At 35.4% G+C, this 267907-nt stretch overlaps 2 protein-coding genes and 1 pseudogene across 9 annotated transcripts; 2 read left to right on the top strand and 1 right to left on the bottom strand.

The window, feature by feature from the left end:
* The first annotated feature begins 56145 nt into the window (after positions 1–56145).
* On the top strand, positions 56146–86770 carry LOC141506530 (potassium-transporting ATPase alpha chain 2-like; annotated as a pseudogene).
* Positions 86771–110915: 24145 nt separating this feature from the next.
* On the top strand, positions 110916–220627 carry RNF17 (ring finger protein 17). 4 transcript variants are annotated; one of them, XM_074216257.1, is made up of 37 exons: positions 110916–111177; positions 112822–112916; positions 118888–118979; positions 125713–125824; positions 127001–127081; positions 131497–131597; positions 132811–132982; positions 133232–133308; positions 133585–133659; positions 140051–140355; positions 142851–142937; positions 144332–144490; positions 155679–155868; positions 156645–156816; positions 158837–159027; positions 160029–160170; positions 179738–179891; positions 182970–183085; positions 183624–183744; positions 185629–185749; positions 189619–189846; positions 190034–190184; positions 190338–190456; positions 192526–192616; positions 193353–193468; positions 195095–195381; positions 200359–200522; positions 203056–203175; positions 204075–204155; positions 205722–205847; positions 209230–209286; positions 210391–210507; positions 213977–214136; positions 218165–218300; positions 218448–218637; positions 219458–219557; positions 220452–220627. In XM_074216257.1, exons 1-36 carry the CDS (start codon positions 110982–110984, stop codon positions 219554–219556), a joined length of 5001 nt encoding a protein of 1666 aa, XP_074072358.1. In that variant the 5' UTR covers positions 110916–110981; the 3' UTR covers position 219557; positions 220452–220627. The 4 variants fall into 4 exon arrangements, with proteins under 4 accessions (XP_074072358.1, XP_074072357.1, XP_074072359.1 ...); XM_074216256.1 differs by having other exon boundaries at positions 112819–112916; XM_074216258.1 differs by lacking the exon at positions 133585–133659 and having other exon boundaries at positions 112819–112916.
* A 271-nt stretch (positions 220628–220898) lies between these two features.
* Positions 220899–265934, bottom strand: CPAP (centrosome assembly and centriole elongation protein). Of its 5 annotated transcripts, XM_074216262.1 has the most exons (18): positions 265770–265934; positions 265077–265285; positions 261433–261946; positions 259829–259952; positions 258107–258412; positions 256943–257084; positions 252377–252479; positions 250619–252239; positions 249484–249619; positions 246647–246812; positions 243331–243573; positions 242755–242839; positions 238659–238723; positions 233350–233451; positions 224499–224639; positions 224325–224409; positions 223812–223932; positions 220899–222841 (listed from the first exon to the last, which is right to left on the bottom strand). In XM_074216262.1, the coding sequence occupies exons 3-18, from the start codon at positions 261847–261849 to the stop codon at positions 222649–222651; spliced, it is 4050 nt and encodes a 1349-aa protein (XP_074072363.1). In that variant the 5' UTR covers positions 261850–261946; positions 265077–265285; positions 265770–265934; the 3' UTR covers positions 220899–222648. The 5 variants fall into 5 exon arrangements, with proteins under 5 accessions (XP_074072363.1, XP_074072365.1, XP_074072361.1 ...); XM_074216264.1 differs by lacking the exon at positions 265077–265285; XM_074216260.1 differs by lacking the exons at positions 265077–265285; positions 265770–265934 and adding an exon at positions 265489–265634.
* Positions 265935–267907: the final 1973 nt, after the last annotated feature.

The following is a 267907-nucleotide window of genomic DNA, read 5'->3' as shown; positions in this document are numbered from 1 at the left end:
CCTAATTAGCTTTTAAAACCCTTCACAGCCCAGTCCCTATAGATATTTCCAGATTCATTGAGTATTACTATTCCTCCCACATTCTGTGATGTACTCTTAGCTTTCTCTGTTTCTCAAATTTGGTATTACAATTCCCACAACTGTACTTTTGCCTTGACTGCCAACCATATCTGGAATGCACTCCCTCCTCATCTCTGCTTCTAGTATGCCTCTCTTTCCTTAAGATGCAGCTTAAGTACTTCCTTCTATATGACATCTTTTCTGACTGTCTGCCCCCTCCCCCCATACTACAGCCCTCCTTTTCAAAATACTTATATTGGATTACATTTTATTTATTCTCTTCATTATTCATTCTATGTATACTTTTACAGAAAAACAGCATGTAGAGTGCTTGCCTCCAAGTCAGAGACTAGAACAATAGGTTTCTAGTCCTTTCTCTGACACATATAGACTACGTGGCCAATCATTTAACTTCCGAATGTTCTAAGCACATCTCTAGAAATAAAAGCTGTAGATAACCTTCATTGGTAGAGTAAATTTCTCATCTGGAAGTTTCCAATATGGTTCAGTTTCTTAAGTAGCACTGCTTATTTACAAAAATCTCATACTTAGGGCATCAACAGTTTAATTTTACATTTATAAGTGGTCCAAAAATTATGTAATTCTTAGTATCCTTTAATTACTTTGTCACCACTCTAACAGTATCACAGCAGCAGCCAAGGGGAAACACCAAAACTTATGATTATTCTCTATTGGTCTTTCTTTCACAGTTTCCTATGTCCAAAGAATTTATTGCCAAATGATCACTCTATTAGAGATGAATCTTTCCTAAGCTAAGCTGGCACCAAAAAGGAGACAATCTGTTACCAGAATCATATTCAAAGACTTTCCAGATTGGTAGAAACTTTCTAGGCTTCCTTTTGATTGATACAGTTTTTAAGAATCCAGGGTGATGACTTCTAGTCAACATGAATACCTAAACAGGTGAGAGACCTCCCAGTTCTCACATATGTCCCCCAGAAAAACCCTAAAGTTCATAACATACTAAATGATGATTGAGTTATTCAATAATAACCATGGGAAGTATCTTATACCATTTCAGAACTGCCCAAAAAGTCTAACATAGTATAGCATGACTGACCAGCAGGACATCTCATTACAGGATCCCATAAAAACATCATGAGATATCTGAGAAAGACCTGAAGATCAGGTCTTTTGGTATTCTGAATCTTCAAGGTTCAGTATGAGGGGAGAAGGGGTCAAATCCTTGGAGGTGGAGATAAGAAAAGGAATCTATGAAATAGAAGACAAGACTAAGCAAGATTGACCACCCCACCCAAATGCACAATCAAGCCCTGGAACAAAGCCCTCTACTGTATTTAAGGAAATATTATCTCCCCCCCACCCTCCCACCCCCAAGTTCCTTTTTTTTTTGGTGTTTAGTCTAAAATTTCTATTTAAAAATTTTAATTTTTAAAAAAGAATGCAGGATGATCTCAATATCTCCACTGTGACAGTATATCCTGACTTCTTCAGGAAGAGATATTTGGAGGCTGGTTGGAAATCTTGGGACTTGTAATTTATTCATACTGAGAAGAACTAATGACAATTCTCATGCTTACTCTGAAGAAAGAATACTGAGCATGCCAAAGCTCTAGATTTGGTTTAAGTAGAGAGAGGAACAGTACTCTAGTGATAACACTAGTAGAAGTGACTGCAGAAGATATGACCAAAATGATGGAGGACTAGATACTTTATCAGACTCTCAAAACTTCCCAAAATTCCCCTAAATAAGATTTCTGCACAAAAAAAGCAAAAGCATTTTCAATTATCTGCATGGAATAAAACACCAAGAACCTTAATGAAGAAATAACTCAAGGAACTAATAGTAGAGAAGGCTAATCCCTAAGACCTGATATACTTCCATTACACCTCTTCTTTCCTAGACAACCAACTTGGTAGTGATGCATAAACCAACACACAAGCTTGCAAAGGAACTCAATTCTTCCTCCAATTTTTCCTCCTCGCTTTTCTCATGCTATGGAGAACCACAAAGCAAAAGCTTGCTTTGGCTAGCACTTCAGTATGGTAGCCCTCTGTGCAGCAAAATTAAGAACTGCAAAACAGAGGAAACTAGGGAAGGATGTCAGGGTGTACATCCATCATATCCAAAACAAAGGGAACTGATATCCAACCCAAACCAGTTTTGCCTCCCCGCCCCCCAGAAATCATTTGGAACAGAGACCAAAGCATGAATTGCTCAAGGCAAGAGGTACAGACAGCTTTGAGATTCAACACCCAGGAAAATCACCATAGAGGTACTCAGAAAGTGAGCTTTAGGATAATGTAAGGTAAAAAAAGACTAAAATTACTGATAATTTGAGAAGGGAGAAATTTCAGCTAAAGTCCTTGAATACAAACAAACAAATGTCATTAAGAGAAAGGAAGATGGCCTCCAAATTATCTAAATGAATCCAGACATAGATGACTAAATATTGTAAGAGAAAAAAACAATGAGACAGGACACAATCTGTGTGATAAAGCAAAGAAGCCCATGAATTCCCAAGAGATCATGAAATTACAGCAAGGTATTACTGAATAGTTTAAAAGAAATCAGAATTGATAGAGCAAAATTGATGGCCTGAACAATAGACATAATTGGTAGAATAGAACACTTTGAATACAAGGTGACAAATATCATCATAGAAACTATAAAGAGAAAAATGTATTGAGAGTATAAATATAAAGAAATGAATGACAATCTGGAAGAGAAACATTAAAAGAAAATATAATCTCCTCTCAGAACATAGGTCAAAAAATCCTAATACCATCTTGAAAGAAATAATATAAGAAAATTGTTTAGAACTTCTGAACACAGAAAATAAAAGTGCTAATCAAAAGAATACAGATTGTTTCCAGAAAAAAAAATTTCTATGCTGTCAACCCCAAAGTACATAGTGGTTGCTTAATAATTCCAATGACAAGGCACAAATTATTTTTTTTTTGCAAGGGAAATGGGGTTAAGTGGCTTGCCCAAGGCCACACAGCTAGGTAATTACTAAGTGACTGAAGCCAGATTTGAAGTCAGGTACTCCTGACTCCAGGGCTGGTGCTCTATCCACTGTACCACCTAGCCACCCCAGACAAGCCACAAATTCTACAAGTGACCAGTAGAAAGACTTTCTATAAAGTAAAGAAAATTTGAATAACAGAAGACTAATCTGTAACCACAGGAAACTGTACGAAGAAGTATAATAATAGGTTCTAAAGACCAAAGGACCTTAAGATACCACCCAAACTGATATACCCTGCAAACTTGACTAATCATTAATGAGAAAAAAAGTAGATATGCAATATCAATAGAGTATTTGATGTATTACAATGAAAATTAGATCTGAATAAATTATATACTTTGTAAATAATGCAATAGGAATAGAAAATATAAAATAGAAATACAAAAACGTAAGCAAATACAGCAACAAAGCAAGACATGGGAACAAAATAATAGAAAAAAGAAAAACTAATAAAAGTTGCAAATGGAAAAAAGAATCATGGAAAAAACAAAGGGTAGTAGGGTAGTAAAAAACTGCAAGGTCACTCAGGAAAATTCCTAACATGAGGCAATATTTTTATTCTCTATCACTAGCAGAAATTGGTTTTTCCAAGAGTGGGGAACAATAGGGGAAAAGTATTGGGGCAATAGCATAGAAATTAGATTTTTTTTGTTTGTTTTTGCAAGGCAGTGAGGTTAAGTGACTTGCCCAGGGTTACATGGCTAAGTAAATATCAAGTGACTGAGGCTGGATTTGAACTCAGGTCCTTCTGCTTCCAGGACCTGTGTCTCCAAGCTGCTCCTATAGAAATTCTTTTGAGTTTTAGAAGTTTTAGAAATTTTAACTAAATACTAATGAAATAAATAATAGTAAGGGCCATGCTTTAGAGTAGAAGTCTAAAATAGACATGAATGGGATAAAGTCTGATATTTCTTCAGAAGAATAATATAGAGTAGAATAAGCTGAGCTATGGGTTATGTCCCTTCTGCCCCTTCTCCCCTGACAAACAACTTCTGGGATGTCAGCTAATGTTATCATGACTGTAATGTAAAGAGCAAACTGACTTTGCTCCTTATCTACTGAGTCAGGATATCCATATATTCCTCAGGGCTTGAGAAGAAACATGTCTCTGTTTGAATTATATGCTTTTCTTTAAACTAGCATATGTGCTTAGATTGTGAAGACCACATTCTTAACTAATGAGGATGGGTCAGTAGGGGGATCATGTTAGGAACCATATATATTGTTCCCATTGTTAATGTCTTGTTGCCTCACTCTCCTGTTGATGCTCGCTTCTCAAGAATTGAATAAAGACTTTTTTCCCTTCATACCTTGAGAAATCTCTGAAATTTATTTAAAAGGGGGTTACATAGCACACAGTAGAAAGGGAAGAAAATAGTGAAGAGAATGAGAGAAAGATATCTTGTGGTTTTTTTTAATAAAAAGGCACAGAAATTGAAAAAGAAACTAACAAAAAAAAGTTGAATGGGAAGAGAGGAAGAGAGATTTTAATTGACTACTTAGAGAAAAAAGAAAGGAAGAATTGGAAAAACTTTATAAAGAGAAGATATAAAAAAAGAATTGAAAATAAAAGAAAAATTCCTACCCAAAAGTCTCAATCAAAAAAAGAACATAAAAGATAATTTTTAGGAAATTATCATGAAAAACTGTCCTAATATACTAGATCAAGAAGACAAAATTGAAAGAAATTGAAAGTCCTTGAAAAAATCCACAGAATATCTACAGAAAAAGACCCCAGAATAAAAATTTCAAGGAATATTGTAGCCAAATTCCAGAAATCTCAACTAAAGAATAAAATATTTCAAACCACTAAAAAGATGCAATTTAAGAACCAAGGAAGTCCAATCAGAATTACACAGGACTTAAAATCAGTTTCATTATTGAAATGTAGAGCCTGGAATATGATATTTTGGAGGGCAAAAGACCTTGAATTACAATCAAGAATTAACTACCCTGCAAAGTTCAGCATATTCTTTCAGGGGGAAAAGTTAAACTTTGAATGAAATAGATGACTTCCAAAATTTTCTGATAAAAAGACCAGAACTGAACAGAAAAGTTGATCTTAGAATACAAGACTCAAGAGATGCATTAAAAAGGTAATTGGAGGGGCGGCTAGGTGGCTCAGTGGATAAAGCACTGGCCCTGGAGTCAGGAGTACCTGGGTTCAAATCCGGTCTCAGACACTTAATAATTACCTAGCTGTATGGCCTTGGGCAAGCCACTTAGCCCCATTTGCCTTGCAAAAACCTAAAAAAAAAAAAAAGTAATTGGAAGGGGAAAATAATGCTAGTCAAACACATTAAATTGTATATATCCCTGCAAAAATAGATAATGCTTATAACTCTTGAAAATTGTATCTCTCTTAAGGTAGTTAGGTATGGGCAAATGATGACTATGAAAATTTTGAGTCTTTAACCAATACCTTAGCTAATGAAGGTTAAATATAGTTGCAGGGATTGTATTAAAGGGAAATGGATATGAATAAGTCATGAAGTGAATTTGACTACTAGGATTAGGATTATACTTAGAGGCTATGGGTATATATTGAGCCATGGACTGATTTGATTACAAGGGTTGTATTTTCTATTGGGACAGAGAGAAGAAGAGTTTTTAGAGGGTCTATACATAATAAAATCACAAAGCCTTTACTAGATATTTAAGTTAAGGAGGGTTATTATACAATAGAGAGAGAGAAAATGAACTTAGAAAGGCTGGACATAAATTGATCATGAAGTGATCTAGCTTTATTCCACACTCCAGTTAACAAGGATTTTAGTGCTATAATTGGAATACTATAGGAACAGAGGGAAGGGATGTGCCCAATATTTTAGTTAAGGAGGTTTGGAGTGTTATGGTTCAAATGCTATAGGGATAGGAGAGAGTATACTTAGAGGAACTGGACATGTGTAGATCATGTCTTTTCTTGATGCTTTAGCTACAATTTCACTCTTTGCAGATGATAGGATAGTATACTTAGAGAAACCAAGAAAATCAACCAAAAAAACTACTTGAAACAACCACTTCAGCAAAGTATCAAGATATAAAACAAATCCACATAAATCATCAACATTTCTACATATTAATAATAAAACCCAAAGTCAAGAAATAGAAAGAGAAATTCCATTTAAAATAACTGTAGAAAACATAGAATATTTGGGAATCTAACTCTTAAGACAAACCTAGAAATTATATGAACACAATCACAAAATTTTTTCACACAAAGTCACATCTAAACAATTTGAAAAACATCAATGGCTCATGGTAGGTCAATTTAATATAATAAAAATGACAATTCTACCCAAATTAAATTACTTACTCAGTGCCATTCAAGTCAAACTACCAAAAAAACTATTTTACAAAGCAAGAAAAAAAAATAACAAAATTCCTCTGGAGCAACAAAAGGTCAAGAATTTCAAGGAAACTGAAGAAAAAAATGAAAGGAAGGTGGATTACCTTTACCCAGATCTAAAACTATATTATAAAGCAACATCAAAACTGCCTAGTACTGGTCAAAAAATAGAGTAATGGAAATAGTCAACTTCCAGCCAAGATGGCAGAGAGAAGACAGAACTGTGTGAAGTGCACCTGGTTCCCCTCAAAAATAACATGAAAGAAACCTCTTAACAGAAATTTGATGATTGACAAAACCCAGAAAGAAAAGCTAGAAGAACACCTACCAACAAGGTCTGTCTCAGGGGACTGAGGGTGAACTGAGAGCAAAGATCAGAGGAACAGTGCAGGGACAGCAACTGGGGGAAGCCAGAGGACTGGCTCAGCCCCAGAGACTTTGGTGAGTGGCCATCAGAGAACCAACTTTAGCCATGGAATTTTTTTTTGGGGGGGGGGGTGGGGAGCTCAGGTGAACCCCAGTCTACAGAAGGATAAATTCTACCACAGAGAATCACAGAGCACGCCTGGAAAATGACCAGCTGGGTAAGGGACCTGAGCCCCATACTTTCGGTAGAACCCTCTTCCCAGAACAAATGGTAACTACCCCCCACCCCCTCAGGCTCAGGCATGGGTAACAGAGTTCACTCAGCTGAAAAGTAGATTAACTCCCTCCCCCAGGGCCCAAACCATTGTTCAAGGTCAACTCAGATCCTGCTGCTAAGGGTCTCAAACGCTACCCCCTACAGGTCATCCCTTGGAATTATAAAGCCAAGTGAACAAAGCCCCTAGGGTTTTCAAAAGCAAACCTCTGAGAGCCAGCCCCCCAACACAAGATCCTAGGAAGATGAAGAAAGGCCAGCAAAAAAAGGGGGGCCCATGGAGAAATATTTAGAAGAAATAGATGGAAACCTAGAGAGATCTAGCACTTCTGAGGAGAATATGAAAGACTTCCTTGAAGAAATCAAGGAGTGTAAAAATCAATTGGAAAAATTTCCAATTCTTTGCCACTACAAAAAAAAGAGCTGTTTTAAATATTTTTATACATGTGGGTCTTTTCCCCTTTTTTTATGTTCTCTTTGGGATACAGATATAGGAATGGTATTGTTGAATCACAGAGTATGCACAGTTTTAAATTCCTTTGGTCATAGTTCCAAATTGCTCTCCAGAATAGTTGGCTCAGTTCACAATTCCACCAACAATGCATTAGTATTCAAATATTCCCATATCTTCTCCAATATTTATCATTTCCCTTTTTCTGTCATATTAACTAATCTGATAAGTGTGAGCTGGTACCTCAGAGTTGTTTTAATTTGTATTTCTCTAATATTTTGTCTTCTAAATGGGATTACTAAAGAATACTAATACTTCTAAGTACCATTTGGAACCTTGACAAACGTTGACCACGTATTAGTGCACAGAGATATATCAAATGAATATCTTAAAAGTAGTTATAAATATATAATTTACATATCAAAATAAAAAATACAGTAATTGATTCAGGGATTGGTTCAAGAAATACAAAAAGAGGGTAAAGAACCAAATGGAACCTTAACAATGAAATTCTATATAGTGATTCAATAATCATAGAAAAAAATAATTATGTGAAATTGTGTGATAATGATGATGAAACAATATACCAAAACTTCTAGGATACAGTTTAAGTAGTTTTCAAAGGAAAAAAAATATATATCCCTAAAAACATACATTAACAAAAAAGGAAAGGAAAGGACTGATAAAGTGAATGTGAATTTTTATAATTAGAAAGTCAGCAGATGATGAAACCTAGTTTAAGCACAAAAGAGGAAATGTTAAAAATTAAAAGAGAAATAAACTGAAAATCAAAAACTTTTGTACAAATAATAAATATAACTAAATGTTAGCTCCTTGAAAGCAGTAATAAAATGGTAAAACAATCTGATTAAAGAGAGCAGAAAATCAAATTGATAAAATAATAAATGAACAAATAAAATCACAACAAAACTAGAACAAATAAAAAGAATTAGCAAAACATACTATGTAGAGATAAAGGTTAATAAAACACAAAAGAAAAAAAGAGGAATGCCTTAAAAAAAATAAACTACTAAAAACTAACAGAAGACCAAATAAATATCTTAAATACTCCAATTAGAATTAACTGCAAAGGAGCTACACAAAATAAACAGAAGCAAACATGTAAGTGTCTACTATATACAAGTTACTGTGCTGAATGCTTTACAAAAATTATATTATTTGATTCTCATAATAATACTGGAAGACAGGTGTTATTATTATCTCTATTTTATAGGTGAAAAAAACTAAGGCAGTCAAAGATTACATAATTTTCCCATGGTCACACAAATATTAAGTGTTTGAAGTCAAATTTGCAATTAGATCATCCTGACCACTGTGTCACCTAATTGTCTGGGGTGGGGGAGAATTCCTTTTCTTAATGTATTTACAGTTGAATTTTATTAAACTTTCAAAAGGGTATTTAAAACTATTATCATATAAATTATTTGCAAAATTTTTTTTAAAGTACCAGATTTCTTTTTTCAGACAAGTATTGTTCTATATCAAAACCAAAGAGGGATAAAGTAGAAGAGGGGAAAAAAAACTATAGATCTATATGATTAACTTCAATTCAATAATTCTAAATGAAATCCTGTTAATCAGAATAAAGTGATCCATGTAAGAAATGACTGATCATGACCAAGTTGGATATTTACCAGGAATGCAAAAACAGTTAAATATTTGGAAAGCAATCATGCTAAAAACAATAATATCATAAACCTCATAATTGATCAAGAGGATGGGAAAAACCTTTGACAAAGTACAATATTCATTTATGCTAAAAACACTACAATATAAAAAAAGCAGCAATGGACCTCATTTTAATATTATAAAAAGCATCTATCTCATATTAAAAGAATGTATCATTAATGTAGAAATCTGGCTAATAAATGCAAGAGTAAAGTAAGAAAAGTAAAGAATAGAAAAAAAGGGAAATGTAAAGGGAGGAAGAAAAAGGAGAGGGGGAATAGGCCAAGATATTTCATATAATAAGATTTTTGTTTATTACAATGAGCAATTGCAATGATATCGAAGGGGGGGGAGGCAAGGGGAATGAGGGAATCTTCATTCTCATCAGAGGTGGCTAAGAGAGGAAACAGCATATATACTCAATGGGGTATAGACATCTGGAGTAAGAAGGGGGGGCAGGGGGAAAGAGTGGGTATGTGAATGAAGGAGGAGAGGATGGACCATGGGGGGAGAGTGGTCAGATATAACACATTTTCCTTTTTACTTCTTGCAAGGGGCTGGGATTGGATGGCTTGTCTGGGACCAGATGCCTGGTGGATGCTGGGACTAAGGGGTGGTAGGGGGGCTCAGGCCCCTTCCCTGAACAAACAACTGCAGACTAATTCTGCCTCAGGCCCAGGTATGTGAGCAGAAGAACCAGCCCAGCTAACAATCCAGAGGGAATGACCTCAGGCCAGGGTAAAAAGCACCATTGATTGAAGGCAAAAGAATTCAATAGCTCCAATTCCTCCCTCCACGCAAAAGGAGAAGGCCTCAATCAAAGTCATAGACATTCCAGAGAAACAACCAACACCTCCTACTGGCCAGCCAGAGAAATTGCACTCAGTGAGTAAAGCCTCTAGTGATCCCAAGGCCCTGTGACAGCCCCTCCCCAACTCAAGGTCTTAGCAAAATGAAGAAGGGTCAGTGGAAAGGTGAATCCATTGAAAAATTCTTGGAAGGGAAAGACAGTAACTCAGAAAGACCTAGAACCTCTGAGGAGAATATGATCTGGTCTTCAGCACGGAAAGACTTCCTTGAAGAAATAAGGAAGGAGCTCAAAAATCAACTGGAAAATTTGCGAGAGTCAATTAATACCTGGCAACAAGAAAACAAATCCTTAGAAAGTACAATTGGACAAATACAAAAGGAGAATAAATCTCTCAGATCGTCAATTAGACAATTACAAAATGAGAAAAAATCTCTCAGATCCTCAAATGGACAAATGCAAAAAGAAAAGAATTCTCTCAAAACCTCATTTGGTAAAATAGAAAGCTCTTTCAAAAGTAGAATTGACAAATTGGAAAAGGAGTTGCTAAAGGTTAATGAAGAAAAATTCTCCCCCCAAAAGAGAATGGAGTCTACAGAAACTAATGATTCCATGAGACAGCAAGAGTCAGTTAAACATAATCAAAAAATAGAAAAAATAGAAGAAAAATGTAAAATACCTCATCAACAAAACCACTGACCTCAAGAATAAATCGAGGAGGGGCAACCTGCGAATTATAGGACTTCCTAAAAACATTGAAAAGAAAAAAAGCCTGGACTTAAAATTGCAGGATCTAGTGATGGAAAACTGTCCTGATATCATGAAATTGGAGGGCAAAGTAGTTATTGAAAGAATACATCGATCCCCTCCAGAAAAAGATCCTAAAATGAAAACACCAAGGAATGTTGTGGCCAAATTCCAAAACTATCAGATAAAAGAGAAAATCCTGCAAGCAGCCAGAAAGAAACAATTTAAATATCAAGGAGCCACAGTAAGGATCATGCAGGACCTGGCTGCATCAATATTAAAGGATCAAAGGGCCTGGAAAGAGATACTTTGAAGAGCAAGGGATCTTGAAATGCAGCCAAGAATCTACTTTCCCACAAAGCTGAACCTTCTCTTCCAGGAAAAAAGATGGACATTTAATGAAATGGAAGAGTTCCAAAAATTCCTAATGAAAATACTAAATAGAAAATTTGGACATCAAACAGGAGGTTCAAGAGACACATGAAAAGGTAAAAAAAAAAGGGGGGGCGGTAAAAGGAAAAAAAACTGCTATCCAGTAAGTTGAAACTGGCTATATCCCAGCATGGGGAAAAAGATTCTCATAAATCTTGAGAACTGTAACTCTAACAGAGAAAATATACCTAGCCAGAAATGATGGACCTTCATGATTTATCCATGAGACTGCTATCTAAAGAGATGTAACTGCCTTTAACCCCACTTGGAAGAAAGACTCTAATAACTCTCAAGAATTTTAACTCTATTAGATAGGATATACTGAACTAGAAGTGACAGACACTCAGAATTTTCTATGACTCAGATAGAATGATCTAAAAAACACTACCTCCTTAAAAAGGGGGACAGTAAAGAGACAGAAGCAGATTGAATGGGGTAAATCTCATTACATTAAGAGGTACAAAAAAACCTATGGCAATAGAGGGGAAGAAGGGAGCAGATGAGAAACACCTGAATCTTCTTCTCATCAAACTTGGCTTAAAGTCAACCTACACATACTCACTTAACTTATAAAACATCTAACCTTTTAAGTATTAAAAGCAGAAAAGGGGGAGGGGAGACTGAGAAAGGGAAGGGGAATGGGGGGGGAAAGGGGAAATAACAAAAGGAAGGGAAGGGAAAAGGTTAAAAGGGAAAGGGGAAAGAAAGGGGAGGGGGTGATATAGGAGGACAAACACACTGAAGGGGGTGGTATTCAGAAACAAAATACTGGGGAATATGGATAAGGGGGGAAGGGGAAAAATACAAACAGAGGGAGGAGAGCATGGAGGGCAATAAAGAATTAGTAATCATAACTTTGAATGTAAAATGTAATGTAAAATGTAAGCAAATAGCAAAGTGGATTAAAAACCAGAATCCTAAAATATGCTGCTTACAAGAAACTCATTTGAAGCAGAGAGATACATACAGAGTAAATGTAAAAGGTTGGAGCAAAATATATTTTGCTTCAGCTGAAGTAAAAAAAGCAGGGGTAGCAATCCTTATCTCAGACAAAGCTGCAGCAAAAATAAATAGTGTTAAAAGGGATAAGGAAGGAAACTTTATCCTCCTAAAAGGTACCATAGACAATAAAGTCATTTCAATACTGAATATATATGCAACCAGTGGGACAGCACCCAAATTCTTAGAGGAGATGCTGAAAGAACTACAGGAAGACATAGACAGCAAAACTCTACTAGTGGGAGACCTCAACCTCCCACTCTCAGATGCGGATAAATCGAATCATAAAATAAACAAGAAAGAAGTTAAGGAGGTAAATAGAGTGTTAGAAAAATTAGATATGGTAGACTTATGGAAGAAACTGAATGGGGATAGAAAGGAATATACATTTTTCTCTGCAGTACATGGAACTTATACAAAAACTGACCATGTACTAGGACATAAAAACCTAATGATCAACTGCAGAAAGGCAGAGATAGTGAATACATCTTTCTCAGATCACAATGCAATAAAAGTCATATGCAATATTGGGCCAAGGAGATATAGACCCAGAACAAATTGGAAACTGAATAACATCATTTTAAAAAGTGAGTGGACCAAAAAACAAATTCTAGAAAGCATTAACCATTTTATCCTAGATAATGATAATAATGAAAGAACATGCCAAAACCTATAGGATTCATTCAAAGAGACTCTCAGGGGATATATTATAGCTCTAAATGCTTACATGAATAAATTGGAGAAAGAGGAAATCAATGAACTAAACATGCAACTAAAAAAATTAGAGAAAGAACAAATTAAAAATCCACAATTAAATACCAAATTAGAAATTCTAACAATTAAAGGAGAAATTAATAAAATCAGAAGCAAAAAAAGCTATTGAATTAATAAATAAAACCAAAAGTTGGTATTATGAAAAACCAATAAAATTGATAAACCTCTGGTCAATTTGATTAAAAAAAAGAAAGAAGAAAACCAAATTTCTAGTATCATAAATGAAAAAGGTGAACTCACCACCAATGAGGAGGAAATTAAAGTAATAATTCGAAATTATTTTGCCCAACTCTATGCCAATAAATTTGATAATCTAAGTGAAATGGATGAATATCTCAGAAAAAGAAATTCAACAAGCCATCATTGAACTCCCTAAGAAAAAATCTCCAGGGCCTGATGGATTCACAAATGAATTCTACCAAACATTTAAGGAACAATTAGGTCCAATTCTATATAAACTCTTTGGAAAAATAGGAAAAGATGGAACTCTGCCTAACTCTTTCTATGAAACCAATATGGCACTGTTACCTAAACTAGGAAGAGTTAAAACAGAGAAAGAAAATTATAGACCTATTTCCCTGATGAATATAGATGCAAAAATCTTAAATAAAATCTTAGCAAAACGATTACAAGTTATCACTAGGATAATACATTATGATCAAGTAGGATTTATTCCAGGAATGCAAGGTTGGTTCAATATTAGGAAAACTGTTAGTATAATCAATTATATCAACAACAAACCTATCAGAAATTATATTATCATATCAATAGATGCTGAGAAAGCTTTTGACAAAATACAGCATCCATTCCTACTAAAAACACTAGAGAGTGTAGGAATAAATGGACTGTTCCTTAAAATAATTAGCAGTAACTATCTGAAACCATCAACAAGCATTACATTCAATGGGGAGAGGCTAGAGGCATTCCCAATAAGATCAGGGGTGAAACAAGGGTGCCAATTATCACCACTACTATTCAATATTGTATTAGAAATATTAGTGTCAGCAATTAGAGAAGAAAAAGAAATTGAAGGAATTAGCATTGGAATGAAGAGACAAAATTCTCACTCTTTACAGGTGATATGATGGTCTACCTAGAGAATCCCAAGAAATTATCCAAAAAACTACTGGAAACAATGAGCAATTTTAGCAAATTTGCAGGTTATAAAATAAACCCACACAAATCCTCAACTTTTCTATATATGTCTAGCAAGATACAGCAGGAAGAGCTAGAAAGAGAAATCCCATTCAAAGTAACCTCAGACAATATAAAATACTTGGGAGTCGATTTGCCAAGACAGACTCAGACTCTTTTTGAAAACAATTATAAAACACTTCTCACACAAATTAAATCAGATTTAAATAACTGGGCAAAAATCAACTGCTCATGGATAGTTAGAACTAATAAAATAAATATGACAATTCTACCAAAACTAAACTATCTGTTTAGTGCCCTACCAATCAAAATTCCACAAATTACTTTAATGAGTTAGAAAAAATTGCAAGTAAATTCATATGGAGAAATAAAAAGTCAAGAATTGCCAGGAGATTAATGAAAAAAGTGCAAAAGAAGGTGGTTTATCCCTATTTGATCTAAAATTATATTATAGAGCATCAGTCATCAAAACTGTTTGGTATTGGCTAAGAAATAGAGTGGTGGACCAGTGGAATAGACTAGGTGTAAAAGCAGGAGATGATTATAGTAATCTGCTGTTTGATAAACCCAAAGAGTCCAGCCATTGGGATAAAAACTCCCTCTTTGATAAAAACTGCTGGGATAATTGGAAGTTAGTATGGAAGAAACTTAGATTAGACCAACACCTAACACCTTTTACCAAGATAAGATCCAAATGGTTACAGGACATAGACATAAAAAAACAATACTATAAGCTAATTAGAAGATCAAGGACTAGTTTACCTGTCAGATCCATAGAAAGGGGAGCAGTTTATGACTAAGGAAGAGTTGGACAACATCACCAAAAACCAATTAGATGATTTCGATTACATTAAATTAAAAAGCTTTTGCACAGATAAAACCACTGTAACCAAGATCAAAAGTAATGTAGTAAATTGGGAAACAATCTTTATAACTAATGATTCTGACAAAGGACTGACTCATTTCTAAAATATACAGAGAACTGAGTCATATTTTTAAAACAAAAAGCCATTCCCCAATTGACAAATGGTCCAAGGATATGCAAAGGCAATTTACAGATGAGGAGATCAAAGCAATCCATAGCCATATGAAAAAATGCTCTAAATCATTAATTATTAGAGAAATGCAAATCAAAGCTTCTCTGAAGTACCACCTCACACCTCTCAGATTGGCCAATATGACCAGAAAGGATATTGATCATTGTTGGAAGGGATGTGGGAAATCTGGGACACTATTACACTATTGGTGGAGCTGTGAACTCATCCAACCCTTCTGGAGAGCTATTTGGAACTACCCTGAAAGGGCAACAAAAATGTGCATAGTCTTTGACTTAGCAATATCACTACTGGGTCTATACCCGAAGAGATGATGAAAAAGGGTAAAAACATCACTTGTACAAAAATATTTATAGCAGCCCTGTTTGTGGTGGCAAAGAATTGGAAATCAAGTAAATGTCCTTCAGTTGGGGAATGGCTTAATAAACTGTGGTATATGTATGTCATAGAACACTATTGTTCTATTAGAAACCAGGATGGATGGGATTTCAGGGAAGCCTGGAGGGATTTGCATGAACCGATGCTGAATGAGATGAGCAGAACCAGAAAAACACTGTATACCCTAACAGCAACATGGGAGAGATGATCAACCTTGAAGGACCAGCTCATTCCATCAGTGCAACAATCAGGAACAATTCTGGGCTGTCTGCAAAGTAGAGTGCCATCTGTATCCAGATAAGGAGCTGTGGAGTTTGAACAAAGTTCAAGCATATGCCCTTTAATTTAGAAAAAAACAGATATCTTATTGTGTGATCTTGTTACCTCTTAGACTTCTTTAAGCATATGATTTCTCTCTCATCACACCCAATTTTGATCAAGGTACAACATGGAAACAAAGTAAAGACTGACAGATTGCTTTCTGTGTGGGGGGAAGTAAGATTGGGGGGAAAATTGTAAAACTCAAATAATATCTTTATTAAAAATAAATTTTTAAAAAACAAATAAATAAATTGCAGAACTTTCCAAAGAATCAAGGTATCCCACCTGTTCTGGGTTTGGATATGGAATTTGAGTAAAACAGGATGGAGATATCTTTGTCAGTATTTTTATGGTTGTGCAAATGATCTTCATAACTGTTAAACAAGTAGTGAACATTAAAGTTTGAGGTCCATAATAAAGGTCAACTATAAAAAGCTTATCTAATTATCCCTTGTATAATTTATGTAAGATAATAAAATGATTCATACTGATTGATATAGAGATGGGATGCAAATGAATTATTTCTCATAGTTTCATTTCATGATTGAGACATATGATAACACAATGGAGAATGTTTTAAACAAGTCACATTGATGACTTCTGACATTTTGGAGAACAACCTCAGAATTGGCTTTTTGCTTCTGTTTTGAGATTAGGTTTCCCTTACCATACCCTCACTAACAGTATAATAGCCATTCATAGGCCTGATATCAAAGCTAATCAACATTGAAGTTTTGACCTGCTAAATTTCTGATCTGGGCCTTTCTGCCCCTCTTTAGACATCTAGATGAGCCTCCCCCAACTCCCAGGGGCTCATCACATTGAGCATAGATAGTGAAGACACCAAATTGGCTTAGCTCACTACAACTCAGAATTACTAAGTTAAAGAAATGCACTAGGGGCAGCTAGGTGGCACAGTACATGGAGCACAGGCCTTGGAATTAGGGCTGAGTTCAAATCTGACCTCAGATACTTAATGTTTCTCTAACTGTGTGACCTTGGACAAGTCACTTAACTCCATTGCCTTGGAAAGAAAGAAAGAAAGAAAGAAAGAAAGAAAGAAAGAAAGAAAGAAAGAAAGAAAGAAAGAAAGAAAGAAAGGAAGGAAGGAAGGAAGGAAGGAAGGAAGGAAGGAAGGAAGGAAGGAAGGAAGGAAGGAAGGAAGGAAGGAAGGAAGGAAGGAAGGAAGGAAAAAAGAAAGAAAGAAAGAAAGAAAGAAAGAAAGAAAGAAAGAAAGAAAGAAAGAAACACACTACTTCAATCTACCTCAATAGGTAGCACCATTTAGAGCTAGAAATAATGCTTTTTGCAGACATAGAGGATCACAAAAAAAATAGATGTTACACATAGATATTATGATAAATGATGAATGAATAAATATATAAATAAGCAAATGAATGAATGGCAAAATTTTTAAAATACTAAACTGGAACAAATTTGGAATTAAATTATTAGAGTTTCTAGACAAAAACTGAACCACTGCAATATTTCATTCAGTTTGAATCTGATTTAAGAAGAATCTAGATGGTGCTGTGGTTAGTGTTGACAGAATCAGGAAGATCTGATCCTGCCTCAGACTCTAGCAGCTTGACCCTGTACAAATCACTTCAACACTCTGTGATTCAATTTCCTTAACTTTAATATAGATAGTAATAGTATCTAACTCTCAAGCAATTTGAGGATCAAATAAGATAATATTTATAAAGCACTTTACAAACCTAGCTGTTGTTGTTATTAATATTACATACTCTTTATAGGTCACAGTTTTCTATCTATAAAATGACAAGAATAGTCCTAGTTATGAATCTGACTTGAGACTATTTGGATAAACCCAAAAGAGTAAGCAAACATTCACCAAGCTAGAAGGAAGAATCAAAGCTATTGATTCTATTCCCCTGGTTCATAGTGATAAAGTGATTACTTAGCAGAGCAGGCTGATCAGGATATTGTGTATTGTTGTGTAGGTATTTTTTTTTACCATTTGATGCTTTGGCCTTAGAGAAGAGATATTTTCCTCTGAAGGGATGATCACTGTGACTTTCAAAGCTTTTAGGCTTTGAAAGGTTTGATAATGTAAGTACCCTGCCCATTCTGGTCTGAGCTCCCTGTATTTTCTCTGGAGCTACCCTAAGCTTGCAGAAAACTTCAATTCTTCAATGTCTGAGGAACAATCAAAACCTGAGATGACCAAGAGATAAAGTTCTTCTGGCTCTGAAAGGAAAAGTAAGTGTTTAACTAGGGATTCCAGTTGGCCTATCCCTTTTCCTGATATTAACACAAGACAAATCTGCCTTTGTTTTTGTTTCAGGCAAACTGGGAACCTCCCCAAGGAGCAACAGAAGACAGCTGTACTGGATTCAGAGTTGAAGGACATGAGTTCAAATCCTGACCCTGCCACATATGACCTTTGTTACCTTGACCAAATCCCTTCACCCTTTCTGGGTCTGTTTCCTCATCTATAAAATAAGGGTATTGTACAAAAGATCTCTAAGATCCCATCAGGCTTTAATTATATGAAACTAGAGCAGAATCATGCCCCTATCATGTCTTCTATGTGGGATGAGAAGATATTATATAACAAACTTCTACTTTAGCTACTAGTAAAACAGTTCTATAATTTGTAATAAATATAAATAAGTATACTGAGCTAGAAATATATCTCCACTGTCACTCATATATTATTGATACATGCATTGTCTACTTTTTGGCTTAGTGGTAGCATATTGTTAATCCCAGGTTGTTTTACCACTGCACTCTTGTCCACCATCTCCAAACCAGTTCAACTTCTTGGTCCCAATTGTACACTGAGGGAATACTAGTGATATGGATATTATTTCAAAAGATCTTTGATTTCAACTGCATAATTAAAATCAACAAATATTTATTAAGTATCTAGCATGGTACTAATATGGAAATTGTTGAACATATTGTAAAGATTGTACATGTCACATCTATACCAGATTACTCACTATCATGGAGAGGGAGGGAGGGAGGGAAGAGAGAGAGAGAGAGAGGGGAGGCAGAAAATATCTAACTCAAAAGCTTACACTAACGGGCAGCTAGGTGGCGCAGTGAATAGAGCACCGGCCCTGGAGTCAGGAGTTCAAATCCAGCCTCAAACACTTAATAATTACCTAGCTGTGTGGCCTTGAGCAAGCCACTTAACCCCATTTGCCTTGCAAAAACCTAAAAAAAAAAAAAAAAAAAAAAGCTTACACTAAGATGAATGTTGAAAATTATCTTTGCACATAATTAAAAGATAAAGTAACATTCAAAAAAATTTTAGTCATCTAGCATGATACAATAAAATAATCTCTGTTTTCAAGGTGTGTATATTCTCTTGGAAGGACACAGCATTGATGTAAGAAAGTTTACACAAAGAAATACAAAGTAAATTTAAAAGGGTGAGAGTGATAAAAACTGAAAAAATCAGGAAAGGCCTCCTAATGAAGCAGGGAGCTCTCCTTTTGAAGGAAGCTAAATATTCTACCTGTGAGTGATGAGGAGTGCATTTCAGACTTGGGAGAACTATATGAATATTTGTTTCTTTAATGGAGATCACAATTTCTCATTATCTTTATACAGAGTTCCATATCAATCAGTCATCACTTATTAAGCATCTACTGTGTATAGACACTGTGATAAGCACTGGGGATATAAACAAAGGCAAAAGACAATTGCTGCCCTAAGGAGCAAGGACACCTCTTCTTCTTCCTCCTCTTCTTCCTTTTCTTCTTCTTCTTTCTTCTTCTTCTTCTTCCTTCTTCTTCTCTTCCTTCTCCTCCTCTTCTTCTTCCTTCTTCTTCTTCTCTTCCTCCTCCTCTTCTTTCTCTTCTTCTTCCTCTCCTTCCTTCTCCTCTTCCTCCTCTTCTTCCTCTTCTTCTTCCTCCTCTTCTTCCTTTTCTTCTCCTTCTCATTATTATTATTTATTATTATTATTATTATTATTATTATTATTTCTTCTTCTACTTCTACTTCATTTTCTTCCTTTTCCTTCTTTGTCTTCTTCTACTTCTACTTCTACTCCTTCTTCATCTTCTTTTTCCTTCTTCTACTTCTACTTCTTTGTTTTCTTCTTCTTCTTCTTCTTCTTCTTCTTCTTCTTCAAAATGGATTTTATTGTGGATAGATTGAATAATAAGGTCAATTCCAAAATCTACATGGCTGATATATTACACATATGTTATAAGATTTCACAATGGATCTATCAAATGAGGGAGACAATATGCAAACAAAAAAGCAAGTTATATAAATAAGAAATAAGAAATAATTACAGGAAAGAAAGCACTAGAATTAAGAGAAATTAGAGAAAGCTTCCTGTAGAAGGTCAGATTCTAGACAGAACTTAAAGAAAACCAAGGAGATCAATAACTGGAGAGGAGGAGAGAGAACATTGCAGACCTAGGAAACATTGCAGCCAGAGAAAATACGCAGAGATAAGAAATGAAGCATCTTGTTCATGGAAGAGTCAGGAAACCAGTAAGCCTGTATGGTAGAGTATGTACTAGGGAGAAAGGTATAAGAGGACTTGAAATTATGAGAAGGGAGAGTTATGAAGGACTTTGAATGTCAAAAAAAAGCATTTTTGTATTTGCTTATGGAGTTAGTGGGGAACCATAGGCATTTTTTTTTATTTTAAAGATTTTATTTATTTTGAGTTTTACAATTTTCCCCCTCATCTTACTTCCCTCCCCCCACTCCCCAAAGAAGTCAATTTGTCAGTCTTTACATTGTTTCCATGGTATATATTGATCCATTGCAGAGAGCCCCAAATTGTCCCTGATTGATGCACTGATAGAATGAGCAAGTCCATCTAGATTGATCATTGCCCCCATGTTGCTGTTAGGGTTGTACAGTGTTTTTCTGGTTCTGCTCATCTCACTCAGCATCAGTTCATGCAAATCCCTCCAGGTTTCCCTGAAATCCCAACCCTCCTGGTTTCTAATAGAACAATAGTGTTCTATGACATACATATACCACAGTTTGTTAAGCCATTCCCCAACTGAAGGACATTTACTTGATTTCCAATTCTTTGCCACCACAAGCAGGGCTGCTATGAATACTTTTGTACAAGTGATGTTTTTACCCCTTTCCATCATCTCTTCAGGGTATAGACCCAGTAACCACAGGCATTTATTGAGTAGGGGTGTGACATGATCAGACCTGTGTTTTAGGAAAATCACACTGGTGGGTGAATGAAGAATGGATTGGAGTGGATAGAAATTTGAGACAGGCAGACCACTAGCAGGTTATTGTAATAATCCAGGAATGAGGTGATGGGAGCCTGCCCAAGAGGTGGCAGTGTCAGAGAAGAGAAGGGGGCATATTCGAGAGATGTTACAAAGGTGAAATTAGCAGCTTAGATATAAGGAGTAGAGTGTAAAACAAGGATTGAGAGATAGTGAGGAATCCAGTATGACACCTAGGTTGTAAGCCTGAGGGACTGGGAGAATGGTTTTGCTTTCTACAGTAATAAGGAAAGAAGGCAGTGGGGAGGGTTAAGGGGAAAAGATAATGGGTTTTTATGGCAAAAAAAAATAAAATAAAATCGTGAGTGGGAATCTCTAGAAGGGAGAATCTTAGGGCTTCTGTGTCTGAAGTCACATTTGAACTCAGGTCCTCCTGACTCCAGGGCAGTGCTCTATCAACCATGCCACCTAGCTACCCCTTGTCCTTAATTTTCTTTCTTTGTGACTCTGGATTCAACACTATTCATCATCCCATAGTGGCCACAACAGAAGCTCCAGGGCTTCTCTCAACCTTCTGGAATTCCATTTCTATCTTTGGATCTCCTCTGAATCTTTAGGAGGATGGGTGTGATCCTTACTTCTTTGAAGTAATTTGATATCTTTTGTTCTTGGAAAGGTTAATGCCCTGGAGGCTTTAGCCAAGAAAAAATCTGCCATAAAAATGGATGGTTGACCTTCTGGAAACTTTCCAGGGTTTCACTTTGGCCTTTCTTTCCTAAATACAAGTCTTAATATTCTGACTGAATTTTTCCCATTAGCATACAAATTATAACCATGGAAACTTGGAAAATTCCCTTTACATTAGTCAACTCTACCTAGTACTGACTCTTTTTTGATCATTTTGATCTTTATCTCATTCCAGCACACATGAGGCATGACTCAGAATAATAAACAAACAAAACTAGGGTCTGTAGAATCAATGTCTCATAAATATATGTGTATTGTATTTTTAAAATATAAAGTATATGTAGGCATTGTTTTGATTACCAAAATACATGAGTATTTTGAAGTTTTATAAAAGTCATTGTTCAGGGACTGATGGAGTAGCTAGGTGGATAGAGAGCTGGAGCTAGAATCACAAAGACTCATAAGTTCAAATCTGACCTCAACCCTGGGCAAGTCACTTTACACTATTTGCCTCAATTTTCTCATTTTAAACTGAGCTGGAGAAGGAAATGGCAAACCACTCCAATATCTTTGTCAAGAAAACCACAAATGGAGTCACAAAGAATTGAACATAATGAAAGGACTCAACAACAACAACCACAAAGACTTATGATAAAACATGCTGTCCACCTCCAGATAGAGAGCTGATGGAATCAAAGTGCATCTTTCATGATGGTTAATATAGGGAATTTATTTTGTTTGATTTTACATACTCATAAAAGGTTTTGGATTTCTTGACTTCTCAGTGGGTGTGAGAGAGAGGAAGATAGGAGGACAAGAATTTGAGGATGAGAATTCAGAACTGAAAATAAAATTGAATTTTAGAAATCAAGACATGATAATTTTTTTGGATCTGTCCTTTGTAACTCCTTGAAAAGGCCATATACTGCAGTGTCCACTTTCTCCCCTCTCATTGTCTTGAATCCCTTGAAAATCTGATATCATTCCCCTGAAACTACTCTCTCCAAAGTTATTAATAAACTCTTAGTGGCCAAATCAAATTTTTTTCCCAGCACTCATTTTCTTTGATCTCCCTTCAGACTTTGCTGATCCCTTCTTTCTCCCTGATATTCTCTTTTTCTGGTTTTCCTCCTTCCTATCTGACCACTTCTCTAACAGTCTCCTTTGCTGTATGTATGTATGTATTATATGAGGGTCCTCCAGATCATGACCTCTATCTGGAACTGTCTCTCAGGGTTCTGGACTGGGACCTCTTTTCTTTTCCCTCTGCACTACTTCTCTAGATGATCTCAGCAGCTCCATTGGATTTAATCACCATCTTTGTGCTGATGATTCTCAGATCTACCTTTCCTGCCCAGTCTCTCTTCTGACCTCCAATCTCCTATCTCCAACTTCATTTCAGACATCTCCACTTGGATATCCAATAGATATCTTAAACTAAACACATACAAAACAAAACTCACCATCTTTCCCCTAAATCTTTATTTCTCCTCCTCGTGGTCCCTTCTCTCTTACCAGAGAGGGCAGCACTATTCTTCCAGTCCCTTAGGCTCACACTCTGATTCAGTTCTTCCTGGATTCCTCACTTTCTCTCAATCACACACACACACACACACACACAGACACACACACAAACACACACACACACACACACACACACACACACACACATACACACACACACATACACCCAGCCCCTGTCCCATACCTAAGCTGTTGCCAAATTTCAGTTTTGCCTTCTCTAGGTCTCTAGAACATACAGTCTTCTCTTCTATGATACTTCCCCCACCCCCTGTAGTGCTAGCCCCCATCACCTCCTACCTGGGCTATTGTAGAGAGTCTGTCTTTCTCAAATCTCTTCTTACTCATATCCATCCTATTCAGTGTTTAAAGTAACTGTGTCTCCTAAAACACAACTCTATCACACACACCCCACTCAATAAACTCCAGTGGCTCCCTCTTACCTCCCTGAGATAATATATAATGTCTATTTGATATTCAAAGCCTTCCATCACCCAGCACCCTCTCTCCAGTCTTCTTACATCTTGCTCCCCAAAAACGTATTCTTTGTTCCAAAGACACTGGCCTTCTGGCTATTCTGTGAATAAGACATTCCACTTCTTGGCTCCAAGCAATTTTTTCTGGCTATCCCCCAAGACTAAACACACTCCCTTTCCACCCAGACTAGGACTTTATGTCCCAACTGAAATTCCTTCTTCTACAGGAAAACTTCCTCAACCTCTCTTAATTCTAGTGCCTTCCCTCTTTTAATTACTTTCTATTTATCCTGTATACAAATATCGATTGATTGATTGATTTCTGAAAGGGATTTGTTCTTCTTGATCTAGAAACAAAAGTGGGAATTATAAAGACGCAAAGTGTATATCATGTGACCTTGAATTCACTTTTCCTTGACTTGGTCTTCCCAGGACCTGAGTTTGAATCCTGTGATCTATTACTTACTACCTTTGTCCCCTTGAGACACTCACTTAACTCCATTGGGCTACAATTTTCTCATGTAAATGAGTGAGTAGGACTAGATGTCTTCTTAAGTTCCTTTACAACTAGAGATCTATGATTATAAATAGACTCCTATTAAATAGATCTACTAGTGATACTTTGAAGAGAAATTAAATTTCAAAAAAATATATGACCACTCCTTCAAGATGGGAATTATATTACTTTTTTCGTTCTCTCTCCTTTAGACTTGTGATTTCATAAATTTGAGTAATTCCATGTATAAAGAATTTCCACCCCTATTCATCAAAATACTAATCAACATTAAGAAATTAAATGATTTGCCCAAGTTCTACATGTATCAGAAGCCTGAGGTCTTCTTATCTCCAAGGTATTTCTCTCCAATCACATTGTTTTTTATTCTGTTAATATATAAAGTATATAAAACATATAAAACATGAATAAAATCTGCTTTTTTGTAAGTTCACCCCTTGTGACAATTCTTTAGTAGCCTGAAAGAAATTGTAAAAAAATCTCAAATCTGGTTTCTTACATAATGAAGGGCCAAGACCTTGTACTATTATAAAGTTGATAATAATTAGCCTAGGTTTTCTCCATGATAGTGAAGGAGACACTAGATGGCACTACATAGATGTAGAGGGGGATCAATATGTGGAAGGGCAAAGCACTTTGTAAGCCAACTTTTACAATGACCCTTTTGAAATATCCTCATGATACTTGTGGTATATGAATGATGGCGTACTACTGTTTTGTAAGAAATCATGAAGATGGATTCCAGAAAATGCTGGAAAGATTTGCATGAACTGATGCTAAATGAAGTAAGCAAAAACAAGAGAACATTGTACACATTAACAGCAATATTATATGATGATCAACTATGATAGACTTAGCTCTTTTCAGCAGTACCATTATCAAAGACAATTCCAAAGGATTTATGATGTGGATATTCTATCCACATCCAGAAAAAGAATTATGGAGTCTGAGTATAAACCAAAAGCATGCTGTTTTCTGTTTTAAAGTTTGTTTTATGTTTTTTCCCCTCTCAGGCATCCCCCCCTCACCCTTTGTTCATATTCTTGTTTCACAATATGTGCAATGTGGAAATATATTTAAGATAGTTATAATGTATAACATATTACTTATTGTCAAGGTGAGGGGAAGGGAAGGGAGGGAGGGAGAAAAATGTGGAACTCCAACTCTTACAAAAAATGAATATTGAAAACTATTTTTTCATATATTTGGAAGAATACATAAATATTTTTTTAAAAATAACCTTATGATACATTCAGTTTTAGATAAGAGACCACTTGCACTGGCTTTATCACAAATGCTATCTTCACTCATCTCCTTGAAAATGGTCTGAAGTGCATCAGTAGCTTGAAGGAACACTTTCAGTATTCTAATACAGGTGACTGTCCCAGTGGTTGATGATTTCTATCTCTTGTTCTAAAATATCTCTTCCTGTATCCAGGATCTCAGTTTCAGGTAAGCATAATCTATTTCTTAATACTCATTCTTTTGTTCTTCAGGATCATCCATCACTATAAAATCTAATTGCCTCCGCTAAGGTTTTTTTCTCTACTACATAAAAAAAGAGAAACTTCCTTCTGCCTCTGTGTTTCACTGGGTTCAACTCTGTCACTTTATTGAAATGAAAGTGGATATGTGAAAAATTACAAGGCAACCCTATCTGTGGAAAATATGGGACACCTCTGTTTGAAGAAAATTATGAGGCACCCTCTAAACTACAAAAAATTATGATGATGCAAATCTGTAGAAGATTATAATTAGGCAAATTTATCTATAGAAAGTTGCAAGGCAAATATGTATATAAAAAATTAGCAGAAAAACCTGCCTATGGAAAATTACAGTGAAGTAAATCCATCCATAGAAAATAATGATGAGGCAAATTCATCTATAGAAAACTGCAATGAGACAAAATAGTGTATAGAACATTACAATGAGATGCCCCTGTTAGTTGAACCTATAGCACTTATAAAAATAAAATTTTTAAAATTGAGAAATCTATAGAGATTCCAATTGAAGAAGAAATTATTTTCACTTTCAGGTGAACAAGATGAATTTGTCAACTGTTATTGATAATACCAAAAAAAAGTGCCAAATGAAGAAAGTTGCCCAGAAGCAAAGGAACAAAAGTATTCCATCTTCTCACACTACTAATAGACCTTCCAACAAGCTGATGAAGTCAGTAAATACAGACAATAGACAGAGATGATATCATATCATAAGACAAATTCAGACAAGAACATTGAAACTGTGTCCCTGGCCTTTGAGGAGAGCATCCAGTAGGGGGAATATGGAGTACAAATTTCCTAATCTGTCCTTGCCAGGGCAGGGGAAGATATTCATCTATGTAATTTTAAAAATCATTTCCCTATTAGATTGTTAGCTCCTCCTGGGTAGGGTCTGTCTCTTGCCTTTCTCTGTATTACCAACACTTATCATAGAGCCTGATACATGATGAAACTTAATAAATGATTTCTGATTTAATAATAGATTAATAAATAAGCTTAATTAATTAATTAATTTTGATTAATAAATAAGCTTAATTAATTAATAAGCTAAAAATAAGCCCTCATGACTGACAGTATCAGTGATCTTGGTCATATCTACAAATGCTGCATACAGACCTTTATTCTGTTCCTGGCATTTTTTCCAGGAGTTATCAGAGAGTAAACACCATATTGATTGTTCCTCTACCCTTTCTGAAGCCCCACTGGCTCTCAGGGAGATGACTAGGTAAAGGATCAGCCTATTGAGAAGGACTCTGGCAAGAATCTTACCAGCAATAACTAAAAGAGAAATACAGGCCAATCTATTCCCTTTACCCTTATAGAACTGGACTGGAAAATTTCACTCAGTTTTTGTATGAGCAATGGACCCTTCCTCAGCTGGAATAAAATCAGCATCAGGTACTTTGCCTTTTGAAAGGAACCTAATGGCATTCAAAACCTCTTCTTTTGTTGGAACTTCAGCTAAGAACTGATTGACTTCAACTTGAGGTTAATGGTCAAAGGCTTCTGCACTGATTGATGATTAGAACACTAATTTTGATCTGACAATATGGAAGTGTTCAGCCCATCTCTCTAGGTTCTTGTCTCTATTGTTAATCAATGTGGATCCATCAGCATTGAGTAGTTGAGATGCACCATATGTCTTTGGCTCATAAATAGCCTTCAGGGCATCATAAAAGCATTTGGTTTGTTTCTGTTTACATACAATTGAATTTCATCTGCCTTCTTGCTGGGCCAAAAGTCCTGCATCTCTCTAAACTTTGAGCATACTTTACTTTTGATGGAATTAAATTCTGTCTTCTCAGAAATGGATGATCCTGCTGGTAAACTCTATGGAGTTCTCAGTTTTTCATTTAGCAGTTTCGGTATTTCCCCATCATTTTCATCAAACCAGTCTTGGTGTTTGTGAGTGTTCTGGTCCAGATGAGTAAATTCAGTTCAGTAAACAAGATCTCTGAAAATTGTCCACTCTTTTTCTGCTCCACTGTTGCCAACTGCGTGTTGGTTCAGTTTTCCCTCCAAGTTAGCAGAAAGGTGGCACAGTGGATAGAGAACTAGCCTTGAAATGGTGGTAGAGGGGGAAAAAAAGGACCATATTTGAGAGATGTCATAAAGAAAAAATTGACAGACTTTGGCAATTGATTGGGTATTAAAGAGGGAGGATTTAACAATGACATCTAGGTTTTGAGATAGGAGGATTGAGATGTTAATTGTGCCCTCCATAGTAGTAGGGAAATTTGGAAAATGGGAAGGTTTGGGATGGGGGAAAAGATGAGTTCAGTTTAAACATGTTCAATTAACAGTGTCTATAGAACATCCAGTTTGAGTTGTCCAATAGGAAGCTGAATTCATAAGACTGTAAGTCAACAGAGACATTAAGGCTAGGTAAGTAGATTTTAAAATCATAAGCACAGAGATGATGTATTGAATCATGGGAGTTGATGAGATCTCCAAGAGAAACAGCATAGAGAGAAAAGAAAAGACGACCCATAAACAGAGCCATGCAGGATACTGGAGGATAGTAGGCACCTGAATACAGAAAAGGAGGCCAAGAAAGAGCATTCAGATAGATAGGAGGAGACTACTGAGAAAGTAGTGTTATGTAAATGGAGAGAAAAAAGTAACAAGGAGAAGAGGGTATTCAAAACTTAAAATCTGCAAAGATCAAAAAAAAGCAGATTGAAAAAAGGTCATAAAATTTGGCAATTAAGAGTTCTTCTTGTTTTTACTATTAATAGAAGACAAGTTCCTTGAGAAAGGAGACTCTTCCTTTTCTATTTATAGCTTTAGTGTTTTGCACAAAGAAAGGGATCTATAAATACTTTTTTTCATTCATTAGGTATAATCCAGTGATGCTTACAACAAGTTTATTAAATGACTTGCCCATAGTCACAAAACTATTAAGAGTCAAAGATGAGGGGCAGTTAGGTGGTGCAGTGGATAGATCACGGGCCCTGGAGTTAGGAGTACCTGAGTTCAAATCTGACCTCAGACACTTAATAATTACCTAGCTGTGTGGCCTTGGGCAAGCCACTTAACCCCATTGTCTTGCAAAAAACCTAAAATAAATAAACAAACAAATGAATGAATGAATAGATAAATAGATGAATGAATGAATAAGCAAGTAAGTAAATGAATGGATAGATAGATAGATAGATAGATAGATAGATAGATAGATAGATAGAGAGTCAAAGATGAGATTTGAATCTAGGTCTTCTGATTTCTAGACCAACACTCCAGCTACCATCCCCAAAGCTGCATCTCATTGATTATTATATTGATCAGAAAAAAAAATTTGTCTTCTTGGAACTTTTATCAGTTGCATCTGGGTCAGTCTCCTGGGACCAATCATAATAAGTCTAAGCCTTATTTTACATATTAACCTTTCAAATACCTATAAAAAGCAATCTCTTAGCTAAATCTTTCATAATGCAAAATATTCACTGTTCCTTCCATCAAGTCTCACAAAGTATCCTACCTATCATAATAGAAGGAATTTCTTCATTTTGTTAACATTCCTCAGAAAACAGAATATAGGAAAAGTGGATTATCATTTACTCTTCTCCACCTCATAACTCATTACCTCTATTTGCTCTTTGAGATGTTCTAACCTTGTATTACAAGCCCTGTAGTGACCCTATTTACCACAAGAGGGAGAAGACATGTCAGTAAGGAGAACGTGAAGGAGAAAACATCACATTCCTTGGACTGCTTCAAGGGAAAAATGACAAATAAGCTAAGTTCCCTGAAATGGAGCTCAATGAAATAAAGGGATGACTTTTAAGTATAATGCGATAAGCAGAAATTATCAAATATGCAGCTTAGTCTATATAAGATATGCTTCTTACTCTCTAAGAGATTACAATCTAGCTGGAGAGAAAGAACTAGCACACATGAAACATTTGGGGGAAAATGAAGGGGAAAAATCTATTCTGTGGTGCCCTCAGAGAGAGGTGATATGTCAATGAGGACTGGAGTAACTATGGAAGGTTAAGTGCACCCAGGATTTAAATTGAGTCTTAAAGGATGAGAGAAAGTCTGATAGGTAAAATGAGAGAGCCACTAGGTGGCACAATGGATAGAGTACTAGGGTTGAGATCAGGAAGATTTATCTTTCTTGCTGTGTGATCCTGGACAAGTAACTTAATTCTGTTTGCTTTTGTTTACTTATCTGTAAAATGAACTGAAAACGAGACACTCTACTGTCTTTGCCAAGAAAATTTCAAAAGGGGTTATGGAGGGTCAGACATGACTAGAATGACTGAACAAAAATATAAATATAAAATAAAATCTATATTTAATATGTATGTGCTTATCAATCTCTCTGATTCTCTGTCTCTTTGTCTCTTTATCTGAATAGGCACTATCTACTGGATAATGAGGAGGACACTAAATTTGTATGGTTGTAGGTATGTGTATGCATTATATATAGACACACATACACTTGATATCTTCATCAGAATATATATATATATATATATATATATATATATATATATATTCTTTAAGAGTAAAGATTGCTTTTTATTCATTTTATTCATAATCACAGTGCCTATCCTAATACCGGGCAAATAGTTTGTCCTTAATAAGTGTTTATTGTTTCATTGATTAGTTATTCATAAAAGTTCTCTTCCTCTTTAAATATGCAAGGGATTTTGCATATAAGTTGCAATTGTCTTTGTGATGGTCTTATTATTTTTATACTTTTTAGAACTTGTGAACCATCCTTACGTTTCTGGTTTCATCTCCATTGGATATGTCAATATTTCTACGGTTTGGGTACTTTAGTAGTGCATCAGTTGATGTACTACAAAAATTTCCCCCTCAGATACTAGCAATTAAGTTAACAGTTATAAATAGTCCAAAACTATGTAATTCTTAGAATCCTAAATTTCTTTGCCACCACTTCACCACTGTCATTGCAGAAGACAAGGGAGTCACTAAAAACTGATTTACTCTCTACTTTCATTTTTTTCAAAGCTTCCTATATCCAAAAAAATTTATTACCAAAAGGTCATTCTATTAGAGATGAATCTCTCCTTTCTAAACTAGCTCCAGAAAGAAGACAGTTTGTTATCAGAATCATACTGAGAGACTTTCCAGATTGATAGAACCCATCTAAGCTTCTACTTGGTTAACACAGCTTTTAAGAACCCAGAGAAATGACTTCTGGCAAGTTAGTACCTAAACTGGAAACACATTGCCCAACTCTCAGACCTAACCCAGAAGGACCCTGAACTACACACAGATCAAGAAATCCAATGAATAACCACATTAAATGACTTCTAACTCTGAACTGTACCAAGATGTCACCCAGAAACCCACGGGCAATAGAAAAGGGAATGCCAGCAAAGCCAGTACCAGTCCATGGTAGCCCATGGTACATTCAGATAGAGGCCAAAGAATATGTATACTGCAAGGCTCTGTGTCCAGAGAGAACATGAGTACAGGAATTCCCTGATATATACCAAAGAGGTGGGAAAGTCTCAGAATAAGACCATAGAAACCATAAACTGCAGCAGCACACCATAGCATGACTAAGGCTGGAAGACATCTCTGATCCAGAGATTTCAAGATCTAAAAAGCTATAATAAGACACCAGAGAAGGACCTGAAGATCCAATATTCTGAATTTCAAGGAGAAGAGGTCAAAACCTGGAAGGCCAAAGTCAGAACAGGAACCTATGGGACCCAGGGCAAGATGAAGTGAGATTGAGCACCCCCACCCAAAAGTGCAACAAAAAGCAGAAAATAGTGTTGGTCCAAAGTCCAAGTTCAGGAACTGAAATAAGATAGGTGAATAAAAAGAAAACATCAATCACCATCAAACCATTGTAAATGTAGAGGTCAGTGAAAAGAAGAAAGTTGCAATTTCTTAATTATAAGCAGAAGTTTAAAGGAAAAAAATGAGGATTTTCCCCAAGGATCACATGAATACTTAGAAGAAATGAGGCAAAAAATAAAAAGTGAAATGAGAGTAGCTAGGTGGTGCAATGGATAGAGCACTGGCCCTAGAGTCAGGAGGACCTTAGTTCAAATCTGATCTCAGACACTTACCTAGCTGTGTGGGCAAGTCACTTAACCCCATTGCCTTGCAAAAAACAAAACAAAAAAAGTGAAATGAAATCTCTGGAAGAAAGAATTAGAAGGAGAATAAGTAGCTTAGATGATAAAATGATAAACCTCACTCCAGGAATCTACTACCTCAAAATTAAAATATAACAAAAAGAAATCAGTAACTCTAAAAGAGAGCAAAAATATGGAACAAAATCAAAAGATTGAAAAAGTAGGGCAGGGCAAATGAAATTGCAATCTTTTTAAAAATTTATTTAAGGCAATAGGGTTAAGTGACTTGCCCAAGGTCACACAGCTAGGCAATTTTTAAGTGTCTGAGGTCACATTTGAACTCAGGTCCTCCTGACTCCAGAGCCTATCCACTGTACCACCTAGCTTCCCCTGAAATTGTATTCTTAACCAAAAAGCTTACAAAAGATAAAGTAGATAACTTTGATTAGATGAAACTGAAAAGCTTCTGTACAAAGAAAATTAATGCAACTAAGATAAGAAAAACAATGAAATCTCTAATCTCTAATGAGATTTTGATATATAAGATACATGAACAATAGATATAAATATAAATAAGAAACATGAATAATAAAGATAGGTAGGTAGATAGTTAGATAGATATTTAAACCCAAAGGTTATTGATTTTCATCACTGAAAATTGGTCAAAGGCTATGAACAAGCTGTTCTGCAAAGCAGAAATTCAAACTATTAACAAACATATGAAAGACAATTCCAAAACACTAATAATATGGAAAGTGAAAATCACAGCAACCCTGAGATTTTACCTTTATACACTCAAAATATAATAATGTTTGAAGGAGGGAGAAAATAAATATTTATATAACTTGCTATGTACCAGGTACTATACTAGATGTTTTTGCAAATATAATCTCATTTGTTTCTCAGAACAATTCTTCAAGGTATAGATTTTTTTTTTTTTTTTAGTTTTTGCGAGGCAGTGGGGTTAAGTGGCTTGCCTAAGGCCACACAGCTAGGTAATTATTAAGTGTTGGAGGTCAGATTTGAACTCAGGTACTCCTGACTCCAGGGCCAGTGCTCTATCCACTGCACCACCTAGCTGCCCCTATAGATTTATTTTTAACAAATAACTGTTATTCCTCTTCCCCCCCTCTCCCCAAGAAAAGAAGCAAGTGTAACAGATAGAAATTGTAACACAAATGTACAGATTGCATGCAATAGAGACAAAGGAGAATGATGTTTAGCATACCAGGCTCCACCAGGCCAATCAGCATCTTCATCCACTACGGTTAGGGGCAGATGAGAGATCTGAGACTGAAATGTGATTAGTTTTCCCCTGACCAAGAATCCAGGTCACTGGTTAAATGCCTCCTACCTCTTTCTTCTTCCCACTTTCTTGCTTCCTAAAAGGCAGAAGATTAATTAAGGATGTTTAAATATTAAACCTCCATTTCATTTTATAAGCAGGACTGAGGAACTGCACATTTATTCAGAGAGCCAAAATGTTTATCTTAGTCTGAGGGCTCAAGAATTATTATGCTTTTATTAACCATTTAATAAACTTCCCAAAAGAAAGAGCTTAAACTAGATTTCCTCCTTTCCTTTTGTCCAAGGCAAAGCAATTCATTTCCTATAGCCAGATCCAGGTTTTTTTGAATGATGGACACCCAGTCAGTCTCCTCTTAGGTGGGGAGGAGGAGGAATGTGTATCTAGAGGAAGAGCCATAGAGAAAATCATCCCAAAGTCAATCCTGAAAGAAGCAAAGGGAGGCCTTGGAAAGACTTGGAATTAGAAGTGATAGTATAGTTCTCAGTCAAACTTTGCCTTCCATAGCATCACCTACTGGCTATATTATGATGAAGCATCAGAGGAATACTTGTGAAGAGGGCTATTTCATTGTCAATTATTATAACGTTTCTTGAAAACCAAATAAAGAAGGTTGTGATTTATATAATTATACCTATGGAAGCTTCTTTAGCAAGGTCGTAAAATTATAGAAAAAAAGCAGAAAAGTCCCAAAGGAAAAGTCTCTAAGCCATCCACAAATGATATTTTTTTAAATTATAATTTTTTATATATGATATTGGAGAAGGGAATAATAATATCCACTGTGTAACAAGAACTGGTCTAAGTACTTTATAAATATCTCATTTGATCCTCACGATAAACTAGCAAGGGAAGTGCTGCTATTATCTTTAATTTGCTGTTGAAGAAACAAGTAAACTGAGGTTAAGTGACTTGCCTAGAGTCACAGTTATCTAGAGTACTTCTGGAGAACTTGAGAAATAATCATTTATGTTCTCAATGGGAACCCACCCATTCCTACCCCAGTCATAAAGATTTTTTCTTCTATACAAAAATGAGAGGAAAGGGTAAAGGTGAGAAGGAGGAGGAGGGAAGGTTTGGGGAAAATATGAGTGTTTAAGCAAAAAGAGTAGTAAAAGGGAGGTTGAAAAGAAAGGAGAGAGTCCTACTTCTCTAGCTCTATAGATTCTTAGGGGCAGCTAGCTGAAGCAGTGAATAGAGCAGGACCTGGAGTCTGAAAGATTCTTCCACCTCAGATACAAACTAGCTTAGTGACCTTGGGCAAGTCATTTAACTCTGCTTCAGTTTCTTCACATATAGAATGATCTGGAGATGGAAATGGCAAGCTATTCTAGTGTCTTTGCCAAGAAAACCACAAATGTAGTCACAAAGAGTCTGACATGAATAAACAGCAACAAAAATGAGTTCTTAGCTCTTAATTGAGGTGTCGTAAAACTCTCCATGGAGTCAATCTGCATTGGTAGAATCAACTCTCCAGGAATTCCATAAGCCAGTGAAATCGAAGGATCAGCTTCAGCCTCCATTCCCATGGAGCTACCTAGCCTGTGAATTTCTATGAATTTTGGATACACCTATTTTTCTTCAGTTTATTAAGGAGACCAGGTGCTTCTGAGTACCTTGAAAAACAATCGATATCAGTAGACAGTATTGGTTTTAGAATCAGGGAATCTGGGTTTAAAGTTCAGGCTTGTTTCTTTATCTGGGTGACCCAGGATAAAATACTTCACCTTTCTGACTCTCTTTTTATCTATGTAGTGAGGAGGCTGAACTCAATGACCTCAAAGTTCCCTTCCAATTCAAAATTTATTATCTTGGACTCCTCCAAAAATGTAGTTTTTCTTGTTATTTTCCTGCAGTTGGGTCTCTGAAATTTGTACAAAATCTCCAAGGTGAATTTGAAGCCTGAAATTGTTCATTGTATTATTTTTAATAGGAGAACGTAAAGCCTTCTCCAATGATCACCTAGGAAATCAGAAGAAATGGAGCATCTGTGGAGAGTAGGAAGAGCTGATTCCAAGTCATGAACATAAATAAACATGTCACAGTTTTCTACCTGTAAAATGGGCATAGGGATTTTGATATTATGGAGCAAGTTTCTTTAAAGCTACAGAGGAGAGGTTAGAAAGAATAACTGTCCTCTTACATGCAAGACCCTGATTGCCTCACATCCAGGGCTATCAGTTGTACTGATTCATAATCTTTCTTTTTATATGTATTTTTTTAGGGGTTTTTTTTTTTTTTTGCAAGGCAATGGGGTTAAGTGGCTTTCCCAAGGCCACACAGCTAGGTAATTAGTAAGTGTCTGAGGCCAGATTTGAACTCAGGTACTCCTGACTCCAAGGTTGGTGCTCTATCCACTGCACCACCTAACTGCCCCTCACATGTATTTTTTAAACTGTTTTTGGAATTTTACAATTTTTCCCCCAATCTCACTTCCCTCCCCCCACCACCCACAGAAGGCAGTCTGATAGTCTTTACATTGTTTCCAAGCCTGATTGATCAAAATTGAATGTGTTGAGAGAAATCATATCCTTAAGGAAAAAATAAAATAAAAGAGATAGCAAAATTACATAATAAGATAACATTTTTTAAATTTAAGGTAGTAGTCATTGGTCTTTGTTTAAACTCCACAATTTTTCCTTTGGATACAGGTGGTATTCTCCATCACAGATACCCTAAAATTGTCCCTGATTGTTGCACTGATGATATGAGCGAGTCCATTTTAGGACTGACCCTGATTCATAATGTAGTCCTTGGACCCAGATGGCTCTGGAGGAGAAAATTAAGCTAGTGACTTAGCACAGTACTCCTCTCACTCAAATGCAATTTGTCCTTGATATCATGGTCTTTGAAAACAAAGGTCAAACATCATTATAATAATTGTCATCATGAGATTTCATGGTCATAAGAATTTTAGCCATGAAAAAAATCCATATAGGCTAAAATTATTTGTCCACACAAGTAGGTAAGCAGTAAAACTACAATTGGAACTCAGACCCTGACTCCAAAACCAATAATCTTCACATTGAGTCATACTACTTTAAGAGGTTCTAATATATGTCATAACTTTGTGGAAAAGCACCAAGAAAGATAAGAAATCATATTCATTATCATTCTTCCATCTACCCCACTCTACCCTGACATTCCCTTCCTGGTTCCTCTGATTCCTATTCAGTCACCACTATGAAATGAATTATTGCATCTAACTCTTAAGTCTGGAGTTTTGGGTCCATGAATTTCTAGGACAACTAGACGATGGCACAATAAATAGAATACTGAGCACAGAAAGTTCCTTAATTCACATCTGGTTTCAGACATTTACTAGCTGGGCTAGTCACTTAACCCTGTTTGCCTCAGTTTCCTCATCTGTAAAATGAGCTGGAAAAAAAATGGCAAACCATTTTAATATCTTTACCAAGAAAACTTCAAATGGGTCAAGAAGAGTTGGAAACAACTGAACAACAACCATGAATCTCTACATAGATTCCAGAATAACCACAAACTTAGATAATATATATAATATATATTCATATATATATTTATCATTAATTTACTAATCTTTAAATAAAAATTAGCATTTCCTTTACAAAAGGGTTTTTAAAAATTATTCTGTGGAAGGTTTTATAATTTCTCCTGACTACTAAATGTACCCAAAATAAAAAGGGTTAAAAATTCTCTAAATTATGGAGAAAGGAGAAAAATGAACCTATCAGAGGATTTTCTTGGCTTGCCACATAGACCTCATTTTCTCTGAAACAAAGGCATCCAGGACATCAAATGGCTGTTGAAATAATCAGGCATGAAAATAAGCAGAGACTGAAAGGATCATAGGATTTAAAGCTAGAAGGAAATTAAGAAATAATCTAAACAAAGCTTTTATTTTATAAATGGAGAAACTGAGGCCCAGAAACTTGGGGTGATTTGTCCAAGATCACATGGAAGTAGAAGAGTAAGAATTTGAACCCAATTTTAGTAGTCTAGAAATAAGTATGTGATTAAGAAAATTGGGTCTGAGAATGTAATTTGGAATTTTGAATCATAACTTAAAATATAAAAATGAGGAACTTCTGTCCAGGGATGGAATGTATCTAAGAAGGATAATCAGAAACTTTTTACTTTTAATCTTTCAAAGCTAATCAAAAAGGTCTTAAACTGAAAAGGAAGTGGGAAGGAGGAAACTGTCTACACCAAACCAAATATTTTAGAAAGCAACTCTAATATTGGATGAAGGGAACCAGTTAAAACATTAGAGGGAAACAGTAAAGAAAAACCAATATACTGGGTTAACTGACTAACCAAGAGAAAACTGATTTCTAGAACAGAAATTTTCCACTTCATCTTAGAAACTGTGATAGAAAAAGAGAGGAAAACTGATCATATACTCCCATATGCCCTAGGTTCTGGAAGAAGTGACTATTAAGGGTTCACAGGAAAAATCAGGTGAGAACCCATGGATTAAAATCAGGCAAAATGGAAAACTCCCAAGAACAGAGTTCTAAAGGCATAAAGAAGTAATCCGATAAAGAAGAAAAGGTAAAGAGAAAAGTTTATGCAGAGGGAACCCATCAATCAACTTAGACTTTAAAAAGACAAACAAAAGGTGAAAATAATGGAGCTCACTTGCAAAGGTATGCCTTGATTCAACAGTCCCACTTTATTTATTTTTTTTTTTTCGTTTTTGCAAGGCAAATGGAGTTAAGTGGCTTGCCCAAGGCCACACAGCTAGGTGATTATTAAGTGTATGAGACCGGATTTGAACCGAGGTACTCCTGACTCCAGGGCGGGTGCTTTATCCACTACACCACCTAGCCACCCCCTTAGCAGTCCCACTTTCAATCCAGTTTTCACATCTATCATCCAGGAAAGAAATTTCTATGGAGAAAGGGTCAGACATTCCCACCAATTGCAAAAAAGGCAGGAAGGCACCCTTAGGTAGAGAAAAGAGGCAGCATGTGCCAGGCAAGTCAAACTGCCTCCACCACATTGACTCCTACGACCCTTATGGAGGACAGTCTAGGACCCTGAACACAAGAACTTTGGATATGGTAGTGTTTCCAATCCAGTAATCAGAGACATCATTTTGAGAAGTAACTCTTGTGGAGTTGTAGGCTGACAAACTTTCTGCAGGTGTTATGGACACAGATAATGAAGGTTAAAAAGAAAATTCTTGTGTAGACACAAGGGAAGATGATCAGAGGAATGGATTTCAGAAGAAAGAAAATGAATTTTGTTTTGTGGGATTCATTTCTGAATCCCATTGTCCAACTCTTTATGACGAAGATACTGAACTGATTTTCTATTTCCTTTTCCAGTTCATTTTACAAATGAAGAAACTAAGGCAAACAAGGTTAAATGATTTACCCAGCTAGTAAATTATTTACACAGCTAGTAAGAGTCCCACTATCTCATTTATATAGTTTTATCTAATCTTAAAATATCTTAAATCACTTGAGGGGAGAAATTATCCAATCTATCACACTTTTTTTCCTCTTCCGTTGATATTGAAATGCTACTTAAGGTTTTTATGCAAAGTAGAGAGGAAACAAGTAAACACCTGACTAATTTATATTAAGGATACTTGTGAACCAGCTTCCCTGAGGGTCATTCCACCCAAGCCCAGATTATAAATCACTGAGCACAGATGACTTAATGCCATATGATCAGTGGGTTCTAGTTCTGGTTCATCTTCTGACTAGTTGTGTGACCTTGAGCAAGTGAATTTACCTCTTTAGCCTTTGTTTATAAAATGAGGGAGTTGGAGTTGATTCTTAATGTCTTTTTCATCTTTATAAGTCTATTATTTTTGGCACTAACAGTTTATATAAATAGGTGTTAGTCACCTGCTCGGTATTAAAATAGAGGTGAGTAACTCTCTTTTTTTGGGGGGGAGGGGTTGCAAAGCAATGGGATTAAGTGACTTGTCCAAAATCACATAACTAGGTAATTATTAAGTGTCTGATCTTGGATTTGAACTCAGGTCCTCCTGACTCCAGGACTAGGGCTCTATCCACTATGCCAACCAGTTGTCCCAGGTGAGTAACTCTGAAGCAAGGGGTTAAAGAACTGATGACAAGCCAAATGGGACTTTCATGTCAAACAAGTTCTTGGAACCCACACAAAAAGTTAATCAATAAGGGCTTCCACTCAGCAGCCAGTCAGTCAATATACATTTATTAAGCTCCTTGCCAGACACTATTCTAAGTACTAAGTAGGTTCTCACTGCTGTGGAGCTAGTATGGACCACTGAATGGTATCTGATTTTGAATTGGTCAGTAAACAGGATATCAGTCATCGCCTTAAGAAGGATGATTAAACTTTTTCATTCTGATAATGGAAGGATGAGTTTTAGTGAGAACTTTTCTTCCTCCTGAACTTGATCTGACAAGAATATGAAATTTTCAGGTTGAAAAAAATTGAAAAATTTGCTGTCTTTCTATGAGGACCTTTGACATTATTTCTATAGGGATAATTAATCCTCCTGAAACATGCTGGTTACATGGATATTGAGTCACACAACTATCACCATATATTGTTTTATGCCAGATTTTACTACAACATACAGAATTTTTTTTTAAATAACTAGTTACCAAAAGATATTTAATGCTATCTTCAATTTTTTTTCTCTTTTATGTAGTCACTGCTTGTTTTCTTTGGTCAAAGACTCTAAATAGTCAGTGGTCTAGTTTCACTTATTAGATTCTGAAGTGGCCTGCATTAGAACCTAGTCATTTCTCTGCCTAAATTAGGCTACTTATTTAGTGCCTTACCAATCAAACTTCCAAAAAATTACTTTAATGAGATAGAAAAAATTGTAATTAAATTAATATGGAGAAACAAAAAGTCAAGAATATCCAAGGATTTAATGAAAAAATGCAAAAGGAGGCGACTTAGCCTTACTAGATCTTAAATTATACTATAAAGTAGTATTGGCTAAGAAATAGAGAAGTGGATCAGTGGAATAGATTAGGTGCAAAAGAGACGACAATTATAGTAATCTGCTGTTTGATAAACCCAGAGCCCAGCTTCTGAGATAAAAACCCTCTCCCATAAAAACTGTTGGGAAAATTGGAAGTTAGTATGGCAGAAATTTGGATTAGACCAACATCTCACACCCATACCAAGATAAGATCAAAATGGATACAGGATTTAGATAATATTATAAGCAAACTAGGAGATCAAGGAATAGTTTACTTGTCAGATCTATGGAAAGGGAAACAGTTTATGACCAAGGAAGAGATGGAGAACATCATTAATAACAAATTAGATAATTTTGATTACATTAAATTAAAAAGCTTTTACACAAACTAAACCTCTGTAAACAAGATCAAAAGAAATGTAGTAAATTGGGAAACAATTTTTACAACTAGTATTTCTGACAAAGGAATCATTTCTAAAATATATAGAGAACTGAGTTAAATTCATAAAAAAATGCCATTCCCCAATTGACAAATGGTCAAAGGATATGCAAAGGCAATTTATAGATGAAGAAATCAAAGATATCCATAGTCATGTGAAAAATTACTCTAAATCATTACTGATTAGAGAATTGCAAATTAAAGAAGCTCTGAGGTACCATCTCACACCTATCTGATTGGTCAATATGACCAGAAAGGGCAATGATCAATGTTGGAAGGGATGTGGGAAATCTGGGACACTATTACACTGTTGGTGGAGCTGTGAACTCATCCAGCCTTTGTGGAGAAAAATTTGGAATTACCCAAAGGGCAATAAAATGTGCATACCCTTTGATCCAGCAATACCACTACTAGGTCTATACCATGAAGAGATCATGAAAAAAGGATAAAAATATCACTTGTACAAAAATATTCATAGCAGCCCTGTTTGTGGTAGCAAAGAATTGGAAATCAAGTGAATATCCATCAATTGGGGAATGGCTGAACAAAATGTGGTACATGTAGGTTATAGAACACTATTGTTCTATTAGAAACCAAGAGGGATGGGAATTCAGAGAAGCCTGAAAAGACTTGCATGAACTGATGTTGAGCAAGATGAGCAGAACCAGAAGAACATTGTACACCCTAAGAGTAACATGGGGGTGATGATCAACCTTAATGGCATCAATCCAACAATCAGGGACAATTTTAGAGCATCTGGATGGAGAATACCATCTGTACCCGGAGAAAGAATGGTGGAGTTTAAACAAAGATCAAAGTCTATTACCTTCAATTTTTTTTTTTAAAAGTGTCTTATGTACTACATAATTTTGATATCTCTAATATTTTATTTTCTCCTCAAGGATATGATTTCCATCCCAACACATTCGATTAGATTAATGTATAGCATGGAAACAATGTAAAGATTATCAGATTGCCTTCGGGGGGGGGGGGGGATGGGGAGGGAAGGGACGATGGAGGAAAAATTGTAAAATTCAAAACCTTACAGAAAATGATAGGTAGAAACTACTATTGTGTGTAATTGGAAAACATAAAATATTAATAAAAAAGAAACTAGTCATTTCCTTTCTATTAAGATCTAATTAATTTCACTTTTTTTCTGATGTTATTTGGTTTTCATTGTATTGAGTGCCTTCCAAAACTCTTTTTGAAGAAAGTATTCATGATATACAGGAGTGAAGTTTTTGAATATTCTATCATTCTTTGATCTCTTATATACAATATACAATAATTTTTTTCCTTTTAATTTATTTAAGGCAATGGGATTAAGTAACTTGCCCAAGGTTACACAGCTAGGTAATTATAATGTCTAAGGTTGGATTTGAACCCAGGCCCTCTTGACTCCAGGGCCAGTGCTCTGTCCAGTGTGCCACCTAGCTGCCCCCATTCTTCGATGTCTTAAATATCACTATAAGATCTGAAATGCATGATAACTGAGTATTACATCAAATAAATGTGTCTCATTGACTCATTCATTTGCCCAAATGCCATGTTCCCATATCACCGCCATATCAATAAAAATCACATGGCAGGTTTCCTACAGTAAAATAGGCTGGCTCCAGAATATGTGATTTCACCTGTGAAGAGGTACTTGGTATATGAGTTAGTTGCAGCATAGAGTTAAAAGATGTAAATGAATGGATTGTTTCCATGAATTTGAGGGGTAAAATATATGAGGTATTCTTTTTTTCTGGGTGATGAGAAACACTTTAGTGATATATGATGGTTTTTTTCTATATAGTTGCAAACATAGGAAAAACTAAATGTTATAAAGAACTATGAGTGGCTCAGCAGCAAAAGCTTTACAGGAATCGGGAGGGTTCCGGAAGGGATAAAACCGATATTGGAATATAAACTGAAAAGAAAATCCCCCAATGGATCAATCCCAAATTAACACAGGTTCTGATATCAATAACACACTCAACTAGGTACCATGAAGTAGACTCCAGACAGTCAAAGGAATATGAGGATCAATTTAGAACTGGATAAATTTTGAGGTTAGAAATATAAAGTACTATGCAGTCTGGAATATAGCAGTTTCCTTTTTAAAATAATTTAATTTGTGGTTTCATCTGTATAGGTATTTTTTGTAGAGAAATTCCCCTACTAATGCCAGTTGGCACACTCTCCACCACTGACAATGATTTGTCTAGGGCATTGCAAATAGAGAAACTTCTTGTTTCTCACATAACGAGTATGTGAAAGACAGAACTTGAACAGTTCTGCCTGGCTGCAAGACCTCTTCTCTATCTTGTACATCCTGCCACACCTTTTTTTTTTTTTTGGACACATCTAATTACCACACCCTTTGGTATCTATATCTTTTTAAATATCCTTGCTTAAAATCAAGAGAACTGATATGTGATAAATGAAAAATAAGATTAATTACAGGATTCAAGCACCAAGATACAGTAGCTGTAATCTTTTATTCTTTTAAGGTTTTTGCAAGGCAAAGGGGTTAAGTGGCTTGACCAAGGCCACACAGCTAGGTAATTATTAAGTATCTGAGGTCACCTTTGAACTCAGGTCCTCCTGACTCCAGGGCAGGTGCTCTATGCACTGCACCACCTAGCCAGTCTTGATGGTTATATATTTAGGAATTAAACTGCACCTGGATCTCTGAAATCACTAAGTTAAATAGTTTCAAATAGCAAGAAGGCTATGTGTGGGACTGGAGGAAAGGCCTTTCCCATTCTCTGATCACTCATGAATGGAATATTCCCAATAAAACCCTTACAGGGTTACTAATACTAAAGAAGTCCTCTCAGGATTAAGAAATATTAAGAAAAACAAACAATTATTCTTAGAAGAAAGAACTTGCATTCCCAATGAGTCTTGTCACCTGTTTTCTCCATAAGGATATTTTTACTAACTGGGAGGATAGTAGACTTTCCTAGAAAGATCTTGCATTCCAAGACAAGTTCATAACTTTATGATAAACCTATTTTTACTAGAATTAGACATTACTTCATTAAGATAGTTATAATCCTGTAGCTAGATGGTGAGATAATATTTTATGAAAACCTTTCATTCTTTTCTTTGTTGCTGGGGTAGATTTACTCGAGTAGAATGTAACTAAAGACTCACCAATGAATGGACAGAGGGAGAGGATAGGGAGGAGGAGGAGAGGATTCTATTAGGCCATATAATCAGTCAATTTGGGGCAATTCCTTGATCTTCACTACCTTTGTGAGACTTGGAGTGTGCCCTACCCTTGAGAAAAGTAAATAAACTTTTTTTTTCTGTTTGCTCAGAGGAGTCTCTCAATATATTTTTAAGTGGATTTTTTTTATCCCAAACACTCACAAATCACTGAAAATAGCTCAGCAATTACATCAACCAGTTCTTTAAATTTTCTTAAAAGAGAGCTGTGGGTAGGAAGAGCAATTAAGTTATCTGGACTGAGTAACTTCATCTCCTTAAGGGTAGTTATTATCTCCCTATTTATTCATATTATGTTCCTTCTAATACAATGGTCATTCTCCTAATCAGAGATATTGCTAGTCATTCACTCTCAAAGAGGATCCTGACTAAGTAGGGCTGGACCTGGGACCTACTATTAGCAGAGATAGTCCTATCTCTAAAATTGATCACTGACCTCTTTTACCTAGTCAAAAAAAAAAAAAAAAAATCAATCTGGGTGGGGAAGAAACAATTGTTATTTATATTCACTCTGAGTCACTGAATTTTAGATTTAAAAGGACATTCAGGGCCAACTCAAACCTCCAAAAGAATCCCAACTGTAACATTCTTAACAACTTGTCAGTTGAGGATCTCATGTGAAAAATGAGGGATCTCTCATTATCTCCAGAGTCAACCCATTTGATGAAGATAATCAAGTGACTAGCCACACCTCCTTTAGCTCATTTTATAGATGAGGAGACTGAGGCAAATAGGGATTCTGTGCCTTTGCCCAGAGTCATATGGCTAGTAAGAGTCTGTTCTCAAATATTCCCGACTCTAGGTCTGATCTTCTATTCACTGTAAAAATAGAAAAATAAAATTGAGAATTATGGCTTGGGGAATGAGAGAAATTAGTTGCAGCTAGAAATCTAGAAAAATCAGGGCATCATATTCTTATAGGTAACCCAGTGGAGAATGTTCTGGCAAGACTATCTGAGTCTGAATCCTGCTTAGACAATTACTAGCTGTGGGGCCTAGGCAAATCCCTTAATTTCTCTCTGTATGGGCTTCTTCAGTAAAATGGGCAGATAAAAATAGTCCAATCTCACAAATAAGATAAAAGTAGAGATAATCAAAGGAGGAAAAACTCTAGCATTAAGAAGAAGGAAAAACTAGAATTTTATTTGGGACTTGAATGAAGTCTGAGAAGAATAGGCTTGAAGTCTAGTGAGTGAAAATACCCTGAGACAAGAGTCTTCGACAAGGAATAGCAAAGGGCTACATCTTTAGAATGCAAGGTTAAGGTTGGGAGAGGGAGAGTAGAATGTAAGAAAATTGGAAAAGCAAAAATGGATCAAGTCATAGAGGGCTATGCATTCCAAATGTCATATTTCATATTTGATCATAGAGGTGATAAGGGAATCACTGGAGTTCACTGAGTGGGAAGTAGGGTAGTTAACAAGGTCTCAACTGTGCCTAAGGAAGATTAATTTGACTAGTTGAAGATGAACAGGAGTAGGGAGAGATGAAGCAGGATTAGAACAATTTTCTGACAAAAGTTTTGATCCAATCTTAGCTCACCATTCAGAGCCTTCCTAAATTTTTTGTTTTATTTTTTTAGTATAAAAATTTAGAATAAAAATTTTTCATGAAAATACTTTCCAAAAAAATTGATGGAAACTAGCTCAGCTCCAACAATGAAATTTGCAGTAAAGATGACTAGATTTGAAGGTAGAATTCAAATCCTAACAATACCACAATTTAGTACCAGTATTGTCTTTAAAGTCTCTGGTCTCAGTTTCTTCATTTGTAAAAGTAGAGGGTTAAACCAGAAGATGAACTTCAATTATACCACCCTCTATTCCAGAGATTTGTCATAAACTCTGCTAAGAGTGATTTATTTCAGAACTTCCTACTTTATATACCATGTATACAATGCATTGGGAGATACAAAGAGGAAAAAAAAGGAATAGTTTCTCCCCCCACCCCTTCACTATCATTGCCATCCCTCTTGAGAATCCCTCCATTTACCCTTAGAAATTTTGTATATCCTTAGTAGCTTGTCAGTCTTTTCCATGATAATTTGAGTTCCTGAGTACAGAGACTTTGCTTTTGCCTTTCTTTATATCTCTATACATACTTTTTTTTTTTAGGTTTTTGCAAGGCAAATGGGGTTAAGTGGCTTGCCCAAGTCCACACAGCTAGGTAATTATTAAGTGTCTGAGGCCAGATTTGAATTCAGGTACTCCTGACTCCAGGGTGGGTGCTCTATCCACTTCACCACCTAGCCACCCCCTTCACATATACTTCTAACATACCCCCAGTTCCTGGGAGATTTGTTGTTCAATTATTTCAGTGATGTCTGACTCTCCAAGTTTCCATTTCGGATTTTCTTGGCAGAGATACTGGAGTGAGTTGCCATTTACTTCTCCAGGTGAAAAAAAAAATGAGATAAATAGGGTTAAGATAGAAGTCTACCCAAATTAAATTACTTATTCAATCCCATACCAATCAAACTACCAAATAACTACTTTACCAAGCTAGGGAAAATAGTAACAGAATTCATCTGGAGAAACAAAAGGGCAAGAATAGCAAGGGAACTGTTGAAAAAAAATGTAAAGGAAGGTGGCCTAGCTCTACCAGATCTAAAACTATACTATAAAGCAGCAGTTATTAAAGCTGCCTGGTACTGGTTAAGAAACAAGAGTAATGGATCAGTGAATTGGATAGTTTCTTTTTTTTTTTTTGCAAGGCAAACGGGGTTAAAGTGGCTTGCCCAAGGCCACACAGCTAGGTAATTATTAAGTGTCTGAGACCGGATTTGAACCCACACACTCCTGACTCCAGGGCCAGTGCCTTATCCGCTATGCCACCTAGCTGCCCCAGAATTGGATAGTTTCAAAAAAAAAACCTGCAGTAAATGACTATAATAATCTACTCTTTGACAAACCCAAAGATAATCAGTCTCTGGGATAAGAACTCACTATTTGACAAAAATTGTTGGGAAAACTTGAAAACAGTATGGAAAAAACTAGTAAAAAATAGTATGGCAAAAATTTTATAAAATCCACATCTAACACCCTATACCAAAATAAGGTCAAAATGATTGTAGGATTTACATATAAAGAGTGATACCATACGTAAATTAATAGGATAAAAAATATTCTGATCTATAGAAAAGAGATTAAATTTATGCACATTATAAACTGCAAAATGAATGATTTTGAATATATTAACAATTTTTGCACTAAACAAATCAATGCTGCCAAATTAGAAGAAAAGCAGGAAGCTGGGAAAACAATCTTCATAACTAGGAGTTCTGATAAAATCTCATTTCTAAATTGCATCAAATTTATAAGATCACAAGTCATTCCCCAATTGATAAATGGTCAAAGGATATGAACAGTTTTCCCCTTCACTTTTTTTAAAATTTTTTTGCAAAGCAAATGGGGTTAAGTGGCTTGCCCAAGGCCACACAGCTAGGTAATTATTAAATGTCTGAGGCTGGACCTGAACTTGGGTACTCTTGACTCCAGGGCTGGTGCTCTATCCACTGCACTACCTAGCTGCTCCTTACCACCTAGCTGCCCCAACAGTTTTCAAATGAAGAAATTAAAGCTATATATATATATATATATATATATATATATATATATATATATATATATATATATATATAAAACATGAAAAAAATGCTCCAAATCACTATTGATTAGAGAAATGTAAATTAAAACAACAATGAGGTATCTCACCCCTATTAGATTAGCTAGGATGTGAAAAAGGGAAGATCAATGCTGAAGAGGTTGTTGGAGGATTGGGACATTGATGCATTGCTGGTGGAGTTGTGAATGGATCCAACCTTTCTGAAGAGCAATAAAACTGTTCATATACTTTGATCCAGCAATTCCAATTATGGGTCTATATTCAGAAGAAATTATGTTCTGTAGCTGCTAGATACTTGGGTTCGATTCTGCCTATGAGGCATCATTATTCAGATTGGGAAAGCATGGGTGGAAATAAAACAAAAATTTATATAAGAAGTTACAAGACATAGGAAGGGCAAGAGAGAGAGAGAGAGAGAGAGAGAGAGAGAGAGAGAGAGAGAGAGAGAGAGAGAGAGACAGAGAGAGACAGAGAGAGACAGAGAGAGAGACAGAGAGAGAGACAGAGAGAAAGGAGAGATAAAAGAATAGGCAAGCAGCCTTGGCTGGGCCATGGTCAGAGAAGACTGCCTGCCCTGAACTAGGATCCAACCCAGGTTTTTATGTCTTGCCTCTCACCCAGAGGGCACAAGGTGAACTCCCTTCCCCCATACTGGACCCAGAATTAAGTAGAGGGTAAAGTCCAAGAAGATCAAGATACAATTTTACTTTAAACAATGGTACTTTAAGAATGGGGAGGGTCCTCACCCAAGTCTCTACTTCAACTCAATTTTTGGGTTAATTTACATCTCCACCCAAATTCTTTCCATTACATTCAAATTCTCTTCATCTTCCCCTGCATCATTTCCAAAAGATTCAAAGCAGCTCTTTTTTATAGTGGCAAAGAACTGGAAATTGAGGGGATGACCATCAATTGGGGAATGGCTAAACAAGTTATGGTACATGAATACTATGGAATACTATTGTTCTATTAAGAAACCATAAAGGGTTGGACTCTAGAGAAGAATGGAATGAATTACAGAATCTGATGCTGAGCTGAAGGGAGTGGAACCAAGAGAGCAATGTATATATTACCAAGAACATTATGAGATGAACAACCTTGATGGAAGCAGCTCCTCTCAGCAGTCCAGAGAGCTAGGATAACTGTATTTGACTGGTTATGGACTATATTATCTCCAACCAGTGGAAGAAAAGCAAAAGCAAAACAAAACACATAGAAAAAAAAATAACCCTTCTGAATCTTTATAAAAATATCTCTTATGTATCTCTTTCCCTTTATCCTAATTCCTCATGTCAAAAGTTACTAATTTGTAAACATGTTTATCAAAATATATAAGTACAATGCTAACTAGACTGTTTCCTGCTGAGGGGAAGGAGGTAGGAAGGGAGGGTAGAAGAAAATTTTGTATTTTGGAAATATGCATATACATATCGATGAAAATGAATAAATAATTTTTTTAAACCTAATTGAGAGAGAGAGAGCGAGAGGGACTTGTCCAGGGTAACATAGCTAGTTAAGAGTCTGAGATTACATTTGAACTCAAGTCTTCCTGACTCTAGCTCAATACTCTATCCACCTAGCTGCCTGGTAAGGCCTTAATAAATAATTATTCACTGGCTGTCTGATTTCCCTTAAAGAAACTTCAAATCTCTTGAAATGTCCTCAGAAGGTTAGGCAATGAGATCAGAGATAAAAGGTTATGTTCCTCCAAAGCTTTCACACACCACACACACACACACACACACACACAAACAAACAGGAACACAAGTGGTGAGTATATTAGCCTTTGCTACATGTCAAAATCTAGGGCAGAGATGCTCATAAGGAAAACTGACTTGTAAAAGTTTAAGAGTCAGAACTAAGTGTCTGAACACCAGAGATTTCAGATAGTATCAAGTCCACATCCACATGTTCACACTCACCTTCTTCCTGGCGCCTTTCCACCTGGACTGAGATAACTCAGTGTTTTGATGGTACAAAGGGGAACATTGGTCATAGGACTGATCCCCATATGAGCCAATCAATTATTCCACAGTCATGGACTATGTTCCCATGGACTATGCTCTGCATCTCTACAAATGAGGATTTCTAGGACTCAGAATGAGTCCATTATTATTCTTAGAAAAATAACACAAGGCACAAATTCTTCCAGTGGCCAGAAAGTAACAGAATCTTAGTGAAAGGTCAAAAGGTGGGGTTAGAAAGCCTGCAGTTTAAGGATAGAAATGGAGGCAAATGGAATGTAAAGCTGTTTATTGAAGGAAGGAGTGGCGACTGAGTTAGAACAGACTCCAGCAGGGGGTAGTGGGGAGAGCATAGGGAAAGTGGGGAGAGCATCCCATGTCTGAATCTAACACTTAGGACTGTAGAATCATATATCTGAAAGGACCATTAGAGATTATTTAATTCAAAGAGTTGCAACTTTCTTTCACTTCAATGTTCCTCAAGTGAGAGAAAGTTCATTGCTTCCAAAAATAGTCAGTCATTCCATTGTGGGGGGGTAGTACTAATTGTTAGAGAATATTCTTCCTTCTACTGAACCGGAATTAACCTCCTTGTAATTTAAGATTATCCTACCAATGTTCTCTTGAGCTAAGTAGAATAATTAGAATTATTCTTTAGAAGCAACATGGTAAAGTGAAAAGATTACTGAATTCGAAATCAAAGAAACTGGAAGAAAATTCCGGCTCTACCTTACTACCTAAGAAACTTCAGACAAGTCACATAGCTTCTCTAGGATCTAGTTCTTCACCAGTTCCCCATGTTTTTAAATGACCATCTCTATACTGATGATTCTTAGATTTATCTTTCCTGCCTTACTCTCTGCTGATCTTCTATCTCCCCTCTTCAATTGCCTTTCTGACATCTCAAATTGGATGTCTTTTGTTGTTGTTGTTTAGTTGTGGTTTGCCATTTCCTTTTCTAGCTCATTTTTACACATGAGAAATTGAGGGAAATAGGGTAACACTGTCACACACCTAATCGAGTGTGTGAAGTTATATTTGAACTCACAATGTCATGATATCAAACTGGATGTCCACATGTCTTGTTCAATTCATTGAGTCTAAAGCAGAATTTATCTTTCCATCCACAAAATCCAATAGCAAGAGATAGAAAGAGAAATTCCAATTATAATAACTGTAAACAATATAAATTTGGGAATCTACCTGCCAAGGCAAACTTAGAAACTATATGAACACAATTGCAAAACACATTTCACACACATAAAGTCAGATCTAAACAACTAGGAAAATATCAATTGCTCATGGGTAGACTGAATCAATATAATGAAAATGACATATCAATCAAACTAACAAAACTTATTTTATAAATCAAGGAAAAATAATAATAACAAAATTCATCTGGAAATACAAGATATCAAGAGAATCAAGGCATTTAATGAAAAAAAAAGAGCTAAGGAAGGTGGCCCAGCTATACCAGACTCCAATTTTATTATAAAGCAGTAATCATCAAGACTATCTGGTACTGGCTACAAAATAAAGTGATGAATCTGTGGAACATAAAACATTAATGTTTGATAAACCCAAAGAACCCATCCTCTGAGATTTGACACCATTTAACAAAAACTGCTGGGAAAACTGGAAAATGATCTGATATAAAGACCAACATCTTAAAGTCATATACCAATATAAGGTCAAATGGGTACATGTTTTAGACTTAAAGAATGATAACATAAGCAAATTAGAAGAGTAAGCAATAAATAGTCTACTTGTCAAGTCTATGAAGAAGGGAAGGATTTATGATCAAAAAGAGATAGAGAGGACAATGAAATGTAAAATAGAAAACTCTGAATATATTAAATTAAAAAGATTTTGCACAAATTAAACCAAGATTAAAAGGAAAACAGAGCTAGGAAATAATCTTTTTTTTAACAAGGCAATGGGGTTGAGTGACTTGCCCAAGGTCACACAGGTAGGGCAATATTATGTGTCTGAGGCCACATTTGAACTAAGGTCCTCCTGACTCCAGGGCTGGTGCTCTATCTACTTCACCATCTAGCTTTCCTGGAAATAATCTTTATAGAAAGTATTTGTGATAAAACCCCTTATTTCTCAAATATATAAAGAATAGTCAAATTTAGTCAAATTTATAAGAATACAAGTCATTCCCTGATTTATAAATGATCAAAGCCAGCAGTTTTCAGATGAAGAAATCAAAGCTATCTATAATCATATGAAGTGCTCTAAATTACTTTTGATTCTAGAGAGTTGTTCATTGAACAACAAGGAGGCTAGTGTTTTGGATCCAAGAGCATATGGGTGTGTGTAAGATAGGGGAAGTTTGAAAAGATAGAGGAGGAAGGCTAGATTGTGAAGGGCTTGAAAAACAAACAGAAGACTTTATATTTGATCCTGGAGAAGATAGGGAATACTTGTACTTTATTAGACTAGAGAGAGATAACATGATCAAAACTGATCTTTAAGAAGATCACTGTGACAACTGAGTAGAAGATGAACTGGAGTGGGAAGAGATATGTGGCAACAAGAATAACCAGCCTGTGATTACAATAGTCCAGGTATGAGGTGATGAGGAAATGACTCAGGGAAGTGGCAGGTCCAGGGAGAGAAGAGGGCAGATTGAGAAGTGTTGCCAAGGTAAATCAAAAGGTGATATTCAGAGGGAAATTTAAAGAGTTCATCATCTTCCTTGTGCTTCAGGACACCGTGGAATACCCAGTAGTTAAGGTAGGAGGAATTTTTGAACCTAGAGAAAGATAATATTTATTCTCCCTGGGACATGTCAGCACCACATACCCATAGGATATCTGAGAATTGGCCATCCAGAAGGTGGCACAAAGTTGCCACACAGTATTGACTGAACTTGGATCCCTGGAAAAGTTCAAGGTAAATGTCAGGCAAAGGGACACGTGGCATCAGAAGAATAGGAGCTGATGGTGGAAACCTGTATGTTCAGATAGGCAGGGAAACCCTTTCTAAAAATTAATGAAAAAGAGAAGAACTAGGTATATTCTCCCATGGTCAGTTTTTAAATTGTACTAAAATCTATGAACTTTCCTTCCCTTTCACTTATTCTGCCCCTTTCTCCCCACTATCAAATGGAAATTAATAATTCTGGTTTTTCTTCTTTCCTTTCTCCTTTACTTCTTTCCTTCCTTCCTTTTCCTTCCCTTTATCCTTTCCTTTCCCTTCCTCCCTCTTTCCCTTCCTTCCTTTTTTCTTCCTTTCTTCCTTCTTCCCTCCATCCCTTTTCCCCACTACAAATAGAAATTAATAATTCAAGTTTTCCTTCCTCCATTCCTTCTTTTCTTTCTTCCTTCCTTGTTCCCTCCCTCCATTTCTTCCTTTTCTCCTTCCTTCTTTTCTTTTTCTTGCTTTCTCTTTCCTTCTTTTTCTTTTTTTCCTTCTTTCTTCCTATCTTTCTTCCACCTCAACTACACCTGAGTAAAGTGACATTAGCTTCTCTGTTCCATAATTATTGTTGAAAATGTTGGTAGTGATCAAAGTAGCAGATTATAACTTCTATAGTTGTGATTGGCTGTAAAACCTGTGCTTCCTTTCTTTTTTCCTTTTTTTTAGATTTTTCAAAGCAATGGGGTTAAGTGGCTTGCCCAAGGCCACATGGCTAGGTAATTATTATTAAGTGTCTGAGGTCGGATTTGAACCCAGGTACTCCTGACTCCAAGGCCGGTGCTCTATCCACTGCGCCACCTAGCCGCTCACCTGTGCTTCCTTTCTAACAATCACCAAAATGTCAGCATTATGCTCATGGCAAATTGTCTGTCTTCTGACTTGGAGAAAAGGAAGATGCTTCTTAATTTAATAGACATCACTTTAAAGGGAAAATATCTTCCCAACAGGGGTTGAATATACATATATATGTATACATATTTGTGTATGCATTCCTCTTATTTTTTAATGTTAATTCATGCAAAACATATTTCCATATTGATCATGTTGCAAAACAGGCATAAAAAACAAGACATGTTTCAATCTATACTCAGAGTTCATCATTTCTCTCTTGGGAGTTGGATAACATTTTTCATTATGAGTCTTTTGATATTTGATCACTTCACTTTGCAACAGTTTATATAAATCTGTTCAGGTTTTTCTGAAGTCATTCTGCTTATCGTTTCTTATATCATAATAGTATTCTATCATAAACATAATAGGACAGCTTATTTTGCCATTCACCAATTGATGGGCATCTCCTACATTTCCAGTTTTTTGTCACCACAAAAAAGAGCTGCTATAAATATTTTTGTACAAATGGGTTCCTTTCTCTATTCTTTGATTTCTTTGGGATATAGACCTAGTGGTAGTATTGATGGGTCACAGTTTTACAGCCCTTTGGGCATAGTTCCAAATTGTACTCTGAAATGGTTGGTCTAGTTCTTAACTCTACCAATAATGCATTAGTATTTCAATTTTTACATATCCTTTGTAACATTTTTCTGACATATTAGCAATTAGGATAGGTGTGGGGTAGTATCTCAGAGGTCGCATTTCTTTAATCAGTAGTAATTTAGAGCATTTTTCATGTGACTACAATAGCTGTCCAAGGTCACACAGCTAGAAAATTATTAAGTATCTTAGGTCACTTTTGAACTCAGGTCCTCTTGACTCTAGGACTAGTGCTCTATCTACTGTGCTACCTAGCTGCCCCTCTTATTTTTTATATATTTTATATATATTATATAATATATAATATATATTATATATGTATATTTTATAAATTTGGATCGGTTCCCTATACTTTTGAGAAATTAGACCTTAAGCAACCCTTAGAGTCCAAGTGAAGATGTCAACATGTGAAAGGATGAGTGTGTATACAAGTAGGGACTTTATTTCCACTATACACAAAAGGGAGGGACATCTTTCATTATGTATAGATGTACCATCTAGGGATTCATTCTCATATGACAGATAAAAGTGACAGAGAGAAAAGAGAATTTATAAAAATACAAATAAATGAAAGATGTCAATTAGAGCTACCTATTTCTCTAGGGGCTAATTAGCCATTGAATGAACAAGAAATTGTGGCTCATATCTTAGTATCTCATAGACATCAAGCCCTACCCAACAGCATTTCCCTTCTCAGTTTTCTATATGTTCTAAATTAAGGCTAGAAAATAGTGTACTTCTTTCTTATTACTTGTTTCTATAAGGAGGAGAAAATTAAAGAACAATCTAAAAGGGAGCTCCTACCTTCCTCTCTGTCTTTCTTCAATCCAATCGCTAGAAGTCCTAGAGTCTGGGGTTCAGATTCTGCATTCCTTGCCCAAGAGGTTCACCTACCTGAGGAATTATTCCACTACCTCCCTAGAGAAGGCAGAGACCAGTTATATCAATCTCAGAAGTAAGAGTAGGAGGGAACCAGATATGGATTCAAAAGGAGGAGAGCAGGGGCTAAATTCCCTACAGGGATCAGTACCCCGAACCTGTCAGCATGATTGCAGATGGAGAAACCCACAGCTGAGTGCTAGAACCTGTTTACTGCCCTTCTGGGACCTATGAGCTCCTGTTACCTGATTGCTGGACTCCTGAGTTTTCTGGCTTGTGGTCAATTCCTTCCTCTGCTCCACCTGCTCTCTCTGCTCAGGACCCCACCGCTTCATCTCAGACCCTCCTTACACCATTTGCATTCATGGGCAAGGTGTGTGCTGTGATCCCCATCCTTTGGTCTTGGGTAGGTAGAGGGGAGAAAGGGACTAATGTGGCAAAAAAAAAAAAGTGTTTACATAGATGTCCTCCTTAAGGACATTTGCCTGCCTTTTCTTGGAAAGACCTGACTAGTCCCAGGGACTGGGAAAGGAAGGGGGGAAAATGGGGTTTGGGAGAGATTCTACAGAGTAGAGAAAGCAAGGAATAAGGGATTGAAATCTGTTCAACAGGATCCCTCTGCTCTCAGGTTTTATTAATTTCTAAAGAGGCAAAATAGCCTTTTCTCAATGTCTCCAATTCAACTGTCTACAAAAATTTATAAAAATACCAGGCTGAGTGTGAATATCTGAGCCCAGATCTATTGTGGGAAGAAGAGGAAAAGAATAAATTTGTCTTGGGGAACAGCAGGGAAGAACTGAAAGAGAGAAGTGGAATCATGGTCCTGAGGTGTTTCCTTCTGTTTTAGCTTTTTTCAGTTCATGTCATTCAGACCTAAATCTCTTTCCACTAGAAAGGGGACTTATCCCTTGGGCTGAGAATGGGAGGTAAATAAAGTCTTGGCTTTTAGGCTGGGACTTGTTTTTAGCCAAAGGAAAGTAACTGAGGGATCTTAGTCTTGAGCAAATGAGATATTTAGATGATTTTTAAATGCTTATTCCCTTTCTCTTCATTGGAATGTCTGGTCTAGGATGGGGGGGGGACAATATTCCTTCTGGCTACATTGAGACTGCATCACATTAAATCATTATCTTAGGTGGTAGTGATTGTTGTTTGTTCTTTCTTAAAGATGATCATGACATCAGGGAGGTAATGACATGCAAGTGAATTGGATTTAAGTGGTGGGGGATAGTGGAGGGGAAGGGGTGGGGAAGGTCTGGTCACAATTATTCATTTAAAAGAAGTTTTGTTTAGCATTCCTAGCTTTGTTGCTCCAGTGTCTTTCTAAAGGAATAAAGCTCTTTCCTAGGAAGTTATCTTTGAGGTTGAGGGAAAATGATTACTTTTTCATCCACACTAGATATCATACCTACTCCACTTATTCTTCCCTCTCTTTAAGGTGGTAGAGATGAGAGAAAGGGAATGAAGAGACTTTCACAGACCTGTCACCTTGACCTTAAAGACCCCACAAAAGATCAATTTTCAGCTGACACTCAATCTTTCCATTTCAGAAAAAATCAGAAATTTATTCTATTGAGATAATGGAACAAAAGACATTGAAACATCAGAAGAGGGTGATGAAGCATCAGTAAAGGATGACAGCAAAGGAAAATGGAAGGAATGCCTGCAACACCACAAGAAAGACCTCCAGAAAGAACTCAAGAAAGACCTTGAACTGGTCAGATACCCTAAGTAGACTTAGAAGCAATCTGGCTAGGTTTTCCAGTATTTTTTCATAGCACTTTTGCTCTGCCAAGGGAACAGATGACTGAGAGCTGAAAATGATTTTTAACAATCTAGTCCAACGCTATTTTGCAGATAAGGAAACTGAGGCACAAAAACTATCACACTATTATTAATTAGAAGAACCAAAATTCAAATCCACATCCAGTCTAATAAAAGCCAGTGTCATTTCTAATTAATTATGGTATGTTATCCATAGGACCCAAGACCTACTTGGATCTTCTTCCCCTTTTAGCTACTTCTTGCAAAAGAAAAATCCATCCTCTGATGTTCTTTAAAAAGGTACCCCTATAGGATTAGTAGACAGAGCATCAGCCCTGAAGTCAGGAGGACCTAAATTCAAACCAGGCCTCAGACACTTACTAGCTATATAACCCTGGGCAAATCATTTAATTCCAATTGCCTCCCCTCCCCAAGCAAAAATGCACTCAGTAACTATTAGTGAGTGGTCAAATTTGAACTCAAATCTTCCATACCCAGCACTATATCTCTTTGACTCTAGTAAGCAAGTCATTTAACCTGTGTTTGCCTCAGTTTCCTCATTAGCAAAATAAGGATATTAGCATCAACTTCCAGGGTTGTTGTGAGGATCAAATAAGATAATTGTATAATATTTAGCACAGTTATATTAAGTATAATAACACAATAAGCCCATAATGTGGGTTTTTATAAATGGTGGCTATTGCTAATGTTGGCTGTTATTAAATTTGCTACATGTTAAAATTAGGCTATATAATCTTTGTCTGGAGATCATCTTTACTAGAAGGTTTCTGCTTGAAGACACTAATATAAAATTCTAAGATTGTCTTATTCTAATCAGAAAGATCATTGGCACATAGTTTTTACTCTAATTCTACAAGAGACCAATACTTAATTCTTTTTTTAAATAGTAATAATCCTGAGAATAGGATGAGGAAGGCTGTAAATAAATCTGTGTGGAGAATTACCAGTGTGGCAATATTTCTAATCCTTGCTAGTGAGTTCTATACTTTATATTAAACTTTAAGCTGCCTGGGGCAATGAGAGCATAAACAATTCAAACCAAGGTCAAATTATCTAACCTTTAGGTGTCTGAAGCAAGACTTGTACCTCCATCATTCATGACTTCAAAGCCCCTTCCTAATCTGGGATTCTATGGCCTGAAATTTCATCCTGTTCTTATGGCTGATGAGAAATACAATCACTTAATTTAAACTGCTTCTCCTTCACATAGTTCTCTCTCTCTCTCTCTCTCTCTCTCTCTCTCTCTCGTTTTGCTCTTGAATTTTTAGGATGACCACAAACTCAGCCCTAAGGAATTAGAAGAAAAGTACAGAACAAACATCATCCAAGTAAGTGACTGAGGATGAAGGACCAACTTCAGTATCTTGCTCCTCTCTCTGTTAGGGAGTGAGGAAAGATGCGAAATGACTTTAGTCAATTCATTGTTAAAATATAGAGGAAAATTAGTGTCCCAGGTGGGTTTGCTTAGCTGCCTGATAAGAAAGTTTACCTGTTCCCCCTGATGTCCTTTGACTGAAAGAGAGAATTAGTCATCAGTAACTTTGGAAGGGATTCCCTGAATGACAGGAAGGATGTAAGATACCTGTAAAGAACTAAACTTTCTTAGTTCCCTAAACAGGTTTAAATATATTTAAAGGGTTTGCTAAGAGGAAATAAATATATGAGTTCTTTCTGCTTGACTAGAAGACTAACTTCATCATTAAGTATAGTATTATGGAACAAGACTTGCAACCTTTTCAGTGCATTGCTCCCTTAGCTCTGAACCAAGCAAGTTTCTTCCTTTATGGCACTTAGAATCTAAGACTGGTTATATAACTAAAAATTAGAATAAGCAGATCTATCTTGGTGGACAAACAAACCCCTTCCAAAAGTACAAAAGTACTTTCTATTAAGGATCTCAAATAAGATGGAACTTTATAACATGTAATGTCTTGACATGAGGGGGAGATTGGGCTTTTGGGTTTTTTTTGTCTTTATTTTTATTTTAGTAACATACAGATTCTTGCTCCTGAGCAATCATTCCAGTTAGATAATATTGAGTTTGTTACTCATCCAACATTCACTTATTAAACACCTAGGTTAGGTATAGAAGGAAATTTAAAGGTGAATAAATTATATAATTCCTCTCCTTAGAGTGTTTACATTCTAGCAAGAGAGATGTCAACTATGTACATAACTACATAAAATACAAGGCAGATATATTAAGCGCAACAACAGCATAATTAAAATTGTTTGGATAGGCCATGACAGTGTTATACCCAAAGAGCAAGACGGAAACCAGAATTTGATAAAGTTGGAGATCTTTATTCCCGGGGACTATCTGGGGATTGAGTACCCAAATCAGACAGTACCTGAGTGTTCAGGGGATAGGGTTTTTAATAGTGGTTTTTTTTTGGGGGGGTACTGAAAGCAAGTAAAATACAGAAAAGCAAAGACAGCAGTTAGATATATTATCTTGACATATACATATGTAAACATAGGGTTCCATATAGATAGGGGTAAGAAGGGATCAGGGTCTTTACGTAATGACTGAACATATTTTCTGATATGGAGGGAGTCAGGAATTTACTATCTTATGGTTCCAGCCACATCTGGGGAGGGGGGAGGCAGTCCTGAAATTTAACAGATACAGCAAGACAATTAGGCTAAGCAAGGGTGCTTTGTAAATCTTTAGACAATTTTATGGTATATTCATGACCCCTTGTTTCCTATCAGACTATTTTCAGACCCAAAGGCGCCTAGCCAAAGTTATATTTCTAAGGAATTTCTCAGGTCCCAGAAGGATGTCAGGGACCCCTTTCTATACAGGAATTTCACAAACATTGATATTGTACTTCATTAAAAACAAATTTCCTACAGTTCACATTTAGGTAGCATGACAAGACAGTGTTTCACAGAGTAGGTGAAATATGAGTGAGATCTTAAAAAATGGAGAGAATTTCATAACTCAGTAATATACTATCTAGGTAATAAAGAACCAGCTTAGCAACATCAATTATTCAGAGGTTGCATAATAATATTTTTCCCTAAATAAGAACTGTTTTGATTTTAACCCTAGTTATCATTTGAAAGATCATTGATCTAGAGTTAGAAAAGACCTCAGAGGCCTTCTAGCCCAACCTGCTAATTTTGAAGATTAAAACATGCCCAAGGTGACAAGATAGTATCAAAGACAAGTTTTGAAGACATCTATATATCATGATCTCTTCTCTGTAAATAATCACTCCACCCAAGAAAACATATTTCCTCCTCTTTATACAGGCATGGAGGATAGATAGCTCTTTGGGAAATCTAAACTGGTCTTTTTTCTTACTCTGAAAAAAAATACGTAAAAGGCATAAGATTACCTGGAAACTCTACAAAACCAAGATTTTTCACTACAAACACAAGGAACTACCCTGTGATTTTTCTTAGATTGTTCAGCAATTCTTTAACAACTATTTTTCCTGGCTTTGTCTTTTGTAGGATCTTACTAACACAAGAACTGCAGAGATTTTGGCTCAGGAAGGTCCCAATATGCTTTCTCCACCCAAAGAAACTCCAGAAATCATCAAATTCCTCAAACAAATGGTGGGTGGATTCTCCAGTCTCTTGTGGGCAGGAGCTGTCCTCTGTTTCATTGCCTATCCAATTGAGTTTTCAAAAGATAAGTCAGCTTCCATGGACAATGTAAGTACCTAAAAGTTTTCCTGCAATGGTTTTTTTCATTGACTTCTCTTATCATATAAGGGATAGAGGTTAAAGGCTCTTAAAGCCTGAGCTTTAGGAAATCAGGAATCAGGAATTCCAATCTTGATCCTGCCATAGAATCATTCTTTTTTTTTTTTAGGTTTTTGCAAGGCAAATGGGGTTAAGTGGCCACACAGCTAGGTAATTATTAAGTGTCTGAGGTCGGATTTGAACTCAGGTACTCCTGACTCCAGGGCCAGTGCTCTGTCCACTGCACCATCTAGCCACCCCCATGGAATCATTCTTGAGGAGGGTTAAATTGCTAGATCTCTCCAGGCTGCAGGAGATAGGAGATAGGGGTAGAGATGGTGCTGATAGCAGTTGTTTCTATGCCAAAGAGAGGAAAAAGGAAAGCATCACAAGTTCCTAAGGAACAAAGGTCCTGTATCAATATGCAGCATCCTTGGGCTCTAAATTCATCCTCCGAAGGTCTTAGTTTAGGAAGTGAAACATTTAGGGAAGCCTTAAGGTCAGATTCACAGGACTTGAAATCCAAAATGTATGAAATTATTCTCCATTGACCTATATAACAAAGACAAGGACATCTAACTTGTGTGATGGTAGAATCTCACACTAAGAGGCAGTTGGTTCATTTTGTAATATGTCCCCTTTCCTGTTCTTGCAGCTCTATTTAGGTGTTGTACTTATTGTGGTGGTCATTCTCACTGGGATGTTTGCTTATTATCAAGAGGCAAAAAGCACCAACATCATTGCCAGTTTCACTAAGATGATTCCTTGGGTAAGTAGCTCAAAACTCCCTTGACCTATGTCATGTTGCTTGTTGCTGCTTCTAAATCTTCACATAGTTCTGCCTGGTTTGTTCTTCATTCACTCAAAGTGCCATCTAAGAAGTTCAAATAGTAACTTTTTTAGAATAGAGAGCAACTATCCCCCTGGTAAGATAAATATACTCATTTTTTTTCTCTCCCCAAATTATTTGCCTGCATGTATTGATGTTGCCGGCAGAATGATTTAAGCTACTGCCCTTTTTATTGCATAGAATGGTCTTCCTCTGGCCAAAGGAACTGCCAAATTTAATTAGGGAGGGGAAAGGGAGTCGGATCCCTTCTTTGCAAAAAGAAGGGGAAGAATCCAGCTCATCACTGCTACAATTATGACTTACCACACAAAGAGAGAGGGCATTAAGGATAGGGCACTGGACTGGGGAGTCAGGAAGACTTGACTACCTTGGAGACTTCTCAGTTGCATTATCTTAAGACAGTCACTTAACTTTCTCTGTGCCTCTGTGTTCTTAGCTTTGTAAGGTGAAAGCATTCAACTTGTTGGTCCTAACTGTAGAAGTGTAAATCTAAATCGAACATCCTGGATTTTGACTTACATGGTCACTGTTCAATCATTCTAGCATCAAGTCTTGCAAGAATCTGTTGTTTCAGTCAAGTGACCCAAGACAAATTACTTAATCTGTCTTGGCCTCAGCTTCCTGATTGAAAAGGGTGAATAATTCTATCAACTACCTCTTAGAATTGTTAGCATCAAATAGATAACATGAGTAAAGTACTTTGAAGGTTTTAAAGCATTATCTAAATGATATCTATTAGTCTTGCTACAACTATAGCTGCAATTTCCTCTGAAATTGAACATGCAGATCAGGGACAGATGAACAAAATGCCATATCAGGTGTCTGAAGTTTCTTTTTCACTTTCATTTCCCAGAATGCCTTTGTCATCGGAGATGGAGAAAAGAGGGAGATCCCTGAAGAGCAGCTGGTTATAGGAGATATTGTAGAGATTAAAGGTGGAGACCAGATCCTGCTGATCTCAGGATCCTGACATCGCAGGGATGCAAGGTAAGCATCAATGTAGTATTACCTCTAGGGAATATTGGATCCAGTCCCAGTATTTGCAGCCTACAGTCCCACTCAATATTTCTTGATTAAACTAAAAGGGCAAGTCAACCAAAGTTCCTAAAACTAGACCTTTCTCAAATCTGCCTTCATGAAATCACTTTGTGTTATTCAGTATAAATTTTGTGTTAACTTAAAATGTATATACTGTTTCTTTTGCCTTCCCCCCACCGAATATAAAGGAAAGTCCTTCAAGGAAGAGATTCATTTTTTCTATTTTTGATGGATTTGTTTTTATGGGGGGCAATGGGGTTAGGTGCCCAATGTCACACAACCAGCAAGTAATCAAGTATCTGAGGGCCAAATTTGAACTCAGGCCCTCCTACCTCTAAGACCAGCTTCCAGTTGCCCCTCCTTTTTTTATTTAGAACTCTAGTACTTTGCACTGTATCTTGCATATATAGGTAGTTGAAAAATGTTTGTTAAATTAAATTGAATTTATTTACAGGTAGATAATTCATCACTTAGTAGGGAATCAGAACCCCAGTCTCGCTCATGTGATCTCACTCATGAGAATCCCTTGGAGACAAAGAACATTGCCTTTTACTCTACAACCTGCCTAGAAGGTATGTCTAGTGGAATATATAGAGCAAACATTCCATTTAAAATTAAGAATTTCAGGTGGCTGGGTGGTGCAGTGGATAGAGCACCAGCCTTGGAGTCAGGAGTACCTGAATTCAAATCCAGCCTCAGACACTTAATAATGACCTAGCTGTGTGGCCTTGGGTAAGCCACTTAACCCCATTGCCTTGCAAAAAAAAAAAATATAAAATAAAAACTCTAAAATTAAGAATTTCTCTGCTCTGTCTCTACTTCTTGATCTCCTTTTCACCACTTCATAAGATTTTCTTTCCCCTAAGTAAAACCAAAACAACAAAATAGTACCCAATATGCCAACATCAGAGCCATGCCTACTAGGTGGTCATGTTTGACCAGTAGATGAAGAAGGAAGCCCAAGCAGTCTGTACACCTTTTAGGCAAGGCCTCCTGGAACACCTTCTATATATTTTCCTTCCAGGCACAGCAACTGGAATGGTCATCAATACAGGTGACCGTACCATTATTAGAAGAATTTGTCTTTCTGACTTCATCTCTTAGACAGAAAAAAGACACCAATTGCCATTGAAATCAAATACTTTGTCCATATTGTAGCAGGGGTAGCTGTTTCTATTGGTATTGTATTCTTCATCATTTCAATATACATGAAATACTGGGTCCTAGATGCTGTCATCTTCCTTATTGGCATCATTTTGGACAATATACCAGAGGGTCTGGTGGCTGCTGTCACTGTAAGTCCATGATATAATGCAAGCTCTCTGACTTTATATTTCTATGTTGATCTCTTAAGCTGAGCCCAACCTGAAAACTGAGGTGTAGAAAATATTGAATCCTAGAAGTGTATTTTTAAAAGTAAATAATGGATCCTTGAAGACACAGAGTATGAGATGAACGTTTTAGGATGTCTTCTTTGGTACAAGTATTACAATCTTTCTGGAGGAGACATAATTGCTCAAATGGTGATTTTCATTCATATAGTATAGATTTGATCCCAATGCAAACATTGTAGATCACTTTTATTCAATACAGGAAAGAACCAAAGTTACAGTTTTCTTTCTTTTTTTTTAAAGACTTGCATGAGGTGATACTGAGTGAAGTTTGTTGCTTTAAAAACAGAAATATTGGCATCATTTAGCCAACAATATACCCAAAATTTCTATATAAACACCACAACTAAACAGTTACTTTCAAATTCATCTACCTGCAAATATTGAACAAAGTCATTCATAAAAGGTCAGCATGTGGTCTCTAAAGAAATGGTTAAACAATGGTTATTCTGACCCAGTAGAGTTTATATTTCAACAGCAAAAACGATGGCTGAGAAAAACTGTCTGATGAAGAATCTTGAAGCAGTGAAAACTCTGAGTTCTACCTCCATCATCTGCTCTGACAAGACTGGAACATTAACACAAAACCGAATGACTGTGGCCCATCTTTTGTTTGACAACCAGATCTATCAGACTGATACAAGTGAAGATCAGAAAGGTGAGGTTTTGAAAACAAACTCAAGGATGTGGGATTGAACATGGGAAGTTCATGTTAACCCTGATAGAGTGAGCAGACTGGTTGTGAAATCTATTTGGACTCTGCAGATATACAAACCCTCTTTTCTCCTCGAGTAGTCCTCTATGTATTACATCATTTTTTCTCTTTCTTTGCAGATCAGATCTTTGACCAAAGTTCTCCAACCTGGGCATCCTTTTTCAAGACTGTAACATTGTGCAACCAAGCTGAGTTTAATCCAAGACAGGAAAGTGTCCCCCTCATGAAGGTAGGGCTTCTGCTCCTCTGGTTGTTACATGAAAGCCAATCTAAATCTAATGTTGTTTTCATCCTCTTTTGTGGTACTACTTAATGAGAGGGGAAGAAGTTGCTATTTAAGAGTAAGTTTGAATTGCCAACTTATTATCTAGCCAAATAATAAAGTAGTCCCTTAGCTTCATTTCACTTTGCTCTGTAGAGTCATAGAAAAAACTGGAGGTCTCACAATACTGACATCAGATAGTGTGTTGTAGTAATTTGAACGAGGCTACAGTTCATTGTGGTTTGTACCAAATCCAACATGATGATGAAGGAAATTTCATTGCTTTCTAGTGTTGAAGATATTAATTTAATCATATGTGTTCCTCTAAGACTCAACTCATGTAAGGCATTGAATTCAGCATTTATTAAGCCCTTACTACATGCAAGATACTAGGACAGCTAGATACACACAGTCCCTGTCTTTTGGGGGTTCACATTCTACTAGGGGAAATTATAAGCACAAAGATAAATGTGAAAAGTAATTGAATGAGAAACACTAGTAACTGGAGGAATAGGAAAGGTCTCTTGTTATGAGTCACCTATGGGTTAAAATTGTAGGTAACAAAGGTAGAGTTGAGGAAAACATGGGTCTCAGGTTTGACAGACAGATGGTCTGTGCACAGGTGAGAACATGGGAGATAGAAGACTGCTTGAGGGGAGCACTACAATTTGTCTATAGTGATTGCTAAAGATAGAATGTTTAACAAGCCAGAAATAGGAGGTTACAGAGACAGATTTTGAAAGGCTTTAAATAGGAGAGTTTGTAATTGATCCTGGAATGCAACAGGTCTCCAATAAAGCTTCCTGAGTAGAAGAATAATTGAATCATAAATATATATGGTTTTATTACTTGCCTTCTGCCTACCAAAGTAGATGTAATAAGGGATATTTCTTTCTTCTATCATTTAGAATTTGAGATCCTAAATTGAATAAAATGCCTAAGTAATTTTCTAAGACTTAGTCTTAGAAACATACTGCTTTGTTATACATTGGTAAATGGGAGCTGCCAATAAAATCACAGGTCCAAAAACAAAATAAAGATATCAGTTAATTATAGAATTCTTCTCATTCAGGGAATAGGTGGAGCTGTGAACAGTGAAGTGCTAGCATTCTCTCTTCACTCTCACCAGAGATGCTGCCTTGAAACTGTTTTGGTTTCTTTTGTTTTTCTTCCATTCTGCTTTCTTCTATTGTACAGTCTTTTAATTATGGGTATTTTTCCAAACCTTAGTTACTGTATTTTTTTTTACTTTTTTCTTCTGCTCAGTTCATTCATCTAATCTCTTAGTTACAATTCTCAAATCTCTGCTTATTCCATCCAAATCCCTACATCCAACCTGATCCAAGCTCCAGTCTTATTTTTATCATTCAAATGAATGGTCAATAGACATAGCCAATGGGTTGAATCATTGGCACCTACCCTGAAAACAACATGGCTAACATCAAGCTGTTTTTTTTCTTTTTCCTCAGTTTTAAGAACTTAAAGATCACTTAGTTTAATTCCCTTTTATTATGAAAGAAAATTGAGTTCAGAAAGGTTAAACCTTGCCCAGAGACACAGAACTAGTCACTGATATGAGATGAGTAAAAACTCAGGTTTGCTGATGTCTAGTTTAGTTCTCTTTTTATATTTTAAAAAAACCAATCTTAAAACTCTACCCTTTGATCCAAGAATACCATTACTAGGTCTGTATCCCAAAGAGATCACAAAAAGGGGGGAAAGACTTAAATGTAAAAAAATTTATAGCAGCTCTTTTTGTACAATCGGGGAATAACTGAATAAGATATGTGAATGTGATGGAGTACTATTGTTTTCTAAGAAATCATGAACAGGTGGACTTCAGAAAAGTCTGGAAAGACTTGTATGAACTAATACTAAGTGAAGTGAGCAGAACCAGGAGAACATTGTACAAATTAAATAACATTAATTCCTCTCAGCAGTTCAGTGATCAAGGACATATTAAGACTTGCGATAGAAAATGCCATCCAAATCCATAGGAAAAACTATGGAGTCTTAAAGCAGGCCAAAACTTGGTATTTTCACTTTTTAAAGCTTATTTTATGTTTCTTTTCATTTTGTCATTGTTTTTCTTCCCTTTAATTCTGATTCTTTTTCATAGCATGATTATCATGGAAGTATGTTAAGCATGATTGTACATGTATAACCTATATCAGATTACTTTCTGCCATGGGAAGGAAGGAGGGAAGGGATGGAGGTAGAAAAATGTGGAACTCTAAAAACTTACAAAAATGAATGTCAAAAACTATCTTTGTATGTAATTGAAAAAAATGAAATTAACGTGTTTTTTTTTTTTAAAAAGTCCTATGGAAATGTTAGCTGCATTTTCATCTTGTTTTTTCCAAACATTCCAAGTCAGGGTTCACTCTCAACTTCATAGCCTATCATTGTCATGTTCTTTCTCTTACCCAAGTCCAAAACATGAATTGTTTTTGAGTCCTTCATTTTTCTATATCCACAGTATGACTACAAATACAAAATATTATGTTAATGCATATATAATGCATTATACTATCAAATAATAGTATTATTTATAATTATAATGCTAAAAATAAATTTCTCTCTCTAAAATATCACTCATCTCTAATTTCTTGGGTTATATACTCATCACCTTTTACCCAGATGGCTATTGCAGTCACCTAACCTGGGCTGCTGGACCTTAGCTTCTTGTTCTAATCCTTCTTACATGCTACTGACAGACTTACTCCCATAAGTATTTTTTTCATCCTGCCCTTCTGTTTACTCTTCAATGACTCATTAATTAATCTATTATTTTTCTCTATTCTGTTGGGTTTTCAAGTCCCTGTGCAACACGTTACTGTGTCCAAACTGATTTCTTCTCTATTTCCTAAGTTTAATCAGGTATGTTTCCTTACTATCTTAATTGACAATATGCCAAACTTTTTTTTCTTTACCTCACATTTATGTTTTTGCCCTTTTTTTCTATTTCTCCATTTATCCTTGGTATTTCTGGGCCTTGCTCAAATGAGCCATGAAAGAAAACTGTCCCCACCCTGCTGCTTTGACCCTTAGTGATCTTACCTTTCTACAAATTTATCTATTGCCTAGACAACACATTAATTATGTACAACACAATTCCTCCCTTGATACTCTAATAGTTAGAATTGAATGCCTTTGGCAGGCATTCAATAAATACATGTGTTAATCTTAAATATCATGGAATAGCCTGATCTGATTAACCTAATTTTTTTTGTTTTTAATCTCTAGGAAATGGTGATGGGAGATGCCTCAGAAACTGCCCTCCTAAATTTCTCAGAGATCATTATGGGTGATGTGATGGAAAGAAGAAAAAGAAACAGAAAAGTGGCTGAAATCCCTTTTAACTTCATCAGCAAATTGCAGGTAGATTTTTCAACATGACCAGGGATTTGATTTCTTAGCCAAGCAGCACTCTTATCTGCAAGTATAAAATGTCTCCACAAATATAGACCCTGGGCTATTTTGGGCTGTTATTTTCCCAGAAGCATAGTAAATGAAGAAGGATAAATCTAGCAAAGTTAGGATGTGAATCTCCCTGAAAAATTCTATTCTCGTGGCTTTTTTTCTGGGGTTGAAGGATTTGCCATCTAGGATTTTCTTTCCTCTATTGACAGTATGTGGGCAAAACAAGGAGGTTCTAGATTTCATTCATTCTGTAGGATTGAGGTGGGGATCTGTGAGTTCTTTTAGTAAATATGAAATCAGTGTAGCAGCAGTTGGTGCTTTTGCTTTCAGAGTCTCTGAAGGCTGACTTCCTTAACCTCCTTCATGGCCATAGCAATGAATTGAGAAGGGAATGGAAATCACTATTCAGAGCCCAAAGTGTTGGGGGAGCTGGTAGTGTGAAAGAAAAGTATAGTCAGTATTTGAAATTCTGATGCTGGCTTTCTTGCTCAGAATGGAGTCAAGTGGAATTGAGCCTTAAAATAAAAATTCCTTTATCCATCCCCTATCTTCAACTCTCCCTTGGAAGCTAAGTGGTGAATGGCCTGAAGTCAAGAAGGCTCATCTTCCTGAGTTTAAATCCAATCTCAGACACTAACTGGATCATCCTGCAAGCCACTTAACCTTGTTTGCCTCAGTTCTTTATCTCTAACATGAGCTGGAGATGGAAATGCCAAAGCACTCCACTGATTTGCCAAGAAAACCCCAAATATATCATGAAGGGTCAGTTGAAATGACAACAATAACAATCTTCCCCTCACATAGACATACTTTTTCTCCAAATATATTTTTGAAAATGAGGTTTTGATGATTATCATGGTGGTACCATTTTCCTGATTCCTGATTCCAGAGAATACCTATATTTAAGATCCTTTGCATTAATAATGGGTGACAAGAAAGAGCTCCAGATGAATGTAACTATTACTAAAAACTAATGCAATTTAAATTTTTGGTTCCCTAAGATTTCTTTTTTCTTAAATGTCACATTTCTTGAAAGGACCCTGTAATTTGTTTAATATTTAAGAGGCCCTGATGGAATATCAGTGTAAATATATGTATGCAGGTCATTTCACATGGGAAGAAGCAGAAGGAAAATTTGCAGGTCTCAGTTCTCCGTATTACCAAGAAACCCTGTTCAATTCCAGCATTGGAAGTATGAACCTACTACCCAGTCTCTCTCTAGCCACAAATTATAACAATAGACTGAAACCTGGAAGTGGGGGAAAGAAACACAGAAGTCATTGATTCCTGCTGCTTTGAAACCTGCAGTAGATAATCCTGCAAATCAAATTAAATAGAATCTATGTTAACACCTAAAAGATCTTCTCTTCCTCTTTAGAGAGAGGTCCTGCTTCAGTTTGGGTCTATTGATTTTTCAAATGAAAGCCCAGACTGCAGTTTTAGATTGGGGCCAAGTTCGAATCTCCTTTTCCTAGTGGGGGGCACCAAGGGATCTTGGAAATCCCTGGGTTTGAATAGTACATCACAATAGAAAGAATATTGACTATGAAGGGAGAAATCTTAGATTCAAATCATACTTCTTCCTATATGGCGTGAGATGCAAATTATTTAACCACTCTGGGCTTCAGGTATTTCAGTTCTAATCCATAAAATAAGGAACCTGGACTCTATGGTCTCTAGATCCCTTCCAGTTCTAGCTCTTGATCCCATTAATGGAGGAGTTTGGAATGCACACCAAGGGCATCAATATGCTTCCTGTTCCACTACAAAATGAAAAGATTATTTTCCTTCTCTGGGTACATGGTTAATTGTGGAGGATCTCTTCTGCCTTGTTGGAAGTGACAATTATATGGCAAGTCCCATTTAAACCATTCATTTAATTTCCTCCCAGCTCTCCATCCATGAAACAGATGACCCCAATGACAAATGCTTTCTCTTGGTGATGAAAGGGGCCCTGAGAGAATCCTGGAGAAATGCAGCACCATCATGATCAATGGCCAAGAGCAACCCCTCGATGAAAGTTCAGCAGTGGCCTTCCAAACTGCTTACATGGATCTGGGAGACTTAGGAGAGAGAGTTCTGAGTGAATTGGCCTGGGATGGTGACAGAGAAGAAGGGGCCACCTAGCCACTACTGAATAAAGGATTTAAGCTGAGAAAATGATGACAAATTTGTTTTTAAAAAATGGAAGATAATACCAAAGGAAGGAAATGAATAGATGGAACATGTGTTTCTAAAGGACATTAAAATTTGTGTGGGGAAAGGGAAGCATGTTTGTTGCTTAAACATACTCAAAGAAATGCTTCAAGGATGCCTGACTTTATTATTAATTTTATTATTATTCCCTAATGCAGAAACTATCAGTGAAATCATGGAAACTTGACTGAATGTTCTATGCTTTTTTAAAAATCTTTTTTAATAGTTGGAAATTAATTTTCTTAGCTTAGAGTTTCTCTACTGGGACAGAATTTCCCATTTTTCTGCCTGATGAAATTTTAATACCTTTGAACTCATGAGATGTACCAGGCAGATTCAATCTGGCAACATAAGATTTCCCAATTAGGAGCTTGAGGAATGAAGACATGATAGTGAGTTTCAAAGAAATTGAAAAAAAAAACTGGAACTGCTGAATGACTAATGGAAATGTTTAACATGATTGTACATGTACAATCTATTTCAAATTGCTTGCTGCCTTGAGGAGGGGGAAGGAAGGGAGGGATGGAAGAAATTTTACCAAAATGAATGTTAAACTAACATAAAAATGTTAACTAGAAAAATATTAACAATCATGGCTTAAAAAAAGAAAAGAATTGTAGCTGCTGGAAAATAGAAAGATGCTTAAGCTTCAGCTCTATTTAATCCAACTAGGATGGCTTTTAGGAACTTTCCTAGCTGAACTTTCAAGTTCAAGCCTCAGTTTCCTGATAAGGAACAATGAGGAGGTTGAACTACTTGCCTAGGAAGACCTTTTACTAATTAAATATCTGCAATTCTTTGACCTAAATCTGAATTTGATTCAGGAATAGTTTTTACAACATGCTATATAGCTAGACACCTAATTCTTGTCATAAACAGAGGACTTTATCCACTTCCCAATTATAGCCTGAGACCAACTTCTATATTTCTTGGAGTCTTTAGATGCAGAAGCTTGGAATTTCTCATCTTCAAAATGAATATTTTGGTCCTGCATGGGGCCAAAGTAGTTGTCTATGGTCAGGTTCCTTTTTTTTTCTGTTTACTCCCAACTTGTGTCTGGTTTGGGAGTGCTTCCTGAGCTTTTGAGTATTATTGGGACACCCCAACAAGGACCTCAGTGTGTGAGGCTCTGAGTGCTCTACTGGTCTGTGAATGACCACAAGCTCACCCCTCTGCCATGGGGCTGTGGTGGTGGTGGTGGGGAGGTCCCTGCCCTATAGAGGACCTAGACTGCAACTAGGGTCTGAATGTGGTCAGAGCCCAAGAGTCCTGTTCCAAGGACAGAGGATAGAGCTCCACAGTCTCTCTCTACTCCTTAACCTTCAGTGGGCTGAGCACTCAGGGTACAGCTGCTTGGAGGCTCCTGCTGGGTGACTCCCCTGCTTCCCAATTATAGTACTTTCCCCAAAATATCTTTTGCATCTTTCCTGAGGAAGGTGCAAGGAAAGGTCTTCTAAAGTTTTTGGTCTAAGAAAAAGAATTTTGATACTTTAAGTTTGTTTGATATGGAAAGTCTCTTATTTCTTATGTTGTTCTTATTGATGCCTTCCCTGCTTGTTCCCCATTCATTCCATTATAGGTTTCTGTCATCTCTACCTACCAGAAGATGAGTTTCCAGAAACCTATTCCTTTGATGTAGAGATCATGAACTTTCCCACCTCTGGTCTCTGCTTTGTCAGTCTGATATCATTGATTGATCCCCCTTGATCCACTGTCCCTGATGCAGTTATCAAATGCTGCAGTGTTAGCATCACAGTAGAGGTTTGGGTTTGGATTTATTTTTACCACTTCTTGGAGTCCTTCACAGATGAGAAAGATCCTTTGAGGAAGTTTCACTTCATAATCAAGGACTCTATCAATTTTCCTTTCTGTTTTTCAAATGAGAGGCATTATGTCAGGTGGGGTTCTAGTCCTTCAGACATGATAGACTCAATTTTCCCCCCTGACACATGCTGGATAAGTGGCCTCAGACAGGTCACTGATAATCTAGTGCTCTACACAACAGTAAAAGGGCATTTCCTCATCAATGAAATTACTGGTCCAGTCTCAACCCCTATTCCTTTTATGTTTACAATGTTAGGGGTTTTTTTTTATTTATTTAAGGCAGTGGGGTTAAAATTCACACAGCTAGGTAGTTAATTATTAAGGGTCTGAGTCTGGATTTGAACTCAGGTCCTCCTGACTCCAGGGCAGTGCTCAATGTTAGATTTCTATTGGTAATTGAATATTGGCTTATTGGAACTCTATAGAGAAGTTTCTTGTTAGTACAGTTACTGATTAGTCTAACACCCTAATATCTGAGTCTGGTACAATGGAAAGAGGCAATATATAGAACACTTACATGTTTTGAAAAGTCTCTACATATATTATTTTATTTAATCTCATTTTCCCCAGAAACCATGAAAGACAATGAAAAGACAAATAAAAAACTTTTTAAAAAATCAATGTTTGGGGTGGCTAGGTGGCACAGGGCATAGAGTACTGGCCCTGGAGTCTGGAGGACCTGGGTTCAAATCTGGTCTCAGACACTTAATAATTACCTAGCTGTGTGGCCTTGGGCAAGCCACTTAACCCCATTGCCTTGCAAAAAAAAAAATCAATGTTTAAGGGGAATCTAGGTGGCACAGTGGATAAAGAACTGTCTCTGGAGTCAGGAGGAACTGAGTTCAAATCTAACCTCAGACACTTAATAATTGCCTATCTGTATGAACTTGGGCAAGTCATTTAATCCAATTTCCTTAAATAAATAAAATTTTTAAAAAAATCAATGTTTACTTTCCACATTAAGGCATAGAACTCTATTTCCAGTTCTTCAATATACTAGCTACATATAAGTACCACAAAGAATAAAAGGATGTATAATCCCGTGTGTGTGTGTATGCATGTGTATGCATATGTGTTTTAAATAAATAAATTTAAATTTAAATAAATAAATTAAATAAATAAATTCTTTTTCTTGGAAAAGCTATTAGAAATTGCACCAAAGAATAAAGGGTTCCCTTCTATGGAGTAGGCAAAGAATCAAGGAACAATTGGACAAGTAGACATAAGAAAAATGTATTGGTCTTTTTCCAGAGGGAGAAAAGATATACATCATAACTAATGCTCCCCCAAAGGACAATTTTGTTACTAACACTGATGATAGCTTTTGCTTCAGTCTTGAGCAGTCATATTCATTGACCCCTCTGCTTTTTGTTGGGTCTATTTCTCATTATTTATATTTCTTTCTTCTCACTTCAGGTTATTATGGTGATAGGTGATCATCCAATCACAGCCAAAGCTATTGTCAGAAGTGTGGGCATCATTTCAGACAATAGTGAGACTGTAGAAGATATAGCAAAACATCTTAACATTCCTGTGGAGCATGTTAACTAAAGGTAAAAGAAGTAATAACCAGTTGTAACCTGACTTTGAGGGTGGGCTTGCCTCCTTTTTTCCAAAGCTGCAATGTTTAGGACTCATCATCTTTGTCCCACAATCTCTTAGACTGCTGCTAATAGAATATTTATTTATGTAAACATACACAACTGCCTTTCTTCTAGAGTTAAGGAAAGTCACCACAAAATGGTTATCTTTGATCCAATGTTAGGTCTACATTAGAATTGAAAAGGTTAGGATTAGAAGAGACCTTAGGGACAGATCACAACCCATGGTTCATGAATTTTTTAAAAAATATTTTATAGCTAAATTTCAATATACTTGATTTCCTTTGTAACTCTAGTTTTATTCATACATGACTTTCCTATGTGCCACAGAGGTCAATGGCAAAAAAGGTTAAAAATCCTTTGTATAATATATGCCACCACCATCCCATTTTATTGATAGAAAACTGTTCTAATACCTAGAGAGGGACCTGATAACTAGAGGGGGAGAAATAAACTCAAGATTCTTAGGAAGAAATGAACAAAACTAAATTCAAATCCAGTAACTCTGACTAAGACTCAGAAACCCTTTCCTCAAAAGCAACACCTGGGAAAACTGAAGTGAAAGGCATTTAAATGAGATCCTGTCCAACCCATTCCCACTTTAATTTGTGATATACTTTATAATATTAAAAATCAAATATTTGTCAAATATTTGTTAAAGCGATGGTTAGTTAGCACAGTTTTCAAAAAAAAAGTTGCCAAGTCTTCTGCTCCTCTTTATGATGGTAAACTAGGAATCTCTCCACAATTGCTAAATCTTATTAAGACACAGCAAGGACCTGTGCCATTGGTTACTTAAAAATCTTCAGTGACCTATAGCATAAAGTACATATTCTTCCCTTGGAATTTAAAGTCCTCCCCAGTCTGTCCCCCACTTCTTTCTCCTATGTTACCTTCTACTTCTTCCTTCATAGATGCTCTATTACAGGCCTATTAGCTTATCCTCTGTTCATTTCTGCCTTTATATAAATGATCTCCCATACCTAAAATGTCCTGCCTTCTCACCTATGCTTCTTTGAATTCCTAACTCTATTCAAGATTCAGTTCAGGCGGGGCAGAGCCAAGATGGCTACAAGAAGGGATCCAGTCTTAGGCGCTCTCTGATAAAACTTGAAACTAAGGACTCTAACTAAACTTTCGAGAGACAGAACCCACAAAGGGACCCAGTGAGGCAGTTCTCCTACTCAAGGTAACCTGGAAAAGAGCAGAAAGGCTCTACTCCCGGGGGTCGGAGGGGCGGCCTGCCACAGGGGTGGCCCACCAGAGCGAAAGCCGGAGGCAGCCCCAGGGTACTGGGAGTCGTGGCTCATAGCAGCAGGGGAAGTCTCCTAAGCTGCACCCCAGGGAGCACCAGGCACAAAGTGGGGGAAAAGCGAGGGACCTCTGCCAGAGTGAGCACGTGGAGCCCAGACCTCAGGGCACACAGCTAGCAGCTTGGTCTTTTGGCTGCCCAGATCGGGAAACAGAAGCAGGCAGAGCTGGTAAGCAGGAGCCTCCAGGGCATGAGCCCATTGAGCTGAGGGAGGGGAGTGAAGAGAGACTGCAGAGCTCTGTCCTCTGCCTCTGGAACAGGACTCTGGGGCTCTGACCACATTCAGATCCTGATCGCAATCTACGCCCCACCATAGAACAGCAGGGCCCCCTCCCACCTCAGCCCCGTGGCAGAGGGGGGTGCTTATGGTCATTCACAGACCAGGAGGGAGGACAGAGCCTCACACACTAAGACCCTTGTGGGAGTGTTGCAAAAGCTCAGGAAGAACCCCCAAAACAGGCCCAGGCTGGGAAAATGAGCAAGCAGAGAAACAAGAGAAAGACCATTGAGAAATATTTTGCATATGAGTCCAAGAAGGATCAAAATACTCAGTCTGAAGATGAGGAAGCACAAGCTCCTGCAATCTAAAGACTCCAAGAAAAAACAGAAATTGGGTTCATGCTATGACAGAGCTCAAAAAAGACTTTGAAAATCAAATGAGGGAGTTAGAAGAAAAACTGGGAAAAGAAAGGAGAGAGATGAAGGAAACACATGAAAATGAAGTCAGCAGCTTAGTCAAGGAAATCTAAAAAAATGCTGAAGAAAATAGCATGCTAAAAATCAGCTTAGGTCAAATGGATAAAATAGTTCAAAAAGTTATTGAGGAAAAGAATGCCTTAAAAAGCAAAATTGGCCAGATGGAAAAAGAGATAAGAAAACTCTCTGAGGAGAACAAATCCTTCAAAGAATAGAATTCAGGGAGATTGATGAATTTACCAGAAATCAGGAATCAATACTTCAAAACCAAAAAAAATGAAAAATTAGAAGAAAATGTGAAATATCTCATTGAAAAAACAACTAATATGGAAAACAGACTTAGGAAAGATAATTTAAAATTTATTGGAATACCTGAAAGTCATGATCAGGAAAAGAGCCTTGACATCATTTTCAAAGAATTACTACAGGAAAATTGCCCTGATATTCTAGAAGCAGAGGGCAAAATAGAAATGGAGAGAATCCACCGATCCCCCCGAGAAAGAAATCCCAAAAAACCAACCCCTAGGAATATTATAGCCAAGTTCCAGAACTCCCAAGTCAAAGAGAAAATATTACAAGCAGCCAGAAGGACACAGTTCCAATATCATGGAGCTGCAGTCAGGATCACACAGGACTTAGCAGCAAATACATTGGAAGCTGGTAGGGCTTGGAATATAATATACCGGAAGGCAAAAGAGCTTAGAATGCAGCCAAGAATGAACTACCCAGCAAGGCTGAATGTCCTCTTCCAGGGAAAAAGATGGACTTTCAGTGAACCAGGGGAATTTCAAATGTTCCTCTTGGAATGGCCAGAGCTGAAGAGAAGGTTTGGTCTTCAAATACAGGACTCAGGTGAAGCATGGAGATTGGAGGAGAGGGGGAAAATATGAGGGACTTAATGATGATGAACTGCATGTATTCCTGCATAGAAAAATGACACTGATAATACTCATATGAATCTTCTCAGTTAATAGAGCAGATAGAGGGAGCTTTTATAGTTGAAGCACAGGAGAAAGCTGAATTCAAAGATAAAATATGGTGTAAAAATGGAGTCAATAGAAAAAAAAGGAAATGTAATGGGAGAAAGAAAAAGGAGAGGGGGAATAGGCCAAGATATTTCATATAATAAGAATTTTTTTATTACAATGAGCTATTGTAATGATATGGAAGGGGGGAGGCAAGGGGGAATGAGGGAACCTTTGCTCTCATCAGAGGTGGCTAGGAGAGGAAACAGCATATATACTCAATGGGGTATAGGCATCTGGAGTAAGAAGGAGGGGGGAGCAGGGGGAAGGGGTGGGGATGTGAATAAAGGAGGAGAGGATGGACCATGGGGGAAGAGTGGTCAGATATAACACATTTTCTTTTTTACTTCTTGCAAGGAGCTGGGATTGGAAGGCCTGTCCAGGACCATAGGGCCAGGGGGATTCTGGGCCTAAGGGGTGGTATGGGGGCTCAGGGCTTCTTGGCCCCAGGACCAGGGATCTGTCTGCTGTGCCACTCAGCAACCCTACAGCAGAGTCAGAGTGAAAGGAGAGAGAAAATATAATACATGGTAGTGGAGAAATAAGAAAGGAGGGAGTTGCGATCATCAATGGCAACGTTGGAAAAATATGGAAGTAACTTTTGCAATGTACTTACCATAAAGAATGCGATCCACCCATGACAGAGTTATTGGTGTTGGAACAAAGACTGAAGCACATTTTTTATTATTATTATTTGGGGGAGGGTGCAGGGCAAATGGGGCTGGGTGGCCTGCCTGGGGCCACATAACAGGGTGATCTTTGGGTGTCTGAGGCTGGATTTGGACCCGGGTGCTCCTGGCTCAAGGGCCAATGCTCTGTCTGCCACCCAGCCACCCCTACTATTATTACTATTTTATTTTATTTTGGATCTTTTTTTTTTCTTCTTTTTGGTTTTTGCAGGGCAGTGGGGATCGGGTGGCTTGCATGTCACACAGCTGGGTGATTGTTGGGTCTACGGGGCTGGATGTGGGCTCGGGTGCTCGTGGCTCCAGGGATGGTGCTTCGTCCATTGAGCCACCTGGCCATACTTACAATTATTACTATTTTTTTTATTTTAATTTTTTTTCTCTCCCCTTTACTTTATCGCCCAAGCAAGTCTATATTCATGGGGGGAGGGGTATTTTGTTTACTCTTAAACAAGAATATTTTATTAATGTAAAAAAATTTGTACAAAATGAGAATTAAAAAATAAAATACAATCACAAAAAAAGATTCAGTTCAGGGACCTCCTGAGAATCCTTTGCTGGTCTCCCTAGTTGTATTCTCTTCCTCCTCTAAAATGACTATGTATTTTGGGGGGGGGGGGGTGTTGCCTCTCCTATTAGAATGTAAATGCTTTCTATTTTGAGATCAGAGTTCATTTTGCCTTCTTGTCCCCAGTACCAAGCAGAGAGCCTTACATGCAGTACACACTGAATAAACATTTATTTATTGAATTGATTACAAAATAATACATACATACTTAACTGAGAAGCTAGCAAAGTGCTAGGTATCCCAAAAGAGGAAACAATTGTTACCAGCTGGGAGAAGTAGAGAAGGTTTCATTTAAGAAGAAAAATGTTGAGTTGGGTTTTAAAGGCCAAATAGGAATTCAAAAGTCAGAGAATGATGCTAAGGGACTGCATTCCAGATACAGGAAACCACTACCATTGCTTTCATTACCAGGCCTTTCGGGGTCACCTCTATAAGGGAAGGAGATTTGGTAGCTATCAAATTCCAATTGCTCCCCTGCTAAACTCTGCTTCCCATCTTGAATGAATTGCTGAGCTAGATTCTTCAATTTTGCATCAGAATTAGAAAGAATTAGTAAAGAAGGCTAGTCACCTTCAGAGTCTTGTTACCTATTGAACTCTCTGGATCAAGGAGAGTTCCTTAGCCAACCTTTTTCCTTAATAGATTTTGTTTTGGTCCTTCTAGGGAAGCCAAGGCAGTTGTGGTCAACAGAATGGAGCTGAAGGAAATGAACCCAGAGGACCTGGATGAGCTTCTGACCAACCACAACAAAACTGTCTTTGCAAGGACATCACCCCAGCAGAAACTAATCATTGTGGAGGGCATCAGAGACAGGTGAGTCATGGGGGTGGGGGGTGGGGAGGGGGGAGAGTTCAATACTGTAGTGGCATATAGTTAATGTTTAATAAAAGTTTATTGACTGAATGACTGACCGGTGTCCAAGTGAGCCCAAGTCAGATATCCTCAGACTGCCGATGAGCCTGAGGGGAAGATTTGTCCTAATAGAAAGTTCTTTCCCAAAACACTATTGCAGTTCCTTCACAAGGCTCAGAAAAAGAAATGTCTAGTTCTTTCAGGGAAATTCATTTCCACAGACATTCATTATTTATTTTGTTAATAGGCACTGTGCCAGGTTTTGGAAATACAAGGCAACCCCTTAAAGAGGTTATATTCTGTGTGGCCTTGGGCAAGCCACTTAATTCCATTTGCCTTGCAAAAACCTAAAAAAAAGAGCTTATATTCTACTTATACTTATCTACTTATACTTCTCCCCATCACCCACACATTGGGGAGGAAAAAGCAAAAGAGGAAAACAATGTTTATAAATATTTCTTATTAAACAAAGCAGATTTACTCACTGATCATATCCAAAAAATGTCTCATTCTGGTCCTTGACTCCATCCTGTCAGGAAGGGGCCAATATGCTTCATCATCATTCCACTAGAAAAGAGGTTGATCATTGTGTTAATGACTTTGTGATCATTTCTCAGTGTTGTTTGTCTTTATAATATTATTATTGTGTAAATCATTCAGATTCTACTTTCTTCACTCTGCATCATAAAAATCTTTACAGGAGTCTCTGGTCCTTTTCACATGTAAGTCATACTGTAAAACAAGAATCAGTACTAAAACAGAAAAAAAATTAAACAATTTTAAAAAGTAAAAATTGTATGCTTTGGTCTGAATCCAGATTCTATAGTTTTTTCCTATGAAGAAAGGGCATGACAATTTCAATCACAAGAACTCATTACTCTTGTTCTTTACATCAAGAAGCAAAATAATCCTTTTTTCCAAAAAGGGACTCGTAGAACATGGAGTGTTCCTAATTTCTGAAGCCAGAGGGAGGCTTCCTTATTCCTTGAAGTTTCTGGATTTAAAGTTTTGAATCCCTCTTTGTTCTTCTAGGATTCTGTTGCAGTGACAGGGGATGGTGTTAATGATTCCCCAGCCTTGAAAAAGGCTGACATTGGGATTGCTATGGGTTGCGCAGCAAAAAATGCAGCAGGCATGGTCTTATTAGATGACAGCTTTGACAGGTATAGAGGAAGGTAAGTAAGGTTCCAATACTCATACAAAGGGTAAGTTAAAGACTGTTTTTCTGACTAGACAACCCTCCTCCTAGGTCACCTAATCTTTGACAATCTGAAGAAAATCATTGCATTCACCCTGACCAAAAATGTTGTAGAGCTTACCCCTTTCTTGATCTTCATTATTGCTAGAATCCCTCTCCCCATCAGTTCTATTGTCATCTTATTTTTCCCCCTTCTGAGTTTCATTCCTTCTGAAGAGATATAGAATTGACCTAATAAGAGGTTGAGGTAGTACTTGGACCAACCCAAGCTCTCTAAATCCACAATAGACATTTCATGACTAGAAAAATAACTGAAGAATAGCCAACATTGTTGAGGGTAAATTATTCGTGTGACTTTAGAAAATAAGAATAAAGTAGATAACAAAACAAAAAACTTAGAGATACCAGTCTGACAGCCTCCCCCCCCTTTTTTTAAGGTTTTTTGGGGGGGGTTTTTTACAAGGCAATGGGGTTAAGTGGCTTGCCCAAGGCCACACAGCTAGGTAATTATTAAGTATCTGAGACCAGATTTGAACCCAGGTACTCCTGACTCCAGGGCGGGTGCTTTATCCACTGCACCACCTAGCTGCCCCTTTCCCCTTCTTTTTTACAGGTATTACTATACCACATTGCTCACATATTGTGATGTTGTTAAAGATCTGTATGTTGTGAAACTAATAGAAATGGTTCTTGTTGCTTGAAGGTTTGAAAATGTTCTGGTCAGGCTACTTCCTAAGCCTTCAGATTAATTTATTATTATTAATATAACATTAATAATAATAAATTATTAATTTATTCTATTCATATTAATTCATCTAATTCATATTAATTGACTGCATTCCAGATACAATGGTTGGGGGAAAATTGGAAAGAGAATATCCCAAAATCATCTGTTACTAAATTCTTTGTCCTGTAGGAATCTTGCAATCTATGGGAGGTTTCTTTGCCTACTTCACTGTCTATTCAGTCCAGGGATTCAAACCTGATCTACTTCTTTACTTACAACCAATATGGGAAAATGATAGTATTGATGAGCTTGAAGATAGATATGGACAAGAGTGGGTAAGGGAGGGCAAAGTATTAGCCCCATTTATTCTCTGTTGTTCATTGGACCCTACTGATGCTGACAAGCCAGGCTCTAGACCAGGGCTGTCCAAAATGTGTCCCACAGGGTGATTTTATGCCACCCACCTATGAATTTACTATATGCTTTAGTAACTAAAGCTGAGTTACCTCAGAGTTCTCACTAAAATGGCAAATCAAAATATATTGTCTATTGTTTTAATAAAAACTTTTAAAAGTAAGGTAGGGCAGTCCTGTTCTAGACCACCCTAATGATGCTACCTTATTAGAATCAATGAGTGAATAAAAACGTCAACAATCATTCTATGATTACTATGCACTGGACAGTATACTAAGGGTGTGGAATACAAATATGATAAATGAAAAACAATTTATTGTAGACACATTAGAATCTACTCCTACCCTCAAGGTTCTTATATTCTAATGGTGGTAGACAATACAGCAAGTATATTTTGGTCCCTTTTTACCCTGGGTCTAAGTTTATAAGGGTGAATTCACACACACACACACACACACACACACACACACACACAGAGCAGAGTCAGGAACAATGGTAGAGGTGGCTGGCCCTTCCACCAGATTAGACCTGCGAAAACCATTTATTTAGTCTGTTGCTGCCAAAACAACTGAAGGTGGGACTCCAAATTTAATAAATAAAGGAGCTTTTTAGGGGTGAATTAGTTAAATGTTTGATCAAATATAGCAGGCAAAATTTTAAATTGATAATTTGGTCCTTGGCAAAAAAAAAAAAAAAGAGGTTCCCAACTTCTGTTTTAAAGGCAGAGGAAGCTTTCAGGGAGGAGAAAAGGGTACCATCTTAGAAGCAAATCTCAGAGATGGCCACTTCTAAAGAATGGTCTCTAATGAGGAAATAGATTTCTGTCTTCTCACTTGAAAGGCAGTGAACAATTGGAGGAGAATGTCAAATGGCCAGTGTACCAGTTTTCTCCATTTACTATTTTCTTTTTTTTTTTAAGATTTTATTTGAGTTTTGAATTTTACAATTTTTCTCCCAATCTTACTTCCCTCTCCCCACCCCACCCCCATGGAAAGCAATCTGTCAGTCTTTATTTTGTTTCCATGTTGTACATTGATCCAAATTGAGTGTGATGAGAGAGAAATCACATCCTTAAGGAAGAAACAAAAAGTATAAGAGATAACAAGATCAGACAATAAGATACCTGTTTTTTTTTCCTAAATTAAAGGGAATAGTCCTTGAAATTTGTTCAAACTCCACAGCTCTTTATCTGGATGGTATTCTCCATCGCAGACAGCCCAAAATTGTCCTGGGTTGTTGCACTGATGGAACAAGCAAATCCATCAAGGTTGAACATCACCCCCATATTGCTGTTAGGGTGTACAGTGTTTTTCTGGTTCTGCTCATCTCATTCAGCATCAGTTCATGCAAATCTCTCCAGGCTTCCCTGAATTCCTGTCCCTCTTTGTTTCTAATAAAACAATAGTGTTCCATGACATACATATGCCACAGTTTGCTAAGCCATTCCCCAATTGAAGGACATTTATTTGATTTCCAATTCTTTGCCACCACTGCCACTGCTGCTATGAATATTTTTGTACAAGTGATGTTTTTACCCTTTTTTCATCATTGCTTCAGGATATAGACCCAGTAATGGTATTGCTGGATCAAAGGGTATGCTCATTTTTGTTGCCCTTTGGGCGTAGTTCCAAATTTCTCTCCAGAAAGGTAGGATGAGTTCACAGCTCCACCAACAGTGTAATAGTGTCCCAGATTTCCCACAACCCTTCCAACAATGATCATTATCCTTTCTGGTCATATTGACCAGTCTGAGAAGTGTGAGATGGTACCTCAGAGAAGCTTTGATTTGCAATTCTCTAATAATTAATGATTTAGAGCAATTTTTCATATGGCTATGGATTGTTTTGATCTCCTCATCTATAAATTGTCTTTGCATATCCTTTGACCATTTGTCAATTGGGGAATGGCTTTTTTTTTTAAATATGACTCAGTTCTCTGTATATTTTAGAAATGAGTCCTTTGTCAGAATCATTAGTTGTAAAGATTGTTCCCAATTTACTACATTTCTTTGATCTTGGTTACAAAAGCTTTTTAATTGAATGTAATCAAAATCATCTAGATTTTTTTTGGTGATGTTCCCCATCTCTTCCTTAGTCATAAACTGCTCCCCTTTCCATAGATGTGACAGGTATACTAGTCTTTGATCTTCTAATTTGCTTATAGTATTGTTTTTTATGTCTAAATCCTGTAACCATTTGGATCTTATCTTGGTAAAGGGCCTTGGGTGTTGGTCTAATCTAAGTTTCTTCCATACTAACTTCCAATTTTCCCAGCAGTTTTTATCAAAGAGAGAGTTTTTATCCCAATGGCTGGACTCTTTGGGTTTATCAAACACCAGATTACTATAATCGTCTCCTGCTTTTGCACCTAGTCTATTCCACTGGTCCACCACTCTATTTCTTAGCCAATACCAAACAGTTTCGATAACTGATGCTTTATAATTTTAGATCAGGTAGGGCTAAGCCCCCTTCTTTTGCACTTTTTTTCATTGAATTCCTGGAAATTCTTGACTTTTTATTTCTCCATATGAATTTACTTACATTTTTTTCTAATTCATTAAAGTAATTTTTTGGAATTTTGATTGGTAGGGCACTAAACAGGTAGTTTGGCTTTGGTAGAATTGTCATTTTTATTATATTAGCTCTACCTATCATGAGCAGTTGCTATTTGCTCAGTTATTTAAATCTGATTTAATTTGTGTGAGAAGTGTTTTATAATTGTTTTCAAAAAGTTTCTGAGTCTGTCTTGGCAAATAGACTCCCAGGTATTTTATATTGTCTGAGGTTACTTTGAATGGAATTTCTTTTTCTAGCTCTTCCTGCTGTATCTTGCTAGACATATATAGAAAAGTTGAGGATTTGTGAGGGTTTATTTTATAACCTACAACTTTGCTAAAATTGCTAATTGTTTCCAGTAGTTTTTTGGATGATTTCTTGGGATTCTCTAGGTAGACCATCATGTCATCTGCAAAGAGTAAGAGTTTTGTCTCTTCCTTCCCAATTCTAATTCCTTCAATTTCTTTTTCTTCTCTAATTGCTGAAGGTAACATTTCTAATACGATATTGAATAGTATTGGTGATAGTGAGCATCCTTGTTTCACCCTTGATTTTATTGGGAATGCCTCTAGCCTCTCCCCATTGAATATAATGCTTGTTGATGGTTTCAGATAGATACTGCTAATTATTCTAAGGAACAGTCCATTTATTCCTACACTCTCTAGTGTTTTTAGTAGGAATGGATGCTGTATTTTGTCAAAAGCTTTCTCAGCATCTATTGATATGATAATATAATTTCTGATAGGTTTGTTGTTGATATAATTGATTATACTAACAGTTTTCCTAATATTGAACCAACCCTGCATTCCTGGGATAAATCCTACTTGATCATAATGTATTATCCCAGTGATAACTTCTTGTAATTGTTTTAGGATTTTATTTAAGATTTTTGCATCTATATTCATTAGGGAGATAGGTCTATAATTTACTATTTTCTTTTTTAGAAAGGTTGGGCAAGGGAATAGGACACAGTTATGGAAAATGATTAATGGGGGGAAAAAATAAAATATTTCAAAAAATAAAGCAAAAATAATAAATTCAAAAAATAAAATGAAGAAAACAATGAAAATATTCTCATTGCCCTGAGCTATTTAAATGAAGACTTCAATAAATAGCACTAGTCCTCAGGTTAAATATTGTCAATAGTGTTGATTACTTCATTATTAGCTGTTTTTGGAGTTTGGTAGCCAAAGTGGTTAGAATTCTGGGCTAGGAGTTAGAAGATCTGAATTAAAATCTTTCCTACTAGCAATTTACTTTATTTCTGTGAACACTTAGTTTCCTCACTCATAAAATGGGAATGATAATGCCTACATGACTGGATTGTTATGTGAACCAAATGACATAACATTTAAAATATTATATAAATGCTTGCTCTTACTGTTAGACTTCATTTTTTTTAAGGTTTTTGCAAGGAAATGGGATTAAGTGGCTTGCCCAAGGCCACACAGCTAGGTGATTATTAAGTGTCTGAGGACAGATTTGAACTCAGGTACTCCTGACTCCAGGGCCGGTGCTCTAATCACTGCACCACCTAGCTGCCCTAAAATTCATTTTTAACTTCGTTTTTATTAAAACAATATATTAGCTAAAAAAAATACATAATTTGGAGTCTCATGAAGGGAATCTTTGATTCTGGATGAGAATTAACCTTTGGGAGTACAATTTCTCACAAGAAAAAGATGAGGTTTGACTTTTTATCAGAACTTATCCTTGCCTTAATAGTTTTCTAGAGCTGACACACATCAGCTTTTGTAACAGACACAAAAGTACAACTAGGGTACAGGTACACATGTGGGGATAAGTAGAATAAATTTTACCATCCCTTCTTTCTCATTCAACAGTTATCTTCTCTGGAAAACTGGGTAACCATCTGTTTCCAAACTTATCCCCCTTCTTGATCATTTGCAGACAAAATATCAGAGGAACTACTTGGAATGGACTGGATACACTGCTTACTTTGTTGCAGTCATGGTCCAGCAAATTGCAGATGTAATCATCAGAAAAACACAGATAAACTCAATTTTCCAACAAGGTCTTTTCATGTATCTACTATATTTCTCATAGATTTATCAAGCAAAGAATATAGCATTCTATTGACTCGGAGGAACTGATGTTAGGAAACCAGCATAAAAGATTTATTTGATATAACTTTTGTCATAATAGTCTGGTGGACTTCTGTCAGTCAATAAACATGTATTAAGTGGTCTATTATGTGTTGTCACAGCTAAACATTGGAATACACAAAAAAGACAAATATGTTTCTACTTTTAAGGAACTCATATCTAATGGGGGAGACAATATGCAACGAATTGTCCAAATCAGAATAATGGCAATCTCAGGAAAGAAGGATGATGCCACAAGGATGAATTCAGCAAGCCTTGGCAGCTGATTGGATAGTCAAGGGTTGTGGGGGGAGAGAGTTGGTAAGGAGTCTAATATGACTAATAATTTGGGAGCCTGAGGAACTAGGAATTTGTTGAAATTCCCTACTTTAACAGGGAAGCTAAATAGAGGAAAGGAAAATCAAGTGGGCTGAAAAATCTGTTCATGTTTATTTCACACAGAAATAAAACCATCTGGGTAGGCATTGCATCTCAAATTACATCAGTAGCAATCCTCTCTTGTGGATTTGGTAGTATTCCATTCCTGAGTATCACCATGCTCCTGTAAGTTATCTACCCTACTGTGAGAAGGGAAAGCACTGGTCTCCATTCTGAGGAGAGTCTTAAGTTAGGGGACCATATTAGGATGAGGGCATTTAGATCTGAAATAAGGAGATAGGGATTGGAGACCAATTCTCTTCTGGAGAAATGCCCACATCTAGTTAAAGAACTGAGTGAAATGACCACAGATTCAAATCCACGTTTCCTTTGGAAAGGTTTTAAAGAAAAAGCTCACTTTATATCCTCATCTTTGAGGTATGCCTTCAAAGAAACGAACTGATTTTGATTATTTTAGAAAAAGTCTTCCCTACTTTGTAACCACCTGAATATGCTGCAGTTGCCAGGAAGGCAGTGAAATTAATAGTCCCCACCACTTTGGCTGAAAAGCTGTTTCTTGACTGCTGCTAACACTTTGACTCTTGGATTTGGCTCCATTTTTATTTCCAGGATTCAGTATTGGTTTGTGGCAGTACCATATGCCTTTGTCATCTGGCTCTATGATGAGTTCCGAAAACTCCTGATTAGGCACTACCCAGGAAGTAAGTAATAAAGGATAAGGATTTGGGTCCAGATTCAGAAGACTCTGCTGGGGGTTATTGAACATTTGCCTTGTTATATTTCCCAAGGGCCGCATAGTTATTGATTCTCTTTCTCCCCCTACAGGCTGGTGGAATAAGAACATGTATTACTGAAATTGCTTTTGTCTCTAAAGACTCTTAATTTTTCCTGGATGAGGTTTAATATCCTCCAATCACTTCTGTTGGTAAGTCTCCTGTGCAATAAGTGCCTCATCAAAATCCACACACTAGAAGAAATTTGTATAAAAGATTCTCATTTAACAGACTGTAAGAATGAGATTTGCCTTTGTCACATTGGCTGCTTTCCTTCTGCACCTTGTCCCTCTTAATTTGTTTAAAATGTATAAACTTTAAAGAAGATGTAAAGAAAAAACCAATTATTCTACATAAGTTTCCACAATTTGTGATAAAATTGCAAAACATGAACTTGTACTATGTTTGAAACTATTGAATTTTATAAACACAACCTGGGCATGATCATGTGTAGAACAAACTCCAATGATAGGCCACATTTTAAATAGTTTATTTTGTAAAATAAAGTCATAACTGTTGTTCTCAGACTCCTTGAGAAGGTGCTTTAGTTCAACTAGGAAAGTATTCAAAAGCTACTTACTGAATTTCTTTGTACTCTGGGTGTAATGGAAGGAATAACATATCAATAAATTATGTTTGGGGTCGTATCATTCCATTCTTTCACTCCTCCCCCAGCCACAACTTATACAGTGTATATGGTAGAAATGGGTTGCAGAGCAAGGAAAGCTGAGTAGGCTGACATACAATTTGTTGAAATGGAAAAACTCAAAGAAAGATATGATTGGACTAAGACTATAATCAGAACAATCCAACCACTTCCAAATTGGGACAGAAAATCCTAATAACAGAATTCCTAGGACTCTATTCTCAGAATGAGAACTAAACTAGATAAAGCATTTCCTATCACCCTTTCTGTGATTTCTGGTCATTGCATAATGAATCTAATCCAAATATATAATAACCTAAGCGCTTCTGGTTTAAATTTTGGCATAAAAGACCTACCCTATTGGCTTTCTCCCTTCATCATTATTTGGACCACTTTGAAGCTTTTTAGATTGATTGTTTAGGAAATCTAGGTGAGGGAATTTGCAATAGAATTTCATGATATAGTGCAATCTAGGAGTCTAGTTGTAGGATATCACAAATGCTTAGATTATATATTGTTAAGAACATTCATCACAAATTACTATACTCTAATAAAATCTGAATGTGGCACATCGCAACATCAGTTGTTAGAAATGTGTATCGATCATAATGTGGTCAGTAGTATTTATGCTTTACATGGAGAAAAAAGGGAAGAAAAGATGACCTCTCCTCAAAGCATTCTTGCGAAGGAGAAATTATTGTACATCATTAGCCAAAGGAGATAGAAAAGGGATGCGTTCTTGTTAGCATAGCTAAGGGAAATGACTCATCAGGCTAGATAAGAGAGGGGGGCATTCCAAGGACTGCTGAAGTTGAATTCACTTTCAAAACTAAGTTTGCACCTATGATCCTATGATATGAAATCCCTGGAGCAGCTTGGATAAGAAAGTCACGTCACAATGCATTTAGTGAATTTGCAGTCCAGAGGAAGTAGTGGGAACCTAAAGGATTAGCTTTTGAATCTGAAAGTTGAAATAACCTTTCCCAAGTTCCAGAGCTGCCAATTAAATTTTATTTGAACCATAAAAACAACAATGATTAACACCAATATCAAATAATTTACTGTTTATAATAATAGTATTTTTTTCCAGCTCTATGTAAAGTTATTTTTTAACATTCATTTAAAAAAATTTTGAGGTCCAAATTTTTTCCATCACTATTCCTTTCATATAATGCTAACTAATTTGATATAGGTTATGTATGTACAATCATGTAAAACTTATTTCTATATTAATCATGCTGTGGAAGAATAAACAGGCTAAAAGAAAAGAACCATGATAAAAACAGTGAAAAATCGTTTGCTTTGATAAACATTCAGTCCCCATCAGCAGCATTTTCCATCATGAGTCCTTTGGAGTTGTCTTGGATCATTGTATTAGAGCTAGATTGTTCATAGATGACCCTAGCACAGTTTTGTTGATGTTCTCCTAGTTCTGTTCACTTCACTCAGCAGTTCAGGCAAGTCTTTACAGATTTTTCTGATAATCTGTCTGCATGTCAGTATTTATAGAACAATAATATTTCATTACATTTCTATACCATTATTCTGTACCATTCTGTACAATTCTATGCCATTATTTGTTCATGTCATTCCCCAATTGAGGGGATTCCTTCAATTTCCAATTCTTCACCATCACAAAAAGAGCTGCTATAAATAATTTTGTACATAATAGTTATTTTTTATCTTAATAACATTTTTTTAATTACAGGTAGAGATAGTTTTCGACCTTCATTTTTGTAAATTTTTCTCCCTTTCTCCCTTTCACCTTTCCCAAGACAACAATCTGATAAAGGTTATAAATGTAAATCATGCTAAACATATTTCCATATTAGTCATGTTGTGAAAGAAGAATCAAGAGAAAAACCATGGGAAAGAAAAATAAAACATAAAACAAATTTAAAAAGTGAAAATATGCTTTGATTTGCATTCAGACTTCATAGGTTTTTTCTCTGAATGTAGATGACATCCATCACAAGTGTAGATGACATCCATCACAAGTCTTTTAGATTAGTCTTTGATCACTGTATTACTGAGAAGAGTCTATCATAATTGATCATCACACAATGCTGCTTCTAGTGTGAAGAATATTCTCCTGGTTCTGCTCACTTTACCCAGTATATTCATATAAGTTCATATAAATCTTTCTAAGATTTTCTGAAACCATCCTTCCCATCATTTTTTATAGAACGTTAGTATTCCATTACATTCATATACCATGATTTGTTCAGCCATTTACCAATTGAGGGGCATCTTCTAAATTTCCAATTCTTTGCCATCACAAATATATATATATATATATTTTTGTACATGTAGCTTTTGGGTTAAAGGTATATGCAATAGCTAATTATTCTAAACTATTTTAAAATTGCAACAGTGTTCTTACCTATTAGGTAATATGATTCATTAAAAAAGTCCCAAGGTTGAGAATTAGAATTAGGAAACCCAACCAAATATGTGTTCTGCCATGTGCCAGTGGCCCTTGACTCAAAAATTACTGCAGATGTCAACTGTAGTCATGAAATTAAAAGTCACTGCTATTTAGAAGGAAAGATACGGCCAAACTGTAAAGCATATTAAAAAGCAAAGACATCATCCTTGTCGACAAAGGTCCTTATAGTGAAAGCTATTGTTTTTCTAATAGTTACATATGGCTGTGAAAGTTGGACTAGAAGGAAGGCTGAGTGTACTGCAGAATCAATGCTTTTGATTTGTGTTTGCTGGAGAAGACTTTTGAAAATGCATTGGGGGGGCGGCTAGGTGGCATAGTGGATAAAGCACCGGCCCTGGAGTAAGGATTACCTGGGTTCAAATCTGATCTCAGACACTTAATAATGACCTAGCTGTGTGGCCTTGGGTAAGCCACTTAACCCCGTTTGCCTTGCAAAAAAAAAAAAAAAACCTAAAAAAAATTCATTGGACAGGAGGTCAAATCAGTCAATATTTAAAGAAATTAATTCACATCATCTGGAGATGAAGCTCAGAATTCATTGGAAAAGATCCTGATACTGGGAAAGATTGAAGGCAAAAAGAAAAGGGGACAGCAAAAGATGAGATGGATAGATAGTATCATAGAAACAAGAACATGAGCTTGGAGAGATTCCCAGAGAAAGGGAAGGATATCACAGAGACTGAGACAATGACTGAACAACAACAATAAATTAGAGATCTTAGACTTAGCCACTCTGAATTTTTGTAAAATTGGTGTTGGGAGGGGGAAAGATTGAAGAGGTAATGATCCCCAAGGTCCTTTCACAGGTGTGACATTTTATAGCTATTGAATTCAATAAAGTTAGTGCCTAATAGATACAAAGATGTCATTTTTTTTAAGTTTCTCTATGATCCCATTTGGAGTTTTCTTGGAAAAAATATTAGAGAGGTTTGCCATTTCCTTCTCCAGCTCATTTTATAGATGAGGAACTGAGGCAAACAGGGTCAAGGGACTTACTCAAGGTCACATAGCTAGTGTCTGAGACTAGATTAAAATTCAGGAAGATGAATCTTCTTGACTCTTCCGTCCACTGACCCACCTAGTTGCTTCACAAAGAATTGTTCTAGGTACTAAATGATCATCTCTGCCATCTAGTGGGGGAGGGGGGAAGGTTATGAGACTTGTACATAAGACTTGTACTTATGTACAGTTGAACATAACTGCAATACATATTGTAATTAAGTTAAGTGATTAGGATAGAAGCAAAGTATAAGGACAGATTAGAAAAAGATTGAAAACTTCTATGGAATATGTAGAGAAAGGGGCATATCTGGGGGCTGAGAAAATATGATGATAATCACATTTACTATTATTCTATACTTGCCCTTTCCAACTCAAAAGGTTGATATGAGGAGAAAATAACAAGGAAAGTTTCTTCAAAAGTTAAAATACTATAAAATGTAATTATGGTTATTTCTGCTCTTCTTTTCATTTTTCTTTCTGGTCCATTGATCTAATTTGATTTGTGTTAACTTATACTACGCATCACCATGTTGCCACATCAATTTTCATGAAGTGATTTTTAGCATTTATTATGGAGATTTTGACAATTTTGAGTCTTCATTAACACCTGAAAAATCTCTCTTCAGAAGTTCCCTCTTACCCCTATCTAATCGTTCCTCCTAACTCTCAGTAAATTATTCACTCTTCTCACTGAAATTGACTAAAAACAAACGGTTTTCAATGGAAAACTGATGAATTCAAATATGACTTCAGAAACTTAGAAGCTGTGTGACCCTGGGCAAGTCACTTAACCTTATTGTCTCCCAAAAAGCAAATTAAAAAGTTATTTATTCTAGTTTATAGAATATAGGCTTCTAGGCATTAACCTCTCCAGGACAAAGGGATGTCATATAACATCTAAGAAGTATAGACCACCTCCCCCTTTAAAGGTAGAGAGGAGATAAAAGGATAGAAATAGAATTCCAAAGGATTGGGAGGAGCCCCTGAGCTTCTGGTATGAGCACAGTGAGATAATGAATTAAGTCCTAGAACTGGAGTCACAAAGACCTGGATTGGAATTCCACACTCCTCTCTCCCCCTTATATTTACTAGCTATGGCAAATCCACTTAACTTCTCTGCCTCAGTTTCCTCATTTGTACTATGGTGTCAATAACACATTAAAGGCCTACTTGTTACACATCTATTCTGGTCTTCATACAATTTGTCCTCCATATATGTCATTTCATCTCCTACCTTTGGGTTTTCCATGGCCATTCCCTAAACTCAGAGCATTCTTTCCTCACCTATTCACCCTACTAATTCCACCAGCTGCTAGTTCTTCCCAACCTTGCCCCCCAAATTAACATTTATTTTGCATATAATTATATGTGTACATGTTGTGTCCCTAAATAGAATGTCTTTTGTGGGCAAAGACTTTTTGTTTTTTTCCTATCTTTGTATTTGTCTGAACAGGAAAAAGGGTAGTGGGTACTAAGTTATAACCTTTCTGAAGGTCCAACGAAAGAACTTACAACATTTGATCTTAGAGGTAATAGGGAGTCACTGGAGTTTATTGAGAAGGGAAGTGGCCTAGTCAGACCTGTGCTTTAGAAACGTCACTCTGGCATATCATAATTACTATTATCACTAGCATCAACCAGGCTCAATGATACCACAGACTGAGTACCTCTGAAGCCCTTCTTTAAGTAACCCTAAATTAACAAACTGAGGGGTTTGCCAGATGTGATTTCCCAGAGTCATCATTCTAATTATGCATTTGTTCTTGTTGTTCCTTCATCTCAGTGGTGTTCAACTCTTGATGACACCATTTGAGGTTTTCTTGGCAAAGATATTGAGTGATTTGCCATTTTCTTCTCCAGCTCATATTTTACAGTTGAATCTTCCTGACTCCAGGCACCACCTAATGACCCAATTGTTCATTACAAATGTATAACATTTGCTCCCATTACTAACACCTAGATCAGGGCAATGTGGTCAGTATAAAATGTCACAGCCAAGGTTCCAATAATGTGCATGGAACCTCTGAAGGACTATCAATCAATAGGCAAGAATTTATTAAACACTTACAATGTTTCAAGCATATCCTAAGTGCTAGGGGGAAAAAAAGATAAAAACAGTCCTGATTTTCAAGGAGGTGCCATTCTTATGAAGAAGACAACATATAGATGAGTATTCACACTGAAGGGCACTGGATTAAATAGTGTTAATTAGTGATGGCAGGACCAACACAAGAAAGTAGATAGAAAATAGCCTAGGAGTCAGATAGACCTGGGTTAAAGTCCTTCCAGGAACTCTAGGAGGCTATAAGCTACAGTTGAATAGCTGGTCCTTACTGATAATCACAGAATCAGACAAAAACAAACAAACAAAAAAAAAAGGTTGTAAGAGTGGATGAAGACTGGTGACTTTGGGGACCTGTAATGGAGTTTTTACCCTAAGTACAAGCATACCTACTTTACCTTGAGCAAGACTCTAGAAGCAAAACGCATCCAGGGTGTGAATCCCTCTGTGGGATATGAGCCTTTTCCTCCACAGGTCTGCTCATACATTTTCCAGGATCCAGGTACATATGTATTCCAGGACAATGGACTGCCTGAAAGCATTCTCATGATGTTGGTGAAAAAGGAAGGTATGGCCTGTGACCCTGGTGCATCCTCCATACAAACCTCCTCCCATATCAATTAGCCAGATGTGAGATTCTTAAACATTAACCACAGCACTAAGTTCCTAAATGGACAACAATTACAGGTATGTAATTGAAGAATGGTCAAGTAGACCACAGACAAGTTTCTAGGGTTTTTGAGACTGGGTTTCCTTACCTATCTCCTTCAAACTGAAAGTACAATGGCCCCTCATGAACCCAGTCATTACTGATTAATGTAGATTTTCTAATCTGTTTCTTTTCTAGAGTGGGATGGTTTTCCCCTTATGTAATTTGGTGGTTCCCTGCCTCCAAAGTCTCATCATATTGATGCCAGACTTGGTGGAGAAATCCCCCAAACTAAAACAAGCCATTAATATAATATTTCTCACCTGTCAAACTGGCTATGAGCCAGGCTATATTCCCTGCCAGTGAGATGACTAAGGTTGTTGAATTGTTTCAGTTTAGGAGTTCAGATCAGATGTCTCCAGTAAGTCTGGTATCAATATGATGAGACTTTGGAGGCAGAGGACTACCAGATTACATAACAAGGGACAAATCATTTCATTCTAGAAAAGAGATTGGGTGATCTCAAGTTCTCCTGAAGTATGGGTAGATCCCCCAACTTTCATCCTCTCCAGAGTCAAGTCTTATACTACATTTGTGCCACACATACTATCTTTTCCTTCACCCGTATCTCATATGAAGTCCCCTCTATGTGCACCATTGATCCCATCTCCTCTAGTGTTTTTAGCAGATTTCCATCATTATTTAATTTGAGAATAAATTTTAAGAAATAAAATAAGCATTTCCATAACAATAGAATAGAAAAAATATTATTGCACATGAAACTGCAGATTTATTATGTACAACTTGCCATTACCTTTAAATATATAATAGTTAACATGTAATTTTCTTTTTTGCCTTTTCTTTCCTCCCCAACTCTATTCTAGTAATGGTTACCTTTGATGTTTTATCCTTCATTCTCAAAGAAGACCATGACACCAGAGAGGTGATGCCATGACAAGAAATTGATTTTTATTTGAGTGGGGGGGGGGGGGGCCTGTGCTAAGTCACCAGCCTCACTTTCTCCTTCAGAGCCATCTGGGTCCAATGGCCATGGAAGTGAGGCCATCAGGGTAAAGTGACTTGTCCATGGTCACACACAATGATCAAGGAAAACTGCTCTGATATTCAAGAATTAGAGGGTAAAATAGGAATTGAAAGAATTCACTGATCACTTTCTGAAAGAGATGCCGAAATGAAAGCTCGAAGGAATATTATAGCCATATTCCAGAGCTCCCTAGCCAAGAAGAAAATACTGCAAGCAGCTAGAAAGAAGAAATTCAGATATCATGGAACCATAGTCAGGATAACACAGGCTTTAGCAGTTTCTATATTAAAGGACTGGAGGGCTTAGAAAATAATATTCTAGAGTGCAAAAGAACAAGTATAGCAACCAAGAATGACCTATCCAGGAAATCATTAGGGTGGGAGGGATGGATCTTTAATGAAATAGAGAACTTTCAAGTATTCCTGATGGAAGACCAGAACTACATAGAAAATTTCAAATAGAAGACTCAAAAGAAACATAAAAAAGGAAAATAGGAAAGAGAAATCATAAGGGATTCCATAAGCTTAAACTTTACATTCATACAGAGGAAAAAGACATTTGTAACTCCTGAAAAACTTTCTCATTATTAGAGCAATTAGGAAGAATATACATAGAAAGCACAGACATGAGTTGAATGATGAGATCAATATCTAAAAATAAAATAAAATTAAAGGGTGAGAATGAAAAATGCACTGGGAGAAGGGGAAAGGGAGGGGTAGAATGAGAAAAAATATATGACATAAAAGAGACTTATGGAGGGGAAGATAGAAGGGGATAGGGAAGTTCATGAACCTTCAGCAAAGTATGAAAGAAAGGGAAGAAGAGGAGGGGGCTCATAGAAGGAGTTCATATTAGTAGAGATATGTATGTATTCTTGCTCATTAAATGAAGATTTGTTGGCTATTCAGTGAACCCTGAACTGGGACAATCTGTGGCTCTGGAGGTGGTTGTAAAAGGCTTTTCTGATAAAGAAGTACGCAGATTTTTTTTTTTTTTAGATTTTTGCAAGGCAATGGAGTTAAGTGGCTTGCCCAAGGCCACACAGCTAGGTAATTATTAAGTGTCTGAAATCGGATTTGAACTCAGGTACTCCTGACTCCAGGGCCAGTGCTCTATCTACTGCGCCACCTAGCTGCCCCAAAGTATGCAGATTTCTAAGAATAAATAATGAAAATTTACCCAGGAAATTACGAAACTGGGTCTCTTCTAACCGGTCATTCCTGAGATAAGTTTTTCTTATAAAAGGTCTGAGTTTCCAAAAATAAACCAGTAGATTTGTATCACGACCTTGCTTGTACATTTCTATTCGACCTTACTCTCGTTCAATGTTTGGACACACACACACCAGAGCTATTATGGGTGATATTTGAGCATAGTTCCAGATTTCTCTTTGGAATGGATGGATCAATTCACAACTCCACCAATGGTGAATTAATGTCCCAGTCCTCCCACATCCTCTCCAACAATGATCATTTTCTTTTTTTCTCATCTTAGCCAATCTAATAGGTATAAGGTGGTAACTCATTGTTTTAATTTGCATTTCTCTAATCAATGATGATTTGAAGCGTTTTTTTATATGACTCCATTCAGCTCTAATTTCTTCATCTGAAAACTGCCTGTTCATATTCCTTGACCATTTATAAATTGGGGAATGGCTTGTAATCTAAATGTTTTAATGATTTTAAGAGAAGAAATGAAGTAGAGGTAAAGAACACATTAGATGAGAGAAAGGGAAAGGAAAGCTGGGGAAATTATCTCACATAGTTGGTGTGCTTAAATATAAATCTAAACAAACAATGAGGAAGGTATTAAGGGGGTGATATATACTTGAACCTCACTCTCATCAGATCTGGTCAAAGAAAGGAAGAATACACTCAAAATTTGATAGAAATTCATTTTTTTTCCCAAGAAAAGGAAGATAAGGAGAAAAGGAAAAAGAAGAATAAAAAAGAGGGAGGGATTAGTCTTAAGAAAACAAACCCTAACCAAAGATGGTAAATTTCATAAAGAGGCTTTTTTAAAAAAAAAATCTATTATTGGACTCTGGAAAAAAAAAAGAATCAAGGGAACAGATGCAGATTAAATCAAACACAGACCACTGGGGCTAAGTTCTCTCCTATTTTGTTTTCACCACTCTCTATTTTAGAAAGATTAGGCAGGAATAAAAGAAAAGGGAAAGCATGAAAGAATGTAACAGTGATACATAGATAATTAATAATTGCAACTGTGAAGGGGATGAACTCATCAACAAAACTGAAAAGTACGGAAGAATATATTAAAAACAAGAACCCACAAGAAACACATTTGACACAGAAGGATGCATAAAAAGTTAAAATCTGCTATGGTTCAGCTGAAGTAATAAATAGTTTGTGTGAACTCACACAAACAACTTAATTTTAAAAAGAAAAATGCAGAAACTACCTTTTACAAAAAGGTATCATAATTAGTATCAATATTATATATATATATACATATATATATATACATATATATTCTCCAAATGACATAGCACCTAAATTCTTCAAAGAAACATAAGTGAGTCACAGGGAAAAATAAACAGTAAAATATAATAGTTGGGGAACTCAATTTATCCTATCTTAGACCTATCAATCAAAAATTAGAAAAAATAAATCAAAAACATGAAAAGAATTTTTAAAAAGTTAAACAATGGCCTTTTGGAGATTGTTGAATGGTAATAGAAAGAAACAATTATTTCTCAACAAAGCACGACACTTTTACAAAAATTGACCATGATTACAGTATAAAAACTTCATAGAGAAAAGTAGGAAAGTAGATTTATTCAATGCATCTTTTATGAACCATAATGAAATAATAATTATATTCAATGAAATGGTTGCTGAGGAAATGATTAAAAATAAAATAGAAACAGCAACTCAATTCTAAAAAATAGAACAAATTATAGAAACAATCAAATAATTCCCTTAAAGATAATAATAAAAAGAGACAATTTACTAAAAATTTGCAAATGTAAACAATATAGTTCTTAAAGACAAAGTGTTCTCTAAATACATTAATCAACAAAAGAGAAAGAGAACATCAACAAATTGAAAAATGTAACAAAAAACTAGAAAATCAACAAATTAAAGACCCTCAATCACCAAAAAAGAAATTCTGAAAATCAAAAAAGAAACTAAAAAACTAAATGCAAAAATTGAATTAAATAAGACTCTGATGAAACACTTATTTCTAAAATTTTTTAAAAATTAATCTTTAGCTAATTTTATTTTTTAGTGTAGAAAAGCAAATAACAATATTATAAAATAAAAAAGCAAATTCTCAACCAATGAAAAAAGAAATAAAAGGCATTATTAGGAGCAATTTTAGTTAACTGTATGCTAATAAAATCGATCATTTGAATGAAATGGATAAATTTTAAAAATAACAAACCATTCCTGAACTCCCAGGGGAGAAGTCCCCAGGATCAGATGCATTTACTAGTGAACTCTATAAAACAATTAAAGAATAATTAGTTCTAATACTACATAAGCTGTTTGAAAGCATAGGAAAAGAAGTACCTTCTATGATATTAATGTAACAATACATCACAAATATCATATACCCATGACCAGGTTGAATTTCTACCAGAAACAGAGGACTTTTTCAAAATCAGGTAAACTATAATAATAATAATTGACCATATTAATAATAACAACAAAAATTGAATATGTATGTCAACAGATTCAGGAAAAGATATTGACAAGGTTCAACATTTATTCCCATTAAAACATGAGATGCATAAGGGTATTATTTTTCTTTGTATGATAAATTATATCCATATAAAACCAAGAGTCAGCATTATCTCTAATGGAAATAAAATAGAGATCTTTCCAATAAAATCAAGAGAAAAGTAAGGATGTATATTATCATCATTGCTATTTAATATGCTGCTAAAATTGCTAACTATAACAATAAAAAAGTAAATAGTATAAAGGCAAAAAGGAAACAAAATTATGATTTTTCATAAATTATTTGATGGTTCACTTTAGAAAGTCAACTAAAAAACTAAATGAAGCAATTAACAATTTTATTAAAATTTCAGGATACAAAATAAACCTCCACAAAATATGTCTGTTTTCTCACCCACAAAATTCAGCAGGAAGAAATAAGAAGAAAAAATCTATTTTAAAGAGTATAAAATACTTAAGAGTTTCCTACTTTGACTACTGGAAAACCGCTCAGCATTGTGAAAGAAAGTAGGTATAGACCAAATCTCACATCGTATATAATATAAATAAATACATATATGTATGTATATATATATATTATATAAACATAAAGGCATCATAGAGGATCATGGAAGAAATTATTTGTTATTTCCAAGGATAGGGGAAGAGTTTTTAATCAAATGGGATATAAAATGGAGCCCAAAAAGTAAATTGAAAAATTCTGATTAAAAAGTTTTGTATTAATAGAGCAAATCAAGCTAAAATTAAAATAGTATCTAGTTAATGGTAAAAAAAACCTTTATCTGTAAAATAGGGATAATACTAACATTCCAGAGTTGTTGGGAGGACCAAATGGGATAATATTTGTAAAACACTTTATAAACCTTAAAATAACATAACAAATGATTTTCCAAGGTAGGAAGGGAACAAGAATTTACTAAACATTTACTATCTGTTGGACACTGTGAAAATTTATATTTTACAAATATTATCTCATTTGTGCCATTATTATCTTCACTTTACTGTTGAGGAAACTGAGGCAGGTAGCAGGTAAGTGACTTGCTTGTGATCACATAGCTAGAAATTGAGGCTATACTTGACTTCAAGTCAGCTAGCTGCCATAATTCATAGGAAGGTTTTTCCTTACTTCAAACCTAAACTTGGTTTTTTGCAGTTTTCTTGGTTTGGTGGTGGGTCTTCTGGGGCCCATTCCCTCTTCCATATGATAGCTGTCCAGACACTTAAACACAGCTGTATGGACCCCTGAGTATACTTTCAGCTCAGCACCCTCGCTTCCCTCAATTAATCTTCATATGGGAAGAAGCTGAGGTCCTTCACCATCCTGTTTGTCTTCCTCTGGAAACTTTTAGCATTACCAGTGTTCTTTCTGAACTGTAATATTTTAATTACTCCAGCTATGGTTTATTAGCACAGAAGGCTCTTAATGACTGATGAGAACAAATTGTAGAAAGATTATCACCTCCCTATTCCTGAAAGCTATAGGTTTTTATATAGTACAAGATTGCATTAGGGGGGTTTTGTTTGTAAAGGGCTAAAACTCTTTTTTTTAGACAAATCATAGAATCAGAAAGTTGGAAGGGACCTCAGTAGCCATCTAGTCCAAGACATATTCCCTCTGCTGATTATCTCTAATTTGTTCCAGATATATCTTGCTTTTTCATTATTGTTTATATTCTGTCTCCCCCATTACACTGTCACTCATTAAGGGCAGGGACTGTCTTTTGCTTTTCTTTATAATCCTTCCCTTAGCACAATGCCCACCAGAGAGTAGGCATTCAGTAAATATTTACCAGCCAACTGACTGAAAATAGCCCTCACTAAAGTATATCCAAGAGGTGACCATAGGCAGTAGAAGGGTTGAACAACTGGTCAGAAAAAGATTACAGGGGACCCCACTGGTATTGGGTACGTTCAGCACTGAGTGGAAACTCTCTTGCCCATAGTCAGTTCTGGATTGTATTTTCATGGTGCAGATACTATATTGGGGTTCTGTTCACAGTACCAAAGCAGAAAGGAATGCCAGCATATAAAGTTACAAATGACAGTGGGCCCTTCCTGGGTAAAGACCAGAGTACAGAGAAGGAGAGCCAAGATCACACCTCTCCCAGAATCACCACTTTAGAAGCACCAAAAACTTGTAGCCTCCCCAGAAATAACTCTGAAAACAGCAGCATCAAAAAGACTGAAGTTTGGGACAGTACCTCTCTATTTCCAGGTACAAAGAGTCCAACCTTAACATTAATTTCAAAGTCAAGAAATAGGCTGGGAAAATGAGTAAACAACATAAACCAATTTGATCATAAAAGGCTATTAAAGTGACAGTTAAGACCAAGACATAAACTCAAAAGAAGACAACAAGGTGAAAATAGCTATAAACAAAGCCTCAAAGAAAAATACTAATTGGACTCAAGCCCAACAAATTCCTGGAAGAGTTAAAGAGATAAGATGGGTAAAGAAAAAATTGGGAAAAGAAATGAAAACAATGCAAAAAATGTGAAAAGAGAATTAACAGTTTGATAAAAGAAACAAAGAAAAAATCTGAATATTTAACCATATATTCCATGGTCAAAGTCTATCAAGATCTTTTTGAATCTTAAATCTATCATCCTGTCGATTAGCCATCCCTCTGAGCTTTGTAACATTTATTTATTTGATAAAGATATTATTATCTATTGATCTCCATTCAAACCACTGAAAAATAGGTTAAACTGAACAGGGTCCATCACATATCCATGAAACAATATACAAGAGACCCCCCTTATAAATTGACACCAAAAAATTTCCATTCTTTGGGTCTAGACATTCAACTCGTACTGAATCTATCTTAAATGTACAATTGTCTCCATATATTTCCCTTTTTTCCTACAAGAATATGATGAGATACTTTATGAAAGGTTTTGTTAAAATAGAGACTTTATTTACAGTAATTCTTTGATCCATCAGTAACCCTGTTCAAAAGAAGTGTGATGCCCTCTCAGAGCTTACCTGGTGAATTTGCATATCACAGATTGGTTGGATTTCCAGAGGGGTGGCTGTCACTACTTTTGGATACTAGGGATAACCCTGTGAATGTCAATTCTCCTAAGTACTAGCTCACCAGTTCTTACCTATTTTCTTCTTATCAATCAATCAGAAGTCTCAGAAGTTTAGCAAAGACATTTATTCAAATAGCAAGAAGAATTGGAGATCATGATGAGAACAAGAAGTGTTTGAAGTTGCAAAGCCGAAGGAAAAGTAGAATGACAACAGATTACAGTCAAATAAAATGAATTTCAGTTTATGAAAGTGGAAGTGAACCACTTGAGAGTGATGTCAAGATCAAGGTTAAGACCAGATCTCTATCCTTTTAAAAAAACCCTTCATTTGATCTGATCTCACCTTCATCCTCTCTCTTTCTTTTTATTACTAAATTCCTTGAGGCTCATCTATAATTGGTATCCCCATGACCGGGTTCCTGTCACTCTCTCCTTAATTCTCGGTAGTCTGGCTTCTGATCTCACCATTCAACTGAAACTGTTTTCTCTCTCTAAAGTTAACGATGATGTCTTCATCTAATTACATTTTCTTAATCCTCATCCTTCTTCACTTTTCACTGCCCTCATCTCCCCAGAATTTTGAGTTCTTGTTCCTCCTGGCTTTCTTCCTAGTGTCAACCATAATTTTCTTAAGCTAAAAATGAAATAACAAAAGTTGGTTTTATAAATGAAGTTTTATTCGCCAGGATCTTACCAGAACCCATGGGAGGATGGCATCATTACAGATACCAACCCAGAACTTAATGAATAAATAATGATTATAGAGATTTAACAAAGGATCATAAAATTTTGGTGACCAACCAATCAGGCTACACATTTGTGCTTTTCATCTCAGACTTTTAACTAATCTGTATAAATCTTATATGGAGTTATTTGCATGTTTTTCTCTTCCATTAGAATGTGATCTCTTTGAGGGTAAAGACTATTTTTGCCTTTCTTTGTAACCCTTATAACTTAGTGCCAGACCCATAGTAAGGCCTTAGTAATGCTCATTGACTGATGGTTTTAGGACACCATGGTCTTTGATATCCTTTCTGATTCAGATTCTGTGTGAACACACCAGATGGCGCCAGATTCTCACAAAACATCTGCCTGCTGGTTATTTTTCAGTTTGAATTTTTGGACCTTGCATCTTTCATCTACCTGAAGTATCAAAAATTAAACTAAACTAAAGAAGGATTAAAAAAAATTCTCCTTGATCAAAGATTCTTAACCAGGAGTCTGTTTTTAAATTTTCATTTTAACAAAAACTTTGACAACTATTTCAGTATAACTTGTTTCCTTTACATTCCTAAGTGTTTTATTTTATACATTTAAATGTTGTTCTGAGGAGGGGTCAATAGGCTTCACCAGACTGCCAAAGGAGCCATTGCACAAAATGCATTGAACATTATGCTATAGACTAATTAGATGAGAGGGTTTGAGAAGGATAAGATACCATTGGGGAATCCCTCTGTAGTGTATTCCTGGATTCCCTCACTCACCATCTGCTCTATTTCATATTACGTGTAAATGCTCTCATTATTACAGTTGCTCACAAATGCCCAGAAGGTGCGCTTAGCTGAGAGTCCCAGTAATATATTTTAGATAGAACCTAGACCTGGTTGCTCAATTACCTCGACACAGGTTTAAAGAATTAGTCGATTCCCATTCTCTCGGGGCCTCCTGCCACAGGATGGTGGGTTAATTCTCCTTCATTGCTGGACCACCCTTGCTCTCATATTTTCTTCTCAGGCCTCCTCTACCCTTTGAAGCTACTCAAGACTTCACTCCAAGCTTCAGGTTCATGTTAAAACTATTCTCACAAACTTTCAGACACCCCATCCATTCTAAGATAAACTTGGCATTTAAAGCTCTTCCCAATCTGACTCCATTTCCAAGCTAATTACACAGCGCCTCCTTCTATTTTCCGCCTAATCGTCTATGCCTCCCCTTCATTCCCTCCACACTGCATGCATACTCATTGACTTGCTATTCCTTGCATACAAAATTCCATCTTCTGCCTACATGATTGTACCCAAGTTCTCCACCTTCTAAAGCGCCAAGCTCCTTTCAAAGGTAGCCTTGGCCTACAGAAGGATTTTGGAGCTTTCTCTCCTTATAGTAGTGATTCCCCCCACACTTAAAACTGATCTGCATTTGTTTTGCACATGTATTTGAGAGACAACTGGGAACAAAGGATGGGAATGGAAACCCTGGAATCAAGAAGACCTCCTTCAAGTTCTGTCTCTAATAAATAGAGCCTGTGTGATCACTAGCCGAGGACAATCTCTCAGTGTTCCAGCAACTATTACTATTATTAAGTGTAGAGAATGTGCTTTAGGAGGACGAATTTTCTCACTAAGAGTTCCTTAAACCAATAAAATCTCATGTAGGTCCAATAATTTTTTTTTAATTTACTGTTATATACTGCTTTACTCTTATAGAATAGAAGCTTCTTAATTCAATAAAAAGAACTCCACATAATAATGTTAATGTTTAAAAGGAGAGTTGCTGGTTGAGGTGGACTCTGCTCTCCCTCCACTGTGTCTGGTCAGAAGAGAATTCAGTCAGGTCTGAGCAGCGTTGACTTTTTTTTTAAATTTTATTTATTTAAGGCAATGGGCTTAAGTGACTTGCCTAAGGTCATACAGCCAGGTAAGTATCTGAGGTCAAATTTGAACTCAGATCCTCCTGACACCAGGGCTGGTGCTCTATCCACTGTGCCACCTAGCTGCCCTCAGCACTGACTCTTGAGAATATTTTTATTATATTCTCTGCACCTACTACAGTACCTATAGTCTATTGTTGTTTACTCATGCATGATTCTTCCTGACCCCATTTTGGGGTTTGCTTGGCAAAGATTTTGGAGTAGTTTGCCATTTCCTTTTCTAGTTTATTTTACAGATGAGGAAACAGAGGTAAACAAGGTTAAGTGACTTTCCAACAGTCACACAGATAGTGTCTGAGACTGAATCTTAACTCAGTCTTCCTGACTCCAAGTCCAGACTCTATAACACTGTGCCTAGCAATCTCATAACAGAACTTTACCAAGGATTAAAGGAAAGATCAAAATGGCCAGGCCCAGCAGCCATATAAAAGGCCAACCTGTTTACAGGAACATGCAGTGTTCTCTCCCTTCACCAAACAAATCAAAGTTCTTGATCATTTATTCTACAGTAATCCTTCATGCAAAGACTAATTTGTTTACTTAGAAAAGAAAGTAGAAAATCTATAATATACCAGGTTTTTTTTTTTAAAAAAAACCTCTAATAACAAAGAAATTGTGAATAAGGAGACTTGTAAAAATGTGTAAATACTTAGCAAAGAAAGGCAACCCCCCCTTTAAAATAATTAGTCAGAAGGATGGACAAAATCAGAAAGAAACAAAAACTATGATTATGTAGGCCAGGTAAGAGAGAGCAGAAGTGCCAATTTGTGAGGCAATGGCAACAAGGAGTTAGAAGATCTGTATCAGAACTGTGGTTTAATGGGAAAAGTGTTGAACTTTCAGTCAATAAAAGTTCAGATCCTGGCTCTGAGAAATAACAATTAAAACAACTTTGAGGTACTATCTCACACCCATAAGGCTGGATTATATGACAGAAAAGGAACATGATAAATGTTAGAAAAGATGTGGGAAAATTGGGACCCTAATGAACAGTTGTTAACTATTCCAACCATACTTTGGAGCTCAAAGAGTAATTAATATAACATGTAATTAATGTAATTAATTAATAAAATAATTACTCAAAGAGTAATTAATGTAATATGCTCAAAGAGTAATTAAACTGTGCATACCCTTTGACCTAGCAATACTACTGCTAGGTTTGTATTTGAAAAAGATTTTTAAAAAATATTTTTTTAATGGCCTATTTTAACAAAAATATTTATAGTAGCTCTTTTTGTGGTGGCAAAGAATCAGAAAAGTAGGGGATGCCCTCAAATGAGGAATGGCTGACAAAGTTGTAGTATAGGATGGTGGTGCAATATTAGTGTGTCATAAGAAATAATTTGTATGATTTCAGAAAACCTGGAAAGATTTAAATGAGAAGATACAGAGTGAAGTGAACAAAACCAGGAGAAAATTGTACACAATAACAGCAATACTGTACGATATTAGCTATGAATGATTTTGCTATTCTCAGCAATATAATGATCCAAGACGACTCCAAAGGACTCATGATGAAAAGTGCTATACACATTCAGAAAGAGAACTAATGATGTCTGAATGCAGATTGAAGTATACTATTTTTCACTTTCTCTGTGATTTTTTTCTTTCAGTTTGTTTCTTCTTCTTTCATAACATGACTAATAAGAAAATATTTTAGATAATTTACACATATATAACCTTTATCACATTGTTTACCATCTTAGGAAAGGTGCAGCTGAGGAAGTGAGGGAGAAAATTTGGAATTCAAAATTTTTTAAAATGTTAAAAATTGTCTTTATCTGTAGTTGGGGAAAAGTAAAATAATATTAAAATCTTTTAATATAAAAAATCCTGGGTCTGACACTTTCCACCTGTATTACCTGAGAGAAATCATTTGAACTCTTTTAATCCCCAATTTCCACATCTATGAAATAAGAACTGGTATAAAGATCTATCCTGCACTAATTATGTCAACTGTAGGGTGGCATACCATCTAAGAGAATACTGAGATACAAAGAGAGAAGGACTTATACTAGTTTAGTTATTAATAATTTGTTTTGGGGTCAAATGGGTTAATTGGAGGAGTTTACTCATAGGGCATCAGCCATTCAGGGCAGCAGCAGGGCAAAGTAACAATGGATTCCCCACGCCAACCCCAGGCCAGATCAGTTATCATAGAAACAGAACAAGGACATCAGAGTACTAGGATGGCCCAGAGTCACATGCAAGTTTTCCCAAGGAATAGTTGGAACTTCTTTTGCTGTTTACCTTTACCCAAGATAATTTGCACTTTTCTGTGGTGTCAGGTCACATTCCCACTCTGGCCTACCCTTTAAGACCTCTCCATACATCTTAGGATCCTATGAAAATTATGGTTGTGTTACTGCAATTTGTGAAATGTTGGGCAATTGGTTTAAGTTTTTCAGTCTGTTTTCTTATCTGTAAAATGAAATCATTATAGCTGATAATCTCTAAGATCTTACAACACTAGCCCTATAAATCTCACAAATGTGATAGTTTTTAAAAGGTCCACATGACCTAAGTTCACCCTGGTTGGTATTGAGGGATCTGTTAAATGAGGAAGTCACTGGCAGGATGCTGTCTCAGAATTGAATCGGCTTGCTTTTCTTTTCCACGAAAAGCAGTGATGAGTGAGAGGGATCAGATACTGAAACTCTCCAAAGAAAGGCTCCCAAACCTCAAAGTCTAGGGAAAGGCTGTGCAAAATGTGGCCCTCCTGTGGTTTTACTAAATAAATGCTTTAGTAAACAAAGCCAAGTTACCCCAGAGCTCTCACTAAAACAGCAAATCAAAATGTATTGTCTATTGTTTCAATAAAAACTTTTATAAGTAAGGTTGAACAACCCTGGTCTAGGGTATAGAGACTCAGGTATTAGAAACAGACCCCTGGCTGAAGATAAAGTTCATTAAAAAAGTCATTCTTTCCCTCTGGGAATTTGTTTAAACTCAAAAATAGATAAATAAGAATTATCCATCTCAAGGGCAGCTAGGTGGCACAGTGGATAGAGCACCAGTCCTGGAGGCAAAAAAAAAAAAAAGGAATGAAGGACAAATATTATTTTAATGATCTGGGAATAGGGAAACTTGTTATAGGAAAGTGTATACGAGGTATAGGACAACTTTAGAGGAGTACCTTTCACTGGCACAAACAAAAAACCACAAGTGACATCATAGAACAAAGAGCCTGGACTAAAAATTATTTTACACAAGTAGAATTAAATGATATGTTTGAAGGAAAGCATGGAAATTTATGGAAATCATAGAAATATTTTGTAGGGAAATTTAAAAATTTTAAAAAGCTGCTACTAGGAAACAATGACTTGGGACTCACTGGAGTTTCAGCATGGGGATTCATTCAGATAATACTAAAATTAAAGATAATAATATCTAGTCATATATAGAACCTGTTAACCTAAACTAATATGTGCCAGGCACTATGTAAGTGCTTTACAATTATTATCTCATTTGATCCTACAACAGATCTAGTGAGGTCAGTGCTATTATTATCCCCATTTTATAGAGGAGGAAACTGAGACAAGCAGAGGTTAAGTGACTTGCTCAGGGTCACACAGCTACTAGGGATGTAAGGCTAAATTTGAATTCAGATCTTTTCAACTCTAGGCCCAGGGTTCATCTACTTGTTTCAGGCTCAACTGGGGTTCCCCAAGAGAATTCAAAACAAAGTCAATAACTGCCTTATAACACCGAACAACAATAAAGATACCTCTTCAGCATGATGAGGCAATAAGGGCTTTTAATAAGTCAAGGAAAAACATACATTGCAAAGACAACATCCCTGATTTGCAGTATGATCTTTTGTCAAAAGTCAGAAATACCCAAGAGGAGGTAGGAATCCTACTTTAGCAGAGGAACCCAATAATAATAATGCCCATGCCAAGAGCTAACCAAAAAGCCCAAACAAAAATTGGTTATGATAGACAAACTTAAAGAGTTCAACCTATAGAGTAGTATGAATTGTGTGCTATATACCACTGTAAAATTCAGAGCCAAATAGGGTATCTTCTGGGAAAGACAAAAGAAATAACTTAAAAGTCAACATGAAATTAGTCCATGGCTCAAAAATCTACTGACTGACATAGACCCAGGATGACTTTTGAAAGCTTCTCAATAATCATAATTTTTTGGTTTTTACCTCTCCCAGGGTTTCCTCTATATAAGACTTTTGTTCTTCCACAGATGTATTTAATTCCCTTTCAAGCAACTGAGGCTACCAAAGCATGTAGAATAAAATTTGATATTCATAGCAAAGAACACTATACCGTAGGAGTATTCAATTCCCTTGTAAAAAGCTGGTTACCATCAAAGCATGAAACAAAAAACAGATTAGATATTATCTATAGCAAAGAATACTAAAAAAAAAAAAACCTCTAGATAATCTGCAACATTTGACCCTCTAATGTTCTCTCACTCCACACTTCTAGGGACCCCTTGAAACTGAACTCCTCTATCCTAAGTACTCCCTAACTCCACACTTCTAGGGACCCCTTGAAACTGAACTCCCCGATCCTAAGTATTTCATAGGGACCTACCCCCCTCTCCCTGGGTGAGGAAAAAACTCAGGGCTCCTAAAAATCAAAGATATAAATCTCTCTATACTCCACTGTGGAATGGAATTCAACCCTTCTTAAGCTGAAGAAAACTAAGGATCATTAAAGAATCAACCTCTACTCTCTAGACCTGCAAAGTCCTATGATTGTTTAATAGCAGCAGTGAAGGGTAAGTCAAGGTTTTTTCCTCCTGACCATGTTCAGCTGCAGCCTGCCCCTTAGTCTTTGGTTCTCAAGTTCCCTGCCCCAGCTTCCTTTATACATGTCCACAAATAACTCAGGAATATTCAATGACTCATTACAGGATCATCTATACTCCTTAGCCATATATTTCAAATACTTTTATAGTTTGACCTCAACCTACTTTTATAACTTTATATTTCCCAATCCTTCATCAACTAATCTTGGTCACTTATCCCTAAACAAGTCTATTACATTTTCACCGTTATCAATTCTAAATAGCATGCTTTCACCTCTTCTTTAACATCTAATGAAATACTTCCTAAGCCTCATATCAGTGGCTCAAGTAACTCTTTTGTGAAACTTTCCTTGATACTACAGTTGTCAGTTTTCTTCTCTACTCTTAAGTCCTATATCAGGAGCTTAATTATTCTATTAATTATGACACCATCACACTTATTTACTTTTTCTTTAATATATACTTATAAAAATTTACATATCTTATGTAATTATATGCTGCAAGATATAATTATGTACTATAACAATATATACTAATTATTTATAAATTTGTTTCTCAATAACATGTAGAATATTTTTAAACAATAAATAATAATTCATTAATATATTTCTACATATATATCTATATAATACATAAATATAATACATATATTCATACATAAATATAACACATATATATATTCCTCGACTCATTTGCCTTTTGGCATATCATAAAATTTAAAACTAGAAGGGCCTTAGAAATTATCTAGTTTATTAACCCCTCCTTTTACAGATGAGGAAATTGAGGCCTGGATTATTTGCCAAGATTCCAGTGGCAGCATTAGATTTCAACCAAAAGTCATTGCACTAGGCCTAAGGGAGGGGAAAATAAAAAAAATTCATGTATAACATCACCTTGCCCCTTATAACAGGTGCAATCATTTTGAACTTTTTTTTAGATTTCAAGTTTTCTTTCACCTGGTAATAGAATGATGGCTGTGATCAATCAGTCAGTGATCACAGGAAGCACTAGGCTAGTCTCTGGAGGTAAATACAAAGTATAAACAAAACCTTCTGCCTCTATCTCTAATTTAGTCTGTTTAAAACTGAAGAAAATCGTGAGCTCCCTGAGAGCAGGGGCCATCTGCTGCCTTCCTTTGTGTCTGTGCCAGGCTAAGTACAGTTGTGGCCCATGGCTGGTAATTAATGAACACCAGCTGGTTGACTCAAGCATCTTGTATGCTCTACATACACTTCTAAATCTAGACAAAAGAAACACCAGGGCATTTTAGAGCTGCTGGATTAGGAAAGAACTCATGTGGGATTGTAGGGGTCATCCGTCGGGTTCTGAAGGACGAAGAGCATCGCAGACAGGCAAGCAATTTTCCCCAAAGCTTCCACATTTGGCCGGGGTTACCAGCACTTCCCTCAGCTCAGTGCTCCAGCACATTCACCGGCCTTTCTCTGGCAGTTTGTCTCTGAGGCCCCTCTGAACCTCCAGACTCTAGGGCAGGCTTCGTGGATGGGGGAATCCAAGTCCCCTGCCCGTGGTCACCCGGCAGCAGAGGGGCCGGGCCGGATTTGAGAGTCGAGTGAGCCCTGGGGGAGGGGGGCATTGCTCCCTGCCCAGCTGAGGCAGGTGAGTGAGCCCTGGGGGAGGGGGGCACTGCTCCCTGCCCAGCTGAGGCAGGTGAGTGTGCCCTGGGGGAGGGGGGCACTGCCTCTCTGCCCAGCCGGGCAGGTGAGTGAGCCCTGGGGGAGGGGGGCACTGCCTCTCTGCCCAGCCGGGCAGGTGAGTGAGCCCTGGGGGAGGGGGGCACTGCCTCTCTGCCCAGCCGGGCAGGTGAGTGAGCCCTGGGGGAGGGGGGCACTGCCTCTCTGCCCAGCCGGGCAGGTGAGTGTGCCCTGGGGGAGGGGGGCACTGCCTCCCTGCCCAGCCGGGCAGGTGAGTGTGCCCTGGGGGAGGGGCCGCTGCTCCCTGCCCAGCCGGGCAGGTGAGTGTGCCCTGGGGGAGGGGCCGCTGCTCCCTGCCCAGCCGGGCAGGTGAGTGTGCCCTGGGGGAGGGGCCGCTGCTCCCTGCCAGCTGAGGCCGAGGCCTCCGACCCCTCACTCACAGCCTGGCAGCTCTCGAGACCAAGTGAATTTAATAAGGAGCTGCCACTCATCACAACGACTAATTTCCTTCCGCCTCCGATGATTGGCCGAGCGGAAAAGCCTCCCCGTGCCCTGATTGGCCCGCGGGCCAGGGGGCTGCACGAGGGCCGCGAGGCGGCACGTGCTGCGGTGCTGCGTGGAGAAGATGGCGGCGGCGGTGGCGCCGACGGGAGTCGCGGCGGGGACGATGGCGGGCGTGGGCGCCTCGACGGCTCGGCTCCCCGCGGCCGCTTCCTCGTCGTCTCCGCCCCCTCAGCGGCTTCCCAGGAGGAAGAGCCGGCCCTGGGGGCCCGCGGAGGTTCTGTGCAGCGGGTGTGGAAGGAGCTCCGTGGCCGCGGCGGGTATGGAGCCCCGGCCCACAGACCCGCTTTGGCCTCCGAGGCCCGACCGCGGCGGGAGGCGGGGGGAAGGCCGAGTGGCCGCCACCCCAGGGGGAGCCCCGCCCCCACGCGATGCCCGCCGCAGGACTTCGTTGGGGCCCTTCCTTCTCCTCCCCCACGGGTCCCTCCTCCCCTGCCCCTCGGCCCTGAGGCGGCGCTGAAGCCCGGACCCGTGCTGGGCGGCGGCCTGCCCCCCGCTGACCCCGCGGCCCCATTTCGTGGCCCCTTTTACTCCGACTCTCGAAGCAGGATTTGCTTCACCCCAATAACACGCCATTAGCGAGTGCTCAGTTTCCCACCGACGCCCGACCAGGGGAGCATTGTTTGTGTGCCTCTGCAGAGGCCTGGTTGTATTTGGAGCACGGCGCTGCTTTTGTGATGTTTTTCAGTTGCTTGGCTTTAAAAAAATAAAAAGATTTGAGAGGTGAGGTGTTGAGGAGGAATGCCCCCGGGAGGACAAATTCCTAGTTTTACCTCAGGCTTCTTGAATCAGTTAGGTTATTTACTTTGGCACTTTGAAGTGAATTAGGGCTACCTAGACTCTTGGATTTAAGTGTCACGGCTTTGGTAGCTTCTTCCCTGGGGGAAGATTTTTAATTTATTAAGGTGTTTGTTTTTTCATTGGAGCCTAAATGAGATGTTAAAAATAAATTTAAAATTTTCTGGGGCGGCCAGATGGCGCAGTGGCAAGAGCGCCGGCGCCAGAGTCAGGAGGACCTGAGTTCAAATGCGACCTCAGACACTTAATAATTACTTAGCAAAGTGGCCTTGCAAAAAACAAAACAGAAAAAAACCTTTCTCACTGACTTGCTTTAAATCTTATTGATGAAATCATGCACTTACTGTGGTATTTTTTTACAGTAGGATGCATAAAACTTTCAGAATTATATATAAGAAGTGGCCAGATTTTCTTTTTTTTTAGGGGTTTTTTTTTTTTTTTGCAAGGCAAACGGGGTTAAGTGGCTTGCCCAAGGCCACACAGCTAGGTAATTATTAAGTGTCTGAGACCGGATTTGAACCCAGGTACTCCAGACTCCAAGGCTGGTGCTTTATCCACCTATGCGCCCCCAGATTTTCTTTTCTCTGTGACCTACCTAAAACTTTACAAAGTTTACCTATATATATTTTAGCTAATAATTTTAAATTATGAAACTGATGCCATTTTGTTAAGCAGTTTGTTATTTCCAATATTTAAATTTGATGTTGCTGTTTTATCTTGAGCTAGGTTAAAATACAAGATTTTAGTAGGATTAGGATTATAGACTGAATTTGTGAATTCATTGATTGATATAGAGAACTCTCCCTTTTTCCTGCAAGACTGTAGAGTCTTACCTAGAGCATTGACAGATTAGGTACCTTGCTCAGGGTCACAGGTAAGTCTTCTGTCTCTGTAGTACCATACAAGTGTCTCTTACTAAAACTTAGTTTACAAATAAGAAAATTTATTCAGTAGTGAAACTTTACACTTGATAATTTGCCTGTTTTACACAATAATAGGTGTTTATTGAGTACTTATTGAATCAATGATTTTTATGTTAGAAGAAAAACAAAAAATTACATTATACAATTATAGTTCATTCATAGTAGAATTAATTTCATCAGCAGGTCACCACCATGAGCTTCAGTGTGGACATGCTTATTGTGAATTGTGCTTGTTGGTAACTGAAGAATATAGCACAGTTGTATGCCCTGATTGTGAGGTAAGGTTTTGTGGTTGCTGTCGTGGTGGTTCTAGAGATCCTAAATCTTTTACAAAGTACACATTAGTTTGTTACATTAAAGTAAAAAAGTAAAACAAAACAGCATACTTTGCTTTGGGTAGACTAAGAGGATAGAAACCAGAACCATGATTTTTTTCTTTGGCATAGGGACATTCAGACTGAGGAAACTTTAAACAATTCAGGTTAGCAGCTTCAATGCAACTGATTTTTATACAACATTTGAATTTTTATTTCTTTTCATCACCCAAATTGCACCTTCCTTTCTCTCAGAAAGCCAACCTATTCATTAACTAAGCCAATATTTCAATTGAAGCTTATCTTGGCTTATGGGGTAAACTTATTTCCACCAGACTACTCTCTAATAATGACTCCTAGGTTAAGGACATTGTTTCTGTGTTCAGCACCAAATTGTTTTGATGATTAATGCTGTATGATATAATTCGAGAATCTGGTATTGCTATCTTCCCCCTTTTACATTTCCCTTGAGATTTTTGACCTTTTATTTCTCCAAATAAATTTGTCATTTTTTTTCTAGTTCTATAAAGTGCTCTTTGGGTAGTTCAGTATGGCATTAAATTATTAAATTAATTTGGTTGATTGTATTGTCATTTTTTAACTTGACTGACGAGCAATAAATATTTCTATTTATTTCAGTCAATTTCTGCAAAAGGTCTTTTAATATTTGTATTTATATAGTTCTGGTATCTATTTTGATGTTTAGTTTCCCAAGTATTTTGTACTTCTGGAGTCATTTTAAGTGAAATTTCTCTGTCTCTTCCTGCTGGGTTATGATATCATAACAGAAATACTGATGATTTATGTGGTTTCTTTTAATCTGTGATTTTGCTAAACTTATTTCAGTGAGGGTTCTCTACACAGTATTTGCACAAAAGGATAATTTTGTTTTGTCTTCACTTATATATATTCCTTAAATTCTTTCTCATGTTATTGCCATAGCTTGCATTTTTAGTACTTGTCAAAAAGAAGTGATTACAATCGTTCACCTTTGCTTTACTTGTGATTTTATTAGAATGTACTTGAGTTTATCCTTCTTGGGGCTCTTATTTTTAAATATAGAATATAGAGAAATAGAAGAATTATATGAGGGTTGGCATCTCTGCAACTACCATTTATAAAACATAAATTAAAAATTTTTTAAATAGATATTTTTTTGTTTTTCGCCTTTCCAAATTGTATCCTTTCCCTTCTCAGAGAATCAACCCATTTAACAAAGAATTTTTTTTATCTTAGTTTTTGCGAGGCAAATGGGGTTAAGTGGCTTACCCAAGGCCACACAGCTAGGTAATTATGTCTGAGGTCAGATTTGAACTCAAGTACTTCTGACTCCAGGGCTGGTGCTCTATCCACTGTGCCACCTAGCCACCCCTACAAAGAATTTTTTTAAGCAAAAATAAGCAAAACTGATAAATATATTTTTTAAAAATTTTATTTGTATAACGTTGCACACCTCCCACCCCCTTTGCAAAAGAGTTGGGGAGGTATCTTTTATGTGGAGCCAAACTTTTCTTTGGAATTTTGTAACATTCTTTAAAAAAATTATTTTTGTGGTGAATATTTGAATTTTTATGAAATTTTGAGTCTTTACAGACAATACCTACATTTAAAAATGTTTTCCCCATCAATTTCACAAGTTATTGGCAATTATTAGTACAAAATACTGATATGGTGATGAAAATAAGTAGTAGATTGCAGGGGGTGTACATCTTGGTTCAGAGTTGACTTAGGTATGAGGAAGTGGCATAAAGATAATTAAAGATAATTGATCAACCTATAGTCTTTCCCTGTTACATATAAAATATGAAATAATAGCTGAATTAGCACACCAGTATAGAAAGATAGTAAAATAAAAATGTCTCTAATTAATTGGGAAAGTCTTCTCTGAAAGACTTAAGGTCAAAATTGGTAAGAATGTTATCAGATATAGAAATCTGGAAACGATCTCTTCTTTATCATTGGAAAGAACACTCATAGGTAAAATGACAACCAAAATGAAGGGAGAAAGGTATGTGTCACAAACTTTACTTTGCTAAAATAATGCTTAATATTTCACAACTCATAGATATTGATGCTTTCAAGATCTCATTTGAGTTGTGAACTGAGCATCACAAACTCTTCTACACTTTTTCAAACCTTGTTTCTTATTCTTTTTCCTATCTGATCTTCCCATTCTCTTCTGTCTCTTTCCAATCTTTGTCAAATACTGCCATTCAAAGTTCTGTTTTTCTCACAAATACTTTTATACTAAAGAGTTTCTTTTTCCCCCCTTTCCAGTACACAATATACTATGAAAACCATAGGTAAGGAATGATAAAAGAAGTATAGAAATGATTAGTGATTGGAAGTAAAATGAAACTGAAAGAAACCAGATGATCCTAAGTCTAAAAGGCAGTTAAATAAGGAAATATCTCAACTTATAAACATGTACGAAAAGTTAGTTTAAGCAGATGATAGTTTTCTCATACTTTTCTTATGGAAAATATGGAGAGAGCATATAGCACATCTATGTGGTACTACAAGTAAAAATATTTTAAACTCGTTGAATGGTTAAATTCAAAGTACAGTTATTAATGGTTTGATATCTACTTGGAATGAGGAATTTGACCCTGCTTATTCAGTGACACAAAATTAAGCCATATTGCTAAGATATTAGATGATAGGATCCTAAACTTGAGAAACAGAATTAAATAAGATAAACTGTAAATGTCAAGTTGGGTTTTGCAGTTGGGTTCAGATGATAATCTGGTATTTATGTAGCACTTAAAGGTTTTCCAACAGCTTTATGTATGATTATCTCATTAGTTTAAATGATGGTGGAAGACTAGATAAACAGCATTTGCTCTCAAAAAGATCTAGAGATTTTAGTGTACTGCAAATTTGATAAGTTGACATCATTGATGAGTGGGAGCCCAGAGTCTTAGGTTATATTTAGAGGTATAGCTTTAAGAAAATAAGGAGGTCTAGCCTAGGAATAAGACACTGCTGTTCCATAAGTTACAGCTAGGGTAGTGTCTTAGTTTTAGAATACCAGAGGAGGAAGCTAGGGTGATGAAGGGTCTTTAGTTAGATTCTGTCAAAGAAATAAGAGTGTTTAGCTTGTAGAAGAGAAGTACTGCCCAGAAGGCAGAACTAAGAGAAGTAGATGGAAGATACAAACAGACATTTCTTTTAAGTTTAAATTTTTAAAATTCTGAACTTAAATCACTAAATCACATCAGTGTTTCCACATAATAGTGAAAGGAACTGAATGAATAGACTCAGTTTGTTTTCCACCTGGAACTGTGAGTCTATTTTGTAAAGCTTGTAAGTCTGTTCTATAATAACCTGCTTTTCTTTTTTGAACTAAATAGATTCTACATATAATTTTCAAAACTATCTTTCTAATCTAATTCTTTGTAACTTTCCTTCTGTTCTCTTCTTTGCATTCTTTTGTAAAAAGACCCTCTTTCCTTCTTTTTGGGAGGCTATCCTAGTGTTCTTTCCATCCCTAACATTGAGAAGGCAAATAACCTTTGTGACAAATATTCCTAAGTAAAGCACATTACCACATTTGCTGAGTTCCAAGATATGTGTATGTGTATATTTATGCATATGTGTATGTATATGTCTATATACACAGGTACACACACATATGTGTACATATTCTTCATCTTTAGTCCTTCACTTTTAGGAGAAGATAGCATTTTTCAGTATTGGAATCATGGTTGCAAATTAAGTTTTTCAGGTTTGTTTTTGTTTTTTAACAATGTTATTATATAAATCATTTTCTTAGTTCTTTTCACTTCATTTTTTCGTCATTCCATGAAAAGTATTTTCATTCATATTAATTCATTATTCATCCTTTTTTATTTTTTATCTGTCTGATAATATTCATATACCTTAATTTGTTCATCTGTTTACTAATTGATGAGTGCCTCCTTAGTTTCTGATTCTTTTCTTCTACCAAAAAAACTGATACAAGAATTTTTGTATGAGTACTTTTCCTCTTTCTTTGATCTGAGAGACAAATTTAGACTTGATTGTATGGAAAACTACTGAAAAAATCAGAACTGTCCAAAAGTGGAATGGATTGCCTGAGGAAGCTATAGATTTCCCTCTTCGTGTAGGTTTGCATGCAGACTGAATGACCAATAGGGTTTTTGTGGAAGGGATTTATTTTTTAGGTATGAGTTGAAATCAGATGATCTTTGAGTTCAACTCTGAAATTATGATTTTAATATTTTAAAATTTTCCTCTGATACATTAGCTGATTGGTTGTAATCAAGGAAACCAAGTGCTATCCATTTCAATTTTATTTTAGAGTATTAGAAGTTCCAAAATTGATTACTTATTTAATGTTTAAGCTTACAATAATCTTATTTGTAGATTTACAGAAATGTATGCTGTCTTTAAGATTTTTGAAGAATTTAATCATATCTATTGTTCTTTTCTTATATGAAAGGCCACTTACTTAATTTGATCAGTCTCTAGAGTTTCTGCTTTATTCATATCTTTCTTGCAGATAATGCGATTTTTCAAAATGTGTGTGTGTGTGTGTGTAATAAGTGACAAAATCAGGTACTAGAGATTGTTAATCAGAAGTCACAATTCCACAAGATATATATGGGTGGTAACTTGATTTATTACAAAAGAAAGGTGCTCTTGCATATCAGAGGTCACATGGCAGGAATAGAGGGTAATTTCTTCCCAAGTAGGGGTGGCATAAGAGGAGGAAAGGGAAAAGGAGGGCTTGGAAATATGGGGTCATGAAGAAGGATGTTCTGCTTATTTGACTGTGTCTCAGTTACACGGTTTATCAGTCTGGGTTAGGCTGACAGGAGCTAGGATTGTAGCTATGTGACTTGAAGGGCATTAGAGTGCCCTTACAAAGAGATCTCTGGAAAATAAATACAGTAGGTCCTTGATTGGCATCTCAGATTATCCTTGTAAAGTAGAACCAAGAGAGAGAAAAAATTGTGGATCCTTAAGAAACAATGTTCTTGAAGTATGTAGGAAAATTATAAAGGAGATGCTATAGACTTATGGTATGGAAGATGAACTGGATAGTCAATATGTATTAAGACAGTATGAGTTCTGTGGATCTCTATAGATTGTGTAGTAGAATATTCCTTTAAAAATTTTCTTTTCCTGGGGTGGCTAGGCGGCGTAGTGGATAAAGCACCTGCCCTGGAGTCAGGAGTACCTGGGTTCAAATCCAGTCTCAGACACTTAATAATTACCTAGCTGTGTGGCCTTGGGCAAGCCACTTAAACCCATTTGCCTTGCAAAAACCTAAAAAAAAGACCAAAAAAAACTTTCTTTTCCCGAGAGCTAAAAATTTCTGTATTCTGGAACATATGACCCATATTTAATGGAACTTTTTGTTTCCAATTATTCTAGTTTTAGTATTCTCCTGACCTTTTAAACTGTTGTCAGTATTCAAATATCTGCTGGAGCTGGTGATGCAATCAAATTAGATGGGGGCTAAGCCTCATGTTGAGAAGTCTTGAGTTCCAATCCATCTTTAGATACTTATGAGTCGTATGATTCTGGACAAGTCGCATAACATTTGTTTGTCTTAGTTTCCTCAAGTGTAAAATGGGAATAATAGTATCTGCTTTGCAGTGTGATGAAGATTAAATGAGATATTTCTCTGATTTACATTTTTCCTATATTCCAGATCAGCATTTGTGGGTTCATTGTGTTAAATAACAGAGGAACACTGTTTGTACAAATTCAATATGTTTTAATTCTTTGAAAATTGTAGACACATGTCATTATATATTCATTGCAGTTTTTTAATCTTGGATTCAATATTGTAATTTATTTCTATTTCCTGATTTTTTTCTAGACTCTTATTTAGGATTGAAAATTTATTGTATGATTTTTGGTGTTATTAAAGAGGAAAGAGTGTATTTGCTGCAACTAAAAACTTTCTTTTCCTTTTTAAAAGGCGGTTACAACTATCAACAGAAGACAAGTTTATTACCCTTTAGATGGGTATGTTGAAGAAGATGCTTATGAAGAAAAATTTCAACCCAAAAAGTATGCTTCGAATTTGTATAGAATTATATTTATTTGTTTGTGTGTGTATACATATTATATATAGTTTATATATTCATTTCTATTTTATATAAAATATATATTTACATATTGTTTATATACTTATTTTTATATAAAAATAAATATTTATTTATTTATTTGAGCAATTGGATTTATAAAGCTATACTTTCTTTCAAAACTGTTAAGCCAGAAAGTGTTCTTAAATTATTGTGGACTTTATTATAGACTGCTCTTTCTTAGTCTCATTCTCAGCTGGTGATTGTTGTCATTGATAATAAAGGGAGCAAAGCTAACTCTTCATTTGTAGGGAATAATAAAGTACACAGCTTTCCAGAAAAATAAAGGAAAATCTGAGGTTAAACAGACCCCAGTCCTAAGAAAAGAATGAAGGAAATGGCAGAACCTATAGGTAAAGCAAGATTATCTGGTTATTTTTTTCATTCTGGCTCTATGGAGTTTAGAATAGTAGTAGGAATTAGGATTTTAAAAAAGGAATGGAAGAATAGGAAACAATGAGAAGTGATTTGAACATATTATAAGCATTGTTTATGTACAAGAAGAGTGACATAGAACACAACTGTGTTAGAATCCAACTAGATTCATGCCATCTTTGTTATTTTATTGGCTACTATAGTTATACCAAGTTTTTAATTTGATCCTTTTCTAAATTCCCATAGTTGTAGAGAGGTGGAATTTAGTTTTCTTGAAGTTTTTCCATTTTAAGTACCCAAAAAGAGCAGCTTGCAAAAGTTTCTCCATCATTCTTACTCACTTTTCATCTTATAAGACCTTATAAATTTGTATAAAACCTAACTTTTCTTTTTAAAACACTAATTCTTTAGAAAGTTATGAAGAAATGGGAAATGTGAGAAGGTTGAATCCAAAGCGAGTCTAGAAGGATCAGAATTGGAAGAGTTGGAAAGAAAGGACACTTGAGATGAGAGAGCATACATCATGATGACCCCAGGCAGGAAATGAGTTAATATTTTGAAACTTAGGCTACATTTGGCATAGTTTGCAGATTCCCCTTGCTGTACAAGGGACTCTCAAAAGTTTTTTCCAGCATCACAATTAGAAAGCACCAATTCTGCAGTACTCAGCTTTCCTTAAAGTCTAGCTCTGACAGTCATCCATTGCTACTGAAAAAACACATCTTTGACTATATAGATCTTTTGGGGCAATAAGATGTTTCTACTTTTTGTTAACTTTACAAATTTGTCATAGCTTTTCTTCCAAGGATAAGTGTCTTTTAATTTCATGGTTGTAGTCACCATTCTACAATGATCTTTGAGCCCAAGAAAATGTAAAATCTGACACTGCTTCTATTTTTTTCCATGTATTTGACAGAAAGTCATGGGACCAGGATCTTAATTATTTCAAGCTTCAAGCCAGTTTTTGCACTCTCCTTGTTCACCCTCATCAGTTGGTTTCTTAATTGCTGTTTACTTTTCTCAGCATGCCATAATCAACATATCTGATATCCTAATTCCTGCAATTTGATTCATCCAATCTGGAATTTCATATGATATACTCTGCATATAAGTTACATAAATAATGTGATAGTATACAGACTTGTCATACTCCTTTTCCAATTTTACTTCAGTCAGATCTTCCACATTCACTTGTAACTCTTGCTTCTTGGCCTGCACACAGGTTCCTCAGGAAACAAGAAAAATGATGTGATATTTTCACTTTTTTGGAGACCTTGCTCATTTTGTTTTCATTCACATGTTCAAAGACTTCAGTATAGGGGCAGCTAGGTGGCGCACCAGCCCTGGAGTCAGGAGGACCTGAGTACAAATCCAGCCTCTGACACTTAATAATTACCTAGCTGTGTGACTTTGGGCAAGTTACTTAACCCCACTGCCTTTCAAAAAAACCACAACAACAAAAAAGACTTCAGTGTAGCCGATGAAGCAGAAGTGGGTGTTTTTCTGGGATTCCCTTACTTTCTCCACAATACAGTGAATGTTGTTAGGTTGGTTTCTAGCTCTTCTGCCTCTTTGAAAACCAGTCTACTGTCCTAGTTATCCTTGGTTCATATATTGCTGAAGTCTAGCTTGTAGAATCTTAAGCATAACCTTGCTGGAATGTAAAATGACCATGGTTGTTCAGTAATTTAAACATTCCTTGGCATTGACCTTCTTTAAGATTGAGTTGTAAATTGATCTTTTCCAATCCAGTGGTCTTTGTTGCATTTTCCAAATTTTCTGGGATATTGAATACAGCACTTTATCAGCATCTTTTAGGGTTTTAAATGACTGAACTGGAATTCCATTTTCTTCACTACTGTTATTCTTAGCAGTGCTTTCTGAGGCCCGCTTGACTTAATTCTTAAGAAGTCTAGCTCTAGATCAGTAATCAAACCATTCTGGTTATTGGTGATACATAGTTCTTTATGTATTCTTGCCACCTCTTCTTCATTTTTTTTGGCAAGGCAATGGGGTTAAAGTGGCTTGCCCAAGGTCACCCAGCCAGGGAATTTTTAAATGTCTGAGACCGGATTTGAACCCAGGTACTCCTGACTCCAGGGCCGGTGCTCTATCCACTACGCCACCTAGCCGCCCCTTGCCACCTTTTCTTAATCTCTTCTGTTCCTATAGTTTTTGCCTTTTACCATGCCCATTCTTGCATTAAACATCTTATTTTCTTGAAGAGATCTCTCCTTTCCCTTTTATTGTTATACTCTTTCTTTTCATTGCTCCTTTAGGAAAACTTTCTTCTCTCCTGGAATTCTGCATTCAGATGGTATATATCTTTCTTTCTCATCTTATGTTTTCTATCTTTCCTTAGATACTTGTGAAGCCTTATTAGATAACCCATTTTGCTTTTATGCTCTTCTTTTTCCTTTGGAATGTTTTTGTTTCTGCCTCTTGTAGATCATGTCTATATGGTCTGATGGTTTTCCCTAACTCAGTTTGTCTGAATTTTGCATTAAGTTCATGATTGGGGCAGCTAGGTGGCACAGTGGATAGAGCACCGGCCCTGGAGTCAGGAGTACCTGGGTTCAAATCTGGCCACAGACACTTAATAATTACTTAGCTGTGTGGCCTTGGGCAAGCCATTTAACCCCAGTGCCTTGCAAAAACCTAAAAAGAAAAAAAAAGTTCATGATCTAATCCAGTCAGCTCCTGGATTTCTTTACATTTGTCTGCAAAGTACATTGATCTAGTAATGTCCATGAGTCCTGTTTTGGGTGATTGAAAAAGAATGTTATAACCAGTAAATTATCTTGACAAATTTCCATTAGTCTCTGCCCTGCTCCATTTAGTATTAAAAAACCAAACCTGCCTGTTGTTCCAATTGTCTTTTGGTTTCCTGCCTTAGCATTCCAATCCTGTATGATAGATGTGACGCTTTTTTTTTTTTTTGGTGTTCTGTTTAGAGGATGTCAGTCTTCATAGAATTGATCAATTTTTGGCCTCTTAAGGAACAGTGGTTGGAGCATAGACTTTTACTACTCTGATACCAAATGATTTGCCTTGTATTTGAATAGATGACATCCAGTCATTTGTGAGCTCTTATCCCAGTACTACTTTTCTCACCTTTTTATTAACTAAAAGAGCTATTCCATTTCTTCTAAAGAGATTCTTGCCCATAGTAGATAATCATTGGAACTACACTCACCCATTCCCATCCATATAAATTCACTGACAACTAATTTATCAATATTTCTTTCTATATCTTATCTTGATTTATAGATCTTACATTCCAATCTATTCAATATTGATCTTTACAGCATTGAACTTTGCATACACCCCAAGCTTCCTTTTGGCTTTAGTTCCAGCCACTAATTATCACTGGAGCTACTTGTAGTTCTCTTCTGCCCTCCCCCTGTAGTGTTCTGGACGTTTCCAATCTGAAGAGCTCATCTAATGTCACCTCTTAAGATTATTCATGGAGGTTTCTTAGCAGATACTGGAGTTGTGTGTGTGTGTGTGTGTGTGTGTGTGTGTGTGTGTGTATAGATAGATAGATATAGATATATAGATAGATAGATTTTGCCATTTCTTTCTGTAGCGGATCACTTTTTGTCCCTCCTATATATCAGTAATATCATCAGATTATATAGTTTAATTATCATCCCTACATAGATGACATACATCTGTATCTAACCCTGTTCTCTCTCTTTAGCTTCAGACCTGCATCACCTGTCATTTATTTGCCATCTTTAACTCAACATGTTTAAAATTGAATTCATCTTTCTCCCTAAACCTTCCTCTCTTTCAAATGTTTTATTTCTGCAAATACACTATGGCCCTTTCCGGTCTCTGAGTTTTGTAATCTGGATATTCTGTACTCTTTCTTCATTCTCCTTCATTTCACATATCTAATCAGATGTGAGATCTTGTTTCCTACCTTAATTCTATTTCCTTCACCCAGTTCTTCTCTCTACTTGTACAGCTATTACTGTAGATCAGACCTTTATCACCTCTTGACTAGATTATTGCCTCCTGATTGGTCTTCCTATCTCAAGTCTCCTTTTACTCTAATGTATCTCCACACTGCTGCTCAAGTAGTTTTCCTTAAGCCTAGATCTGTTTACTCAGCCAACTCCAGTAGCTTCCTGTTGCCTCAAGGATCCAATATAAATTCTTCCATTTAGCTTTTAAAACTATACATAACCTGACCCCAACCTATCTTTCCTGCTTCATTAGAAATTCTCCTTTTTGCACCCTGCAGTCTAGATGAATTGGACTCTTCTGTTCCATACTCATGGCACTCCAGGCCTTCCTCTTTACCTTCATTTGTGGCCATTTCAAATGCCTGGAATTCATTCCTTCCTTACCTCAGATTGAAATACCATCTTCTACATGCTGCTTTTTCTGATCTGTCATCTTCAACTGCTAGTGCTCTCCCCTCCCACATTACTTTACATACTTTATATTTTGTATTCATGAACATGTTTGTGCTTTACATATTTTTATGCTATTTCCACATTAGAAGGTAAACTCCACGAACACAGGGATTATTTGTATTCTCAGCACCTATCATAGGCATTAAAAAATAACTTGATTAATTGGTTACCTAACTTGTAAATAATTGACATGTGATAATTTGCCTAAGAAAATTTAATGAAAGAGGCAGCATGATATGATTGAAAGAATATGGTCTGAAGGACTCAAGAGAACGAGATTTCATCCCAGTTCTCCTCATATAAGGAAGGAAACTTGAACAAATTGATGTACTCTTTGCACAGAGTATTGCTGTTTAAATTCCTTTAAACGTACTTGAGAGACAGGTTGTCATAGTTTAAAAGTGTACTGGACTTAGAATTTTATAGGTTGCATTGGGTTGGGTTTTTCCTTTGACTTCTGTTTCTCCATCTGCAAAATGGGGGCAATACTTATAGTAATAATACTAAAGTCCTTTTCCATTTTAATATTTGATTTACTGGTTTTTACATGTAGGTTTCCTTATGAAACATATAACATTAGATCACATTGCACATGCGTAATACACATTCTGTAGCTATAGGTGTACTGTGACCCTTCACTATTTGAAATTGACTTATTTTTATAAGATTCATTATCTGGATATTTTTGACTTTTTACTTCTCAAGAATATGTCATTATTGAACATATATATTCTCTTTTATAGAAGATAATTATGTTTATAACCAAGATTCATAATATATAGATATAAATTGGAAGAGGAGAGACTAAAAGAAATAAGCCCATTTTTTAAATCACTTTTTGTTAGTTGCCTTCTTCTAGAAAGTATATTTTTTTCTCTTGGTTTTTTTTTTTAAGTTTTGTTTGATTTTTTTTGGGTTTTTTTTGCAAGGCAAATGGGGTTAAGTGCTTTGCCCAAGGCCACACAACTAGATAATTATTAAGTGTCTGAGACCGGATTTGAACCCAGGTACTCCTGACTCCAGGGCTGGTGCTTTATCCACTATGCCACCTAGCCACTCGGAAAGTATATTTTTTAAGTATTTTTCCATGGTAATCTGTACTTCTTTCTGTACAGTATCATTAGCAAGGAGAAGTAATAATTTAATTATTTGTGTCCTTTGCCATGTTTAGTATGTCTATAGTGAATCAGCTAAGTGGTGCTGTGGATAGAGTACTGGATCTGGAGTCTTCCAACAGTCCTGTGATCCTGGGCAAGTCACTTTAACTTCTGTTTGCCTGTTTCTTCATCTGTAAAATGGCAATAAAAACAGCACCTACCTCCCAGGATGCTTGTGAGGATCATGAGATATTTATTTTATTTTTAGGATTTTGCAAGGCAAATTGGGTTAAGTGGCTTGCCCAAGGCCACATAGCTAGGTAATTATTAAGTGTCTGAGGTCATATTTGAACTCAGGTACTCCTGACTCCAGGGCCGGTGCTCTATTCACTCTGCCACCTTAGCCGCCCCAATCATGAGATATTTAAAAAGCACTTATCATGATAGACACTCTGAACAACAGTTAGCCCAATTTTGATTTTTTTCCAGTTCCAATAAACTTGATTTAACCATTAAAATTAAATCTTTATGTGGAAAGAGATTTAGTTTCTCATATTCTGTTTGCCTTCAATTAGCACAATTGTGTATGAGTCATATATATCCTTAAAAGCCACATCAAGGACTATTTAAAATGGAAAATGTAGAAGTCAATGAATAGTCTTAGAATATTGCAGTTGTTGTTTTAAAGAAATATTTATATGCACACGCACACACACAAACATAAATATGTTAATAAATTTCTTTCTTTACTCTTTTCCAGGATAAGGAATTATTCTCAGGATTTCAAGAAGATGACTGGTCAGCAGACTGTTGGTTTAGAACACTCATCCACTCTTCATAGGCCTATTCTGAATCCATCAGCAGATGTGACAGTATGAAAAATGCGATTTTTCTTGGAGTAGATAGAGGCAAATGTTTTCAGTCTAACCTTTTCAACTCATTTCATCTCTTGTTTTACCTTTGTAATACATAGATGTTTTTATTTTTTAAAATTGATGTTTTTCTATTTCTCTATATTCAAGTCCCCCCATGTCTTTATGATTTTTTCCCCACTAACCTGACTTTACAATTTGCCCTTTTAAAGGTTTTTTAACTTGATCCTCTCCTAACTTCTTTAAATTCATTTCTCTCTCATTTTCTTCTCTATATCTCTACATAAGCCATATTCTCCAGAATATAGATGTTAAAGTATAAATTTCTAAAACCGAAGTAGATTTTTCTTATTCTTTACGTTTGATTTTTTAAAATCTACCTGCATTTTTGAAAATGTAGGAAGTTTAATTTTTAATTCAAATAATCTTAAATATTGTGTTACAGTTCTGGGTTTTTTAATTTTTTTTTGTTTTTGCAGGGCACGGGTTAAGTGACTTGCCCAAGGTCACACAGCTAGGTAATTAAGTGTCTAGGGTCAAATTTGAACTCAGGTCCTCCTGACTGCAGGGCTGGTGCTGTATCCACTGTGCCACCCAGCTGCCCCATGGGTTTTGTTTTTTTTTTTAAGAAATAAAATCCCCGGGGTGGCTAGGTGGTGTAGTGGATAAAGCACCAGCCCTGGATTCAGGAGTACCTGGGTTCAAATCCGGTCTCAGACATTTAATAATTACCTAGCTGTGTGGCCTTGGGCAAGCCACTTAACCCTATTTGCCTTGCAAAAAAAAACAAAACACCTAAAAAAAGAAATAAAATCCCTAGCTGTATAATATTGGACAAAAACCAACTTTTCTGGGCCTCAATTTCCTGTGAAAGGAATTATGATTATTACTGAATATATCTAATGATAGATGATCCTCAAAATTTCTTCTGATCCTCATCCTATAAAGCTGTAAAATCTATTTTAGTTTAGTTTCACCAATAACCAACCCCCAACCCCCTGTTGAGTGATGTCATTATATGTTAGGGCAAACTTAGCTTCTCTATTTCTGTCCTTTATTATCATATTTTGATAACTGAAATTATGAATTTTTAACCCTCTTTTTAGGGGAATATGATGTTATAATGTCATTTAATTTGCTGCTTTTTACTATTCGGAAGTTATTTTTTTCCCTTAGGAAACTAAAATGACTCAAGAAATCGAAGAAGCTTTGAAGATAGCTGGTTATAATTTTGAACAATTAAGTGCCACAGAAAAGGTAAGCTAAATATAATGTGGTTTATTGTCCTTGCCATCGAAAGTGTTCTGTTTTTATGGATTAATAAAGGGAATATATGTATCTATAGCTATATCATCTATATCTATATATATCTTCCTTTTACCTCTCCATTTTGATGTGACAATGGTCAGATTAGAGGTGATGTAATTTCATACTGTTGAACTTCACCTCAGCCATTATTAATTCTTGACTGAGATTTTGCATTAAATCACTAGTTTCTCTGTAAATGCAAATACTTTATAGGAAATACTTTCCTCCCAAGAACTTGCCTTTCTGATTACTAGAATATTACTGATACCCAGAAAGAAATAAACATTTCTTAAAAAGCTTTTTGAGGCTTTAATACTTACAGATTTCATAATATTAATTTAATATTTTATAAACATGCTTGAAACTCATAAAAATGATTTATAATTTGATTTTTGTTATGTAATGCTTGAGATAACATTGAACATTCCTAATGATTTATACCTAGCATATTGTGATGTGATAAATCATTGCACAGAAAGAACAAATGCTGTTGATGATATTTTCTGTCTATAAAATCCATTCTTTTTCTGTGAATGTCAGGCAGAAGCAGCAAGAGGAAATAGAAATGAAGAAATGGAGGGAATAAATAGAAACCAACTGCAATGGTGGTCATAAATGCTTATAGGGACAATGAATAATTGAGCAAAGAAGTCAGCCAGTAAACAAATTAAAAAAAAGAAAAGATTCTCCACCTTTGGGGATAAAAAAGCCTTCTGATTCCTAACATAGCATCTTTTAAATTAATTTAGACATAGAAAAATTTTAGTATGAAATTTGCTAACATTGCCCATGAATAAAGGAAATTTTGTTGCAAAATGCAAAAAATTTTAAGTCTATAATACTGAAAATTGCTCTCGATATATTTTTTAACATAATTTAATATTTTAAAGGAGAAAATACACAAAAACCATGTTCATAATATGTAGTCACTTAGGAACCAGTACTTTACAAGTCTTACTGCTACACTGGAAGAGTGTTAAAGAACAGCTCTTTGATATAGAGAAGCAGAGAAAGATTTAGGCTCAATAGGGATTGAAATCCAGCTTCAGATACTATTTACCTCAAGTTTAGCATACTGACTACAATAGGTCCTACATAAATGTTAGCTATTAATTATCATTATTAGCTTCTAAGAGAATCAGTGGCTTTGAGTTAAAGTTAAATAGTAAGGAGACCAGATAAATAATCCTAAATGCTAGCAGAACTAAATTTGAGCAAATTTAATGTCTAGCATTTTTATTATATATATCTCTCTGCCTACCAATGTCTACTTAGTATCTGTATTGAATTTGAATTAGTACCAATTAGATTTTTATAAAAATAGTGTTTTAAGTCTTTAGTTTTCTTTCAGAGTTGGAAGGAAGCTCAAAGGTCTGGTCAGAGACAAATAGTGATCACTTCTCAGCATCCTTCCCAACATGTCTCCACTTGAAGATCTCCAGCAATGGAAAATTCACAACCTCACAGGGTCTTCATTTTATATCTTGACAGCTCTCAATATTAGAAAGTTATTTTCTGTTTTTTTAATGTGGAGATGAAATCTGACTCTCAAGTTGGAACAAGCAAAAAAAGTCTAATTCTACTCTTCATACCTACCCTTTAGATCATTATCTGTCTTGTGAATATTTTTATTCAGGCTAAACGTCATTAATTTTTCAAATACATCTTTATTTGATTATATAACTTCAAGTAATAAATATCCTTTCTTAAATTTCTTTTCTAGAACTGAACATGTTCTTATCAGGTCAGAATGCAGAAGAATTGTTAATGCCTTTGTTCTAAACATTCTGCTTTATTAATGCACCTTAGACTGCATTAACTTTTTTGGCTACTATATGTCACACCAGCTTATGCTGCTTGCCAGTGTTTTCCACAACAGTCTCCCCTATTATGTGGCAGAGTGGTTACAGTGGAAAGCATACTGAATTTGGAACCTAGGGATTTGGGTTCATATCTTGTCTCACTACCAGCATAACATTGGGCAAATCATTTAACCTTTCTGAGCCTTAGCTTTCCCATCTGTAAAGTGAGGAATTGTACTAGACAGCCTTGAAGGTTCCTTCAAGTTTTTAAACCTGTGATCCTGTATTACAGTTGTATTTTAACATGTACAGAACTTTTCATCTATTATTAATTTTTGTCTTTTTCCATTGGAACATTTCTCTCACAAAGATCTTTTTAGGTAATGATTCAGTTTATTATTTTATCTTTCCTTTTTTTTATATTAGTGCCTTTTGTACCTCCTGCAAGCCCTTGTTTATCTATATTTGAAACCACTTGTATTTGACAAATTATCAAAAAGCAATTTAATAGGGTTTTTGGTTTAGTTTTGTTTTTGTTGTTTTTTCAAGAAAGAAAACTAAGGTTGGTACCAAATCAGTCTTAAATCCCACACCATCAAAATTTGTAACATAACATTTATTGATGTTCATAATAGCAATTGTAAATGGTAGGCTTTTTTAAAGTTTTAACATGCCAATATAGTGTATTAAGGAAAGTAAACACTACTTTTTAAAATTTAAAGAATTTCTGAACTCCAAAGGATCTCCATTAGTGATCTGGAAAAAAAAATGATTTCCAGAACAATCATTCCTTGAGGTATTCCACTAGAAATGATTTACTCTGATCTTAAGCAGGAGATAGAAGATCTTGATAAAAAGTACTGAATTTTGATTGTTCTCTTTCACCAGATTGATTAGTACATGTCAAGTATTCAAGTTATTGAATCTAGAAAATTAGCACCAGATTTGGAAAAATAATCTTGGTTAGAGTTTTAGACTGCTTGAAATTTCATGTTATTTTCTCTACCCCATCCAGCCTATTTTTTGTCTGGCTTATTAATTCTTTTCTTTGTTCATTTTCTACCTGCAGTACTTTTTCCTGAATTATGTGTCCTGATTAACTCAGTGTGCTATACTTTCAATTCTCTGGGTCATAGGCATTCTTTATCTGCCTGTTTTTTTCTTCCTTTCTTCCTTTCTTTTTTTTCTTTTTTCTTTTTTTCTTTTTTTTTAGATTTTGCAAGGCAATGGGGTTAAGTGGCTTTCCCAAGGCCACACAGCTAGGTAATTATTAAGTGTCTGAGGCCAGATTTGAACCCAGGTACTCCTGACTCCAAGGCCAGTGCTCTATTCACTGCGCCACCTAGCTGCCCCCTGCCTGTTTTTTCTTATGAGGATCTCCAGGTTTTGGTCATCTGAATAGTCATGCATCTCATTGAGAAGCCTTTCTAAAACTCTAGGGCACAATGTCAATGAATACAGTACAAGTAGGAGCATCTGGAGAACTTCTTCAGCTAAATAGGGAAGCCTCTTGAATATGTCACAATGGTCAGGAGACTTTTGTTGCTTCAGATTTCAGAATATACTCATCTCAAAATTGTAAATGAGCCAGAGGGCAATGGAAAAGATTGTTTTTTTTGTTTTTTGTTTTTTTTTTTAGGGTTTTTTTGCAAGGCAATGGGGTTAAATGGCTTGCCCAAGGCCACACAGCTAGGTAATTATAAAGTGTCTGAGACCAGACCTGAACCCAGGTACTCCTGACTCCAGGACCGGTGCTTTTATCCACTATGCCACCTAGCCACCCCAGAAAAGATTGTTAATAGACACGAGTCCCATTCAGTGTAGAGATGTGACTTTGTACAGCACCTGGCACTTAAAAAACTTCCAAATGCTTTTGGACTTGGGTTCTTATCGTAGCACTCAGTCACAACTTGGGCCTTTATCAAGTCAGTCCTCCTTCCCAGACTGTAGGCTCCTGCTTATAAAATGGGCTAGAATCAATGATCACCAAGTTCTCCCCAGCTCTATGTGCTTGACCTCAGTAATCTGTGAAGTATGCTGTCTGTATGAGAAGTAATTGAAAGGGTATCCCTAAAGAGATGTTTGACTCAAGAGGAAGTAGGCTGACCATGCTCTGACTAGGTTAAATATTTCATGAATGTATTACTTAAGAGGTCTCTCCACTGCACTGGTGGATGTCCCTTCTATTGATAGAAAATCAACCTCTACAGCTTGAGAAATTATGGGCAAGTTCTACCCTTATGGAGCAAAGTGTCCACCTACCTATCAGTGAGGATAAATCTTCTGATCTAGGAATTGACAATTGTTCATTCTTTCTTTTTTCTTTCTTTTTTTTTTTTGCAAGGCAAATGGGGTTAAGTGGCTTGCCCAAAGCCACACAGCTAGGCAATTATTAAGTGTCTGAGACCTGATTTGAACCCAGGTACTCCCGACTCCAGGGCCGGTGCTCTATCCATTGTGCCACCCAGCCGCCCCTGTTCATTATTTCTTATAATTTTGAGAAAGACAATCTAAGTAAAAATAAATTGTTAATGTTACAATTATTTTTTAAAATAAAATTAGATGTTGGAATGCCTAGAAAATCAAACAAAACAAGAAACAGATTCCCTTCTAGAGGTTCTTGAGGAAAAATTTCAGCAGCTTTTTACATCACTCAAGTCAAGGTAAGCATACATTTTTATGAAATCTATTTAAGGCAATGGGGTTGTGACTTGCCCATGGTCACACAGCTAGGTAATTATTAAGTGTCTGAAATCTGGATTTGAATTCAGGTGCTCCTGATTCCAGGGATGGTGCCCGAGCCACTGCACCACCTAGCTGCCCCAATAAATATTTTTTTGAGAAGGGGGGGGAGAAAAAAATAGGAGCAAAACTGAAATCTGACAATGTTATGTTCTGCAACTATAGATGCTCTCCTACTCGCCCATCCCCCACTTCCCTGTCTCTTCAAAATAAGAATGAGGCTGGGGCAGAGGTATTTTTATTTCTATTTGGGGCCAAGAATATTCTTTGTAATTTTCCAGCATTCCTTTTTGATTTGTGGTACTGGTTCTTTCCATTTAACTTAGCATCTTGTATATTCTGTTCTTGCCTTTATTCCCTCATTTTACATCATTTCATGTCTTTCCATGTTTCATTGTAGACTTCAAATTTACCATTTCTTATAGCACAGTAATAAACCGTTACGTTCATGTACCATATAATTTGTTGATTCTACAGTTAATGAACATTACTTTGCTTTCCAGTTCTTTGATAGTAAATATTTTGTGTATTTGGGTCTTTGAAAAAACCTTGACCTTGATAAAGTGTGTTTAAAAGGATGAATTCCCAATGAAGCATACAAGATTTGTGAAGATACAAGTATACCTTTCAGTGTATTAAGATACTTTTAATTCAGAAACCTATGTGATATGCATCCTAATACCTTAAATTTATATAAGGCTTTATAATTTTATCAAAATTATTTTTCCCTTGTGTTAAAATTTTCATGTTTTAGCTATTAAATATATATATATATATATATATATATATATATATATATATATATATAAATTTAAGGCATTGGGGTTAAGTGACTTGCCCAAGGTCACACAGCTAGGTAATTACATAGGTCAGATTTGAACTCAGGTACTCCTGACTCCAGGGCCAGTGCTCTATCCACTGCCCCACCTAGCTATCCTTAGCTATAATATATTTATAGTAGAATTTGAGTACATCATTCAAAGGAAATCTTTGCATATAAGTAACTTAAAACAATAATTGCATGATAAAATTCTTAGCAACATCTAAAATGGCATTCTCATTAGAATTTTTTTTTAAATTGATGTAGTCATTGAAATTCTAAATGACCTACAAACCTTTTTATCTTTACCGAAGGAAAAGAAGTTTGTATGAAGAAGTTGCAAGAAATACAGAAGACTATTTAGGTGATATAATAATGGCCAAAAGATATATTGAAAGGAAAAAGAATGATTTGGATGCAGCTATGAGAATTGCAAAAGAATTGAAAATAGCACCTTCCCTGAGAACATATTGTGACCTGAATCAGGTAATCTTGCGAAATCATGGAAAATTAACTATTTTGGTAGTAATTAATTTTGCATGTTTTTTGAGACTGGAGAAAGTCTGGGAATATGATTTTATGATTAAAGATAAAAATTGATTTAACTCAGTCAGCAAACCAGTCAGAAAGCATTTATTAAGCACTTATGTGTGAAGCCTCTGTGCTGGCTTTCTCTTTCAAGAAAGCCACGGGATTTGATTTCACAAATTAATTATTGATATGTCTTAATTACAGATTATCTGCACTTTGAAGTTGGCATTTGACAGTGAATTGTCAGAAGTGAGTTCTCTGAAATTCAGACGCTCTCTCAGGTGAATAATGGTTTAGATTTAGAAGAACACACAGCTATTAGATATATTAAAATGCATGGTAATTGAGTTTGAATTTTATTAGAAGTGATGCATTGAACTTTTGGGATTTTCCCAAGTAACGTAAACATTTTAATTATAAAAATTAGAAATTATTTTTGTTTACGTGTTGGTCACTTATTTGTTATTTAATCTGATCAAATTGATAAGTTTAAATTTAGGAATTTCATTATGTTAAAGTGTTAATTATTTAAGTCCAACACTTGTACTTTGTTATAGGTTGAAAATGAATTGCAATGAAATTACCTGTATGTTTAAAAATATGGGAAAGATAGAATTTGAAGAAACTTCAACGTAAGTCTTATTTTTAGAATAATTTTTTCAGAAATTTTGTTTTTAGAATAATGTTCATTTCAGATCAAACAATTTCACCAAATATGCCAAAATTTATATGAAATGTGAGACACTGAAAGATATATGATTTCATCATCCTTTGAGGTAGTTTAGAGATGCAATAAATAAAGTGCAGGGTCTGTGTAACTCTTGAATAAATCACTAACCTCTGTTTGCCTCAGTTTCCTTAATTATAAAATGAGCATAATAGCACCTATTTCATAGGATTGTTGATAAGATTAAATGAGATGATATTTGGGATTTTTTTTTTTTGGTTTTTGGTTTTGTTTTTGCAAGGTAGAAGGGTTAAGTGACTTGCCCAAGGTCACACAGCTAAGTAAGTATTAAGTGTCTAAAGCTGGATTTGTACTCAGGTATTCCTGACTCCAAGGCCACTGTGCCACCTAGCTGCCCCATGAGATATAATTTTAAAGCATAGCATAGAGCACACAGCAGGAATTAAATAAATTGAAAATGGCACCTTCCCTAAGAATACATTGTGACCTGAATCAGGTAATCTTGAGAATTTATAGAAAATTAACTATTTTGGTAGTGTTTAATTTTGCATTTTTTTTAGACTGAAGAAAGTCTGGGAATATGATTTTAGGATTAAAGATAAAAATTGGATAATTCAATCAGCAACCAATCAGAAAGCATTTATTAAGCACTTATGTGTAAAGGCTCTGTGCCAGAATACAACCACTTTATTTTTTTTTAAATTTTTGGAAGGCAGTCAGTAGGGTTAAGTAACTTGCCCAAGGTCACACAGCTAAATAATTATGTGTCTGAGACCAGATTTGAACTCAGGTCCTCCTGAATCCAGGGCTCTATACATCGCACCACCTAGCTGCCCCTTCACTTTCTCTTTCAAGAAAACCACCAGATTTGATTCATAAATTATTGTTGTGTCATTTAATTCCTTTCCCCTTTGTGAGTCTTGTCTGTCTTTACCAATAAATATGCTTCCAACATAATATATAGAATATTGGAAGTTAAATTTTAAAAAATTTAAAAATGCAGTAAGTTTTGTTAATGTTTTTAATTTACAGCCTCAGAGATCCTTTGTAAAATATTATGGAATGCAAATACCACCAGAGAAAGTGGAAGGTTGGAATATATGAGCTATATAATTTCACATGGTAATCATGACTTCTACTTCTTATCTCACATGTAAATACCACAAGGCCTTGGAAAATGAAGAATCCACCAATAATGGAATTTTAGATTATAAAGGAACAGGTAGTGTCAGTGTAGGCTTGAAAATTTAAGGGCAGATAAAAGAAACCGGGTTTCCTAAAATTGCAATACCCACAGCCCAGCTATAAAGTTAACTCTACATTTGTAAATGAACACTTAAAATGGACAATGAGGAAAAAACAAAGATAATTCAGTATTTATCATCTTATTTAATGGATACATTACTGAATTTTTAAAGAGCAATGTAGTTTTCTTAGTTACTGATTTTAAAAACATGTATACTTATGATATAAATTCTTTTAAAATTTTGAGTTGTAATTTCTCTTTCAGCCCTTCACCCACTGAGATGGCAAGCAATATTGTATCAATTATATAAGTGAAGTCATGCAAGACATATTTTCATATTAGCCGTATTGCAAAAAAAGTGCAAGAAAAAGTAGGCTTCAATCTGCACTCAATTCATCAATTATTTTTTTCTGGATTTAGATAGCATTTTTTTATTGTGAGTCCTATTGAATTGTCTTGGATCATTGGCTTGGTAAAGAGTAGCTAAGTCTTTCATCGCTGAGCACCACCACAGTATTGCTGTTACTTTATGTAGTGTTCTCTTGGTTCTGCTCACTTAACTTTGCCTCAGTTCATATAAGTCTACCCAGGTTTTTCACTCTTTCCCCCCCCCCCACTCCTGTTTCTTATAGCACAACAATATTTCATAAGTCGTTGCTACAATGTGTTCAGCCATTCCCCAATTTATAGCTATCCCCTCATTTCCAATTCTTTGCCCCCACAAAAAGAGCTTTCTATATATTTCAGTACATAAAAGGAAAATATAAAAGTTTTTTCCCCTTTAATCTCTTTGAGATACACATTAAGTAGTGGTATTGCTTCATCAAAGATAGCTCTTTGATGTAGGTCCAAACTGTTCTCCAAAATGGTTGAACAAGTTCACATTTCCACATTAGCAGCCCTATTTTTCCACATCTTCTCCAGAATTATTATTTTCCTTTTCTGTCTTGTTAGCCAGTGTGGTAAGTGTGAAGTAGCAACTCAGAGATGCTTTAATTTGTAATTCTCTATTAGTGAATTAGAGCACTTTTCCATGGGACTACTGATAGCTTTGATTTCTTCTTCTGAAAACTGTCTCTTTGTATCCTTTGACAGTTTTATCAATTGGAGAATGCCTCTTATTTTTATAAATTTGGTTCAATTCTCTGTATATTGGTGAAATGCTATCTTTACAGAAAAAAATTGCTATCAACTTTTTTTCCTCTCTTGCTTTCCCTCCATTTTAGTTGTATAAACCTTTCTAATTACATGTAACTTGTACTTTAAAAAACTTTTTAAATTTCATAAAATTAACCATTTTACTTCCTGTGATCCTCTGTCTTTCTTATTCCTAAATTCTTCCTTAAACCATAAATATGATGTGTAAATTTCTTTATTTTGCTTATGCTGTCTCTTTATGTTTAAATTATGTACCTCTTTCCATCTTATTTTGGTATACAGTGTGAGATATTGCTCTATGACCTAATTTAATTTTAATATGAAAGCAGCTACTTTTAGAAAAATTTCTGCTTCTCATTTTAAAATGTAAATGAATAGAGAAAATGTAAATCCTGATGAGTTGCAAAATAGTGTTCTGCCATCCTTTGAAGTTTAACTGTTTTAACAATAATACCTCCAGCTTGAAGTTTTTCCTGTGTATTCCCCAATAGTTCTATTTAAATTTCTCTTATTGATTAATATGACTAATTAAATTAAAATTGTTTAAATAATTCATTAAAATGATTAATAAATATGATTAAACACTTTTTATTTAAAATCAAAGAACCTTACATTCTGAAAATAATTTAAAGACTATTTTACTGGAAAGAAAAATGAAATTTAAGAGAAATTGTGATTAGTACAAGATTATTTGGCAAGTTACCATTAGGTAAATTTACCATTAGGTGAATTGCCCAGGTCTATTTTTCCTTTTATTTTTTTCAAGGCAATGGGGTTACCCAAGGTCACACAGTTAAGTGTGAGGCTGAATTTGTATTCAGGTCCTCCTGATTTAAGGGCCAGTGCTCTATGTACTGTGCCACCTAGCTGCTCCCCTACCTAGGTCTCTTGATTTTAATTTATTTTTTCTATTAATTATTTCTTTTAATATTTCTATTAATATTTTCCTATATAACTTTACCCTTAAATACTTGACATGAAGAAGTAAGCCAGGGTTTTTCCAGAAACAGAAGAATCTATAACGTTTAAGAAAAATTCTTAGTTTCCTCCTGGGTTATTATAGATTTGACTATAGTTCTTTGACCTCTAGACATATCAGTCTAATTCAACAAGTCTGGTTTGTCTAGATTGAGATGTTGAATGAGATAAAATTTGATGACATAGCCTCTCTCTTCTAGAGGCTTTTTGTAAGTGTCTTAAGAAAATGAGCCTGAGGGCCTATATTTAGAGTAATTACAGTATGAAAAGGAGCAATTGATAGGACTTGGTATATAATTGGATACCAAAGATAACCCAGTTATATAGACTCAAGGTAGATAAGTAGGTGTTAACTGATCAAAAAAATCATATTATTTTACATTATAAATGAATTTGGTGGAAAGCAGTGTTATGTGAGGTTTCAAAACTTAGGAGAAAGGTCATCATCTAGGGCTCTCAACTTTGGAGGCCTGCCTAAACCAGATTAAAATGTAATTGGGAAATAAAATTTAATTAAAGTTTAATTCAATAAATATTTGTGGCTTTCTAAACTTGTGGTTCTTCTAGTTTAATAACTTTGATCTAGAGAATGGGTAAATGGTACTTTTAAGTTTGGATAGGAATTCAAAAGAGAAAGGGGAAATGAAATTAATCATAAATTAACTTGAACAAAAGCATAGGTACAAGAGAACATAGGATTGTTTGGGAGTGAATATTAGACCTCCTTAAGTTATAGCAAAGAATTATGAAGGGGAATTATGTGAGTTTAGGACTGAAAAACTCCAGTAGCATAAAAGTTTGAACTTAAGGAGTTACTGATAGATTGACTCTAAGCAGTATATAATTATTTTTTTTAAATCAGAATTCATGATTAGATTTCTGCATAAGAGATATGTTGTCATTTATTTGAGCACTGGATTGGAGTGAGGAGGAAGAGGAGCCCAATCTAAAAACCACTGCAAGAGTCTAAGCAAATGATCCTGAGGGATTATATTAGGGTGATAAAAGTAAGGAAAAGGGATACAATTGACAGGACTTTGTAAAAAAGAGTGGATATCAAAGCAACCCAAAGATTGCCAAAGTATATGATGAAATGGAGAAATCCTAAGGGGATGATACTTGCTATAGCAAGGATATGGAGGAAGCAGAAAGTGAAGGAATCAGGAATGATGTTTAAATGTATTACCTTAGAATAATGAAGTCAGAATGAAGGGCATATTTGAGGAAAGATAATGAACTTGGTTTTAGACATAATTCAGGTTGATGGGACATTTAAGTAAAAGTGCCTTGTAGGCAAATGGAAATATCAGTCTGTACCTTTGGAAAAGAGGAGTACTAGAAAAAAATTGAGGTGTTCTACAGAGAGATGGCTGAAGTCATGATAGTAACATTGTTGAGGTAAAAGGGATACAGAGAAACAAGACCCAGGGTAGACCCTTGGGGACAGAAAGATGATGTTTCCAACAGTTGAAGGATTATTTAGAAAGGGGAAAGAGGTTCTTTTTTTTTTTTAGGTTTGGGGTTTTTTTTTTTTTTGCAAGGCAAATGGGGTTAAGTGGCTTGCCCAAGGCCACACAGCTAGGTAATTATTAAGTGTCTGAGACCGGATTTGAACCCAGGTACTCCTGACTCCAGGGCCAGTGCTTTATCCACTATGGGGAAAGAGGTTCTTTAGAGAGTCTTGTATCCCCCTAAACTATAAAAAAGAAGGTATTCAGTAGGATAGTATTGTCAGCTGTCAGAGTTTGTAGTGAAATAAAGGAAAAATTCTACTGAAAAGTTATTTGATTTGGCAATTAAATCATTAAGCTTTGAGAAAACAGTTTGATACAGTAGACAGCTTTAGTTAGATCTCTTGCTTGAGATCAGGAAAAAGTTGAAAATCTGATGTGGACAACTTTGTTCTTCCCCCCCCCCCCCAATTCCTGTATACCAATAAAAAGAAAAACAAAACAAAGTGTTAACAAATGCATACAGATAAGCAAAATAAATTTCCACATTGTTATGGATAACTCCCAAGAAATAAATAATGATGACAAGTTGAGAGAATTATCTTTTTTTAGTTGTCAGAAAGAATTCCTGTAAAGGAGAAACTGAAGATTCCTAAAAGGTAATAGAGGTAGGTGGTATAGTAATTAAAGTGGGAGTTAGACTCTTCTTGAGTTCAGATCTAGCCTCAGACTCTTTGTTAGCAGTGTGATTCTGGGCAAGTCACCCAACCCTGTTTGCTTCAGTTTCCTCATTTATAAAATGAGCTGGAGGAGGAAATAGCAAATCACTCCAATACCTTTGCCAAGAAAAGCCCAATTGGAGCCGCAGAGTTGGGTGAGTAAAGATTGAACAATGAAAAAGTAATAAGATAATTGCTATAGCAAGTACCTGTAGGAAACAAATGGGAATGGGATCCAGGATGGCAAATACAGATGTTGTTAGCCTTAATTAGTAGGGATATCTCCTCTCTGACTGTAATATACTTTTTATATAACTATATTATATATATATATATATATATATATATAATATAGTTATAAGTTGTCAGAGACCTTTATTTGATCTTCTTGGAGTATACTTGACAGTTTTTTATTTCCAAGCTGGCTTCTTGTTTATTGTCTGAATACCTACAAGTATTCCCCTTCTGCTGCACACCAAAAAATGACCAATTGCTATATCTGAGAGTGTATATATTTGTTTTGATTAAACTGAATCTACGTGGATTTTTTGATAATCTTCACCTTTCTTCAGTCTAGTTGAAGATATGTTTTTAAAAATTTATTTTGTCCAAAGTATTTCTTGTATTTGATGTACTTCTTGATGGGCCTGGAGTGTTCTCTTCAAGCTATCTGAATATTAAATTTACCGTATGAAAAGGAAATCATGGCCACATCAGATGAATATGAATAAATGACATTAAAAATTCATTAACCTGAACATTCTCTAAAATCTTTCCAAACAGATTTCATTCTGAAGACAATGAAGGCATTGGACAGAATGTTCATAAGCATATTAACAAAAAGGAATCTTCAAATTGTGATTCATACTTGTCTGTAGAAAAGATTAAGTTTGAAACTGCTGCAACAGTTGAGGAGGCACAGCCCCTCATGCAGCATGAAGCTGGTGATGCACATTTAGAAGCAAAGAGTGTCCAGCACCAAGAAGAGAGAATGTCTGTGTCCTCTCCTAAAACTGTTGCTGTTTTACCACAAATGGGATCTAGCCCTGATGTGATCATAGAAGAAATTATTGAAGAAGATCAAGAAAGTAAGTTATGAAAAATTAATTCATCTGAATAAAAAAAACTTTGTGAGGGGAGGAATGAGCTTCCATCCAGATATCTTTCTTAATCCACGGACTTCTTACTGTCATTGTGGATCTCAAGATTAATATCAACCTCTATGATCTCAACCCTGTTGTGTCCATCTTCTCCTCTGGTTTCTTTCTTCCCTGTCCCTGAAATGTGATTGGTTTAAAGCATTTGAAAATTCATTCCATTTATCTTAGATGTACCAAACTAGATAGGACTAAAATGGTACTGGTTTTTGTGTATTATTTTCTGCAATCAGTCTTATTTCTTAAGTGACATCTCAAATACAGATCCTTATAAAAAATTACTTGAGTTAAATTCTTCTGATATGAAGACTTTTATAAATTACCAATGACTATATAAAACTTAATTCACAAAACATAAAAAGGTTTTAAGAATAAAATGCTGTACAATTAAACAATCAAATTATGATAAAATATTCAATCTTATGTGTAGTGCCAACAGCAGGGTTGCTTTTGGTGAACATCATCAATTTTTCTTTCTTTTTTTCCCTTTTCTTAGACCTACATACTGATTTCTTATTTCTTGCCTTCAAACAGGCCTAGCTCTCCCCTAATATTAAAATTACTTCACTAGACCCTGTTACCCCCTCAAATTTTTGTCCTAATTTCTCTTCCCCTTCTTGACCAAACTCCTTGACAAGCTATTTAAACATCAGACCTCCACTTTCTTATTCACTGCATATCCCTTTTGATGTCTTATTTCCAACCTCACTATTAAACTGAAATTGCTCTCTTCCAAGTTAGTAGGCAACTACTTAGTTGCCTAATCTGATAGTCTTTTCTCAATCTTCCTATTTCTTGATCTCCCTGATGTATTTGATAGAAGGTTATTTCCTTGATATTCTCTCATCTGAGTTTTTGTGACAATGCTCTTTCCTGGTGCTTCTCCTACTTGTCTTACCACTGTAGTCTGATTTGCAGTCCTAATTGTGGTTGTGCTCCCAAGTTCATATTCTAAATCTTTTTCTTTCTCTATGCTATCACAATAATTTCATCAGCTTCCATGGATTTTTTAAAAATTATTAATTTATTTTTCCAACCACATGCAAAGATAGTTTTCAAGAATGATTTTTTTGTTATGTTTTGAGTCTTTAGTTTTTTTTAGTTGGTGTATTGGATAAAGTACTGGCCCTGGAGTCAGGAAGACCTAAGTTCAAATACAGCCTCAGACACTTAATACTTACTTAGTTGTGTGACCTTGGGCAAGTCACTTAATCCCATTGCCTTGCAACTCCCCCCCCCAAAAAAGAAATGAGTCTTTTAAAGCTTCCATGGATTTAGCTAATATCACTATTCAAATGACTTACAGATCTGTATATCTAAACCCATTCTCTTCTGTAAGTTTCAGTTCCTCATCACCAATTGCCTATTAAATTTTTTTTAAAACCAGATCTCATGCAAATCTCTGAAATTCAGCCTGAGGAAAGCTAAACTTAACCTTTTTTCCTCAAATTTGTAATTTTAGTATTATCCCAGACTCTTCACTATACCTTACCTCACATATCCAGTCAGTTATAAAATCTTGCTTTTTCTACCTTTGTGACATCTCACACCTAACCTTTGCTTTTTGTACATAGAGCTGTAGCTTTAGTTTTAGGTCTTTATGATTTATTTTTATTGCTGATGCTTCAAATTCCTCCCCATTCCAAACCATCATCCCCACTGCTGCATAATGCATGTCTGATCATGTGAAATCCCCTTCCCTTCCCAATTCATTGGATTCCTATTGCCTCAAGCACCAAATTTAAACTTTTCTGTTTAGTCTTTGAAGTTTCTCACAATGCAGCCACTACACCTTTCTATCCTTATCAATTATTATTACTTTTCTTTCACTTTATATACCTGCCAAATTGGCCTTCTCTCTCTTCCTCGCAATTTGACTTTCCAGTCTCATTTCTATAGCTTTGCACTAGCTGTCCCCAATCCCTGGAATCTCCCCCCGCTTTAATTTCAGAGAAGCCCATTATTCCTTCCAGACCTAATTCAAGCACCATTTTTTATATGAAATACTTTCTGATCACCCTAACTACTAATCCCATTTCTCTCAAATTACATTGTACTTTATTTGTATTTATTTTCTTTATATTTTCTATTTGTGTACATATTCCAAGTTCCTTCCAAAGAGCAATTGTGTCATTCATTGTACTTGTATCCTCAGTGCCTACTACAGTTCCTGGCATATAGTAGGTACTTAATAAATACTTGCTGGATGGTGATTTCAAAATGACATAGAAGAAAGAGAAACTAGGTGATAACTCTTACAGTCATTACAATCAATATGTTAAGAATTTATGGCAAGTTGGGAGCCTCCATCATGCTTCCATTTTCTGATGCAAGGTATCTTGACATTTCAGGTACAATTTTTAATATAGTCTGCTATTGTCATTATTAACAAGATTAATAAAATTACATTTCTTATTTTGGTGAAGCATACTTCATAGAGCATATTATGGAGGCTCCTAGACATCAAAAAAAGCCTTTGCAGAAAAAGTCGGTACCTTGTGGACTCAAAGCAGGTAAATTTCAATAACTACATATATTTGACTTTGTTGATTTGCAGTATATATTTTGACAATTCATTTATCTAGCGTTTTTCAGAAATAAGATAAATCTCCTTTGTAGCTAAAACTTAGCCATTTAAGTTCTGAACTCTATAAAGCCATTTTTTAAAAATGAAAGTCTTTCTGATTCTTCCTACTTGTAAAGTATAAGCAGTCAGATATGATGACACTCAGTGCAAGCCCAGTAGGGAGGTTAAAACTGGCAGATCTCTTGAGCAGAAGTTTTGAACTGCAAAGGGCTATGCTGAGCAAATATCTGCACCTTAGTTCAATTTCAGCCTTTGTCCAATCCCCTTAACCCTTCCCAAAAGCTCCATAAAAGTTACAGATGACAGCTAGGGTAGGCACAGTGGATAGAGCACTGGCCTTGAATTTAGGAGGGTTGGAGTTTGAATCCAGCCTCAGACACTTCACTCTTACTAGCTTGTGTGACCTTGGGCAAATCACTTAACCCTTATTTCCTCACATCCAGGACCATCTCCTGATTCATATCTGGCCACTGGACCCAGATGGCTCTGGAGGAGAAAATGGGACTGGTGACTCAGCGCAGCCCTCCCTCACTCAAATCCAATTCACGTGCTTGTCCTGGCACCTTGTCCTGTCACCTCCCTGATGTTGTGGTCTTTAAAAATGAAAGACAAAACACACACACACACACACACACACACACACACACACACACACTATGAATAATGTTAGCTGTATACCAGTAATGATAATAAAAGGCTAAATCTTAAGCATTGAAGTGAAATTGATTAGAATCAATCTTATCAACTTATAAAATTCTTGAAAGTTCTAGAAATTCCCTCAAATTACTCAATCCAATCCTCTGCCTTTTTCTCCTCTGTTTAAGCCTGCAATTCATCAAGGGTCAGCATAAGAAAATAAAAGTCATGTTTTGTTTGAATACTATCTTTCCATTTTGTTAAATTATCAGTATTAGAGAAGTATTGTTTTCTACTGTTTATTTCCAGGTTGACTAGACTTGGTTAGTTGTAATGTGGAACACCCAACACCACCACTTCCCAACCTTATTTTAAAAGGAAAATGTGTACTAACTTCCAGACAGTTGACTTAAGAATGAACTTTGGGGACGATGGCCATTGGTAAATTGTGAACAGACCATATTATCAGAGGGTTGAAGAATATATTATTTTAAATGTTCCATGTGTTGTGACTAGAATCTTTTTCTACTGTGAACATCTTTTTAGGAAGTCTTAGTGTTGTAGAGATTGGAAAATTGATTTCTCTAGAAAAATATCATTGCAAATTATTCCTTATAAGGGTCATTAATTCGAACCCAACTTATATCTTATTCATTTAGTTTGTGTGATGACTCTCTTCTGCAGGTTCTCTAGAACTAGTTTTTGTGAGCCATGTAATACATCCTTGCCACTTTTATATTCGGAAGTATTCACAAAGAAAAAGTGCAACAATATTGGAAAAGAAGTTGAATCATTTTTGCAACAAGAGTCTATACCTCAGTCCTTCAGATATTTTGGAGCTAGGTAATTAAGAAACATCATTCAAAAATGTTAGTTTTTTTTCTGTCAAGGATACTTCAATGTAGTAATGTTGACTCAACAGGTAAAGGCATCTCTAAATGTAGTCATTTGCTCTTGAACAATAGGAAGGATATAGTAGTCTCATAAATGTTACTTTGTTATATTCATATAAGTGGTTTAATGAACTTAAATCTTTAAATTAAATTAATAAATACAACCTATGTACTTGTAAACTTTTCAAATCACAAATGACTGAAAAATTATTAAATGATCAAGGGGAATATAAAACATTCAACTTCCTATGGTGAAGGAAATATTTTTATAATATGACTAAGGAATATTTCCAAAGGAAAAGAGTAAATTTATTGTCCCTTTGCTTATACAGCAGTTTTACTGTGGCATGTTTTATGGATTACTCATAGGTATTTTTCAAATAAAATTGTTGACTAACTATGGCTCCTTAATTTTAAATGTATCAACTAGGATTACATTGAGCATAATTTTTAGAGCAAGAACAGAACTTTATGGGGGAGGGTGTTTTGCTGAAACATTTTAATGTTTCCTTTTTCAGTTCCAGTTTATTTACAGCCGCTCCACCAATCCATGCAAAAGGCAAGCAATGTGTTACCTATTACATGTGAAATCATACAAAACATTTCCATATTAGTCATATTTCCCCAGAAATGCAGAGTTCATCAGTTCTTTCTCTGGCAATGGATAACAATTTTCATCATGAGTCCTTTGGAATTGTCATTTTTATAATATTGCTGTAATGATGTATAATTTTCTGGTTCTGATCACTTTGCTTTGCATGAGTACATGTAAGTCTTCCCAGATTTTCCTGAAACCATCCTGCTTGTCATTTCTTAGAACACAGTAGTATTCCATCACAATCTTACACAATAATATATTCAGCCATTCCCCAGTTGATGGGCATCCCCTTAGTTTCTAATTCTTTGGAACCATAAAAAGAATTACTATGAATGTTTTTTGTACATATTAAGTCCTTTTTCTTTTTCTTTGATCTCTTTGGAATACAGACCTACTTCTTTAAATATAGATCCAAATTGTTCTCCAGAGTGCCAACCACCAACAGTGCTTTAAGTGTTCATATTTTTCCAGATTCCTTCTAGCATTTGTCCTTTATGTTATCTATCATGTTAGCCAATTTGATAGGTATAGGCTGTTTTAATTTGCGTTTCTCTAATTAGTCACTTAGAGCCTTTTTTCTATATGATTATTGATAGCTTTGGCTTTTTTCTTTAAAACGCTTTTTATATCTTTTGACTTAATTGGGGGATTACTATTATTTTTATAAATTTAGTTCAGTTCCCTAAATAGTTGAGAATTGAAGTCTTTATCAGAAATTTGCTATAGAAAAATCTTCTCTGTTTCTCTTCCAATTTTGGCTGCATAGGTTTTGTTTGTGTTAGAACTTTTTTAATTTTATGGAATCTGAATTATTTATTTTACCTCCTATGACCTTCTGTGTCTTGTTTGGTCATAAATCTTCCTTAACCATAGATGTGACAGGAAGATTTTTCCCCACTCCCTAATTTGTTAATGACATTCTTTTTTATTTCTAAGTCATGTATCCACTTTAACCTTACCTTGGTATACAGTATGAGATGTTAGACTGTGCCTAGATTGCTTTCTGATTTTCCAAGCAGTGTTTTTGTGAACCAGTGAGTTTTTGCCTTAATAGCTAGGAGCTTTAGATTTGTCAAACACTCAGTTATTGTGTTTATTTTTGTATATTTCCTACCTAATCTTTCTTCTCATCTACTACTGTTTCTTAGTACCAGATAGATTGTTTTGATGACTATCACTTTATAGTATAATTTGAAATTTGTTACCACTAGATTGCTTTACTTAACATTTGTGTCTTCAATTTCCTTGATTTTTTTCAAACTTTTATTCTTCCAGAAGAATTTTATTATTCTTGTTTTATAAAAATGATTCTTTGGTAGTTTTATCTGTATGATATTGAATAAATCATTTAGATAGAATTGTAATTTTTAGTAATATTGTCTTAGTCTACTATGAGCAATTAACATTCCTACAACTGTTTAGATTTGCCTGTATTTGTATGAAAAGTTTTTGTAATTGTGTTCATATATAAGTCCTTGGGTTTGTCTTGGCAGGTAGACTCCCAAGTATTTTATTTTGTCTGCAGTTATTTTAAATGAACTTTCTCTTTTTTTATCTTTTCCTGATTGTTCCTCTGGTAGAATACAGAATTTTTGATGATTTATGTGTATTTATTTTTATATCTTGCAACTTCACTGAAGTTAATTATTACAACTAGATTTTTAGTTTAATTCTCTCATTTCTCTAAGTAGACCATCATATCATTTGCAGAAAAAGTGGTAGTTCTGTTTTACTATTGCCTGTTCTTACTTCAGCTTATTTTTCTTATCTTTCTGCTATGTAGAACAGTATTGAATAATAATGATGGTAATAGACTCTTTGCTTTATAGCTGATTTAATTAGAAAAGTTTAGCATATCTCCATTACAGGTAATTCTTGTTCATGGTTTTAGATACTACTTATCATTTTAAGAAAATGTATATTTTTGTATCTTCTTCTATTTCCCAGTATTTTTCATAGGAATGGGGCTTGAATTTTGTCATAAGCTTTCCCTATATCTATTGATTTATGATTTGTGGGGTTTTTTTGTTTTTGATATGGTCATACTGGCATATCATTTTCCTATTATTGAAATAGCCTTTCATTCCTAGTATAAATCCTGACTCAATGTTTGATCTTGTAATATATTGCTGTAATTTTTGTATTAACATTCATTAGGGGAATTGGCTTATATATTTTTTTTTGTTTTGACTCTCTGGTTTAATTATTAAAACCATATTTGTATCAGAGAAGGAATCTTGTGTAAGACTAAGTTTTTCAAATAGTTTATATATTCATGGAATTAATTGTTCTTTTAAGTGTTTGGTAGAATTTACTTGTAAATTCATCTTATCTGAGTTTTTTGGTGGGGTACTAATTTTTGGTTTTCTCAACTTTTTCTAAGAAGTTTGTTCTTTTTCTTTTTAATCTAAGGCAATTCATATTTTAGGAAATATTCATGTAGTTGTCAGTTGTATTAGCATATAATTTGTCAGAATAGCTCCATAAATGCTTTAATTTCATCTTCATTGGTGGTACATTCATTCTTCAAACTTTTGATATTAACAATATTTTTTCTTTTATTGAAATAGAATTAGAGATTTCTCTTTTTTATTCTATTTTTAATAAAACTACTCAGTTTTATTTATTAATTCATTACTTTGGGAGTTTTTAATTTTAATAATCTTTAATTTTATTTTAAGAATTTCTGTTTTGGTGCTAAATAGGAACTTTTTTTATTTGTTCTTTTACTAGTTTTTTAAATTGTCCTTCTGATTAATTGATCTGATTTCTTTTATTAATGGTAAGCATTTGGAGATAAAAATGTCCCCATAAGGACTGCTTTTGACTATATGGGATTAGAGCTTTAGGTAAGATCTAGGCTAAACCCTTAATTTTACAGTTGCAAAAGCAAAATAAAATATACAAGTTTTCTGCAGGTCATGCATCTAATTAGGGCTAAGTTGGACCTAGAATATAGATCTTCTGGTGAAAAGTTGTGGGGGAAAGAAACAAAAGAAATATGAGCTGAAGAAAGGAATCTTGAAGATGATCTGAAATACTTTTGCAGTACAATGAAAATTAGAGATTTAATTTAGGGAGGGAATATTTGGAAAGATGGAAGGAGAAAGAATAGCAGAGAGAAAGTGAACCTAAGAGAAGAAAATGGAGAAAGAATCAAGCTGAAAAAACCTGAGGAGAGTGGAGCTGCTCCTACAGTTGGCAAAGTCCCAGTAAGTTGAAGTTGAAAATATTAAGCTCCCAGAAGCAGTTCACTACAATATTTTCCTAGTAGAACAAATAGCAAAAAATACTAGAATAGGGGCGGCTAGGTGGCGTAGTGGATAGAGCGCTGGCCCTGGAGTCAGGAGTTACTTGAGTTCAAATCCTGCCTCAGACACTTAATAATTCCCTAGCTGTGTGGCCTTGGGCAAGCCACTTAACCCCATTTGCCTTACAAAAACCTTAAAAAAAAAGAGGGGAGAGAGATTTGAATCAAGACAGACTCACCATGAGAATGTTGTTCTGGTTGAGACTTGAAGTGATGAGGGCCTATACTAGAGAATTAATGGCAATGTCAGGAGAAAAAGGGTGCATTAGAGAAATATTATGTAAGTAAAACTGACAAGTTAGAACAGCTTGGATATGAGGGGTAGGGGCAGTGAGAAATAATGAAGAATCCAGGATGACTCTTAGATTGCATTTTTGAAGGACAAGAAAGATGGTATACTGAAAAGATGGTGTTAACTTCCGTAGTAATAGGAAAGAAAACAGTTGGGACAGTGTAGGTGGAAAGAAAGTTTTGTTTTACATATATTGAATTTTAGATGTCTATTGGACAGCCTGCTAGTTCAGGATGTTTGAAAAGCCAAACGATGAGAGGTCAGCAAAATTTGGGGACAGGAAAGGTAGATTTGAGAATTGTCATCATTGAAATGGTAATTAAACTCATGGGAACTGATGACAATCTCCAAGTGAAATATATGGAGAGAAGCAGACCCAGGACAGATACTTAGGAACACCCATAGTTAAGAAGACATGATCTAAAGGAGAACCTAGCAAAGGAGATGACAGAGAGATAGTCAGATTGATAGGAGGAAAATGAGGGGAGAATGGTGTCCTGAAAAATATATCTAGGAAGAAAGAGTAATCAGGTGTGTCAAGAATGAGGATTGAGGGTCATTGGATTTGACCATTTGGAAATCATTAGGAACTTTAGAGAGAGCAGTTTTAATAGAGTGATAAGGGCAAAAGCTGGATTATAAGGAGTTGAGAATGAGGGGAGAGAAAATAAAAGTGCTGATTGCACTTGATCTTTTCAAGAAATTTAGCTACAAATGACAGAAGAGAAATAGGATCAAAGCAGGGATAGAAAGATCAAGTGAAGATTTTTTTTTCTAGGTAGGAAGACATGGGCATGTTTGTAGGCAATAAGAAATGAGAGAGCAGAAACATTGAAAATAAGTGAAAAAGTGGTAATGACAGAAGTTAGAAGAGATGGGATCAAATTGGATCTCTTGAACAAGTTATTAGCCTTGGTAAGGAATAAGGCCACTTCATCATACAAAACAACTAAAGGAAGAGAAAGTGGCAGAAGGTGTGCTGGAGTGACAGGAGATAAGAAAGAGTGTAGAAGAGGGAATCCACAACAAATTCTGGCCTCAATTTTTTTCTATTAAATGAGACATGGTTAAGGGAGTGTTGGGCAAGGGGGAGTCATGAGAGGTTTGAAGAGGAATACAAAAACCTCTTTGAAGAGCAGGAATGGTGCACTGATTAGGGATGTATAGGATTGCCTAGCAATCACGAGGACCCAATTAAAGCTCTTAGAAGAATTGTTTAGTAAAGTTCAGAGGAAGAAGAAATGAATGGTGATGGTCAATGAATTTCCTGCTGATATTGCCAAGATGTCAGTTTGTTAACTTGATGAGAAGTGAAAGATTTGTTGGTTTATCAGAAGAAATGGATCTTCTCAAGATTCTTTCAATATAGTTGTTCCAGAACCTAAAGTTGATACATCTTGGGCATATTTGATCTCTTAAGTACATGTCACTGAGATTTGGTTGATTAATAATCATAACTGAAATAGAGCTCTGGAAGTACACACCTTATTCAAAAGAAGAGATTTGTGGGTTAAAGGGGAGTTAGAATAAGCAATGTATTCACAAGGAAATGTCAGAACCAGAAGAGGGAAAGCATTAGGTAGAAGCAGGAATAATTCCCAGAAAATAAGAGATTTTAGAAACAAGTTTTAAGTCTGATAGGCTACATAAGAGTGGTGATGAGGTACTTGATGTTATATGCACACTCATAATTATATCTGAAACAGTAAGCTTGAGTTGAATCAGTAATATACTTGCATTCTTTAAAAGTTGAAGGAACAAGCAAGAAGATCTACTCTGGCTCTTATTAGCCTCATAAGGATGAAGTGACTAGACTTTTTGATAGAGGGCTAATGAAAGCAAAAAATATCTTGACTAATGTGTTAGACTTGGTAAGGAAATAATTTCAAAGACTTTAAAGACTAGGTAGGATCCTATGGCCACAGGAATGGAAAAAGTTCAAAAACTGTTCTCCTGGGGACAGATAAAGATGATAAATGGTATAGTTTTTTTTTATGGCAAGGAAGGAGGATAAGAGATTAGTAAACTGTTATTAATGACTAGAGAATGACAAAGAAAATGTTACTTGGCTCTTATTTTCTTAGTCGAGGAGAATGATTTTTGGACTAAAAAGGAAAATGGAAATGACTAATACTGAGTTTATTAACCTAATATAAGGCCATAATAATGGAGTACTTCACTGACCTTGATAAGTATTTAATGAGGATATGAGGGCAAAATTCCCCAAACTCAGGGAGAGGAGTAGAAAAGGAACTGGCTGACAATTACAAAGACAAACACCTATTAACTAAAACGTGAAATAAATCTCAGAAAAATAGGCAACACACAAAAAAAGCAAACAAAATTTTTTTTAGTTAAGATGAACTTAGAAAACAATATAAAAAATAAGTTGAAAATAGAAAATAATTCACACTGATTATAATAGCTGTGATGGGTCTAAATTTTCACATTAAAAAATTATAAGAATAGGGGCAGCTGGGTGGTACAGTAGATAGAACACTGGCCCTGGAGTCAGGAGTATGAGTTCAAATCTGACCTCAGACACTTAATTACCTAGCTGTGTGGCCTTGGGCAAGTCATTTAACCCCATTGCCTTGCAAAAATAAAATAAAAATTATAAGAATCGATGAAAGAAAATTCAGTGTTTAAAAGAAACATGTAATGTCAAAAAATGTAACTAGATTTTAAAAAATTAAGTAATTGATCTAAAATATAATCCTGTAACTACCCAGGGTTGTTAGTATTTTTGTTTTTTAGGAATAGGAGTTAGCAGCAGTAGTATATCAAATTAGAATATTAAAAAAGTAGAAAATACCGAAAGGCAAACAGTGGCATTACATGACAAAAAGAAGCAAGATTTATGTATCAAATCTTAATTGATGCTTATTGCAAACAGAAAAGGATAAGAAAGGAAATAGAAATTAAATATAACATCAGTCCTTCATCATGGTAATCAAAACTTAAAAGCATTTACTAAATTATAGAGCAAAAACTTAGCAAAATAAATTATAATTGGCATACTTTGGAAGAAGCAGGAAATATTCATTCTTTCAAGTACATGTAAAATTCACAAATATTAGTCACATTCTGGAGACCATAAAGATCCTTCAGAAATTTTTAAAAGACAAAAATTTCCTTTTAAAATACAAACCGTTTTAAAACTACAAAGTAATAAAATAATAGACAAATATAAAGCTGCAACAACTCAGAATTATGATTATTGAGTCAGGAAACTATATTTAAAATAGTGACAAAAATAATAGTTTATAGAATCTGAGATATGGCTAAATATATTTTATTTTATCTGTAGACACATTGCCCTCAGATTCAAAGGAAGGAGCAAAACTATACAGAACAAAATATGAAAGAACATTTAGATAAATTCAAAATAGAAACTTATTTTAAAAAGAAGATAAAATTGAAAAAAAACTATTGGGAAATTTTTAAAAGATAATTCAGAGCAGCAAAATGGCTGTTGGTTATTTGGAAGATGACCTGGATTGCTATCTAGTCTTCTTATTGGTCTTACTGTATAAAACTGGATGAGTCACTTGGGTGATTCCCAAAGCAGCCCCTAAGACTTAGTTACTATCTTAGCCTGGTTTCAATTTGCCTTAAGTGGGTGGAATTCTTATACCAAGAGCTCTCCATGCTGATTTTGTGTTCAAAGCAGAACTCCTTTCTCTGAGTCTCTGAGGTTTACAACCTTGGATTTATCTACTCTTCATTCTCCTTCACCTCACATAATACATCCAATTAATTGTCAGAATTTTATTCTACTGCCTCAGCAATAGCTCTCAAACCCATTAGGATGTAAACTGCTTATAGGCAGGAATTGTTTTATATTTGTTTCTGTATCCTTGGCACACAGTTCCTGGCCCATAGTAGGAACTTAATTCCTTCCTGTTGATTGATTGAAACTCTAGAATGGATGAATTTGCTATATATATTTGGAATTTATAGAAATATGAGTGCTAGTTGAATCCATTGAAGCTAATGAGAGTCTAGAGAGGGTCCAAAAAAGAGTCCTAATGACTCTGACAGTCCTGCAAAGGAGGCTGAGATGATTGACCAGTCTGGTAGAAAGCCAAAATTGAACAGAATTAACCAAAAAAATTCAAGGAGAATTGACTATTGAGAAGGTGGTCAACAGTCGGAGAATTTAAGAAGGTCGAGGGCTGAGAAAAAGGCCATTGGATTTAGCCATGACAAGATCCTTAACTTTGGAGAGAGCAATATCAATTGAGTGGTAAGAAATAAAGAGCAAGTATTGAGAAATGAGTGAGAAGTGAAATCGGTAACAACAAAATATAGAAAGCATTTTCTAGATGTTGGACTGTGGGGAAAAAAAAGGAGAAATATAAAACAGCTTGAAAGGATGGGGGATGGTAGATTGAATATGAAATTTTCAAAAATCTAGTACATATTTGGATAGCAAGAAGGGCAATAGAAGAAGAAAAGTCCAATACTTACAGAAGAGAGAAAATGTTAAAAAGGGTCAAGCTTTTCTAAAGGAATTGAGAAGAAATAGAACCAAGGTCACAAGTAAAAGGGTTGATATTAGCAACAGGAGCCATCCCTCCCTCCCTCAGAGAGAATATAGATTATAGGATCATCAAGATCTGCTATGAGGGAATAGGAAGAGGATTATTGTGTTTGTGACTTGACCCTACAGTGTGTGGGCATTTGATATTGATAGGAAATTCACTTTAATATAAAATGACAATGCTCCTAAATTAATTTATATTTTAATATAAAGTCAGTCAAAATGTTTCCTGATAGGAAACAGATAGGAAAGAATATCAAGGGAACACTAGAGTAGAGTTGAGCTAATGAAAGTAGACTTACATTGAAGCATTGAAGCTTTTATTGTATCATAAAGAATATCTACTGCAAGAGGAAAAAGTAAACTAGAATAATAGATGGTAATAAATATATAATTGACATATTTGATTTTTGATAAACTGATAGTAATTTCATTATTTAACAAATGTATTTGGGAAAATCAGTAACTTGGCAATATACTTATTTTTTTTATTTTTATTTGGCAATATACTTAGACCATAAGCCATGACTAACTTAGCCCTTTTCCTGGACCCTTTTCTCTCTATATTTTTGTGGTGTTGGTTACACCATTCATAGATTCAGTTATCGTGTACATGAGAACTTTAAATCTGTTTACAATATTTTTTCTTGGACACCAGTTTTAGCTGCTTGCTAAATCTCTCTACTTGAATCTCAAATTTGACATTTCCAAAACTGATCTAATTTTATTTCCCTTCAAATCAATGCTTCATCCAAAATTCCCCTTTTCAGTTGATTGTACCTTTGTTCTTGAAAAGCGAGTATATGCTGTGAGTCTGAAATACTGAAATGCTCCTCCCTGCTTAAGTTTTCCCTATATAAAATTAATGTTGTCTTCTTTTCAAATGTAAGCTTATTAGTTTCATCTCCCTAAAACTTAGCACAGTGCTTGGCACTTAAAATACTTTTTCATTCTTCCTTCCTTCCTGTTACCCAGGTTCCCTACCACAGTCATCCTTGACTGTTCTATCTCCCTCAATCTTAACAATGCAAGAAGTTGCCAAGTCAGTTCTCTCTCATACATCTGTCCACTCAGCCTCTGTTCTATTTGAAACCGTATAATCTCTCACTTTGTCTTTGGAAAAAACCTTTACCTCCTTTTCCCTCTCTAATTCTCCTCCATTTAGGGTAGATTCTAGACCAGTGATTTCATTGTAAAGGGAAATTCTAGGTGAGGCCGGTGCAGATCATCACCCCTTATCTTAGAGAATTACCTGAAACATTGAGAAGTTCACTGACTTGCCCGGGATTACACAGACAATCTGATTCAGAGGTAGCATTTGACACTGGATCTTTGATTTTTCTTTCTCTTTCTGTCTACTGTGCCAACATCTGTCTTGTATATCTGCCAAATTATTATTCTTGAAGCATAAATTTGACTGTCACTCCCACTCAGAAATCTCCAGCAAACCCTTCCTCTATTAATTACCTTTAGGGTAAAACAAAAATTCTTCAAGATGTCTGACTCCTACTTATTTTATCATTCTCAATTCATATTATTTCCCTTTAACTATTCATTCCAGTAAAATTGGTTTGCTAACTATTATGACATAGAAGAGATTCTTTCACCTTTGTAAAAGTTATTGGTTCCCTCTTGCTTGGAATAGATTCCTTTCTTATCTCCTTTAGAGCACAGCTTTTAGCTGCCTCAACTTACATCATTTCTCACACTACATAACTAATTATTAGTACTCTTCCTCACTTGAAATAATTTTGTATTACCTTACGCATATTTATACCTAGTGTATCATAACCTCCTTGATGAAATTTTGTTTTATTTTGTCTTTAAATCCTAGCACCCAATAAATGTTTATTAAATTGAATAATTAAATATATATGATACTTCGGGGAGAACACTGATAACTAAGAAAGTAATAAAGAAAAAGAAATATTTAGAGATATGGGGGCATAAGCCTTAGGGATAACTTACAAAAAGGGAAGAGAATGTTAAAGTTGTAAGAAATACAGAAGATAAATAGTTAAGAGAAATAGAGATATCCAAGAAAAAGTAACATTCTAGAAATCAGTGAAATACTGTATCAAAACTAATCCCCAACCAGTGCCCAATGAATTGTCTTCTCTGAATTTTCATATTGCCTATTCTCTGTATTAGTTCTGTTTTGAATTTCATGTGCCTGCCTTAGTAGTGTTGTTTTAATTGTTTGGTATAATTTTCTTGTTTCTACAACCAGATTCCAAAATCTAAGAGAAGTTCAGAAACTATATCTTAAACTTTTTTGGGGGACCCTAGACTCTGCTTGTAAACACTTAATTCACATGATATTAAATCAGAAGGGTTTTGCATTTAAATTTTTTTTGTCCTTAAGTCTGATAATATTTTTTCATTTCTTTAGGTGCAAAGATATTTGTTAATAGCATAGAAAATGGAATGTGGTGCCGTGGAACTATCACTGAACTAATTCCTATTGAAAATAAAAATGTGGGGAAGCCAAGTGGTTCTACCAAATATCCAATCCATGATGTTGCACTGATGCAAGTTTTTATGATAGACTTTGGCAATTCTGAAGTCTTAGCTGTTTCAGGGTATGGCATTTCTAATTCTTATCCCCCCCCCACCCGGATCATCCAAGTAGGACACAAAGCACAAATAAAAAGAAGTAGAGGAAGATTTATATGTAGAGATATGTCAAGATCCTCATAATTGTACAACTAATTAACTTCCTCCCCTTTCCTTTATTTCTTAATAAATTAGTGAAAGTCATTTTTCAATATGAAAAATTGTTGGGGAACTTAAGAGAAATGTTGTTTTTTTCCTCCAAAATAAAATAATACTTATAGTTAGTGACCATATGTTTTTAAAATTTTAAATATGACTAAGTTTAAATATATCATTTATCTCCCATTTGTTGAGTAAATAGCCTACAATCAATTAAAAATGAGCATAAAATATTTGAGGAAACTCAGTGACATGTCACTGGCATGGAACATGTAGCTTTTATGTGAACTAACCAATAAATATAGCATTGTAACTTCATTAATTTTTATAAGTAAATTGAAATTTGATCCATAATTGAATCATTCCTATTTATTAATGAAAGACAGCTGCATAGGTATGGGGAAAGATCAGTGGATTTGGAATCAGAAAACCTGGGTTCAGAGACTCCCTTCGGTTACATACTATTTGTGGGACCTCAAGCAAGTCACTTACTTTCTCTTGTAATCAGATTCCTCAATAAAGTAAGGAAGTTGCACTAATGATTTGTCATTCTCCTAAATTTTTAGCATAGACAACTTTGGGAATAGATAAAAATTCAATATTGAATTACTGTTTCTAATAATGTTGCTTAAATTCTTGTTAGGATTGGTGATGGCCACATAGTTAGACCAGGACACAGTACTCTACAACATTTAGTGGTAAATGATCTATGTCTGGTTATAAGAAGGCCTGATTCATATATTGAAGCACTTCTAGGAGATCTCCATCCATTAGCATTGCCATGTTCATTAAAGGATATTGTTCCACAGAATTCGGTGAGTAGTTAAATCTATATATGTTAATTAGTATTTATTATGCATAGTTTCTCTCTTAAGTTAAAAGAAAATTTTAAAATATTATATGAATTGGGGGCAGTGAGGTGGCACAGTAGATAGAGCACTAACCTTGGAGTCAGGAGGACCTGAGTTCAAATGCAGCCTCAGACATTTAATACTTTCTTAGCTGTATGACCTTGGGCAAGTCATTTAACCCCATTGCCTTGCAAAAACATATATATATATACACACACATATACACATGTACATATACACATACATATATATGTATATATGTGTGTGTGTATATGTACATATATATGTATACACACACATGAGTTCAAATTCTGCCTTAGACACTTAATAATTACTTAGCTGTGTGACTTTGGGCAAGTCACTTAATCCCATTGCCTTATTTAAAAAAAATTAACTTTTGTTTGCATAACTTCAATATTTCACCTAATTTTGCTTTCATTTAATTTACCAGATAAAATGATAAAGTTGAATTGATTTTTAGTTAGCCAAAAATACTGATCATAAGATTTTAATCATGGGTCTAAAATATAATCATCAATGAATCACTTTTTTGATTATGCATACTTATTCATCTAAAAGTTAACCATCATCTATCAGTTCAGAGCCAGGTGATACAAACTTAATTCCCTTCTTCCATTCTAGAAGTTTCCCTTGTCATTCTTATCCTTTCCAGCAGAGGAAATAAATATTCTCTCCAAGACTAGTTTTCCATCTTTGTTGTTATAATGCCTTCTCACTAGGATTTTTATCCATTCACACATGCTTTATGAAGGAAATGAGCAAGGAAATAGTAATAACAAGTAAAGAGAGATGTGTCTGGAGGACTAGGGTATTTCATTACAGAGCTTTTATAAATCTGAGTTAACTTTTGATAAGTTTTTAAGTAGAATGTTTAGATCATTTATTTAAATTCCCACTCCTTTTACTGTAAATTGTATAATAAAATAGTTCATATAGTTCATATTTAAATAATGCTTTATAGTTTCACACATAGTATTTTTCTCACAATCCAATAAAGTAGGTATTTCAGATGCTTTTTGGGTGTGGATTTTTTTTCACCCTAGTACCCATATCTTGCTCATAGGTAAGCCTGGAGAAAATTTATAAAAGAGATATTTAAGAAAAAGAAAGAAACACTAAAGACATGAATACATGTGACCACAGGGAGACCCCATTAAGAAAACAGCCCCCCACCCCACCTCCCAATCATCCCCAATCCCTGATCTGGAACTGTGACTAGTTTTCATCAGTAGTTACCTTGTAGGTAGATCAATTTATTTTTCAGCCTTAATGTAGAAAAATAGAACTATTTTCTTAGCCTAGAAGCCAGAATTGAAGGGGAGGGGGGGGAGAGATCAAGATAAAGGAATATGTGACTTCACTTTAACCAAAATGAAGGTCAATTCCTAAATTGTAGTAATCTTTTTCCTTTGCTCCACATGGTAAATTAACACTTAGACTTAAAACATTTGTGTAACTCAGTTATAATTTTTAGTCCCAGAGAGTTTGGGTCACTGAGAGATTAAATGATTTGTTTGGTCATCTATTACTTGTATGTCAGAAAACATTTGAATCCAGATCTTCTCAACTCCATGACTGATAGACATTGCCTGTGACAAGTAGTAGTAACTATTTGAAACTCATCCTTAGAGAGCTAAATTGACTTGTCTGTGATATATAACATATAGTCCATCTCAGATCTTTTCTCCACTAAGTCATGAAGATGAAACAACACTTGATATGATTAGTTCTGTTAGCATAGGCTGAAAAAGTCAGCATATGAGAAACACATTGTATTATTGTCTTGTGGTATCTGAAGACTACTGCTTTTTTAAAATAAATATTTACATTGGTGATCTAACTTATACTTTTGTTCAGGATTATATTCTATAGAGGAAAAAACCCCACTATCTATGTCCAGAGAAAGTATTGTTATAACAGTGTTATAATATTTAAATTAACTTGATTTTTATTTACTCAATAGAGTGAAGGCTGGGGAGAAGAAGCTAAAATGGAATTTTTAAAAATGGTAAACAACAAAGCTGTTCTAATGAAAGTTTTTAGAGAAGAGGATGGTGTGCTTATTGTAGATCTCAAGAAACCTCCAGCAAATAAAATAAGCAGTGATATGCCCGTATCTCTTAGAGATGCCTTAGTTTTTATGGAATTAGCAAGGTATGTATCGTATTTGAGAAGATAGCTTATTTTGAGATCAGGGCTTTTTTAAGAACAGCATTTTTCCTCTTTAAAAAAATCACATATTCAAAAAGTCAGGAAATTTGAAGTCACAATTAATTTTAGACTGTTACATGGGTCTAACATAGTATCTATCATCTGCTGTTGTCACATTCCATGACCACAAAAAACTTAAATTATTTGGTTTATTAGGTAAAGGGGAAGAGGGAGACCAAGTTTAAGTTGGTCTATGATTCAGAATGTGAAAAAATTTAAAATGTAGGTTTTTGTTTGGTGAATTAAGTAAGCAATCTCTTATGAAAATTTACATTTCCAGGGATCATAGTTTTAAAAAAGGTGAAGAATACTCTTTACATCTTTCACTACGATCCTGGTTATGTTATTTTCCCTCCTCCCCCAGTTATTTATGAGATGTACTGCTAATAGAATATGTTTATTTTAAGTAATTACTATTAAAACAAATTTTTAATAGTAAGTTTTAAGATGTGCAATTTATAGAGAGTATGAATAATATGACTAGGATCTTTGTTTAAAAATCACTACTGAAGGGTAGACAGCCTAGAGAAGATCTCAAATAGGATCTTGGTAATTAAATGAGTGTTCATTTACTTAGAAGGCAGACATAGAGATGTCAATTGACACTTAGATTAATCTTATGCTTAGTGTATACATAACTATAAATATATCCAAATGCATGTTAGAAAAGTTCATTTTTTGTAGAGACCAAAACTTAACTTTTAACTTTTTTTAAAATAATTTTGTTTGAAGTTAAATACTTCAATCTCTTAACAGGGATTGAAGAGGGGAGCTAAATAACATTTAAAATTGACAAGATGAGAATTGCCAAGATTATTATAATAATTAAAGTTTTAAATATCCATGACATTCTTTCAGAAGATAATAATTAGACTAAGTTAGAAATTTGAAAGCAGTTTTTAATCTTAATAATTTACTTATCTTTTGGTTGTGTTTTTAATTAGATTTAGGTCACAGTCACCCAGTATTCCACCTGAACAAACTATGACCTTAAGATACCATCCACCTGTTTTACCAAAAGAATTATCAAGTGTGTCAGTTGTGGTTTGTCATATAAATAATCCTTCTGATTTTTATCTTCAGTTGGTAAGTAGAACCTTTTGGGCACTCATATTTCAGTTTCCAAAAGATAATTAGGTATGTGTAATAGGAATATCTATTTGAGTTTATATACTTCATGAACTCAACATTGTGGGAATTGCCTCCACCAATGCAAATTACAGCACACCCATATTTTCTAGTTCTGCACAGTTTTGTTCCATGACTTCCTTATAAATCATTCATGCAATTAATTTACTTTAATTTACTGTATTTCATGTGTTCAAACTCTCCATCTTTGGTCCTCTGCTTTCACCACCTATTCACAGTTTCAGGTCTTTCATGCCACTTCATTCCAAACTAGTTATCACTGACAATATGTTGTAACCTCTTTATACCCATTATGTGTCTTCCCTTTTCAGCCGGGTCACTTAAATTTTGATTCTACTAGGTTTTGCTTTCCATGCTCTTGTCATCACATAGAACTGGCATCCTAACAGAGGAAATAGTGTTGAATTTGGTCTCAGAGTACCTGAGTTTAAATCCCAACTGTGACCTTATTTGTGTAATTTTGTACAAAATAATTGTCATAAAATGAAGGAATTGGATTAAATGATTTCTAAGGTCTCAACAAAGTGAACTTTGGAGCCAAAAAACAAATTAGAATTGTGGACAATTCTGTATAATTTTCAAAATAAAACTCAATTTACTCTCTTAATTCCTGTTCAATTCTTGACCCATATTATTGACTTCCTCTGTTAGGTGCTAACATACTAACTCAGTGACCTCTCCATCTAACTACTTGCTATCACCTGGAAAATATGCATTCATTATATTTTTTTTCTTGTGTAGATTCATGAAATTTTTTTTTCTGTGAATTCTTTTCAGTAGTCAAGGATCTCATTGAGCAGATCCTATAATTTTCATTCAGGAGCTTTATGCAATCAGTAGTGTTATTTAAAAAGCAGGAATATCTGGAATATCTAAATATTGATTGGAAGTCCCTCTTTCATTTGAACTGTGTACCAGCTATGATAAGGGCAGATATCTTTGTCAAGCTTGTCTTCCTATTTAAAGCCTCACTTGTAATTGAAGAATATGGAAAGTTCTTGAAAAGAAATCAAGAAAGAAGAGAAGGAAGTTGGTAAGATATAAGAGGTTAGTAAGGTGCTAATAAGGAAAGTGACAAATCTGTATTAACTCCTCCCAGAAACAGTATACTCTGACTGCCAGAGTAGCTACAAGCAAGAAAAAGAAACACTGAAGATCTTTTCCTGCAATAGGTTTGGAGAGCAAGAAGAGTTTTGCAATAACTGCATAAACCTTTGTAACCATTATATCATGAAAAGTTCCCTTTACTCTTCACGTCTTGGATCTCTCTCCAGTCTGTTTTACCTGCATGCCATTCAACTTCATTGTTCACCCTGGATGCCCTGACCCCCCTGGGAATGACTTAGTAACTGGTGAATCTCTACCTAACTATACTGCTCACTCTCTACTCCAGCCAACCACACACCAGCTCATCTCCATACCTTTTTTCTTCCTTATCCCTCTTTGCTACTCCCCTTTACTCTGACTTTCCTATTAGAATGTGAGCTACTTGAGAATAGGAACCATCTTGGTATCAGCTACACTTAGCTCAGTGCCAAAGCATAGGGTAAATAATAAATGCTTTACCTATTTAAGACAGAAAATATGTAGTGTTTATATTTCTATTATGTTCATGGTATTTATATCCAAAGTGCAATATTTTTAGATTTCTGAAAATGAAAGGCTCATGGAACGCCTCTTCAGATGATCAGGAGGTAGGAAGTATCTGAAAAAACTGAAGGACTTAGTTATTAAGAGAAAGTAGAAAGTCTTAGGAGTTTGCAGGGAGGAATGTTGATGGATGCCAGAAGACTAAAGAGTAGAAAAATATACTACTAAGACTGTAAAACTAGGGGGTTGACCTAGATACCTTTGAGGATCCAGGTCTAAAATCTATGAAACCATAAGGAATTATTCAAATTAATAAGAATGAGAGATATTCTACAATTGATAAATGATCAAAGGATATAAAAAGTTTTAAATTCTTTTTGATTACCAAATATTTATTTTCTTCCCTACCCATGTTCCTATAACCCCTAAGGGGGGAGGGAGAAAATCATTGTTACAGTCAAACAAAGCAAATTTTCATATTTGCTATTACATATTAATACCTTAACTTGTCTGGGTAGCAATCTTTGTCATTGGTCCCCTGAAATTATGATTGATCAGAATTCTCAAGTATTTGACAATTTTGCATTTTTTACAATACAATACACTACTCTACAGTACTCTCCTCATTCTGCTCACTTCACTAGTCCTCTTGATATCTCTTCATTTTACAGCAGTAAATATCCCATTAACTCTAAAAAGCCAAAATTTGTTTAGCTATTCCCCAATTAATGAGAGCCCTCTTAGTTTCCAATTGTTTATCATCATACAAAGAGATGTTATATTTTTGAACATATTGGGGACCATATTTTTTTCTTCAGTCTCCTTAGGATACAGTCCTAATTGTGGTTTTTAAATCACAAAGTATGCATAGTTTTGTAACTTTGTGGGCTTAATAACAAGTTGTTTTTTGCAATGTCTTTGCTTATTCAATACGAACATTGCATCAATGTGTGGGTTTTTCTGCCTTCCCTCCAAATTGTTGTCAACTTTGCCAATCTGATGGATGTGAAGTGGAATCTCAGAATTGTTTTAATTGTCATTTTCTCTAATTATTAGTTATTTAGAGCCTTGATATGAAAGTCAGCATTTTCCCCTTGTATAGATAGTTGGTATTTCTCCTCTATATCATTTGACTATTTGACTGACTCTTATTCTTAGAACTTTGAATCAACTCCTTTTATAGTTTGCATATGAGAACTTTATCAGAAAAAAATACTAGTTTTCAATGGAAAAAGTAAATCTCGATCATATGTAAAAAACAGGCACATTAATGCACAGTTTGGAGCTTTAGATGGCTATTGCTATTTCAGAAAGCAGTTTCTAACTTTTCTAAAAAGTTGTTAAATTTTTCATATCCTCTTTCACCCAATGATACTACTATACTCCCAGGAAAACCCAAGAAAGAGAGAAAGAACTCAAATTTTTTAGTGTCAAAGAACTGGAAACCAAGGGAGTGACCATCAATTGGGAAATAGCTGAGCACATAGCATATGAATGTAATTTAACATTATTGTGTTGTAAGAAATAATGAAAAGATCAGTTGGGATGGAGTGAAGTGAGCAGAACCAGAATGATTTATATAATAACAATAACACTGTAAATAAGAAGACTTAAAATCTATGAATTCAGTGAGCAAACATGATTACAGAGGACCAATAGTGAAGAATACTGCCCAATTCTCAAAAAAGTGATAAACTTGAGTCAAATCGAGGAATACATTTTGGTCATAGCCTTAATATGAAATTTGTTTTGCTTGACTGTGCATATTTGTTATAAAGATTTTTTTCTTTGATTTCCAATGGAAGGGAGTGGAAAAATATAAGTTTTTGTTAATTGAAAAAATGGCATTAAATTTAAAAAGAAACTATAAAAAGTAATGAACACTTGGAACTAAGTAAACAGATGTGTAATGCTCCTCTCAAAGAAGAAAGAATCGAACCTTTTGAGGAAGAAGTAACTGCCTGTGCTCTGAGGAATGATATAATATGGAGTGATGGAGTCTATAACAACAGGATCATTCAGTAAGTTTTAGAGGAACAAGACAAGAATAGTGGTAGCTGGTAGCTCCCTGTTCCTCAGCAATCTTTTTGTTTTATGTAAAATTGTAATCTCATACAAACCAGAGAATTCATAAAGGCTGTTCTGTCAAATGGAAACTATTATGCTGGCTACATCACTGTAAGATAGATTGTTTAACTTTCTCCATTTTGCTTGAGAAAATAACTTCCTCAATTCTATTTTTTTAAAGAGATGGGTATACAACATTAAGTATAATATTTTTAAAATTCTGGTTTGTTTTGCTAAACTTACTTTTCTTCCTCCTCTTAAAATTTATTGTAAGAGCTGGTTCCCTTGGAGGGAATAGTAGAGGAATAAAGTTGGAAATATAGGTGATTAAAAAAAACAAGTTTTTTTTAAGAATCCATAAAATAGTTTAGTACCTATGGTGTGCTAAAAACCACTGATTGCTAGGGATATAAAGATAAAATTAAAATTAAAAATTAGACATTCGTTAGGTCCTTACTATTTTCCAGGCAAAGCCCTGGCAATACAAAGGCAGAAGCACAGTTCTGCCCTCAAGGAACTCATATTCTAATGAGAAAAACAACATACAAGATATGCACAGGCATGTGTGTGTGTGTGTGTATGCATGCATATAGAGGATCTCCCAGGGAAGGCTCTAGATGTGGGGAAGCCCAGAACAGATCTCTTGGACAAGGGGGGCACTTTAGAAAATTTTTCAAGCTGAAGTAAGAAGAAACATTTTAAGTGTGGGGCCCAAGCAGAAGATAAGGAGAATCAGTTTGAACAGCGTATAGCCCAAGAGTAAAGTATGTGAATGGGGAGTAAAGGGTAGTAAGACAGGCAAGGGCCAAGTTGAAAAGGAATTGAATGCCAAATGAAACATTTTCTATAATATCCTAAATATGGAGTAGCCTCCAGAATTTGAGTAGTTTGGCATAGGGGGTGGGGCAGGATAGAATATATCCAGACTTGTTATAATAGTTAACAGAGAGGAAAGGATCACGTGAAAGATATTATTAAGGTAGAAACAACAGCACTTGACAGTGTATGTGGGGAGAGAATGTGAATAAGAAGCAGAGACCAACACTAGGCTCAAGATCCTGGGTGACTGGGAGGGTGGTTGTCCTCTCAACAATAATAGGGAAGTCAGGAAGAGGGAAAGGTCACTCAATCAGTAAACATTCATGAAGCTCCTGTTGTGTTCCAGACACTGTACTAAGTTTTGGAGATGCAAATAAAGAAAAGTTTGAAGCAAAGATAAGAAGTCATATTTGGCATATGCTGAGTTTGTGATGTCTGGATGCAATCCAGATTGCAGAGTTTAGAAACAGGTGACAGGAGAAATGGAGGAACCTTTTGTGGAAGTTAGATGAGGAAAGTACTAGCATAGTACCTAGCAGAAATGGATAGGTCAAATGTGTTTGGGGGGTTTTTTAAATGATAGGTGAAAGGTACTTGTAGTTATCAAGGAAAAAAGACAGTTGGGACAGATAGGCAGCACAGTAGTTAGAGCACAGGCCCTGGAGAAAGGAGGACCTGAGTTTAAATGTGGCCTTAGACACCTAATACTTAGCTGTGTGACCTTGGGCAAGTCACTTAATCCCATTACCTTGCAAAAAAAAAAGACAGTTGTTAGGGAAAGATTGAAGATAATGGGGAGGGGATTTTAAAGGGGATAATATGATAGAAAAGATGAGAATGGGGGTAGCTAGGTAACTCAGGGGATAGAGCACCGACCCTGGAGTCAAGAGTACCTGAGTTCAGATCCAGCCTCAGACACTTAATAATTGCCTAGCTGTGTGGCCTTGGGCAAGCCATTTTACCCCATTGCCTTGAATAAAAATAATTTTTTAAAGTACATTTTGAAGAGTTTGCTTTGTCAAGAAGGGTCATTTCTTCCTACAAGATGAGTGGAGATGTTTGTCCTGCATTCTGGAAGAAGGCCATGACATCAGGGAGGTGATGTCAACAAACAAATTAATTGGACTTGAGTGAGGGGCTGCTTCACTTTTTCCTCCTGAGCCATCTGGGTACAGTGATCAGATGTGTATCAGGAAGACTGGAGATCATTCTATGGGAAGAAATCAACATTACTTGCCCAAGGTCACATAACTAGTAAATGGCAAGTGTCTGAGGCTGGATTTGAACTCTGTCCTCCTGACTCTATACTACCTAGCTGCCCCAGGTGGAAGGGAAGAGAGAAAAAGAACTGATGAAATGAAGAGGGGAGATACAGTAAATTACTTTTGGGGGATGGGAGACTGACATAGTTCAAAATCTACAGTTAAGATCAGGGAGGAGTACCTTGAGAGAAGAGAATGCTGGGAATCTAATATAAGTGGGATAAAAAGTGGATTAAAAAAGATATGAAAGGATCCCTTGCTGCAGTGAAGTTGAGGTGAGATTTTATAACATACATTTGTAATGCAAACAAGACCAGAAAATCTTTCTGACTTTATTTCTAGCTCTGTTTACCACCTAAACTAGACCAATGAAGACAGATGATGAGAATCATCTGAGGCTGGGTTTGGAATGGCACCTTTGACAATAGGACCAGGAGGCAAAAGGCAACAGTATGGAGTCCAGCTGATTTACCTGAAGAATAGAAATAGCAAGAGAAGCATAGGGGTGATGGCCTGGAAAAGAATTGTAAGAGGTGGAGGAGTGAGCAGTCATATTGAGAACAGAGTTTGACATCATGAGACAGAGTAGGTTAGAATGATAAAAGCCCATGATTTAAAAGACTTGGGGTCCAGGAAAGTGAAACACTTGATGAGTGATGGCAAGATCAAGGGTGTGGCCAACCTCACCTTATGACTAAGGTGAGTGGAGGAATAGTCGACTGAGGAAGCATAAGGAGGTAACTACATCAAGCCAGATCACTACTCCCTTACAATGAACTCAAATGACAAGAGTTAAAAGCAATCTAGAAAACTTTCTAAAGATTATAAAATCTTAACCAAGAAACCAAAGACTTGAGGCACAGGTAATGTGTTCATTGTAGCTATAAAAGCTAAGTGGCCCATAAGAGAAACAGATGTGAGGAGTTAAATAAGTTGGAAAAAATGTTATCCTAATCCTAGATTTGGATTTCTAGAGCATAAAAAGAGATGATGAATAATGGATTCTGCTAGGGATTCAGTGTACCTAACAAGAATGAATTTGCCTAGAGATTTTTTTATGTAAATAATGATAATTAAAGCTCTCATACAATTCTTTATTTTTTTATAAAATGCTATAACTACAGTATCCAATTTGATCCTCATAATGGTCCTGTGAAATTATTTTTGGTAAACTCATCTTAAAGGTGAAGAAACTAGCAATCAAGAAAAGTAAAGTGACTTGCCTAGAATTGCTCCCTTATTAAGTATCTGAAGAGGCAGTCAAACCCAGATTTTCTTGGCTCTAAATCCTTCCATTTATCCACAATGTTACATGCTACTTCTGATCAGAAGGTTTTTAATTGAAAAAGGGGGGAGGGAGCAAACTGCTTCTCTCTTCCTCTCACTCATACGCACACACTAACATGCACACACGGTAACTATGATGGAGGTATGAAGAATAAAACTCAGAATTTAAAATAAAGTCTTGAGTCGGCAACAGAACTTATGATCTCAGACTTCTACACACAGTGGTTAATAGGCAAGGGGAAATAAAGATCTTAATGTTAGAAGACATTTGAACTTTGCTGTATAGGATCATGACAACTATGGACTCTAGAAGTATGATAGGAGAAGGGATGGTGAGAGTGGAGCAAAGAAGTATGTGTTAGCAATTTATACTCATGGATAAACTCAGAAACTAGAGGGGGAAACATGGTAGAAAGATTTGGATGAAGATAATGGTAACAGAAGAGTATCTTGGACTAAAAGAAATGAAATGTGACATGTTTTTGTGAAATGCCATTTTGACAATGGCATGATATGGTCAAAATGGGACCTACTTGAGCTCTCTAATCAATTTTTTGATTGCCTTAATGGTTTCATCCTTTAGAAAGTAGAACAACCAACAAAGGAATTTCCCATTTGTAATTGGGCTTTCTATGGTAGAATGGAAATAGTAGGTAGAAATGACTCTTCCAACTTAGAATTTATTAGTAGAGGGAGAGGGAAGATAGATTTCAAAGAGTTTAACAACAACAAAAAAAAGGTTAATGGAGTCCTATGACCTAAAATTCTACAAGGATAATTGAATCTAGAAGGGATGAAAACCTTTCAAGAAACAAAATCTTGATTTGAGGACCAAGAAAAACAATTCTTAAGAGGAAACTGGGCAACTATCTAACAAGGCTAATGTGGTTGTGCTTTTAAAGAAACCCAAAAGACAGAAATGAGTGTTTTATAAGAGTAACAGGAGTGCTAATGTCTTAAATGAGCTTATGCCATTTGAAAAAGCTAAGAACTACAGATGCAAAAAAAAAAAAAATTTAAAGAGTTACAAAATGAACAGAACTATAACACGATAGAGATAGGGCAGAACTGTTCAACTCTTAACCCATTTCTCTTTCTGTGTCAAAGGGAGAAAGACCTCTAACCTAAAAATAGCCAAAAGGGAACTGGCACCCAAAGCAGGTCGTTCCATAATAAGAGAGCATCACCTTGTTCTTGACAAGTTCAAGTCCTTGGGCTTGGTAACTTGGAGAATTTCTTGTTAGAATTGAATTGTTAAAGTCAGCCACTATATGTCTGCAACTTTGCTTTTGGTTTTTTCCCTGGAGGTGATCTGTGCGTTCTTTTGATATGTATTTTCCTGTGTTCAGAATTTCTGGGAAGTTTTCTTGTATTTGATGTTTTGATTTTCTGAATTGTATTCTTCATAATCCTTACATTGTCTATATGGGTTCTGGCTTGAGATATGTATGATATACTTAAATAGAGAACATTTCTTTTAGTGATGTTTGCTTTTCTTCTATATTGTCCTTCATTTCTATTTGCTTTCTCTGTTAATCTCTTTTATTTCTTTGGTGATATTTGCCATTACAGATTCAAGTTTTCCTCCTCTTCCGATTATTATTACTGTGCCTATGATGAAATCTTCTTTCACAATTCTTAATTTCTCTTTTTTCCATACCTGATTATAGAATATTTATTTTTTATTTGTTTTAACCAGCCAAGATCTACCTTCTCACCCTTCCCAAGCTCTTCCTTCCCATTGAAAACACATGAAAAACAAATTAAAAAAAAACCCACCTCTTTAAGGAGATGGATAGCATATAGTCTTTCTTCATAATTGTGACTACTAAATCATACGTGAATCTGATGATAGCTCTTCCGTACTTAAATTCTTTTCTTTCTGACTGCTTGCAGTGACTATATTTTGACTATGTTGTTCTTGGAAGTTTTCATTTTGGAATTTCTTATTTTTTAAATTTTTTATTTTAGGCAGTGAAGTTAAGTGACTTGCCCAAGGTCACACAGATATGCAACTATTAAGTGTCTGAGGCCAGATTTGAACTCAAGTACTCCTGATTCCAGGGCTGGTGCTCTATCCACTGTGCCAACTAGCTGCCCCGATTTTGGAATTTCTTTCATGAGATTCCTGGTGGTTGTTTCTATTTCCTCTTTGCCCTCTGGTTCTAAAAGAGCTGGGCACTTTTGTTATTTTGAAGATTTCTCGGAACATTGTCTAAATTCCTTTTTTTGTCTTGGTTTCAGATAGTTCAATTATTCCTAACCTTTTTCCTCTTCATTCTGTTTTATCAAGTTAGTAGTGTTAAAGAGTTTATTTAGAGTTTTACAGTTTTCCCCCATTCTTGCATCCTTACCCCCCCCACAGAAGGCATTCTGTTAGTGTTTACATTGGTTCCATGTTATACATTGATCTCAGTTGAATGTGATGAAAGAGAAATCATACCCTTAAGGAAGAAAAATAAAGTATGAGATAGTAAAATTACATAATAATATGCTTTTTTTTTTCTAATTTGATGGTAATAGTCTTTGGTCTTTGTTCAAAGTCCATAATTCTTTCTCTGGACAGACAGTATTCTCCATTGCAGATAGCTCAAAATTATTCCTGCTTGTTGCACTGAAAGGATGAGCAAGTCCATCAAGGTTGATCATCACCCCCATGTTGCTGTTAGGGTGTACAGTGTTCTTCTGGTTCTGCTCATCTCGCTCAGCATCAGTTCATGCAAATCTTTCCAGGCTTCCCTTAATTCCCATCCTTCCTGGTTTCTAATAGAACAATAGTGTTCCATGACATACATATACCACAGTTTGTTAAGCCATTCCCCAAATTATGGACATTCACTTAATTTCCAATTTTTTTGCCACCACAAACAGGGCTGCTATAAATATTTTTGTACAAGTGATGGTTTTACCCTTTTTTTATCATCTCTTGAGAGTATAGATCCAGTAGTGGTATTGTTGGATCAAAGGGTATGCACATTTCTGTTGCCCTTTGGGCATAATTCCAAATTGTTCTCCAGAAAGTCTGGATGAGTTCACATCTCCACCAACAAAGTATTAGCGTCTCAGAATTCACACATCCCTTCCAAAATTGATCACTGTCCTTTCTGGTCATATTGGCCAGTCTGAGAGGTGTAAGGTGGTATCTCAGAGATGCTTTAATTTGCATTTCTTTAATAAGTAATGATTTGGAGCAATTTTTTTATATGACTATAGATTGCTTTGATTTCTTCATCTATAAATTGCCTTTGCATATCCTTTGACCATTTGTCATTTGGGGAATGGCTTGGTTTTTTTGAAAATTTGACTCAGTTCTCTATATATTTTAGAAATGAGTCCTTTGTCAGAAATACCAGTTGCAAAAATTGTTTCCCAATTTACTATATTTCTTTTGATCTTGGTTACAGTGTTTTTGTCTATACAAAAGCTTTTTAGTTTAATGTAGTCAAAATTATCTAGTTTGTTTTAATGACCTCTATCTCTTCCTTGGTCATAAACTGTTTCCCTTTCCATGGATCTGACAGATAAACTACTCCTTGATCTTCTAATTTGCTTATAATGTTTTTTTTATGTCTAAATCCTGGAGATACATTACATTTTCAAGAGTCTTTTTAAACTTTTTTTAAATACTTCCTCTCATAGCAATTCCAGTTGAATTTGTGCCTAATAAGCTGTGTTTTTTCCTATTATATGTTGCTCGTAGATGTTTTGGAGTTATTCTTTCTATATTTTGTCTTTTCATTCCTGCCCACATTATATATATATATATATATATATATATATATATATATATATCTTTTTTTTGTTCTTCCAGCCTACTTTCTTACTTCAGATGTGATGATATTCAGATATGAATAGGTGTGTAGGTCTCCTCACTCTTCCCTGGATCTGTGACATGAAACTGTGTAGTGGCTTACAAAGCTTCCAGTTGGCACTTGCTGGGAATGCCATGGTATGGATTTGGAACCTCCTTTTGTGTTGATTCACAATTTTCCTTGTACTTTGGACCACATACTATGTGTTTCTACCCTGAATCTATACCCAGAGTCTGTAGACTTTTTTCGATCTCCTTTGGTCAAACAAAGGGCTTGCTGTGACTTTCTGAATTTAGCCATGAGGATTTGATCTGTTTTGAGGAGATTTTGGTGAAAATTCAGCTGCATCGTTACCTTATTTTCTGCCATCTTGGCTCTGCCCCTTTATTTTCCCTTTAAACCACTGAGGTACAGTATCCTCATTCCACCTTCTCACATTCCATGGGACCTTAGTTTTCCTCAGGTATTAGATCATTTTCCTTTGTTTTGCAGTATTTATACAAAGAGATTGCAAAATTTGGAGGCCTTAATTCCTTCTGTTAATATTTTTTCTGTTGATTAATATGCTTACATCAAAGATCTTATGAGATTTTTTCCTCCTGATCTCTTTTAGATTTCAGTCTCTATTCCCCTCACACACATACACACACAGACATTTTCCCCTTAATACTTACTTTCTGACTCACTCCCCTTTAATAGTAATTTCCTAGACTGAATCCCAGTGCTTGCTACACATTGGGTAGTTCATGGTTTCCTAGCCTAGGGTCTCCTTCCCCAAGTCACTCTTTGGAAAGGTAAAATTTGGCCCTAGTGGGATACTGAACTCTTTCCCTTAGGCTTAATGGAGTCTCCAAAAGCCCCACCCATCCTCACCTGTCCCATTCTTTGTTTTCCTCAGTTCCCTGACTGTCAGTTCAGAGCACTACCTTGCTAGTTCTGTTGTAGCCTGAGTTGATTTCTATTGTTTGGATCTCTTAGACCTGGCACAGTAGCAAGGAGGGGTGTCCAAAGTGAAGGGTAAGCTCTGTTTCAAGCCCAGATGTGTTCTGCCACATTCTCTGTATTTCTTTGCTTTCCTGCAGAGATCTTTTATAGCACAGAATGTTGTATGGCTCCAACTATAAGATCTTAGCAAATACCTGCATTTTGGAGATTGTATCTTCACATTACCAAAAAGGGAGGAGACAAGGTATGGATTTGGACTTTGCTGCAAGCCCATGGGTCTGGTGGACTAATGCAGCCTATACTGTAATATGATGAGGGGAGAGGGGTACTGAGTGAGCTCAAGGATAGGCATTAGTTCATGGAGGATTTTTTTTTGTCTGCCTTCTTTTGGCTTCCTGATATCCTAGACTGTGAAGAAAAGTTGCTTTATTTTTGTTTAATTTCTTTTGGTGAAATCTGGGAGTTGATGAGGTTGAGAGAAAATATCTAGTCTTCTAGCTTATTGGTCAGAGAGTGTAGAAGTCTCTTAAGTCACTGGCCTTGAACCCTTAATAACTGAAAGAATTGACTAATGTGATTGATAAGTTATTATCATCTATCCTTTTTTAATATAATTTTTAAAATGTTTTTATTGATATCTTCTGTTTCTTACATCATCTTAATTATTCCTAATATACCTTCCCCTCCCTCTCTGAGTCATTTCATATATCAAAAAGTATTTTTTAAAGAGGAAAAATAATTAGTGTAATTTATAATACCTGTCACCCTCCTACCTTCACATAGGAGTGGTTTGGAGGTATCTTCTCATATCTTTTAATTCAAGTCATGCTTGACCTTTATTACTTTGTTACTGAATTCACTTTTGTTCTTTTGGAGTATGGTTCTTTCCATTTACATTGTAGTTATTGTGTGTATTGTTTTCTTGTCTCTGCTTACTTCACTCAGCATATAGATCTTTCCACACTTCTCTGTTTTCATTACACACATTTTTTACAGCACAGTAATTTTCCATTACATTCATGACCCACAATTTATTTAGCAATTCCCCAGTTGATGGACTAATATTTCCCCCTCTTCCCAATTCTTGCTAACACATAAATTTCTACTTCAAATATTTTTGTTTATACTTGGTATTAATATACTTGGTATTAATACTTGGTATTAATAATGGTTTTTTGAGTACAGGGTTCAAAGGGTATAGACATCTTAGTCACTTTGTTTGCATATTTCTAAATCACTTTCTAGAGTGGTTTGTATCATCTCACAGCTACAACAAGAACATATTAATGTAACTATCATTCCACAATTACTCTGGCATTTGAGTATTATTGCCAGTTTTTGTCATTTTAGTTTTTAGGGTGTTAAACGAAACCACAAGTTTGTTTTAATATTTAAAATTCTTTCATACAGTTCTTGTGAACTGTTTATATCCTTTGACCATTAATCTATTGATAGGTGGATAATAATCATATCTGTCTGTGTGTAAATTGAATGATAGGAACTTAAATATTTTTTACCATATAACCACTTCCCTTATCCTAGGTGCATTAATTTTGTCTGTGCAGAAACTTTTCAATTTCAAAAAATCTATTTTTTTGTAATTATCTATCTCTTGTTAAAATGCAACTCCTACCTATAACTGTGAGAAGTATATGAACTGCTTCTCTTTCAGTTCCTTTTATAGTTAAGAATGTATTTGTTAAAATGGTGTACAAATGTAGTAGAGAAAGGAAGTACCAAAGAATTGGAGAAAGGTCACATGTCTAGATTTGGCCAATGTGCTTAACTGATTCCTAGAAAAGTTTTTGCTACATAATAGTAAAGTGCTAATTAACGAACATCTAGAAAATGAGGCAGGAATCTTAAAGATGCCTGTATGACCTCATCAAAAGATTATACTGAATTAATATCATTTTCTTACTGACAGCATTACCAGACTGGTAGATGAAGGAAATATAATAAATGTAGTTTAGCTAGATTTTAACAGAATTTTAAGTCTAATTCTGTTCTTATAGAAATGATAGAATGGTATATACTATAAGCTGTAGAGGTATAAGTAGGATTTGTGGTCATTTAGTGATTTAATATAATTTTGGAAAAAGGTTTTCAAAGGAGTGCTCAATGAATATGGACTTCATGACTTCAGAATCTTGAAAGTTATAGATAGTATATTAAAGTTACACATGAAACAAAGTTATAGTTACTACATTTAATGGATGATAGAATCTAAAAGGATCTGATAAGTTAAGAGTATGGGTCAAATCTAATTAGTTAATATTTAGTAGGAATAAATGACAAATATTTGTGAAACAAATTTTTAAACACAAGCATAAGAACTATTTTCTCTGACACACACACTAGCTTCTCTCCCCCCTCCCCTCCTTCATCTCCCCTCTTCCCCATCTCTTCCCTGGCTATAAAGAAGGTACTAACTTCTCATGAGAGTTTTAAGTGTTGATGAAATCATATAGTGTCCTTATCTCTATTCTAAGATTGACCAAGATATTGCTTTCACAAAAAATAGTTTTTATTGGAGCAGCTCAGTGTGGCATGTTGGATTGATCTCAGGACCTGAAGTCAGGAAAATCTGAGTGACCCTGAGCAAGTCACTTCACCCTATTTGCCTCCATTTTCTCATAATAAAATGAGTTGGAGAAGGAAATGGCAAATCACTCTAGAGTCTCTGCCACAAAAACCCCAAGGGGGTCATGAAGAATTGGACACAATTGAAATGACTGAACAAAAAAAAATCTGTTAATTGGGCACAATATTTAGAAAAGCTAATATCCATCCCATCATCTATCAAGACAAAGTGAATTTTTGTATATCTCTTTAAGTTGAAGGCTATGTTAGCTAAAAGGAAGCCAAAACTAAGGAGGATCTCCCTGGAGAAATAGACTGTGTTTCTAAGGGCCAGGTTACCCTACCAGAATTTTGAGCGGCCATAACAAATTTTTTGGTCATAACTGAGAAATCATGAAAGAGATGCAATTGGTGCCTATGGAGGATCTGACTATATTGTGTCCCAGGATATCCCAAGAGGCTCTTGAGGTATTCCAGAGCTCTGAGAATATCTGGTTTAGAGGTGATGAGATTATCTCACATAAGGAGCCATCTGTTGATCAGAAGGAGTCAAAAGGCATATATAGTTGATTAGAAAATAAACATAGTCAATAGGTGGATCAACTAATCGACTACCTAGGGAGAAGTATATTTAAGGAGAAGTTTGGGATGTCAGCCAGGGACTGATAGGGTCAGGAATTTTCCACTTGTGAAGTTCCCAAAATTGAAGTTCAGAGGAAAGGGAGGAGGGGAAATCAAGGAGATTCTGTCCAAGGTCTTCTCATACAGGGTCCCATAGATAAAGGAGATGGTGCTTTCCTGGGCTAAGGTCAGCTTGTACCCCATGCTTGAGACTGCAGTTCTCCCTCTGGGCCCCCCCTTTCCTCTCCTGAGACTTAGATAGCTAGGGGGGCAGTTTTATCATGGGTGAGAGAAAAATTTTTTCTGTAGTATATTCTTCACAAGGCAGCAATGACTCCAGGACCAAGTTTAACAGTTTACTTTGAAAAGAAAGAATTTCAGGGGCAGCTAGGTGGCACAGTGGATAGAGCACCAGCCCTGGAGTCAGGAGCAACTGAGTTCAAATCAGGCCTCAGACACTTAATAATTACCTAGCTGTGTGACCTTGGGCAAGCCACTTAACCCCATTTGCCTTAAGATATCGAATATTATCCTATCTACTTCTCTGAGGGGGTGAATTTGCTTATAGATCAAATATCAAGAGATAGCTAGATGACAGAATAGTAGCAGAGCAGAAGAGACAAGGTAAGCTCTTAACCTTATTGCCATTATGTCCATCACCAGTAAATGAAGGATCCTCTGAAGTACTGGGAAGCAATGTAGGTTGAGACCACATTGTAGGATGTACTTGAGTAAGTGTGTTTTAAATCTTCAGTTAGGCTTCATTTACAAGGGAAGGAAATATTAATGTTATGCTAACAAATGGGAGTATCATTTCTTTTATGTCCACTACCTTAATGTTGAACCATCCCCATCTTATGTAATTTTCTGATACTACCAGAAAATCATCTCAGAATCATGTGGTGGTTGCCAATGGAGAGCTTAGTGAAATTTCCTCCTCGTCATTGCTTTGGATTTGTAGTTTGTTTTTTTAATGGACTCAAGATTGACTCCCTCTTTGCCTTACTCTGTATCTGTATGTGTGCGTGCATTCCAGTGCTCACAGAAAACTTAGGTTAGGAATTAGGAAAATTGTCTCATTATTTCTATTTCTGTTGTTCAGTCCTTTCAGTTGTGTCCAACTTTTATTACCCCTTTGAGGGTTTTCTTGACAAAGATATTGTAGAGGGTTGCCATTTCCTTCTCTAGTTCATTTTACAGATGAGAAAACTTAATTATCTGAGGCCAGAGTTGAACCCAGGAAGATAAGTCTCCCTGACTCCAGGCCTGACACTCTATCCACTCTGCCCACCTAACTGCTTCTTGTACCCACTAATACTCCTAATGACGTTTGGTCTATTAGCAAATTTACCTCCTCAGAGCAGATCATAGAAAGTGATTACATCTATGGCAATTCTACAGTTGGAAATCCAACATGGTGTTGAAAGCATTTAGTAGTCCTCGCAGTTTGTATGTGTATTTGTATTACATGAATTTATGCACTCAAGCACTAAATATGGAATCAAAGCTTGTGAACTACTCCTAGCTCTGATACCTGCTGGTGCTGTGGCCCTGGATAAATAATTTATTGTCGCAAAGCCTCACTTTCCTCATCTGTAAAATAGAGATTATAGATATACTACATACTTCAGAGTTGTCATTAGGAAAATAATTTTATAAATCTTAAGCCATTATGTGTTTATTTATTGGTTTATTGATATCATTTTAACTTGCCATGGGATGAATCTCATAGGAAAGAAATTTTAATATTTAAAAATCAAAATTTTGTAAAATGATATACTTTTGCAAAAGGGATTCTTAAATTTTATAACGATTTTAGGATGGCATTCTCATGGTATATTTAAAATATTAGATTTATACAGAGCTAATTTATAAACATCTGTCTATACAATTTTCCTATAAAGCACAAGATATGTAAATTCATCCCACTGTTATCCCTAGGATCAAATATAAATTCTCTGGCTTTTGAAGCCCTTTATAATTTGAACCCTTTCTTAACCTTTCCAGGCTTTCTTACATTTGACTTCCCTCCACATATTCTGCAATCCCTTGACATAGGCTTTCATTTATTCTTCATGCGTAACACTTCATCTCCAGACCTTGTGCCTTTCTTTACTGGCTCTCTCCCAAACATGAAATATTCTGCCCCTTCACTTTATTCAAAACTCAACTAAAGACCTACCTTCTGCAAGAGGTTACCTACTCTGAATGCCTGCCTTCTGAGATTGCCTCCAGTTCTACTTAGATTTATATATGTGTGTATATGATGATATTTTTTCTTCATTCTCGAAGAAGATCATGATATCAGGGAGGTGATGCCATGACAAGCACATGAATTGGATTTGAATGGGAGCTGTGCTAATTTGTTTGCCTATTTTTGCCCCATAGAATGTAAACTCCTTGAAGGCGGCAGGGACTGTGTCTTTACTTCATTTTGTATCCCCTTTGCCTGGCCCATAACAAGCAAATAAATTTTTGTTAATAGCAGTGATGTTTTCATGAACCATCTGTATAATACAAACTGAGTTACAAGTGGATGTACACCATCTACTAGGTTTTGGTTATTCCTGGTTTTTTTTAACCATGTCTAACCAACCAAATCAAGATAATCCATGCTTATTTGGAAATAAGAAAAATAATAATAGCTAAAATGTGTATAACATTTAAATAGAGTCAGGAACTCACATAACCCTTCAAGTTAGATCCTGTTAAAAAAAAATTTTTTTAAAGGTTTTTGCAAGGCAAATGGGGTTAAGTGTCTTGCCCAAGGCCACACAGCTAGGTGATTATTAAGTGTCTGAGACCAGATTTGAACCCAGGTACTCCTGACTCCAGGGCCAGTGCTTTATCCACTGCACCACCTAGCCACCCCAGATCCTGTTAAAATTGAGGAAACTGAGGTAGACAAAGGTTGGGACTTCCTCAGGTAGCACTGGTACTAAGTGCCTTGAGACTGGATTTAAACTCAGGTCTTCCTGACCTCCAAGCCCAGTGCTCCATAATAATTTTATAAAGTAAAAGAAAAGTATTTTATCAATAAATAGGAATAATAGGTTATTATTATATAATAGACAAATAGGAAAAGATAACCTAGAATCGTACTTAGGTTCTGGTTCTACCTCCACCACTAACTAGTGATGTGACTTTTTCATTGTTAACTCTTTTAACTTCATTATCTTCATTGGTTAAAAGAAAGAATTTGTTCTCAGATCATCACTAAGACCCCTTCCAAAGCTTAAAATTCTATGGAATAAGCATGTGGTGGATTCAAAGAACAGGGATCCAGAAAAAATTAGATCTCCCCTCACAAAGGGAGTCTTGTTACTACCCTTAGTTCAAGTGTACATCACTGTTTCACCCATATTGTTGCAATTGCCTCCTCCTTAATCTCCTAGTATTATTTCTTACTACTCCTATACATTTTTCAAATGGCTGTCCAAGTAATTTTTCTTAACTCCAAATCTGATTACATGACTACCATGAAGTCTAATGAATTCTTATTAGGAACAAATATAAAATTCATTATTAAAGGTATAAACAACCTGTTCCCACACTATCTTTTCTTTTTCTATCGAACATTGTTTTCCCCTACACTCTCTCTTCCCTTTCTCTTCTCTGTTTCTCTCCATCTCCTCATCTTCCTCCCTCCTTCCCTCTTTTTCTCCTTACTTCTTCCTACCTCTCTCTCCCTCCCTCCCCAACAAGCATTTTCACATATGAAATGTCCTCATGCCTTTGCCTCACTATTCTATGTTTTCCCCTTTTGCTGTAAGAGATAGCTTAAGAATTATCTTCTGAATAATCCCTTTCTTGTTCTCCCATTCACTTTTTACACTTCAATATATAAATAAGTAAAGGATTGTCTTCCTCATCAGAATGTAAGTTCCTTGCATATAGGCACTCAAAAACTTGGTGCTTAGTGAATAATTGATTATATGGTTGATAACCTTTTAATTCAAGAGATGCAGCCTGACTTGGTAGATAGGAATTTGATGATCTGGGTTCAGATTCTGTTGATGACATTGATTAACTGAGATTCTGGGCAAGTCACTTAATTTAGTTCTGTACGCTAGAAGTATTGAGAATGTGGCCTAAACCAGATTAAAATATAATTAGGTAATATTTAATAAAATAAGTAAAAAATACAATAAAACATATAAACTACATTTTAAAACTATATTAATATGATCCCTGAAGGAATCTTTATTCATGACTTGGTGACTTACATTTGTATTTGACTCAACTGTTCTAGACAACTCTCTGAGACTAGATGCAAGGAAGATGGTTTACCTACATTAGGAAAGGGAGTTCTATATATGTGGTGACATCATAGATCCAGTTACCATCCCTATTCTAGTTTATGCATCAATTCTAGCTTTAAAGTTTACATGTATAATTTATTTTGTAAATAGCACTGCAATACCTGTGTTTTTTTTATTCCCTGTCTTTTGAAATATTGTTGCTTAGTATGGGCAGCTTGCTATGAAACTAAGAATGTCTCCTTTATTAATTACTTAGATAGAAAGCCTCGACTTTTTAGTTCTCTTGAAGAAAATTGAGGAAGTCTATAAAAATGAAGATGGAGAAAATCTGGAAATCCTTTGTCCAGTTGAAGGTCAAGCCTGCATAGCTAAATTTGAAGATGGAATCTGGTATCGGGCACAAGTCATTGGTAAGGGCATACATGCCATTCATACATAGATGATGTTTTTGTCTTGTTTGTGACTGAATCTATGATTTCATTAGTGTAGGAAACTCCTGGTGTAGAGTATTTTCTCTAGAAATTAAAGATAATTTAGATATAAAACTCAAAATGATGAAAATCTTAAGTTTACGTGGACTGATAGAAAGAAAGTGGGTTAACTTTGGTTTTTATTCCACTTTTCTTCCTACAATCTGTGTTCAGGTATTAGAGATTAAAGATTCTATTGGGAATGACTGCTCTTATGCTTTCATTTTCTTTTGTGTGTATATATTTCCTGTTTTGGTCTGGAAAAATCCTAGAAAGATGATACAAGGCAACAGAAACTAGTGATGAGGAAAATGATGAAAAGTATTTATATTTTAAGATACAATTTAGGGGCAGCTAGGTGGTGTAGTGGATAAAGCACCGGCCCTGGAGTCAAGAGTACCTGGGTTCAAATCCGGTCTCAGACACTTAATAATTACTTAGCTGTGTGGCCTTGGGCAAGCCACTTAACCCCATTTGCCTTGCAAAAACCTTAAAAAAAAGAGAGAGATACAATTTGTACTACTCTGAAACTAAACATTTGTGGAGGACTTCAGTTTTTGTGTCCAGTTAATTATCTTCTTTGAACTAACCTTTGCCCAGAGATTTAACTTACTGTGTTTTTAATTATCATGTACAGTGCTTTCTTAATTTTCTATATTCCTTCTTATAATATAGACTACTGCTATATAGGAGAAGCCTGTAAAAAACTAATAAGAATGTGCACAGTTAAGTACAATAATGATTGTCAATACACCAGATAATTTTTCTCTGAATTTTAACTTGACCTAGTTAAATTATATTGAAATACTGCTATATCTTCTAAATTTTGTATGTCTTTCTCCCCAGAATCTTGGCACACCAGTTTAATATATGTTGAATTTCATGAAGAAATAACTTGTTACTAGAAACCTAAATATAACGTTTTTGGACAGTTAAAACATTTTAGAAATATCGTAGAATTAAGATTAATAGAAAAATATCTTGCTATAATGTTTATAGCTTCAAAATGCTAAGATGTAAATCTTCAATCACTGCTGCATATTAAAGCTTGATTAGTTTCACATAATGTTTATTTAATAAAACAATAAACATTTATTAAACCACACGTAAAATGGTACAATGACATTCTTGACACTAATTTTTCCTCTTTTAACAATATTTTAAAATCAGCTTTTTATTTATTTTTAAAATCTTTTAAAATTTTGAGTTCTAAATTCTCTCTCCAGCCAATCTCCCACTCTCTGAGAAGGCAAGCGTTATTTCAGTTGTACATGTGAAATCATGTAATATATTTCCCTATTAGCCAAGTCATTAAAGAAGCAAGAAAAATAAAGTAAGAAAATTATGCTTCAGTGTGCACTCAGAGTTCATCTTGCTCTCTGGAAATCAATAGCATTTTTCTCAAGTTCTTCTATATAGAACTAATACTAATACTAATTCTATAAGTCATTATATAGATCAGATTAGTTTAAGTCTTTCACAACTGATCATCATTACAATATTGCTGTTTACTGTATGACTTGTTGATTCTTATTTACTTCACTTTGCATTGTTTTTATATAAATTGTGCTACATTTTTCTGAAATCAATCTCTCTTGTAATTTATAATGCAGTAATATTCAGTCACCACAGCTTGTTTAGTCATTCTCCAAATGATGGACATCCTTTCAGTTTCTATTTCTTTGCAACCACAGAAATATCTACTGTAAATATTTTTATTTATATAGGCCCCTTTTCTTTGATCTCTTTAGACTACAGACCTATTAGCAGTGTTGATGGATCAAAGAGATGCACAGTATTACAGTCCTTTGGGCATAGTTCCAAATTGGTTGGATAAATTAACTCCACCAGCAGTGAATTAGTTTTCCTACACCCCCTCCAACATTTATGATTTTTCTTTTCTGTCATATTACTCAATCAGATAGGTGTGAGGTGGTGTTCAGAACTGTTTTAATTTACATTTCTCTTATTTATTACTTAAAGCATTTATATATGACTATTGATAGTTTTGTTTTTTTTTCTTCTGAAAAATACCTGTTTATATCCTTTGACCATTTATAGGTTGGGGAATGATTCTTATTTTTTATAAATTTCTTTCTGTTCCCTATATATTTGAGAAATGAGGTCTTTATCAGAGAAAGTTAATTCTTTAACTTTTTTTATGCATTGAAAGACAAATGGACAGCTTATCGACAACTATTACTTTAGCAGAATGAATTCTCCAGCAGACATTCAGATAATTGAAGTGTTCCATCATTGTTTTTAATCCTATTTCTATTTCAGTTCTGTGATCTGTTTCCCAAATTTATTGTATGTTTCCTTCTTCTGACTTAGGAGTCTCTAGAATATTTCCATCTCACTGTCAGTTGTTTTCCTTTCTAGTAATCCTCACTCAGATACTTGACCACCATGCTTCTTTCTCCCTCCAACTTGTTGGTATACAATCACTCATTCGCTTTCTCTTCCCCCCAACACACACATATTTATTACCTCTTTTTTCCTGTTGCTTTTGGAATAAGTCATACCTTCCAAGAGTCATCTTAGTGATGTCTGTGAAATTAAATTTATCTTCCTTGAGGGAATAAATCTAAAATGAAAGGAAGTTTGCTAATAAAATGGAATTTTCACAAGGTATCAGTGAAAGGATGGGCAGGTGATATTTTACTTTATAGCCCTCTTCATTCCAAGTCTCTATCAACCATCAAATTGGAATATTCTCATTTTTGTGGGAAATTTTTATCTTAATGGTTTCTGAAACTCTTTACCAGAATGTTTAGCTTCAACATGGTGATTTTTTAAAATAATAATCGACTGGATATAGGATGGCTACAATCAACTGCAATAAAAGAAATACCCAAATGAATGAATTTCTCAGATCCTTCATGTTTAAAGATGTAGATTTTCTGCTTAAGTTTCACACTTGAATTTATTCTAATTCACTTAGCTATAAGTTAGAAATGTGTTTTTTTTTTAATTTTCACTTCAAATTTCTGCTCTCTCATTATATAATCTCTGAAGGTTTGCCAGGACATCGAGAAGTTGACGTTAAATATGTTGACTTTGGTAATGCTGCAACAGTAACACTTAAAGAGATGCGTAAAGTAAAGGATGAGTTTTTGAATCCCCCAGAAAAGGTATGCTAGATTTAATTAACATAAATTTTATGATTAAAGTTACTAGCAAAAATTTAGTTAACTTTTTTGTGTTTGCCACAAACATTTAATCACTTACGTCTTCATCTCTAAATGTTTTGCTGTTTCACAGAAAATGAATATAGTCTCAATCCTTACTACTTTAGAAATTGTTTCTACTTAGCTAAATGATCTTCAAAAGTCTTGGGCTTCTATTAAGTCTTGAGTATAAAAGAGTCTCTGTGTGTGTGTGTGTGTGTGTGTGTGTGTGTGTGTGTATCTGTATGTATATATATATTCATATTAGCTCCTTGAAAGTTAGGGACTGTTTACTTTTGACTTTGAATTCTTAGTGTCTAATAAGTGCCACTTAAATGGAATATAATTAATAGTTGGTCAGTTATAAAAATAGAAATTCTCAGCCAAATTTTGTTGGTTTGTTTTACCAAATGGTCTTGAGTTTTTCACTGTAATCCTAATGTGATGCTGGAAATGAATATAACATATTCTGTTTTAACCATGGGAATTTTATTTGACACAGGCAATAAAATGCAAATTGGCACATATTGAACCTTCAAAAAAGAACAAGCAATGGCCTAAAGAAGCAAACGAAAAGTTTGAAGAAATGACTCATGATAAATTTATGACTTGTTCAGTCATCAGTAAGCTATCTTTCTTTGTGTGTTCCTAGAAATAGTAATATAAGCATTTTTGTTATTACAATAATTTATATGATAAAACATTTGATTTAGGTTTCAAAGTACAAAAAAAGACAGATTCTGTTTCTGAGTTAGAAGATTGTAACTGATATGAAAAACTTACAAAATTAGATTAAGTTTGATAATCATCACTTGAAAGTTACATACCTGCAACAAAACTCTTCTATTGGATTATAGCAGAAATTGTATTTCATCTTTTATAGATCCCATGATGCTAGATAGCCATTAGTCTTAATATTTGACCTTAATAGTTTGAGATTCTTGCTCCTTAAGGACCAACCACCAAGAGAGCCAATAAATTTTAATATAATCCAAAAGAATAAATGGGAAATTTGAGAATAGGAGGTTTGAGTCGTATGGATTAAAACAAAAATATCAAACATGTAGCTCACACTACTTCCCAAGTGCCACCCAAACCAGATTAAAATATAATTGGGAAAAATGTAACAAAGTTAATAAACTACAATAAAACATAGATAATATCACATACAGCCCCAGGGTTCCTTGTCAATGGATTAGTAATCCCAGTTTCTATTTTGAATTATGACACCACTGGGTAAGAGGAACAGAAAAAAAGTGAAAACAAATAATAGAAAGGAGAAGAGAGAATTGTTTATGAATGGTTGTTTGAAAGAATTATTTATTTTCAAGCAGATCATTAAAGAATTAGTTCTATGAACCACTATAAGGATGCTTGGAAATAACATGGTGGTTCAAAATGCTTTGTAGTATTAATTGCTATAAGATTTTTAAGAGAAAATAGAATAAAATCTCCTTCATTCTTGGCAGAAATCGAACTAGAAATATATTATAAACCATAATACTTGAGTACTGAATGGTTTGGTTAGTTTTATTTACTTTTTCACTAGGTTTTAAATAAAAAAAAATTTATTTTGACCTATGTTGACTTTTTCTGATATGTATTAGGATACTATCTTGTCTTTACAATGATGGCAATATTGGATGTTACAGTTATTGAATATAAACTTTAATCAGAATAACACAGTGCCCAAATAGGTCATCATTCTCATTCAAAATAGGTATGAAAGAATAGGAGACTGGAATAAATATATATTAAACTCTAGGATGTTCTTTGGAATTGTTCTCTTTTTTTGTTGCTGTTGTATTCGAAATAAAAGCCTTTGTAATGTGACTCTAATGGAATGGGGAACAAATTGAGGCTTCTAATTAATTAAATATTTTGCAAATTAGACTTTCTAAAGTAAATATGCTGATGCACGTTGTGAAATGTACAAATATATTATTGATTTAAGAATAAGTTGTATTGGGGCAGCTAGGTAGCGCAGTGGATAAAGCACTGGCCCTGGAGTTAGGAGTACCTGGGTTCAATCCGGTCTCAGACACTTAATAATTACCTAGCTGTGTGGCCTTGGGCAAGCCACTTAACCCCATTTGCCTTGCAAAAGCCTAAATAATAATAACAATAACAACAATAATAATAATAATAATAATAATAATAAATAAGTTGTATTTAATTTGTCCTTCTGAGAAACTGAATAAAAACTTGGTCTTTAAAATAACTGTCAACCCTAAGTAAATGACCATTCTTGGAGTCTTTTAATTTTTACAGTCTCCTGACAGTCTGCTGAAGAAAACAAAAAAAAATGCCTAGAAAGTAAATAAAATATCTATTTTTATGAGTATTATTGAAACTTTTATACAACTTCTCTCTCCCTAACATTATTCACTGTAATAGGCTTCTAAAGTTCAAACACTCAATACTGTGTATATACATATTAAATGAAAATAAAATAACTACATAGTTTATTCAAATGAAAAATATTTTTCCAATTCTTGGTTTTACAGAAATTTTGGAAGACAATGTGCTATCTGTTGAGCTATTTGATTCTATCAGTGCTCCTGGAATGATACCAAACAGTGTTAATAGTCAGCTAGTTAAGGAAGGTTTAGCATCCTATGATCTAGGGTAAGTATACTTATTAAGTGTTTGAGGTCAAATTTGAACTCAGGTACTCCTGACTCCAGGGCCAGTGCTCTATCCCCTGTGCCACCCAGCCACCCCAGTAAGTATACATTTTAATATTAATGGATAATAATCATTGCTGGTATTTTTTTTTGGTTCAGATCTTTGATTTTATTTATGTAGGGAATTCCCCACAGAGAGAACATAGGAGACTTACTATTATATATTACAATATGTATCTGAGGTAGGATTTGATAGTCTCAGATTTAGCTTCTATTCATTAGATCTTACTCCTCTTAATCATGATTGTTTAATATAAGTTCTAGATCATTTTTTATCATGTTTCAAACTTCCAACCATCAGCAACAGCATGATTTTGATTATTGAAAAAATAAATAAAACATTATTTGATCCATTATTTACCTTTAGAAAAGCATATCATATTTAACTTTCTTTGCATTTCTCTTAAAGCTTTGAAATTGTGCCCTTTGTTTTGAACACTTGCAATAGAAACACTATAAAAGAGTATTAAAAGATAAAAAATTATTAATGTATCAGCAATTAAATCTCAATTTTGATATTAAAAATCATCTTCTCAATGTTATATTATGGTATTCCAACAGAACAAATTAGATCTTGCAGTTTGGGTACTAAACAAGAATTGAATTAACACAGAGTGAGCAAGGAAGTAAGATCATATGGATTATATAGATGGAAGGCATATTGCTCCTTCACCTTTTTGGTTCAACCTTCTTTTTTTATAGATGAGGTAACTTGAACCCAGAGAAGTTAAGAATTACAAGCATTTCTGTAACACTTTGAAGTTAGCTAAGTATTTTTTTTTATTTTTTTTTTATCTCATTTGATCCTCATACCACCCTGGGAGATAGGTATTCTTTTTATATCCATTGTTTAGATGAGGAAACAAGAGACAGATGGAAGTTACATGACTTACCCAGGATCACACATCTTCCTCATTCTACACCCAAATCTAAACCCACTGTACCAATGGCTGCCTCCAAAGTCAAATAAATTATTGTCTGAAGTTAATCAGTAAATGGCAAAAAGAGGATTTGAAGGCAGTTGGGGTCTTCTGACTCCCTCTGTACTCTACCAAGGTTGTCCAACCTTACTTTTAAAAGTTTTTAATTGAAACAATAGGAAATATATTTTTGCCATTTTAGTGAGAGCTCTGAGGTAGCTCGGATTTATTTACTAAAGCATTTAGTAAACCCACAGGGGGGCTACATTATGGACAGCCCTGTATTATGCTATTGTATAGTTTTCAACTAGGCGGCACAGTGGATAGGAAGTGGAATCTGAAGTCAAGAAATCTCATCTTCATGAATTCAAATATGACCTCACACACTTGCTAGCTATGTGACCCTGGGCAAGTCACTTAACCCTCTTTGCCTGAATTTCCTCAACTGTGGTTGAGGAAAGGTGGTACAGTGGATAGAGCACTTGACCCCTGGAGTTAGAAGGATACGAATTCAAATTTGGCCTCAGATTCATAATAATTACCTTGGGCAAATCACTTAATCCCATTGCCTTATAAAAACAAGACCAAAAAAAAAAAAAGCTGGAGAAGGAAATGGTAAAGCACTTAAGTAATTTTGCCAAGAAAACCCCAAATGGGATCACAGAATCAAACTTGACTCTGTATATTCATATATACATTCTTCATGTACAGTACTCCAGGTGTACTTGGGGTAAATACAGTGCTCTAGGTCTGATCTGCTTATGGGACTACTCTTATCACTTCTTTTTGACTGCCACATGCACTTCTGACACACTGAGTTATATAGCCTACGAATTTTTTCTAAGTAGTCCAGGAAGAAGGATAAGAATATGTGAACTCTAAGGAATATGCTATCTGATTTTTTAAAAATATTTTACTGATGCTTTTTATATTTCATAGTTTACTCCTCTCTCAAATACCTTTCACTCTTTTATATAGAATTCCTCTTCATAACAAAAACAGTTTAGCAGAACCAACTGAAACAGCAAGTATTGCTCACAATATACATTTCACACCCATACTCATAGTTGGTCAGCTCTGGAATGACAGAGCTAGAATTAGCCCCTTAGAGGTTCTCTAGTATACCTTTTATTTCAATTCTTTTAGATAATAAAACTGATGCCTAAGAATTTGAACCCAGGTCCTCTGATTCCAAAATTATTTCCACCAAATTTTGATCATTGTTAATGTCATTAACACTCAGTATTTTTCATTAACATTACATTTATTAGGGGCAGCTAGGTGGCGTAGTGGATAAAGCACTGGCCTTGGAGTCAGGAGTACCTGGATTCAAATCCGATCTCAGACACTTAATAATTACCTAGCTGTGTGGCCTTGGGCAAGCCACTTAACCTTTATTTGCCTTGCAAAAGCCTAAAAAAAAAAAAACCCAAAAAATTATATTTATTACTATTTACATTAAATGTATTTTTATCATATCATGCCAATTACATTTAACCTCAATGTCTTAATGTTATTTTCATTTATATTATTGTAGTAATTTGTAGTATTATCCTAATTTGACTTCATTCTTTATCATATAATTTTTTTCATATTTTATGAATTCCTCATTTTCATTTTTATTGCTATATCAGCAGTATTCTACCATATTTTATCTAACATTCATTGAGTACTCTTATTTTTCTGTTGATCTTTTTACTACTAAAAAACATACTTCTATGAATATTTTTACATACCACTGAGTTTTCAAGGATAGGTAAGACAATAGTTAGTCTTTTAAATTCTGCCCTTAATGTTCACAAAGATAATAAACTGACCTCATCAGAACATTAATGTTACCAGTCAAGGAAGAGATACTGATTGTATTGCATGATTTCTCTACTTCTATTAATTTAGCTTAAGGTTGATTTTACTTTTTTGGGGAGGGAATCCACATCACCTTATTGACTCATACAAAGCTGGAGAAGAAAAATATTTGAGTCTTAAATGTGAACATTTTGTTCTGAAAATTTTTCTCAACATACACTTCTATAACTGACTTTGGATAAACTTTAACCTAAGTGCAAGGTTTAACATTTTACTTATTCATGTTAAATTTCAAGTTGTTGCTTTCAACCCAGTTCTGCAGCCTGTTAAAAAAGTTTCCATTTCAGTTTTATCGTCTGTAGTATTAGCAATTCCTCCTCATTTTGGGATATGAAAGAAATTTGTTTGGAAAAGTTCCTTACCACAAAGGAATAAAGATAAAAATGTAAAAATTCTATTTGCCTCTACTTTGCCTTAATTTGTTAACTAGAAAATTAACCCAAACATCCTTGCAAGATTGTACTTGTAGGCAGAGGAAGTAGGACCATATATTATAGTGATAATTTTATTGGATTTTATATTTAGATCTGGAAGGGATCTTGGAGGACATGTAGTTCAAAACCCTCATTCTACATAAGGAAATTAAGAAATTAAGTGACTTGCCTAAGGTCTTTACATTTCTTATTAGGCAAGGAATTACTAATACTATTAAAATAAAACAGACATGGTTTTAAGTTGTTAGGTTTTACCAAGGAAACTAAACTGCTCAATGACTCCCCTAACCTTATTTATGGGTGGAGAGGAGAATTTATGATTAGATATTTAGGAACTTAGCTATGCTATTCTTGAAATAAAAGGTGTGGTTTTAGTTTAATTGGATTATTTACTCCTTTTTACTATGATGTTTAGGCATGACTTTTGGGAAGAAGGCTCATATAACTCAGAAAGCTAAAAATTATGATTTGATGTACTGTAAAATTGCTTTTATTCCCATAGTTAAAACATTCCATTTTTTGATTTGGGTAGTCTACAATTAGAGAAAAGCAAATGTTATACACATTTTTCTTAATATATTATTTTCCAGATATTCCCTAAAAGGTAATTGTAAAAAGTATGATGAAGTGTGGGATCCTTCACCTGAAGAAATAATTTCAACTGAAACAAATATCTCAAATTCTTTGGTTACAAAATTTCTAGAGGATCAGGATTTACAGTTACTTTATAACAAGGAAATTCCTGTGCAGATCTCTAATGTCATGTCACCTGAGAAGATTTATGTGCAACAGCTGTCAACAGAGACTCTGCTTAATAGGTACAATAGTATATTTAAAACAGAATCAATCTGTGGGATAAAGAAATAATTCTATGTTTCCTATACTTTCTAATTGCAAAAAAATGAAGTAATGAATCATATCTAAGTAGCAAAAAGAATTCTCTACTAGAATCTGCTATTAAAAAAAAAGAATTGCCAAAGCTAAATATGTTAATCTTGCATATAGTTTACAGGAAAAGATGGCAACAGTTTATGAAAACTCAAAATGTGAAACAGTTACATGGGAAATGAATATGTATTGTGCTGTTCAGATGACTGAGCTAAAACAGTGGCGAAGGGGCCAGATTATCAAGATAATTTCAACAACATTGGTAGAGGTAAATGTGCATTTTCCCCTGCAAATATATTATCTCTCTAATAAACAATTTTAAATCTTCTTGTACTATTGCATGTTTACAAAATGTCCTTAATTTTTTTCCTATTATATAAAACAACTTTTACAAAGAAACCTTTACATTTTTTTTCTGTAGGTCATGCTTTATGACTTTGGTATTAAAGTATCAGTAAATGTTGACTGTCTAAGAAAACTTGAAGAAAATCTGAAGATGACAAGAAAATTAGCTTTGGAATGTTCTCTTGTTGATATAAGGTAGCCTGTTTCCAAAAGATTACTATTAAAATTCATTCACATTTCATGAATTTTCTGTTTTAGTATTTCACAGAATCATAGATTTATAGTTAGAAGGAATCTTTGAACTCAACTAGTTCTCTTATTTTATAGATGAAAAAACTGAGGCTCAGAGAGTTTTTTTAATCTTACCCAAATCTTGTCAGCATTATTGTGTTTTAAAACAATGTAAAATTTTAAAGAAACTTTAATAACAAATTTAGAAGATGGAAGACAGAAGAAAAATAATTTTAATTTTAATCATTCAGCACTTATTAAGCACTTGCTATACATATGCCAAGCACTATGTTAAGTGTAGACAGTACAAAAATAGTTAAAAAAAACAGTGCTGCCCTCAAAGAACTTATACTCTAAGAGGAAAGAAAAGATGCAAATAATAAATATATACCAACAAACTATATATATATATACAGGGTAGATGGGAAATAATTAACAAAGGAAAGAGATTAGAATTTAAAAGGTGTTGAGAAAGACTTCCTCTGGAAGATAGGATTTTGTTGGGACTTGAAGCAAAATTCAGGGAAAGAAAGGGAACAAACAGTAGGCAGGTTTGAGGTGGGAAGGTGTCCCAGGCAAGGAGGCAGCCAGAGAAAATGCCAAGAGATATACTTGTTGGTGGAACATCCCAGAGGCCAGTTGTCTTTGGATCACAGAGTATATGTTGGGGGAATAAGGTATAAGAAGACTGAACTGGAAGAAGGGGGACTAAATTATGAATGCCGAATACAGCATTTTATATTTGCCTCTGTATATCTCTCATTAGAATGTATAAGCACCTTGAGAACAGGAACTGTTTCTTTTTTGTTGGAATTACTATTTGTTGTGGTGTTTCTAGGACCTAGAACAGTGTAGTTAATAAACATTCTTTGACTTATGCTGCTCAATTAATATTAGTACAAGTGTATTACTTAAAGCATAAAATAAAATGCCTCTTATTTTAAACTTGATTTTTGCCTTCTGGAACAACAACAACAAAGGTCTGTTCTTCTTACATTCAATTCTGCAAATGTTAAGCAGTTACTTTTTTAAGTGCTTTTGATAGTTTTTGGAAACAACCAGCCCATTCAGTGTGAAAGTTAAATTATTTATATTGCAATGAACTTTTTAGGTTAGTCTAAAACAATGGATATAGTAGCCCTATAAGGAGAGCCAGTAAAACCTATTTATTAGTTAATTCCTTTAACTATCTTTGATAAATTTTTTTGTCATTTGAGGAGGGTAAATTTTAATTCTAGAAATAGTCAAAGTAATTTACAGGCATAGAGTTAGGTAATTTATGGGCAAGTTTGAAAATGCTAGATAATGAAACTTTAGTAATTCAACAAAAAATTCAAGTCAACAAACATTAATCTACTATTTGCAAGACATAGTGCTCTAGACCCTGAAATTCAGTCACAATCGCAAAATACTGTAATCAGTGAGCTTATATTCTGATAATACTTTTGAGAAGAAAAAGTCTTATTCAAATAATGAAACTGATTTTCTTAGTTGACTTTTTTTTAGGTTTTTTTTGCAAAGCAAATGGAGTTAAGTGGCCTGCCCAAGGCCACACAAGCTACGTAATTATTAAGTGTCTGAGATCGGATTTGAACCCAGGTACTCCTGACTCCAAGGCCGGTGCTTTATCCACTGTGCCACCTAGCTGCCCCCTCTTAGTTGACTTTTAAACTGGTTGTAAAAATACTTCTTAAAAAAGGAATTCTAGGGCAGCTAGGTGGCACAGTGGATAAAGCACCGGCCCTGGAGTCAGGAGTACCTGGGTTCAAATCCAGTCTCAGACACTTAATAATTACCTAGCTGTGTGGCCTGGGGCAGGCCCCTTAACCCCATATGCCTTGCAAAAAAAAAAAAACCTGAAAAAAAAGAAATTCTAAAACTGTAGTGGATAATTGTACTGGATAATCCCTAAGTGATTAGTTTCGAAGGATAATTTTCAGTTGTATAGGTAGTAAGTTCATATATGTGATTAAAAATTCAGTATTGTTCCTTGAAGGTCACATTTCTTATATTCTTTTTTTTTTCCATTTTAGACCAACAGGTGGAAGTGACAAGTGGACAGCAACAGCTTGTGACTGCCTTTCATTTTATCTCACTGGAGCTGTAGCGTCTATAATTATACAGGTCTATAGCAATTGAAAGAACTATGAATATTATATGTATATATTTGGTCAGGAAGTATTTATAGGGAAGGAAATAGAATTTAATTATGTGGACAACTTTTACTTTTTTATATTTTCAAAAAAGCATTAAGAAATTTCTAAAATGCTGTATTCTCAGATTAACTATTTAAATGATAAATGTAGAATAGGTACTATTTAGAATTACTTTGCCTAAGACTCATGCAAACTGATCTTCCTGACTGTAAACCTAATCTCTGTGTACTTTATAGGCTGCCTCTCAGGACCTTAAATAACTTGAGGAAATTTTAGTTTGTAGCCTGGAAGTTACTGTGAATATAGGATAAGAAATTTAACTAGTTACTGTTTGTGTTCTTGGAATTTTTTTCCCTCCTCTTTTGGGTTTTGAAACTTTCCTTACAAACACTTAAAGAAATATGCTAAAAGATAGAGATTTCGATACTGGTTCTTTTTTTCTATAAATTTTACATAGTCTCAGATATATAGGACAAGATATTAACAACTTTATGATGATCCCAAAAATGACTCATTTGAAAAAAATTGTGCTTTTTTTGCATCTTCATCTCACAAAGTTTAGCATCTTGTGAATTTTTGAGTATAGTTCTTTCTGTTATGTTATGAAAATCAATGATTAAAGAGGACAAAAAAGTTGTCAGCAATATAATGTCTATATGAGAATACTTTAACACCTTGATTTCTTTGATCTTATGTTATTCTAGGAAAACCAGACAACATGGCCACTGCCTGTGAAAATTTTATGCAGAGATGAAAAAGGACAATGTATTGATATTTCTAACTATCTGATTAAAAAGGGTTTGGCTTTGAGAGAAAGAAGGTATGGAGTTTGGGGGGTTTACTGTTATAATACATTTCCTAAAATTTCTTTCTTATCCTTTAATTTCTTACATATACTTGTATGTGCAATATTTTGTATGTGTGTTAAACATGTTATACAAAATCTATTTTGCATATTCCTCATATTTAAGAAAAAAATTTGTAGATAGTTTATAAACCAAATCTTTAGTCATGAAGAAATTGTCTTCTGCACTAAATCGTTTTTCTTGATTTCAACACTCAATAATTTCAGTTTATCACAGGGTTCTCTGCCCAGTAGATGGTTATCAATCTTCTCAGGTAACTTGAATCAAATAGTCTCCACTATCATATTTATTTTTCTTTTCCCTAATATTTTCATTCTAAAACATGGAGAGAAAGGAATTAGAAATGTCTTTCTGCTTAAATAGAAGAAGACTTCAAATAAGGATTACACTGGATATTCAACATATGAAGGAGGAATATAAATAGAGAAGAGCAAAGTGATGTTTTCTTTTATGATTTCCTTTTCAAGTGTCATGTTTGGTGTTTAAGTACCTTTCTTAGAAATGAAGAGAGGTCTTTAGGTGTGGAGCCCTAGCTCTTCTATCTCTCTCTTCAGGGTTCCACTAGATTCTCAAACAAATATTCAAAAGACCCATCATTCAATCTTATCAGTCATGTCTGTCCACTGGCTGTTCATAGATTATTTGCTGCCCCAGTGGCCCTCCATTCCTGAAAAGATGGGAGTCAGGAAAAAGGGAGAGGCAACTACATAGAGAATTAGAAGAGTAAGTATTGAATTATTCCTTCTCCCAGCTGAATAGTCTTTACTGCTCTTCTAATTTAACCTTTTTCCTCTTCAGACTTGAAATGCAGTCATGCAATTTGATGAAAAAATGTCTTAGAAAAGTTGAATTAAAAGGAAGAAACAAATCAGAATTTCATACTTCAATCTGTTTATGATGCCACTTCATTGGAGCTTCAGTTTCTCAAGAGGGGATGGAGTCAAGAGGGAATTGTGTGGGGAATTTTTAGATGTCTTTTTAAACTTTGGGGGCAGGAGTTATTTTAGGAAGAAAGTACTAAAGTAAATGCATTGAGTTTGTTATTTCCTGTATTCTATTTCTCTCCAAATAAAATACAAATTCCCTAAAATTAGAGATGAACTCTTTAATTTTTATATTCAGAAGATGGTATGGATGTATTCTTATTTGCACACAAATAGATACATAGTCCTTGTTTACTAATCCATTTATTTGAGTAGTCTTAAAAAGTGGCCATGTAGAAATCACTTATTGGGGTCAAAACTTTAAAATTGGGGAAAACTTTTTTACTTCACATAATTGATTTGAGTATTAACAATTTAAGGTAAAAGGCATTAGAGGTCTCTCTTAGAGCATGCCATAAGATGCAATATAATAGATCATAATAGAAAAATGAATTTGTCCTAGCAGTTAAATCAATAAATAGTTTTAAGACAAAATTAGTGACTAAACCATTGCAGTTCATCTGGCACATCTTCACATTAGAAAACCATTTTAAAAATTTTAATTTATCTGTAGAGATTTGTAGATATACTTTGTATGCTATTTTATATTATGCTGTTTTGCTTATAGTTAGATAAACTATTTTTTGAACCCTACAGAGTTGATAAAATTAATAAAACTGATTCTGCCTCTGAGAAGAATCTTGACATCCCTATGGAACAAGAAAGTCTGGGAGTGGCTAAGTATACTTCATCTCATTTTGAACCAAACAGAGTTAATGGCATTATCAGTGAACATAAAGTGTCTGATATAAAGAAGATAGTGCTTGACCCAAGAACTGGAGGATGTTACAAACCACCAGTTATTCCAAACATGAAAGTGTTTGAGGCAGTAGTAAGCTGCATTGGTGATGATGGAACTATATATGTGGTTCCAAAATCATCAGGTAAGGCAAACACAGAATATTAGACTATCAGTTTAAAGGTCATGGATTATGGTTTTTATCACCTTAAATTTTAACTATTGTTTTTAAGCAGTTTATAAGTAGAGTTTGCATTTTATCTAATACAATATTAAAATGCATGTTTCAAATTCAAACTGTTAAAATGTGTTATTTCTTTATCATTTATCATTCATACAATACTTTCTTGACATAGATTGCTGAATTTTACTCATGTTATATTGCCTTAAGTTTCTGCCAATTTGAGTCTGAATACTTCTTTAAAAACTTTCCATTTAACTTTAAGGGAATAATCTCTAATAGCATATTTTTCTTGGTTTTATGAAACTGCATGTAATTAGCAAATTAATTGTCTTGGTTATCTTAAAATATCTTTGTAATAATGAACTTAAAATCATTAACTTTTTGTTAGATATAATTTCATATATTTATTGATAAGTATTTATATATATATATATATATACATTTAAAAGGAAAATGGGGAAATACAATATTTACATTAATTTTAACTAAACTGTTCCTCCAAAAATGTACAATATTATATGGCACCATGAAATTTCATCTTTTTTTTTTTTTTACTGTCCTTTATGTCAAAGCTGTCTTTCAACTTTTTTCTCTCTCATCATTGCTTCCTCCTAAAAATACTGCTCCATATTCTCTACTATTCTTCTATAAAATGTTTTACATGTTCTAAACCACAGTTACTAGAGGCTCTCATATTTCTTCACTTGGGAAACAAGGCAAATTCTTGCTCATTAAGCCACATTGTAGATTCTTTTGGTCTCATTGTTAGAGTAATTGATCTACATTTGTTAAATACTATATAAGCTGGGCATAATCAATGTCGAATTCCTTAGTACATCCATTTCTTATTTTTAGCAGTAGTTGAAAAATAGACTAAGTAAAAATTATTTTCATCTTTCATGTTTATTCTAGTTTTGCATTAATTTGTATCTTAACTCTTAACATGTATTATGGACTGAACACTGTTGAATCATCGTTGTTTTCCCATCACTAACAAGTCATTTAGTATCTCTTAAAATGTAGTAATTTTTATTTTTCTTGTTATTTTATTTGTTCTTCATGTCCAGTGTTTTCTAGTTCTTAGGGGGAAAAAAGCTATTAATGTGCAAGTGTGCAGTTTTGGTAAAGTCTACAAGTATTTGTTCTCTCCTATTTTACTCTTTACTTTCCTGAACCATCTTTTCCAACTTTTTAAAAAGATTTTCAGCTGCTCCCTACCTTTTGCATTGTAGTTAACCAAGAATCAAAATTTTAATTGATTTAATTTGGGCAAATCTAATAAGTCCTTAAGTCAAATAGATGGGCACAATGGATAGAATGATGGGCCTGGAGTCCAAAAGACTCATCTAAAGAGTTCCAATGTGGCCTTGAATATCAATTGTGTGACTCTGGGCAAGTCATTTGATCCTGTTTGCCTTAATTTCCTCATTTGTAAAAAACTCAGGGAAAAATAAATGGCAAACCTCTCTAGCCAAGGAAATCCCAAATGAGATCACAAAGAATTGAACACAATTGAAAATAACTCAACATCAATAAAAGAAATTTTTGAGGTACCTTTTTATCCTCTGTAACATTGACACAGAAGCTGCAATTCTCAAGGTAGCCTTTTTGCAAATGCTAGTCATGAGTTTAATACAAAAAAAAACAGATATCCCAAGAAATTGTTTCTTGTTCTACCAACTTCTTCATTTGTCCCTCTAAAGAGAGCATGAGCTATCCTTCCATTTAACTGTAACTTCCTATTGTCTATGTTTGATTTGTAGTAAGATTGTCAAGGTTGATACATTGCTGTTCTGCTGCAGAACATTGACAGCTTAGTTGTTGAAAAAGCAGTTCCCATTTTATTAGTACCAGTAGATAAATTAGTGCTTAAAGATATTTTTTTAATTGTCTTAATTCTTAGACCCTTTACCCATTTTTCTTGCACTCTGCCATGATAACCCCAGAATTGGACAGAGGTAATAAAGCTTTGAGAGCCATTTGACATTACTTTTTGTTTCACAGGTTGCCTTGGCTAAAGAATTAATCCCATTCTAAAATGAAGCAAACATCAAGAGTCTTTACTCCTTGGGATAAATCAAGCATAAATGTGAAGTTGTCCAGGGTGAATTAAGGCAGCAGGGATGTGGCCTAGAGTACAGTGGAGATACTTAGGTTAGACAGAGCAATTTGGGAAAATACTTATTCAACTTGTCAATTAAATAGCAACTGTTTAGTAGCTCTTGCTTATGTGCTAGTCAGTGCTATCATTTTATATCAAAGGATACAAAAACAGTTGTATAACTTATCCAATCATGGTTTTATGGCTTTAATTGGGTTTAAGGAACTTGTGAAATTCAAGTCCAATAGTTTTTGTGACTAGGGAACAAGTACAGGGACCAGCAGTTCACCAACATTGGAAATTTTCCAACATTAGAAAATTCCTTCTACACATCATTATTTAGAGCTCTGTACTTATTTTAGCTTTCAACTTTAATTTCCTCCATCTCTCTGCTTTCCTGAATGCCTGCTGATTCTCAGTGCCATTGCTGCCATAATTCCTGCCACACTGTCCTTGACAGTGACTTCCTTACTGATAGTCACAAAAATTCCTGTAGGACTTGATGTTTCCATGTGCTATGAACTTAATGGGATAATGAACCCTCTACTTTGTTCACTCTCAAGTGCTATTCCTGAGAATAGCACTTGTCTTAATGTTTTATTAGTTTCACAAACATTTAGAGAATACAGTACAGAATATACTATACAAGTACTTGCTGCACATAGTAAGTATTTACACGTTTTTCCATTCTTTCCAAAACATTGTTTTGTTTTATTATTTTTTTGCAAGGCAAATGGGGTTAAGTGGCTTGCCCAAGGCCACACAGCTAGGTAATTATTAAGTGTCTGATCCCGTATTTGAACCCAGGTACTCCTGACTCCAAGGCCGGTGCTTTATTGTCTACGCCACCTAGCCACCCCTAAAATGTTGTTTTTTTTGAAAACAGTATTGTTTAAATGATCATCTTCTGTAACTGAGTATGTATTCCAATTAATATCTTTCCTGTATTTGCTTAGCTTGGAGCTCAAATGCTTGCTTGACTAAGGCAGGTTCTGAGTCTCATAGTAGCTTTTTTAAATCTATTTGATTTTTCTAAAAAGTTATCATCTGTAGAAGTCTTTTCATTTATATCCATTTTCCTGACTCAATAATTTATTTAAATAAGTCTAGTTGGAGCTGATTGAACACTGTGTCTTTTTTATGCTCTAATTCATTTGGATCATAGCCTTTGCATTAGTTAAAGGTCCAGACTCACAGAGGTAACTATTGAAAATGACTCCCACTTTAATAGGCATTTGTTAAAGTCAAATTTTTTGTCTTTTTGTTTGGTCTAGATAGTGTCCAGCATTTCCATCTATTTCTAGAACCCTTGTTATTTTTTTTATTAAGACTATATTTTATGATGTATTTTGTCAGCCTCCTATGCCTGCCTACCTTTACATTGAAGTCAGCAAGAATTGGAAGATCTTTCCATACTTTTCATGAATTTCATCTACTTCTTTCCTCCTTTGCAAAAATATTGGCAAATGGGCTACATCTATTTTTGTGGTGTTCATTTTCACTTCTGCAGGGCAATATGACTGAGAGTCCTGTGAAATACTTCCTTTTCCCCTTTGGGCACTGACTGAAACTAATTCCACTAATTCTTATTCAGTCCTCCTGGAAGATCATTTTGCTAATATTTAGCTACAAATATTTTTGTTCCATTTTTGTCAGTTATAGCAAGAATGTCAGCACGAATATGGTTGTTCCTCCATACTGCTCCTTGGTCATTTAGACAAAGAACTCATAGTCTCTGGTATCAGTGATTAAATGCATGTTTCTGTTCTGTCTAAAATTGATTTGGTTCTTAGCATTTTCCCTGCCATAATCACTAAGAATGAGAAGCAATTTTGTATTTTCATTTTTGATGTTTACAATGGCCAAACAATTTTTTAATCTAATGATCAAACTGGTAGTGATGAAGATCTCTGTACTTGCTTAAATTTGTCCTCTCAGTTTAGGCCCTGCTCATCACTAGATCATTACTTAGAAGATTTCCATTTTTGGTATTACCTACCAATTTTGTACTTTGCAGACCTGGGAACCTAGGATCACAATGATGCCATAGAGAGACATCACAGTAAGATTTCTGTGGAGAACAAATTACGAGAGTGTTTGTACATTAGTTTTTCGTCTCAACCAATAATTAATTTCATCCTAATTCCAGAACTAAACTATCTGTCAACTGTACCATGCTGTATTATTATTCCTGTACATTTATTATGAAAATACTGTTTGGGATAACTAGTGGTTAACAGATTGTTTCTAACAAGATTTTGTTAAAGGCCTTATTCCCTGTGCAGCATTTCAGTATTACACAAAATAGAGCGTCCTGTCTTGATCTGTCATCCCTGAAGTGAAGTAATTAATCTAGTATTTTCATTCTGTAGTTGTTACATAGTCATGATCCATACTTTCATTTCTCAAAACACTCAAAACCTGATAATATAAGATTCCTAAATATTTAATATACATACAGATAGTGAAAACTATGTTTAAAGTACTTAGTAATGATTGACTGAACAAATTAAGGGAAATTCTTTCTTTTTTTAATTTTTAAAAAAAAATTTGGGGTGGGGTTGCAAGGCAGTGGGGTTAAGTGACTTGCCCAAAGTCACACAGCTGGGTAATTATTAAGTATCTGAGGTCAAATTTGAACCCAGGTCCTCTTGACTCCAGGTGCTCTATCCACTGCAACATCCAGCTGCCCCCAAGTTAAGGTATAGACACTGACTTAAAAATTTTGTTACTTTTTCATGGCATTTTAATAATATATATGAGTAATACTTTTATTTACATTAAAAATGAAGAATGAAATAATTTTCCTAAGGTTTGTGTGTTATGCATTTTCTCAGAATTTGAGCTCAGAAAATTGATGGATGAAATTCAAAGTAATTTTAAATGTCTTGGTCTTTTGGAGCCATATTGCTGGAAAAAAGGAGAAGCCTGTGCAGTAAGAGGATCAGATACTGTGTGGTATCGAGGTAAAGTTATGGAAGTTGTTGGTGGAACTATCAGGGTAAGTCATCTTATTCTCTGGTGACACATTTAGAGTTGAGCTCATTCATTCTGAAGCATAAATTAACTTTTTGATTTAAAACTTTTAAATTGTCTTTTGAGAATATTTTTCTTGTTAGCCAGATACATACACCAAGGGAAAGTTAATCTGAACTGTTGACTCTTTATTAAAGGAACCTTTTTTCCTGACTATTTTAACTTTTCATTAATTATAGAGCCATTCAGACCTGTACTTCCATATTTTGGAACAAAGTTCTGTCCATTCAATATATTAACTTCAGATATAAATTTGAAATTCAATGGTTTAAGCATACTTAAATAGGAAATCCCTAAACTTAAATAGGAAATTTCTAAAAGAATTACAACTAATTCTTTCTTTGGGCGCTAGTTTATCTGAAGTGTGAGTTAGAAAATCTATGTTTTTAATTGACTCAAATAGTTTTCTTAGGTTATCAGGGCTTTACAGAAAAAATATACAAATCTGTAAGTAGATTAATTTTTTGCTCACATAGTTTCTGTGTTTAAAGAGACAATGCAAAGATAAAGTCCTGCCTAGATAAAATCTTTATTAAATTACTATGCATTGTATATTAGTGATAGAAATGGGAACTAGGCCTATTAATCTCAATATGAGGAAGCACCCTCTACCACTGTAGACTGGCACTTTCTCTACAAGAAGAAGAGGAAACATTTATTAAACACCTACTATGTTTAGGTGTAGATAATTATTATCTCATTTGATTCTCAAAACAACCCTGAGAGATAGATGCTATTGTTATCCCTGTGTTAAGGATGGGGGAACTGGGACAAACAAACTAAAATGATATGCCCAGGGTCACATAGCTACTAAGTATGTTGAGGCTGACTCTGAAGTGACTCTGGATCATGTGCTCCATCCACTGAACCACCTCGCTATCTTAGGAAATTAACCAGAACACTGAGAGGATAAGGGACATGTTCATACAATCTGTATGTGTCATAGGCTAGACTTGAACCCAGGTCTTCCTGTCCAAGCTCAGCTATGTACTAGGCCATTCCACCCCTTAAATTTTATATTAGTGAGACCAAATTAATTAGGATTGAACTGCTTTGAAAAACTTGGAAATAATTAGATGAATTTGATGCTGACTGATGAAATGAGCAGAATCAGAACATGATACACAGTATTAGCAACATTGTGTTATGCTTATCTTAGCTCTTCTCAGCCATACAGTGATCAAAGACAATTCTAAAAGACTTGGGATGGAAAATGTCATCCACATCCAGAGAAAGAAATATGGAGTCTGAAAACAGATCAAAACATACTATGTTCACTTCTTTAAATTTGATTTTTGTTTTTTCTTTCCCATGGTTTTTCCCTTTTGTTCTGATTCTGCTTTCACAACACGACTAATATGGAAAAATATGTTTAACATGTTTGTGTATATATGACCTATATCAGATTACTTGAAGGGGGGATGGAAGAAAATTTTGCAAAAATAAATGTTGAAACTTATCCCAACATGTAATTGAAAAAATACTATTAAAAATTTTAAAAAACAAAGCAACAGCAAACAAAAAATAGGGATTGAACTGCTTTCTTTTTCTTATTTAAATGTATAAAATCAGTTTAAATTATTAAAATAACTAATAATCTTTAGGCAGCCAAATCTGTTCTCTCTTCCTACCCCCCATTTGTGTTTTAGTGATTTTTTTTTTGGTTTTTATTTTTTACTTTTGCTGATCTTTGGACAGAACCTATAAGGTATAATGAACTTTTGTTAATTTTGAGTGATACAATTCCAAAGTTACAATTTCCCCTCAAAAAATTGAGATCCTTTATTCTTCAAACATTAATAAATAAAAAATTTTTGAGCTAGAAGGAATCTTAAGATGAATATAGTCTAACCTCCCTCACCTTACATATGAGAAAAATGCTTAAGGAAGTTTTAACATGATGACATGGATGACAAGTTAGCATCAGATATGAAACTGGGAGCTAGGACTCCTGACTTCCAATTTAGTGATAATTAAACTGTACTATATCACTCTCCCCTCTTTTTTTGCTAGATGATCAGGTTAAGTGATTTGCCCAAGGTCACGCGGTAATTAGTAAGTGTCTGGGGGCTCATATGAAGTCAGGTCTTTTTTGACTGCAGGGCTGGTGCTTTATCCACTGTGCCACCTAGCTACCTCTATCATATCACCTTCATGTTAATTAAAGCATTTTACAATTTTACTTTTAATAATCATTCTATTGCCCATAGAGTGCCTAGTTTTGCACTTTGTGGTAGCATACTCTACAGAGAAGGCAGAGTCCCCTCTCCTGGAAAATTTAAAATAAAGAAAAAGCCAAACAACCATCAGTATTCAGAGTTACATATATGGGTTTATAGCAATTTCATGAGAAAGTTGGACAATTTTTTCCTGAAGATTTTTTCAAATCATAGTAACTTAATTTTTAGGGAATATTGTTGTAGACTTGCTGACCACAGAGGTATGTAAAATCACTCCTCTACCAACAATTCTGTAATAGAATGCATTTTTTTATGCAGGTGCAATATTTAGATCATGGATATACTGAGAAGATTCCGCAGTGTCATCTTTATCCAATTGTATTATATCCTGATAGACCACAGTTTTGTATTCCATGTCAGTTATTTAATACTGTGCCTGTAAGTAATTTGTTGCACTATCATTGTATTAATCCAGATATTCTTTCTTTCTGTAGTGATTGATCAAATGCTCATTGTGTAAGATGCATTGTTATCCATGATTCACTGCCCTAAGGAGCTCTTAATATGCTCAGTGTTACAAATAAGCACACTAATATATTATTAATTACACAGCTAGAAACAACCTTAGAAGTCAAATTTTACATTTTGATTTATTTTGCTTTTAGTGTTTTCTGTTTATGCCTAGAAGATTTAAAGTATTTACAAGTGGTGAGAACTGCTAGATTTAAGGGATGCTTAGATCCTTACATGTTTCTCCTGATATAATGTTATGTATAGACTTTGATTATCATTTCTTTGGTTTTATGAGATGACTCAAGTTTTAAGCCAGCTCATGTGTTTTTTTCCTTTTTTTTTTTTGCTTTAGCATAATAGAATTATATTTGCTTGAATATGTTTCTTATTCTTTTTCACAATTAAACATTTTGGTCAATTTTGGGAAGATCATTTTCATAGAAGTATTTGGTAGGATTTAATTAAATCACATTAGATTATTTCAGGCAGAAGACTTTTGCAACACATATATAGAAGAGAGAGACAGCTTTTTATGAGTGGATAAAATCCTGGATTCAGAGTTAGGAAAAACAGAGTCAGGAAAACTAAGTTTAAATCCCACCTCTATCTCTAATAGCTTTGGTGACCCCAGACAACTCTCTAAAACCATAATTGTAGATAAATTGCAGAATTTGTTATGTTAATGAAATCACAGGCATAAACCAGAATGCAGTAATATTTACACTTGTGTGTTCTTTGGAATATTATCTGAAAGCAATTTCATTATGATTTTTCTGAATTTTGCATATAAAATGATTTTCATCATTTTTTTGTTAATCCCATAGATTGGAAATTCCTGGCAGCCAGATGCAATAGAACTCCTTCAAGAACTACTACCAAAGAGAGAAGTGGAAATTCATAACATGGTAATTTGGATAAATGGTTAAGTATTTATAATGATAATGTCATAACTTCTTAAAAGAATTAAATTGAGGGAATAACTACTATCTAAATTTAGATTTTTGAAAATAATAAACATTCTTATGTGTGTTTATATGAATGTCTAATTGATACTCATAAAAAGAAATTTGATTCTAAACTTTTAAGTAAAGTTAGTTTTAGGATATGTGAAATTTGGGGGGGGGGGGTGCAAGGCAATGGGGTTAAGTGACTTTGCCCAAAGTCACACAGCTAGGTAATTATTAAGTGTCATCAGATTTTATCCCAGATCCTCCTGACTCCAGGGTCAGTGCTCTATCCACTGCATCACCTAGCTACTCCTATGTGAAGTTTTTTTTTTAAGTTGTGTAATATATTTATAAGCTTAAGTTTACTCTTGCTAAATATTTACTTCATTTTACTTTATGATATGTAGCAACATTAGGCCCTGTCAGAGGAAGCTCTTAGTAGAGCAGAAATAACACTGGATTTGAATTTAAAGGATTTGGGTTAGAAATTGTTAGGTAGGAGCCATATAATACCATTGTAATCCTGGGCAAGTGTTCTGATCCTTCTGAGCTTTAATATTCTCCTTTTTGAAATAAGACTATTATAGACTAGCTGACTTCTAAAGTGTTTTCCAGCTCTAAACTCTGATCGTGATCCTGTGCTTCTAAAAAGCATGTTCAAATACAAAAAGAAACTTATGAAAGAGTGAGGGTTTTGCTATCTATGGGGCAACCTACAAGGTTTTAAAAAAATTGTCAGGGGGAAGGTAGAGAATTTTAGCTTGTCTTGAAACAGAGTAAAATTTTCACTGTAGTTTGTTTTGGAAATGGTGTATAATTTGGCCAAAATGGAATATTAGTGTAGGGGAATAATGAAAGGACTTTGAAGGGGGCAGGAATTTCAGAGGATTGAATGCCAGCCTAAGGATTTTAGTCCTGTAGAATCTTGAGGAACCATTGGATCATTTTAAAATAGGGAAATGATATTCAAAAGAGTACATTAGGAAATTAACTAAACAGCTCTGTAGGAAGAATTGATGGGGTGGGGAGAGACATATTGTGGTACTCTAAATTTGAGATATTAGCAGAATAATAACAGTCATTAAAAAGAATGAAGTCTAATTCATCTTAGTTGTTTTAACAAATGGGTGCACATAGGTTTTTAATTATTTAGTTTTTTATTCTTTTTCTTTTTGAATTTGAATTCCAGATTCATTTATATAGTTTTTAGAAATTGTTGCGTCGTGTAATAGAGAGCAATGGTACTGGGGTGAGGAATTTCACTTTGACATAATCGCAGTATGCTCCTTAGCAACTTATTTCTCTTTGCTTCATTTTCATCTTTGAATTATTATTTGTATACTATAACATAGGGCAACAAATTATGATTAGCTCCTTATAAATAAAGAAAAAGTACTTTTGAAAAATTTATATTATAAATTACATAGCCATATTATTTTGCTGAGAGCCTAATTGTAATTTTGTGGAATGAGCATAAATATTCAGTTTTGAAACTTAACTGTACTCCTTAATTGTGCTTAATAGGAATTACCAAAAAATCCATGGGGAAAATTATCTGTTCATCTCTATTTTGATGGAATGTCACTTTCTTATTTTATGGCACACCATAAACATTGTACATTTGAAGGTTCTGAGGAAATATTGAAAGAGGTAAGCAAGTTCGTTTTCTGTTATGAAATCTCAAGCTTCAGTGAAGTCATTGAAGTAGAAGAAGGTGTTTATTTGAAACTCCTTTGCTTTCTTCACAATCCAGTGAATGTTATCTGTTTAGTCTCTAGCTCTTCAGACTCTTTGAAAACCAGCCTGCTGTTCTGGTAATTCTTGGTTCATATATTTCTGAAGCCTAGTTTGGAGACTCTTAAACATGATCTTACTAGAGTGTAAAATGAGTATAGTTGTTCAGTAATTTGAACATTCCTTGGCATTATCCTTAATTAGGTAGGATTGAGATGTAAATTGATCTTTTTCAATCCAACCAGTATTCTCCAAATTTGCTGGCATATTGAATGTAGCATCTTAACATAGTCTTTTTAGGATTTTAAATGACTCAACTGGATTTTCAACTGCTTCATTAACCTTAATGTTAGATTCCTGAGGTCTAATTGATTTCATACAGCAGTAAGCCTGGCTCTAGATCAATAACTACACATCTTGGTTATTGGTGGTGTTAAGATCTTTCTTACATAACTCTTTTGTGTATTCTTGCTATCTCTTTTTGTTGGAGTTCGAATTTGAATTCAGGTCCTCCTGACTCCAGGGTTAGTGCTCTATCCACTGTGCCACCTAGCTCCCCCCTTGCCACTTCTTAACTTCTTTTGCTTCTGTTAAATCTCTACCATTTTTATCTTTTATCATGACCATTTTTGCATGAAACTTCCTTTTGATATCTCTTAACTTTCTTGAAGAGATCTTTCCCATTCTACTTTCTATTTCTTTGCATTGTTCATTTAAGAAAACTTTATTATATCTTTGGAATTCTACATTCAATTGAGTATATCTTTCTCTTTTCTCCTTTAATTTTTGCTTTCTTTTTTTTCCTCAGCTATTTGTAAAGCCTCATCAGTTAGCCAGTTTGTGTTCCTGCTCTTTTTCTTTGTAACATATTTATTGCTGCCTCCTATCCAAAATATTATATTTCTTTATAAAGTTCTTCAGGCACCCTTATCTCCTAGATTTCATCCCTCAAATCTAATCTGTTCATCATCTTCACTTTATAAGGGACTTTAGTAAGGTCATATCTATATGATCTGAGAGTTTTCTCAACTTCAATTTAGGTCTAAATTTTTTAACACAAAACTCATGATCTAGTCTGTATTCAGTTCTAGGTCTTGTTTTAACTGACTTTACAGTGCTTTTCTACCTTTGACTGCAAAGTATATAATCAAACTTTTTATCAATCATCTTGGTTATGATCATTTATAAAGGTCACTTTTTGGATAGCTGAAAAAGAGTGTTTGATGTGACCAATGAGTTATCTTGACACACCTCCATTATAGTCTCTGGCCTACTTCATTTTGTACTTAAAGACCAAATTTACCAAATTTGTTTCAATTATCTTTTTACCTTTCTTCTCTGCCATTACATTGCAATACAATACAATAAATGTGATGTCTTTTTTGGTATTATGTTTAAAAGATGTGGTTAGACTTCATAGAACTAATCAACTTTGGCCTCTTAGGGATTAATGGTTGAAGCATAGACTTGTATGACTCTGAAATTGAGTGATTTGCCTTATATTCGAACAGATAACATTCAGTTGTTCTTGAGCTTATATCATAGTACTTCTTTTCTCACCCTTTTTATTAACTATGAAGGCTATTCCATTTCTTCTAAAGGGATTCTTACCCATAGTATATGTAATAAGCATCTGAATTAAACTCCCTCACTCCTGTCCAATATTTAATCTTTCCATCTCCTGTTTCATCATATCCATCTAACTTGGTTTATAGACCTTATATTCCAGTCCCTTTGCAATATTCTTTACAGCATTGGACTTCCTTCATCACTTTAATCACTATAGATGTGTCTATAGTTGAGCTTCCTTTTGGCTTTGACTCAGATAGTTTTACTGGAGATATTTGAAGTAATCTATACTCTTCCCCATTAGTGTATTGGATTCTTTGCAACCTGAAGAGCTCTTCCTCTGTCATTTCTTAATATTTTAGTACTGTCCATGTAATTTTCTTGTTAGTTACAGAAGGGGTTTGCCATTTTCTTCTCCAGTGAATTACTTTTTCTGAGAACTCTCCATTATGAATTGTCCATCTTAGGTAATGTTGTACAGAATACATAGTTTCATTGAACTATGATAGCTCCTGCACTACAAAAGGCAGTATTCATCAATGTTTATCTAGATGCTGTTCAACATTCCCTTCTCTCGCTTCTAATATTCTCATGTGTTTTTTCTTACTATTATGTTACTGCCCCACCCCACCCCTTATTAGTTTAACAAGACCATAGGCAAATATATTTTACAAGCCTTGCTAGGTACATCCCATCTGTGGCCAGGATCCTATATTCCTTTATTATAAGCCATTGATTGCCCAGGAACCCAAATCGTATTCTAAGGTCCCTTCATTTTCTGGAACACTTGACTTTGATGGACAGCAGTGGCGAAGGTACCATCTATATCCTTGAGGACTTTGGTTTCTTCTGTAAGACTTCATAATCTTTGTAAATGCTTTCTGTATTCCCTTCTGACAGTATCATTTATGTACAAGTGCATCACCAGAAGTTAATAGTTTTACAGATTTTTAAAAGCATCTCTCACATCAGATATTTCATGCCCTGGGAAGCTAGTACAATTCTCAGTTGTTAGAAGGCCAAAAATTAGGGACCTCTCTTCTCAGCAGGGAGTTAATAGCTGCTTCCTTGTTCATTTCTTTCACTGACCTTTGTACTCTGCTACCTGATTTCACCTGTGAAAGGTATCTCATGCCCTAGGGAACCAACAGCTGTACTTCCTTAGAAGGAAGTTTTTCCATATTTTTATTTCACTACTAGTGTTTCAGTGATCCTCCTCTTTTTCTTCTATATTTTTCCACTCCCTAACCCATTATATCTGCCTCTTCAGATCCTTGTCCTTTTTTTATATTAAACACTTGAATGTCTCATGTCTCCATAATATTTGGGGGAGAAAGAGGGGAGAGGGCCTGTGATTTCATTGACATTTGGAATTTCCAATACTGAAATTCATAGCTGTGTGTGCATAGTGGTACCTGCTCTGTATTGCTGTTACCTACTCTGTACCTGCTCTATATTGAATTTTATAGATAGGAATGAAAATACCAGATTACCTTGCTGCTTTTTCCTGAAATAAGACCCATCCATAAAAATTTAGGGTCACCATTGAAATTTACTTTAACTTTATGATTAAGATTTCTTGAGGATAAAATACATAAAGCACTATTTAGAATCTCTGGGAATCTGTGACTTTGCTCTCTGCCCTGAAATAACTAAAATATGTACACTATTAAGATATTGATGTGAAAGGAAAAGACCTAGTAATAATATTCCTGTATTGTTATTTCAGAAGTCAAAGGATCTAAATGAAAAGTATGAAGAACAAAATTGGGAAATAAATTTTAAGGTAAGTTTCAACCCAGATTCTGTGTTAAAGTTAAATATTTTTCATTTCTTACTAAGTGCCTGACATATTACTTTATAGAAATGGATATTTACTAAATAAAAGCTTTTTTATTCAATAATCATGAAAAATTCAACATTAAGCAGTTTGTCTTTATTTCTCATACCAAATATTTTCTGTGATGCCAATTAATCTCACTAACAGGAACCCCCCTACTGCAGTAGGAAGAGTTATAGTCACTTTGGCAGATAGTTCTCTTTTTGAGGGCTCAGAATATTAACCCTGGGAAAATATGTATTCACTGTGATAGGAAGAGTGGTTGGTACTCCCTTATCAGTACCCAAGCTGGTGGGGAAAGATACTGTCCAGTTGGGATATTTTAAAATATCCCAACTGGACAGTATCTTGGCCCGTACCCTGGTTATATTGTTTTAGAGAACTTAATTATAAAGATAGAAAGAGAACAAAGAAAAACCCACAAATAACTTACAATGTTAATGATAAAATAGCATCTAACATTTGTATACTGCTTTAAAATTTTCAGAACAGTTATTTCATTTCTTCATATTACCTCTATATCATATTCTACTATATATATGATCTCACATTTTTTTCATATTTTCATTCAAGCTCAGAAAATCAAATTTATTCTGCCTGACTGAATTTCTAGTCTTTTCCTCTTCAGTTGTTTTTTGGTAGTATCTTGACTCTTTGTTAACCCCATTTGGGGATTTTTTGGCAAAGATTCTGAAGTGGTTTACCATTTTCTTCTCCAGTTCATTTGATAGATGAAGAAACTGAGGAAAACAGGGCTAAATGAATTGTTCTGGGTCAAATTAATAATAAGTGTTTGACACCAGATTTGAACCAGAGAAAGATGAATCTTCCTGACTCTAGGCCAAGCACTCTTATCAACTTCACCAATCCTTCTTGACTTGTAGCCTAGATAAAAGTAAATTGGGGGGAGATTCAATGAATATTCAGAAAATAATCAGTTATGACTGTATGACAGAAAATTCCAGAAAGATTTTTGCTATTTTGGAATCATGTCATAATGAATAATTTTTCCTTGAACTTTGGATTAATAATCATTATCTTATGTTCTAGGAATTACTTCGGTCTGATACAGAGACTCCTATTTTACCACCATACCTATCACCATCTCTCCCTCCACCAGGAGAACTTTATCCTGTCCAAGTGAAACATGTTGTTTCACCCAATGAGGTAAACAATTTAAATGTATAATGGGCAGATGAAAATTTTAATTAGTATAGTAATATGGTAACCATAAGTAACCATCACTAGTTTAGAATATAAATTCTTTTATACAATCTTATAGAGAAGGATTGTGGAAGATTATAAACAATATTACCTCATAAGACAGCAAGAAGCAATGAAGGGAAAATCCAGTTTTAGAGATAGCATTTGAGGATCCCCAATTTAGCAAATATTTGTAAAAGTATTGAAGGAGTACAAAAAATAGATGAAATATCTTTAAATATTTTATAACATACTCTTTAATCAGTAAGGACAGTGAGCACCTTAGGTGGTACAATGGATAGAACACTAGCCTTGGAATCAGGAGGGCAGGAGTTCGAATCCAACCTCAGAGACTTGCTACCTACCTTTAGCTGTGTGACCTTGGGCAAGTCATTTAACCCTGATTGCCTCACACCCAGGGTCATCTCTAGTGGTCCTGATTCATATCTGGCCACTAGACCCAGATGACTCTGGAGGAGAAAGTGAGGCTGGTGACTTAGTACAGCACTCCCTCACTCAAATACAATTTATGTGCTTGTCATAACATCACCTCCCTGATGTTGTGGTCCTCTTCAAAAATGAAGAACAACCATGATCATCAAGGACAGTTGAGTAAAGTCATCGTATTTGTAGCTATGTCACAGTTCCATTTGCTTTTAGGGAAAGTGAAAATGGCACTGAAGAGAACATAAAAAAGCAGATGAATGAGACCAAATATACACTGTAACAAAATTTTGAGAAATTAATTCTCATGTTTCCTGAAGGAAGCACTTAAATAATGGGGGGGGGATTCATAGATGTGAAAAAAAGAGACTGGTAATATATTAATAATTACTAAACTATATATCTAATTTATTATATATAGAAAAAAATTTGAAAGTGATATGCTTCCATGAAGAAGGTGGAGTGGATATGGATAGTGGATAGGACCTGATGTCAGAAAAATTCATCTTCCTGAGTTTAAATCTGACCTCATGTACTTTTTACCTGTGTGACCCTGGGCAAGTCATTTAATCCTGTTTGCCTCAGTTTTCTCATTTGTAAAATGGACTGAAGAAACAAATAACAAACCACTCTAATTATCTTTGCCAAGAAAACCCCAAATAGGGACACAGAATTGGAAACAACTGAAGAACAACTCTTAAAATCTGCAGATTAAAAGGTCATTCTTGATGAAGTAGTTAAAAAAACATTCAAGCTTTCATAAGTAGTATACCTTAGTAGATTGAATCTTTACTAGCATATTATTGAAAGATAAAAAAAATTCTAATATACTAATTTTTGTTGATTAAAAATTAGATTGAATAGAATAAAACATCTAAGAACTTTTCTCCAACTAGGCATCTTTTGGGTATATTTTTTTTATTTACAAATGAAAATTGAGTTCTAAGTTCTCTCCTTTCCTTCACTCTTCTCTCATTGAAAAGACAAGTAGTTTGATTTAGATTATACATGTACAGTCATGCAAAACCTTTTTATATTAGTCATGTGAAAGAAAACAGATTTCTACCCCCAAAAAATTAATGAGAAAAATAGTTAAAAATGCTTCAATCTGCATTCAGACTTCATGAGTCCTTTCTCTAAAAGTAGATAGTTGTTTGTTTGTTTTTTTATCATGAGTCGACTGACATTATCTTGGATCATTTTGTTGCTGAGATAGCTAAATCATTCACAGTATGATCACCATACAGTATTGCTGTTACTTATGTACAGTGTTCTTCTGGTTCTCCTCATTTCACTTTGCATAAATTAGGGTAAATCTTTCTAGGTTTTTCTGAAAGCATCCTCCTTATCATTTACCCATTCCCCAATTGATAGACATCCCTTCAATTTCAAATTCTTTGTTACCATAAAAAGAGCTGCCAAGAATATTTTTGTACATATGAGTCCTTTTCCCTTTTATTCCCTTTGGTATACAATAGTGGTTATTGCTGGATCAAAAGGTATGATTACTTTTATTGCCCTTTGAGCATAATTCCAAATTGCTTTCCAGAATGGTTGCATCAGTTCACAGCTCTACCAACATTGCATAATTTGTCCAGCAGTGCATCAGTTTTCCCATGTCCTCTCCCAACATTTATCATTTTTCTTTTTTGTCATCTGATAGGTGTGAAGTCATACTTCAAAGTTGTTTTCATTTGTTATAGTTCTCTAACCAATAAATGAATTAGAGCACTTTTTCATATGCTATCATTTCTTCATCTAAAACAGGACTGTCCAACCTGTCCAACCTAACTTTTAAAAGTTTTTATTGAAGCAATAGACAATATATTTTGATTTGCCATTTTAGTAAGAACTCTGTGGTAACTCGCTTTCATTTACTAAATCTCATTTAGTCAAGCTACAGGGAGGCACATAAAATTGCTCTGTGGGCCACATTTTCAACAGCCCTAACCTAAAAACTACCTATTTATAGATGACATTATACCAATTGCATCAAGCCCTAGAATCCATAAACCAAAGAGTTACACAAAATTATCCTCTTAGGGAAAACCCAGTGGTTGAAGAATACTTGTTATCCCAATTATAATATTGGTATGTTTGAAGGAACTTGTCAACTCTATGTAGATCTTGGACAGACACCATAAATAGACAGCGAATTTGGCCTGGAATTGGAGAAGAAAAGAATGGTTTGTTGCCTTTGAAACTCAACTCCCTGTCCTATGGAGCTACATCTAAACTCATTCCTTCCTCAGCTTTTTGAACCAGTTGCTCAATGGTTAGTTCAAAGAAATCCTATATAGTTTTCCTCTATTTTAGCAAAGTATTTGACATAGTCTCCATGATCTCATCATGCTATTCTTATGGGAAAATGAGTCAAAAAATAAGTTAGATTCAAAACTGATCAAGTTGACTTCACAAGAATACTTACTAATTATTAGGATCAATTTCAACTTGAAAGTTTGACAAACTACTTCAGGAATCTGTGTTTAAGTCTGACTTGTTTAACAGTTTTATCATTGATTTGGAAAAAAGCATAAATGCACTATCATGTGGAAGGAAGAATTAGGCTTGTTCTGACTGACCCCAGAAAACAGAATTAGAAACAATCTTTGAATATTGCAGGGAGACAAATTTAGGCTAGATATAAGGAAACTTTTCCCTAGCAATTAAAACATCCCAATGAAGGTTTCCCTCCTCTTCAGTGCTTGAAAATCGTGTTTCAGATAATTGATTAAACTAGATGGCTCCTGAGATCTAACAGGGGAAAAATATGGCAAAATAAAAGAGAGAGAAAAGAAAAAGTCTCCTGAGGAACACCTTCATATTAAGGGTCAAGAAGTTGATAAGGTATCAGAGCAGAAGTGCCAAAAAGTATTCTAGTTATAATTACTATTGGTTCTTATGCATTCTTTTGCTAATTAAAATAACAAATATTGCAAAAATAACAAAATTTAAATGTATTGCCTTTTTATTTTTTTTTTTGGCCTAGGTATATATATGCCTTGATTTAATAGAAAACTTGAACCAGCAAAATGACACAGTTGTTCCTGGAGTCAGCTGGGAGTCTGAACCAAAGAGCCTAGATGACGTACTACTGAGTTGTAATCAGAATGTGGATTTTCTCCCTTCATTGACAGATTTTAGATCAGGTATTTTTCTTTTATGTTATTCTTCAAACACAGAGAAATTTCCTAATATTTTTATTCTTAATGAAATTTTGACATGCTTTTTAAAAATATTTGTGACAGCTTTCATTAAATAAATGTTTGTTTTGAAAAAGTGAAAAAATAGAAAAATAATTTCTTTAATCAGGAACTTTGTTACACTTTTTTTATATATCAGCTATTTTCCTTAATAGAAGAAATATTTTATATTTCCACCTTCATTGAAGATGCCATAGTGTTATTGGCATCTTTTGGTTTTTATACCATAGTCATTTCCTGATGGTACCACATTCTTTTTTTTTACATTTTTTTTAATCCCAGCTACATGGAAAAGCAAGTCTCCAAAACCTTGAGTTCCAAATTATCTCCCTTCCTCCTACCCCACCTCCCTCCACTGAGCAAGTCAGTTACTTGGTATAAGTTAAAATTATGTAGCCACAAAACACATTGCTACAAGTCATGTCACAAAATAAACATAATTACACACACACATAGAGAAACCTTGAGAAAAATAAATGGGGGGGGCAGCTAGGTGGTGCAGTGGATGGAGCACTGGCCCTGAAGTCAGGAGTACCTGAGTTGAAATCCGACTTCAGACACTTAATAATTACCTAGCTGTGAGGCCTTGGGCAAGCCACTTAACCCCATTTGCCTTACAAAAACATAATAATTAATAATAACAATAATAATAATAATAATAATAATAAAAATGGAGGACAAAAAATGAGTGTGTTTCAGTCTGTATTCAGACACTGTCAGCTCTCTCTTTGGGGTGGATAACATTCTTTATCATAAATCCATCCAGAGAAATTGCTTCAATATTTTTCCCACAGTTGCTATTACTACTAGCTGTATTTCCCTCCATCTTGTATCCCACCCCTATTTATTCTATTCTTTTTTTTCACCCTGTCCTTCCGCAAAAGTGTGTTGTATCTGATTACCCTCTCCTACCATCTTCCCTCTCTTCTATCACCTACAACACCCCCCCACTCCGCTATCCCCTTTCTTCTCCTATTTTCTACTAGGATAAGAGAGATTTCTATACCCAATTGAGTTGTATATGTCATTCCTATCTGAACCACTTCTGTTGAGAGTAAAGGCTCCCCCAGCTCCCCCTCACCCCTCCCACTCCATGGCAAAAGCTTTTTCCTTGCCTCTTTTATGTAAAATAGATGTACCCCATTCTTGTGGAACACTCTTTTTAAAAAAAAAGAAAATTAAGTTAATTGAGACATAGTAGTCTGTGACTACTGTCCCCCAGCTCTTTTACAAAGAGAAGGGAAATATATTTCATCATCTGTGAAAATTATATTGGTTGTTCCATTTACTCTTGAGTTTAGTTGTGAGATTTTTTTTCCCCTTTTCTTTTTTTTAATTGGGTTTTTTTGCAAGACAATGGACTTGCCCAAGGTAACACAGTTAGGTAATCATTAAGTATCTGAGGTCAGATTTGAACTCAGGTCCTCCTGACTCCAGGGCTCTATCCACTGTTCCACTTAACTGCCCAGTTGTAAGGTTTTTTAAGTGTTTTTATTTGCATTCAATATTTTTATATATTTTTATATTTCTAATTTGTTTCATATAATTTACATGTTCTCATATATATAGATATAGATAGATAGATAAAATAGCTAGCATTGATCCAGCACTTAGTTTTGTAAATCTCTTTTACACATGTGCAAAATATGGAATTGGGGTATTGTGGGTCTTTTCATTGAGCTTACTTTTTTACTATGACTATGAAGAACCACAAGTAGCATCTCTATTATTTCTCATACAAAGTGATCAGAAAACTCTAAAGAGGGGGAATGGTTTAGCCAAGTTTAAAGTTGGTCAGAACTAGCTTTGATATTAACTTTACTTTCTCATTATTTCAACTTATTTAACTTGGGATTATCGTTAAGGCAAACAGAAAATTAAACCTGTCAGTGGATTGGCATATGAAATAATGATAGACTTATTAAACAGAATTTTTAATACTTTAGTGCTTCAGTGATCTATAATTCCTCAGAAAAGAGTGCTTCCTTCACAAATTCTTATAGCAACCTCTCAACTAATTAGTCTGAGTTAATTTTGCAACCTGTCTCCCACAAAAAAAAAAATCACCCTGAGTCAACTTAGTAATGAATCACTGAACTTTTGCTAGGTTGATCCTCAGTAATTAGCCATTATTGGGCTGTTAAAATAATGCCCAATTGTGAGATGGCAACCCTGAATTCTGAAAGGGGAACATAACCCTACTAGAACTGGAAATGCTTCAAGTATGAGTTGATGGTGATTAGAAGGTATACTTGTAAATAATTCTAGACTTTCTAAGTATAATAAATTTATATGATTCTAAGTAGAACTAAAGTTAAACTAATTCAGAAATACTTTTTGGTACAACATTTGCTATATTGAGTTTTATAGGCTCACTTAGAAACCCGTTTCCACAGTATAATCAGTTACATTTCAAGCCAGTTTATGATAGATACTATAAGAGAGATAGAAAGTGAAAGGGTAACACTGTGGTATAATTAACAGAAGTATAGACTTGAGGAGAAAAAAAATTACTGAACGATAAAGTTCACTCTCTTCTGTCCAGATTCTTGATGTCATCTTCTTTAGAATTCTCAAAAAGGTCTCTCTTCTCTCAAATAGTTTAGCTTTCCCCCATCCCAATTTCTGTTTCCTTCAAACACTAGTTTTCTAGGTCCTTGATATCCTCAACTCACTCCCTCAGCCATACATAGAAGGTGGTCATATTTAAGAAACCTCATTGACCCCATCCAAACTTAGTAAATTTTTTTGAACCTTAAACGATACTGTGAAGTGGGTACTCCAGTCGATTTGTAATTTCATTGATTCATAAGTTCCTCCAATGCTAAAGTTCCCAGTCCTGCCTACCAACCCTGTTTGTCTTTTATCCCTGTCCAAAGTTTCTCACAGAGAATCCAACTCCTGAAAAAAGTGCTTCCCCATAATCATGTTTAGCAATAAACTGTTAAGGGCATTATCTTCCTTCCTTTTTCCAAGAATATCTCTGAGTTGTTAATCTTTATCTAGTGAAAAATCAGTGGGGTTCAAAGAAGAGAAGTGACCTCAATAGTCATGAAAAATATTCAGTGGAATTTAAACCCAAATTTTTCTACCCTCTGGTTAAGCACTTTTGGTACCTTTGAGAACTGATTCAACCTTTCTGGAAAGCAATTTGGAACCATACCTTAAAGAGCTTTAAAACTATATCCACTCCTAGGTCTATATCCCAAAGAAGTCCAAAAAAAGTGGAAAAGACCCTACATGTACAAAAAATATTTAAAGCAGCTCTTTTTGTATGGTGGCAAAGAATTGGAAATTAAGGGAATGTCCATCAATTCAGAATGACTGAACAAATTGTAGTATTTGTGATGTGTTCTATAAGAAATGATGCAGGTTGATTTCAAAAAAAAATTTGTGAACACACAAACTAATGCTGAATGAAGTGAGCAGAATCAGGACAAAATTGTACACAGTAACAGCATTGTGTGTAATAATCAACTATGATAGGGATTTATCTTTCTTAGCAGGTTATGACCAAGGATAATTTTAAGACTTGTAATGGAAAATGTCATCCACATCCAGAGAAAAAACTATAGAGTACCAAAGCATAATATTTTCAATTATTTTTTATTTTTTCTTTCTTGTCATTTTTTTCCCTTTTGCTCTGATTCTTCTTTTACAGCATGACTAATGAGAAAATATGTGTAACATGATTGTTCATGTTTGACCTGTATCAGATTACTTGCTATCTTGGGGTGGTGGGAGAACAGGATGGAAGGGAGAAAACTTTACAAAAAAATGATTGTTGAACACTATTTTCACATCAGATTGGAAAAATAATAAAAGAAAAAAATTTTTAAGGGCATTGAGAAAGTGGGAATTTATTTCTGGAAGTAACGGAAATCAAGGCTAATATAAAGAAATATAGAGGGTCTTATTTTTGTTAGTAAAAATATCAGGTTTATATTATAATTTCTCTTTTATTCTCTCTTCAGAAATGCCTTGTCTTGCAGAATATAATGATGGTTTATGGTATCGAGCAAAGATTCTTTCCATCAAAGAATTTGATCCCCTTGCCATCCTGGTTCAATTTGTTGATTATGGATCAACTGAAAAATTGCCAACAAGCAGGTGAATTTCAACATAATTATGTTTAGCGATCTATTAAGGACATATCTTTCTTCCTTTTTCCAAGAATATTTTTGTTGTTCATAATTCTTTAAAATTTTTTAAATCATTAAATCATTACATGCTGTTTTAATGTTTCTTCTATTTCAGACTGCGTCAGATTCCTCTTCACCTTATGAAATATCCTGCCCGGGCTGTAAAAGTTCTTTTGGCTGGATTTAAACCTCCATTAAAAGATTCAGAAAAGACAAGAATTCCATATTGCCCCAAATGGAGCATGGAAGCCATGTGGGCTATGATAGATTGTCTTCAAGGAAAACAACTTTATGCTTCTTCATTGGTAAATTTTTATGCTAATTAGAATACTTCAGAGTTCAGAATTTTTTTATGGTAATTGGTATTGTTAAATGATCTTCTCAGTTACCTTTTTCATAATTATAAAACACAAAGGGTATCAAATTCCTGTGACTGGAATCTGATTTATATGTAATTGGGAAATGTTTAATATAGTGTTAATTTGTGAGTTACTGAGTCAGTATACATATCACAGGGATCCCTTATTATTTGAATTTGGCATCATTGATATAGCATATAAAAGAGACGTAAGGTTTATAGTCATGTTTCAATCTTTAGTTATCCAGACTTGGAATCCATTTTTAAGTATACAATATGCACAAAACTAACTTTGAAATCTTTATAGTAGAAATAGTATTAGAGATCCTAAATAAGAATAATCTGTTTGGTTTTATTAAGATAAATGCCCATAGTTCCTTTGAAACATTATATTCAGCAAGTGTTTAGTTTTCTCTACATATATGAGAACTATGACATTTATTAAGAGTATAAAATAGGCCTGTTTAGGATAGAAGTTCTCAAAGATAATTAAAATTAGGTATCTAGAAATAAATCTGTAAATACATTTATACATGTATGTAGGTACTAGTTATCTATTATGCACACATATAGAGAAATCTATACACATACACATTGTTGGCTTCAGTGCTGAAGTCTGTCCAAGGTGACTGTGTGTGAGAGAATTTATCTTGAGAATTTCAAGAATGGCTAGAATGGATTAACAAAGCTGTGAATAGCCTGGACTAGAATAAAGGAGAAGGGATGGAAGTGATTAACTTGTTGGTCAAACTTTACTTTTGTTTTAGACTCAGTCACCAGAATATGTAGTGACTTTATATGAAGATGAACAATATCCAGTTCATATGTCATTGATAGAAATGGGACTTGCAGATTTAGATGAATGATGTAAGTATATATATAATACTTTTGATGTAACTAGCATAACTTTGTTTCAGACATCAATGCCATACATCATGATTTTCCCTTGTTGCATCACAGAAGTAGAAAGTGAGCTTTAGGAAAAATTTCCCTAAATAATTCCTCTTAGATGCTCTCCCTATCCTTTATCTTGAAAAAGGTAGTGCCAGCACTCAAATCTCTAGATAACCTTTTCTTAGAAGAATGTACCAGTAGCTTTTAGCAGCTATTTGGGGTACCTATACAAATACCTACTGGAATCGAGACTGGTAATAATATTGAGGGAGAAATCCTGGTTGATTGGATTAAATTTATATATGTATAAATCTATCTATGAATGTGTGTAGGTTACTGACTTGTCCAGTTGCATCTATGTCTGAACTCAGAATATTAGAACAAGAATGAATACTAGTGGTTATCAATTGGGGGAAAAAGACTTTCCTGTAGTCACATTAAGGTAGTTTCAGAGACAGAGTTTGAAACTAGGGTTTCATCTTCATCAAGAGGTTTTCTCCCCCATTTGCAAGCAATTGGACAAGTCATGGCATCTGAGAAAATCCAGAGCTGTGTGTACACACACACACACACACACACACACACAATAAAGTTTTTTCTTTTTAATCTATTTGTATTAGATATTTCCAACAATTCAGAAATGTTTAAGATAAATCATTTTATATACCATCTTTTCTTTGAAAGAAAATTGAATGTTATAATAATAGCCATCAAAAGTAAAAGCTAATTTCAAGCTAATCCACAAAACTTCACATAGAGAATCTTACAAATTTTTGGAATTAGTCTTAAAGTTTCAATCAAGAAACATCCACAAATCTAGGCTTTAAAATGTAAATGTACTATTATACCAGAGCTTTTGTTTTTCAGGTATAATCTGTGACATGCTGATCACATGTGGCAGCCCAGAAGAAACATTTTAGTTCTGTTTAGAGTAGGTTCAGGCTTATTTTTGTTTAGTTTTTCAACATAATTTTCATATATTGTCCTCTGTGTTTGATTGTTAGGAATACTTAATAAATGTTTGTTTTGAGTCTCTGTGTAAACTTCCCTGGTTTGTTATGTTTTTATTTCAGCATGTATAAAATCTTTTGTTGGAAAATTTCTTCTTGTAGTATGGTACAATCTCAACCATGTAAATAAATGGAATGGTAATAATTGTCAACCTTAAGAAACTCTTTGAAATCAAAACAGTTTATGTAAGTTGAGTCATATATAAAATTTTCAACCCTTTGCTAACCATTCATTGATGAGGAAAATAAAAAGTGAAAATCTTTGTTTATACTTTCCTAAATAAGTCAAAACACAAGAAAAACAGTGGATGATTTTTTATCATTAGTTTTAGTAACTATTGAAATAACATCTCATTTATTTACTATATTATAGGATTATCTTAAGAAATGAAACCTTCATTTATTATCTCTTGGGGCAGGCTAGTCTATTTTAGGATTGCATTCACTTTTGAGAAGTAATATTTTTTCCATTATGAACTATCATTTATCTTTGGTCCATTTATCATCTAAAATCTTGTACCTAATTATTTTAATACTGGTATAACTTGATTTGGGAATCCCATCACCAAAAGATTGTCCTTTGAAAAGGGACAACTTACCACTGTCCTTTTTTTAGATTTGCATTTGTCATTCTATACAGAATAAAGAAAAGACTTGAATACTCTGCTAGAGCCAGGTTCAAGTTTCTATGACACAAAGTGGCTTTGACCCTGGAAAAGTCACATATCCTTTCAGTGCTCTTAGAAACATCCTTCCTAAGGCTGTGAGTTGTAGATAAAGTTCCAGTCTACTTGGACTTAGAAGAGTATCTTCATCTGGAGTTTCTTATCTCTAACTCTTCAGCATTTAGTTCTTGAGTAGCCCTTAATCTTGCCATTTTGATTCGTAGGACTTGATTTATCCATTACTTGATTCTTTGAAAATGTTTCCCCCAAAGTACAGGGTGATGAAGTAGAAATATAGTTCATAAGTATTTAAGTGCCTACTACATGCAAGACATTGGAGGAGGCATCCAAGGACAAAAATGAAAGAGCCCCAGCTGTCAAGGAGCTTTGAAGGGAGTAAAGGATTCCAAGAGACAATTTAAATTACAATCATTATGATGTTAATTTGCATTTACTAACCTTCAAACAATATCTTGAGGAAAGCACTTTGTAAAATTTGAAGCAGTGCATAAAATATTAGATTGTTCCAACACATTTGACTCCTTATTGCAAACTGAGTCATAATTTTTAAAAAGATCCTTCTATTTATTTGATAGAAGTCTTCAGTCTATGAGAATATACTTTAGGCTAGTTATATTTTTAGCTCATTGTTATATTGTTTTTTAAAATAAATACTTGAGGGGCAGCTAGATGGTGCAGTGGATAAAGCACCGGCCCTGGAGTCAGGAGTACCTGAGTTCAAATCCAGTCTCAGACACTTAATAATTACCTAGCTGTGTAGTCTTGGGCAAGCCACTTTAACCCCATTTACCTTACAAAAAAAAAACTAAAATAAATACTTGAGGGGCAGCTGGGGGCACAGTGGCTAGCACACCAGTCCTGGAATCAGGAGGCGGTGATTTTAAATCCAGCCTTAGATATTAATAATTGCCTGGTTGTGTGACCTTGGGCAAGTCATTTAACCCCATTGCATAAACAAATACTAGCCTCAGCCCTATTCCACATGCTGCAATTACCCTGAAACTGACTTCCATATAATTAAACATACTGTTGTCATCGTGTTTTAATAATTTTCATTTAGGAAAAAAAGTCAATTATAAATTTTATCTTCTGCTAGCTGATTTAATTTTCATGGTAATATGTTTTGTCTTCCATTTCATCATTTTGCAAGCTATCAAAGCACAGATAGGACAGGCCATCAAATTTAAAGTTTATTTTAGATATCTGAAAACATCAAAACTTTTCATTTTATACACTATATACAAAATAGCAAGATACTGTAGAATTTACAGAAATATACATTTTTAAAAGAAAGGATAGAAATTTATTGTCAAAGCACCCACCGCATATCTCATATGCATCACTTCATTTCAAAAAAAACCCAGTTTGCTACAATTTGGTGTCCACCAGAACATTACCATCTTTATCCTTAATTCTTACTCGACCAGATATATACTTTGTTTCTTGGTGACCATTAGAATATACAGTCTTAATGGTGCCATCTGGATATTCCCTTCTCTTGAACTGAGGAGTGTGAAGTTCTCTTTGGCCATTGTTAAATTCTATTATTTTGTTGCCATCTCTGTTTCAAAAAAAAAATGGAATTCAGTAATATTTCTCTTTCCATTATGTATGGAAGTTGCCACTACCTCAAACCAATAACAATATTCCCAGTTTTTCTTCAGTGGGTGGTTCCTCTTAGTCCATCCATACCCAGTCAAGATTCAGCCCTCTCTTCCCTCCACAAACTTATATGCATGTATTTTTCACTATTTAAATTATAAGCAATGGATAATTTCCTGTTATTTAGCTATAAGTGTCCCTGTTACAGATCCTTTTTCCTCTGTGCTTGATGTGCCACTGAAATTCAATGTTACACTAAGTTTATTTTTCTTATCTCCTTCACCACAAGTTCACAGGTTGTACTAGGCTCAAAGGGCAGTGAGCAGTTTTAAGGCTGCTGTACCCAACTAATAAATTCTATTTCTAAAGGGAAGGTCAATTCTTATCTTATCTAGACCTTTCTTCTAGTGTCACATTTTGACATTACATCAATCTAGTCCATACCTACTACAAAACTTTACAATAGTGCCTTATCATTTATCATACCAAATTCTAAATTATGCCAGCTATTAGGCCATCCTATCACTAGGCTGGCTGACTTAATCATACATACCTCTATCTAAGCCTTCCTCCTAAACCATATTCATTCCTACCTAATATCAAACTAAAATAATAAGGAAGCATTCACTGATTGGAATTTCTCCTTTTCCACTGTCATACAATGCTCATGCATTGTTTATACAGAGTAATTATTTTATAGATATAGAGATATATAGATATACACACATATATGCAATTTTTCAAATAAATTGTCAGTCAACTAAATCTGTTTTATTGCAAATAGCAACTTTACCTAACAACTCAATCAACATCTGACACTCAGAATACAAATTTGAAAATTTGTTTTAGATGAAATAGGCATGAAATTGTGTAGTAAGAAAAGCAAGAGTATAATTTTTAAACTACTATTGGATTTAAGCAAGTCTTACTGTTGTACTCGAACAATGGTGCCATCTGGAAAAATGCTCTCTTCTCTCCCGTCTTGAAATAAATTTTTAATGGACTGGTCAGGAAATATAATTTCTTTTCTTCCATCTGGAAAATGCTTTTCTAGTTAAAAAAAATTATATATACATATAAGAATAGGCAATTGAAGGGATGCTCATCAATTCGGAATGGCTGAACCAAGTTGCAGTATGTGTGTGTAATGTGTTCTATAAAGAAATGATGAGCAGGCTGATTTCAAAAAAATTTGGAAATATTTACACAAACTAATGCTAAGTGAAGTATGCAGAACCAGAAAAATATTGTACACAGTAATAGCAACATTGTGTGATGATCGACTAGTGATAAGGACTTAGTTTCTCTTAGCAGTTTATGACCAAGGACAATTTTATTTATATATATGTATATACATATACACATGAACCTGAATTGTCATTTTGAATTATTTTGGGAAATAGGAATAGAAAAGGAACTGGAAGAAAAATCACAATTTTCACCTATTTGTCCACTTGAAAAATGTAAAACCTCCAGTCCCTCTGGATAAGTGGTATGAGTGGTCTGAGTAGCTGCATAGTAGTAAATCTGTAAAAGAGAAAAACCCATACGGATTTGCTCATGGGGGGTGGGTGTATAAAACAAAGAGGTAAAAAGAAATGTCTGTAGAAACATACCACTCTTTCATCTGGCATGACTTTTTTCACATCCCCATTGAAAAACGTAATGGTGATAGTTTTTCCATCTGAACTCACTTCTTTCTGAGTTCCATTTGGAAACAAGATAACATGGCACCCACTTTTCAAAACTTTTTCAACCTAAAAAACAATAGTAATATTAAAGGTGATTTTTATTCATGTATAGATAATCATGGTAATACCCTAAATTTGAAATTATAGAAAAACAAACTACCTACTCTGCAGTTCTCATCATTCTCTGATCATAAGACCTAGAACTGGAAAGGATCTCGACACCAAGAGTGACTTGGCTGTGAGCCCACAATAAATGACAAAAGTTATATAAAAGTAGATATCAAAAAAGTATCAGCCTTAGACCTTATTGATTCAGGTTATTTCCTGTTTTCAGAGCTATACAAAATTGTAATGGGTGAGCCCCAAAGGTAATGAGTTAGTTTTCAATCACTAAAACATTTTAAGAAAGATTTTGGAGATTAAATATGTTCATGTACAGGTTGGACCAGATTATTTCTAAGATTCTTTCTGTGACTCACATTTCCCAAGTACTTTCCCTCATTCTATGTAATGCTCTGTGGTCTCTCTACTACGCCTAAAGGCCAGACTGGAATGAACCCTACCATCAGCCTTGGGTTGCCTTGATCCAGGAAAGCCCATGGGTTCCCAAGGATGAAGAGCAGAAGGGACATGATTTGTCCCCCTGGCTATCATGCATAATAAATTATCACAATATTCTTAAAGTATATGGTTTTCTATATATGCCATATCCTTTGATTAATACTATTAAAAGAGGAATCCAGAAATAATACAGAAAGTATGAAAAGGAAGCTGTATGGTCATTTCCCCTTTATTGCTTTTTAAACTGTTCCTACTTCCTGTTTTGTTTACCTTCTGAATCTTTATTAAAAAAGTAAATTTAAGGGGCAGCTAGGTGGTGCAGTGGATAGAGCACCAGCCCTAGAGTCAGGAGTACCTGAGTTCAAATCCGGCCTCAGACACTTAATACATTTTTTTTATTATAGTTCTTAAAATAAAAAATTTGTTTTGGTAAGGTTTGAGACTGTCGTTTGCTTTGCTTTATCTAGAATACCTGGCCAAGCAGATTTTTCCCTTACCCAATCTCCCAAGCACTTCATTTGAAAAAAATATTTATTTATTTACTTATTTATTTGGGGTTTTTTTTGGTTTTTTTTTTTTGCGCAAGGCAATGGGGTTAAGTGGCTTGCCCAAGGCCACACAGCTAGGTAATTATTAAGTGTCTGAGGCCGGATTTGAACTCAAGTACTCCTGACTCCAGGGCTGGCGCTCTATCCACTAAGGCACCTAGCCGCCCCCTGTAAAAGATATTTAAGTAAAAAGATATTTTTCTTCTTTCTCTACTTATGGAAATCAACTTTTTTCACATAATTTTAATAGTTAAGAATGGAAAGGGAAGATGATTAGGTTGGGAGGGATATCAAAACCAAGGTTCAAACTACTAGAAGTAGAATAAATTATAGTTGGGGGAATGTCATGAACTGATGGAAAAGTAAAATAGTAAGCAAAAAAAAATCATCCACAATAACTAGAACAATGTAAATGGATAGATTAAAACAATTTTTAAATGGAACAATTATAATGCTCAAGCTTAGACCAAGGTAAAAAATTTGAAAAGGTACTTCTCTCCATTATTTACCAAAGTAAAGGGACTATAATTTTGAAAAACTTTATATAACTTAGCCTGTTTATTTTTTAGTGTTTTTGGTTTGTATTTCTTAGGTAAAAAAGGAGGGCAATTCTTGGAGAGTTAGGGAAGAGAAATTCATATATGTTGAAATGAACATCTATTACTATCTTTTAATTATCTAGTTTCCTTAATATTTCTATTTTAGCATACTTACATCCATCATGTACTTCACTGTTCTGTTTTTTAAGTCTTGTTTTGTCCTAAAGCACTGGTAGAATTTATAGAGAATGCTCACTAGAAAAGTTATGCAATTTTTCCCACCTCTCTTTTCTTCCCCTATTTAATCATGGGGCTAAACTCATCGATAATTTGTTCTGCCTTTCCCAGTTTACACATGGTAGGACACACATTATTTAGGTTATCCTTCCATTTGATTGTCAAAAGCTAAGAGAAAAATGTCTTAATTCATTTTGTTTTTCCTGGTATATGGTTGCCCAAATGCTTGAGTAATTATGGTTCTCTTTAGGGGAGGCATTGTTGTAGGTTAAGGTTTGATGCAGTCAGCACAACTTGAATCTTCAAATAGCACTTGAACTTACCATCCAAAGGAAGTGCTTCAAAATTTGAGTTTTTGCATAGTCCATCACAATGAGTTTATGTCTTTGGCAAGCAATTTGGTATTTTTATCCTTTCCTAATTTTGACAATTAGAGAATAAACATGTTCTCTTATTTGTTATATATCTTTCTATTTAAATTCATTCAACAGGGGGCAGCTAGGTGGCACAGTGGTTAGAACACCAGCCCTAGAGTCAGGTGTACCTGAGTTCAAATCCAGCCTCAGACACTTAATAATTACCTAGCTGTGTGGCATTGGGCAAGCCACTTAACCCCACTGCCTTGCAAAAAAAAATAAATTCATTCAACAGAATCTTTATTTAAAAAAAAATCACATCTTGACCACACAACTGGCTGGAAAATGAATAACTTCTTAGATATTAATAAGACTGATCAAGCTGCATTTATTCATATTTTTTTTTTGTTTTTGACAAGGCAATGGGGTTAAGTGATATTATGTGTCTGAGGTCATATTTGAAACCAGGTCCTCCTGATTCCAGGGTCAATGCTCAGTCACTGCACCACCTAGCTGCCCCCCTCAAGCCACATTTAAGCCTTTACTAGCTACTATTCTAAGGATACAAAGGCAAAAAACACAATCCCTGCCCTCAAGAAATTGATTACTTCTCCTGAGAAAGACAACATGAAAAACAACTATATACACATAAAATATACACACAGGTAACCTCAAAAGGAAGGTTTGGGGTGGCTAGGTGGCGCAGTAGATAGCACTGGCCCTGGAAGCAGGAGTACCTGAGTTCAAATCCGGCCTCAGACACTTAATAATTACCTAGCTATGTGGCCTTGGGCAAGCCACTTAACCCCATTGCCTTGCAAAAAAAAAAAACCTTAAAAAAAAAAAGGAAAGTTTTTAGAAGGAAAGGGGAAGAATCAGAAGATCTTTGGTAAGGATCTTCTAAATAGATCAAAAGACCCCATGCAGAAGGTGGAATTTGAGGGGTGGCTAGGTGGCGCAGTGGATAGAGCATCGGCCCTGAAGTCAGGAGTACTTGAGTTCAAATCCAGCCTCAGACACTTAATAATTACCTAGCTGTATGGCCTTGGGCAAGCCACTTAACCCCATTTGCCTTGCAAAAAAGAAAAAAAAAGGTGTAATTTGAGCTGTCTTCTGTGAAGTCTGATTTTTCCATGTCTTCAGAATCATCATCATCATAGATAAATTTTGTGAATCAATCCCATTCAGCAGATCTCTTATGAAAGTTAGCTCTAATCAAGTTGCTTTTCTTCTCAGTGTTATTTCTACCTCTGTAAGCACATCTATAATTTGATTTTATTGTCAAAGAAGAGTGACTGCCATTTTTGATGGTGAAAAAAGTTTGTTTAAAAATCTCTGCAGCACACCCAATTTGGATCAAAGTTTGGAAACAAAGTAAAGACTGACAGATTGCTTTCCATGGGGGGGTGGGGGGAGGGAAGTAATATTGGGGGGGGAAATTGTAAAACTCAAATATCTTTAATAAAAATAAATTTTAAAAAATCTCTGCAGCTCTCTAAATTGTTCTAGTTTTATCCTTTGATGACCTTGTTTTAGTAGGATCTCTTGCTAAACTTTCTTTAAATGATTCCACGCTGCTTCTTTCTGCCTTTCTGGGACAGTGTTCAGTCTTCAACCTTTAACCATCCTCCTTTTTTGTAAGGCAATGGGGTTAAATGACTTGGCCAAGGTCACACAGCTAAGTAAGTATTAAGTGTCTGAGACCAGATTTGAACTTAGGTCCTCCTATCTAAAGGGCTGTTGCTCTATCAACAAGATAATATTCATCAAAGTCTGGAAAATAGGTCAAATATTTGCTGATCACTCCTCTGATCTCAAAATGGGAAGGATACAATCAATTTGTCATTATCCAAAAATTGTCTTGACTTGTTAAGATTGCATAATTTTTTATCCATTTCTATTCTTATAGATTTAATATGAATTTTAGTCAGCTGAATCAATAATGAATACAAAGCATTTACTACATATTAAAATGAAATCAGCTTTTTTTTGTGATATTTGATGATTATGTTCATCACTCAGCAGTTCAAATATGAAGCTACATTATTTTTCTCTAATTTCTGTTTTTCAGTTTATTTCTCATCCTGCCTACCCTCTATTTTTATTTTGAATTCAAAAAATAAATTAAATTTGGGGTCTGAGTTTTTATAGAATTTCTCTGCCATTTCATCATAGCTAAATACATACCATTTATTTATGGTAGTCTTTGTTCTGATTCTAGTAATAAGCATTAACATGCAAGATCATAAGATACTGAAGAACCTATGTTGGTGGTTTTTGGGTGCAGGATAAAATCAACTATGTCAATGCTCTAAGAAAAATTTGTAAGTTATTCTTTTTACCTGACTATTGTCAAAATCAAGATTGACCTAATTCAGTTCCTCTATTAGTTATGGCTCTTGGTCACTGGAAAAGAATTTCATGTTGAAGAGTACCAACTTCTAAGATCCTAAAAGATAGAAAATTCTATTTTTCTTTTAATTCCTAAAGCCTTTATTCAGCATCTGTAGATGCTTAATAAACGCCTGCTGATTAGCACCTTTGGTTGCCTGCTTCCACTACCATCAATACAGTAACAGAAGGGGGTTTTAACAGGATTGAAGGCCATATAGTGTGGAGAACTATAGCCAAAGAATATATAACCAACTGGCCAGTCTGGTGCCATGCTACTCCATACTTAAGTCTGCTTTTCTGAAGACTCAGCTAGCTATCTTGCCATGACCACACATTTTTCCAGTGTGGTAGAACTGACCATACTGTGTATTCAGGTAGCATATCTTATAAACTCATATTCTGATACCTCACCTTGAGTTTAAAAATGTATTAAAATGTTTTATGAAAGATAAGAGGGTAATAGACATCCTAAATAGATAGCTGGACAAAATTGGAAGAAATGCATAAAAATTAAAAGAGGAGGAGCTTTGAAACACAAGTGATAAACTCCCTGTTAGGGAAGTTGAGGAGAGGCTATTCAATTACTTATTAAGAGATATTATAGGGGGCGGAGCCAAGATGGCTACAGGAAGGGATCAAGTCTTAGGCCTCTCTGATAAAACGTGAAACTAAGGATTCTAAACTTTCGAGAGACAGAACCCACAAAGAGACCCAGTGAGGCAGTTCTCCTACTCAAGGTAACCTGGAAAAGAGCAGAAAGGCTCTGCTCCCAGGGTTGGAGGGGCAGCTGGCCAGAGGGGTGGCCCGCCAAAGCAAAAGAACTTCAGCCTCCGGGAGGCAGGCCCAGGGCACTGGGAGTCGCGGCTCACAGCAGCAGGGGAGTCTCCTGAGCTGCACCCCGGGGAGCACCAGGCACAAAGTGGGGGAACAACAGGGGACCTCTGCCAGAGCAAGCACGTGGAGCCCAGCCCTCAGGGCACACAGCAAGCAGCATGGTCTTTCCCCCAGACCAGGAAACAGAAGCAGGAGCCCCCATGAGCCCATTGAACCTAGGGAGGGGAGTGGAGAGAGAGAGAGACTTGCAGAGCTCTGTCCTCTGCCTCTGGAACAGGACTCTGGGGCTCTGACCACATTCAGATCCTGATCCCAGTCTAGGCCCCCCACAGAACAACAGGGCCCCCCCACCTCAGCCACCTGGCAGAGGGAGGTGCTTATGGTCATTCACAGACCAGGGGGAGGACAGAGCCTCACACACTGAGACCCTTGTGGGAGTGTCCCAAAAGCTCAGGAAGCACCCCAAAACCAGGCTCAGGCTGGGAAAATGAGCAAGCAGAGAAATAAGAGGAAGACCATTGAGAAATATTTTGCTCATGAGCCCAAGAAGGATCAAAATACTCTGTCTGAAGATGAGGAAGCACAAGCTCCTGCATCTAAAGACTCCAAGAAAAACAGAAATTGGGCTCAGGCTATGACAGAGCTCAAAAAAGACTTTGAAAATCAAATGAGGGAGTTAGAAGAAAAACTGGGCAAAGAAAGGAGAGAGATGCAGGAAAAACATGAAAATGAAGTCAGCAGCTTAGTCAAGGAAATCCAAAAAAATGCTGAAGAAAATAGCATGCTAAAAACCAGCTTAGGTCAAATGGATAAAACAGTTCAAAAGTTATTGAGGAGAAGAATGCCTTAAAAAGCAAAATTGGCCAGTTGGAAAAAGAGATAAGAAAACTCTCTGAGGAGAACAAATCCTTCAGACAAAGAATAGAATTCAGGGAGATTGATGAATTTACCAGGAATCAAGAATCCATACTTCAAAACCAAAAAAAAATGAAAAATTAGAAGAAAATGTGAAATATCTCATTGAAAAAACAACTGATATGGAAAACAGACTTAGGAAAGATAATTTAAAAATTATTGGAATACCTTAAAGTCATGATCAGGAAAAGAGCCTTGACATCATTTTCAAAGAATTACTACAGGAAAATTGCCCTGATATTCTAGAAGCAGAGGGCAAAATAGAAATGGAGAGAATCCACCTATCCCCCCGAGAAAGAGATCCCAAAAAACCAACCCCTAGGAATATTATAGCCAATTTCCAGAACTCCCAAGTCAAAGAGAAAATATTACAAGCAGCCAGAAGGACACAGTTCAAATATCATGGAGCTGCAGTCAGGATCACACAGCACTTAGCAGCAACTACATTGGAAGCTCATAGGGCTTGGAATACAATATACTGGAAGGCAAAAGAGCTTAGAATGCAGCCAAGAATGAACTACCCAGCAAGGCTGAATGTCCTCTTCCAGGGAAAAAGATGGACTTTCAATGAACCAGGGGAATTTCAAATGTTCCTTTTGGAATGGCCAGAGCTGAACAGAAGGTTTGATCTTCAGATACAGGACTCAGGTGAAGCATGGAGATTGGAGGAGAGGGGGGAAATATAAGGGACTTAATGATGACGAACTGCATGTATTCCTGCATAGAAAAACGACACTGATAATACTCATATGAACCTTCTCAGTTAATAGAGCAAGTAGAGGGAGCTTTTATAGTTGAAGCACAGGAGAAAGCTGAATTCGAAGATAAAATATGGTGTAAAAATGGAGTCAATAGAAAAAAAAGGGAAATGTAATGGGAGAAAGAAAAAGGAGAGGGGAGAATAGGCCAAGATATTCCATATAATAAGATTTTTTTTATTATTACAATGAACTATTGCAGTGATATGGAAGGGGGGAGGCAAGGGGGAATGAGGGAACCTTTGCTCTCATCAGAGGTGGCTAGGAGAGGAAACAGCAAATATACTCAATGGGGTATAGACATCTGGAGTAAGAAGGAGGGGGGAGCAGAGGGAAGGGGTGGGGATGTGAATAAAGGAGGAGAGGATGGATCATGGGGGAAGAGTGGCCAGATATAACACATTTTCTTTTTTACTTCTTGCAAGGGGTTGGGATTGGAAGGCCTGTCCAGGACCATAGGGCCTGGTGGATTCTGGGCCTAAGGGGTGGTATGGGGGCTCAGGGCTTCTTGGCCCCAGGACCAGGGATCTGTTTGCTGTGCCACTCAGTGACCCTACAGCAGAGTCAGAGTGAAAGGAGAGAGAAAATATAGTACATGGTAGTGGAGAAATAAGAAAGGAGGGAGTTGCGATCAGCAATGGCAATGTTGGAAAAATATGGAAGTAACTTTTGCGAAGGACTTATCATGAAGAATGTGATCCACCCATGACAGAGTTGTTGGTGTTGGAACAAAGACTGAAGCACATTTTTTATTATTATTATTTAGGGGAGGGTGCAGGGCAAATGGGGATGGGTGGCCTGCCTGGGGCCTCATAGCAGGGTGATCTTTGGGTGTCTGGGGCCGGATTTGGACCCAGGTGCTCCTGACTCAAGGGCCAATGCTCTGTCTGCCACCAAGCCACCCCTACTATTATTACTATTTTATTTTATTTTATTTTGGGTCTTTTTTTTCTTCTTTTAGGTTTTTGCAGGGCAGTGGGGATCGAGTGGCTTGCATGTCACACGGCTGGGTGATTGTTGGGTCTGCAGGGTTGGATGTGGGCTTGGATGCTCGTGGCTCCAGGGCTGGTGCTTCGTCCATTGTGCCACCTGACCATACCTACAGTTATTACTATAATTTTTTTTATTTTAATTTTTTTCTCTCCCCTTTACTTTTTCGCCCAAGCAAGTCTATCTATATTCATGGGGGGAGGGGTATTTTGTTCACTCTTAAACAAGAATATTTTATTAATGCAAAAAAAACCATTTGTACAAAATGAGAATTAAAAAATAAAATTTTAAAAAAATTTTTAAAAAAAGAGATATTATAAGAAGATAATATTCCTACTTTGAATGGAAGTCTAGATCTCCAAGGGCCTTCTTATATTGAAATCATATTGTTTCTCTCCATCACCAATATTCATGTTTCAATTTTCAAAAAGAGGAACTAAAAACCTGGGTACAACTTTATAATTCTTTATTCTCAGAGATATCTATTCTCTTTGCTTTCTTCACATATTTCAACAAGCTACCAGCGACAATTAGAACAGCTTATTAAGGGGAGATGATGGAATATAGTAATTTGCTCTCATTTTTCAGCAGCAGATGGATAGATTCAGATCTTTAAGATTAAAATAAGTTTCATAAAGTTTTACCTTTCCATCAGGATGGCTGATTTCTCCATGAATTTCTTCTTCATGTACTTTAGAATCAGGAACAGGGCATATCACTGGTTCAAATATTTCACTGGTTACGAGCTAAAAAAAGGAAAAGAATACTTTATGAGTAATCTAGTGAATATAGAAAACATCTCCTAAGAAGGGAGTAAGTATATACACCAATACAGCCCTCCACCCACACACCACCAACTGTGGGCCAGGACTTTACTTAGCATTTTACATATGTCCCATTTGATCTTCATTGGGATGTAGCTACTGACATCTTCACTTTGCAGTCGAGACAGACTAAGCATATTTCCTAGGGTCAACACAGTCACAAATTGTCTTTGAAGCTATATATGAACTTGGGTCTTACCGGTTCCAAATCCAAGATGTTATTTACTGAACCACCTAGCTGCCATAGTACATTAAATTATGTTATTCCATATCCCCCTGAGGGGGTTGTTTAGGTAATTTAGAGATTAAAATTACCTGGGTGTACTATAATCTGGATATATATTAAGTTTTAAATATCAGATGTATTTTAACTTCTTAATTACCAAGGACAGGAGTTATGAACTTTTTTGTGTGACATGGATTGTGGACCCCTTCTCAGAATGTTTTAGATGTATAAAGTAAATACATATCATTATAAAGAAAAACCAAACATAGTCATCAAAATGTTTTAATAAGAAATTTTTTAAGGTTAAGAATTCCTGACTTGCTTTAGAAAAAATTTAATATTGCAGACACTGTGATTGTCTATCTTATAGACTATACCTTCTAACCACCTCAACCCAAAAATCCAGTTTACCTCTTGAACTAGACATAAAGCTCTGGCATAGACCACCCCTGGCTGAAAAATGAAACTAGAACCAGAGCAGGAAGTCAGCTTCAGATACTCACAGCTGCATGACCCTGGGCACATCCCTTAACTTCATTCCATTTTTTGTTGTTGTTGTTTTTGCAAGGCAATGGGGTTAAGTGGCTTGTCCAAGGCCATACAGCTAGGTAATTATTAAGTGTCTGAGGCCAGAATCTAATTCAGGTACTCCTGACTACACTGTGCCACTTAGCTGCCCCATTAACTTCATTCTAAAACCTCCCAGAGTTGTGAGGATCCAAGGAGCTAATAATGCATAGCCCTCAGCACTGTGCTTGAGACATAGCAGGCACTATAAAAATACTCAATCTCTTCCTATTCCTCCCCACCACCCCCACAGTTGGCCCCAGACTTGCTTTAACAGAACTGCTATATAAATTCCAAGTTTGTTCAGAATATAACTAACTCTAATGCAAAGAAATCTAGCAAGCTCAGTTCTGCTCGTCACTGTTTCACTGAAATTTCAGGAAGTTCTCAGCATCCCAGCAAAAGAAAATGTAACATGGGTCCAGGGAGCAGATGCTCTAAACTAACCAGATTGACCATGATCATATATGATTTCATGACTGATCATATTACATTAGATTACTAAAACAAAAACCATGGGCAATCCTATAAAGGATAATATAGCATGTCCCTGGTATTGATAGCACCATGTTAAAATCAAGTCCAAATGCAATGCTGCAAAGATAAAGTGAATTCCACAGAGGGACTCTTGGGTCAACATCAGTTCCAGCTCTGACCTACCTCACTACCTTCTTCGGAGGCCTCCCAGGACAAACTTGAAACATCTATCTGACTCCCTCAAGGGACCCTTCCCCATCCACTAATAACCTGGATTTATTTCTAAAGGATTTGAATACTTCCAAAACCATTTTCTTTTCTCCAGTTGTTTTCTTATTTTCATCAACTTGATTTCTTCAACTTCCCTCTCTAGATCTACTGGAACTTCCTTTAACCTTTTTCCTTCTCACTCCTTCCCTCTGAAATTGCTGAGACTGGTAACACTGCATCCATACCTAGGCCTTTCCAACACTGGCTATATTCTTTTCTCATTTGTCATGGTGTAGAGTCTGATTATTCATTGCCATTGCCTCTTTCAGAATTTAAAACCATCAACTGACAACCTCTCTTCTTACACTATCCACTTCCAGATCCAATATAAGGTCTTGTTTGGTTTTCAAAGTCCTTTATAACCTAGCCCCCTCCTTCCACTCTTATACTTCACACTTACCACTTCATCCCACCCCCCAGGTAACTCTGTGATCCAATGACTTTGGCCTTCTTGCAGTTCTGCATTTTCACCAATTGTTCTTGTGAAGAGAACATTCCTGCCTCATCACCAAGCTTCCTTCAAAGCTAAATTCTTGCCTTCAACAGAATGGCTTTTCACATTCTAATGTCTCCTCTCTTGATTATCTCCAATTTATCCTGTAAACAGTACATTGGCACATAATTGTTTGTATGCTGTCTCCTCCATTAGGCTAAGATTCTTAAGAGCAGCTATTTCTTTTGTCTTACTTGTACTTACAGATACTGGCTCAGTAGCAGCACAAGTAGGTACTAAATATTTTTTTCAATAATTACCCAAATTTATGCCCCAATCTAACGCCTGGTAGCCAATATCTCATGAACCCTAGGTCATCCCTCCCTCTTCATTGAATTCAGGGTCTATTATATTGTTTTCCTATTATAATGTTTTCCATCTCCTTTCATCATTTTAGGACACTACACCTTCTCTTACTGATGTCCGTTTTGTTCCCTTAAATGCTCAATTTCCCAGTTCCTCAGTATGCTCATTCCCCTTAACTGATTCCTCCACTCCATCCTGGCTGCACGAAAAGGGCCACATGCTCAATTCTTCTGATATCACCATCAATGTTCTATTTCTATGTGGATGAACAATGAAATTCCTTTATTTGTACCATAATCTTTTATCATTCCATCTTTCCCTATAACCAGTCCTGCCTTATAAAATGCCAACCTTGGATTATACTCCCCTTTTGTATCCTTTGTGACTATCCATGTAGTATTGAATGGAACTGAAAAAAGTTTTTAAAAAAATACTATATAGCTAATTAGGTCCACTATAAATTTTATGTTCTCTGTTTTGTGTAAGGCCTTCATGGTAGCAAGGTGATCCTTCTAGTATAATCACATAGGACCCTATTTATCACAGTGGCAGTTCCAAACCTTGTCTCTTACTAATCTCCCCATGACACATCCTCCTCCATACTGTTTCAGGCAACAACCTCACCTAATATTTCATTGAAGGCAAAAACAGGGTCTGCTGTCAAGAAAATATCCTATTTGTAATCTGTCTAAACTAGACATTTCAATTTCACCATTTCCAGAGCAGAACTCATCTTTACCCCCAAAACCCTTTCTCCCTCATACTGAATCCTTCACCCCCTTCATAAATTCTCTCTGATGGAGACTAGGCCTTTTAAGCCAAAACCAATTCTTCCACATGTACTCTTAAGCCCATCTATTCATCCATCTTGTCTAGCAAATTATCCTGTCATCTTCATGTTCTTAAATCTTCAATGTTTCCCTTTCTACTGGCTTCTTCCCTTCTGCCTACAAACATGTTTGTGTTTCCTCCATCCTCCCAAAAAACCCTCACCCGATCCTTCCATCCTAGCAAAATAGCCCTTTTCCCTTTCCCCTTTCTGTTAAACTTTTTTTTTAGGTTTTTGCAAGGCAAATAGGGTTAAGTGGCTTGCCCAAGGCCACACAGCTAGGTAATTATTAAGTGTCTGAGGCCAGATTTGAACTCAGGTACTCCTGACTCGAAGGCTGGCGCTCTAGCTACTGTGCCACCTAGCTGCCCCTCTGTTACACTCTTAATAAATTCATCTATACTATCTCCATTTCTTTTCTTCTCACTTTCCTGAATTCTGCCATTTGGCTTCCAACCTCTTCTTTCAACTGAAACTGCACTCTACAAAAGTTACCAATAATCTCTTCATTTTCTAATTCAATATTTCTAAATCATTTTCCTTCTTGACTTCTTTGCAGCATATGAAACTGTTCAACCCCTGCTGAATACTCTCTTTGGCTTTTCTTGAACCCACTCCTAATCCAAATTTACACTCCTCAGTTCTCTTTGCTGTTTCTTCATCCTTGTCACAACTCTAACTATGGATGTACCCCAGGATTCTGCCCTGGACCCTTTGCCCCAGCTATATCATTAAAATCATTAGGCATTTTTCTCAGCTGCCCATTTGTTAGCAATACTTGGGGATTCTTCAAAATCCTGATTATAGTGTCAAATGGCAACTTACATTTATATAACCCTTTTGAGTCTACATTTTATTATTTAGTGACCTCATTACTTCCAATTCATTTAGTCTCTAAGCAGGGGATTCCTGGATCTGTTTATCTAACTCTAGTCTTTGACCTCCAAACTGGACATTTCAAATTCATCATGTCTAGAACAGAACTTATCTTTCCCCCCCAAAAACCCTCTCCTTTCTGAACTTAGCTATTACTAATGAAAGCAGTACTGTCCTTGATCTTTCAGATTCACAGCCACTCTTTATTCTTACTGACCTCTCATATCCAATGGGGTCACAAATCTTTTCCTTTCTACATGTACCTACATCTCTCCCTTTCCCTCTATTCACAGAGCCACCACATTTTTTTAAGTCCTCATCACTTCTCATTTTGACTACAGCAATAATCTTCTAATCAATCTCCCTGGCTCAAGTTTCTTCCCTACTTCCCGTGTTCCAGTCAGATGCCAGTATTTTCCTACAGTGTAGGTCTATCTAGGTCCCTGTAGCTTAGTACACTCCAGTGACTTTCTATTACCTCCAAAAGATCCTTTTTTGGTAATTAAGGCTATTCTTAAGCTGACTCCTTCCTATTTTTACATATTCTCACACTTTGACTTTCCTTACTTCCATTTCAACATTCAACAATCTAGTGATACTGATTTGATGTTACTCAAATATGGCACTCCATCTCCCATCTTTGGTATCCTTTGTTCTTGGAATGTTCTCCCCCTCCATCTCTACTTCTTGACATTCCTAGCTCCTCTCAAAATTTATCTCAAAGGTCAACTTTTCAAACAGGTCTTCCCAGTCACCAAAACCTGTCTCTCTATAGTTAATTGTTTATAGGCATTTAATTCCACATTGGGATATTAAGCTTCTGAAAGAAAGGGACCATTTTTCTATTTTTGCCTTATTTTTCCCCAGTGCTTAGCACAATACTTTTAACAGAGTAAGAACTCAAAAAAATTTTCTTGATTAAAGCTAAATTTTAAAAAAGTCTCAGCAGAATCCTTTATTCACTTAATCACCTAATCATGTATCTTTCTAGCCACTAATTTTTTTTTTAACTTTCAAGGCAGGTAGGTAATAACATTTAAATTATATCTACATACATTAAAATATGAAGCTACTATAAAATTCACCTGTCCTTTATCCGAATTACTTAGATCCTGAATTGATGCTGACTTTGGTCTCCGTGGCAGATTTCCTGTTTTTATCCAAAAAAAAAAAAATTACATTAAAAATAAAGTTGGTAACATAAAATTCTCCTTTCAATTAAAATAGGCTCATATCAGATACAAATACTTAAAATTAACTTTGTTGTCTTAATAACATGACATGTTGGCTTAAGCATCTTTAAAAGTTTAGCATTTGACATAGAAATAGATTTTGAGATGAAATGAACCACATAATCACAACATTTAAGACCATCTTTTTTTTCCCTTTTCTTTGGGGTTAAGTGACTTACCCATGGTCACACAGCCAGGTAACTATTAAGTGTCTGAGGCAGAATTTGAACTCAGGTCCTCCCGACTCCAAGGTCAGTGTTCTATCCACTGCACCACCTAGTTGCCCCATGACCATTTTTTAACCTAAAGAAACTGAGATACTGTACACTACGAGTATGTGATGATGATTTAGTTAAATAAGAACATCAATTTACACCTAATTTATTGGACAGACATTTACTCAGAACTTATTGTGTACAATGCACTAGACCAGTCGCTATAGTGTAAATGTAGGGGATAAAGCTGTCTCTGTCCTTAATGGAGCTTATAGTCACAAATAGTGGAAGGTGTAGGGGAAATTAGCACTTGATTTAGAGCAAGATGACAAGAGTTTGAAACTTGGAACTGAAACTACTACCTCTGGAACCTTTTGCAAAGCTCTTTTTACCACATTAAGGCTTCAGTTTCTTATATCTCTAAAATGATGGGATTTGAACTAAATGATCACCAAAGTCCCTTCCAGCACTAAAATTCACTGACTATTGTAATAGTATATTAAAAAAGTTGATATGGTGACTTTCCAGCATAAAAATATTAAATTTTTCTTGCAGTCTCTTTTAAAGCATTATTCAAGTCTTTAACTGGAAAATGAACTATAATTGTCAATATACACAGAGAACAAGAACAAGAACCAACTCTTAATTCTCTTGACTGTGACTACTTTGAATTTTTACCTTTAGTGAATAACTTAATTTGTAATTTAGTTAACTAGTAAATATAAGAAGGAGAGATGGCTTACATCTGAAAAAAACTAAAAGAAAATGCAAAGTTTATCATTGTTAAAACTTTCCAGTTATAAAATCAAAGGTCTCTTCCTAGTTCAAATCGTTAGAAAGAAAGGGGAGAGAGGGGGCGGCTAGGTGGCATAGTGGATAAAGCACTGGCCCTGGAGTCGGGAGTACCTGGGTTCAAATCCAGTCTCAGACACTTAATAATTACCTAGCTGTGTGGCCTTGGGCAAGCCACTTAACCCCGTTTGCCTTGCAAAAACCTTAAAAAAAAAAAAGGGAGAGAGAGCTAAACTTTTTTAAATCTACTTTTTCCTTATGTTAGACACCTTAGAACTTAGATACCCATGTTTACAAAATTCTCAAAACAGAACACTTAGATCTTAGCAAATAATGAGTTTTTATCAGCTGTCCATTTGTTAGCAATACTTTTTTAAGAGGGGGGGAAAATATTAATTATAGCAATATCAAGTAACAGCTCATATTTTATATAAACCTTTTGAGGCTCAGAGTCTTATAAACTCTGTGAACTAAATGCTGTTGTCTCTAACAAGGAAATTAAGAAGTTGAACCACTTGCCTAGAGTGACATAGATAGCAAGACTCCATCCCTAGATGCTTTATGCCGCAGTGGAATGGAGTTGGGGTTCACCCAGACTCTTCTATGCAAAGGGCATGAGCTCATGCTCATCATAAAACCTGCTCATCTTTTCCCCACCCTGTCTCTGTTGTTGGTCAGTCATGTCCATCTCTTTGTGACCCCAGACCATACAGTCCATGAGGTTTTCTTGGCAGACAATGGAAAGGTTTGTCATTAGGACAAAAGTGACTTGTCCAGGGTCACAAAGCCAGTAAGTGTCTGAAGCCAAATTGGAACTTCAGTGGAGGGGAAGCAGATGCACCTACTCATTTCTTTACAATACAAAATCTTCTTACAGTATCTTAGATTTAAAAGAGTTACTCAGTGGCCATGTATTTCAACCATCCATACTTGAAAAAAATACTACCCTTCTGACAAGGGCCATACAGCCTCCAGTGAGAGGGAAACCATTAAAAACCATTTTCTCCCAAGGGAGTTCATTCCACTCTTGAATGGATCTGATTCTCAAGTCTTCTCTGCTTCAAACAATTATTTAAAATTAAAATAATCTTTAGATAGCCCTTTGCCATCCTAGTCACTGTCTCCTCTAGCTCACAAATTTCATAAAGTATGGAACTGAAAACAAATTTCCAGAGGCAGTTGGTATAAGGCAGAAAATAGTAAAATGATGATCTTCCATTGGGCCTTAACCTGAATTACTTATTATTATTATTACTATTATTATTATAATTAAATATAAAATTTATCAAACAGCGATAGAGCATTCCTATGTGCCACACACTGTGTTAAATGCTGGACATTTGAGCCTCAAAACAATCCTGGGAGGCACATGCTATTATTATCCCCATTTTGCACATAGGGAAACCGAGGCAGACAACATGGAGTGACTTACCCAGGGTCACACAGCAAAAAAGAAAGTGTCTAAAAGGGAAGAATTAAACTCAGGCCAAGCACTCTAGCCATTATCCACCTAGCTCTGCCTCCATTCTGCTTTGAGAGATTTCAAAACTGTAAAGGAAGCAATGAAATCTATCAGTCACTATTAGGGTAGGGGTCTGGTGATCAGGGCCAGAAGGATAAACATTTTTTCTAGATTTACTCCATCTATTTAAAGCCCTCAGAGGCATGCTCAGCCTATTTCATTGGTCAATTAGCTATCCCCTACTTGATCCAATCAAAATTCACACCTTGTTAAGAAAGCGCTGTGGGGCAGCTAGGTGGTACAGTAGATAGTCAACACTGGAGTCAGGAGGACCTGAGATAAATTGGGCCTCAGACATTTGATGTTTATCTGTGATGTTGGGCAAGTCACTCAACCCTGATTGCCTTGCAAAAACAAACAAAAAAAAAATCACTGGGTATAAACCATCCTGTTTACCCATTTTAAATATCATCAGGTCATGCAACTGATGATATCTCCTTGTGATTTCAATTAATTGCTTCCTAATGGGAAAAAAAATTAAGATTTATACCAAAGACTAGCATTTCTTAAACTGTATTCTGTGGAGCTCACAGTCGATCTTTCTGCTTTTCTGTCTGCATAGTTCATACACAACTTCAACATTTAACAAATTCAAAAACTATTATATTACTAAAAAGTTGTTTTTCAAATATCTGACTCAAGGGGCAGCTAGGTGGCACAGTGGATAGAGCACCAGCCCTGGAGTCAGGAGTACCTGAGTTCAAATCTGGCCTCAGACACTTAATAATTACCTAGCTGTGTGGCCTTGGGCAAGCCACTTAACCCCATTGCCTTTCAAAAAAACTAAAAAAAAAAAAATAAATGAAATAAAAATAAAAAGATCTGACTCAATCAGGCATTATGAATGTATATATTTAAGCATTGATTATATTGGCATAATGAAAAGTGTTTATGTCTCTCAGTCAGGTTAAAGGGGAGAGGGAGTATTTATCTTATTAACTGTAGATACTCTACTACCTTTGTCTGCTACAGATATTTGGGTAAAATCTAAAATATTCAAGAAACAATGTAAAAAAGTGTTAAATCCCAAAGAAGAAAAATAAGATGATGACTATATGGGTGATCTACCAGATTTAAAATGAAGCTCTCAAATTATCTAAGCAAAAGAAATTTGAAGTAAAAAATAACAATTTTTCAAGATGGTAGCTTATGTAAAGATGGAGATGAAAATGATGAAATTTTTTAAATTGTTAAATCAGTCTTGTGGTGTACTTCTAATAAACAATAAGAAATCATTTCAAAAGATTTTACAAAATGGGAGCTGAATATTTGTTAATAAGATAATCCAAACTCAAACTCAGACGAGAAGAGTTTCAGTTCTGCAAAAAATTTGAGAACTTAATTCATAAAATAAACCATTCCTAGGTAAACACCTAAATATACATGTATGCTTATACCCTCCCCATAAACAATTTAATACCTTGTCCTGGTGAATGACTTTTCTTGTATTTTTCCATCTGATTTGAAGATAAGTTTGGATTTTTCTGAAAACCTAACAATGGAATCTGTAATGATATTATATATTGGGCATTTTAAATAAAAAAGAAGAATATTCAGCAATCTATGACAAAAATATTAGGCATCATTCTGTTTAATTTGTTTTCAAAAAACAATATCTAGTGTTTATTCCTCCCAAAGGATTTATTCAAGCCAGATAAATAATCCATTCAGAGTAGAAAATATGCTTTAAGATGAGTACAAAAGCAGTTTGATTTTTTTTTTTTTTGCTTTCACAACATACCAGAAAGGAGATTATTCACTTGATTAATAAAGCCCTCAATTTGTAAATCAATTTTAAGATTTAAACATGTAAATTAACTCATTTTTAAAATGTTATATTAGGCTCAACACAAAACTGTAATTTCATTTTAACTACAAATTATAATTAGCAATGTTGGGAATCCAAAGTTTGTACCAATTATAAAAATCTATTTTTAAAAACTTTCATTGTATCTGAATTAAAGTCTGAATAACATAAAAATAACTATAAACTCACTGTAGACTCTTCTTTCTTCATAGAAATCAGGGGATGTTCATTCTTTAAGTTGTTTTCAATGGCTTCTGCTTTTTTCCAGGCTTCAAGTCGAAACCGTTCCATTATTTTTATCTCTTCTCGAAGATCTGTGTTCTCTTTAGCTAATGCTTCTATTTGGCTTTTAAGGCGACTATGTGTATTTGACCACTTTGTCTCTTTTCTCCTCAACTCTTCCTGTAACTCTGCTATTTGTTGTTTTAAAGCCTTCAAAAGAGAAGCAAACATTCAGAAGTGCTCAATAAATCAAAGGACATTTTTGTTATCAAGCTACTATAGTATGAATAGAGCCCTAAATGACAAAGACATGCAGGTAAACAAATTGAACATTTGTTTACATCCAAGGCTCAGTTAGGTATTGTGGATATTCACAAACATGTTTAGGACAAATGGAACCTGCCAGCCATGTATCTCTAAGTTAGGGAGGGAGAGAAAGCACAAACAAAAGCAACTACTACAAAAAGTGTTGTATATATTAAATATCAAACAGTAATGAAACAAGAAGTAAATATCAAACAAATAGTGAAACAGTAGAAAAACAAGAACACTTAACAAAAACCAAGTCTAATTCCCTGAAAGACTGATCAGCAGATCAGTAAGAGGAGATTTTAGTAAGGGCAACAGTTTGAGCAAAGGTCCAAGGAGACAAAGCACAAACTAAATTAAGGTATAATGAGTTTTGACTAGAGAAGCAGGATTCTGTAGAAACATTATATAACATAAACTAGAAAAGTTAAGTTAATTAAGGCTTTGAACACCAGGATAAAGGATCAAATTGTATATTACTGGCAGTTTTGTTTTATAATCAATCTATTCAAATCTTAAATTTTAGAAAGAAAAATCTGGGAGGAGAAATTAGGAGAGGTAATAGGAAAGGGACTAGACAAAAAGAGTTGTTACAAGAGAACTGAAATAGTCAAGTCATAAACTATGGATGGTGACAGTGGAAAAGAAAAGGACAGAGAGATATGCAAGACATGAAGACCTAACCTGATTACCAAATAGAGGGCTGAGTGAATGAGGAAAGTCAAAAAATCAATCAAAAAGCACTTTAGTGAAACTATACTAGTTACTGAAAAGATACTAGTGCAGATACTAGTTGCTGAAAAGAAAAACAAAAATGAAGGCGTCCCCTAGCCCCATTGTAATGGGGGTGAAGTAGCAAATACATAAAATCTGTGATAAAATTTTGATGGGAAGGACACTGGCGGGATAATCTTAAGAAGCTTCACAAAGAAAGTGGCATGTATGAAGAGTTTAGAAGGAAACAAGTAAGTACAAGAAGTGGACAGCATTTTCCAATATGGGGAGATAGCCAGTAAAAGAAGGCACAGAGATGGGAGATGGAGTGCCCTATGAGAACATCAGAAGGGCAGTTTGGGAGAATAGCAAGAATGCATAAAAAAAAATGGAAAAATATAGTCTAAAGCTGGAAATAAAGGTTAGAGACTTTAAAAGCTAAAACTGAAAGGCTTGCATTTGATCTCAGAGGCAACAGGAAGATTTTAAATTTATTGAGCAAGGAAATAACATCAGAATTGCACATAAGGGAAAAAAATCACTTGACAGGTGTGTGAAACCTGAGGCAAGGAAAACTAATTAGGAAGTTATTAGATTAGCTTAGGTAAAAGGTAATGGAGGGCTAAACTAAGGCTGTATGAACAAAAGAAGGGGGACAGATACAAGAGATGTTGTATAAGTAAAAACAACAAGATTTGGCTACTGATTGTTCTTTGTCCTTCCACAAATACAAAGAGTCAAGGTTGACACCAAAGTTGCAAGCCTGTGTGACTAAAGGAGGATGATACAATCAATAATAAATAAGGAAGTTTGAAAAACAGTAAAATTGGGGGGGAAAAAAAGTTCAGTTTGAGATATAATGGATTTGAGATGTCTAAGGAATCTCTATTTTGAAATACCCAACAAGTACTTAGAGATGTGCCAATGGACCTCAGGAGAAAGATGACACACCTGAATTTGGGAGTCATCTGCATAAAGACAATAAAGAAACCTAAGGTAACTGGTAAGATCCTCAAATGAGATAATATACAAAAAGAATTAAGTGAGTGCTCAGAACAGAGCCTAGATGTACATTCACAATTAGAAGGCATGACAAGGAGACTTAAGAAAAAGTGACCAATTTCAAGCCTGAATGCACTTGAAGAGAAAAACAATTATCATTAATCAAAATTTAAAAAGTCATAGGATCATCAGTGTAGAGCTGAAAGAAACTTCATAGGATCATCTATTCCAATCTTTTCATTTTACAAATGAAGAAAGTGAGGCCAAAGGAGGTGAAATGACTTGTGCCAGTGGTCAGAACTGAATCCAGGTCCTCTAACATCAGAACCATTGCTCTTTTTCCACTATACCATACTGACCTGGGAATAAGAAATTCAAGTTTTAGACATAATTTGAGATATAAAATCTATATTAAAAATGTCCAATGGACAACTGAATGTCCAATAGGAGCTTGAAAATGAAGTTTGCAGATTAAAGGGCAGAAGAAAGAAAATGTTCCCAAATCTGCTCTATTTCAGATTAGTAAATGAACAGGAAAGGAATTTTTTTCTTAATCCAATAAGAAACTGGACAGCTAGGTGGCACAGTGTTAGAGCACTGACCCTGGAATCAGGAGGACTGGAGTTCAAATGTGACCTCAGACACTTAACAATTGCCTGGCTTTATGGCCTTGGGCAAGCCACTTAACCCCATTGCCTTAAATAAAAATTTTTTTTAATTTTAAAAAAATATAAGACACTATAGCCAGTGAATCAATGGAAAAATCCCATGTCCAGAAATAGAATTTCAATGGAAAAATATTTCTAATAAAAGTAAAAATAATACCAAAGTATGAATTAAATATGACAGTATCCTCAGTTATATCAGATATACATGAGATCAGAATGAAGATATTAAAAACTGATCTACAGCTTGATGACAGTTGCACAATGAAAACCAAATGAACCAGTTCTTATTTGCTACCTACTCTGCATGCTACCTACTCTGAAGGTATAACATCTTTCTGGTTTTTATATAGTAGTTAAATAGTATATAATTATACCAAGTTAGTGCTAGAGATAATTATGATTCTTGTAAGTGCAATGTTGCATTAAGTATATCCAGTTAGAATTTTGACATCATGCTTACAATACACTTAAAATTGAGATTAGCAAATGAATCCTGTCGTAGATATATAAGAAAAATTCCATAACAATAAAAATACAACTTCTTTCATTTTGCATAACTTGTATGTTTGCACTACCAAGACCTCTCATACCTGAATTTCTTCACGTTCTTTTCTATCTGGAATTGCTCTTGCAGTTGTAGTGTATTTTTCAAAAACTCTGCGTTCTTTTTGTAGTTTTCGCATCTCCTCCTTTTTAAACTCTTCAATTCGAGTCAATTCTTTCATTTTCTGTTGTTCAAAGTCTGCAATCTCTTTTCTAAATTGATCAAAACAAAAACCTCTTATCACCCAGAATAAATATTCAATTAGAATAATCCAAAATCAGTAAGGAATCTTAAGCGACAACCTTCACTGTCAAAATCAGAGAACTAGTATGAGACAAACATTACCTAAATATGGCAATGAGCTACAGTTACTTATAACAGTTACCACACAAAGCACACATACATTCCCTCTAGATAATCTCTGACCTTCTAATTCATGGCTATAAAAGTTGACTATATTTTATAGTTTATTGTATTAGTATTTATGCATTTAGTTTATATGTTTTGAAAGGTGAGGGAATCATACTTCAAATTTTTTTTAATTTTTATTTTTCTCACAGTATATCAATCTAAAAATAAAGACCTAACTGTAACTGTAACTACATTAGTAGAAATAGACAATATGAAAGTTATTAAAGGTCTACTGTATGTCTAATTTGGCTTTTCATTCACATCAAAGTCTAAATTACATTAACTATTTGTAAATATGAGGGTTTATTTAAATCTCGGTCAGTACCTGCTAATTTATTTCTACTCCCATTGTGTGCTTCACATCCTCATAATTCAAAATAAAAATTTCATTTGATTTCCTTGAAAGAACTATTTCAGTATGGTCATATATTACTAGAAAGAGAGAACTAGAGGGAGGGAGGGAGGGAGAGAGAGAGAGAGAGAGAGAGAGAGAGAGAGAGAGAGAGAGAGAGAGAGATAAACTCTAAATGCAGATTGAATCATACTTTTTATACTTCCTTTATTTTTGTTAGTTTTGTTTTCTTTTGCAATATGGCTAATATGGAAATATTTTTTGCATGACTTCTCTTATATAACCAATTTGCTTATCTTCTCAAGGAGGGGGAAGGGGAGAAAGAGCAGGATGTTTTCAGAAAAGCCTGGGAAGACTTTTTGAAGTCTTTCTCTGAAGACTTTCTGAACTGATGCAAAGAGGGCAAAATTAGAATATCATTTACTAAAACAATATAATATTGTATGATAAACAACTCTGAATGACTTAGCTATTCTTAAGCAATACAGTGATGTAAGATAATTCTGAAGGACTTGGATTGAAAAATGCAATCCAACTGCAGAGAAAGAACTGATGAAGTGTGAATGTAGATTGAAACAAACTTTTTTACTTTATTTTTCTTGTTTTGTATAGTATGCATTTATTTTGCAATATAATAAATATGGAATTGTTAAATATGACTGCACATGTATAAAATATATCAAATTGCTTGCCTTCTCAAGGACAGAGGAGAGAAAGGAGGTAGGGAGAGAATTTGGAATTCAAATGAAATTTGAATTTGTTTTTTAAAAACAAAAATTTTTGTTCACATAATTGAGAAAAATAAAATAAAAAAACGATAAGCTTTCACTCTAATAACATAAAACTCTTGCCAACAACCTAAATTTTTTATGATCAGGAAATCACTAAACGGATTAATCTCTGCCCTTAGTTGATAATAAATTCCCTGAGAAATGGAGATCATTGTGTTATCTTGTGTACAGTACATGGCACAGAATAATTATAAAGATAATACTATAGGAGCAGCTAGGTGGCGCAGTTAGAGCATCAGACCTGGAGTCAGGATAACCTGAGTTCAAATGCAGCCTCCGATATTTAATAATTATCTAGCTTGGGCAAGTCTTTAACCCCATTGCCTCGCAAAAAAAAAAAAAAAAAAAAGACATATTTCATACACATTGCATAAAAATTACTGAATATAATGAATATATAGAAACATAGCTGTGTCAATAAAATATTGCCCAATAAAAAAGCAGCACAAGAATATGCACAGAGTACAACTATATTAAAAAAATCTGTTATTCTACTATCAGAAGATATAAAGGAATTAAGAATGGGTGTAGTTGCCACTGAAAACTATCTGTTTACATTTTCTGTAAAGCTGATTAAACATGTTCTAGGTGGAGCAGTAGACTGCTCTAGTCCTAGAGTCAGGAAGACCTGAATTTCAAAACCTGCCTCAGATATTCATGGGCTGTGTGATCCTGGACAAGTCACTTGACCTCTGCCTCAGTTTCCTCATCTGTAAAATGGGGGTAATAAGAGCACCAATCTTCCAGGGTCATTGTGAGGATTAATGAGATATTAATTGTAAGATACTGGCGCATAGTAAGCAACACTGCATACATTAGCTGTTAAGTAGATTTTTTTTTAGTTTTTTTTTGCAAGGCAAATGGGGTTAAGTGGCTTGCCCAAGGCCACACAGCTAAGTAATTATTAAGTGTCTGAGGCCGGATTTGAACTCAGGTACTCCTGACTCCAGGGCCGCTGCTCTATCCACTGAGCCACCTAGCCACCCCTAAGTAGATTCTTTATGCTAGAAGTTAAACAATGAAACTTAAGAAGCCATACACTGATTTCAAGTATTATGTGAGCTATTATAAACTTTTTTGACCCTTGCCTTTCATAATGAAAGAATTGTACTAAGAATCCTTAAGAATTGCTTGAAGATAACTATTGCCTTAATTGAAAAACTCAATTATCACTAGATCCTTATGGAAAAACCTTGACATTTTTGTTGGCCACCAAACATAGAGCTCTGCAGTATTTAATTGCTTTTAAGTCTATTCCTAGTGAAAATCATATGCACCACCCTTAGTCAACGCATCACACTGATTATACTCTAGAGATCCACAACATACCTGAGATTTTCTAAGGCATTTTCTCTTTCATTGCGGAGTTTAGCTAATGAAGTATTTTCAGCTTTAAATCTTTCAATTTCTGTTTCCAACTCAACAACTTTCTCTCTTAAAACTTGTGAGCGAATACCATCATCACCTACAACATATTAAGTAATATAAATGCTGAGCTTTGATTAGAAAATTTATTGTAATATATTGCCATTATTAAATGAAAACATTATGTAGGCACTTGAGAGTTAAATTGACTTACAAAATCTACTCCAGTTAATGAAAATAATAAAAATTGACTTAATATTACTCCACCTTGAAATGTTGAAAATTCTATCATTAACTACTTATACCATATGCAGGGCATTTAAAGTTATATACAGTCAAAAATCTAATTATGAGCTGAACAATGCAAATTTAATGTGCTGGGCAAACAGATTCCTCTCTCTCTCTCTCTCTCTCTCTCTCTCTCTCTCTCTCTCACACACACACACACACACACACACACACACACACACACACACACACTTTCATTTTCATCTCTCAAATTTGCTGAATAAAGGCAGAAATCTTCAGTTATTAAATTAAAAATCTGCTCCTCCAAAGAGAGAATGGGATGAAATGAGGCTTTATAAGCAAGTATTCCTTCAAACTTTCTCTAAGTGGCAAAAACCAGAAGTTGAATACTTTTTGTTTTTGAAAGGTATTAGAATATTGGGTTGCAAATGAATGACTGACACATAGGATCAGAAAAGTAAAAAGTGACAGATCTTATCACTCTTATTTTCTTCTAAATCCTTTTACTAGAGTATAACACTGTTCTACTAAATAAACTTTCTTCCACTATGCTCCTGGACCACTTTCTTGATGCCTGACTACATCTAACTATATGGATTTGTATACATGGTATGTATCCTCCTGAACAGTAAACTCCACAAGGGCCCAGATTATAACTTGTACATCTTTGGTGAGGAGGTACCTCAATAGAACTTTACATTGGAGTATGCAATAAAAATATGATTTTCAAGCATCAGTGAAAGGAAAGCTTGGGGCTTCAAATAGCTCATCTTTCTAAACAGAAATCACAACAAATTTAGGCTTTGTAGCATTTGATAAATCTTTAGTTTCTTATAATATTAAGGCTTACCAAATGGTTGTTCTTGATTTTTATTTAATTCAGATTCAGATGCTAAATGTGAGTCCGACTGAGATTTAGGCTTCAGGGAAGGAAAGAGTTTCATCATCAGATCAGAAGTAGGAGGAGGACTTACACTCTTATTGGATTTACATAAATCATCACCCTTCTTTATGGGCGCAACCTTCCTTTTTATTGCTTTATCCATATTAGCCATTTCAATTCTACGACAACAGTTTATCAGTGGAAGCCCATTAACATCTTCACTCCCAAGTATATCGTGTTTACTTTCATTTTCTTCAAGGTCAGTCCATGTTCTCTCATCATCAAAGTCAATTTTATTCATATTTGTACCTGATGCCCTTCTTGAAATCTCAGGAATGTTAACATTCATGCTTTCTACCACAATGGATTCATCACTGCTATCATCTTTATCTGACAAATCCAGATCAATATCCCTACTTTTACCCTCTTTCCTAGTATCTCTGAAAGGTCCTTTATCATCACCCTTCTCTGGTTTATCTTCTCTGCTGCTGCTGAAAATTTTTTTAATATCTTCATTTGTTGCTTTTATGGTGCTATCCAGTTGCTCTTCATAGTCACTGCTGATAGCACTATTGCCATCATCTTCATCCTCACTTAAATTCCATTCAATCTGATTCTCAGAAGTAGTAGTTTGAAATGCTTTTCTGCTGAGTTTGCTGGACTGTTCCTTTAAATTAAGAGGTGATGCTTCCAATTCAAGAGGTTTTGTTATTTCACACATATTCTTATCTTGTTTGATATGGTCCAATTTTTCATTTTGATTGTATGGAGTAACAATATCTGTTACATCTGTTTTCACTTGCTGCCCTGATTTGACAGGGGTAGAAGACATTCGATGTCCTGTGCTCGTCTGTTGGTCTCTTTCTAAGATTTTTAATACAAATGAGGAATTACTAGAGAATGATATTTCATCAGCAGCTTGTTCCAAGAACAAAAATTCATCTAACTCCAAATTTTCCTTTTCTTTTTCCTTTTCCCAATTATCTAATTTCTTCTGAAATGAAATTTCAAAGGAAAATTCAGGCTCTTTTACAATATGACCCATAGAGCTTTTATTAACAGAAGTGGAATTGTTCAGTTCTGTAGAAACAAGAGGCTTTTCAATACATTGTGACTTATTTCTGACTCTGCAGCCAATTTCAAAGGGTTTGGTATACTCTGGTATATTTTCCTTATTAGGTTCTAACTTACTGGTTTTCTCTAACTTTATCTGATTACTAAACTGTCCATCAAATTTCTTCCCAATTTGTATTTTCATTTTTGATGGAGAAATAATTTTTCCATTATTATTCCTAAGTACTTTTGATTTCTGAGAAAGTGCAGCAGAATTGGTCTTGGCTCTGATGTGGTTACTCTTTTTCATCTCTGTAACTAGTTCCTTATTTACAAGTGCAGTTTTCCGCTGCATTTGTTGTCTGTCTGCTTTAAATACAGATTGTTCTTCTGGCATGCATTGATGAATCATTAATTTACTCTCTTTTGTTTTCTGAAATTTAGATTTAGCATTAGTAAACCTAGCTAGGCCTTCTCCTCGTTTTAAAAATGGTCGTTTAGGTACTGCTTTAGTCAGCAATGACATTTCTGCTTCCTAGAAATCAAAAAATATTTTAATTAATTTTTCACATTACTGAGTAATACTCAATGTACATTTAAAGTAAGTTATATAATAATGCTCAATTTTTAAAGGTTTGGAATATTTTTAGTCAAAACATCTGAAATGCTAACCTGTAGATGTTTCTGTTTCAGTTCTTGTTCTTCTATCTGAATCTGTTCCTCTAAGAATTCTTCATATGTCTGTTTTCTTTCTCTGATAGCAGCTTTAATTGGCCTAATAATGAAAATAAAATTATGATGCAAATAAGTCCTGATGGTAAAACATTTCACATTGAGATTTCTAAAAACAATAATTTTAAAACTTTAAAACGTTATTTTCTATTTAATAAACCATTTTTAAGAAACAAAAATCTAAGCAAATAAATCTAATATATTAACACTCTAACACAACAGATCACAAAAAGTTCATATAATTATTACCTTTAGAAATATAAAAAGCTTTATAAAAAACCATTAACATTTAACAATGTGATAAAAACTTTTAAATCATCCACCCTGTTAGGATTTATAGCTAATTAGTCAATTAAAATTGGAAAATGCTACCAAATATGTGAATTTTTGTATTTTTGCTTTTTTCTTTTTTCCAAAGAAAGATTCTGTCTGAAATTTATGACAGAAATTGTACAGCTAAGATTATTTCATTTAGGCACTTATCACCAAAACTATCAGATTTGCTAGCTCTCCTTTACAAGCTAATCATTAAGCATCAAGTTTCATATTCAACTTTATGCCAAAAAAGCTAAATCAAGTAAGGAAAAAATAGCAGAATTAGATTTCCTTGCTGCAATATTCAACAAGACTGACTTCCTCCCTCTAAAGGGCTCCAGTACCTCTGCTCTCAACCTGGTTCTCCTCCCACCTATCTGAATACTCCTCATTCTTCTTTATATAATTATCTTTCCTGGTGTCTTCTTCTGTTTTTTTTATCCCCTCTCCCTTTGATAGTCTCATCTGATTCCAAGGATTCAATTCTCACCTCTATATATGGTGAAATCAATATACCTAGTCCTAATCTCTCCTCTCACTGCAGTCCCAGAGCTCTAACTTCCTGTTGGATCTCTCTGGATATTCCACCAGCTCTTCAAACTCATTCTTGTTTAATACTGAATAAACTCATACGCTTTCTATTGATAGCACTATGAACCTCTCAGTCTCCCAGAATATTTTTGTTATGGTTGTCATTTATTTATTCTATTTTGGCTGAGTTATTCTTAAAATACTCAAGTCTTTAAGAGCTGAGGTTAACTGGGATTCATGGATAGATTTCAGGGATTCAGTAAACAAGAATGGGAACAAAATAATGTCTTTATTTTTTCTAGGCTCTAACTGAAATTTAGTATTTCCTACAATTATGAGTTTTTAAAAAACATCCTGAGGATAGAATTCATTGGATTGTCAATGAAGTCTGTGACACAAAAAAAAAATCTAAAAGCCCCTGCTTTAGAAAATGATAATAGTAACAACAATAATGATTGAAAACAAAAACCATCACAAAAATAAAAACCATTATTTGTAAAACACTATGAAGCTTTCAAAGTTTGGGGAACCCATGTTCTCACTTTTACCTTCCAACAACTCAGTGGGAAAGGAGGGCTTCCTCACTGTTAATTATGCCTAATTACAGGCTTCTTACTTATCAGTTGTTCAACCCTGGACCAGCTTTTACTGACAGTTTCCCCAAGAATATCATGCAAAGAATCATACTGGCATTTACTATGCAACCTTGGTCAAGTTCTTCTTTGTAAGGATCAATTTCCTCATCTATTTGGAAAGTGAGTCATCCAGGCCAGAATCTCAGGCATCTTTCCTCTCCCTCAGTTACTGTATCTTGCCATTTCTACATTGATAACATCTAATTGCATCCACCCAATCAATAAGTATTTATTGACTACTAAATACTAGGAACTATACAAAAACCTGATGATGCAAACACAAGGAATGAAAAAATCCTAATCTTCCAAGAAGACAAACCAGTGTACAGTCAAATAGATGAAATAACTACAAAGTAGTAAAGACAAGCAAGTGAAGGGGTGGGGGAGGGGAGAGAGGAAATTAGAGTTGGAAAGGATCATGAAAGCCTTCATGTAGAAGAAGGTCCTTGAGCTGTATCTGGGAAATGGAAACAAAAAGTCTATTCCAGGTATAGGGGATAGCCATTACAAAGGCTGGGTGCAGGAGGAAATAAAATGTCTAATAAGAAACTGTAAGGGACCATAGATTGGGACAACATTGCGAAGTGCTTTTAAAAGCTAAATAGTGAAGTTTGTTACCCTAGAGCACCCACTGCAATAGAATGAATAGGAGAGGGACATAGAGATATCTACACTAAGAGAACAACACTTTAGCAACAGAATGGAGATTAACCTGGAGGCAGGGAAAGAGGTTAGAGGCCTTTGCCATAATCTAGGCAAGAGGTAAGGAGGTCTGGTGGTAACCATGTGAGAGGAGAGATGTTGTAGAAGGAAGAATGACAAAATATGTCAATTGAGTGAATATGTGAGGAAGAGGTAGGAATTGAATTTTCTGACAAGATTATGTTAGGTGTCTGTCAGAATGGTGGCATCTTCAGCAGGAATAAAGAGAACTAGAAGAGGGATAGGTCTGTGAAAGGAAAATGGAGGTCACAAGGAGTTCTGATTTGGTCAAGTTGAGTTTGAGATGCCTCTGGAGCATCCATTTTGAAATGTATAATAAACAAGCAATGATACAGAACTGAAGATGAGGGGACTGAGCAGGAATATAGATCTAGGAGTCCTTAACTTAGAGCTGACAGTTAAGTCTATGGGACCCAATGAAGTTGCCTAGCCAGAGAGATTAGGGAGGAAAAAAGGCCCAGGACATATTCATGGTTAAATGTTGTGATATGGATGAGCCAGCAAAAGAGACTGAGAAAGAATGGTTATACAAGGTGGAGAACCAGAAGTGAACAGGATCAAAATTCCTCCAAAGAGGAGAGAGTAACCAAGAGGAAAGGGTATTCAACAGTGTCAACAGCAGAGGTTATAAAAACTGAAAAAAATACTAGAAAGTATTTTCAGTTGAGCTATTATCTAGTCTGCAAAGAGTCAAAAATCTAGATTGCAAAGAACTGAGGAGACAGTGAGAAAGAAGGAAATAGAGCTATTAAGTGTATACATCTATCTCTACTCTCTAGCCTCCCAAATGGTTTCCCTACCTCCAGTATTTATCCTTTCAGAATATCTTGATTCCTCTGCTCAAAAGCTTTCAAACTTTGGCCTATAGAAGGCCAAAGTAAAAACTATGTAATGGTCCTAAAGGGTGGATGATCAACAAGAGAGTGGAAATATGTGTTGCATTCTATCCTCCCCTGCCATAATCAATAATGGATTTGTGTCTTACACAATACCATGACTCTTCTATACCTCCTTCTCACAGCTGACCTGTGACTTCACTGAGACTGGACCTTTAAGGGTAGACAATGTATATTCTATCCCAAGCAACTTAAAAAGTTGCACAGAATAATTCTAATACCATTGTCCCTAGTGACCCCATACCCAATTCCCCTAGAACACCACAGAAGGAGGCTTCATGCTTCACAGCAGAAAACAATAAACCCCTACCAACCCTCCCCACATATACATAATTTTCATTTTTCAATAGAAAGGAATAACCTAGGATATTTAAATATGGCTGGATGCCATATTTTCCCCAGATGCCAATACTCATCTGAATGTCTCTATTTCTTTAGGGGTAGGAAAGGGAAGCACCTTTCCATGTGTTCTCCCAGGATCACAATCCTCTTATCCTTAACTCCCCATCCAAATGAAAGTTCTCTCTTCAAAGTTAGCAGTGATCTTGATTGTTAAAACTAATGTCCTTTTCTTAATCTTCATCCTTTTAACAATGTCTCTCTGCTGCATTTGAACATAAATGACCACCCTCTCCCCTCTATGTTGCTCTGAAACTGCTTTCTCCCTTCCTTCTGCTAGCTATTTGACCACTCCCTTGCAGGATCATCATTCACACTGCATTTCCTAAATTTGGGTGTTCCATCAAACCTCTGTCCTGGTTTCTCTTCTCTTTTCTCTGTAAAAGTTAATTTGCTAACTTGTATGATCCAAAAAATTTTGGCCCAGAGGATAAGCTACAATCTCATTATTCTAAAATTTAAGTTCTTCCACAGTTAGACCCTACCATTCTTTCTTATTTTCACACTACTGACCTTTACAGTTTATATAATAACCAAATTGCACTACATACTGTTCCCAGAACTTCAATGCCATGTCCCACAAGTACATCCACACAGTCTGTCCTGCCCCTCCCCCCAAATTAAGAGTATACTCCCTCCATATGTTCACCTTTTAGGATTTTTCTCTTCCTTAAAGATTCAACTAACAACTTCTTCTCAATAGCCCTTTCCTAACAGCCCAGCTAAAAGTCTTCTCTCCCAAGCCCTTATGATACTTCACCTAACATTATACTTACGTCTATGGATTTTATTTCTCCAACAGAATGAGTATTTTTTTAATCTTTACATACCCAGCATAATACCTTGTATAAAGTATGTACATACTAACTGTTTTTAATTGAACTAAAAAATAATCTTCATGATTAAGTAAAAGGATTGCCTACCTCTTAACAAATAACTCATATTCAGCTTGTAGTACCTTGATACAAATAAAAATACATGTAATATCTGTTAATCAACATAGATACCTTTCTTCAATACTAGACACTGCTAACAGTTTTCTTCCATTGTTAATATCAGAGGAATCACCAGGTTTTTTTGAGTTTGTAACCTCTTTCCCTTCTGGTAACTGTTCTGTCATTTTCTCCCAACATGGTAGTATACTTCCCCCTACGATATGAATTGGGAAATATTTAGTTGGAGATATGCAAACTTGTCACAAACTTTCAAATTCAAATAAAACCAAAATAAAGGTTATTAAAATTCTAAAACTGTACAAAATTCAAGTATAGTTGTGCGATACATTGAAAGCTTGATAGGCTCAAAAGCAGGAGACCAAAGGATTCAGGCTACAAATCAAACCAAAAATAAATCACATAATATTAGTACCAAAGAAACCAGACTTCTCAAAGTTTTAGTAATAGCATGTTAGTTTTCAAAGTGATTTCACATATATATCCTCTCTCTCATGTGATCCTAATATGAATTGGAGATAATGCAAGATATGACAAAACCAAAGTTTAGAGACTTTGATTCTTTAAAAGACATATATAGCTAGTAAGGAGCAGGGCTGGGCCTAGAATTAAAGTCTTTTCCACACTACCACACTGTCTTATTATGTGGTTAAGAGGAAAAAACAATTACATATATTCAAAATGTGCCTATTCTCTCCCAGTGAGCTTAGAAACTTTTATCTCACTTGGAAAAGTCTATATTACACAAAGTTTAAAATTGTTTAAAATTAACAAATGCCAGCGAAAAAAGTGAAAAAACCTGTAGCCAGCTCTGGTGTCCAGCCTAAACTTTGTGACTTGGCCACCTACTGGACCTTGCTACTGTAAACAATCAAATCTTGTGGAGGGCAGGAGGGGGTAGATGAGAGGGTGGTCTCGGAGTAGGAGGGAATAGGAAGGGGAGAAGCAGACAGACAGAAAAGGGGAGGCAAAACAGGAATTTTAGGTTTTTGGTTTTTTGGAGTTTTTTTGCAAGGCAAATAGGGTTAAGTGGCTTGCCCAAGGCCACAGAGCTAGGTAATTATTAAATGTCTGAGACCAGATTTAAACCCAGGTACTACTGACTCCAGGGCCGGTGCTTTATCCACTGTGCCACCTAGCCGCCCCAAAACAGAAATTTTAGAAGAGATTCAAAATACTGTTTAGAATTAAAGGCACTAATTTCAAAAGCTAGCTCACCTGTATTATTTTTATTTTCTTCTTTCAAATCATTCTGTGTTTTTACACATGCTTCTTGACATTGTGCCTCATGAAAAAAGTCTGGAGAAGTACTACCACCTTTTGAAGATAAAACACATTCTTCTCTCATGGTCTTGCATGGATTAATTTCTCTTTCTTGTACAGAAGCACAAGATAAAATTTCAGGACCATGAGTTTTTTCTCTGGTTTGATTCTGGTACAAGAAAGGCATGGTTGTATGAACAACAGTAGAACTAATGGAAGTTCCAAATTTGGGGCTCTGATCTTCAGACAATAAAGTCAAGCCTTATAAGAAAAATACAAACAAAATGAGCATTTTGTGAAAAATCTTCTCATTTTATTGCTATTTTTTTTTTAGGTTTTTGCATGGCAAACAGGGTTAAGTGGCTTGCCAAGGCCACACAGCTGGGTAATTATTAAGTGTCTGAGATGGATTTAAACTCAGGCACTCCTGACTCCAAGGCAGTGTTCCATCCACTGCACCACCTAACTGCCCCTCATTTTATTAATATATATCTACTATCCTGTCCCTTCCACCCATGTACATCCCCAGAAATGAAATACAGATAAAGTGACATTTTAATAACATAAACTAATTGCAATGTTGCTGGAATTTTAAACACAAAGTTCTATATGATTTTAATTAGAGACATATTTGCTGGCATTCACATTCCAGAAAAATAAGCATTATTCAATAATAAGGTACATTTTTCCCCAATAGCACATCCTTGAAAATACATTTAGTTCTTTATACTCTTAATCATTTCTTGAAGCATCAAAAATTATTCCATTTCATAAGTATTAATTCCAAAATTCCTACTTCTGTGCTTTTGAGGATCCAAAAGATATAAGGTTGATTAAAGATTCCCTACAAGGGTCATATTAGTAACCCAGGAATATGTCAAATAAATACTAGGCAAACCTTATCAAAATCACTTCCCTTGTTCCTGGGATCTCAACTCACCCCACAGGCATCTGGAAGTCAAAATGGGAGGTGCTCTAAACCTAAGGTAATAACACCAACCTCAAATTTACCCTACCAACTTTATGTCCCTTGTTATTTGTACCATCTGAAAATTGGAAGGGACTTTTAAAGGATTTAATCAGCAACTTGACATCCAGCTCCTTCTTAAACAATTCAGATGGCTAAGAGTTCACCCAATTGCCAGACAACTTTCTTTATTAGGATGTTCTTTCTTACTTTGAGCAAGAATCTGCTTTTCTATAATTGTGACCCATTAATTTTAGTTGCTCTCAAGAAAAACACAAGTTTAAGCTATTCTGATAACCTTTCATACAGCTGAGTCACTTTTATATCTCACATTAATTAAACATTCCCATTTTACTTAACTGTTTTAAATACAACTTGATTCCAGATCTGTCATTTTCCTAGTTACCTTCTGCTAGACATTATACAATATATTATAGTGAAGCTATTTACCTTCTTTAGGTAAATGTCTAATATCTGTTTTAACTTAAAATAGAAAAACTGTCAGAACCTAATTCCAGTACCCTACTGTAGCTGAAGAGATGTTAATTCACAACCATCCCACTATGACCCCCCCCAAAATAATCTATTTTGCCAGCTAAATATATGGGAAAATAATGTTGACAACAATTTATCAAAATACTATAATGGAAAGAAAATAAGTGATAAAACATTTTTGTAACTAAGCCACATGCATGACTGCTAAGTGTTACCTGAGTGTGTCTGCTGCCCAGAAACCATCGTCAATAGTTTCTCTTGCTCTTCCAGGAGCCTCTGGATCTGTTCTAATTGCTGCCTCTTCAACTCTTCCTGCTTCTTCTGTTGGACTTCTTTGAGCTTTTCAAATACATTTTTTGGTTCAATTAACCTGATGTTACTTCACAGAGCCCTGGTGATTCTTCTTTCATCCTCTTCTATTCCTTCCCAAACCTCCCCATTCTCAGGAAAAAAAGCTTTTTTAAAGGGGGGTTCAACAAGTGTTTAAGTGTATCTTTATCATTTTAAAAACAAAGCAACAATTTAACAATAATGTAGCTATGTCAATTCTAGTCTAGCAGACCAAAATCCATTCTCTTACGGCTAAAATGGTCCAAGTACAGCGGTCACCTATCTTTTAATTATTTTCCATGCTATAATACAATTTTTGCCAACTTTTCCTTAGTTATTTAATGTCTTAAATTTTTGTCTTAGAAATTATTATAATTTTGTTTTAATTCTTCCTATTTATAGAATCATAGTGGCATTGATCATCAGAGCTAATAGGTATTAGTGATAACTGAATCCATTTCCTTCATTTTGCAGATTAGGAAACTAAGGACAAGAAAGATAAAGCAATTTGCTATAGGTTATACCTATAGCAATAAGTATACCTATGCTAAAGGTATACCATACCCTTTGGAGCCAAAAACACATATATTTTTAAAAGTCCATGGCAGTCTTTCCTTTGAATAAATCAATCTGGACCATACAAGTAGGAAGTTTATGACCTTGTTGTAAGCAGCATCATGCTGTAATTATTTGAATTACTGTCCCAAAGCTAACAAGTCAAAATAATTAGAAAAGATCTAGTGACTATTAGGACAATGACTAATAGTTGAGTGTTTATTTCAAGAATAAATAGAGAAAAACAATACGATAACTTATACATTACAAATTACTAAATTTTTGATACCATTTGCTCTGAAAAAGTATAGCAATTTTCTAGTGACCTTTACTTATTTTAAAGCTTGTTATCCACTTCCAGATAGAGAGGTGATAGACTCAGAACAAAAATGAAGCACATTATTTTAGAGATGGGTAATATAGGAATTTATTTTGCTTAATTCATATTTGTAATAAGTTTTGTTTTTCTTTCTCAAAGGAATGAGGAAGAGAATTCATAACTGAAAACAAAACTAAAGTAAAAAAATAAGTAAAGATTGTGCATGTACAACAATTTTTACAGTTTGCTCACTACTATGATGAGGGGGAAAGGAAGGGAGGAGAGTGGTAGAAAAATGTGGAACTCATTTATATGCAAATGGACAAATGTTAAAAGCTACCTTTGCATGTAATTGGAAAAATTAAATAAAATTTCAATTAACAAAAAAAGAGGAAGAAGTAAATAGTAACCCTGTAAGTTTAATATTCTTCATGTGCTTTTCATAGCATCACCTCCCTGATGTCATAGTCTCCTTTGAAAATGAAGGACAAACATTAATACTCTTTGTAGTTTAAAAAAAAAGACACTTAAATTTTCTTGGGGGGGGGAATACATTGAAAAATCACGTCCACAAAAACCTACAGTAATCCATATATCTGGCCAAATATTGTTTACCTGCTCAAGTTTCTTGAAAAGTGGATCTCTGTAAGTTGCTTCTTTGGCATTGACCACATCAGGTTCAACATCAGTTTTGGTATTTTCCCAGTGGCCCAGAACATCTTTACACGTCAGTAACTGTGTCTTTTTCATGTGAGGAAAGACTGCAGGTGTTTGATTTGTCTCTGACTGCACTCTATATGCGTCCAAGCTCTGGTCTTCATGAAGTGAATCGTCACTTAGGATGCTGCAACTGTCTGAAAAATCTGTACTTTTAACAGTAAAACTGGAGGAAATATTTGCCTTTGATTGATTCTCTCTCCCTGTTTCCAAACTAGGAAATCCACGATTCAGTATCACACCAGCACGGGAAGGATTGGAAATCCACTGAGCTAAAAAATTTTGCCCACTATTTAATTCTGAAGAAGTGGGCATCAGGAAAATTGTAATCTGAAGCACTAATAATAAGTTAAAATAGAGCCAAAGCTCTTGAGGCTGACAGCTGTTACATCTGACTGTTGATATTTAATACCTGCAGAAAGAAAAACATCAATTAAAGCTATAATAATGGAAAGCATCCAGCCCCTCATATGCTTGTTGAAATCTTTCTCTTCAAAACAGGTTTTCGGTGTCACCTCCAAAATGAAGTCTTCCTCTGAATCCCCACTAAAAGAACTATTTCTGAAATAGCTTATCCCTTTAGATTGACCACTCCTATGATTATTTCATATTCTTACTCATATAATAGTTATCTGTGTATTAAGTCATTTTTTTTTCTAATATTATACTATGGATTCCTTAAACCTGGGGCAGTTTTTCCATCTTTCTCTCTTCAGCACTTCTTATAGTACCTTGTATATAATATTCACCTAATGTTTGCATAACTGAATCTATCAAATAGTCTATCATATTAAACTGAATATTCTCTTGTGTTGAAGAGTTGCCTGAGAAAACCTAGGTGAAAGGTCAGTTATGACTAACGCCCAGGTTCAGGTAAGCCTAGGCTCTCCATGGAACTCTGCTGTGATAACGCAATTATGTCATCACGTGACCTCACTTGTATACCTGAACTTCTTGACTGGGTTACATCCTGTACAACTTTTGAGAAACACCATTGACTTGTTTTATCTTGTATGCTAATTTTGTGGGGGTTTTGCCATAAAAAAAACTGTCTGATACTGTGAATAAATGGCTCTGCTAGCAACCTCACCCATGTGTACACATTTCATTTCTTTCCTGAGCCAAATTAATCCCCCCTACACTCTTGAAACTGCAATTCATTATTAAAGCCTACACTAAAAGTCAATAGTATGTATGTCTGTGCACAGACATAGACATACATTTCTATATCTATATTTATATAAACAGATTATATATCAACTATCCTCCTGGAATTACATTCCATTTTGAAAGACTACCATAAAACAATAAAATGTATACATATACATATATAGATTTGTGTATATATTATACAGATATGATCTAGATATAGTATATATATAGATATATGACATAAATATGTGTATGCATCTATACATGCTCAGTATAGCTATATATATAGACCAATACAGATGAAGATAAAGATATGTAAATAAATGTGCATATATGTATAGACATATATATATATATATATATATATATATATATATATGTATGTGCACTCACAGATACCTCACAAAGTTCTATTCTAAAGCTTCATTATAACTTGAAGATATCCCTGGGTTCCAGGAAGCTATCAGCAGAGTCAAACTCCAGCAGGTTTTACCCTAATGGAAAGACTTTAAGCATGATTCTAGCAATGTCTGCTTTTTGAGGTCCAGTGGAGGTAAATATGAACTCATCACATTTGGTTACAAATTCTTTGGTCATGGAAGCCATTTTTTGGCCAAAGAAAAATACAAAATGACCTTCAGTTCTATTATGGCTCCCTTCTGATGTTTGCAGTAACTATAGAAGAATACTAAAAACAGGAGCAGCTGGTGCTACAAATCAAACAATGCTTAGCCCATCTGTGAAAATCAACTGAACTGTTGATGTTCTAAAAATGAGAACTGGTCATCCTTGTCTGATGATAAAAGACTGCACAATCTACTAGAGGAACTGAATGGTAACAAGGTTGACATTCTCCCTGGAAACGAAACCAGAAAAGTTGCAGCTAAATAGGATTGGAGATAAAGGAGTTTGCAGGGTTGGTTTTATTGTGCATCAAAAAGCTGCAAGAGAGGGTGGCTAGGTGGTGCATGGGATAGAGCACCGGCCTTGGAGTCAGGAGTACCTGAGTTCAAATCCGGCCTCAGACATGTAATAATTACCTAGCCTTGGGCAAGCCACTTAACCCCATTTGCCTCGAAAAAAACCTAAAAACAAAAACAAAAAGCCGCAAGAAATGTCATTTCAGGGGACATTAGGTCATTTCATTTCAAAAAGACAACAATAAAAATAACTTCGGCTGTAGAGAATGAAGGACTAGAGACATTTTATGAACAATTCATTCAGAACTTCCAAATTAATTCAACATATTCTTTGACCCTGGATAACAGATACAAAAACTGAGTGAAGGAGAGGACAGCAAAGAAAATGTTGAAAAATAGAGTTCAGGAAAAACACTTGTAGACTTAAAAAAAAATCCTTTTATCTATATATCATCAATACTTTGAGAAAAGAATTGGAAATACCGGAAATACATGTTGAGATCTATAAAAATATTGTTTAAATCAAAGCAACTGATGTTTTAAAGGTAAGAAGCAACTTAATTGAAGTGGTTCTCATTTCTAGAGAAAGCAATGTAAAGTCAGGGGCCAAAACAATTGCTTTAAAAGTATGTGGGGGAAGCTAGGTGGAGCAGTGGATAAAGCACCGGCCCTGGAGTCAGGAGTACCTGGGTTCAAATCTGGTCTCAGACACTTAATAATGACCTAGCTGTGTGGCCTTGGGCAAGCCACTTAACCCCATTTGCCTTGCAAAAAGCCTAAAAAAAAAAAGTATGTGGAGCTGTACCACCAATATTCACTGTGTTAAAACCTTCATCTTTTTACCACCACACACGAAAAAATTAGCCTTTACTATGTATTATTGATTTTTAATATGTAATCAAAGCATCCAACCAGAACAATGATAACGATTTTTCATTTAAAGTAAACCTTAAAATGGCTTTTGAATGACCACTTGAAAACAAAATTTCAAAGCAATAAAAGTCAGGCTGAGACACAAATTACAAAATTATTTTGTGACTTTTAAAAACAGAACCCATTACTAGATTGACAAAAGTTCCAGAGCATGAAACTGTTTCTCTCTTTGCCGCCTTCTCCTGTGTGAAGCTTTTCCTGATCCTTATTACACCTAGGGGAAATTACCTTGTATTTCTTTTTTATATGCTGATATAGCAAGATGTGATTTTCCTCCTGTTTTGTTCTAGAAATGTACTTCCAGCTTTAATCCTAAAAAGTCCATTACTTCACGTAATTATGTTTAAGTAATTTGTTTCATTAGTATAGGTTGTCTACTAGGAGGGAGGGAGCATGGAGCAAAAGTCTACTCTGGCATTACTTTGATGCGGGAATGTATCAAACTGATATTAAAGGGAAGTGTAAACAAATTTACAGATGATACCCATCATCACCCCCCCCCAAAAAAAAGGGGTTGGCATGAAAACCCCAACACACCTGGGGATGGGAAGCAACCTTTAAAAAAAATTAAGCCAATCATTTTGCCGTCACCGATCTCACAATCTGCTGCCAACATCACATCTTCAGAGTCTACCGGGCGCAGAAAAGTTAACTTTGTGGTTTGAAAAGGATGACTTTCCTTTTTTCTCCCTAAGCCAAGGATTCGAAATCCTTGACAGCGATCACAACGGCTCCGCGACCACTGGCTGGCGTGAAAGCGCAGAAAGTGAGCCCCCAAAGGAGGGCAAGCCCCTCACCCCAGCACGGGCAGCCGGGGCCTCAGCGCAGAGGACGCCGCGGGTCTCCCCCACCCCAGCCCCGGCCTCCCGCTGAGCCGGGGCTCCGACCCCAGGGGACAGAGCTGTTTATCCCCAGCCTCGAGGGTCTCAGAACTGACCCGGGTCCCCACCTGCGAATCCAGCCCAGGTACCGCTCTGGCCCCTCAGGCCACCTTCCCAGACGGACCGCGGTCGCCGCCACCGCCGGCGCCTCCCTCTCCATTTACAAATGAGCCGCCGCCTCTGCCCAAGCCCCGCCTCCACCCTCGCCGGGGCCCCGCCCTCCGGGGGACCCCACCCGAGGCATCTGGGAAATGTAGTCCACCCGTGTCTGCTACGTCCCGGGCGCAGGGCGCCGCGGGCGGGGTTACGAACTACATTTCCCAGAAGACACTCCTGCGACGGACGTTACCGGTCATTGACTGAGTCTCGGAGCTTCTTCCGCTGGTGCGGAAAAGGGAGGCGGGAAAGGAGGCGGGCGTTGGGGAGGCGGGTGCGGGCGGGCGGAGGCTGGCCTTGGGGTTTGCGGCCCCTTTACTTTTCCTGAATGACGACGGTTTCCAGAAACAAACTTTTCTAGCAGCAATTTCCCTTTAGCAACCGCCGATTCTAAACCCCCGAAACGCGATCCAGAAGGCTTGAAAGGCGCTAACCCCGAGATCCGGGTCTCGAGGCCCGGATTGAAGCCGTCAAGCAAGGCCTGGCCCTCCTGGAGCGAAAGGACGTTTCTACAATGCTTTAACGCCCCCGAAGCACCGTCCATATATGTCATCTCATTAGAGCCCCAAAAGAGCATGACAGGCACTCTCCCCATTTTAGAGATTGGCGAACAGGCCCAAACAAGAGACCTGTCCTGGGTAATAGGGCCCATATCGCGGGAGTCCGCGATAAAAAAAGCAAGTCAACAATGGACAGAGCAGTGTATACAAAAAGATAGTCCTTACCTTCAAGGAGCTTGCCCTCTAAATTGGGTTTTGAGTTTTTATTGGTGATGTTTTTGCTTAAGCTTTTGCTTTATTTGCCAGTTTGAGTGGCGCTTTTCTTGCTGGTGGCTGTTTTGCGGAGGGCCCTTCTCCGTTTGGTTGAAGAATGGGCTTCATTCAGAAAGGGATGGGCAGCCTTCTAAGATTTTCCAAGGGGTAGATATAAATATATATATATATATATATATATACCTCTCCCAATTATCTGACAGGTAGGTGAAGTTAGCCCCAGCCCCCCCCCCCCCCCCCAGTTCTTAGGTTATCTCACATCAGAGCCCTTGATTTCAACTGTCATCACTATGTAGATGATGCTCAGTTTTGGCCAGCCTTAACCTCTCTCCTGGCCTCCACTCTCACATTTCCAAGAACCCACTGGATATTTTGAATTGGACAACTCAACGTAGTCAAAACTAAACTCATATTTCCTCCAAACTTCCCCTCTTCCTATAGAGAGTATCTCTCTTCCTAACTTCTCTATATGACCATCCAGTCACCAGTTTCACCCTCCTGGGTGTCATCTTCAACTCCTCAGTCTCCTGTCTTCTATGTTTATATGTTCCTAACATCTCTCCTTAATGCTCTCTTCCTTCCTCTGTCATTGCCCCTCTGAGGGCCCAAAATGCTGACTTTTCAGAAACATAGTGCTAAATTAGTCTGAGCCATAGGTCTCAGTTTCTATTTCTCAAGAATCAGGTGAGGGTAAGAACCCGGATCTGCAGCTAGAAAAATTATGTCACCCGAACTATATAAGGTGTAAACAAAGACAGGCAACCCCCCCCCCTTTCTCTTTGGACCATCAAGTTTGACCAATTGTTGTAAGGGTCAGCAGAAAAGAGGTGGGGGGAAGGGGGTTGTGGTCTTTGTGGTTTTTAACCCTGCTTCAGCTTCTGTAATTCTAATTTTCCTGCTCTCTTTCTCAGAGAGTTAGGAACTGCCCCACTTCTTGCAAGAACTGAATTAAATTTTAACTCTGCTGCTGCTTTGAGAGGGCTCCGATTAGTCATTTTGGGTTAGGGTCTCAATACTCTGCACAGTTTTGGGGGGCTCGTTCGGGATAGTGGTCTTAAGGAGAGACAACCCCTGACTCAGCTCAAGGGCAGGCCTGTTCAGAGTTTTACTCCAACAGTCCTTGATGCTGGTTGTGGAGACCCCTCCCTGAGACAAACAACCGAAGCAGAGTAACTCAGTGGAAGTAAAGACCAGGAACGGATCCAAAAATTTCCCCAAAGGAAACCCGGCAGTGCAGTTGCAACCAGGCAGCTTATACACATATAACCCAGAGGTAAGCAATCTGATGAGCCAAAGGAGAAGCTGACTCATCAGAACGTGGAGCACTCTAGGGCAACTGCTGGTGGGCGGGCGACCCCTCCACTGTGAGCCTAGTAGGGAGACTAGGATGATTCATTGAGTCCTGGACTGGACAGACCTCATGCTAAATTATGGGGGAAAGAAAAGAACAATCTGAAGTTAAAGCTGCAGCAGGAGATTAGGAAATACCAAAGGACAGTCCATTAGGCAGCCATTTGCAATATTGGGACCAATCACCAAAATATCAAAGTAAGGATAA

Source organism: Macrotis lagotis, chromosome 1 (genome assembly GCF_037893015.1).
Source record: "Macrotis lagotis isolate mMagLag1 chromosome 1, bilby.v1.9.chrom.fasta, whole genome shotgun sequence".
Lineage (NCBI taxonomy): Eukaryota > Metazoa > Chordata > Mammalia > Peramelemorphia > Peramelidae > Macrotis > Macrotis lagotis.
Note: the sequence above shows the minus strand (reverse complement) of the source record. Positions and strands in the feature narration are given on the sequence as shown.

Excerpts from the sequence above, each read along its gene's own strand:
- RNF17 (XM_074216256.1), top strand. The coding sequence starts at position 110,982 with ATGGCGGCGGCGGTGGCGCCGACGGGAGTCGCGGCGGGGACGATGGCG. Across the intron at positions 127,082-131,496 it reads AATTAAGTGCCACAGAAAAG|ATGTTGGAATGCCTAGAAAA; the intron begins GTAAGCTAAATA and ends AAATAAAATTAG. Across the intron at positions 183,086-183,623 it reads TTTTGAATCCCCCAGAAAAG|GCAATAAAATGCAAATTGGC; the intron begins GTATGCTAGATT and ends TATTTGACACAG.
- CPAP (XM_074216262.1), bottom strand. The coding sequence starts at position 261,849 with ATGCCCACTTCTTCAGAATTAAATAGTGGGCAAAATTTTTTAGCTCAG. Across the intron at positions 246,813-249,483 it reads AATGCCTTAGAAAATCTCAG|AAAAGAGATTGCAGACTTTG; the intron begins GTATGTTGTGGA and ends TGATCAATTTAG. Across the intron at positions 233,452-238,658 it reads GTAATTCGGATAAAGGACAG|CTCGTAACCAGTGAAATATT; the intron begins GTGAATTTTATA and ends TCCTTTTTTTAG.